This window comes from Tigriopus californicus, chromosome 11 (genome assembly GCF_007210705.1).
Source record: "Tigriopus californicus strain San Diego chromosome 11, Tcal_SD_v2.1, whole genome shotgun sequence".
Classification (NCBI taxonomy): domain Eukaryota; kingdom Metazoa; phylum Arthropoda; class Copepoda; order Harpacticoida; family Harpacticidae; genus Tigriopus; species Tigriopus californicus.
The window spans coordinates 9,479,517-9,754,919 of NC_081450.1; the positions used below are offsets into that span (position 1 = coordinate 9,479,517).

The following is a 275,403-nucleotide window of genomic DNA, read 5'->3' on the forward strand; positions in this document are numbered from 1 at the left end:
GTTCGGCTGAGTATAATTTTTTTTCAGTTTCAAAATAATTCTTTATGTTAAAGGTGGGGCAGGTCCAAAAATGTTTACCAGGAACATAGAGGGAATGGGAGAGATTTTCTTTTGGGAGAGGCTAAAAAAGGGTGGGATTGTACAGTATTCAGAGAAAATATGGAAGGTATCTGATGCGGTACGTTTTCAATAGCGTCCATGAGCTTCGTTGCGTGAAAGCTCATGGATGCTTTTGAAAAGGTACAGTATCAGATGCCTTTTGCCCGACCCAGGTTTAAGGGTCAACTCTACTGACCTTAGAGGCTTAAACGTGTGTTTTGAGAGCACCTTCAAGCCCTCGAGAATCCAGGCTAGTTCGAACATTGAAGTCCACTTCTCTTCTTTCTCGGGCTCCTTCATTGTTTAATTTGCTTCCCTTTAATATTCGTAGGGAATACGTAGGCCTTATTGATCCGGTAACATCTTTCAAGTCAGACTTGGACAAATTTTTAAGTAGCATTCCAGATCAACCCTACATTCAAGGACTAGCCAGATCCACCAACTCTATTTCGTAGGTGAATTACGTCTACTAAAGGAAAGGTAAATAACAATGATAGATAATTCTTTCACTTTAAGCTGCTGGAGATCCCATTTCCAGTAGCGGTAAGGAAGACCTCAAAAAAGAATAAAAAACCCATATACTCAGCAAGTAAGGTCCAAAAGCTCCATAATCAATTAGCTATGGAGCCTTATTGGTCCCGTTTGTGTTCAACCACATGCGTAAGAATTTGGTCATAAATAGTCCGCAGATAAAAGGAATGTTGTTTTCTCGGTTGAAGCCTACTTTATAGCTTAAATCTCCGCCACCCATTCTTGCATAGCATATTCAGAGTTTTGGTGAAAGTTCAATAAGTGCATGCAGCATTTCTTGGGTCTTATCAGTTACAAAAAAGATGTAGCCATTCTCTTCTGACGCAGAAATCCATTGCGTATGAACAGTTGGCCGACGGACCTTCTTGAGAGACACACACACATCTTCTCGCACTTGAAATAGTGGTGATGCCTTGATTCTCCTCCTTCAAATCTTGGATGACTTGAAACTTCTTCGTTCTTACGAGACGCGCTCTTGAAACGATCAATTGGATGCATTATCGGCCTCATCTCAGGATTCCCTTCAACGAAGGAGGGCTAATGAGATTAAGTCAACAATGTGTAACAGAATTCCATTTCTTTTACCTCCATTAAGGGTAAAATAATCACGAATCAATGTTATCAAAGACGGCTTTGGTTTGTTTCCTTCTCCTCGGAGTCCAATCTCTGGCACAGTTACTGTACATATATAGAATTGAGTGGGAATGAACTAACCAATATGAGGATGTTGTCAAATTCGAGTTGGGAATAAGTGTCCGAACAACTCGTACGTCTTAGGGAGCGTTCTTCTCCGTTTCATTTTCAATTCGTCTTTGGGTTAGACTCGAAGCATAGACGGGCAGCCTTCTCCAGTGATAATTCGAACTACAACACAAAAGATCTGGATTCTACAGAATATACTTGTCACAGTCATTTTGCATTTCGTTCATTGGCGTACCTTACCTGTACACGATGTTCAAAAAGCCCTATCAAGTTTCCAGGGAAATTCCCAAACACATCTTGGCATTTTCTATCTCAGTAAATCATGGGCGACAATTTTGATTTTATTGCTTTATGGAGTTTTAGCCCACATAAAAAACTTACATACCTAAAAACATAATAAAAGCTAAGATTTTCAAAAAACCTACGCAATGTAATTTAGGAGCACACTAAGTTAGCTCTTGAATATGAATCATGATATTATCTATTACACCACTACTTAGTTACATGGGATCAAGTGGTCCAAATTTCATCGTTTTTTGCCCCAAGATGCCCCGGTTATATGTTAATCTAATGTCCCAAACAATTAATGTCGATTTTCATTATTACAAAAATGAACAATTACTTTTCTTTTTCTTGCATAGTTTCAAAATAACTTAGAACCTTATACAATCATATATAAAATCCTCGAAAAATCAGATTTTTGAAAATTCATTTTAGGACCGACCCAAAGACATTTAGTTAAGCGATCACTAAAAGTTCACAAATATCAATGAAGTCTTAAAGAAGCTATTTCTAATCAGTTTCAACAAAGTCTTAAAGAAACGACAAAATCTATAACATTGTCTGTTGTATGTATTGTCTTCAGAATTCAAGTGAATGCATAACTAAGTGTACACATGATGATTGCAAAACACATTTTCAAAGATAACACTTTTAGTGTGTTTTAAGTGACATAATATAGCATCTTTAGGTGTTGTGAGACTATGCAAGAAAAGGAAAAATAATCGTTCATTTTTGTGGTAATGAAAATAGACATTAATTCTTTGGGAAATTACATAAACATATAACCAGGGCATTTGGGGGCAAAAAACGATGAAATTTGGACCACTAAATCCCATGTAACGAAGTAGTGGTGTAATAGATAATATCATGATTCATATTCAAGAGGTAACTTAGTGTGCTCCTAAATTACATTGTGTAGGTTTTTTGAAAATCTTAGCTTTTATTATGTTTTTAGGTATGTAAGTTTTTTATGTGAGCTAGAATTTCATAAAGCAATATAATCAAAATTGTCGCTCATGATTTTCTGAGATAGAAAAATGCCAAGATGTGCTTGGGAATATTCATCAAAACTTTGAAGGGTATTTTTACCACTGTGTGTAGCCACGTAGTCACATGTCATTGAATGCGGAATTCCCTCTCTCGGCCAAAGTATGCCCAGTGTCTTTGGGCTTAGTCATGCCCTAAACTTAACTGAATGAACGAAGGGCCTAGTGCATGGAAATGTTGTTGTTGGAGTGGTTGGTACTAGTACCAGAATAGAGAGGTGGTGGCAATGGAGGTGGTGCTGTTTGTAGTCGTGGTGGTGGTGGTGGTGGTGGTGGTAGTAGTAGTAGTAGTTTCAGTAATGGTGGGGGAGCCAGACTCAGAAGTCAACCCACGCATTGGATACGAAGCAAGGAATAAGGGAATCACAATCAAATTCTCATAGCCAATGAAGAATGCATGTAGTCTCTTAAGAGCGTTGAGGGCTTCTTGGGACTATTTTCGTCCCTATGTACTGTACATACACATTGGTATTACTCAGGTGTGAGTAACGCCAAAGATTGAGGGGGCGATGATATCCCATTATCAGGAAACGAGACCACGAGGATCTGACGTGTTTCTTCTCGAGTTTTCGAGCTCTCGGGTTAGCTTTCATTCTCCAGTGAAGTCCGTGTACGCCGTATGCAAAAATGCCCTAGTTGTTGAAGAGGAGTGTTCGCTCACTCATGGCTTTAGCGTCGTTGATAAGCGACCTCTTGGATGGCAAAAAAGTGATCCTCCCGGCCATTCCTTCGGAACTGGCACCTGAACCGTGATTCGCAGACTCAAGCGCCAAGGGTGCCTTTTTTATGGCCCAAATGACTCGTCCATACTACACACGTTCGTACCGTCGTTTTTCATCCAAGAGGTGCCATCTCACCTGTTCGTTTGAACTTGAAGGGTCGAGAACAGAACTCCATGATGATGATGGTGATGAAGACGATGGCGACGACGACGACGTTTTGGGGCGGTGCACCCACAATGAATTGACAACCAACAGACGACGATGGAGGGGCCCTCTTCTGCAGGCATGCACGTACATGTTGTTGTTGTTGTTGTTGTTGTTATGTTAGTTGGTGGGTTGATTGGTGGGTCGGTGGGTCGTGGATGTCGCAGGACGAGGAATACATGGAAAATTGAACTCAGTAGATCTTTAAACGAGCAGAGCTTTGCACCTGGAATTAAAAAAGGCGAAACGCTCCTTTTTTGTCCCAGTGAGCTGGCTTCGTTTTAGTCACAATCATGAATACTGTGCAAACCTATTTGAAGAGCCGCGAAAATTTTAACACGAATCCACTGACCAAACCTAATCGGAACGAAGATGAGTGGGAGACACGACGGAAAGTGGACACGATCACCACCAAGAATCTCGAGCATCAAACCAGGCGACAGGTGGTCCTCAATGACGGAAGGGTGATCCAAGAGGATGACCCCAATGTGATTGTGAATACCATCGAAGACCACCAGACCCACGAGGACTCCGGTGATGAGGCTCGCATGCATTTGAACGACCCCGATTGGCGAGCATCCTCCGCCCAACCAGGACAAAACGTGTTGGGCGAGAAGTACGAAAAAAATGTTCACACCCACGACATCCAACAACGATCCCACACCACAGCTGCTGCCAACAACATTGGAGAGCTCACCCACACGGATGTGGACAAGGTGATCAAGTATGGGAGAGATGTGAAAAGCCTGGCGAGGCCCTTCCAAGATAAAGAAAATGCACTTGTGATCCCAGCCAGACAGATTCATCACGATAGCCAACACAAACGCTCCGTTGACACCGAGGAAGCCAGAGAGGTCACCAGGATGCACAATGGCCGCGTCTTAACCGATCGCTACGTGACCCATGAAGTGGTCCAAGACAACGGCGACCAGACACCGGACGACGGAACGTCCACGGAAGAGGAGTTCCGCGATGCCGATGCCAGGGGTTATTCCCATCGAAAAGAAGACAGATATGTGGACTATTACAAAGTGCCTCAAGGCCGACCCATTTCGGAGGGCAAGCTATTTCGCCACGGTGTTCATCTGACCTCTGAGGACAAAACCTCGCGACCCATCGATGCCTGGCCCAAGCGATCTCGACACCATGCTCTTCAATACGATGAACACAGTGACTCGACCACAAACTACTCGGAGAGCCGTCCTCCACGACCTCACCGGCCCTCTTCGCGGAGTCGGGGCAGTCACTCCTCCGCCGAGCGGAGAGGCCGTTTGCCCAGCAGTGAGAGGTCATACCCGGCTTCCTCCCATTCCCGGCGACCCACTCATCATCCGGAGAGAGGATATCACACCATTGAAAGAAGTCAGCGAGTTGACCAAAGAGGCCCATTCTTCAAAAAGAACAAACCCTATGAGAGTCGCCGAACAGAGAGTGACAATTTGTCCCAAAGGTCCAAATCCATGTCCAGAGCCTCTCATGATCAACCGCTGGGATCCGATTCGATACGCTCGGATTTGGACTCCGATCGAGAGAGCCGCTTGAGGCGAGCCATGTCTTTCAACAGCTCCAAGTCCCTGGATCGAAACAAACGTGAGTCGTCCTCGAAGAGTCTTTTGGACTCGGTCAAGTCCCTGTATTCGAGCATCAAGAAGAGTGGCAAGAAGAAGAAGAAGTCAAACAACAAGCAATCCCGTCGTCCCGAGAGTGCTTCCAAAGATTGGTTCGATCGAGGCAGTACGGGCTCCAGTACCCCCACTCGACCTCCGCGAAGACACCGCTTGTCTTCTCAAGGTAGCTCGCACTATCGAGAACCGTCTCGAGCTCCCGAGGGGAGTCAGTACACGGACAACTCATCCGGAAGACATTGGCAAACCTACTCGGCCAGCACAGGCACCAGTCGTCACCCCAGTCCCCACTCTACCTTGACGAAGCCCCAGCCCAAGCCCCGTCACCGGGGTTATGGCGGGAGTAGTGTGAACCTCTCCACTCAAACTCCGTCGAGTGGTGGGACAAACTATAATACCACGACGACGTCAAGTGTTGTCACTCGAAGCCATCCCAGTGACTCGTTGTCCCGCCGAGGTCGCACGGCCAAAGTGGAACGACGCAAGACCATTGCCTCGTACGATGACTTGGGGGAGAATCGTGATCCACCCCGTTTCGAGGAGCACCGTCGGCGAGACGTCTCTTCCAGTCGGTTCTTTGGGCAGGACGATGAAGTGGACGACCGAGATCGGCCGGCACCCAACATGAGGAAATATCTCTTGAGTGGGGTCAACCTGGCTCGAAGACAGAGCATGACTAGGGATCCAGAGACAAGGCCAATGGTCAAGGCCATTTGAAAGTAGTGACAAATAGATAGATAGCTGGATATTTGCTTCGCTCGCTCGTATGTACTAATAACCGTCGTCGGAAAGGTGAACTACTCATGCAACCTCTAATCGTACACTTACGAATGTGTCCTCGACGCGAGGAACGCTCAACTTTCGGTAATAATTATAATATTCAACGTAATCGAATAATACAAGCACACTCTTAATCACTTTGGCGTTCATGTGGCGAGTTCTGGTTCTGCTGAGTGGCTTGCTTGCCTGTGTAGTGTTATTAATATTCGAGATCCCCACAGAGATCAGATGGAAGGGAGTAGCATGTGTAGTGGAAGAAGTAACTGATCCCCATAGGATCCAGAGGATCTAGTGGCTCCCTCAATGCTGGTGGTGGGAGAAATAGGATTAGAGGTTGGAACCAGATCCATCAAACCGGCTGACTTGGACCAATCTCTAAAGTAAACCGATACCACGATGGGGTCTCAAGTTTCCTGGATCTTCCATTTCTCGAGCGACTGGGTCTAATTTGTTTAAAGTAGGTGGGATAAGGCCGAACGAGGGCTCGTTTGATCATTGTCGATCTGCAGGAAGTGGGGCGTGTGCCAGACACTCATCATAACTCATAAGTTTCTTGGACACGCTTCAACATGAATGCCAGAAGCAGAAAGTTTTCCTTCTTTTTTGGAATGGGAGCATCTCCATGAAAGGATCAAGTCCTAATTATGTTTTTGTGACAGCGCATTTACTTAACTAGGAAACCCATGGATACTTATTTTCAGGGCTACTGAACTTGAGGACAGATCAATCCCCTGGGCGACCGCTTTGAAGCCATTGGGAAAGCCCTCGTATATTGAACAACTCGACGCAAGGACGGAAGACCGGCCTTCTTTCAGCGAGTGAGAGAGAAAGAGAGAGAAAGAGAGAGAGAGTGAGAAAGAATGATGACGAAGGTGTTCCGTAAGAACATAAGGCGTTTAGATCCTGGGCTGTCAACACTTCCTCACTATATCAGCATTATATTCAGGTCTGAAGCGACCCAAGCTCGCCTACAGAGGGCCCCATATCCTTCCCAAGTGGTAGGCGACGATCCGATTGAATTTGGAACACTGGCTGAGGTCGAAGCCCTTGTTTGTCTGATCACTCAGAGCAGAGGAGAGAAGAAGGGATCGGAGCGAAGAAAGGACGTGCGAAGGGCCCTTTCATTTCGGGACCCTTCGCAAACGTGCTACTTGAATGCTCGAGTGAATCGGTTAACTATTCTCTCGTCCCTCCCTTTTCGAAACATGAGATAAGGAGTTTATGAAAAACTGTCAAAGCCATCGGGATGCGTTCAAGAGGTTCAAAAGAACCTGCTGATATCCGTTTTCCTCTCGCATTCGCTTGTCGGGCTTGTCGGTGGTCGGGGCGCCTTCCGCGGCGAGTGAGTGAATGAATGAGTTGCGACGGATCATCTGCTCCCAGAACCAAGTATGACAAAATGTGCATCTCACATCCCACGAAAGAGAGAGCAGTCTGTCTCCATACTTTGGAATGCCAAGGAGTTTATCATTGTCGGAGAGTCATTCCCCACGGGCCTCGAGCCCAATGGCTACCACGTGCTCACCTGTCCCCAACCCGGATCCACTGGGATCATCTGACCACGTGAACTCAATCATCCCAATAACCCCCACTAACCAGGGCACGAACAATCAGCAACGACATTCTTTACCCCTGGACGCTGGAATTTGGTCCGTTGACAAGGACGCGAAAACGCGGGTCAATTCCAGACCGGGGATTCTACGGCGAGATCGATACTCGCTCCAATCCAACTCGGGTCTACTGACGGTCGATGAATCGTCCGTGCTAAAGGCCGAACAACCCGGATCTGAAGGGACGGGTGGTCGTCGGATCCCGAGCTTCTCCCCGAGTGTGGTGTCCCCGGATCACTTGAGTCGACCTCGAGGTTCCAACGCCTCTTGGGGCAGTGGTTCGAACTTCAGCTCGCCTTTGGTCAGTTTATTGGGCGAGGAGAAGTTTCGCCGATACTCGGGCTATCACGCCCAAGTGAAGACTCTGACCAAGACTGAGTTATGCTTCTATGGCCTGTTATTAGTGGTGACTTTTGTGTACATTGTGGGGATTGCCACGGCAGTGATTTTGTTATTCTTTCATCGATGGATTTTTGAATGAGGACAAGTTCCCCTGGAACGTGGAATGTTCCTCCTTGATTCTTTCTTCATCAGTGTGAGATCTGCGAGCAATGGGAAAAACCGAAGACATTGCTTCCATTCCTCGTTGCTGCTGCTGTTTATGTGTTCTTCTTAGACCCTCCAGTCTCGTTAATTAACCAATACAAAACGTAGGAAATGACTGACAAAAGCCATCCGCCCTCCATTGTAACCATCGAGGATCGGATTTTAGAATCCTCTGCCAGGTCCAATGCCGTACCAAAGCCGCGGACCAGCTTGACCCGACTTGCCAGCCGCCAATCCTCCTCCTCGAGGGTACCACCCACTTCTTGCCCATCCGACCAAAACATGATCATTTGCACACAGAGCCAAATCGAGCATTCGAGTACTAGAACTAATTGTGATTCTCCGAAGCAACCTCGATGTGGCATCTTTCTGGTGTTTGTCAACAAGGCCACGTCTGTGGATAACGGGGCCTTCTTTGTCATGCTGATGGCTGTATTCTTATTCTTCATTCTCTCCATTGGTGTAGCTTTGTTCCTACTTTCAATATACATCTGGATCAATTAAATCCGCCAAGGTGTCAAGCATACGTACGTAGCCATCGTTTTCCTACCCTCGCCATCCCTCCTAACTAGCACAGTTCGTCAAGGACAGACCCCGTAGACAAAAGAGTCGAAGGTACACGACGTATTTTTAGTTAGTTACCCGCTCACTCATTGCCCAATTAATAGAGCCTCCGTCGACTCGTTTTGGTATTGTCATTTTTGTTTCAAAGTTTGGACGGACCCCACGGGAAGTTCTTGCGATTGGAATAGACTTCTAGGGCCTCTGTTGCTCAGACAGGTTAACCATTATGTACCATCATTCAGTCATACGGGAGATGACGGTGAGTAGCATGCTCATCTTCACTCATCTTCGTTGGTTCGACGCGCCCAAAATGGCTTGCGTAACACCCTAAGAATCATTGAACAGGGCAATTACAAAGCAGTTTTACCTCTTCTCGCACAGACCAGAACCACCCTTCCATAAGACGACGAATGTGAGTTAGCTCGTGATCCAAAAATGGTGCCTTTTTCGCCAGTTTTTGTGCTCTCATTGACCTTCGCCATTGCACAATCGGTGGACTTGTCAAACATTATCGGCAACTACCTTGAAGCGGAGCTGCAAGAAGAGGCCACCAACTTCATCACCACCCCTGACAAAACCACTACCAATGCCAATCCTACGGGTCATATTGCAGAGGAAAGTTTCTGGATTCCCAATATTCGTGATGTGGTCACTCAGTTCAACTTATTCGTGCCTCGTACGGACCCCGTTGTGGACGTCAGGGAACCAGTCGATAATCTGGAGACCACGACAGCTTGGGTATGGCCTTCAAATACGACCACCACACTGACCACCTTGGTACCCGACCTTGAGGAGGCAACGTCCACGCCCACACCTACCGGTGGAACAGAAGAGCCGCAGGATGCAATAAGTCCAATCGAATGGAACCCTTCAGTGGAACTAGCGGCAGATTTACCACCACCTTCCACGGAAAAAATGGATTTGTTCGAACCCATGGATTTTTTCATGAGCACCACGCAAACAACCATCGAAGACGTTGAAAGTACCACAATTGAAACAACGGAATTCAACACAATGATGCCCTTGACCACCCAAGTGCCTGACCTTGAGGAGATTATTTCCACACCCCAACCTTTGGGAGAGGATGACAAGCCCCAAGAAGGAACTCTTCGACCCATTGAGTGGAACCTCATAGAAGAACTGTCGGAGGATCTGACACCTCCCTCAGCTTCACCTGCGCATGCTTCTACCACGCCCCTGCCAACCACATTCGTTGTTCCAAATTTAGTTTTAGAAAACATCGAGGCGACCTCCGAAATAGATTTAATTGAAGAAACCACGCTTGAGCCTAAATTAGAGGAAACCACTTCAATGAACGAGGAACCCCAACCTGGTCAGATTTATGGCGAGGTTTTAGTCGGAGATAAGGCCCCTTTGGTCGAAGACGATCCCAACGGAATGGAAACCAATAATTTGACACCCATGGCAGTGGAATTCCCCTGCCTGGATTCCAAAGCGTCTGTGAGTTTTTTCAACGACTCGTCAGAGCTTGAGAGTCAAATCGGATCCCCAGGCTTGGTTTTCACAGCGCCCACCACGCGTTTGGGCCAAAATGGAGTCACTTTTGAGCGAGTGATTGTTCGTGGAATCTGTTGTTGGGAAACGTTCCGTCGAATACGATTCACGGGCAAAATGATCCGCATTTGTCCTGGCAAGTATTCGGCGCGAGATATCACGGGATCCTTGTGGCGCATTCGGTCCCTTCGTCCCGTGGATCATTTCGCACAAAGACGGAAAGAGTTGCAGAGTATTGGTTCTTAGGTGAACGGACTTCAAAAGGGACACACATTTTCGCCACCGAATCGGTGGTGTACGTATATATTTTGTGGAACAAGACTTAGAAGCGATTTCTGACATTATCAATCAAATTTCCCCACCGATTGTTTCCTCCTCCGCATTGGCAATGAAATTCCGAGGAACAATCACCCCCTTGGAACCCCAGTAAAACGCAACTCACGTGGCAAGTGTTCGGGCCACCCAGATTGCATCTAGAAAAAAGTAGAAAATAGAAATCTAGTGTAACTCTTTCGTGTCACATCTTCAATATTTGATTGATGTATCTTGTCTAACCTTAGCGCTTGATAGTAAGCTACACTTCTTTCATCATTCTCAGATCATGGTTATGAGATCTCGCTTCAAGTTCGGACCCAATATGGGTCGAGTATAGCATCTTACCGGATTCCTCGTCGCTCCTTGGAACAATCACACTCATAAGCTTTTGAAGCGGTGCCCCAAGCGCAATTTCCGTCCTTGTAGCCAATGCTCTTACAGAAGAGGGTACACGTTTCCATTCCTCCCAAGGCACAAATGGTATCCCGCTTGGTGCGTTGCCGAGTTGTCATCCCTGTGTCAAAAGAATCGGATGTGCAACAATCAATGTGGAACAAAGTTCGATCCTCATGAGATCCCGCATGGGTTGGTAGGAGACGACATTCGATTTGTGCACTCAGGACTCCCTTGGGACTCCCCAATGATAAACAGAAATCCATTCTAATTGTGATTGTTTCTTGCATACAGTTATGAGCAATGATTGCGTACTATGAACATACATTTACTTTGTTTCAGTTTCAGCTTTGATCGACTTTTCAAAAATGTAGATTGCTTTCGACGCATCTTCGTTTCAGCGAATGATGTTAGCATGTTTGCGAGATGATGTCATTGATTTCTTCCAAACTTGAAAGACGGCCAGATATTAGATAAATAAACTGCAAACTTTGACCCCACTATTCCAGTTCTTGTCACGTACGTACAATTCATATTAGGTATTGGGTCTCATGCTTAATGAATTTTAACAATCGACAGTGTTCCAAAGAGCATTATCTTTGTTCCATCCTATTGCACTTAGAGTGTAGCAAAAGTTTCGGAAGGAAAATAGTCTTGCTTTTGCTACAAGGTTCCAAAATATGTACATGTTTGCCCAAAATCAGGCTATCTTTGGGTTGTTGTCATTCTGAAATCATGTCAATATAGATTCCACTGGCGGTGGTTTGAAAAAGCTTTTTTGGTTGAAACTTTCTTAATATCGTTTAAAACGATGAGGCGGGAGTCAATTAATGAGGAGTCTGGAAAGTAATCCTTGTAGCGTCCTTTAACGAAGCCTCCAAAGTTTCCAGGCAAGAATCCAAATCAGTGAAGCTTTCTCCCGTCTCAAGACGAGCATTCGAATCATTTGATATTTGGGGGGGATTCCCTAATCAGAGTGGGACGCCAAAGTTTTCCTCTTACCCACGACAAAGGATACCATTGCCCAACACAAGAGCAAGGAAAATAAACGTCGACAGCTCCACATGTTTCAAATGACTGATTGAAGAACATGCTCCTCATCTTCTTCTTGTTCTTTTGTCTGGCCAGTAAAAACTCAGCCTGCTTTGGAGGGGTTTCCAAGACTGGGGAAAACTTGGTACTCGAGGAAAACCCCGTCAAGAAACTGTTATTAGCTCAGAGCAAAAGAAGAAGATGAACCGGTTGAGGTCAGGACAATGCAGCAGCAGATGATGAGATCATTTCCACAACATCGATTTATTATCAAAAACTCCAATCAGGGAGGGAATTTGTTCTCTCCAAGGATCATGTCACCACCAGACAGAGAGGGTCGGTAGGGTTGGGAGAAACGTAACTTTAATCCAGATGAATCCAATGCATTTTGCTTCACACAAGTTGGTTGGGTCAGAAAGTGTTCGCCAATTTTGAGCTCAATCAGAGGTCTGTGTCAAAAGTAAAAACTCTTGAAAAGCTCTTGAAACTCTAGATGGTGCATTTACACGAGTTATGTTTGGACACATAATTTGACAAACAATTTCGGAAACATTAGACATCTGAAAAAGTGGACTAAATGCATTGCTTTCAATATGTATGTATTCGGACGTGTAGGCAAGGTCCGGTACCAGCAAACATACTTACCTGCCAATGCCAGTGAAGCAAAATTGGCGATTCGAACTGGTTTTAACGAAGCTGACCTTTGCTCATATAGCAATGTGAAAGAAGGGTCAGCTTCTCGTAAACGTGTGTGAAGCACCAAACTTGCATTACTGACACTAGTACCAGCAAACAAACGAACCTGCCAAAGCTTGCCTAAACGTCCCCATAGGTGTTCACAAAATTTAGCATCGTTCCTTTTTAATAATACCGCATATCAATTCAATTCGAAAATGTTACCAAGGTCTCAGTGCGTTAAGATCATTTATGCATTGATTCAAATTAATTTAAGCCTTGTTCTTAACCATGGTCCAAAGTCTTTGTCACTATTTCGAAATGAGTCAACATAACTGATCTGAAAAATACGGGGGGGGGGCTCAGACAAGGTCATGGTAAAAAAAAAAAAATAGTCCCCTTTTTCAGATGTCTAACATTTTCGGAATTGTTTGTCAAATCATGCGTCCAAATACATCTCGTTTTAATGTACCATTACCAAAATGGTGCTAGCACATTCAATTTGTGCCCTCAGTGGGCTGGCTTTTAAATACTCATAACCTAAATACTCATGACTTTTGATACACACTTTCGATTGAGCTTAAAACTGACCAGTGCTTTTTAAGTCTAAAAGGCCCAACTGATATGAAAGGAAACACATTCGATTGATTGGGATGAAATTTACTCATTTTCCCCCAATATCGACTTTGTCCAGTGGTGACGTCGTCCTCTCTCCAAAACAAAGACACATATCGGAGCTTTTTACGTTGTTCCAGTTCAACAAAAGCAATTCGAACAAATCTTTAGCCCCCCTCTAGCACTAGTGCTGGGGCGAGTCCCAACTCGATTCCAAGTGCACTCGAGTTTTTATTCCTCCATTTTGGATAAATTGACCGAACTTATCAATACAAAGAAGAAAAAAAATGTCTTTTTTTTTCTTTGAATTTCGCAAGACGAGTCTTTTTGCTAGACTTGACTCTGGTAAAAGGCTCGAGTCCAGCAACAAGCCAAAAAATCATATGGCTGTTATGAGTCCGACTTTGGCCGGACTCGCCCCAGCACTACCTGGCACCTTAAATTTTGCTTACTGTTGTGCATTTCTTTGCAAAAATGGTCTGTGATAAAGGGTGGCCGGAGATAACGACAATTTCACAATTGCTATTGTACAAATAGTCGCTCAATGGTTCAAATCAAAATCCCTCGCCAAAAGTCCACTTTTTTTGGACTCGCCCCAGCAGTTCTAGTAAATACCCAGGGGCTTTTTTCTTTCATTTGGCTTAATTTGGGGGAAACGTGTCTGTTCAGCATCTACAAGATCATAAGACCAACTCTCGACAAATTGGTACTCCTTCCCCAGAAGTTTCATTGTTTCGATAGCCATCTAAATAACCTTAGATTGGAAAATAGCCTTTCGGGTGGCCCACTTTTCGTGTTAACAGATGTATGTAGAAGATAGGTTTGAATTATTCCACCTAATTTGCTGAAGTAAGGACCAAGGAATGTGTTTTGATATGGTCTTTTTTAGCTCGCATGGCAGAATAACTTGTTTCTTCTTATTGATCGACTATTTGTACCAGAAACTTTAATTTGATGCACATCGGTTAATTTTCTTACAGACTAGCCAGAATATTCCAGAAAATATACCAGTTCAGCAGAATATGCCCGATTGTTTTTCCCTTTCTTCGTGGGGGGTCTTAAAAAAGCTGGAGTCGACAAAAACACCGCTGACCTCGACATCAATTGAGCAAATCGTTCGGTTTTAGCCTTTTGGTCAAATGCTCTTTCTTTTTCGGACACCTTGTAAATTAATATAAGGTCTGAACTCAAGTTGACCTATCTGGGAGTTCATGAACTTCTCTACTTGAGGCGAATGAAACTTTATTCTGTTTGCCGAAAAAACATGAAATGACACGATTTTGGATACTTGAACGGTACTTGGGAGTACATGTTTGTGTAGTTGAGGATTAATCATCCTTGGGTCGGCTCTCAGAGCGGCTTCTAGATCGTGATCGAGCGTTACCATTTGGGCTCCGGGATCGAGAGCGACTCCTTGAAGCCGGGGTACGGGAGCGAGAGCGAGACCTGAATGAGAAGGAGCAGAGATTTGGCTAATGAGTGCGGGTTGGCTTACAGTTTTGGTTGAAGACATTAAGATTACCTGGACCGGGAGCGAGATCGGGAACGGCTGCGGCTCCTAGATCGAGAGTCGGATCTGGAACGAGAACGATCCTTCCGCTTCTCTTGGCTCAGACGAAGGCGTCTTCCATCCAAATCGGTTCCATCCAAACGATCCAAGGCGTTTTCCATGCCCTTGCGATCCCCAAATTCGACAATACTAGGAACAAAAAGAGACGCTAAGGTTAAGCACACGCTTCGGAGAGGTTGTTGTTAGTCCAGTGTCAGAAATAGCTCACCCTTCTCCAACTCTCGGCTTGTGGGCGTTGGTGTAGGTGATCTCGCCACAGGGACGGAAATAATCCTTCAAGTCCTGGAATAATCCATGATTCATTAGAACACCGCGGATGAGACTGCGATATCAACATAAAATGCCTGATAAGTGATGATCTGAGACCAACGACTTCTGGTACACCCCAGCATCTAGAATCAAAAGAAAGACCCAGACCTCCCCCAAATTGCGGGTAGGGTGAATTTGGTTGGTAGTGATAGTTTACCTTTGGTCAGAACGCCCGGGATCGGTTGGGATCAGTCTAGGATCCACTGGAACCACCACCCCAAAGTGGGCTTTAGTTTCCCGCCCGCCTGCCACAAAGTTATTTGTTGGACAAATGCCACTACGATACACCACCCAAATTACGGAAAACAAGGTCGGAAACGACGAGGATGACGAGGGGTCGGTCCTGCGGCCCACAGATTCAGATTGCACTGGCCAGTCATTCCGTCGAGGAGTCCATCGACCGATCGAAGGACTGACTCACGGAATGGTACATGAGCGGGGGAAGAGCCCGAAAGCTTTGAAAGGACATTGCCACTTCCACAAAAACCCGACCCAGTTCGCCGCCGGGGCCAATACGATCGCCCAGTTCGAGTTTGATTGAGCCCAGGTGGGCGGGTGGATGTAAAATCAGGGCGAAGTGTCGGTTCGGTCAAGGACCAGAGGCACCGGGACGTACGGTATGTATGTATCTAGAGGTGGACGCGCCACCATGGGAAGGGCTTCGAACTTGGCTACAAGGGCGTGCGGCTCCTTCCACCCGTGAATATGTGTCTCGGGCCACGGGCTTAACCTCAACAAACGTGAAGGCGACGGGGGAACGTTCTAACCACGGACTCTTAGCGAATTGAGAAGGCGTGATGGGCGGTGGTCGAAATAAGGAGACGAGGGCAAGAAGGCGAGAAGAACCTGGGCCAGTCAGTCAGTCAACCCAGCCCGCCAGCCCGCCAGCCAGCCCGCCAGCCCGCTCGCATGCCTGCATTCCAGCCTGAGAGCTAAGGCTTGGCTTCCGCCTCACGGTCGAATGAAGGGTGGGTGAGTGCCAGCTTGCGTAAGCGGCTGCTTTGAGTCCACACGCCTCAATAAAGGTCATGAGTGTTTCGTTTGGGTCAAAGAGTAACGGATGGCGTTCATCTGGAATTATCACCCCCATCCGCTATCGTCGGGAATGATCCTTACCTGCCAGGACGTCTTGGACGAGAGATTCTCGACCAAAACGCGGTACTCCGTTTTCCGACCAGGCGGGTTGCCTTTACGAAATCCACGACGATCGTTGAAGCGTCCACCCCGAGGGGGGCTGCGACGACCGCCGCCAAAGCGATCGCGGTCGCCGCCACGGGCACCCCCACGATTACGCTCACGAGCCATTTCCACACGGATTCTAAAACAAAAGTCGAACTAAGCATTGGCGAAATCAACGACAGAGGAATGGCTCAGGAATGAATCCAGACAATGAGCTCATTCCACTCAATGATCAAGTCAGGCAGTGGACATTGGTGGAGTTGAGCCACGGTGGCGTTTAGTAAGGACTGTAATACCGACCCTCAACAAATGAAATTAGCTGCCATTTTCGTGGCTTATCCGCTTAACCCCTTCCAAGAACCAATTAAATTCGGCGTCGACCGCAATTCTCAACTCAGATTGGTTGAGGCATAAGGCAATGCGGTCAAGCGGTCAAGGGGATAAGCCACGACAATATCTGCTAGTATCTATTTTAATTAGAGGGTGACATTTGGGGTAATCGTTGGTCTCCACGAATGAGTTGGAAAACCAAAAAAAAACTACCCAATGAAGCAAGACACCCACATTTCGCTGGTTGAACGTAGCCAAACTGGCAGCGTGAACCCTCAAAAAATGTCAATACTCGGATGAGTAGTTCCCATTGATTATTCTAACCTGCCATTTTAGTGGAGACATGACTCTGTACGGCAATCCTGGTATTATATCAAAGTACCCTTGGCAAATCTGGCCGTGAATAATATAATCCATGTCTAACTTTTGATTCTCCCGCTCGTTTGTTTTCACTTCCCCGCCATAAGCTCATAAACCCAAGACAGCTCTGGATTTCCCACTTGGCTTCCCAAGGCGAATGCGAATAGGAGTTACACATGGAGCTAAATTAAATGCCCCTCCCCCCTATTCACGTTTGGGCTGGGCTTTCGTAGGGTATGTTTCGGTGCGGTGATTGAAGGACCGCCCAGGAGTAAAAACCGAGCCTCAGCCTAAGGAAAGGCCAGCCTTGTAAAGTATTACCGGTGGCTCAATACTCCATCAGCGTGGCTTCCCACTCACTCAACCTCTTAGCGATCAAGATTCCCGGGTGGATCCGCCCCCATCCCGCCCTCCCGGGTTACCCTCAAGGCAATCCAATCTCACCTGCCGCCTAGGAAGTCCTTGCCGTCGAGATCGTGGACGGCATCGTCGGCATCGCGGTAATCGTCGAACTCGACGAAGCCGTAACCGTTCTTGAGGGCCACTTCGCGCAGTTTGCCATAGCCTTTGAGGAATTTCTCCACATCGCGTTCACGGGCCGAATCCGGCAAGTTGCCCAAATACACGCGTTGACTGCTCGGCATGGTCCTGTTCCGGGAGAAGGTTAAAACGACGGTCAAAGTTGGGATGGTGGATGGAGGAAACACACAAGAACACGTTTTCAAGATGGCGGAACGATCGATGCCATCAGTTGAACTGAAAAAATGCGCTGGACTCACCTTGAGTGCTGCCAAAAAGAACTAGGGCTCGTTGGGCCTCAACTCTAAACGTGGCCAATTGAATCGCTTCTCATCCATAAAAAATAGGATTCGGTCGCTCCTCTCCCTCCCTGTTTCTTCGTTTACTTTATTTTCAAGGATTATCCGTCAATTACTCGAGATCCAGCCATCTTTTGCTTGCTTCTACTGTTCAGTCAAGGCAATCTGGTCTTTGAAATGCCAAAATGGCAGCTCTGAATTGCCGACGATCGGTGGGTAGTCGGACGAGAGTGACGAATTTGAGCTCCTTGATCGATAAAAAATATCTGAGGTCGGACAGGTCTTTGGGAGGGTGGCTAACAAGCCCTGGTTAATAAAACCCTAATGAAGTTTATCAAAAAGCGCATTTAGAGAGGTCAAATTACTTCAAAATTTACTGATGACGGAATAGTACTCAGAATACAAACATCAAAACATGGCACAATAACATATACACAGTAGTGGATTTGGTCAGCCTTGACGATTGAGGCTAAATGGCGGAAGCCGTGGCTGCTCTCTGGCTTGATTTTTTCAAGCCTAGCGACAGCGATGCCATTTACGAGATTATCCGGCCATATTCATCCTTCAATAGTCCAGTAAATAAGCCCTAAAACACACGAATTCAACTCCGGGACACGATTGAATCCAAGTTAAGATGTACTTAGACGGAAATATCGTCATGTATTTAAGTGTGTCTTAGTTTATCGCCAGGTTTTGAACCAAGATTAAAGACCAATTTAGCAACACTTTCCCGGCGTCTTTCTTGAAACGTTGATCAGCCTCAAGCCATTGTTTCCCCCGGACACAAGCAGGGCTGCCAGAAAGCCGCGGTCGCGGTCAAAATTTCCAAAGATGGCTTGAAACTCAATGGCCATGCCTAATATAGCCCCTAAGTGGCTAGTTTTGACATTCCATGGATACGAGAAGACACTAATGGTTGTTCGCTCCACCCTTAAATGAGCCCCTAAATGACTGCTTTTTGACTGCAAATCCAATTTTGGCCTCTGACTCTGAGTGATTGGGCATTACCAACACAATCATTGGATAAAAAGTTTTGTTTTTTTTGTAAAAAACTCTGTAAGCTTAACATATTTTGGGTGTTAATTCCGCATACCGAGTGCACCAAATCATCGTCTATACTTGTGTGAGGTCTGGATAACCTCATCAATGGGAGGTCTGGCTTTTATTTCTTTTTTTGAGACTTTGGTTACATGTGGTCATTGCCAACAATTTTCGAGCATATTGTGGGTCTAAATTTAAAAATACGCAAAAGAGCCTCTTAAACATCAAAGAACTTCAAAAGAGGGTTGTGGCCAAACTCTTTGCCAACTTTGTCTCAAAATTTGTTTCAGACTCAAGCTCTGCATGACAGTCAAAGCCGGTTTATTTCGTGAAATATAAATCTTTAACGTATGCTTTTCAACTTTGATTTTATGTGTTAAGCTCTTCGACTCATTATGAATGAGCTAACTTCATGAAGTCCATTAAAATCAATTTGTAGATCATAATATGGCGCACCCTGTACAATTTCTTATAATGGTCCTAAACGTCTGCATGAAAAACTCCATGAACCATATCATATCAGACATTCCCTAAGTAGCTAGATGTGACACACTAGTTGAATAGCCTCAAACTGGCTATTTCGAAGCTCGAATTTGGCCTTCAAAAATGATGGCGACCCAGCAATGTTGTATTCAAGATCATGGAAAAATCAAAATGAGATCTGGAAAAAAAAGAAGCAGGGAAAAATCTCCGGTACTTTTTAATATGAAGATACGCAACCAAACAATTCATTTGTTTCCTTAAAAAAAACTTTGTGTACAACATGCCATCGCCTGATGACTATCACCAAAAACGACTTAATTGGCCATGTAAGGTTTCAAATCTTTCCCCTTCGGACATAACACAGAGGCTCAGGGATGGAATGAAAATAAGCCAGAAATTTTGATCTCTTACCTAAACGGCATTTACTTGGCTTGCCCTTTTCTATTGTTATTTTCTTGTCATACATATTTATGATCGAGCCCTTGCAGGGTTCAAAAGGCCTCTCAGAGGGTACTGGTGTATTTGTTGTATTTCAATCCGAAAGCAGGAAGTTGTTCATTGAATGATACCTAGATAAAGTCTCTCACATCTAGGTGTAACCTCCCATTTCTATCCTGGCCTACCTGCACCTAATGAAAGGGACAAAAATGATCTTCTCCATGTATGAGGCCATGATTATTCTTACACAAACGTCAACAAGCTGTTAGGTTCCCTGTAGGTTCTCTCAAAACCGTCATACAAATCAAGTTTTAACCCTCTGATTAAATTAAAACCTATATTGCCATATTCTTTGCAAATAAAAGAACAAAAAGACTGAGGCCAGAAAAGTCTCTTTAAAATTAGAATAATGACGGAGGAGCACAGAGGAGCACGGACTCCACAATGTTTTGGTGGAATGGTACAGTTGTGGAGCATATGGAACCTATGGAATACATTTGGAACACGTTGATGATGGAGACAGAAGCTCAAAAATGAAGAATGATGAGAAAGGATGAATCATTTGAGGAGCAGAAACGAGACTGCACCTTTGATTGTGCAACACCCTCACCGCAAACACAAATTTACTGAGAGTTTTGCTAGAATCTATTTAAAAGAATCCAAAATAAGAATCCCTCTCTCCACCAAACCACGGGTTGTCCGTCATCAGTTAGTGATTGGTCAAGGTTCGACCTCCAGAATCCACGAGTTGGTGCACAATCTTAAATGAATATCATTACGAAACCAAAGAATGACCATAATTTGGCTCAAAGACCCATCACAATTGTGTACATTCACTCTCAGGCCCTCAGAAACTCCCTTTGCCTCATGCATGAGCTGTGGCTCGCTAGTTGGCAGCGTCTGATTAATTCGGCCCCACATGGAAAGAAAAGGTCAGGTCATGGCCAGGTTATTATACTGCTTAACTTTTTTGACAACCTAATCTATAGTAACTTGATTTCGATTTCTAACAGGGTCCGCCAAAATTTCGATTTCCCTTATGAGGTTTCTAGCTCTGTTATTAGTGCTCTGACTTGACACCATTTGAAGCCATTGAATGGAGCAGCAATTTTTTTCCGAGCCTACAACCAATCATTGCTTTCCATTGAAGTCAATTGCAATTAATTCAGTTGTTAAAATGCGAAAAAAAATTCAATTTTGCAAAACGAAGTTGTATTAATGTAAAAAAACTGTTACAATTGAGAAAAGGCCGTTTTTAGTTCTTTTAAGCCTCTTTGTTGCGTTTAGTTGTTACAAAATCTAGGCACGTAACTCTATTTACTAGGTTATCAATTGAGTTTAAAAGATTTTTTTTGTCCAGCATTGTTTGAGATTGGGGACACGTTTTCAAACATGGCTTCAAATGGCACTTTTCTGATAGGGCTATTGTCCCACCATCTAAGAGCCAAGCTCTCAGTTACAGAAAGTGGCGGTTTAAATGCAAAGAGAAGGAAGCCCAGAAAAATGCATTCCCTATTTCTCCAGGCTCTCTCCCTCGGAGTTTACCTCTGAGGACCCTCATGTCTGAATGAGTACGTAAATCTAGAGCCTTCTACATAAATCCAAGAAAAAAATCCATTAATTTGTTAAGTGTATTAGTTACACAGATCTGTTTAATGCTTAAGTGAAATCATTTGTTAGCTTAACCATTCCTTGACCACACTGAGTGGAAATTGAATGCAAATCTTTCAAAATGGGGGGGGGAAGGGGGAAGATGCCAAATTTGTAATTTTAAACAAGCCGCTTTTCTGAAAACTAGCCCTTTGAACGGTATTTAGAGATAGGTACGTAGGTCCGGAAATTGATCACTTCAACTTGAAAACGTCAGCTGATACAGATAGATGCAGGGTGGGCATTTCATTTTTGGACACTTTTGTCCACCCCTGTCCAAAGTGTCCAAAAGTGTCCAAAAATAAGGGTGGACAAAAGTGGACAAAAGTGGACAAAAGTGGACAAAAGTGTCCAAAAGTGTCCAAAAATACGAACCTTTAAAAACTACAAATATAAAGGATATTCTGTATGAAACCTATCCTCTACTTCAAAATTGTTCATTGATGGTTCCAAGAGCAAGATAAGTCTTTAAAACCTTTGCCATATACCTCTAACATACCCAAAAAAGGTATTTGAAAGACAGGTTCTTAACTCTTTTTTTCTTACGTTAGATTAGAAAGCAAGCAGGGAACAAAGTCTCCCTCTAGTAGAATGCAGCTGTTGCAAAGATTCAAAAACTGAAATAGCTAAACATTATATTCTGGTTATCTGGCTTCATTTATTCAACATTATTAACTTTTTGCAAAATATTTTACTTAAAATCATCAGTCATTTGGGATTTCTTCTTAAAAAGTACTAATATTAAAAATTGAATTTCTTACGAATTGCTAAAATCTAATAATGACATATTTTCCTATACTTATGGTTTTTCTCCATAAGTAAGTTAATTGAGACATTGTTAGGCATATTTTTAACTTTTAAAGATGCGCTTGATGTCAGGAAATGAGATTCCCAATGTTTCTTAAGAAACATATATCTTAGTTTTTAGATGTATTATAAAAGTGTAATTCATGCACTTCTTATAAATATGTTATGTATATTACAAATATGAGAAGTATTATTGGACATTTGATATTCAGCTCCTAAGCTTTTTAAAATTATATTCTTTTATCTTTGTTAAAATTACCCAGCACAAATGCCCTGATTATAGTGTGGCTTTGACTTATTAACATTCAAAAATATATTAAAGATATTTGTTTTGACTTTATAAAGCTGTATTGTATCAAGATAACGAATTTCGTTAAGTGTATATCTTGGAAATTAAAAACGTTAGTGAAAAGGCTAGTTCTTACTTTCATATTTATGTGTTTTGAAGAAAGCTTAGATTTTATTGATTACTGATTCTATTTGCTGGTTCACATCTAGATTTGGTAAAGAAATAACATGATTTAGGGTTTAAAAGTGTTTGCTTGTCAATCCCCTTTTGCACAATTGTACTTAATTTTGGACACATTCTGCCCACTTTTGTTCACTTTTGTCCACTTTTGTCCACTTTTGTCCACTTTTGTCCACTTTTGTCCACTTTTGTACACTTTTGTCCACTTTTGGACACTTTGTCACTTGTTGGACACTTTTGGACACTTTTGTCCACTTGGTGTCCAAAAGTCACGCTAATTCTCAAAATTGCCCACCCTGGATAGATGTCATGGTAAGCAAAGCTCTGCTCACCCAGCAAAAAAGCTCCATTGATTTGACGAGACATTCTATTCAAAATATTCTTACCTGCTTACTTGGCAAATTTCTGTGCTTTACACATACCTTGTTATCTCTGTATTGATTCTAAATCAAATAACCATGATAGAGACCATGTTATTGTTTAATAAGTGTAATAAACTCGATTCGGTCCAAACTTGTCCGAGCAGCCTTAGCCAGGCAAACGGCCATTTCGCTTTTTTATTGCCGGCGGTAAGAAAAGAATGGAAATCATTAAACCTCCAAATTCATCCCTCATTGATGTTCTTCTGGAGTCTACTGTTTTAACACCTGACGGCGGTTTTGTTCACAAAATAATTTTGGTAGGATCAAACCCATGACGGGAGACGTAGCAAGCTGGCAGCTCTCATTTTTGCAGACTTTCGCAAACCGAAAACAAAGGGAGTTGAATTTGATTTTCAAATTTGTTGGTAGAACAAATATTGTATAAGATTCAAGTGGCAACACCTGGAATCATAATAACATTTCATTTCAATTATACCGGGGAAATACCACATACCAAATATTTAACTATTCTCATGTAGACTAGTTGGGCAGTGTTTGTGTACAAAACTATAGTACCAGCGAGAAAAGTGACAATTTGATTTTTTTTCAAATATCTCTAACCAAGGAAAGGAAGGAGGTGTTGTAATAAATGTTGACAATGTCAAATACTTCTGTTATTTGTCAGTTCAAGTTCCTCATCAACTGATGAGGTTTTTAAGCAGGTTTTGCCTAGTGCTTTACTCATTTTAAAGAGAATTTGATTGTTTTGATTTCTTTGATGTTCATGGTTATTTCATTTATTGCATAGATTTTTGAAATAAATGTAGAAACTTTTGGTGTAGGAGCAGAGCTGTATATCAAGGAGGTCATTATTTAATAAAAGAACGCACTTAAATGTTTTAGTTAATATGGGCAATCTTATTTTCTTGATACTAGAGCTACAGTCTTAAGTCAATGCCATGACCTAACTTGAGGGTCAAAGGGAAGCCGTGTCGTTCCCTCTTAAGATCCCTGCTCTAACATACTTACCTAATTCTGACGAGGTAGGATTCTCCTTCAAATCCCTTGACCCCTTAAAACGCCAGAAAATAAAGATCGAAGTACTAGACCCTGAACATGACCTATCATGCACCACAAATGAATTTTACCAACATCCAACTCAGACCTAAAATTGCTTCATGTGGGAGGAAACTTTGCCTGAGAAAATGAGAAAAAGGCATCAGTATAAGTAAAATGAATCCTTTGAGAATTCGAGTGATCCATTTCTTTCGCAACACATTTTACTGTTTTGGCTATTGCAGTCTTGAAATCTTTGGGAATTCCAAATACGATTTATACTTTTTGCCTAAATTCGCTTGCTTAATCTTATCACTCTCATTCCCCCTCCCTGTCTTCTCTTGAGCCTTGATTACTTTCCTAAGGCGATTCTTCTATCAAGGAAATTGTCCCGCGTCTCCATTATGTTGATAAATAACTTGCACTTATCTTATTGATTGTTGTCCTCCTATCCTTAACACGGATGTTCCACTCACGAATCAAGGTGAACATTTTTGCAAGCAGCATCAACATTCCAAATCTTTACGGTAAAATTGGGTTTTCAAGAAGCACTCAATCTAGAAAGAAGCGATCGAAAGATCAGAGCTGACACGAGCTTTAATGACAAGAAAAATATTCTGCTTATTGTCCTTGGCCCGACATCCCTTCAGAGTATTGGCGGTCACGCACCTTTGTTCGGCGCCCAGCCAAATGCCATCAGCCACGGGAGTTGACAAAGGATCTGTTCAATCTGACCCATCCACTGTACTGCAATAACCAAGATTTTCATCACTTACCTCTACCTACCTGTCTTTGTACTATCTGTAACTCACCTCTTCCCTTTTTTTCATGTACATTGAACTAATTCTAGTCATACTCATTGTGATATTACTTTCTAGTCAACTATTTTATTGCCTTTACCTTCTTGACATTTTTCTTGTTTTATCAACAAACTCTGTATAATGTATATACATCATATTTTATTTTATAGTTATTTTTACGCCATGACATGACCAAGAGTCGCAATAAAGATTATTATTATTAGTTCTGAACGAATATGACACCTTTTTGTTTGACGGTTGACTATTCTGGATGCCTATACTAAAAAACCAAATCTATTGGAATCCAATATATGAATAATATGCATTCAAATAAGTTAATATTTATGTACAAATCCTTTAGTTGACAATGTCAAATACTTCTGTTATTTGTCAGTTCAAGTTCCTCATCAACTGATGAGGTTTTTAAGCAAGTTTTGCCTAGTGCTTTACTCATTTTAAAGAGAATTTGATTGTTTTTGATTTCTTTGATGTTCATGGTTATTTCATTTATTGTACAGATTTTTGAAATAAATGTAGAAACTTTTGGTGTAGGAGCAGAGCTGTATATCAAGGAGGTCATTATTTAATAAAAGAACGCACTTAAATGTTTTAGGTAATATGGGCAATCTTGTTTTATTGATACTAGAGCTACAGTCTTAAGTCAACGCCTAGGCCTAACTTGAGGGTCAAAGAGAAGCCGTGTCGTTTCCTCTCTTAAGAGTCCCTGCTCAAATTCCTTCATCACCCTTGGGGTCTCTGGCAATGAAGATTAATGGATCAATGTATGCCTGGTACACATTTCTGCTCTCACTCTTGGAAGGGGAGAGAAGGCCTGGCCAGCTAGGCACCGTACAGTAATGGCACATCAATGGGTATAAGATGAAGCCAAGAGTGGCCCAACCTGAACCTTCAATATCTTGAACCCTTTTCTTGTACCATATTCTCTGGCAAAGATCGAAGGCTGCTGACGTTCCCTCCAATACTCCTTTCTCTCGGTCTATATACGCAGTTCTATGAACGAGTACGTACTCGTATACATAGATGGTGCGTGCCAAAAAGAGGCTCCAGCCAACAAGTTGCGAGGCAACACCCGCCAACTCAAACTAGTACATGCTTGTACTAATAGAGGCCAATTGCCATTCGATCGACTGCAAATGGTGCTTGAGCCAGTTGCCTTAATTGTAATCCAGTTGTCTGTTTGCTTATTGTCATTGTGAGGGTGTTGGTGGTATTTCTTTCTCAATGGATGCAGGCCAAGGAGGCTGGTTGGGAGAATACATACGTACGAGAGACTCGTACATAGAGACGAAAGTAGGTGAGAGAACGGCTCTGGCAAACCAGTCCATCGAGAGGAGAATTGAATTACTCGGCCTTGCCCATGTCCACATCCTCAATGCACATATACCTTCATTGGTGTAGCTTGGAAGGAGTGGTGGTGTAAAAAGTACGAGTACATCAACAAAAAGCCATAAAATTAATGAAGTGGCAAGGCAAACATAATCCTTACAGGCTTTGCGATGCACCCTAACCGTCAAGTTCGTGTCCCATGGAAAGATCAAATTGTTTTTTTTTCCCACAGTCTCACAACTCTCCCCAAATGACATATCAAATGATATCTCAGAAAATGTCATTTACAATTCATAATAAATAAAGGTTCGATCCAATCAATGGACAACACTTAGGTCAAGAGAGACCCGGAGAAAGGGGGGCCAATTTTGGGTCCATGGGTCGGAGGGTTATACCATGCGTGGTCAGAAAAGCCACCAACACATCATCCATGTGCATTTCCGTGAGGCTGTGCCTTGCCTGGTATACATCTGGTTTTCAATCTGTGGTTATTGAATAACGACCAAAAGTTTACTTGCGAAGGGTCGGTTGGGGTTCAATGCATTTTCTTATAACATGATGAGCCACAAAATAGAACCTCAAGAAGCAAAAACGCACTAACTGAATTGTGTCAGTGAGGAAAGCAAATTGACGTGACAGGCCCTGAACTGGAATTCGATTGAGATGTTTTGGGCAATTTTGAAAATGAAAGTAAGTGCATTGATGTGACCTTGGTCAACATCCAAGTCAAAGCTCAGAAGAAGAAAAATCATAGCCCACCGACCTGCTCCTAAATGATTCAAGCCCCTGTCAAATTTGATTCAATTAGGGAACAGAGGAGCAATTCCGAAACATATTACAAAAATGAAAAATCCCTATAGCCATTGAAAACTCTAGGTAAGGAACTATAAAATGCCAAAATGCCACGATGTACGAGTAGGTGACTTTGGAATTGTGAAAGGATAAGTACATAGACGCTGTTTTAATGGTGCTTCATCCCTCAATGGCTATAGTCTCACTTAATGATTGAAGAAAAGCCATATCGAATGCACTTTACTGGTTAGGCACCAATGGAGAGCCAAATAGAAATCGAATAACTGTTTATGGCATAACCATTAATGACGCTTAAAAAGGGTAACCAGTATGTAGGATGACGGAATTGTCTTCTCACAATCAAGCTAAAGTTTCAATTTGTAGGCCTAATGACTCCACCGAAGCGTGAGTTATCGTCGTTTAGTGAAGTTGAAACAGTTTTCAGTTCAGACCAGCTAATGGATTTGGCTAAGAGGCAATTGAATACACTTCTCTGTACCAACCAAACACCACAGTTTTTTTTAAAGAGTGAGCAAATGCTCAATTAAAGGCCTAAGACAGTTTTCGTCAGTGAAAGGATATGAAATGCAATTTTAGGTGAACAACCATATATTTCAAATTTCGCACCACAAATCAAATTTCAAATTTTGAGGCGATTAGAATGATTGCCCGGATTTGGTAGCTAAGGCTGGTTCAATTACGGGCATCTAAAATATCTCTAGAAGTCCATGGTTCGACAAACGTGCAAAAATAGTATAGATTTTGGAAATGAGCATTGCGATACTTGGTTGAACCTTATTTTTGTCCTCCAAGTTGCAGAGTCGATCTCAGGAGAGCTTTTATCGTTTGCTTAAGTTATTATCATCTACTAGAACCTGTCACCATATCTGGTCTTCATACATTGGTTACAAAAGTTTTGCAGTAAGTATAGTATATGGAGTTGAAATATATATATTTTTTTTCTCAAAGATTCTCGGGTTTGTATACCAATACAAGGGAATGAAATTCTCTGTAAGTCAAGGTGAGTCATAATTTATAAAATATTTGGTCGTGCAAACTGTTTGAATTATTTTTTGGTTCGAGGAATAGAGATTCAGTTTCTCATCAAGATTGTGCTGCGCTCTGGCTAAAAAAAAGTAGGCGTCGCTTCCCAACATTTAATGCACTACCAATGATTCGTGACTTCGCAGACACACATTCGTGGACGAAGAACCGCTTGAATTACTTAAATTCAACCCATGGCATTGGCCTCTGAAGATCATTTTCAGTGAAACGATTTGTGAGTTTCCATCAACACATAGTGTATATTATCATGGTCACGTTATAGGGTTTTGTGATTATTGAAATGAGTGTTTATTTCAAACCATACTCTGGGAACTCATGCGATGATACAAGATATCGATTACCACTTCAGTTTCATAGCCACCGTTTGCTGTATTCCAGTTTTAAGAGCTTTCGTTGGAATTGGAAAGGGCTTTTGGAGGTAGCACAGTACAGTTCATTTGGGAAATAGAAAGGTCCCTGGGGAATGGAATGGGACATCTGGTGGCATTCCCAGATCATGAGCCACTTAGTCCTGAGGAATCAAAATGGAAGGTTTTCCAAGGGCACAAAGAGGCAAACGAAAAGAAAATCATCAATGGAGGACAAATTGTATTTGTCAAAGGACGAGAATCAAGTCAACCTGAGTCAGTATGTATTTGTGTTCGTCTGCTATCCAATCATTTTCCAATCTTCCTTTTCACGAACAGGTCGCAAATTTGGCCATTTCATAGATAACATATGTTGCAAGTGACTCAAAGCGATTCACTTTTTTACCATACTCCAATATTTGTTCGTGCAGGGTGATTTGATGTTGAGTCAGGAAAGGGCTAAAAAAGGAACATTCTTTTCAAGTTGCGGGGTCTTTTCCCATTATTGAGTATATGTTACTGCATTGAACTTGCCGAGAAGTTGAAAAGTGCTGATGGTCTTGTCAGCCAAACTTGGGAAATATAAAATCTGTGTTTTATTCTCTCCAAACGATATCCAGCAGAGCTTTGTGATGCCAAACTTTTTAGCATTTGCAGATTCGTTTCCAATGGAACTTCCCGAGATGCATTTTCAAAGCATGTCTCCGTCCTCTAGTAAAGATTATTGTCAAATTTTATTTTTGCATTCTATTTTATTCTCTCCTTTTGAGTAGGATGAACAAAATTGCAAGCTCGAATTGCATATTACATAAAGAGCCCTTGTTTCCCCCAATTCATCGCGATTCTGAAGCCCTTTCAATTGAATTATACGGAGTTCCTCCTTTATTGCGTTGGATCATGACAGACACGTCCTTGCCGACTTTGCTCGTAACTCTTGTTTCCCTCGGATGAACTTTGGTCATTTTCTATTCCTGGCATAACACCCACATCTCTTTGAGAGGAGGGAGGATAAATAGAAATTTCATCAAGCTCCACAGTACATAGTGTACATGGTACGCACAAACAGAAGAAGCGCAAACCAGACGTTCCTTCTCGTTCGGTTAACTCTCGTTCCTCCATCGTGGATGTTTCCAAAACCGACTTTGGTTGCTTTCCTGGATGGATTTAGCACACGCACCAAGGACTATGTTCCACTTTAGCAGATCCTGTTCCACTAACAACGGTACCCTTGCTACGGTCGTTTCCATCCCTTCTTTAAAAAAAGGCAGCCGTCCTTCACTTTTTCAAAAAAAGGGGGAAAAGATCCCTCCAATTGCCTCCTAAAAGGAAGAAATAGTGAGTCGCGACTTGGGTGGCCTTCTTGACGCTCTCTCCAATGAATCCTGGTTGGGTCAGCCGGTCGCTCTGTTTTCCATCCGAGAATCCAGCGCACTGGAACACGAGCGCAGGACATGGATATTACCTTTCTCAGGAGGAAAAGGTCGACGGAGAGTGGCCGTTGGATGGTCACCCTCTCGCGCACGTTTGTTCCATGCACACACACATAGTACACACGGTTCATTCCGAGTGGCTTGGATTCAGGCCCGTTCCACAACCTGATCTTCGTCGTCGCGGCGTTCGGTCCTCGTTAGGCTTTGTTCGCCGTTGGCGCCTCCTCCTTCTTCTTCTTCTTCTTCTTCCCCACTCCGATTCAGCTTGATTTTCTCTGCGTTCTTGTGCCCCACGCCCTGGCGAACCCGAAAGAGATCCACGAATGTTCAGGAGCACCACCACCAACAACAACAGCTAATACTACTAGGTACTACTACGACTACCACCACGACCACCCCTATTGCTACGACGAGCTTTCGTTCCGTGATGGAAGTCGTTGAGCGGAAGTGTTCCTATGTTCCATAACTGAGTGAGTGACTGACTGACTGACTACGAAGAGAGTGACTGACTGACTGAATACGAAGAGAGAGACGGTAACAACGGGGACGACGACAATAACGACGACGACGAGGAAGAGCACGGGGACGCCGTCGAAGACGAAGCCAAAGACGAAGAAAAAGACCACGACGACCGCGACAACACCGAATACGGCACCACAGTTGAACTCAAGAAGAATTGATGGCAAGACATTGCCGAGAAAGGCTTCGACGATATTTTTGTGAAATTTCCCCTCTTCCCATCGAAAGCCTTCCTCGTTCGGTGTGACTGAATGGAGGCTAGCGTGTGAGCTTTTCTCGAGTGGTCTTCTGGATGGTGAATGTTCCACTTGAAGTGGTTTTGGTGATGTGGAACAGGCGTATGGCGATGCCAACGGCCACGGTACGAGCATCATAACCTAGTGGCCTGGCTCAAAACCAAGGGGTTCAAGTCTTTTGTGTGAGTGCGGCCCCTTTTTCCATCGCCGTGTCACTCATCAATATCATCTAAGGCCGTGGGATGGCTGGCAGGTCTGCCTTTCCTTATCGCTTGTTCATTCATATCTGGAAATTCCTCAGATCCTGATATAACCTTCACCGATGACTTGTCTCCGTTGACATTGCGTTCTTCTTATCAGTGCACCATTCAGCAGTTCACTCTGGTAAATCGTGCAGCCACTCCACTCATTCATTTGACTGAGGGGACACAGAGCAAGAGAGCATCTTTGAAGCAGGGAATGGAGGCCCAAGAGTCTTCATCAGAGGACTAAGTGAGCCTTGGAACAATTTCGGGGATACAAGCGGCAATCATCCAATTACTTAGAATCACAAAGGACCACTGATATCCATCCCTCCTGGCTGGGAAGGCCAGACAATTTGGGGAACAATACACGTCGCTCGGAATGAATGGGATGGCAAACAATTCGTCGAGAACACGCGGAGTGAGCGAGTGAGTGTACTGTATGTGTACAGTAGTGCGTGAATGAACGGTCAGTTCGCTCTCGTGGACCCCCCGAAAGTGGGAACGAAGAGCAAATGTGCGACAAGTGACATCTCATTGAACTCGCACGCACTCACATCATCATGCAGAAAATTGTTCGAAGCTATTTCGTGGGCTTGTTGCTCGCTTTGAGCACGGGTAAGTCTCGCTTGTTTAATACGATAATTGTCCATAATTTTTGAATGGATGATCGAGTGGGAGTAGACCCTCTTTTTATACGGAAGTCCTAGCTATAGGGTTAGTGGCGACCGGGCTGGAGTTTCCTTGACGATGGATAAATCAGATCTCTTATGCAAATCCAACTACTTAGCAGGTACTTCATAGAGGCTTCCAATTGTTAAGGCCCAAATGAGTGTTTCCCTCTTTTTCCTCTCTTTTTCCTCTACCTTTGTGTTTCTTAAGGACCCTCATATGAATTTTAAATTCCTTCCATTTGTACTGCATGCTTGGCGTGTAACGTATGCGTAGCTCTATTTCTTTATCCCTCCCTTTCCTTCCCTTGACAATGGTCCATGTACCATGTACCATGTACGACGTACATACGTATTGCGTAGCGATGGGCCTCTTTAGATCCGATGGGACTCTGAGTACGGATGGCAAGATCTCCCAATAAGTGGGAAGAAGGCCAGTGTGGACAACCATCTGGCGCATCTCCATTTGAGGCGATGAAGCAAAGATGCTCGTTCGATTCCGCTATACATTTTTTTGTACCTGGCCCTCCACTCGCTCCACGTTTACTTGAGTAGTATGTATGTATTTATCTAGGTAGGTAGGTAGTTTAGGTTTCCTACATCCAACGAGGATTGCGTGTGATCCAGCGAACCATGTGTTGTGGTCCAACTCAAGCGGACGGAAACGTCTCGTCGTGAATGCAGTCTTCCGTGGAGCAACAAGAAATATGGGCTCAGTTCCATCTACAGATGGCGATGTTGGTCACAACCACAAGGCACTTTGTTCCGCAGACTGGTGTGGAATTTCAAGTAGAAGTGTACGTATATCCGTTGAGTGAAATGCAGTGGACAGGCAAGCTACATTTCCCTCCATACTTTATCTTCGACTCATCGCTCAGTCAGGTTATCAGAGTGGCAGGCTCGTTGCACTTCCAATTGTTGGCGTGTAGCCTCATTTCCGTTGATGATTGCTCGACATGTTCCAGAGCCTAGTACCTTTCAACACGAACCCCTGAGCCTGCTTTAATAGGGACCCGCGAAAACACTGAGGCATATGTTTATGAACTGATTGCATTATCTGGGCCATGCGTGCTCAGACTTATTTCAGTATTTGCGGTAGCATGTTGTCATGTCGAGGAAAAACTTCCCCAAGAAGTCATTGCTCGTCTGTTCTGTCAATGGCAGGTGAAGGTGGATGCATTCAGTGAAGGGGAAAAAGGGGGGATCCCTTCCACGAGGTCATCTATTGAGCCTTTATATTTGGGCAGCTTCGACGTCTTCTCGATCGCCGTTTGTGCGTGAGAAGGATCTCCTTTTTTTGGAAAGGACACGATGTTGATGGCGTCTTCTTTGGATTCTCCTCGGCAATCTTTCTTTATTCAGATCACTTTTCAGTAGCCGGAAAGAACTTGAGCGCTTTCTGTCCGTTCCATGTTGCATTACCATTTTTGAGCACGGATCTTACGTTCCATTTCTTTCCAATCAAATACTCCTCCGCATGGAACTGACGAGCACCAGGGGATTGTGTCTGCCTCGTGTTGTGACTGTTTCGACTGCAGTTGCTGTTGTTGCCGTTGCTGTTGTTGTTATTGCCGTCGTCGATGTCATTATCATCTCTCCAAAGGCTTGGATGGAGCCAAAGTTGGTGGCCTCCACAGACCAAGAAGGGAAGACGAAATGAAAAGCACCGCTGAGGGGACTGGGGGGGACTTTGGGACCTCTTACATGACTGGAAGCGACAGGTCCCAAATAGAGGCGAGGCAACTGGGGAGAAACACCCGCAGGAGAAGTTCCATTATGAATGCATACGTTTTGCTTCGGAGCTACGGAACTCTATGAGGATTCTTCATTTGCTTGTCGATCGAGATCCTGATGATTAAAGGAAATGTCGCAGAAGCTCATCCTCGTAAACGTTGTTGAGAAACGGGAAGAGGACAGAGCTCATCACGTTCAAGGATATTTTGAGGAAAAGGAAAGTGAGAGGAGAAAAAAAGGGAACGAAAAGCAAAGGCCAACGGAACGAAGCCCTCTCGGCTCGATCTTGAGGACGGAAAACGAGGCTATCATAGATCTTATCTGGAAACTTTAGAGATAACGGCGGTCTCTTGTGGATGCTTGCCAGTTCAGCATTCCCCCATCGCTCTCATCTTCTTAGCAACTACTTACTACCACTAACGATTAACTCGTTGGGCCGAAAGTTCAAGAATCTCGTGGCTTCCAACTCCAAGATACGTGTACAATTTATCCTCTTCCCCACCTTGGCCAATGGAGGCCAGCCAGTTGAGAGCAACAACAACCCATCCTTGCAATAGTCAGTCGTCTTTCTATCTATCGAAGTAGGGACGAACATGAAAGTAACGTGTTCCCAAAGTAGTTCCCAACGTCTTCCTCCCCTATAACTACTACTACTACTACTATTACTAGCTATCAGAAGCCCGAAAAATACCTCCCTCCCTCTCTTCAGTGTACTCGTAAGTTCCACAAGACGGACGACGCCCTAGAACGAGGGAGGCAGGAGGAGGGTGAGGGCGTGGAAAGTGGAAAATTGGGGTCCAAAATTGAACAACGCTATTCCTAGTTGGGTTAGCTGGGCATGGTCGGACTTCAAACGAAGTGCACATCTCCCAGATTGTACGTGTACCGACCTCGAGGCTAAACCTTCGAACGTGGTTCCTGATGTTGATGTGTAGGATAAAGCTGCCATCATCTGTCGCTCTTATTTGGCTGCTCCTTCCTTCCAACTGGAAGTGGGGTTCCATCCGGAAGATGGAAAAGCTGAACACTGACGAGAGCTTTGGCTAGCATCAGTCCCTTCGGAGTAAAATGTAGAGTGTGTAAATGTGCCTTGGGAGGAAGAAACAAAAATGGGCAAAGCACAGCCAAACGAGCCTTGGGTCAAAAACGAAGGCTGTTCATCACGAAAGTGACATGCCTCTTATTTGTTGGAATGGGGAACAATTTTCCTTCTGACTAGATAGGTCATGTCAGAGAAGCTACTTATTTGAAGTATTGCAGCCTGGGCTTCAGTTGATGAGGCTCAACAACAACAACAACAACAACAACAACAACAACAACAACAACAACAACAACAAAAACGTCTCTTTCCTCCCTTGAGGTGTCATTTTTGAATTTTGTCATTTTCTAGAGCTAGTAGATCGAGGGCTATGGCGAGAGAGGAAAGAAGTTGATAGAAAACAATAAAAGTACTCTGTGAGAGCAACTTACTTTTCGATTCTTGGGCAAATCTCCAAGGAGAACCGTTCAATAATTTACGACCCACAACCCAACCTTCAGACACGCCAAAACAGTCAGCCGCCGATCGCACGAGAACGAAGATGAAAGCAATTTTGTCATCCTAAATATCATTCGACCGAAGGAGAAATGAATTCCTTGATACGGAATGTTGCCTGCTATGGGTGAAAAACGTTCGTTCCTTACTTGTTTGCTTACATGTTCGTCGAGTTCCCAAAGACTCGGCCTAATCTCAAATTTGATCGGAAATGACATAAAGCATCCACTCTCAGACCGCTTGTTTCTGCTGGTTAGCTGGACTTGAACACCGAGCACCACTTGGGTTTCGCTCTGAAATTGATAAACGTCCTTGAGCTTGGACCAATCATAGGATAAGATTCAAGGGTTGGTTTTTGTTCTGCGTATAATAATGGACCCTTGAGGGCCAGCAGATCAGGCTTTTTATGTCAGTACCCCGAAAACTGCCACGGATCTAGCTGGATTGCTTTTTGCCCAGCGAAAGACAAGAAAAGGGGAATCAAAATATGCGGATGAAATATTGCTTTGTGGCTCAACGAAACAAAAAAAAATGAGGCAATTGAACTGAAATATGAGCGCCGTTGAAGAATCTCATGGAAACTTCCGCAGGATCCCGACTGGCCTTGAGGCTTGGCAACTCACCAGGGGCTTTTACCCAGCCCTGTAGTACAGTATGACCGTAAAGTTTCTTCCCCTTGACGAGACTTTGATTGTGAACGAAGCCCTTAACCGATCTATTCTATTGTGTCATTTTATTACACAATATGTCTAGATGAAGTGAAAATTAGAGCTTAATGATAGGGTGTTGAAAAACAACCATAGTTATCTTCATGGTTTTATGACGGTGCTTGGAAGAGGCGACCATATCCATTGGACCTGGTTTATTTCTTTAAATTGCAAAAAAAGATGAAATTCAGTTCAAGTGATTGCCAGGTCGGTCGTCTTTCTCCTGATCGTAGTTGAGATTTTTTTTTCTATCACTAAGTGCTTTTGGCGGTGTCATATAACGCAAGAACATGACAATTTGAAGATGAGTTGGTCCCTCGCTTTCGTGTAAACTAGAAATGGGTCAAACTAGGCCAATGTACCTATTCACGGAATTTGTAAAAACGTTTCGTTATTGCCGAAAGAGGTGCCAATCTTGACACCGCATTAGAAATCAAGCACTTTTATCAGAAAGTCAAAAGGGAGTGCTCCTCGAAGTGACAAGGACTTTACAGTCACTGTATGAATGTCAATAAATCACTGGTGTCACAAGTCTTTGCATTACATATTTCGGACACACCCATGCTCACTTATACGACTGTTAGTTTCAAGGCAGAAGGAGCAACGACAAGAATGGGAAAAGTTTCTCTGAAGAACATTGTTCGAGTCCAGTAAGGAAAGTTGGCCGTAAATGAAGAATGAAGAACTACGTGCTTCCAAACTATTGTACTACTAGCACCGGTTGTGTAATCTCAATCTGGAAATTAGGAACCTCCTTTGTTTTGATAATGCGGAGCAATGTTGTTGGTTCGCTCTGGTCTGTTGATTCCAGAAAACCAAGGACCACTCAATCCAAGATGGATACTTTTTTGAGCGGCGCAAGCGACTAGGAACTATTTTCAACCAACCAACCAAACTAACTTTGATATCTTAAAGGCATAGTTTACCATGAGAGGTCGACATAAAAACAGGCTCAGCAACTTTGGCGAGAAAGAAGTTCATTGGTTGTTTTTTTCGTTCGAGATGGAGAATTGCGGTCCCTTTTTACTTTCGTTTTATTGGATTTGCGTGCCTGAACAAGGAATTTTATTTTGTTTGAGTCACTACTGAGTCAAGACCCAATTCGTGTGGAATCAAGCCGACAAGTTCAAATAGTGAAGGCAATCACGATAGCATTCAATCCCCACATTCACGGTATACACGTACGATCTTTGGGAATCACAGAGATTTCGTTTGTTGTTGTTGTTGTTGTTCTTGCTGCTGCTGCTGTTACCCATGATGAAGTTTGCTTCGCAGGCTCGGATTTCTTCGAGCTTTGAGATGGTGGGTTAAAACCATGTAAGGTTCCTATTCAGAATTCTTCACCACAGTCGAACAACTTTTCTTTCACGAGCCTGAAACCATCACGAAGAGTAACGGAGAGGAGCAGTAATTTCAAGCCAGGGTATGTATGTGTATGAGTGTGTGTGCACTACAGTCCAACAATAGCACATGTACAGTAGAGTTGGTACGTGAATGTGGTTTCACAGTAGTAGCAGCCGGAGCAGCAGTAGCAGGGGTAACAATAGTGGTTTGGGTTGTGGTGAGGCTTTTAAAATTGCATGACCTCGAGGATGCCTTTGAGAGTTGAGAGTGGTCGTGTTTTCTTTCTTAACAAGATTACTGGCGAGGATTGAGTAACGAACACCCAAAGAAGTTTGGGCCACACTACTGTACCATTACTCTGTTGATTTTTAGTTTTATCTTCTGTCTTTCATAGCCTTGGGATTAGTGGGTTGAATGTGTTCGGCAAAGTTTGGACGTGATCAGGCGTCCATCATGAGTTGGTCTCGCAACTAGCATGATACTTACCAAACTGGATAAATAATGCCTTTTAGTTTCACAATCCCGCAGGAAACTAGGCCTTTGGCTTAATTACTTCTGAAATTTGAATTCATGACATACGTATTCCTTTGTTCTTCTCTTGACACAAAGAAACGACCAAGGACAAAGAGGAAAATTGTCTTCAAAGACATGCACGGACGGCTATTGGCAAGATGCAGTTTCGATCTTTTGTCATAAACATGAACCAACTTTTCCCAAACGTCTTGGAAAGAAATAGAAATGGATCCATTATCCCCGAAATGATTGTCAAATCGTAAACAAGTTCAAACTGTCAGGAATCCAAGTTTTCTGATGATCAAGTTGCTGCATTGTGCAATCCAATCATTCAAAGCCAGGTTCGGTAAAAGGTTTACGACACTATTCATTTCATAAAACATTGTTCAGTTCTCAAGCTGTCAAGTTCCTGGCTTGGCGAATGGCAACTGAACACCGGAAAGGAACTGTTTGGATACGAAATTGGGCTCAAGCGAGGTCGAGGTACGCCCGTCCGCACGCAAGTACAATCTAAGAGCGAAAGAGATAAATTTGATCCCATTTTCCTCGCGGTCCATGTTCTTTCATTACACCGCTGGCAAATTTGTTATTGTGTGGAGGACGCACACGACTTGGCGACATCCACAAACATCTCCTTGATTTGTTACCATCCGCCTAATTCTGGTTTATGCTCGTTTGGCGGGGGGTTTCCTTCATTTCCCTGGAAAGGTAAGCAAACCTCGAGAGCGAAATCTAGGGTCTATCGACCGACCCTGCTCTTCTGATACGTCCCAGACAATGGTCAAAATGTCTTGGAGGTGGTTTGCCCGGTACATGAAATAGGACGGAACTGGACGCTAAACCGACTAGAGCATCAAGTCCAGCAATTTGCATTTGTTCTCCAATGAATATCAACGGTGAGTTACTGGAGACCCAGCCCGATCAACTGCTACTAGGTATTGATTTCTTACTCCTCCTCCCCCTCCTCCTCCTCCTCCTCACCATCATCATTATGATCATCATGGTCGTGGCTGGCCTCACAATAGCGAGACGAGAACCCTAATGGGACGTTTGATCAGGGAGCGATGGTTCACTGGGTCGACTGAACGCTTCGAGTTTCGAATAGTCGCAGTTTCTCTAGAATCCTCGGTCTGACAAGCCCTCTTCCAGCGAACACGACGAACACGAATCAAAAACGACCGTCCGACCGTTCGACCGACGCCATAGTGATCTTGAGTGTCTTGGCCATGGACGACGATCCCAGCACAATGATCGAACGCCAAGAACCGAAAAGCCTTGATACCGGCCAACCCGGAGCGTTGTGTACCCTCCTTTCCTTGATTTCTTCGACTCCATCTCCCAGTTTCACCGAAGCACCGTGGTAAATTCCAGAAGCTCCTGCCACAATCCCGCGGAACAAAGAACGTCGCAGGCACACTCAAGCAATTGGGTTATAAAAGGAAGTCCTTCATTACCAGGAAACTAGTTTCATGTCAAAAGTGATCGCAACAACTACTGACCAAACGTTTACTTCCTCAATTCATCGGGGCAGAAAGAAAACTACACACGCACGTACACACGCACACACTCACTCACATACATATACATCATTTACGAGCGCTTCCCGTCAAAAACTCCCGGTCGTTCTGTACGCTTGAAGCTCGACTCAGAGTGGAAAAAGAGTTCGGACAGTGATATCTGCAAACACCCTGTTAGCAGCTCACAGGAGTTGCATTTCGTATCCAAGTTTCTATTTCCGACAAGGTAGGTTTCATCCACGACGTAGCTTCGCTTTTCCTCGGGGATTCCCATTGTTGCCAAGCATTCGGTCTCGTTTGCATTGGAAGCCTTTGATGTACGGGTCGTTCAATTTCTTTGTGTCCACTATTGCAGAGAAACCAGTCTCTTACCGAACGTAGAGCAGAGACATTGAGCTGCATAAGTACTCAAGAAGATGCTTTTGAGAATATCTGTCGTTCTCCTGCTGGTCACCCAAGGATGGGCCCAACGAGGCTCCAAAGGGCTCTTCGAAGATGTCGAAAGCATTTGGTCGCACATCAGCAAGGGAGTTGACCAATTCCAGGCGTCCGCTACTCGAGATATCGGCAAATTGAAGCCTTGGGCCCAAAAGGTTGAAGAAGAGATGAAACCAGCCTTGTCTCAAGTGGAGGACCAACTTGGCAGTGCCTTTGATCAAATGGCCGAACATCTTGATTTTGCCGCAGATCGTGTGGACGAACCCGCCATGATAGAGTCCGCGCCTAACGCTGACACTCCCATGAAACAACATCCTTTGCATCAGATATTTGGTGGCCTTAACCGTGGTCCCTTGAACCCTTTCCGAATTTTTGGAATCTCGAGTCGAAAATGGTGGGATGGTCCTAACGTTTGTGTGGAGAGGCAAATCATTGAAGAAGAATCCGAAGCTGAAGAGAAAAACGAGGATGAAATGGATGACACCACTATTTCTCGTCCTGGAGTTGCCATTCACATGGACATGACCCTGACCACTTGCCGTGATGGCGACAACTTCCATGAGTGCACCACCAAAGTGAGCACCAATGGGAACAAGAAGACTGTGGTCGTGAAGCATGAATGCTGTTCCGGCTTCAGACGTAAGGGTAATGAATTTGGATGCAATCAAGAATTGACGGATAACTTAGCCGAAACTATTACGGAGTTGAAAGGCGACGAATTTCTCCAATTGTTGAAAGCCACCAATTTGGCTTCCATGCTGAGCGAAAACATGACCGTGTTCGTGCCCACTGACGATGCAGTGGAGGATTTCCGTCATGATCTGGAGAAGATGAACGCCTTGGACCATGAAGAAATCTCGTATGAGATTAACGATGCCAACGATGAGAAACCCGCTGAAATCTCAGAGGGTCTCCTTTACCGAAAGAAACGCAATAGTGAAATCACCATCGTTGAATCACCCAGCATGACGAGCATTTTGAAGAATCATTTCATCGACGGTTGGGTGGACACCTCAGACATGCATGACAATGGCAAAGCCCAGACCAGAAATGGAGCGGAAAATGCCAACCTCAAATTTACCGTTTACAACACTTACCCCGAGAAAACTGTCATGGCCAATTGCGCCAAGATTGTGGGTCAGAATAACTTTGCCACCAATGGCGTGGTCCACTTGGTGGATAAGGTCATCTTACCTGCCTCCAAGTCCGTGGGTGAGATCCTTCAGGCCGACTCCCAATTCCGAAGCTTCAGCTCTGCTTTGAAAAGCGCCAATCTGATGGAGAAGCTGGGCCAAAATGACCAACGCGTGACCGTTTTCGCCCCCGTCGATTCCGCCTTCACCAAAATGCCGGAGGCCATGAAGCAAAAGGTGAAGGCCGGCAATGGATGCAGTCAGGATATTCTGAATGCTCATATCTTGTCCAATTTCGTTTGCTCCGGGGCCATCGAGACCAAAGCCAAGGCAGTCAATGACTTGAACCAATATGTGAACTTGGAGAGGAACGAAGAAGACGAGCTCATGATTGACGGCATCAAGGTCATCTTGAAGGACATTGTTGGCTCGAACGGCGTTATTCATGTCATCGAGGACGTCATCATTCCCGAGTCTGCTCGAGATCTCATCGAGACCTTGGAAGCGAATCACGCACCCACGTTTGCTGAACTATTCAAATTGTCTGGTCTGGAGGGCTCGGGCGAGTTCGATAACGCCACCATATTTGCGCCCAAAGAGTCTGCTCTAGTGTCGTTGCCCAAATCCTATTTGAACGATCTGAAAGCCGACCCCAAGAAACTTCGGGAGTTCCTGATGTACCACGTGGTCAAGCCCAAGACTTGCAAATGCGACTTTGAAAACAACAAGATCCTGCCTACCGCCATTGAGGGAAAGAACCTCCGTCTGAATGTGCATCAATCCTCGCCTTTCGGCCTCATCGACATCCCACGCAAAGTGGCCACTGTACAGTGCGCCCGATTGACTCGCTTGGATGATGAGATCTGTGGAGGTCTCATTCACACCGTGGAGAAGGTTCTATTGCCTCCCGAAGGGAATCTAATTCAAGTCCTGAAGAACAACAATCAATTCAAGACCTTCAATGAGCTCTTGAGCTTTTCCGAGGTGGAAAGCGAGCTTTCTGGCGAGGGTCCTCTTACCATTTTGGCCCCTACGGACTCAGCTTTCACTCACCTCAGCGAGGAGATGCGAGAAGAGCTTTTCGGGGACAAGGAGCTGGCGGCGAAAGTGGTGAAGCAGCATATCATTCGAGACTCGGTCTGTTGCACAAGCATCCCTCGGGTGATGCCATTTTTTGACACGTCTGGCCGTAGAGCCGCTTCTGGCGATGTGGTCTCGTTGAGAAAGTCTGCTGGCGGCCATATTTATGCCAACCGAGCTGAGATCATCACTTGCGACATGATGGCAGAGAACGGAGTCATTCATGCCGTGGATCGTCTGATTGATTTGGACACCGCCGCCGAGGATGTGGAGCAAATTGTTTCCCAGACCAGAACCAGACCCTTCAACATCTTCGAGTTGTTCTAACAAGGGCTCGATTATTTATGCATGCCATGAATTCACGACAGCTGCTACATACATACAAACGAGCTGAAAACCCAAATTTGAATCGAAATAAATATCACCAGTAACGCAAGCTAGTTGATATCAATCACCTCATTTTTGTTCTCCCATAAAAACTACTGCATGGGAGCGCTCATCCAGGGTCTTTAATTCTCATCACATACGAAATAGTTCAGAAGAAAGCAAGCACCCTCCATTATTACAAATACTATCCGTACGTTGTAAATAGATACATGAAACTCCTTTGGCGGTCGCGGTCGAGGCGAATGGAAACATCTAGGCCAGAAGCCCAATGGCAAAAGTGAGTAGTAGATGGAGTAAGCAAAACTTTTGTCATATTTCAGGCCCTTGCCTCGGCGGACACCTTCAACTTAACCCCAATATACCGGAGGTGACTCGCTTGGCAGGCCAGGACACCTCGTTCTTCATCTCTTGTCTACCTCAGTCGTCCCATGTGGGCCCTGTCGGTGATTCACGGGTTAGAGCCAAGGAACTGGCCTGGCAGCGCTTGCCAGATGTTCCCAAGGGACACGAGGACTGGGTCGTCATTGGGAGCCAGACTCACGCTCGGTACGTAATCAAGATGGAACGGAGAAGTTCCAATAGTAGTATGTATCTCTCAAATAGTCCGGATGGGGTGTTATGGATGGACAGGGGCAAAACACGCGTAGACCTGAAAAGGCCTCACTCGGGAAGAGCGATAACTTATAAGTAAATGGTCCGAATAACCAAAAAACATTGGACAGACGTAGGCTTTTCTTTTCATCGTGAGAATGTGACCTTTGGTACTTTTTCTCCTGTTGCAGGATCCACGTGGAACAAAGTGCTGACGGGCGAGGCCTTGATCTGGTATTTCGAAGCATCGAGATTGGTGACAGTGGCACTTATACGTGCTCAGCAGAATTGGATGGAGAGAAAATCTCGCAGCAGTTCCATTTGAACGTAGTGGGTGAGGTGTTGACGAGCTCTTGATTTCTTCCAGACCCGTGGCAGTGCGCTAATTGTACGAGTGTATTTGCCAACGTGCACACTTTTTAGATCCAATCTCGTTCTCCGAGGAGATTGTACAGCAATCCGTCGAGGAAGGCACAGCCTCGTTTACACTTCGATGCGATGTTTCTGGAACCCCACAACCCAAGGTCACTTGGAACGTTCGGGGACAGATTGTTCACGGTGGGACTGGCAAATACGAAGCCACTACAGAAGGCCTTGTCATCCGGAACGTGACCAAAGACGACCAAGGCACCTACAAATGCAAGGCCATCCAGATGTCGGAGGGAATCACGGACTTCAAGGATTTACTCATCACGCTCAAAGTGGAACGTAAGTTTGTGACTTGTGTGGTTCGACTTTAGCTGCTTTTACTCGCATCAAACAGGGCGCATGCAAACAGAGCCCTTAGTCAAGCTTTTCTTTTCAAAAATCGAATTCTTTCCTTCCTTTTCATTTTTCGTCCCGTGGCCCATCCTCAGACGGTCCTGAGCTTCCTCCTCAACAGCGAGGCCAATTTTATGGTTACATCTCTGGAATGGCCAATTTAACCTGCTTGGCCAAAGCTGAGCCTCCAGCCAAATTTCAGTGGCTGAACAAAAATGGCATCGAACTCGAGCCCAAGGGTTCATCGACGATCATTCTCAATTCGGAACACAAGAGTGTGCTCAGAGTAAGCTTGCTCGCCTTCGCTGATCTCGTCCCAGACTTTGGCGATTGTTTTGAGGAGTTTCTTGTAATAAAAAAAGTTTCCTTGGGGCTCTTAGGTGCTAGTGACCCATGACGACGACTTTGGAGACTACACTTGCATCGCCAAGAATAAGATGGGAAATCTGAGGAAAGTTGTCACCCTTTCCGAAGGAGCGAAACCGGGAGTTCCTACCATCAATATTCATAGGATAGGACACGACTTTGTCGAGTTGAGTGTTTTGGTAAGACCTCGTCTCTATCAAGCCCCAGTTTTGTAGCCCCAGTCAAGGAGTACGATAGAGTTTCAATGGACCAATTTGGGCTTTCCAGGAAAATCGTGCCGAGCTATTCCTGGACATTGTTGGATTTCAAATTGAGGTCCAAGAGAAGGGCAAGACGGAGGAATGGAGCAACGCTACCATCATCGATTTCCCCAAAAGTAAGTCATGTTGCATTGATGCATCCACATCCCTCTCACTATCTGACACTGGATTGTCCGCTTGTGTTCTTCTAGATGCTTCCAACAAGTACATGGTGTCCGAGCTGCAACCCAAGAGCGTGTACATGATCCGGTCACGAGCCAAGAATCTGGCGGGCTTCAGTGACCCCTCAAATATGATTGTTCTCCAAACAAAGTCTCCTCACATGGTGGGCGAGCTCACCGGAAACGCAAGTGCTGTGATGTCAATTTTGGCCATGCCATGGACTACTTACTTCTCTGTGGCAGTGATGGTGCCCATCTGGGGATCTGGAAGGCTAACCATTGGGAGCTAACAAACCCCTGCCTGCTCTGTCATTGTACGTCTCTGTGGCTTATTCCCCTCTCTGAATGAAGAGTGAAGAAAACGAACAAGGTCAACTTTATTCCACAGAACATAAAACTCATTCCGTTGAGACGAACGACAATTGCTAGACAAGATTAGCCTACAAAGATCTGAATGCGGTGATAAATATGAAGTGTCCCCCATAAAAATAAGAATAGATACGACTAAGTTAACCCACTAAGTTAACCAGATGTACTACTATGTTACGATAATTGAGTTAACTGCATTACATAAGTTAGGCATCCATGAGAGACAGAAGAGCTTGGCATGTCCGCCACCTCCCTAACTCGTCTTTCACGACATGCCTCATTTACCGAAATCTGATGAACAAAGAACATTTATCCTAGGAAAGAGCTCTTCTCTATTGTACAAATCTGACAACTCGGAGGAAAAGAAAGTCAGAACTTGCCGGTCTGCCGGCACTTTTTGGCGTATTAGCGTGTAGTAGTCGCCAGGGGAGGAAGGGCAGTAGGCGGTGATCTCGGGTTTCGACTGAATGTATGTACAGGCCTCAACCGGGAGGGAAGTGTCCTTCGAACAGGAAGAGCCGGCCACGAGGTCTCTACGGGAAAAAGAGCATGGCACGATCAAAACATGTTTCCGCCACAAGACTTAAAGAAGGAGTGTGCTCGGGTGGGCAGAGTGGATAGAGTTATCCGAGAAGAAATGCCCAATCAGCAAGTCTTCAGGAATTTCTCCGGCATCCATTCGTAGCCCAAGGGTTTGTGTCACCTCGGTCACCTCCCTCTATTGGTTCGCCCTTCCCTTGACTTGTAGTCTCGTACGTCTCAATATGGACTTGATTGGCATGGGTCTGGTTCTAGTTCTCTATGGGATCATCTTTTTGGGAGGCTTGGCGGCCTTCCGAAAACTTCGCTCGGTACCGGGAGTGACGGATGGCTCCAATTTGATACTGGCCAACCGTGGTATTGGCATTGGTATGGGGATTTCCAGTCTGGTGGCCACGGAAGTGGGTGGAGCCTTTATTAATGGCAGCGCGGAGGCGGTGTATCGGAATGGGTTACTTTGGTGCATTGCGCCCATTGGATACAGCTTGAGCATGGTGATCAATGCCTGCTTTTTCGTGCGAAAGATCCGCGAAAACCCTAGGGCACATTTGACTTTGATTGATTGCCTTCAAGAGGCCTATGGGGAATTGACGGGGGCCCTCGTGTACTTGCCCTCGTGCTTGGGAGATATTTGCTGGACAGCGGCCGTCTTATCGGCTTTGGGAGGCTCATTAGAGGTCTTGTTGGGCGTGGACAAACGCGTGACCATCGTTGTGAGTGCTGTCTTTGCCACGGCTTACACCCTTTTGGGTGGCATGTACGCTGTGGTCTACACGGATGCTATTCAATTGGTCTTGATTTTTTTCGGGCTGCTCGCCGCCCTGCCCTTTGCTCTGTTTTGTGAGCATGTCTCGGTCTTCGACACGTCCTTGGTCACGTGGACGGGGACCATCCAGGTGGCACAAGTGCCACATTACTTGGACACGTGGATGTTGGTACTCTTGGGGGGGATCCCGTGGCAGCCCTATTACCAAAGAGCCCTTTCCATGAAGACCACCCAACAAGCGGTTGTGATGTCGATGATGGCCAGTGTGCTCTCGTTGACCTGCCTGATCCCGCCGGTGGTTCTGGGGATAACGGCCAAGACTTGGTCCATGGGCACGGCATCGAATCAAACTTTGGTTCCTGACGACCAATCGGACCTCGTTTTGCCTCTCATAATCTACCAATGTACCCCCCGCATGGTGACCTACGTGGTCATGGGCAGTTTAAGGTAGGAGAAGCCAATTTCGACTTGAAACACAAGTTCAATTGATTTGGTAACGTTGGCTTGCTTCATTTTAGCGCGGCTGTGATGTCAAGTGTGGATTCATCCATCTTGGCGGGTGCATCTTACATCTCCCACAACATTGTGCGACCCCTAACTTCTACTAAGAACGAAAAGCATACAGCCACGGCTTTCCGATTGAGCGTGATTCTTCTAGCGGTGATGTCCACCGTACTAGCCATTCACACGGACACGGTCTACGGCCTTTGGGTCTTGGCCGGTGATTGGGGGTTTGTGTTGGTGTTCCCATTGTTTCTCGGAGCCGTCCATTTCCCCCAGCATGTGAATAAATTCGGGGCCATCGGGGCCGCTTTGACGGGCCTCTCATTGCGCTTGATGCCGGGCGAGCCTTTGTTTGGATTCCCGGGAATCGTATCCGTGCCTACTTTGGATGACGGCTCACCTCAGTGGCCCATCAAGACGGCTACCATGGTGGTGACCCTGCTGGCTTTGATAACAATATCGCGGATGAAAATGAATCCATAGTCGCTCACGTGCGAAATAAACTGGTTTATTGGCAAATGCGAACGAGGAACCGATCGGGTGGATGATTATGATTAGGTAATGGGGGGAGGAGTTGCCGTCTAAGAGTGGCTTGGGCGGCGAAAACATGAAATATCACAAAACACAATTACGAGTGCATGGCCAATCCGCGCCACGGGCGGTGTCAGGTCCCAGGGTCATCCGTGTCGGTGGCTGGGTGGTCCTCTTTTTTTTCATAGGGGTCCTAGGTGGAGATCAGCGAGTAGATCATGCTGAAAAGAGACATCGGGCGCACAAGTCAAGCCAGCCTGTCGAGGGGCTCGTAACCTGGACTAATCATGGACTTACCCGTAAAGATAATAGAAGAACGAGAGCAAGTAGAACGCCAACTTGATCCAGCCCTCTCGCTGGCATTTGTTCAACGTGTCGGCATTCATGATGCTCGTGGGGTCATACAACCCGGGCGAACTCATGACCGGGCGATGCATGTACCTGCCAAATAAAACTCAAGCTCAGCGTACCTGTCAGGCTCATCTTTGATATAGAAGAATGAAGGCCAGTCCTCCCGATTAAAAATAACATTCCAATCCCCATCACCAATCCGGAGATGGCGTGTGCGTAGCCGGTGTTACCTGTGGACGTGGTAGGCGATGAGCGGGATGTTGAGGCAGAGGGAGAAGAACTCACCCCCGACCAAGAACAAGAGGTTGAAGAAGACGTGGAGGATGTACTCCGGCAACACCAGCGGGTTCAAGGAACTGCATTGATCGATCGGGTTCTTGTAATCCGTCTTGAGCTCATCAAACGCGATGATCTGTAACCCACATCAAATCCCATTGGACATAGTAGGTAGCAACGCAAGAAGGAAGGGCCTAGCTCGGGCCGGACCCGTGTCCGGACGGACGGGAGACTTACGTGAAATATGGCGAAGAAGATAAGGAAAGCGTCGACGATGAGCGCCACAATGTACGAGAATGCGGCGAACGTGAAGGCCATTTTGCCGGGCCAGTCGTCGACCCACACACCCAGATACCCAGACGATCCGGGACGATAAACCAGGCGGACCAGGGGGGCGGGACGATGACGAGGTGGGGGCCGGCCGATAAGCTTCAATTCCACGTCTGAGCTAATGAATGATCGATCGAGAAACCGCGAAGCAAGAAGTCTGTCCGTCCAAAGATGAGAATGATGATGATGATGATGAGGATGATACTGTTGATAACCAGCGTTGCCAGCTCACCAGCGCCATTGGCGGCCAAACGCCGACTGACCGATTATCAACGCCTCAATAATCTTGATATCCTGTCATTAGGCTGCGGTTAGGTGTCTATGCCATTGACATCAAACTGAAATCAGGCTTCTCAGCTAGAAACCATGGGAATTCCACAAGAACGTCATCCCTCTGAGTTTCAGAAATAGCCATTTTTGGACATTTTGGCTTTCATGGATCCACTTTGGCCATGTTGAGGTTGACAATCAGGGTGGCCGGGAATTTCAGCCCAGCTTGAGTCATAAGGGCGGTTTCGAGCATGACATCAGATCCACTGTACAGTGGGTCCCATGGGCTCTGGCAATTAGCCCTTGAGCGAGGAGCCAGCCAAGGGCAGTCAACGATGGATATCGTTTGTCAGAAGACACTGGGAGTTGGGAATCATGATTACTTCCATGTGCTCAATTGAGGCTAAGCTAAATTGCCACACCACCTACAACAAAATGGCTAATAAATTGGCCATGTAGACCCCCAATGGCAAATATATTGGCAAACGTAATATAAGAACAAATCACTGAAAATTATTACAGCAAAAGAAAAACGGACTAAAAGTCTGACTAATCCTTTACAGACTTATGGACTTATATGGACTGGTTTTGAATTAGTCCGATGTATTAGAGTTGAGAGTTTTTTGCCTTAAATAGTCTATCAATAGAATTATAGCATGGCCATCACATAGATAAAACGCCCCAACCCTCAAGGAGTTTTTACGGAAGCGGGACATTTTATGAGTGAGCATCTACCAATTGCCAGAAGTGCAATAGAAACGAATCTGGTTTTGAAAGGCCAGAAGGCTATTTTCTTGGTTTCAACCAAAGGTCTTTTGTGGCAGCCTAAACCAGGGATCAAAAAATATTTTCTTTTTTGCTACTACCATGAACACTCATTATGTGAAAGTTTTTGCTAAAATATGACAAAACAAATGCATGTGGATCAATTTATATAATCGGCATTATTTTTCCACGAGGTTGGTTGCGGAATCTAGGAAAGCTCGTATCGTCCTTTCGTCGGTCAGCGAGTGTCATCTCTTTTGTGCGGGCTAAGATCTATGCGAATTGACACATTGATACTGTAGTATTTCATATTTCCCCATTTCTTGCCAGCCCTTATGCAAAATGAGACAAAGTAAAGTTTTAATGATCAAAAGCTAAATTTCGTCAAAGTAACGCCTTCTATATTCGTATTTTACTTTGTTCCCCTACGTATACCCTCGACACATTTGATAATGTGTCGAGATGTGTCGATATGTGTCGATCGATATGTGTACGATAATGTGTCGAAAACCACCCAACACATTTGTTGGGTGGTTTTGTTAATCTTTTTTGAATTTTGCTATGTCTTGCATCAATTTGATTCACAATTGAAGAAGTATGTCAGATGATAAAAATGCAGGTTTTCACCACAACCTTTACAAATGCATATTTTGGTGGGGACAAAACGGTCTTACCTTTTTCTTTTTCACAAATGGTGACCATTGTCTAAACACTCTAAAACTTCTCCTTTTAAAGTCTGGGTTAGTCGAAAAAGTTCAAAAGTAGGGCGGGATCAGTGGGATCAAGGTGAGAACTGAGGGTTCAGATATCTTGTCAAGTATGTAAAATGGATTCTTGCAAAACGTTTGCAAACGAGGTTTTTTCTTTACCAGATTTGCTAATTTGCGCAAGATACCAATAAAATTCCGAGGAAGTGGAAAAGGGCATTGTTTGACGTGAAGAGGATTCCAATGTATCGCTTCAGAATATTCGTAAGAATTGCATTGTTTGAATCCCTCACGCTTTTGGATATCAGTTAGTCGTTCTAAAAGCTTGAGGAGTCTGCGATCTTGCGCAATTTCTCCCGGCATGTTGGTGAAGCCACCAGAGTGAATAACGTTCTGGACTTGGTCTTTTCTAATGACCCTGATTTAGGGCTAGATTAGCGCCGTTACATTGAAGTAACGCTACCGGTAACGCATTACTTTTCTGAACGGGTTTCTAGCCCTCCCGTTACCGTTACTATTTTCTTTTATAAACGAGGGAAAGAAAAGTGCGTAAACATTTCCTACCAGATTTTTTTTTTAAATTCCATCTCAAATGTAATGACGTACTGGCCATTGATGGGATCAAATGAATAATCATCGGAGTCTAAACGTTAAGAAATTGCATGAACGATTTTTTGCAGTTTTAGTCCCTCTTTTTTCTGCAAAAGTAACGGGTAACGGCAACGGTAACGCGTTACTTTTTTAATAAAGTATCGGTAACGGTAGCGCGTTACTCCATCTCAAATGTAATGACGTACTGGCCATTGATGGGATCAAATGAATAATCATCGGAGTCTAAACGTTAAGAAATTGCATGAACGATTTTTTGCAGTTTTAGTCCCTCTTTTTTCTGCAAAAGTAACGGGTAACGGCAACGGTAACGCGTTACTTTTTTAATAAAGTATCGGTAACGGTAGCGCGTTACTGTTTCTAAAAAGTAACAGTAACGCTATCGCGTTACTTTTTCGGTAATTTTTTTGGATCTGATCCAGTTTGTCCATGTGACACCTAGTAATATGTCATATCCTCATCTTATAGAGAAAGGATCAACAATAACTCAAAAGCCGGTGTGCTCAAAAGTAAAACCGGCCAGAAAGATCGGCCTGGCTAAGTTCAAGTTCAAAGATGAACACCGGCCTCTAATTATGGAAAGGTTACAAGCACTAGACCTGAGACCTGTTTTTAAGAACTCTCACCTCGGAGTTAGAGGCTTGAACGTTAACCGGTATGAAAATACGCTCGCCAAAGTGGTCAGCCAAGGACGACGTCATCACTGGACGGAGACGGTAGGGTGGGGGAAACGTATCCTTTATCCAGATGAACCGAATACATTTTCCTTCACACAAGTTGGGCTTTAGTTAGCTCAAAAAGTGTTCGCCAATTTTGATCTCAATCGAACGCCTGAGTCAAAAGCAATGAGGTCCTGACACTCAGTATGACAGTAGGCAGATAATGACTTGCTAAGGCATCTCATTGGTAAGATTTCACCAACGTGGTGCTGGCTCGCTTAATTTGCGCCCTCCCTGGTCTGAGTTTTAAATGCTCATAACTTTTGACATAGACGTTCGATTGAGATCAAAACTGACCATTGCTTTAATTCAGAGGTACGAGGCGCCTACCAAATCAAATGCAAAAGGAGCAAGGTAGAGCACAACGGGAGCGAATAACTGATAATCTTTCATCTGGGCCGTATTGTTATGCCAATGTTGGCGAGTTTTTAGAAAAACATTCAGGTCGCTACTGATAAGCTTTGGTCGTAGAGCGCAAAAGTAAACAGGTAATTTGCACTACCCCCGCCAGCTCCTTTGGGAATACCCTGCTGAATGGGTTGATTGTTCCCGAAGGATCTCAGAGGGTCATAATGGTCTCATTCGTTGTGGTGATGAAATGTAGAAAGACATTTTCAAAATTGGCCATCAAAAATGCACAGCACAGATCACGCAACGAATCCGATCCTGTCTGTGCTCTGCGCTCTGAGTTGTAAAAATCAAGACCCTTTTTGCAGCCTGCATGCTACAAGCCTAGATCTTCGTGGAACATCCATCTGACGGCTCCATCAGACACGGAGAGGTTGTAGAACAAGCGAGTTTCGTATTCCAATTCATTTATTTTTGAGAGGCGAACAGGTTATATACAGAAAGTGCTTCACTACAAGGTCAATCCTAGACTCACCTCTGGTTTCAATTCTGAAACAGGAATCGTCCATAGATGCAACCGTAGATAAACAGATCTCAGTTTTAAAGAGATAATTTGCTCTAATCTAGCAATCTCTGAATGTGTTCCGAAAGGTGGGACACGGACACAAATTTCGAAATATAGGAAGATTTTGTTCAAAAAGAGTTGCAAACTGAAAAAAAGTCTTCTGAGCAATTAGAATACAGTAGTTGCGGCTAGTCTAAAAAAGTTGGACTTAAGATTAAGGCCTCCATTGAAAAAGACCAATTGAAAAGCGAGAGCAGACTGGTTCAGGAGAGAAGGTCGAATTCATAGGCTGTTTTCCCTTATGCAAACTCTAATAGGAAGATGAAACATCATGAAGGACCGTTTGAGGTCGATGGTGAATATGAAGCCATTAACAATGTAAAAGTTATGGCTAGCAAGCTTAGAGATCCGGTCTTGGTGGAATGTTTTCAACTCTACAGTATTTAACAGCAACAACTCATTGTTCTAAAGACGACTCTGTTGAGACTGACGAGGCTAGTCAAGTTGGACGGTGAAATGATCTAGAAGTCACAGATCAAGATACTTTGGAGGCCATCAGGGTCTCGAGGCTTTCGAGTTCTCCTGACGTCTATGAAGTTTTTCCTCCAAGTCAGCATGGATTCCGAGGACATTTTGGCAGTTACCCAACTGATTGAGCATAAAGAACAGATCATTGAGGAACTAGAGAGACACAAGTCGGATGATGTTATTTACATTGATTTTGCCAAGGCCTTTGATAAAGTTGATAATGGCCTTTTGTTGATCAAACTTCTTGACATTAGGGTGCAAGGCAAAGTTCTCGATTGGATAAGAAGCTTAATCCATGATAGGAAAAGCAAATTATTCAGGTTGAAGGGTCGTTTATTGACAGATATGTTGTCAACCCCATTTTCAGGCCTGTCCTTTTTATAATGTCCATTTCTCCGCATCAAAAGCTCAATATTGCCACCAGTCTCTCTTTTATGCTTATCACTAGGGCTCCGACAAAGTATGTTGGATTTTTGGCCCAAATATGTCGTTTTTATGTTGCTCAAACAACCCCAATATGTTGATTCTATGCTAACCAAAAACATTTCGGTTTGTGGTTTCTGTCCCGTTTATTTTTTCCTAGCATAAAAACTAGGGCCGGCCAAAACTTGCAGATAAATACGGTCTTTATTGACAGCAAATTTGCATAAAAAATCAAACAAATGCAAACAAAAATTTGCAAATAAACTTTCCAAAACAGGCAACAACACCACGTTCGAGGGGGGGGGGCTATTTTTGCCTTCCATATCAAGCAACCGCCTTTGAACACTCCACTCATAGATAATGGGGGTAAATATATTGAGCAGATCTCGTCCTTGAAAGATTCAGCAGTACTTAGTCCTCCAAAATAATGGAAACTTCGATGAGCAGCGTAGTGAGTTCAGCAGGGTTGCCAAAGGTCAAACAGGTCCGTGACCGATACTGTTACTTTGGCAGAAAAGTAGCGCGTTATTAGTGGCGTTACTCAAGTCCTGCACATAAAGATCAAAAGGTACCAAATGGACGAATGGCAACGTTTCATTTTAATAGTAATGAGGATGGCATTGTAGTAGTTAGAAAAGCCCGTGAAAAACCAGACCTAACCTAAAACAACACTGATGAGTGATGAATTTGAGTGATTTGAGTCACTCGGCTAACTCTCCAAAAAACTGGCCAATACCGAATGAATAAAGTTGGCCTTACAATATGATTTACTAGCTATATACCAGCTGACAAATCCTAATCTGTTGGTCTTCATATCAATCGGATATGCTAGATGGAGGGTCAACCCTCCGGCCCATCATCATCGTGCCATCGGGTCGGCCGACCTCCTGTGACCGGCTTCGGAAATAAAAGCCAACATGTCCAGGGAAAATCATCGGGAGACCAGGCTCCATGGTCGACACAACCTCTTATACACATTCGAATGTATGTTAGTTCTAAGCTACGAGCTGGCCAGAGCAACAACCTAGGTGAATGCGGATCGAGAGAGAAATGACCTCAGTCAGTAGGAGTGAGTGAGCTACAGAAACACCCACCATCTGAGGCCCCTACCTTTGCGTTCGATCTTGATTGATTTCCCTCCGAACCCGGTGAGTGAGTGAGTGAGTGAGTGAGTATGAGCACATCAGTGCAAGTAAGAGCAAACCCCCCCCCAATTGGTGCAGTTGTTCGTGGGCAGTGTTCACTGTTCATTCAGTGTTCACCCTTGAGCTCTCGCTCAATCCTCAGTGAGTGAGATTCAGTCACTTAGACGGACCATACGGAGTCCGAGGATCGAGTGTCGAACGCCAAGGATATCCCTCTCTGTGGCTCTGGAAATTCGGGGACGAACCGGCCAGTCAGCCCTCTCCGCTCTCTCCGCCCTCTCTAGCCACCTCAAGGGGCGTTTCATATTTGTGTGCATATGTGGTTTTCGCTCTGGCTGGTTGATTCTGACGCGTCGCCTCCGTTCTTAGCCACCCGTTCATAATGGCGGCTCCACCCGTGCCCGTGCCCACTATGGAGGTCACCGATGAAACGGGTCGATGTGCATCCATTCAATTCGATGACCAATCGCCGCTGTTGGCAGAAGACCTCGACCACGACGACTTTGACGAGGATGGTGAGGAGATAGCCCACTTGGTGACGCCCTTCGTCGGCCTGAATCGCACCTTGGGCACCTTTGCGGGCGTGTTCTGCCCCGTATCCTTGTCCATGTTCAGTACCCTGCTGTTTCTTCGCGTGGGTTACATCGTGGGCAATGCCGGCTTGCTGGTGTCCTTGGGCTCGTTGGCCTTGTCTTACGGCATTTTGTGCTTGACGGTGCTGTCGATATCGGCCATTGCCAGCAATGGCGCCTTGGAGGCCGGTGGCGTGTATTTCATGATCAGTCGCACCTTGGGCGCGGAATTAGGCGGGGCGGTGGGCGTTTTGTTCTTTTGGGCCAATGTCTTCGCTAGTGCTCTCTACGCCACCGGATGTGTGGAGGGATTGGTCAACAACTTCACCAAATTTGGCGTGTGGCAAAAACATTTCCTCTCGGAGAAGTGGTTCGATTATATGATCACGTCGTTGATCAATGGCGTCAATCTCTTGATTTGCATGGTGGGCGCCCACATGTTCGGGCGCACCAGCGGTGTCCTGCTCTTGGTCGTGGTGATCGCCACCCTGCTCACCATCGGCAGTTATGTCACGCCCTTCGCCCAGGACTTCCAATACAACCGCACTGTCTGTGAAACGAACTGCACGCCCGAGGTCTTCAATGGATCGTTTTCCGGGCTTGTGTCTCAGCCCTGGTCGGATATCGTCGAGTTAACCAACCAAAATTTAATGCCCGCCTTTCAAGCCGATTGTGAAGACTCCCAGGCCGAGGTCTCTTTTAGCACGGTGTTCGCTGTCCTTTTTTCCGGCGTGACCGGCATCATGGCGGGCGCGAACATGTCGGGTGACCTGAAGAAGCCGGCCCGCAGTATTCCCTATGGGACGCTGAGTGCTTGCGCTTTCACGGGATCGATCTACACGATCGTCTTCATTTTGACGGCCATGACTTGCGACCGAGGGCTCCTCTACTACGACTGCCAGTTCATGTCCGAATTCGTCTTTTTCAAGCCCATCGTGGCCATTGGCACCGTCGTCACCACGTTCTGTGCCAGTACCAGCAGCCTCATTGGGGCTAGTCGGGTTCTCTACGCTTTGGGTAAGGACTCGCTCTTCGGAGCGCACCTCAGTCCGTGGCTGACGAAGACGATGATGGGTGGGAATCCGTATTTGGCCGTGATTTTCACATACATCTGCGTCCAACTGATTTTATTGGTGGGCTCATTGAACCAAATCGCTAAGCTGTGCTCGCTTTTGTTCCTACTCTCGTACATGGTGGTTAACTTAGCCTGTCTTGGACTTGAATGGGCCAAACCACCGAGTTTCAGACCCTCGTTCGACTACTTCCACGTAGGGACTTGCATCATTGGAGCCGTGTCTTCGGGTGGCATGATGTTCGCTCTTAGCCTGAACTTCAGCTTAGTATGTATTGTTTTATTGGTCTTTATTATGGTGCTCTTTCACATATTTCGCACCAACCAAAACGATTGGGGATCGTTGAGCCAGGGCATCATATTTCACACCGTCCGCAAGTACTTGTTGCTCTTGCATCCCAACAAGCGTCATGTGAAATATTGGCGACCCCATATTCTGCTCCTGGTGGGCAATGTGCGAAAGTCTTGTGCTCTGATGGACTTCACCAATGCCATGAAGAAGTCGGGCATGTATTTCATCGGTCACGTGGTGATGGGCGATATCAACATGATCGCCAAAGATCCCGTGATGGGTGAAATGTCTCGGTACCAAAGTGTGATTGATAAGCTCAAGATCAAGGCTTTTGTGGAAGTGACGTTGGCCAAGACCCTCCGCGAAGGCATCCAGAACCTGATCTGCCTGGCAGGCTTGGGTGTGATGAAGCCCAATACGATTATGATGGGCTTCCCCAGGACTCAAGATGATGAAATCGACGAATTGAAGAACTCTCAATTCGCTGACCGGGAATTGGATGATCTTTTTCCTGCCCTTCAAGCTCCTGATGAGCGGTCAAGTGCCCCCACAGCCTCCGAGTATCTGTCCATTGTGGGCGATGTGATCAAGTTGGGAAAAAATCTGTGTATATATCGGCATTTTCAACAGCTCAATCATAGCAGTTTGTTTCCCCGCAATCGCCTCGGACGAACCACTCGGCCCACTGAACCGATTCATATGGATGTGTGGCTAGTGGATTTCTTCTCGGGCCCTAACACCACATTAGCCACCAATTGCACCACTTTCATCCTTACCATGGCTAGTTTGGTCACTCGAGTGTCTCGGTGGAAGCATTTGACGTTGAGGGTCCTGATCCGAAGCCCTCAAGATGAGGCGGCGGCCGTGGAGCTCTCCGACAAACTTGACCTTCTTTTGACCAACATTCGAATCAACACCAAACGCGTTCGCAAAGATCTCAACATCTCGCAAACTGAAGCCGGGGGACAGTTACCCTCTCGTCTGAGAGAAGGAAAAGCCGCATTTGATATTTTGTCCATCTCGGATGACTACATGAAGGCTATGAATGAGCGGATAGTGTCGTCTAGTATCCACTCGGCAGTAACGATCATCAGTCTAAATCGACCACCGTATCGAAATCGAAGCCCGGAGGTGGATCAGGCCTACATGAGATTGCTTCAGATCCTCACCAAAGACCTTCCTCCCACTCTACTGATTTACGGAATTGACAATGTCATATCCAATTAGTGCTCATTTTACTTTTGTTTTGAAAGCCTTGATTTTATTCCTATATATATATTCTGATGTATTCCAATTGTACATCGCATTGAAAGATCTGTTCAAATGAATTTGTGATACGAGTATGCTCATGATGAATTCTCTTGTGATTTCGTACTTGATATATTTTTTTCTTCACATGTCAGAACCCAGAATGTTAAGTAACCCAATTGTGTGCTTTCTCCAATAATCTGTCTTGTCAATAAAACAAAGTATTGGAAATAAATTTTCTCTTTGATCGCTTAAGCCAAAATCAGATCTAATTCACTTTTTAATCTGAACTTGATATCCGAACCACTAGACTCAAAAGGGTCTTACAGTAAACAAGGAATTGAAGCACAAGACAAGGTTGCTGGTTACCTATGGTCCATTTTAGCGTAGCAGTCATAATGTTTTACGACTTCTAGGCTTTCTTTGAGGCAAGAATGGGTGTGATGGGTTGTTGGGGTTCTTCGTTCTTTCCACCTCAAATTGCACTGAACCAGTTTGTGTTGGAAGATTGGCAAAAAGCTATTCAAATCCATATGAGATCGAACATAAAAAAATCCTCGAAAACATGTTGAAATCTCACCAACTCGCTCTTCATTTCATGGAAAAGTAATGCAAAACTCTCTCTTCGATTCCTGTCGGGCAGGGCTGTCAAGGGAATTTTATCGCGTCATCGTGTCACGTCAAGAGAGACCAGATTTTTATTTAGTTAAACGCCGTCCCACCTGTCCGAAGTGGTCGATCTTCACCCACAAAAAAAGCACGGACAAGCTCCCAATCTTTTTTACTCAAGTCTTTGCAAAGTAAACGATAAAAGGAAGACCAGCGAAATATCCCTCGCTCTCTTAATACAAATCCGTGGGCGCACTTATGCGCAGACCTTGGGTGATGTCTGATGCTCTCCAGCCGCCACCAGATCGAATTTGAATTTTGAAGGCATCTTTGGATGCCATTCCAAGACGTGATTGTGTGATGCTTCAGGTGAACGACGCAATAACACCGACGCCTCGTTACGGTTATGACTTGCATCACATTTTGAGAACACAATATTTCTCCCGTAAACTGGAAAGATGACATTGCACTTGGATGAACCGAGTCGTCTGAATGACAACTGACATGTTTCATTCATTTTTAATTTTTAATCCCCGGATCCATAGCTCGACCCGCTCGACTCCCCGGTATATTTAGTAAGTGTCACTTCTGTCAGAGATGTGTTGATATGTTGTGTCTTAAAGTGCGTAGACATGATGTCAAAGTCGGGCAAACTTTGTTCGCGCCGTGTCTTTCGGGCTTTAATGGACTCCCACTTTTGAAGGTGCAAGGAGGCACCAGAAGCTTAGTTCCGTGTGGCTTTTTTCCGCCTCCGACGACGGAACTTCAACCTTCATCCATTCACCCAAGAACTGTGTGTGTGTGTCTGTGTGTGGGGGGGTGGTGATGGTGGTGGTGGTGGAAAAGCGAGGCGAGGCTTCTATACGTAGAAGGGAACGAGATCGAGAAGGAACGAGTAGAAGAAGAAGAAGAAAAAGAAGAAGGAAGGAAGGAAAGAAGGAAGGGGAATCTCGCGTTCCTTAACCAAGGGACCAGGAGGGAGTGGGCCTTCGATCCCGCGTGCGTGCCCTAGGATAACGGACGGGATAACGAGGAGAAGACCCAGGCGACGACATGGGTGAAATAGAGAAGTCGACAACCAGACGTTAGTGGAAGCACACATGCACCAAGGTATCTCTTTTGGACATCTGGGAGTTTTATTATATCGAGCGATCCGTGTTTTAATCAACTACTATCAACGATCATCCCGTCCCGTTCATTGTCCACCGTGAGCTTAAAGGGTGCCAAGGCATCAGAATGACACTGTAGTGATCGAAACGAAGCCGCACACGATATCCAGCATTTTCCAACGGATCATGCAAATGTACCTGAGATAAAAGCAGGATTGGGCCTCAATCGTTACTTGAAGGTATGGGATTGTTTTGTTTTCTATTCCATGTGAAATAAGGTCATTACGGGCTTTGTGATCTCGAGCCTTTTCCCCAGATTCCCAGTTGAATAGTTATTTTGCTCGCATTTTCGGGCTTTATTGTAAAATAAAGGTGCAACAGATTCAGCCAAGTCGAAGTTGCTTGATTAATGGTCGCGATAAACATGACAAATTTTAAAAGGCGAAATTTGAACTTCGGCACCTGGGGAGTTAGAGCACGACCTTCACTTACAGAAAAAAGGCTCTTGGATGACTTTTTAAAATGAAATGTTTTCAACAGAAACTTCCTTCACTTCCTTGAGAAGTCCACATTACTTTCGTTCCTTCCTCAGAGACGACCCTAATCAAGTATGAACATTTTGCCAGGTCAAGGGTACTAAAAATTCGCCTAAAGGCTTTTAAACGCATCAGAGTTAGTGCTCCTCATTTTGCGTTTTAGCGGAAGTATCTATGTAGTCAACAAAAGTTCCGCAAAGTGTCTTGGGAGGCTTGTCCGCCTCTAATTCATTAAACGCTAATTAAAGCTATGGTTCGGCGAAAGAAGGTAAAGCCTCTTTTAAAGTCGAACCTTCTCCAAGGTCCAATCTGAGACTGTGTCCAAGTAGCCTTTTCTCGGACGCTCATTAAGAAGCGTGTTGCATTTGGCAAGAATAATGGTGAGCAAGGCATCTTTTTGGCTCCTAAAAAGAAAGGCAGACTATTGGTTCAAAAAAGTTAACGTGCTAGTGCCCAGAGAAAAAAACTCGGGCTTTTTGGTAGACATTTCAGTCAGGTGTTGTTTCGTTGGAATATTTTGGACCTCCAAAGGGTTTGCTGCCAAGCCTATGAATAGACTGTAATTCAATTTAGATTTAAAGTGTACCCAAACAGAACAGAGAACATGTTTTTTCTTCTCATTTTTTCAAAGCGATCCACTCAAGGTGAGGGTATAAAGATTAGATTTTCTGTTTAATATGATGAAGCCAATTGAGTCTCATACAGGCTATTATCGGAGCCATTAGCGTTAAGTACTGCCCTGATTGCAGTAATGAACCAACGAGATACGTATCCCTATCATACATGGTGGCGGGTAGCCTGAAATTCAAACCCCTCAATCTCCGGTGAAATGGCATTTTAAGTGAGGATCATGTTTGACCTTCAGACTGATCCTAAGGAGACCCTTCACTCAGCGTTACGGACTAGCGTACAATAAGAAGTTTTTTGGGGGATAAGCTCGGGTTTTTAGAGCGCAAACTATAAGAACCTGGGGGATAAATTCATTTTGGATGCAGTACATTTCTTTAAGCTCATCTTCACCTACCATTTGCCAATCCAGACGACAATGCTCTGTCTTTTACTACAGTATATAGGGAACATAATGTAACCGTAGGAATTTGTCTAGACCCGCTCTCGTTGTGACTTATCAACAATGTTGCCAATCATCCTGAATTGGATCCAAGGACAGGGCAAGTCATCGGGAAATTCGTTGGTTTCCATTTGGGTCCAACCAGTGTCCCGTATAGTTAGCCTTCGTTGTCTTTGTCATGTTGCGACAACTGCACAGATTGGCTTAGAAAGAAAGGAGGATCCTCTGTTTTACGAGAGTCTTGTAAGAGATTGTTCGGTAGTATTGAACAGACCAGCTCGTTCTTCGAACATTGGCGTCCCTTGGAGTTGTAGGGTAGTCAAGAAGTAGTTGCTGGCTGTTGTTGTTGTTGTTGTTATCATTTTTTTATGCTCTTCTTTGAGGGCTCTTATACCACGTATGTACAATGTCTCAATCGACGTGTTCTGACAATAAGAAGTGCATCATCCATCCTGGTACAGTGAGGGTAATGGATTCGTTTTTTACGCTCCGTCAAGCCCCCTCCCTCAAGTGACATCATTAACGCAATGTGCACGCAATGGCAAGGGACTCATTTTCAAAATGTCAATACACTCCAAAGATGTTAAGTGACATCCAAAAGTCATGTTATTGCTCGCTCTTCCAAACGCCCACACCACTCGGAAGATTGAATTCCCCTGAAATGGAAATCCACTCAATGTGATAACATTAAGACAGAGAACTAAAGCTACTGAGAGACAGAGAGACAGGGGCCTCTAGCTATGTTTGATTTGATATAGATCCAGTTTTCCCTTCTCCTCCACACAGATTATATCTGAAACGAGCTAAACGTGTGGAATTCAAAGAATCCATCCTTTGGGATGGGTTCTAATTAGACAATGCTTGGACATCCTGTTCCACACGCTTTTTAATTAAGTTGGACGCGTTCCACTTCATTTTCCTTTGATATTTGACACAAAATAAAAAACTTCTTGACCAGCTATTTCCAATCCACACTCGAATGGCGACTTGAACCGTTGCATGAAAAGATATGGCAAAAAACGCCTGAAGTCATCTAAAAGCCAAATCTTTTCACGTATAAAAAGTTTGAGATAACATTTACGTACGCAGTCACTTGAGAGGATGTTTGTTACCTTTGGTTACAAAACCATCTCTGGAGATGCCTTTCGGGGCGGGGAGTCGCACAGCTCTAAAGGTTAGAATCCCCTTGCTTTTGACAGAGTTGGGAACAATTGTACAATGGCTAGTGTTGCTTCAAACCAAAAACATGAATTTGAAACGTGATCAAAGATTACAGAGCTCTGAAATGAAATATGCAACAAAAATGACGATGAAAAGGTGAGATAAGAATTAGGAAGCACAATGTAGCACAAAAGGCAGACTCCTGTAACAAATTTAGGACGCTATGATATGTATTAAACATCTGAAATCCCAAAACAGACAGTTATGTTGTAACAATGCTGTAAGAGATCTTCTTTCAAGCCAAAAAGACATGAAATCTAAAGTTGGGAACGAATTTTTTGACAAGAAGTCAGCCTCTGCATTATAAATTGAGAAGGGTTGTTCCTCGAAAGCATGTTACCTTGACCATTTCTTTGCCATTTATAAAATGAAAATGACTCGGATGGAAAAGAGTTTCAATGCTCATTTATGGTTACAATGGGTCAAGGCTATAGAGTGTCTGTCAGATATTCTCAATTTTTAACTTTAGAACTCTAGGCAGTACAAATCATTTAAGTCAAGTAATTCTTTTTAAGGCAAGAAAACAACAACAAATGGGCTAAATCATTCGCTCAGTCCCAAAATTTTCATAGCGAAAATTACCAAGAAGCACATCAACCGAATCAATTTTGTTCGACAATCTGATTCTAATCTTCAACCTTAAATCCCATGATTTGGGCCAGTATCAGAGACAATCCAGTTTTATTGTGACCTTTGATTGTTGGATGATTCGTACTTTCCGTGGTTGAATCTCTCACGATGGTCTTTGTCAGAATCACAGCATCACCACACTGTGATAATCATCCGATTTTTTCATTCCATCAGTAAATCGCTGCCTGCTAGAACCATTACCTCTCAATAGCAGTAATGTTGGTTCATCTCCTCCTTTGTTTCCCCTCTATCTTTTATCATGGGCACAACCCGAGATCCAAAGTGTTCCGTTCGTCGGGTTGGCCAAGGGTTTCTGGGATGCCTTGTCTTGCCTCCCAATAGATCACTGGCATTAATTATTACGTTACAGGCGACGTCCCCAATATCAGCCTTTCGACTATTCTCGCCGTGTGTATAGCATGACAGTATGACTGAATGTCTGTAAGTGTGGAGCCCCAAGAATATGATGTACCATGGTGGAACGCGGTCCGTTCTTGGTCGAGAATCGAACCAACAATTTTACTCACAGTTTGGCCATTGATGACCAATCATGGTTTACAATGCATTGTAAAGCTGTTTTAAACAGGTTCTAGGAAGCGTCGGGTTTGGAACAAAGACGGTTGTCGTTTGAATAGTATACTATACGAGTAAGCTGTAGGTATCAATCTGCTCAAAAACATGATAAATGGTCGAAGGCACTGAGACGACCTTTCCAAAGAGTCGTCCTCAGTTCATTGACCATTGGTTCATTAGCCAAGATCAGTCTTCATGGCGGCTAGCAGGAATTGGTTGTATTGCTACTGCACTGCTCTGCTCTTAGTTCACGGCTGCTCAAGCCAGTCTTTGCCTCGTTTTCCCGGTTCTCATTGTGCTGTTCTTGGGGACTGGCCGAGAGAATGACATGGTAATCTCGTTATTTCTGCATAATAAATTTCCCCCCTCTCTGATCACCTCGACTGATGATAATGCTTCTCCAAGCAGTATCCCAGCCACTGATAAATGAGTTCATTCTTGCTTTGCTCTATCTGATTGCTTCTTCTAACACAGCACAGACGTGGCACAAAGAGGAAGGGGAAGGAATGAAAAGGCCAAAGAAAGGCTGCCTTTTTGTCGCTGCCTGTCTGTCTGTCTCCTCATTCTCTAGTTGGGGTTTGGAAACGTTTCCTTCCATGTGCCTTGGATGGTGAGTTTTTTTTTTTGGTTGACTGCAAGGATCTTGGGTCGTCAGGTTCAATCTGCTTGAACTCATTGAACCTCAAACGAGCGTATTTGTGACCGCTTACCTCAGTCTAATTTGGTGCATTGCTCTTGAAAACCGAGTCCCTCGACTCGAACCCGTGTTTTCACTTAGTCAAGCCATTTACTTTTGAGGATAAATGATGTGTTTGGGAGAGAGAGAGGAACAATGTTCCCATTTTCTTCGTCCTTGTTCCAACTGAGCCTTTTGTTGCACATGGGGGAATGGATGGATAGATGACCTTCAAGGTTAACTAACGACACTCGAAAATGAAAGGACACAATTAGCGGGAACAGGAAATGAATGATTTCTAGCCTCGCTGACTACTGAAGATTCTGAAGTGTGTTCTTGAGTTGTAGCTAAGAGTCTTGAGGTGATTGGAACAAATGGAATGGTATGATGATATCCGGGGTTCCATTTGGCCCCATATCTAATGGCGATGAATACCGCGTACAGAACCACATCGCGAAGGCAATTCGCAATCACCAAATCGCTTTGTTTTTCTTTAACGCCTAACTCTGGCTCCAAGGATAAACACCTCGCATTCATTATGGCATTCAGAGAATTTCTTAACACCAAAGACGTGATCACTTGTACCCGATGTGCGTTTACTGTTCCAACTTTTAGAGGAAATCGCCAAGGATCAGATCATAAATTATTCGCAAAGCTTGGTTCAAACCGCCGCAAACCCAGGGTATTGGTGTGGAAAAGCTCATGTGAAATCTGCTTAGGTTCATTCAATCTCGCATGTGCAGAAGTTCGTTGCGAGGATGTTGAAGGACAGGAAGATGCGGTAATATGATGGGACTTGAGCTCTGGTACAGTGGGTGGTACAAAATAGCACAGATGGACAGATGGAGGGCGTGGAGGCCGGCGGGAAGTTCTTCGTTCTCTTCATCTCTTTCCCACCATTGACCTCATTCACAGTTACTAGTACTACCACGACGGACGACTGCATGTACTATTGTACGTACTTGGGATCTGGGAGAGCGATCAAGTCAGTCCCCTTTCCCGATTAGCCGAGATTGGAAGTTGTTAAAGTGGGACAACTCGTCAGTACTCATCCCTATAAGTAAAGTAAGATCTACGTACGTACTGTACTGTTCAAGGTACATACCACCTTGAGGATACTAGGTGGGTCAAAGTATGTGTGCCTGGGGGTGGATGCAATGGGGAAGGCGAATTATCAGCCTCGTTTGATGTTCAGGCCACCATTGATATAAATCTCTTTGTCCTTCTTTTCTCATTACAGGAAGAGGCCACTTACCATAATGGTGAGCTGTCATATGATGTCGTGTGTCCCCAGGGGCACACATCGTTACTTGACTGTTCTATTTCTACTACTTCTTCAAGGTGAGTTGGCTCTTTTCACAATATTGATTAAGACTACAATTGCCTCTTTTTGAAAGCTATATGAGGTAAGGAGGAACTGGGGCGCGTCGGGAGTCAGGGTGATTGGCAATATTTGGGTTGGATATAATGCACGTTTTTTTAAGAACCCTCGGGTTGGGACAATATTGGCTTGCAATAACAGGCCATTAATTTATTTTGTGTGTATGTGAGGTACCACCAGTTGGTCTTTGGCTTCTGGTGAGGGCTGTTCAGCCCTGGCCAGGTTAAGATTAGTCATTCATTCCGATTTCCTGATGGCCTTCACTACTCGACGCAGTATTGAGGAAGGAACAAGATACACCACGGTCTCAAGCACAGTAGTGGCAAACTGAGAGTACAGGACATTGAAGAAGAGGAACAGGAACAGTTGGTGAACAACAAACCAATCGGTCTCCGTCGGATCCCGACTACCGTAGAGAGAAACAAGGTCATCATAAATTCCTATCAGTTATCGTTTTATTTCACACATCACCAATGCCTCCCTCCTATATTTTTCCAAATTGACTCATTTAGCTTTGTCTGGGCTGAAATCTCTTGAAAATTGGCTTGGGCGTTTATGGCCCTGAGATGGGGTGAGAGAGAGAGACCCATTGCCGAAAAGGATGAGTCAGCACACAGTTATGGGCGATATCCAAGTGCATGGCGTTTGACTGCATTGTGCTCGTCATGTTTGTGCCAGTTCCTGTTGTCCAATTCGGCCTCGTCATTTGAGGCTGTCAAACTCGCGTGGACTACCGTGTAATGCGCCAATTGTGGTCAGGAGACAGAATTTGTCCCAGAATTTTTACTCCGGAGTTGTTCCCATTTGAGAGCTCTCTCTCGGTCGCGGTCTTTGGGCAACGAGGACGAAAAGAACTTGGAAGTGGGAGCGAGCCAGTCAACTACCTAGCCAACCAACCAGCCAGTCTTGATTGATCCGACTAATTGTAGTGGAGTTGCTGATTGATCTTTCTCTCTCTCTCTCTCTTTCTCTCTTTTTCGTAGTCTTCCTCTTCTTTTTCTCCGCTTCCTCGTCTTTTTCTCCGGTTTGACCCCAAGCTGAAAGGTGGAACTCGTTGACTAGGAACTAAGTTGATCGGCCCTCTTTGGATCAGGCCATTTACATTGGTGTATTGTTTGTTTCATTGTTTCTCCTTCGATCGTTACGAGAACTTGTGTGTTGCCTGGTACGGCATTGGAGTGGACTGGACGTAACGTGGTACGGTCGTCGTCGCCAACTTCCCGACCACGAGTTCCATGCCATGACGATCGGCCAAGGTCGGAACTTCCAATGCGATGGAAACGTGAGGAAGTTCAAATGATCACGAAGATCCTTCCGTTCGATCTTTTTTCGGCTTAGAACACCCTGAGGAGCAACGAGGAATCGTGAATCTTGATCATGCCCGTGATTATGATGATAATCGTGTCGATGGCCCCCTGCGTGACTTTGCTCACACCTCGATGGTGTATTCAGTCTCTGTCACTCACATGCCTTTGGATGGATCAGGCCAGTGCCAAATGTATGTGTTCCAATCACCGTTTCAAATTGCTGAAGGTTTGTCACCCGCCATCCCAACCACAACCACCACCACCACCACCACCATCATCATCGTCGAAGTTTAGTGGACCAGCCCAGTGGATCTGGATTGGTCTGGTCACACTTGGTGGTTGCTCGGTTCCCTCAAGACTCCCTCCCAAACCAGATTGTTCTCGGAGTTTCTTTGCTTCCCTCTGTTCGTCTGGGAAGAAAAGTCCGGGTAATTGCTCCCCGGGATGACAAATATACTTCAAGTTGGGATATTGCTTCTTATAGGCTTCTTTTTTGACCGACTTGGAACCATTCTTTGATGAGGGGGGAGTTAGGAGTTAGGATGGGTCTGGATAAATGCCAAAGATGACCCATAATTTGTCATCCTTCGATGGCACTATAAGTTGTCTTTCTAAGTGCCCACACCATCTTGGAGAGACAAATCAGACACAAGGTCTACTGGTTACATGGTCCAGATCGATATCATCCCTTTCTACGTAGGTTATTAAACTTGATTTCTGATTTGACAATATGCGAAGACTAGGATTTTCTTCTTCTAATTTGTAAACTAGTTTTCTTTTATCGAAAATAAATAAAGCTCCCAGCTCTTAGGGGCAACATATAGATTGCAACTCAAATCTGATTCATATTGATGTACTGGTATGATGCGAAACGACAATTTTTGAGTGGAGCTAAATTAGAGTGTCTTTTGCTTGTTAATCGCCTTGATCATCATAAAGGCAAAATAGGAAACAAAAATCACAAATGAAATGAGACCGTCTACTGAGTGTTTATATCTACGTAAGTATTCCATGTAAATAATTTGAATTATCATTTAGAACGAAATTGAAATGGTCCAAACCAAATGGATAGATAATTGGTTTAAGTAAGCATACGAATAGTGCCGGAAACGTATCATTTCAGTAGTCTCGTTACATTTTCCTTCTTGCTTTTTCTTGTAAACTCTGTAGTATTAGGTGATCTACGTACCCAAGCTCATTTGTCTTGGAGGCAAAAAGGCGAGTTGGTGGTCGCTTTCTTCATTACGCCTTATACCTAGTTACCTTGAGGGGTTTGTCGTTGATAAGTAATTGCATTTTGGAAGGTTGGATGCCGGGGTTTTCTTTTTGGAACCAAGAGAACATGGATGGATGGTGGTCAAACTCCGATGTTTGCTTCGACAAGTCTCAGCTTGTCTCTGCTAAACGATATTACTTAGATAAAACTCGAGCTTCATTCAGGTCACCGTTGAGGTCTTTCAAGACAGATTTGTCCTGATTTTGATTCACTCCACGAATTGGTTAGTGAAATTTGATTTTTCATTAAAAAAATGACTGTTTAAATCTTTCACATTCGTCTAATGCATAGTACTAATACGATACTGCTAAGCATAAAGTTTATACTATTTCAGATTAAAATTCGAGAAAGGGAGTTGTGTCAAAATATCAGGGGTCACTTTGCGTTCCCATAAATATTCCACTTACAATTCTTCATACTCAATTGTTACCGTCCCAAGAAGGCGGTTAAAAGGCGTTAGAAATAACCTTCAATTTTGATAAGGGAAAGACAGCCATCCAAAGCCCATTTTTAAACGAGATCACAAGGATGGCCAAATCTTTTCAGTCTGACTAACAAAGAGGTCCACAAAGAGGTTCGTTCCACTTCCATTATTTTAGGATTGACATGGCTCTCCTCTTGAACAAGAGTTCTACGGTGTTCCCCAACCCGTGCCCCATAGACAGTACACAGAACACACATAATGCACGCAATAATAACAACAAGAGGAAGTAAGAGATCCCAGCCATGTTGCCAAACTTTCTGGACTCTTGGAACAACAATGGGCATTATCGATGGAACCTCAAGCCTGACCTCCTTGTTTATGAGAGCAGCACGGCAGAAATGATCCAAACGTGAGAAGTGAGATCAAGGCCACGCCAGCCGCACATGGGCTTAGTTGTGGGATAGCGGGTAATCATCAAGCGATTAAGAACGTAAACAACCCTTCCATTTCCCCTCTGGTTCACGATGCATTCTTCACACGATCTCTGACGTCCAAAGATGGATGCACGCCCATAATTCAGCTTCAAGCGAGCGTCGGTGGGAGCAACGAATAAAAACTCTAAATTCGCTTATTCAGATTATTCATAGGGCTACAAATTCATGGCTATGGCTCGATCTCCACGGACGAGGTGCATGGAATGGAGTTAGATCTCATTTCTTGGGAATCTGCCATTCTCCTTGGTTCGTTTATCTTGTTTTTTGCCTCTTGAGGCGGGTTTCATTCTCTCTTCGCGCCCCCCAAAAATTGTGCTGAGGAGAAGTCAAATTGTGATCTTTGGGGAAAAAGGCCACAGAGACGGTGGCGAAGGCCAGGCTGAAGAAAAGAGGGGAATGTGCCAAATAAAAAGCGCTTTGTAGCCACCACAAGAATAGCACTGACCAGTGACCACTCGAAACGGTCAAACTCCTGGGACGAGGCTGTTTAAAAGCAATGTGGAATTCTAGCTGCTCTTTCACGGTCAACAATCTCGACATGAATATTAGCTTCCACGTTGGCGCAATCCTTGACCTAGCCTTTAAATACCCCTGGGCCTCAACTAAAAAGATGCGGAGGATACATTCCATTAGACATTGTTCTCGGGTCTCGTTGGAGTATGCCACGGTACACAACACGAAAATCAAGTCGAAAACAGTCCATTGGGTCCTTTCAAGGTTGGAGCGCTTTAATTCAAAAAAACAAAATCAGGGAGCGAAACCAACGAGCTCGACGGGATATCAACGATCCTGCTTGGAGTGAAGATGATAAGCACAGCATCATCACGAAATCCACGAGGGTTAAATCCAAGACTTTTTGTTCGACTTTTTGAGATTATTCTGCTATAACGATTTACTACATATTTTAGAGCAAGAAAAGGAGCTCCGGACATGGTTCATAAAGAAAGGGTTTTTGAATGAAAACATAAAATACGCAGATTTGAAAATGGATACCGAGAGACCGAATTGAAGGGCAGCCTTTGAAGCGGTCCTATTGAAACGAACGTCTCTAATCGTAACTCAATGAAATGTGGTCGGTCCACTCAGCTCGAGTGAGAGGAGAGAAAAAACCTCGTTGGAACAATGAAATGATCCAAAGTTTGCTCATTCAACAACTTTCTATTACAAAGACAGTTCAAGGGAAAAAAACCCTCCTCGTTGGGTGCAAAGGTAGACAGGCAGGAAGTCATCTCATATGTCAAATGGTCCCAGATCCCCCAATGGGTCCGGGTCTCCGGGTATCTCTCAGCTTGTCTGGCTACGTAGCTTGCGTGGGACAAGACAAACGAGGAGGTGACAGGTTGGTTCGATCCTTTGCACCGTTCACCCCTGGAGATTATTCAAAGTAAAGAAGTTCGCCGCCCACTTGGCACCCGGCGGATTTCTCATTTCTCTCCCGTACAAGCGAAAGTTGAGCAGAAATCAAGGTCCTTTGGTACCAGATGTTCGACTGTGGGTCTTTGGAATTTGCTCAAGTATCTCAACGTGGGTATAAGACGAGATCGAGGCGTGGAGTGAGTAGCATGGGAATGGTGAATGGCTGCGAGAGGAAACGGGGGCCATTGGTGGGTGCTCTTCAGTGCATTACTGTGTTCCTTGATGGCGTTGTAGGGTGGTGTGCTTGAGCATTCTATTTCTTCCTTCCTTCCGTGTGTTGTGTCTCTATTTGATAGCATCTTTCTTTCCCTCTTTCGCGAGGCATAAATGGAGAAAAATAAAATGCAAATTTCATGGCCGGTTGAATGTCTTTTGCCTGAGTCTCACTCTCTCTTTCTGTGTCGTAGTTTGAATGTACAGAGACTACAGAGGAGTAGGAGAACTGTAGGAAGAAGGAGGACAGGGACGACAGGGACGATGGGGACGACGGGGACGACGGGGACGAAAAGGAGAAAGGGGAGCACACGAGAGCCTCAGAATGCCCCACCGGAAGACTACTCAACCTCTGGAGGACCCGACGGTTCAAAGGCCGTTTCTGTTATTGTTTAGGATGTGTACTCGATATCACGTGGTTGGGGTTGAACATCCTGCGGCGGTTGAACTTCAGCTGCGATCTAAAACAGACATTTTTCGCCCCTCAAGTAGTCCAGAACAATAGGAACTGTCCCCCATTAAATGAGCCAAGCAGACCCTTTTCTAGCCTCATGAATTGCTCAAGGGCAAGAAGGGTCACAATGTAAGTACCCACTATAATGAGACATCAAAAGAGATTTGGGAGAGCAGCAATTTCCCTTCATATAGTTGCTGCGATTTTGTTGGGAATCAGGCTAGCGTGGAGATACGACAAGGAAACAAACGTTTTCAAAGAATACTGTTTATATTTTTCTTGAATAAGTTGACTGCTGCCTGTTTTCCCTTTTTAAACCCTCTGGTAAATATTGAGACCCGTACATATATTAGAACATGACCCCAGAGCAACAGTTTTCTTTGTGTCTTGAGGGAGTGATTAGTCCAGAGGGTTCAGGTGTCCATCCGGTTGGTGTGTGGTGTTTTTTTAGCGTCTGTATGTAGCTTGAATAAAAGTAATAGCTTTTTTGAGCCGGAAGATATGCTTGGAATGTGAATCAAGGATAAAAGCGAGATGCCAAGACATGTGTTTATAAGATTTAATAACTAATGCTGGAGAGAAATAGAGAGAAAGATGCAGTACCACTAGCCCATGAATAATGAATATCTATCGATGGTATTGGCTGGTCAGACTGTCGCTCGATGGCATTATTGGTCCAAGTCCAATGAGAGAACTCGGAACGATCGCTCGTACAATGAGATAGACTAAGAAGAAGAGCCCTTCTTCCCTCTTTTGGTCGTAGCCTTTGGAGGTCCATTTTCAGAAGGAATTGGTTTTTTAGAAATGGCCCATTTCAAGCATTAGACGGCAATAATCTTGAGTCTCCTGGGCATGACATAACCATAGAGTGAAGATTTGTCTCCCCGGGATGAGACTGGTGGGCTACACGTCTACACGTACAGTTCTCACATCGACTTCTTGGATCGAGATGTCCCACATCTAGGCCGCCGTGTGTACTCCATCTCAAGGTCTCGGTTCGGTCTTCACGTGCCGTCCGACCTCTAAGGTCGTTTGTAAGTTGATATGCTCCATGATGAATCATTATAGCTCGTTGTGGTAAAAAAGTGCACACTTTTAAGCTATCTCCCAAAAAACGCTCTCAGCGATGATAGATTTTCGAAATAATGACAATCATAGGTCCCACATCCATCTAGAGGCCTAAGTCATTGCAGACGGGGTTCAATAACGCTCGTCCTTCCCGATCCACTTTCTATCCCCAGCATAACTGGGTCCACACGCGGAAGTGGTAGACATAATTCCTGTTTGGCAGCTCAATATCCTCGGGTGTCGCATTACCCTGGCCACTGGTCGGACATTGGTCCAAAACCATCGTCTCTCTCTCTTCTTCGTCTTCAGTGGGCAGAGAAAATCTATGGATTTATGATGCTCAAATCTGGTCGCAGACTACAGAGCTGGCTGGCCTCCTCGTTCGTTCTTACTATTCTGGTCCTCATGTGGGGCTTGGGGTCCAATCAAGAGTTCGCTTCACGGTGGAACTCGACGAGGGGCGACAATCGTGCCTGCTTCCTTTGCAATGGGAACCCGATAGTCCAAATAGAATATTAGAAATAACATCGCATTACGCCATCGTATGTGAATACCCTTTCAGATGGAAGGGAAGGAACGCGCCTTTGATTTATTACCATTTCCTAAGTATATCTCGGTGGCGTTTCCCATCAAACGCTGAAGGGAAGAAAAAAGATCAACAATTTCCCTCCAAAAACCAAGGGTATTCGTCTCTCTTTAAGTCCACCTGGCCGTGAGATACCCTCTTATGATGGGGAAGAAGGTTCGGGTCTTTCTTCGTCTTCTTTGTGCTACAGCACTTCCGTCCAAGTTTGGAATCCAATCTGGTCCTCGTAAGCCCTCGGACGAAAAAAAGAAATTCCGTTTTCGCTTGGAACAACGGTAGAGTCCCTCTTTACCATGGTAAAGTATCCAACCTTCTGTTTCCACTCAAGCCAGTCAGACAGAGAGGCAGTCAGCTTTCCTGCTATTCAAAACTATCCGTGATTGTCGCTTAATTCCGACCCATTTGGCTTCAGGTTCGTCCCTTTTGTTGTTTTTGGCGAAGGGCTCCCAACTTTGGGGAGGGCTTAAAATCGAGCAGTACAATTGGAATTTCTTCTCCCCACTATTACCAGTTGCCATGCATTGATTGTCCAACTGTATGCTTATACTGTACTGTACCTCGTGCAGTGTTGCAGGATGGCTGGTTGGCTGGCTGACTGCCCTTGGCTTATAGAAAAATCGTGAGTATCTCATAGTGAGGCGGGAACTAACAAGTTCCATTGGTCCAACAGTTCTGGATCTGGGTGGTGCTCGATGGAGTGCGGACTTCTTCTTCTTTATTTCTGTTGTTGTACCGAGCGTCCGTCAGAAAAGGATCTTTTCAAGATGGGTGAGTGGATGGAACAACACCTCGAGTTGTTCCAAAACGAGGAGAACGACGTCGTGGCCAATTTTGTTCCTCTTTGTCGTCGTCGACGTCGTCGTGCCCCCTTCCTCTTTACTAGAGAGTATTGCTAAACTATGGAACGATGAGTTCAAGCGTGAGAAATGCATCGGATCTACAGATGGAGCAAGATATGCCAATCTGTTTGTTCCAAATATTTTGAAGGAAACATGTGTGGATGTCAAAGCGCTAAACTTTGCGTGTTCCAGATCTTGTCAGCACAAAGTTTCTTCGCCTTTGATATCGTAATTTCTCAATTCAAATTCGTGCCAATAGCAAGTCAACCCGGATCCAAGACAATAATCAAGAAATCCAACAAACAGGAGACAAACGCGAAATGCATACAAAGCAACACTCACTCGCTCACTCCATGGACATGGTACGAGTAAGTAGTTTGCTACCGCCTTGAGTGAGAACTTGATTTTTGGCCACTCGAATTTGCATTTCCGTTCCAATGGATCTCCATGAGTGGCCGTAGAGGTAGTTGAGCCTTTAAGACTCCTTGGATGGTTGGTTCTCTTACCTACTATCTGCTGCATGGTCTTTTTCCGGGTAGGAGCAAACATTACGACGAGCAGCCCAAGAAGCACCAAGCGTGCATTTAGTGCCTGAAAAATACCACTACCTACTACTACCTTATATGGAGACACCAGAGCACATCTTCTTCCACTTGTTCCCCCTGAGAAGTTTCGCTTCGCTTTCAGTTTCCCCCTCTCTCAACGAAGTGCATGCAGTTCCCTTAAGTATTGGTACTTCAAATATCTGATGCAGTGCGTTTTAGGCCAGTGTTTACCTTAAAGTTGATAATTCTCAGAAGGCTGACCAAGCTAACTGTGACAGTTCTTTGAATGGTTTCATGGTCTATTTTGGAATTTTTTGGAAGGAAATCCCGCAATGTTAGCCGAATTTTGATAGTCTCAACATTGACCTTTTGATTTGATCACTTGAGCATATTCCGAATTTGGTGTATAATCTAGGCCAGCTGTTGACCATACTTGTGCATGTCGCGAGAGTATGCTCCTATTATGCTCAGAAAGCCAATCGTTGAGTTCATAACTTGAACCCAGGGTCTTTCACCACGGGTTACAGAGTATCTTACAGCAGTCCTCGATTTGCCTGTTTTTAATGTTCGTAAGCTTTGAGCTAATACTAACGGAGTCTTTCCTTTTGTAAAATATTGAAACTATAAACAGTGTAGGGTTACAATCCCCTGGCCTTTCTGGAAGCCGTAAAGCTTAAAGTGAGTTCAAGAATTCATCTAAATTCTTATCCCAACCGGTTTATCTCATTCTTCAACCAACGTTGAAGATCGCGAAAACAAGGCATTTTGAAGAAGCCCATTACAAAACCCAGGCCAACGCAGAGTATTCCAACCAAGACTAGACATCTCTTTGTACAAGTAACAAAAGAAATAAAAGATTGCAACTGCTTTAGGCTCATATTTGTGACAGTCTATATGAGAGTTTCCAATTCCTTATTTCCTCGACGTTTTGGCCCAGGCTGCCGAGATGGACGATTTTTGACGTTTGCACTTTCCCCATGTTGGTACCAGGATGGCACTTGTTTACCTTGCCAAAAATATTTGGAACGGAGAGAGTCCCTCCTTCGTCATCAATTTTGCTCGCATTTATTTTCCCCAGGGGTTGGTTCGTTTCAGCCGATGCAGCCAGCCATCAGTTTGCTTCCTTCTCCACCAAATATGTGCACTATGTTAGTGCCTTTCGATGTGGTACAGACAGCTCGATTTTCATGAGGATAGAGATGCATGATAGATCAAATTCAATCTACCAAGTACTTAGAGATCCAAGAACGCAGACCTTGCCGTACTGTTTCAGCACAGATCAAATGGGAGAGCTCCCAAGCAAGCCGTTAGAAGAAGGTGCGGGATTTAATAACGTCAGTTATGCAGGTCGCCTCATTGTGCCAGGTTCATATCTCGTCCATAGGTTAGATTTCAATTAACCTTGTCAAAGAAGGCCGCCGCCGTCCTCGAGGTCCCTTCAATCCTTCGTTCGTTCGTTCGTTCGCTTGCACGTGGCTCCACTGTTGAGGAGTGCGGACGGAAGCAAAGGCTTTTCTGAGTGCTTGAAATTGGATTCTTTGAGGGCCCTTTGAAAAGCCCATTGAGGAGAACGTGAGGTACGCCGTAATGCAAGTAGCCCAAGTACACCTCTTTGGCATCAATTAAAACTTAGGCCCTCGGCTCGGGCTCAAAAGCCACCTTAGCCGATGCATGCCTCCAAGATGCACGGCTAAACATCCTTCTTCCATGCTACCAATCAGCCAGATCGACAAATAGTAATAAAAAGAATCTCCGAGTCGATTCGGATTGCCAGGTGATCGATGTTGTCAGCAAAACCTTCAGAATCCTCCAGAGAAATAAGGCTCTCGTCCGATTGATCTAATTTGGGTAGTGCCCATCTTCGAGACGGTCGATTTGTGCGAGTTGTACAAGTAGATGGCCGACTCCGTGGACTGAACGTACTTCTACTGCTCGAAGTTCGAACCTCCAGACTTCACCCTAGGCTTGCAGTTGTGTTATACCATGCTTGCATTACGACGAGAGAGGAAACATCAAACTTTCCCTTGAAGGTCAGTAGCATTCAGCATTGGCGGCATCTCTCTCTCTCTTTCTGTTGGCTATCTTGCCATCTCTGAGTGGAGAGAAAGACACGAAGAAACGAAGAAACCAAAAAAGTCTTGTGAGACCCCAACAAACAACCATCGACTTGGCGTCATGGGTGGAACTCGTGCCATTTGTACCTTCTGGAGGATATGTCCCTACAGCACATGTAATTGGATGCAAATTATTGACCGGTTGCAATCCTAACGATGGCGAAGTTGGCTCTGTCAACAACACTTAACACAATAGGCACCGGGTAGTGTCCAGAAGCCCTCTCAAGAGTCTTTGTCAGTAGTAGCAATAAGCCTTGGGCGACTGACCTATCCAGGAGAAAAAACTGTTTCTCTAGTATGTAGTCTCCACTTACCCCGGGAGCCTTAGGCTACTTAATTCGTATTAGGTTTCTCCTCTACAGTAGTCGAGGAGGGCAAAGAAGTGGCTAAGATATTACCATCCACACCTTTAAGCCTTTGTTCCTGGGACTCAAATAGCCTAGGAAACGGCCTCTCTCTCGAGCTCTGTTGCTTCCTTGTACTACAAGAAAAGATCTCACAATCTGTTCGAATGCCAGGCCCAGTTTCTTGTTGTCGAATGAGCTCTAGGATAGAGATCAGTCAGCATTTTATCTCGTACATCCTACTAACCAATCTCTGAGCACATCCACAGTCCACAGTCTGCCCACGTACTGTTGTACTCGAATTGTGGGAGAAATGTTTCCTCATCAGGTCAGCTCTTCTGTACTCTTAACGTCTCTTTGGGTTTGTTGGTTCTCAGTTATCATTGCTTCTTGGACGTAGATTGGATATGGAGTAACACGCATGAGAAATATTTAATAGATCTTTCCTGCTGCATGTTATTATGCTATTAGCGAAAGAGCCGTCAGGAAACCAGGAAAAGGTGGTTAGTTATTGATGCACAGTACTGCTCAGAGAGAGTGTCACCAAATATCGTTGCAGTGCATCCACCCCCCCTCTCCTCTCTCTATTTTGAACTCGTGACCACTTAAAAGGAGTTTTTTTCAGAAGCTGCCGTGGCGTGGTTGCATCGTCAAGGAACGTGGCGATGAGAAGAAATAAAAATATATATATGTATATCAGTGGATTGTAGTATGAAGATGCCAAACTCTGAATTCTCTAGAAGTCATCAGATGCTCGAATGGCCCCTGCTTTTTGGTGTCTCACTCGTTGGTGACTGAAAACCATCAATTGCAGTAGCCACCAAAGTAGAGTAAGCACTTAGTAGTTGGCTGGGTGGGTGGGTGGTATGGCTCATTGAGCAGCAAAAAAGCGCTTAGTTTTGCCTGCCTCTGAAATGTGGAGGGCCATCGACAAGGCCGGGATATTTATGCACATCTTCAACCCGTTTTGCCCTCAAGTCATGTGTGAGTGGCTGGCTTCAATTCAAGTAATGATGGTGTCCTTTGTCGGTAAATTGAGATGGCTTTAATAGCTCAAATTATGGTGCGCCACTCTCTCGGGAGAATGGATATCCCACCGAGAGCAACGAAAAGTTGCCGTTGTGCGTTTGCTTGCTTCTTGGTTGGTTGGTGGGTTGGTTGTAAAGCTGTTAGAGAGTCGCAATGCCTGCCATTTGTCAGAGCGGCAATTTCTGGAATTACAATTGGCACGGTCTACTTGACTGTAAATGAGCCTGAAGCAACACATTGTGGGGCTGTTATGCATCGCGCACCAACAACGTCAAGGGAGCCCTCCATGTCAACGACGGACGAGTGGTTAAGGAATTTCAGGTCTTGGGTGTGAATTGGGTGTCGATGTGGAACGAAAAAAGTTTACAAAGGTGTGCTGTGTTCGGTATTACCCCCAAATAATCAGTTCTTACGCAGCTCTTATGGGGCTATTAAGGATTCGGACGGATAGATAAGTTGCAAATCACTAGATTGACTTCGAATGGCTCGAGCATGGAGGCCATTGAAGCCTTCTCAATTTGAAGAAAGGAGCAGTAACTCTTCGCACTCGCTTTGATCAAAGTGAACATAATGTTGCCGCTTACTGCAAAGAACACACGGACATTTCGAATACTAAATTACCAAGTAGCGGAAGTGGAGCCAAGACTATTTGCTTCCTCATGGAACCAGCATCCCAATGCTCTACCAAGCTAGACGGATTCGCATTGGGGCGGAAGCGGCCAAGGCAGTGTTAGTAGTAGTAGTAGCATTGCACATTGGTAGGCTTTAGTCAGGGGGCCCAGTCGGGCTCATGAGTGCCCCTACGAAAATTTATGCAAAGTTATGCAACACCTACCCAGGGACGCATCAAGGCTTCTATTATTCAACACGTTGAGGTCCTGTTTTCGGGGACCTTCAATGGTCCTTGATCTCTCTCTCTCTCTCTCTATCTCTTTCGTCTCTCTCCTCCTCCGTGGTGCCCCGCCCAGGCGTGATGGGATCAGGTGGGACATGACCTCTGGCAGACCACGCGCGTGTATTTGCTTCAGTTCAACCCTGAGGATCTAGCCAAGCGTAGTGATTCCTTATGCATTCAATTCGACGAGTACATTCGACTGGGGAGCTTTGCTGCAGTGCCCTTTAGGGAGTCTAAAGGCCACCAGGGAGGGGAAACCCACACCCACACCCGAGTATCTACCTCTCTTTACCACATCAAGGCCATCTCACGGTAGGCGAGGTTTTCCCATTCAACAATTGGGAGGCAGTCGAGCCGTGGCCGGTCTCCAAGGAAGATCGAGCCGTTTCAACCCAGCATCAGACACAAGACAGCACCGCAAGTTTACGGTCAGTGGGCACGGAAAAAGCTTGAGCGAATTCAAAGCTTGATTAATGAAACCGGGCGGAAGTGAAGCATTGCAGAACTTGACTCATTGGACCCTGAGTCCAGCTGTGGCATGCGAATACATCTCAGTCAGAGATTGCTGCACCATCGACCACCGAGAGATACGGCCTCTTTCATAGATGGGTGGGTGGGTGAATGGGTGGATTTTGGTGCTTGGGATTACGGCCCGGGCACAATCAGGGATGGGGTGGGGTGACCGATCTCCCGCGACGAGATTTATAGATGAACGGCTCCGACATTGATGCACGTTTTTCCGATACTATCTCCAATACGGCCAGATGGGTGCAATGCATTGGTAAATTTGAAAGCAATGAGGTATCAAGACTAAAGAGAGAGCCTGGGCTTTTGACTCTGGCAGGCAAAGGATCAGCCAAAGTCAAAGGGGAGAGAGAGAGAGAGAGAGAAGAAAAAAAGAGAAAGAGGGCCAAGACGACTTCTTTGGTCCTTTGAAGTACGAAATATTCCACGGATATGGGCAGAATGGTCGATTATAAATCAATATGAGAACCCACCCAAATGCCAAGACTTAGACTAGACCACCCAAGTTCCGTGAGTCGATGGAGTATGTACGAACCAATAGTAGGGGAGCCTGGATTGAAGAGAAAAACGATCAGAGGGAGACGAGGTTGCTGTGAAATCCTTTTAAGTTAATGTGATAAAGAAGGATTTAAAGCCAATACGTCTCTCTCTCTCTCTCTTTCTGCTCCCTCCTCCACTGCCCTCCTCAATTGTTGAACCCGAGGCTTAAAGATCTGGTGCTCAAGATCGGAACTCCCGATCTTGGCTTGTTCTCTCGTCTTCTTTCTTCTGCGACGACTTGACTTGACTCAACTTTGCTCTTCTGGGACCTTGGGTGAAGCCCTCTTTGATCTCGGGCTAAGATGAGTTCACAACTCAAGATATAGGCTCAAACTATGCCATGTTAGTTGCGCATGGAATTACTCAAGCTGCATCGAACGAATTGTGAATCTACTTGCAAATTTGCAATCAAGTAGTAGACAAAAAGTTTCAGTCGAAAAACTTTTCTCGTCTTCGGAAGGAATATCCGCAAATTACTACACAGCATCCAGTGCATACTTACGGCCATCCATGGCCAATTTGAACGAGGCCAAGCCTGTCGAGGGAATGGCCGAATAAAGTGGGCGAAACTTAATCCTTCAATGGTGTTCTGTTTGTTGTCCGAATAGCGAACATCCGTCCTCCATTTCCACATTTAGCTCCGAACGGTGCGATGATTCTCTTCTGAAACAGGGTGGGATCCTCCGGTATACGTATATTGTCGGTGGACTTGGAGCCACCAACTAGTTGCCTCAAAACTTTTAATTGCATCTGAAAACAAAGGCTGCCGCCTGGTGGCCTTCTGTGGGCCCCAACGGAGACACAAGCAAATTTCTTACCTAAGAGGGCAGGAAGGAAGGAAGGAAGGAAGGGAAATCATGAGCGGTGGGAATGGATGCTCTTCGGTTGCCTTTAAGTTTACATATTCGGATGTGGAATGCACAGATTTGCAATCCACATGGGGATTCTTACTAACCGAGTTATTACTTTCACTTAAATTGCAGGGTCGTGGAGCCTTCGCGATATGGAAGTCATTTTGCCGCCGGCCGTGTCCTTAGGCGAGACAGTTAACTTGACTTGCCAATATCACCTTCAAGGCGAACACCTGTACACTGCCAAATTGTACAAAGGTCGTCACGAGTTCCTTCAATTAGTGCCGGCAAAGGGACCAAACCCTCTGAAAACTTTCCCTCTCAAGGGAGTCAACATTGAGGTAAGTTCATAGACTCGTGTGCAAGAGCAAGTGCAGAGTTGTCAGCAGCCTCCCTCCCCTCAAAAATGGGAGGTCTTCATTGCAAACCGTTATATGTAGGCCAAGAGGCTCTTCTCCTTTCTCTTTTCTGTCGAACTTCATGATCATCCTCATTTTTGGATTCCAACTGTCATTGGGTGCTCGTTAGAACTATCGTTCTTTCTTCTTCTTCTTCTTCAATTTTCTCTCTCTTTCTGGTTCCAGTCGATAACGTTGAATGGGACCGGGAAGACTGTGACTGGCCTTCACGTGACCCTTCGGGACGTCAATCTGTTCTCAACTGGTCTCTACGGCTGCGAAGCGTCGGCTGAGGAATCATTTCACACTCAGATCGTGCGGAAATACATGACCGTCATTGGTGAGTTCCACCTGTGGAATGGGTCACAATCGCTGATCCAATTCAATCCCAAGGGCATTTTACGAAACCAGCTTTATCGTGGCAATCTTCGGTTGGTTATACTCAAAAAAGGTTGTGGTGGAGAAAAGTTTGGCACAAACTCATAAGACGGTGGAGGCTTGAGCATCAAGTGCCTCTGAATTTCAACGACTTGTTCTCATTTCTCATATTTCTGTCAAGTTATCTCAAAGTTCGGTTTGGCTAGAAGCACTAGAAATGCGGCAGAGGCGGTCCCAAGTCTTGGACCTCCTGCTACTAAGTACACGATACTAGAGCCTGCTTGCGCCTTAGTGGAAGAAACATGGAGTAACTTTAGACGAAAGCTTTTTGCATATGAAAATGTATTTAGGGCAAAGTGGAGAAAGATGAGTATGATGATAATATGAGCAGGCACTTTGAAATCTTCCTCACCCACCCACACACACGTGCCCACATCTACTTTGTGAAAATGAATTTGCCGCGCTCGTTGGTGCCATAGAAGAAGAGAAAGAAAAGAAGAAACTGCCAACCAACCAACCAACCAACCAACCAACCAACCAACGATGATGCAAACCTGCAAACTAGCTCCAACCTTCAATTCGGCGTTTAGTTTAAAGATTCATCTCCTCCACAGAAAAGAGAAAGAGGATGAGGGAAAGTTTTTTCATCATTTTCTGTCTTAAAAGAATATGGCACTTACGATGGGCCTACATTCGAGCCCGGCGTTCACCGCAATCGTCTTTCTCTTCCTCTTCACCACCATCTCCACCTCTACCACTGCCACTACCACTACCACCACCACCATCATCGCCATTTGCACCATCAACATCAACACCATTCCCATCATCAGTGCCACCCACCATTCACCACAGGCATGATTAGATAGACAGGAGGAACAACGATGAAAAGGAGCCAGAGAAGGAGTTCCATCACGATTTCTTAGAGAAGCCAATTTCGGTGGCTTGCCACCCTGAGTCGCTTGGGAAGGCTCCTGACAAAACTTTGCCCTAATGGCCTTCACTAAGGGGATCTTGACGTGCTCTTCCTAACACTTTTTAAGATGGTCGTAAGAGTCGAGCATTGTTGGGTGAATGGATATCCCCCGGGCTATCCACCCACCGTGCTTTCACACAATCTTGTATGTACAATGTAGTACGAGTATGGACGCACCATTGCGACTACCTCCTTCGTACCCATGGAACAAAGAATGATCTTGTTAGCCACATGGTGTTTTTGGTAGACGCAGAATGCTTCTTCATTTGGCACTCATGTAGTCAGTTCTCTTTTCTTTTCTCTTCTCTCCTCTCTCCCTCTTCACGTCCCCCCTCTCTGTCCTCCAAACCAGTAGGAAATGAATATAAACGACCGTCCCCGACGAAGGCCTCACAGGGCATGCAAAAAGTGACCAGGTGATTGGTCTTGAGTTCGCTCACTATCAAGTTGAGATGTTGGTGCAACTTACCCGGGTCTTTTTGTCTCTCTCCCTCCGTCTGTCTTTCTTTCCCATATCCCCCCCCCCTCCCTCGTTCGCGCTAGGAGGACATACATAACGGAGATTGGTGCCCATATCATTCAATAAAAGAGCCTTTCATGTGGCCTTGGCCTTCCCTTGTTTTCCAGTGAAACCGGATGCCAGACCGTTGCTCAGCGGGTTACGGCCTCATTACCGGGTGGGAGATGTCACTAACGCCACCTGTGTCGTCAAGGACACCTTTCCCACGGCCAATATCTCTTGGTTTATTAACGGAGACAAGGTAAAGCCCGTGGATCAAATTTCTCTATTCCACACTGGCCCTTTTAGGAGCGACGAGCTAGTAAGTAAGAGAGTTAAGGGATATCAATGGGAGCAAATAGATAACAGTAGTTCCATGGCTCTTCTTGCACTGGGCCTACCGAAAAAAATGATAAGACTCCGGCGAATTGTCAAGTGGGGCAAACTTAAAGAGGAAATCAAAAGTTATGAGGGGAATCCTGCTAGTCTAGGGCCGGGCACCAACCAACTAGCCAACCAACTAGGCTTGGCCATGGATAAGAGATGGGAAAAAGTTTCCCTTTCCGGCTTCTCTTGTCTTTCCAATGGGCAGGAATGTCGTTGAGAGGTCGCAAGTCGGTTCTCTCGTTGAAAGACCTCTGCCAACTTTCCACTTTCAATTTTTTCATTCTTTAATATTTGGATGATGCTCCTATAAACTATTCTAGCCCCTCTTGAATTCGTATCCTACTGGCAACTTGAGGGCTCTGTTAAGTACACTAAAAGTGCTTTACTACGTGGAAATACAACACTCTGATCTTAGATATCAGAATTTCGGAAACAGGGGAACGAAACCCGTCAAAAAGAGTTTTTTGGCCATCTTCATATCCATCTCTGATTTGGCTTTTTCAGCTGGAACAGGCGGGACTTCGACCGCAATTCCCATAAGGTTTTATGATTAATGTCCTGACCTGGATCAAGGACATTAAGGCTTGTCACCAGTGCTTAGGAAAGACCACTAGAGACCACGGCCTCGTCGAGAGGAAGTCTTCAAAAAGAGTCTCAGGCTGTAAAATTTGATCAGCCCGCTTGTTAGTTGTCATATCGAAAGCGAGGTTCACAAAAACTTTTGGAATCACATTCCAACTCTTTGACACATACCACTCCTCCAATCGATTGAGTCTCGCCCCAACACAATTATCCATGCCGCCCACGTCATAATACCACGGGGAATGAGACTGCTCATTCTCTCTACAATTCTTAAGTACAGAAGAAGCTGGTGCTCGACGCTCCCTCCCCCCTTTCCCCCCTTTTCCCCCGCCCTTGTTCCATTAGTTATGATGACTTCTGCGCCATTTCAGATCGCCAACCCCAAGTTCATTCAAAGTCATTCGGAGCGAAGTCCAAGCGGCCTCTTGAGTACGATCTCGGTTTTAAATCTGCCCTTGAAGGCCCATCACTTTCGGGTGGGCCGTCTTCATGCCAAGTGTGTTGCCAGTATGCTCACCATGCACTGGCAAAGCCTCGACGTTGAGAGTCTGGAAGAGTCTCCCACACTTTTGGCGGCCTCAAGTCACATCGAGGACCGACCAACGGCGACCAATCTCTCCACAATAGGAGCGACCAAAACCAAATCGAACGAACCAGCCAAAGGACACGACAAAGACTCGCCGTTTGCATCATTATCACTCAACCACGGTATGTTGTTGGCACACTCGCCATCTCTTCTGGTCCATCCTGGTCCCCTTCCTCCCTCCCTTATCCTTGTCCAACCTACTTATTGTAAATTGTACTTACGTACTGCATACCGCTCATAGTCAATGTACACTTACCCACCATTTGGGGGACCTACCTAAATTGAGCCAAACCAAAGGGTTTCAATTTGCACTCCTACTTTATTGTTTCCCCCATAATTGGGAGAGGCGCCTAATGGCAAAATCTAGTTTCCTCGGTAGTAAAACAAAGGAAAGTGAAAAACTCTTCCTCACCTTTCAGGCCAATCGTCCACATTGGTCGCCATCAACCAGGGTGATCTAATAGGGATGCTTGTTCTGGTATCCACCCGAATTCTCGTTCAGCAGTGGCCTTGGCATTCCTATTGATCTTCTGTGTTCTATTCATCACGGATGTTCCAACGATGAAGTCGGAAAAAGATGTCGGTCAATTCCAAACAACTTTGCCGGGGCCCGATCTTGAGCCAGAAAATGTGGACGAATATTTCAGTTGTTCTAAGCCCGAACGAACGAGGTCCCTCGAGACAATGTTGCGGAACACGACAATCTACGTTGGAGGACGAAAACCGAGGCTACAATTGGAGTTGAAATTGGGTTCTAAATATTCGTCTCATGGACCACTGAATTGTCGCCTCCAAATGTGATACATCGCAGTACCGTTTAGATAGGTTTGGCATATTTTTGCATTCTGTTGAAATACAAACAGGAATTTTTTTTTCACGGGTGTACTGTGATTGGCGTTTGAAAGGATGCGGTATTTAGATGCCCAGGTGGGTACAATGTGCCAAAAAGTACATATGAGGTATCTAAAAGCGACCAATAGTCTAAAATTTTAATCATTCATTTTCGCTATTCGCTCAACTTTCTGCCTGCCAAAAACATTGAAGCTCATATTTAAGGAGAAAAAAAAAACACTTTTGGTGGACAAGTGGCAGAACTATCAGTTTTACCGTAGCGTTTTGTAAGGGTTACATGGCAAGTATTTTGTCGAATAAAATTGATATCACGATATGTCTGCAAACCAGGAGGCTTTGATATGATCATGACTCGTAAATGTACGCAAAGAATATCAAAATTGAGAATTTGTTGGGAAAGCATGAAATCCTAAAGGCAAATGAGCCTGACATGAAGTTTTTTTTTTTAATTGAGACACATCTTTAGTATTAAAAGCTTATATATGTGTGCTTAAGGTTTAATTGGCAAATTTAATAAATAAATTAATTAAAACCCTTTGAAAATCACATGACAAATCAAATCCAAATATCTTGTGAAGCTAATTGGGCCATTGAAATGGCCCAGTTACTGGGCCAATATTTGAACCAAAATATGACTTTGACAAAGTTTTAGATGGCATTCCAGATCAACCCTTCATTCAAGGACTAGCTCAGTCGCCCAACTCAAATTCGTTGGTAGACCAAATATCATATAAAGATTGAAAGGTAATAGATAGACGAATTATAACCTTTCATTTTAATAGTACTGGGGATTACATTCCCTGTGACGGTTAGAAAAGCCCGTGAAAAAACAAACAAGCCAAAAAAATACATGTTCTGATCCTAGAAACATATGCGTCCAACTCATCTGTTAAAAAGTATTTTTGCTGGTATCCTAAAAGCTATGCCAAAAATTATTTTTAGATAAAGTGGACGGTGTAGGAAACCCCAATGTTGTTCCTTCGTTGTAGGTCCATTTCTGAAGTTCTCAAGCTGTCCGTGGGCTTGTAATTCAGCATACGATGATCCAATAAAACCAAATAGCGCATCAAATCAAAGAGTAGTGAAACAAAGAAATATCTGGTGCTCTGCTTACAACCGAGGATTCCTTGAAAAAATATACAGTTATACCCATTGTTTTCTGAATATTTTTGGAAAGGGATCAACAAAGAATCTTGCCAAGGAGTGGGATTTATTTATTCAATAAACAATGGCAGGCGTGATTTCAAAAAGCAGCGAAGAAAGTAGATGAATATATATCCGTGATATGCAACGTAGTAACCGGAAAGGTCGAGCAACACGAACCGAACAATATCAAACTGTACAACTTATGTTCTTGAGACTGGAAATGAAAAAGTCATTATTGAAAAGTCCGGACACGAATGATAATGACAAAACCTAAGAATATACATTCACTCAATAGAAGTACATAATGGTGACTTAAAATCTGATATGCTCGTACCCCGCTTGTCCATCCGCCTCGAGAGATTCCGGTCAACTCCCAGAATCTTGTGTCTGATGAAATGGTTGGCAGCGATGGTTTCGACTAGAGCACTAGGGTTCGTAAAGAGGTGACCAGATACTACGAATGAAACAATCATCAACGTGCTTTGCAGTATAACGAAAGGGAATTTGCAGGCCTATTTTTGTGTTAATCCAATCTACGTAGATTTGAAATTTTGTACTGTGGAACCCGATAATATCGTCTCCGCTTACAACGTCAACTCGCTTATATCGTCGTTTTCCCAAAGTCCCGATTCATTCTTACAGTTTTTATACGAGGGGTATATCACTTAAACCGGTACTCAGTTCATATATTGTGTGATAATCAAGATATTGAAAATTGGTCATTAGGCATTGAAAGATCTTTTTGAATGGCAACACTTTATTTAAGCATTACCAAACAAAAATTCAGCTCATTTCCAGTAAATTTGAAATTTCTTTAGTGTATTCAGCCTACCCCTCACAAAAGTACCGCGAAACAAAATGCAACAATATGCAATATGCAACAATAAAATCTTTTGCAAAATCGGGCAAAACTGCGGTAGAATGCTTCAATTTTTTTTACAAGAGGCCTATGGAGAAGCTGCACTTTCACATAATTGGGGGTTTTCATGGTATCGTTGATTTCATCGGTTTGGGTCTCAAAATGAGCTGGTGTTGGCCGAACAGGGGATGTCGCTTGGGTACGCAACGTTTGCTGCTTAAATCTTATTGCTATTTTGGTCTCATATGAGTACCATTAATGCTTCCAGTTTATCGAGAAAACATGAAGTCGGAAAATTTGAGAACCTAAAATACATTTTCGCTAAAAAATGAATACCCAAACTGACACTTTAGGTAACGGCAGAAATCATCCAGAGTTTGATCAAAAAAAGAGCTATGAGCATCCTTGGTAGTGCCTATTTTGGAGCTAAACTGCTAGATAGAAACTAAAAACGAACTGAATCAGATTTAAGATATCAGAGAGAATTGCCATTATTGATGGCTCTCTAAAATGCGCAGCTTGTATGATAAGTGATAAAGTGGTGGCAAAAATGGTTTGAATATGAAAAAATAACGTTTCAATCCCAGCCAAATGTATCGCGTTGCCACGAAATACGACAAAAAGAAGTTTTCCCCAAAAATTGATATTTGAGGCAATTTGGCAAAAACCTGGCCAGAAAAAAGGTATCTATTTTTCTTTCCTAGGCCTGATGATCAATAGGCTTTACATTTTTAAATGATGTCCGAGTGCATACGCTTAATCCAAGTTTGAAAAACGAGTTAACATTGATACAAAATATTCAGGCAAGCTAAAAATATCGCCTAAAAGCGGCACTTTCATTGCGAGTTAAGCTTTTGTTGGTAAGTGTTGAAGAACAGGGCGACTTGTAGGTGTTGAAAAATATGGTCATTCAAATTTAAACTTTCTGAATTTGTTAATGAACAAGCAGTAAAAAAGATGGTAAGGCACAGCCCAACAGGTGTCAATTTTAGCAAATAGATCAAACAAGATCAAACTTAGAGTTGTACAAACAAAATCCAACATTGAAACAGATTAGCATGAGCCACGATATTCCAACCAAAACTTCTTTTTTTTTTTTACCAAGAGTCTATTGATGACATGATTTATAACTACTAAATTTTTATCACAAGTGTTCATACATATATCATATTTTTGAGACTAAAACTTGATGAATTTTGTCTGGTAAGTAATCTTAACTGCTACTCTCAATGATGTAATTGCAAAAAAAGTAGGTTCAAATAAAAAAGTGGATGGATGTATATTTGCAACCAAAGATCAATCATAAGATGATAAGAGCTGAAAAATAGTTCGACAAGAATTAATTCACACACTTGAAAATAACGATGAGAGGTAAAGAGTAGAGGATACTGTGACAATTTGGTAGAGGTAGGTGGTATCGCACTTTATTTTCGACTGAGGAATCAGATATAAGAAATGTCTAACCTGCAAATTATGCCTGATCAAAGGAAAGCACAAAGCCTGCAATGTAAAATACTTTTATTGTTAGGTTACAAAGACGAAATTCCTAAGCTTCAAACGCACCAATAAAAAGCATCGTCGACCCGTCTCTTTATAAGAGCTAACTTTGTAACGTGTTCTTCACTGACGCATAATTGCCAAAACATGTCAGATTGGGTATGCGAGATTTACAAATCTCAGCCTGACAACATTAAATCATTTCAGTTTCTTCCCAATCAAAAGGAGGATTTTTTCGGAAGTTTCCTACAAAATACAAAATCCAAAGTGTGGGCATCAAAAAGGGGAAAATTAACTCGCTCCATAAACCAAAATGTCATCGGGTTGGGTCATTTATGTCATCACGAAACCTACGAATTGTGGCAAATACTTCAGAGGCTCGCGTCACACTTAGTTAACTTCCCCCGGGAATACCGATGCTTCTAATAAAGACCTGCAATGATGTGGGAAGTCCAAGAGCAGTGTCTACGAAGCAGTTCGATTCTGCATTTCGTATCAATGAATGACACTGCCGGACTATCCGAACATCATATCAATATAAACGAGTCCCAGAAACTTGCCAAGCTGCATTGCAGCAGTTTTGTACTCATTCCTTTTTGCTGCATTTAGCATCAAAGCAACGAATGCTTTTCGGTATTAAACACTCTAAAATCGATGCAACAGTGTTGGCCAAGAAATCCTTTCTAATAACAATTCCAAGATCTCACTAACCACGTGAAGAATGAAAAGCTAAAAGTTTAATCCTTCCTGAAGTTACTTAAATACAAATTCGCGTTGAATTTGTTATCACATGCCTGATCCAAATATTGTAACAGGATCGACGGAAATATAAATCATAGAGTAACTCACTTTTAATCTTCATATTTGTAGAGATGGACATTATCCTAAATTTTTAGCTGCCAAGCGTGTGCGTCGTTGACTAAAATGCAAATGATGCCTCTGCTGTAACTGTAGGATATGATTATGTCTGGATTTGAACAGAGACCATGAATGCATTTAAATACCTACCCTACAGGATTATGTTAATGAATACTACATATGTTAAGTGTTTTTAGCATAGTTTGGGATAACTTCTCTAACCCTGTCACGTGCCTGTGATGGACTGCTGAACCTCTTCTAACTTTTGAAGACCGGCTGAATCTGCCAGGCCCAAATTGGTGTAGCATCTTCCAAATGGGACTGTACGATCGACTTGGGGAGGGTCATCCCAGTTACTTTGTGTCTCGGCCAATGAAAGGTATATCCACACACAGTTATAAAAAGCCTTGCTAATTTTCACTTGACTATGCTCTTTAAGCCTGCCGTTGTTTTGGAGTACAACAACGAGATCTTTACCCAAAGAAACTTCTGCAATAAGCTTTATATAGTTACCATGGTATGATGGAGGTCCGTTCGGTTGTTTGTGTCCGAAAGAGTCATTACTCGAAACTTGTCTCCGTTCAGTGTCAAATTATCATTTGCACACATTATCCAAATCTGCTTGCATTTTGGGGGAAAGCACTGGGAAGTCACAGGGGAGCTATCAGTATCAATCACAACTAACACTTGCTTCTTATTGTTAGTATGGAAGCTGATTTGTTTCAAAAACTTGCGAAAAGGCGAAACGAGCCAACCAAGGGCAGCATCGTGGTCACTCAAAAACTAGTGATCTGATTAAAAAAGAATCAATAAAGACCTGTGATAAAAGGCGTTTGTCATCTCGACATGATTTGTCAAAGTATAGAACGAGATGTGTCCTTTGTCTTAAGGATCAAGATTATCCATGAGTGACAAAACATGAGCAACAATAAGATCTTTGTCACCCCCATGTGTGGATGGTTGCTTGCAATTAATTACATGAGACCTAGCAGACCTTTTCTGAAAGAAAGCCATTCATCTATTTTTGATTTAAAACGTGAGACAACGCATTTTTTCTAACTTGAATGATTCGTTTTACTCACAATTGAAAGTAATCAACCCCGAAGATTTATGGAACAGTTTAAGAGCAAAAATCCACCACGTTCCAAATTATGCATGCTTTGTATCCAGTCAAGCAAGTATGAATCATGGTATAACTTTATCCACTCCTCAGGCTATATATCTTGCGCTGTTTTTGCTGAATGGGAAGGGAAGGAACGGCGTCTGAAAATCATTTGGATGAGATAACAAAAATGCTAGCTAGACCTTCAAAAATGTGTAACAGAAGGCCGTGAAAAGGGGACTAGAGCTATTTTCCAGTTTGTCCAGCAATTTCTGCCCGTTAGCATTCACAGACAATATATAGTGCATCAATAATTACTTTTTGCTATTCAAAGTACCTGACAGTAAATTCCAAGGAGTCATCTAAAAGCAGCGTAATAATTGTTAAAGGAACCACAACTTGCTCAGTTGCTTGCCATCTTTTTACAGTCTAGAGCAACTGATATCAACTGCGAAAATCCAACTTTCCTCAATGACTGTTTCTTGTGGACTTCTAAACCACCACTGGGACTGTACTCCTCTCTTGTGTGGAATGAAACATTCATGCCTATTATTTTTCTCGATATTGATGTATTATCTGATTCGCCAACGATTTAGAGTTGACATATTTAGTTAACCCATGAATATGAGGTTGATCTGGAATTTTGGTCAGAAACTGATTTAAGCCTGAATTTTAAGATGTTATCGGGTCAAGGATCAAACCATTCTGTGCGAATATTAGAGGGCAGCATGTTTAAACAATGAAAGTGCCCGAGAAGGAATAGATAATCAGGACTTCATTGCTGGAACTAGTCTGAATTCTCGAGGGATTGAATATGCTTGCAGAATACAAATAAGGTCCCTGCGGTTCGTACGATTGACCAGTAAACTAGGGTTGAGACTAAGCTCATGCCCTAATTTCCACAACTTTCACATCGCCCATATCTATGAACTAAAATACTGATATTTCATTAGATTCAACCTCAACGCCTGGGTTATACGACTAATTATTTGGTGAGAATTTTGGGCCAAAATTTCCAAAAAGGGTAAAAACCAAGTTTTAGTACACACAGGAGATTCATTGGGCGTCAAGGGCTATAGGGAAAAACGAAAGCACAGGAACAAAAACGTAACGTACTTGATCCCCATAAATATCTACTCAAACACTCAATACTATCGTTAGTCTCCAATGGGTCCCTGGGTCCATAATTATGTGACCCACTTCCTGAAGAATAGGACCGAACTACGTAATACCCATTTTCGCCGGACCAACGGAATTCGAAATTGGTTCCTTGTCGAGGGACTCTAACTACGTACGAATGCACCAAAACGTACTCAGAATATCGAGCATGGTTGAGACAAAAGCATTGGTGTGGAAGGTTAATGCTGGTGTTTCTGTTGCAGATGATGAAAATGATAATGATGATGCTGACGCAGACGCAGAGGAAGTTTTCTTCAGTACATACTCGTACATACCGTGGTACACCCGGCGCACTTCATCCTTCCACGTCTCCCAAAGCATGCGTTCCTTAGCATGTTTCGGAGGATCATTTCGAGTATCTGTTCAATAGAGAAATCCATCCGCGGAACCCAAACGACAGGGAGGACCACACAGAGATCCGTCGTGGATGAAGACGAAGATGAGTGGGGTCCATTGTTCGAGACTACTCCCTTGTTCTTTATGGTCAGGAAAACTGTCTGACGGAGGGCTCAGTAGCTTTGAGGATGAGAGACCCAGAAGGGGTCGTCCCCGAGGCTAACTAACCCACTGGCAGTGACTGGCTGGCGTGACTCGCTAGCTTCTCGAGGACCGATCTCTCAATCAGTCCATCTCGTCGATTCTTCACCCTGTCCTGGACGGACTCTATCCTTTGGTCCATAGTCCAAGGATTTGAACAGTCATTTTTTGTACGGACCTCCAAATGTCGATGGCTCACTCACTGCGCACACTGATGTACGGATGTAGCAATGCGTGTGGAAGGGGCAACTTTTTCCCGCGAGTGTGTTACGTTAAATAAACAATAGAACATCCGAAAAAACCTGACCACACTTGATCACACCCGCTTGGTGCATTGCCTTAAGCGGGGAATGGCTCGGGGTCATTCGGGAGACATCTGGAACAGATCTGGGATTTTTTGATTGGATTCTTGACTAAACAAGTACGCATTCGTGAGGCACGGACACGTGCACGTGGTCAAGTGGCTCGTTTATGTAGGTTAAGTTTCCCGCTTCCATCCTCATTAAAATTGATCGTGGGTAGTGGTGGGTAGGGCAGAGCGTACCTAGGGCTTTCATGGTGGTCCTCTCACTGCTGTGTGTGCCTGAAAGTTATGTTCTATGTATTCCAATACAGTAAAGGAGCGCGAGAGATCTTGCAAGGTGTTCGTGCGAGATTCCGCGAGAATGAACATATTTACTCAGCAAACAACTGGGCCCAGAAGCATAAATAGAGACCCTCGTCGATCGAAAGTAGTAGTGTTTGAATAGAGATGCCCTGCGGCTTCAATTGAATTTGTGAAGAGTTTCGCGACACCTCCTCCTAGTCATCGCCCGCCTTCTTCCTTTCCTCAAAGTCTCCTCTTTTTCTGTCATATATTCATTCCTTCCAGTGAAGATTGTTTAAGTGTTTCATGATTTTAGATTCGTCAGTTGACGAAACACATTGAAACCGCTCGAAAGCACTTTGATAAGTAGCAACGAGGAAAAAGTGCAATAGCGTATTTGATGCAATTTTTGGCCAAATTAAATACTCCAGATTTTTTTCAAAAACTCGCCACTGTATTGCATAATATGAGTCTTGGGTGACAGAGTACACACAATTACCCTTAAGAAAAGGTTAAATACAAACATGTTGAGTTATTTTGGGAGTTTGATGGGCAAAATGAAAAGAGTTAATATATAACGGATGTGAAGAAATGAAGACCTCCATGAAAATAAGCACATGGAGCGACTTTGTAAGGTAAAAGCATGGGTCAACCTGTACTGCCTTTATGTTATTCATTTCCAATTGACAGCTTATTGGTGCAAAATACGAGACATTCTGGGATGTAGTCAAGGCAAAACCACATCAAGCTTGATTTCAGGTTGAATATTGTAGCTTAATTTACATAATCATCGATATTTACGTTGGGTAAGGGTACATGTGGGCTCTTGCGTGTTTTTCCATGCTCGTCTTACCGTTTTAACCACGGGTTTGGGAATTATTGAAAGAAAATCTCAAGCAGTTTTTTTGGCCTTACCTAAAGTTTTTTAAAGATAAGTTCTAGCATTTTTTATGACCTTTAAATCAAAATCTTGATAAAACTTTAAACGTTTCGAGAATAAACTTGCAGAGCCCTATCTTCTTCATTATTTTTCTTTCTCAGTCCATATCTATTGCATCATTTCATTTAAAACCAACTTTCTTGCCTATTTTCCATATCTCTAACATTAAGGCTTGGGTAAATCTTGGAATCTTACGTTGGTGCTCAGATATGGTGTATGCATAAATAGATCATCTTTTTTCACGCAAGTTAATTGTTAAGCGAAAAAAGCCATTAAGTATAATCGGAAGTGAAGAGCTCATTTTTTCGGGTATTGCTGAAAAAATACAAACAAAAAGTAAATTGTTTGAAAGATTTGGCGAGGCCGGAGAGTCTCTTTAAAATTTGTTCAGAGTATCAGTTTTCAAAAAGTTTTGAATACATTTAAAAGCAAAGCTTTGCTCAAATACCCTCCAAAAATCAGATTAGAACATCTTTCCAACGCACTCAATCAGTAGCTGAGAAGTTACCCTAGAACGAGACAATGAAGTTCAGTAAAATTCATTGTGCCAAATTGATTCAAACTTAGGGTAGGGTTATGCTAATGAAACTAGAAAACAATCAAGTACATCATGGCACAAAGTGGTTTTTGTAATGGGGACTTAAAGGTGGATAGATTTGTATTTTAGTAGATAATGCATGGTAGTGCCCAGAAGTACAAAAGCTATGAAAATCGGAAGCTAAAAGAAGTCATAATCTCAATCGGTTGAAGGCAACCTGAAACAATTCTCAGGAGGAATATCTCGCCATCTTGTTAATTTTCACCGCTTTTTCTTCCCCACACTAATTGCTGCCAGAGCTTTTTGAAGCATCAAGTGTTCCCCTCCTAATGAAAAGCATTGTCCAAGGATTTTGACGCTTTCATCCTCTCTACTTGTTGGCCCAATAAGGCTGAAAGGTATTCCTTTGCTTGACAACTACCTTCTTTCCAAAGTGTTCCGGGGTAGTTGAGTTCTGTTTGGCTGAACTTGTTCATATTTGCAAGTTTCATTCAGAATAAACTGCAATGCCTTATGGGCACCATATATATATTGCGAGGCTCACAAATCCCCGCTGAGATGCGACTTAACGGCCTGCTTGCGTTTCATTTTCGTTTTTCCTGTACGCGTCTCGAATTAAGAGCTCCTTCCTTTTCGGCCTTTTTCTCGGCTTGTTTGAATAGCTGTTAGTTGAGACAGTTTAGGGATGCTCCGTGCTTTGCTCGTTCTTTGAAGCTTCTCATTCCGACTTGTTCGACAAACCATGTCAATGGAATGGAAGAGGGATGGGATAGGAGAGTCAGTGGAACTTCTGAGTGTTCTTCAAACGAATGGATTCGACGGGAAAAGGCCTCCAATCAAATGAAGCCACGGAAATAAATCCCACGATCATTTTGGGCCCAGGAGGAGTGAGCGCTTCCAGGCGTCGAGAAAAGCGTCGGCAGCCACCACTGTTTGTACTAAAGAAAGGCTGCTTGCTCGTAAAGGGTATAAGTGGCAAATCCGTCGGGTTGGTGGTTGGTTGCGTCTCTGACTTTTTTTGAGAGAAGGTTCTGATTCCAGCTGAAAAAAGACTGAGCGTCTTGATATTGCACACGACCACATTCGGCCGAATGGTTGGATAGATATCTAACGAGATCTCATCACAAAATGGACAGTGCATTCATCTTGGGCTACTTCTCCCTGAGATGATTGAGAGCGTTCTTCATTCAGTCATGCAGGCATACAGTATCATGGACTGCTAGCTAAATGCACGCATGCATGCATGCATCATGGTTTGTACGAACGTACGCACGCACGCACGCACGTAGGTTCGCTGGAAGAGGTCGCGTAACAGTGAGCGTTGCCTTGAGACGCTCATACTCCATATACATACGTATTGCTCTTATAATGAGATGTATTTGTGTTCAGGAAGACGACAAATGATCCGTTTTACTAGAGACAACTTCCATTCACATATTGTCCCTCGTTGTTGTTGTTGTTGTTGTTGTTATGCAGACAGTCAGCTCCGTTTCTCATTTCATCCCATCCCTTTGCGAGTGCCATGCTTTCCATCCAACTTCAGATCAGGGGAGATGTTACATACGTACACACTGTATGTACGTACGGAGGTACATGAAAGTCCTTGTTTGTATCCTCCTCAGTACGTACACTTGAAGAATGCTATCACTAACAATGTAGGGGTAAAAAGTACCGCCGTTGCTACTGGGCCGTTTTGATGTTTGATGTGGCTCTCTAAGAAAGAAGATGTTTAAGGACTACTTAGGCGGACTCGTCGTACCACTTGCAATTCGTCTTGACTCGACGAGTCAAGACGAAAGTGAAAGCCCCATCTGTGCAGCTTCTATTACTTTTACACATGCTATAACTATCCTCAGCAACAAACTCGAAGGGCTCGAGAAGGTCCACGACACGTGAAAAAAGAGCTCTATGTCCGGTCCTCAGATAGTCCAAATTGTCCAAAACAGGTAAGTCCTTAAGCCACCCATTATATTGCCTCCACTGTTGGAGTGTCTCTTTCCCAGTGCCTGTCAGCTTAGACAGCCACTTTGAAATTCGTTCATTTTCGGATATAAGCTCATTCCGATGGCTCTCTCAGCTCTCTTAAGCCCTTTGTGGAACAGTGTTGCGCTATGGTGGGTCCAAAATCATCGCAAAACTAACAAAACGCTTTTAAAAGAGGGACGAATGAAAAGAGAAAAGGCGCGCACCCACAAACCCTATCATCAGAAGAGGCAGATACGTCTTGCTAGCACTACGTAGGTACTTGGGTCGAGTAGGAAGGGCATTGGGATCCAACGCCGATCTTCCAATTTTGTGCATCGGAACACTCTTTCTATCTTGGGTGGGATAGGTACAATAGCAGTAGTAGTACTATGTTTTGACTGCACAGAAACTGACTGAATGGACGAAAAGCGGGTTGGAGAGCAGCCTCTTTGAAATTTTCGAGATGCTCAAGGCTTCCTGTTCCATCTCTTGGAGTGCGTTTGGATGTGAATGTATGAGTGAATGTATGAGTGCGTGTGTGTGTGTGTGTCTCTCTCTTTTTCCCTCTCTTTCTCTCTCTCTCTAACTCTCTTTCGTCCTTTCATTCTTTCTTCCCTCCTTTTTTCTTCTTTTCTAGATGCGTTGGTCTTTCTCGAAACGTCATGTTGAGTTTGAGCGGCCTATTTGGGTGGCCTCAAAGGCTAGGACGCTCAAGAGTGGCCGTATAAGAGTGGGTCTCGTGCAAACCAAGCCACCTTCGGACGGACGGCTGCGGAGCCTCGACTTCTCACGCCGGCATCAAACACGCTCACTTGGCGAACGGAGCTGCCGGCGATACTCCGACCTCGAGTATACTATAGTACTGAAGGTCTTGCAATTCCTCTCTCTCCCTCTCTCTCTTTCTCTCTCCCTGTCCTTCTCTGTTCTTCTCTGTTCTTCTCTCCGCTTTCGGAACCTCCGAGCGAGAGTCTGTGCGGCTAAATCCAAAGGGGAGAAATTCCATTCCTAAGCCTTGCGAAGACCGGCGCCTTGGGGATGATGGCCGGCGACTGGATGTTGAAGATGATGATGATGGTGGTGGTGTTGGTGGTGTTGGTGGTGGAGGAGAAGAACGAGGTTGTAGTTCGGGTGGTAGTCTGAGTTCGGTCAGTCGTTGATAAGTGAGCCAAGGGAAGATACCAGGGGGCGATTGTGTGTCTTGAGTGTGGCCTTTGTCTCTCCAAGGGAACCCATTCGAAAAGAGCCAAGGTAAGAGCAGGGACAAACGTAAGAAAGACCCATTAATGTCTGATATTGGTGCCAGTCTATTCTACAGTATGTAGTATTGGGCTCACTCAAACCCAACTAAGTAGACCTACCAAACTTGAAGGCTTCCTCGGGCCCAATGATTTTGACAAAGTAAGATTTTTCCTCGCCTCCAAACGAGTCGGAAAAAGTGCCCGCCTGTCTGAAGGCCAAGGAGCCTACATTGATGAATAGGTTTCACCAGTCAGAGGATTCATGTTTGCTCAGAGAGGCTATTCAAGCAACCCGTCATCTGGCCCCCAAACATCAACCACCCCCTATGTACGGTACTTACGAGTCCTCTCACTCTCTCCTAAAGAAGGCGAAGGAATGGCACAGATGGCCAAACTGCCACTCACACAAGAATAAGAAGTAAAAGAAGAGGAGGGAAAAACTTGTGAAAGGAATTAGTTTGTGTACTTCTTTCCAGGAATGAACGAGAGCTTGGCCCGACAGGTTGGAAAAGTAGACAAAAGTTAGCCGGTTTGATTCACGGCTTGCCAGGCTAATACCACATATCCTGAAAAAGGCAGGATGAAAAATAAGAATAAGAAGACGAAGAAAAGCCGCCTTCCTTTATCCAGAGGTCTCTTGTCCGTTGGTATCACTACCACGACAAGGCGGACTGTCTTTTGGACGCTGTCGCCACCACCAACACTAAAGACAACACTAAAAACACCCACTGAAAGCTCTTGTTGTTAGCAATACAACAAGTCAGTTGTGAATGGGTCGGTGAGAGTAAAGGTGGGCGCTAGGAAGTTCAAGGCTAATGAATGGCTCTCGCTAATGGCTTTTACGAGGCTAGTTGCTTTCATCAATCTTATCATCCGTAATTTCGTGACCCATTTGGGATTTGAAATGTTGCTTTAATCTGCTTAGCGGTTTTAAAACATCCTTCAACGCACTCCGTTGGTCACTTTTGAAGTTCCCTCATGAGGCCTTCATATCAAATATAAGATTAATGAGACTATTTCTAATCATCATAGCATCACGTCGGCTTTTCGAAACGTATTTATCCTAACGTTTAGTCATTCAAACCTACCGTGTTGGCGTACCCTACATTTTTCGAGTGAACGAACTAGCCTACCGTTATAACCATACGGCGCCCACCTATGCTCAGTACGTGAGTAAGCTGCTTCACCTTTTCCTATTAGACTTTCCTAAGTGCTTGAGACTTCCAAAAGCTTCTGCTCACTCAGAAAAGAGAACGCCAAAGGCTCCCCTTCGTGGAACGGCGTATTACTAGAGGTACAAGTAGAGGAGGATGAAGTGAACTCCGTTGGAACTTTTACTTTGGAAACAAGGTAAACCCGTCTAATGGAATAAAAGTCCCCACAACCTTCGAGATGCTGCCGCGTTAATCACCATCAAGATCAGACGCGACTTTCAGATTTCTTTCATTCACTTTGTCAATAGTTTGTCACCCAAAACTGTCAATTACTCTGACAGAAATGCTCTATTGTGGACGCGCTCGTCTTCGTCCCCCAAAATGGAAAGGTGCAGCAACATAACCTTGATTCTTGCTCGAATATGCAACCTTGCAGGGAGATAGATTGCCATGTAGGTATGCCTGAAAGCCTTATTTGAATTCGTTCAAGCTGTTAGTGCTTTTATGAATAGGCGAGGACGAGGCTGTAGAAGCTCCCAAGTAAGCCGATAAAATCATGGAAATCCTTCCATCGGAAACGATACAATGGAAAGGCATTAACTTCTCTTTTGTTTTGTCCCATTTGGTGGAAAGTGACTTGGAAGACGTTCGTTCGCGGCTCTCTTTCTCGCTCTCTTTCGAGCTTTGGCTCTTTATCTTCCTCGCTTCATGTTAACAACAAGATCTTGGGCTTCCCACCAACGCCAAGAATAATGAGGGCGAATATAACTTTGAAGGATTTGCTGCCTTTGTGCATTCGTTGTACGTGTGCCACAAAGCTCCTTCATTCCTAGTACAATGAGCTACAATGCCAAAGGTAGTCGATTTGAGTCTGGTTGTATAGTGAGCACAATATACAATATACATGTAGTACATCACACCACGGTATGTGCACATGCACACGCTTGAATTGCTGGTACGAATAGACAAACTCACTGAATAGTTTGCACCTTAGAAAGGTCTATTGAGTCCTTCAAACAAATGAAGTTGTCGCTCAAAAAGCAATGACAGGATACAATCCGAGCACATCTGAATCGTGAATGGCAGAATGATAAATCCTGAGTTAGTACTGAAGGGTTAAAAAAAGCCCAACCCGAGATTTGTTTGAATTTATCGATTTTAAATTCCAATTTCGAATCGCTTATTCCATCCAAGAGTGTGTGAAGAAGACTCCTTTAGCAGTTTTTCCACAGTAGATTGGTCGAGATCGGTCATTTCTGAACAACAATGAGGGCATATGCCTTCAGATCAATCATATTCCTCCTGATGAGGCAGGCTGGACCATAATTTTCAGTCGCGTTTCGAATTGATGGCCTTTTTCTCTTGTTTGGACCGTATAATTCCACGCTCTCAAGCGTTCCTCGGCCTTTCGCGTCCTCCTCGCCTCCCATCCTCCCATCCTCCCATCCTCCCATTCTCCCATCTTCCCATTGGCTTGCGGTTGTTTCAGGGTATGACTGGAAATGGTTTTGCTGGCTCTGGCCCTATAGTGAGAAATAGAACGAGGAAGGAGAAGATCTGAGACCAACCACGGGCTTATTTGTATCTTTTCAGAGGCTCTTTTCCAATCCCCGGGCAGACAATGGATCCCACACAGCTGGACGTGGTGTCTCATGTGTCTCCCGATAGCCACTACCACCAACACTTCAGCAGCAACAACACCACTTCGGTCATTTTGGGATTCGAGGACGAAATCAACCCCTACACGCCATTGCAAGCCAGTCTCATCGGAATCTCCGCCGGTCTGTTGAGCTTCGTGACCATTGCTGGTAATCTGATGGTGATGATCAGCTTCAAACTGGACAAGCAGCTACAAACCATCTCGAATTATTTCCTGTTCTCCTTGGCTGTGGCTGACATAATCATTGGTCTCATATCAATGCCCCTCTTCACCGTGTTCCTGATTCAGCAGGAGTGGACTTTCGGGGTGATCGTTTGTGATACATGGTTATCCGTGGATTACCTGGCCTCCAATGCCTCTGTTCTCAACCTTCTGGTGATCAGTTTTGACCGATATTTCTCTGTCACACGACCCTTGACGTATCGAGCCCGACGGACCACGAAGAAGGCCGCACTTATGATCTTCTCGGCTTGGGCCGTCTCGGCCATTGTTTGGCCACCTTGGATCTTTGCCTGGCCCTACATCGAGGGTAACCGGACTGTGCCCAGGAATGATTGCTACATCCAGTTCATCTATTCCAACGAGTACATGTCCATTGTAACTGTGATGATTGCCTTTTTCGTGCCTGTGTCTGTGATGATTGGCCTTTACGTTCGGGTTTGGTGGGAAACGGTGAAGCGCCAACGAGAATTGGTCCATCTTCAGGCGGGAAAGAAGGTCAACAGCAAGCGATCAGACTCCAGGTAAGTGCTACACACAACATGGTACATACGACGCTACTTTAATAAGGAGTGGCTTTCTGTCCCTCCTTCCCGATTCTCCTTGATACGCTTGGATTTGGAGCCTTTTTCTACCGTTCGTACCGTAAACGTGTCCTCTTAACGTACCTAAAATGGCTGGTCCCACAAACTCTTGTGAAGGTTATTTTTCGAGAGCGATAGGAATAGACAGAGAGATCTTGCTTCCCACCACGACCATCAACACTGCCAGAACAATTCTCGAGCAGGCAGGGTACACAATGTATGCATATCGAATATGCTCTGAGACCTTTTGGGGAGCCCACTTTTGTTATCCAGAGAACCTTCAGCCCTTTTATACTTTCATCCAATACTGAACGCAGAAGTAGAAGAAGAAGAAGAGGAAAATGACGACACCAACGAGGACGACGACGACAAAAAAAAGGTGGTTTTTTCCATATCTTTTCCCAGACGAAGGCCAATTTTCTATTGGAAAGAAACGGAGGAAGAATTCAACTTTCTTTTCGCAAGCATTCAACTTCCATTCATTTTGAGAGGAGAGAGAGAGAGAGAGTGAGTGAGCTAGAGAGTACGAGTACGTACGACCATTTACCAACGTAGATATCCCATACCTAAACAGTGAGAGCATCTCGCCAAAAACTGTACATAAATATATGCGCCATCATCGTTGTTGGTGACATTGAAAACCTAAGATGGAAAGGAATTCATGCTGCTTACCATATCTCAAGTTCCCCGAATGAATGCACTGTAATGCAATAACAACAAGTGGAACTAAGGCCAGGAAAAAAGCGACAGAAATGGCATCAAATTTTCATGACCCTCCGACCGGAATATCTCCGTGAAATTAAGGCCCTTGGAGAGATAGATACACGTAGATGTAGACACCAGAGGGGAGCTCGAGGTAAGCCGAGGCAAAAAAAAGTTCCAAATAGATCCAGCCAGCCAGCCAGCCGTGTACTTGAATGGTGGGTGGGTTGTTGCAGGAAACCAAGATCGAGAAGCGAGTCGAAAAGTCGCGAGTCTTCACTAACCATCGAGCTCGTAACAGTTAGACAGTGAGAGAGAGAGAGAGAGAGAGAGAGAGAGAGAGAGAGCAAGACAGAGTCGACGACATCCGTTCCTGGGAATTAGAACGAGAAATGTGTATTGTACAATGAAAGAGGTTTTTGTCTGACGTCTAAAACCGACCACGTAGTGGACTTGTATGAACCACAGCCAAGGCCTATGCAGGGTGGGTGGTTGGATGGCTGAACTCGTCTCGAGATGAACATTTTGTACAAATGGGAGAAAATCTAATGGAGGACGACGACCCGCCAAGAACGGCCTCTCGCTTTCTCGAACTTCCTTCTTCCTAAGTTGCCCATTCATTACGAGCTCTTTGACACAACAAGGAAAGGCTTTTTTAATATACTCGACACACTCACGTTGGACGTTGGACGTTGGATGCTGGACCACTGGACAGCTTGACACATGAACGAAGCGTGAATCAAGTGGAGAAATCGAAGGAGGAGAAGGATATCCTCGTCGTCATTAGTCCACGACAAGTGACAGACTGCTGTGTTCATACAATGGTATACCCGGGATTCTTTTTATCGAACCCTGTTTTTTATCTGTTCCAGTGATGAAACCGCGGATGAGGTCCTGTCAAGGAAAGGCATACGAGGAAACATCTCGTCGATAGGTAGCAATCGGTCCAAGGAGTCTCAGGAAATCGCTTACGCTCCCAATTCATTGCTGAAAACTCGTGCCTCGGCCAACTCGCTTTATGCCATTCATCAGCGGAAGGTGAGTTTCTCCAAGTTCCATCCTTTCAAAATTTGATAGGGATGATCCGAAGTATTGTCACATCTTGGGGGTGCATGCAACTCATTCCGTACGACTCATCATATCTAGTGTAGCTTGATCAGATCCTGACGAAAGTCTCGCCCGACTGGCTTTGAGAGAGCACCCATCCTAAGGGAGCATAGCAAGCAGAGATATTGATAAAGCCATCATGCTTGGCGAGCTTTGATCAACAAGCATGAAAATGGGGACCACAAAGGTCGGATTAAAGGCTTTACACATTGTACCAGCGCACCAGGTCTACCCTACACCGTTGCCCGTACAAGTGCTTGGTGGTGAACGGCGTGCGTGCTACCAGAAGGCCATCCATAACTTAATTTCTGCTCCCTTTGGGACTCATAGGGGTGAATTATGGATGCCACCATGCGTTTGGAGAGGCCCTGATCCCTGTCAATTCTTGGGGTTTAAGCACGCTGGTTGGGGATTTGGAAAATACACATTGTATGGATTTCCAAAAGCGACCATGGGGAACCCAAATAAACGTAGTTTAGTCTTCTGGAAACGGACCCCTACCATTCCAAAGCCATAAGATTTGATAGTAATACTCGCCAACCCTGTTTCCCGGTAATATTGTTTACAAGATTGCAACCCTTTCAAAAAGACTCGAGTTGAGGCCAATTGTCCAAATCCGATTAACAGACTTAAATCCAGACTCAACTCAGCATTAAACACTAATGCATCCTCCTCAATGCTAAGATCATCACGTCATATCGGATATGATTTAGGATTTGAATTCCAACCTTATTGGCGAAATTTCACTCACAGTTCTTGAGAACAGCCCCAGAAGTGGCATCATACCGTCACCTTGGATGTCTGGTTGATCAGTGATCACTAGACTCCGACAAAACAAATTGTTTCACATCGGGCAGAAATTGCAGAAGTTTGACGGTTCGGTTGTACGAAAAAGCTGAATGGAGGCATTGGACGGAAAACCGGTTAGTGCAACCCTCTCCAATTTCTGCTCGACTTACGAAGAGCATTTTTTGTCGGAGTCTAGTGATCACTTTAGCGGGGATCAAATTAGCTGCTATGAAACCGCATTGAGTTTTTGATCGCCAATTCGAATTAGAGAATAAATCAGCCGACCGAAAAAAAAGTTTGTCTGATGGTAAATCAGATAGGCCCTTTTTTGGACCGACACAAATCAATAAGATAAAAAATCCGTTTTCTTCACCGTTGCTCCCAGCTAAAATTTGGCAAAAAGAAGAATCGTAATTTATCAGATGGACACGTTTGAAGCTAAATAAATCATTATTTCTTTAGTTGACATATTTTTAAACTTGCAATTGTATTTTTATAGGCATACCTTCCTGTTGCTAGCAATGTGTAATGGTACCTATATGCCACTGCCCTGAAATTTGGAAAATATCTTTCCCACTGCTATTGGTCAAAAGTGCTTTGAATTGGTCAAAATCGTAAGACAAATCATAGACCGCTGAAAATTATGGACGTACCTCGATGACCAAAACTAGTCATCAGGGCTGCACCATTAGTCTTGTCATGATGCAGGTTCGTCCTGTCCATAGCTTTCTTGAAGCTCTAGAAAACACAATTTTCAACGTATGCCTGGCAGCCATGATATCTTGACCAACAAATTGGACCAAAGTTTCTACAGACAGCCTAAATGTCTTTCGATTTTCGGTGACATGCTGCACTCTGATGTATGAATAATAATACAAAATCACTCTAACTGATTGTCTCTAATTTGATCTGCGCTAATATTATACAGCACCCCCATTTTGATGGATGATTTAGCTGGAATACTTCTATTGTTTATTTAGAAAGAAAAAAAGCGTTCATATCTTGGTCACAATGACCCCATACAGATTGTTCTTCGGAAGCAAAAACTCTCCCACTCCAAAGCAACAAGATTGGATTGTAATATGAACCAACGCCATCATATTGTCATTAGTATAATGCTAGTTTGAATATAATACTTTAAGATAACAAAGACCCTCCAACATTGCACTGGCTTTGTAAGAGGAATAACACATTTTCCCCCAATCTGTCATGCTGTAATTAAAAAGGTGCGTCATGGTATTAACACCCCAAGTCATTTGCTATACTGTATCTTGCACAAAATTGAAATCTGGCGGTAAAGTGTTTATTGGCGAACTCTTTTCCTCTGGCAGTTCAAAAATCAAAATCAAGAGCGATAACTAGTGAACACAAAACAAACAAGGCGTACTTTAGTGATATCAAATGCCGGGTCCGGCTAATGACTCAAAATCGTTGATTCGTAATCAAATTAAGTCAGGTCACTTCTAGTTATTGGGACGAGGAGAGAGTAGAATGCTGAAGGTCCCCACCCACATAGTACCCAAAAACACACCCATCCACTTCCCTCTCTACCGTCCTTCCTTTGTTGAAGAGTGTATCTGACGTCGTCCTTGTTCGGAGCTTCCAATCCCAGAAAGCTGAATCGTAATTTACTCACCTTCGGTAGTGCACTTGAGTCTAACATGGTTAACGGGCGAGAGTTCTTTCTTTCTTTCCTTCTTTCTTTTCCATTCCAGTCTTCTTGTTTGGGAGCAATTCTGAGGCTCTGCAGCTCTTGTATTGACTCAGACCGCGGGATGGGCGGTGAGGAGGCCTCGAGCGAAGGATACATGACCCCAAGAAGCATTGAAACCCCGGTCCAACTCACATCCAAATGTCCCTCACTTAATCTTATCCGTGACCCGTACGCCACAAGATTTCCAATTCTCAGGCCCTCAGCTTCCGTGGAAGAACGTCTGCCTTGCAGGCAAATTCAGCAAGGAGGAGGAGGAGGCGGCGGAGGAGGCCTTCATCCGTCTCAAATCATGGAGCGGCCGCCTACTTCCGAGGACGTGGGTCGTCCAAATGAAAATATATACACTATTTTGATTCGATTTCCTCCCGCCATCAAAAGCCACGAGAAATTGACTTCTAACCATGACCATCACAATAATCATAATCCTCAACAGCCACACCAACATCAGAGCCTTCAATACTTCCCACAACAACAGCCAGCTGTGGTCAAGACTCCATCCATTCAGATTTTGTCGGGTCCAACGGAAGACGAGTCATTGGGTCTGCATTCGGCTCACCATCCAGCTTATCCGAGATCGTTGCCAATGGCTCGAAGATTCGATTCCGATCCCACTCACCCTCACCATCAGTATCATCAACACCCACAACAAGTACCCTCGGGTCATCGCCATGCATCACATCATGCTGAGAGGGCAGGATTTCATAGTGCGTCGGGAAGTATCAGTCGTTCCAGGACGTCCTCATCGGACGCCCAAAGTCGAGCCAAACATTACAGACAGAGCTCGCATGACACAGCACTCAATAAATTACCCCCTGATACCAAATTGGTTCCCAGACAACTTGTACGAGCCTCCGAGGGGGGTGTAGCGGTGGGGGCCAATCCAGGATCACATTCATCCTTGCCCTCTGCTTTGGGGAGCTCACGATCAACCAAGCCCCACCAACCAGTGACCAAGGTAAAGAAGGCCACCAGTGAGAAGAAACAAGACCGGAAGGCGGCCAAGACTCTCAGTGCGATCTTGTTGGCCTTCATCGTGACATGGACTCCCTATAGTGTGTTGGTGGTCCTGAATGCCATCTTGGGCAAGCAACTGGCCGACAAGTATATTCCCGACATACTGTGGCAATTCTCGTATTACTTGTGTTACATTAATTCCACGGTCAACCCCGTTCTTTATGCTTTGTGTAACGCGGCTTTCAGACGAACCTATGTGCGAATCTTGACATGTCGTTGGGGATCAAGAGCTAGACAACCTATCAATAGATACTACTATGGGTAAACACATTAGTACATTAATCCAATACCAATTATGCACAAACTCAATGTCATGTGATGAATCTGAAGCCAAGAAAGGTCGTTAGAAAAACAACAAAAATACCAACAGAATATCAAGAACACTTATCTAAAGTATATACGTATGTACAAGTTGAACTCTATATGTGTACCATTCCCCCGTGTCTCGTCCACCATTAGCTTACTTTGGCCCCCTCAAGCATCTTCATTCATTCCTGCTCCCGTTGGACTTCAGACCCACCCTTTTTACTCGAGAGCTACGTTGGTTCTGCTTCAAAGGTGAGAAGTGACCAGAAATGATGAAGTGAACCATGGAACTACTACGAAAATAAGGCCTAAACAACACCAACAACACATGTCCACAGCCGCCTTCATTTTGTTCAATCAGGACATTTGAATGAGTAGCTTCCATTTGGGAAATTTTCTTCGGACACGTGTCTCCTAAAGGGTACCTGGCATTTCTCAAGGCCTCTATGGGCTCTAAAACGAAATGTAGCAAACTCATTCGAGTCATACCTTTGGGAGACATATAGTAAATGTGCGGTTGTCTAGCTTCATTAATGTTCGCATGAATTTGACCAAGAAAGTAAAGTGGAGAGGAAAGTTGCCGGCAACTTTTCCACGTCCCTTTCATCTGAATTCCCAGTGACCGAAAATTGCCTCCTCGTCGTTCAAAGGCCAAAGAGTAGTATCAAAGTGGGCGAGTGAGCCTTGTTCAAATTATCTGTAAATGTGAGTGTATGACCCACCCATGTTAGTTTTGTCGTTTTAATGAGGTGCATATCGACGCCGAATATTATTGTATAAAACAAAAAAAAGAACAAGCACCACACAAACATCTCTCGTATCAGGAATGGAATAAAGATATGATCCAACCATGACATGCAGGAACGATCCTTTCCAATCAACATCACAATGTGAACTTGATGGGCAACCCTTCACTTTGGGAAGACTACAAAAGCAAGACCATGGTAGTTTGAGAGGAAAGGGATAGTCCATTGGGAGAGTTTTTAACAATAAACAATTTGGTATTGCCTGTGAATGGAAGGTTTGGGTTCGATCAGTGCAATGCGGCTGATATCTAACCTTGAATTGAAATATTTTCACAAGGAGTGTTCTCCTTTTTTTTCAAAAGGCTCCTATCCATCAGTCCTCATAACCTGGGAGATGAAATAGGCAACAAATTTGCAATGAAAAAGTTCAGCCTTTATGGTTTTGCCGGGGGGGGAGGGGGGGTCCTTTATCTGCTCGACTCATTCTGTACCCGTTTTAAAACGTGCTGGCACGCTGAAGTTTTGGAAGGAGATTAAAGAAGAATTGATCTATTCTGGATGCTCCAAGAGAGCGATGAAAATGGCTGGACTTAAAGTGTGCTCGTGTGCTAGCTATCAAGCGCAATTGGCAAGCTTGTTTTCGTTTAAACTTTATGGCTTGCTTCAGCAAGGATCGTTGGAAATTGTACCCGTGATCGGCAGCCCATAAAAATGCCAACATACTTTATACCTGCCATTAATATCCGGTGACAACAGCGAGCATCCTCAACTCAGCATTCTTGTCACGTCAAGAATTACGAGTGTCTCTCTTTCCTTTTTCATCTATTCTCGAATGTTGACGAAGTCATCAAGCTCCACTAGCATGTGTCCCAATCTCACGCTGTCAAGTTTCGGCAAGAAAATCCTCTATTTATTGGCAAGCATCTCAAGCGTGGCATCTATTTCGTCTTCAAGCCTTGTTTCAGGTTTTCTTAAATTTTGCTGAGCACCTTCTGGCTTGGGGCAGAATTGGGGCGATCTTTCGTTGGTCGCATCACTTGGTCCAATGTTCCACACCAAGGTCGAGCAGAGAGGCCAGGAAAAAGGAGAAGGGGGGTCTCTATCCACAACCAAATACCGAGTTACTGCCTTCCGTCTTCTTGAGTTCTCCTCTTCCCTTTCCATGTACTCGTACACACGTATACGTAGACGTAGACGACTACTGTACGTACTACGTGCGCACCACATTCTCATCGCCAAGCATTGGGTGTGCCTGGAATGATAGGGGGGGGGACCCACGAGCGCCCTATCGCTACTGAACCTCTGTCCGGTTCTTTTCTTTCCTCCTCACCGAGCGAGTGAACCTCGCAAAACCCTCCAAGTACGAAGTAAGGAAACGGGCGGTGGAAGGCCTGGCCTTCACAGTTCCTCTTTAGAGGCTTGCTCGAATTTCATCCCAAACACTCGATTTTGCGATTCTCCGTTTGTTTTCCCTCCCTACTTCGGGTTACTGAACCAAGGAAGAGGGGATCCCATCCATTCACTTGAAGTGAAGGCCGGTCTCCTCACTCACAGTGGGCAAGAAGAAGACAGGGTGCGCGAGGATGAGCTCCACAACATGAATGAATCAAGCGCTGTGGTAAAGGAAGGACGTACGTAGACCAAGAGGAATGGGACCGAAGGCGGAGAGAAGGCCCAAGGACATTTCGTACTCTTGAGTACGGGGAGCACCGAAGGGAGAGGGGGGAGAGATTCTTGACTGGTCCACGAATGTGGAACATGTAGGAGCCTCTTAGGGGTAAGAAAAGGCCGTTGAACGAAGGCACCACCAGGAAGAAAGAAGTGAAGGGGAATCGAGGCAGACTGCCGAGCAGGGAGATAGATGACGAAAAACCAAGAGAACAGACTTGAGCACAGGAGGCCCGGATAGGACAATAGGGCTCGTTGGGTGATTTGAACAGATAAAGCCATTGATTGGAGGGGCCAACTCTCAGCAATCACCAGACCGCCCACTGCCCAGGGGGCCAACCGCTCAAGCCGTAACTGCTGGCTGTTGTGTTGTATTGAAGGTTCGTCAAATCCAAAGAAAGTTGAGACATTGGACCGTGACGTGAATGCACCCTGTTTCTTGGGAGATTGTGTGCTGTTCTTTTCGAACTTTTCCTAAATCCAATTTGCTGCTCAATAGGCCCTAAATTAGAAACCGGATAAAGGCGAAAGTTGTTTTGAATGATTTTTCATTCCCCCAGTGTTCCAATGTTTCAACGCCCCAATGTTCCTCGACGAGTAAAAATGGAGGCTAAAGTACGAACGGGTATTCGAGGAAATGACTCAAACGGACCGTTGTGTTAGCTCTAAAGACTCGCTGGATCCCGCTCAAAATGCAGAAATGGCAGAAATAAAGGAGATCGAGTCCAACCAACGAGGGTTATTTCTCCTGTTTGGACTACTGCGCACATTTGGGGATTGCTCTCATGTTCCAGGTTGGTCGGTGGGTTGGTGAGTCCACCAGTTAGGCCAGGATGGGTGGGGAAAAGGACAGCAAGTTCGGAGGAGATCTCGGGCAAATCTCTTTTTATGGGCTCAGTTTTGCAAGGGCAGCGATCCATGAAAGACGAAATTTTGCAATAGCCATGGCTCCGGTATTTCATTACGGGTGAACAGATTATGAATGAAGAAATGACCAAATACATGGATTCTGACGGAGAGCGGAGTCTCTTCTAGACCAAAACTGTGGTTGCAACTTTGAGTTTGTCGTGTCGGAAAATAATCAGCTCAAGGAAAACGCAGACAGATTTTGTAATCAACCTTGCATTCTCAAATCCCCATTGGATGTTAAAGCGACGGTTTGGATCAGGCCGTTTTGTTAAAGTTTCGATCACAAGCCTAAATTTAATTCTTGGACCGTCCTTGAATTAACGGTCTTGTATGTAGAAGTATTGTTCCAAACCAAGCAGGCACGGAAAGCGCGACTAGTTCTATTTTCAAATTCTTGCCAACCAGAAATGGGAGAAAAATAAAAGAGTCGCGTGGATCCTAAGGTCGTTCACATTCAATTGTTGTCTCGGCAATCTCGAGCTTGGCCGAAATCCTCAAGGAACGAAACAAGCCTATTTCGAGCCTGTCAACTATATGTACTGTGAATGTATAATCCTGCGGAGGTCCATGCATTCACGGAACCACCCACCCACCCACCCACTCACTCACCTCAAGCAACGGTCCTTGAAGGCTTTTCTCTTGAATATCTACTCGAGCTTGATGGCCTATCCACGCTTGATTTATCTCCTGAGTGCACCTTCAATTGGACCAAGAGAGAAGGAAAGGCTGGCGGATCCATTCAATCCGCATATTAGAACGAACTATTACGAGGCCGCAAAATGACTTGACAGGACAAACACCCAAGCTGATCTAATATGCTAGCAGCTAGTGTTTATTAGACACAAGTAAAGCCTCCGAGAACGAAAAGCGGATGAGAGATGAAAGACGACGAGCCATCCCTTCTTGACAAGCTTTTGTTTCCGCTCCTTAGGCTAAGCAATTTGTGAAGGGCTGCTCAATGCCAAATATAAAGGCCGTTTTTTACACCAAAGCTGACGACTCAGGAGAAGAGAAAAGGCCATCCTCTTGTTTCGTCAGACAATTAAGTTTTTGTTCCGACTCATCAACTCTTAATCTAGCTTCGCAATGAGGGGCCACAAGAAGAAGGACCTTGTCCCCCACGGCCTTGCCTCTCCTTCGCTTCTCGGAGGAATAGCACTCCCTAGTCCCCACTTGTCTTCGATGTGAACACCACCCGAACTGAAGTCTATACAGCACATACAATAGGCAAGATGTATTGATGGGTGTGGAACCACAATGAGCGAGTAATGTGCCAATGCCTGCCACACGGAAAAAGTCTATCATCCCTCTTCCCAAGGGAGCAACTCAGCTCAGCAAGCCAGTTGGCAGTGTCGTATGCCGCGGACGGCGTCGTCTTCGTATCTCGTGTCTACTCCATTACTAAGTAGGGACAGTATTAGTTCTCAGGATTACACACGCCACTGGGCTTGAATGAAGTAAAAAACCAGCCTTGACTCTGAAGGCTCATCCAAGTTAAGAATTCCTGAGGGGGGAAGTACCTCGGGTATATCGTGGTATTAACAGCAGAACATTTCAAGCCTAGCCAACTAACCATATGAAAGAACAATAATGTCAACTGTCAACTCCCATCCTTAGGGAGGCAAGAGAGAGAGAGAGAGAGTGGGGACTTCCAAATTACAAAATATGGCCATACCAGCCGAGAGAGAGCAAGTCTTGCAAGTTTTTTTGACGCATTACAGCAGCCAGCCTCTCGTCTGATTTGTAGCTCTTAAGACAAAGTGGAACATGGTCGAATTCCGATATTGGAATCACACCACCATCACCACCACCACCACCACTTCTTCGACCGCCAACAAGAACGACAATAGCTCTATGAGCTTCATGATAGTGGCTGGAGGGGATCAAAGTGCTCTTGGTTATAGATTGAGGGGCTTCAAAGCACTCAGACCATTTCATGTTTCTTCAAGGGAAAAAAAGCATCGCCAAAAGGACTAAGTTTTCCTCTACAAAAGCCTCCTCGCTCTGAGGAAAAATTCCTGGAATGAGGAGAGTTACTCGTTTATTTCAAAGACAAAACCTTGAATGAGAACTCAATTGTTGGGGATCTGAGCAACGCGACCTCGAGTCCAGTTTACAGGTGGGCAGATGGACTGCTTTCAAAATACGAACAAACGACCCCATTGTGATCGGCGTTGGATAACTTTGTCATCTTTCGTATGACTTGGCAGGACACTTCTCGAAGTAAAAGGACCGTACTGGAAAAGAAGACCCCTGGTCATGTTCTCCAAGCCCGGGGCCAACGACAGTCTGATGCATCATCAGTTGGAGAAGGGATCCCAAAAGCAAATCGAGCGAGTTGAGTGCCAAACAATACTCTTGGAACAGGCTCGAGTACGTGTAAGATGAAGCAGTACCACCACCATAACAACAACGACAACAACAACTAAAGCAGCCACTACTACGAACCCATCACAAGAAGTCGCCTTCCAAAAGGCCAAGAAAGATACGAATCTTTGGGGCCCTTTGGCCTACGACTACAGATAACGAGCCTCTCAAGGCCCAGGGGAACGACCCATGGAACGAAGGACGAAAGAACGGAAGGAAAGAGGAGAAGAAGAAGGAGGAGGAAGAGGAGGAGGAAAAGGCGGCCCTAGGAGAGAGCCAATGTTCTTGGCTCAATATGTATGTAAACAACATGACCCTTGATCGTTTGCGTCAAGGACTCTTAAAGGATCAACAATTTTGTAATAAAAGATGCTTGGTATGAGGGAATTAATAGTAAAATGAGACCTTCGTAAAATCATTGGCCTCATAAGTATCAACCTGACAAGCAATAGATTTATTTTTGGGTGGCATTATGTCCCTCCAGCAACTGCTACTAACAGCACTACAGTATGTAGAGCGCCTTTATCTTCAGTAACTGATCTTGGAGAGCGGAATGCCAGTGTATATTTATGCATATGGATGTTTCTTCTGACTTATGAGACAAAAAAAAAGAAACTTCTTGCTTCCATCTTTCCTTTAGCCTGCAAGTACGTTTCAATTTAGCCGAGATGTTTAGGGCCTGTTATTTGGTTAGCACCCCCAATCGCAATATTTTTATTAGCCTCAACATTCAACGTTTCGCCAAATGGTGCCTCATAGAAAGAAGCATGTACGTGCTTGCCAGAAAGTAGACCCAAAGCGAAACTCGTGGACTCGAATGTCAAAAAATTCAACTGATTGAGCGTGCTCATTTAAATTCAAGACCTTGATCCATTCTCCCATATGGAGATAACTTGAAGGGTCCAAATTCAAACTTGCGTGGAATTCTAATGAACATGATGTCTTTGCAAAACTACTCGAGCGGAAACACTTTCATCCAATCATATGGCAATATCAAACGTGTGTGTGTATGTTAGTGTCTTGGTCCCTTTCCATTTCCATCCTTCAACCGTCCCAGCGTCCCAAATGGCTGCAGGAAGTTCCATGCTTGTCGATATGTATGCCGAGATCATCATTCATGTTTGAAGTCTCAAGCACGATTTAGGGCATGGACACAGATTTTGATAGGAACAAGGCTTAAAGGCTGATGATGAGACCCAGGGGCCAAATGGGCCGACACCCGTTTACAGCGCACGAATTGGGATGAACGTGTAAACAGATTACAAAACGCCGAAGCGATCACAAATGTTTCAGCTCGCTATTCCAATGATATGATATCGTTCCATATCGTTAGAGCTGACGATGCATACGTATGCACACCATCTGATTTGCAGGAGCTCTCCCACGGCGTTGAGGACGACAAAGCCCAAGGTCACACACAGATGCAAGTTGAAGGATGTACGTACAATATGCACAGAAACAGTCACATGCTGCACAAGATTGGATAGAAGTTGATTAATATGAGATTGTAAGTTTCGTGGAACTACTTGATCCAAGAGACTGACTCATGTTTTGATCGTGGACCAAGATGGGAGGATTGGAAAATCCTTTCCTTTTAAAGAACTTCCAAGATGCATGGGTAAAGTTTTGGGTTGCTCCGCCCAGAGTCATGTGTGTAACAAGATGAATGTGCTCATGGCAGTGCTGGGTGGCTGGGTGGTTGAGGGAACATGGTTGGTTGTACCCTCAGACTCAACCAATGTCAAGGAAAGATTGTAGTTTTTGAGGCGGTGGATCATTGCCAACGTGTTTCTGTGTGTCCTCAAAGAGGGTAGAAGAGAGTCTCAAAAGAAGGATTCAGTTCCACATTTAAAGGAGATCAAAGTGTCCCACTTTCTCACTTGGAACGAACCGAGGGTCATTCTTTATGCGACAAAAACAACATTGGGTGAATCGAGCAATGGCCATGAAGTGTAAATCCTGCTCAAAGAGAGTGGAAGGGAGTTATGGAAATGAACAATGACACACACTGCAAACCTTACTCAAAACATGACAGGGAAGACATCATACGAGCATATTTCCGATCTGTTGATTGACCATTGGTTGCAAACAACAATCAAAGGTTTTTTGGACGCAATCAAAACACTTGCCACATGCAAGGACTACGCACACAGCCTTGGACAGAGAGCTTGCCAATCTTTTAAGTATCCCCAAGATTAGCGATGTCTCCGACAACGCCAGTAAAGGCCGACCAACCATCAATGAGACCGATCTTGGCAAGCCAACAATAAAACAACATCCACTAACATCGTCCATGGTATCAGATGTCCTGGGGTCCACTGAAATTGAGCTGAACATTCGAACGACGTTCCTCTTCACTAATGGACGAGTTGTTTGGAAGGGCATACTGACTGACACCCATGAGCCGACATTTGTGGGCTCCATCCCATCAGTTTATGATACAACTTCTGTGCAGTCCTATTGATCCCTCATTCACTCACTCACCCACACTCACATACACATACTGGACTCAATCGAAGATACAAAAAGCTCCAACTTGAAGTTGATGTCGAGCTCGGTGTTGGAAGGAGTCAAAACTGTTTAGTCATTCGTTCCACTTGCTCACACGAAACGATCGGAAAGTGGAAGACAAATAAATGCTCATCGAAACGACAAGACAGACAGACGTTCTCCACTCAAGATGGCAAGTTCAAATGCCTCGGCCTTGTACAATTCCAATCAAGTGGTTCTGATCGGCGCCTCGGCCACCCTGCTCAGCGTGGCCACGATTCTCGGCAACTTGTTGGTCCTGGTCAGCTTCAAGATGGACAAACGATTGCAAACCATCTCCAACTACTTCCTCTGCTCATTGGCTGTGGCAGATATCATCATTGGGTCGATCTCCATGCCCCTGTTCACCGTGAATGTGATCCAGAATGAATGGCCCTTCGGAGCTGTTCCGTGCGACATCTGGTTGTCGGTGGATTACCTCGCTTCCAATGCTTCGGTTCTCAATTTGCTGGTGATTAGCTTTGATCGGTACTTCTCGGTGACACGGCCTTTAACCTACCGAGCCAGTCGAACCACGAGACGAGCGGCTCTTATGATTATCTGGGCCTGGGGCCTCTCGGCCATTCTCTGGCCTCCGTGGATCGTGGCTTGGCCTTACATTGAGGGCGAACGGACGGTGCCTCAGAACGATTGCTACGTGCAATTCATCTACTCCAACAAGTTCATGTCCATTCTGACCATGATGGTGGCATTCTTCATTCCTGTCTGCGTTATGATTGGATTGTACCTTCGCATTTGGTGGATCACCGTCAAGCGACAAAAGAACTTGTTCCTGCTTCAAGGAGGAAGACTTCGTCAATCCATTCGATTGTAAGTTCGTTCAGACTCTATGCAAGCTAACATTTCTCGAACATTGAGTGATTGGTGAATTGAAAGGGGAGGAAAACGACGAACCGAGAAATTGTGGCTCCCAAAAAGTTCGGAGGGCTGTGCAATTTCTTCTACTTTCCAGCCTGAACATCGTACCAAAGATGTCTTTGCTTTGTCAATATTGACATGTCTGCATGCTGCGAGTAACCTTACTCAAACAGTTGACTTTAAATTTTGATGACATTTCCACGAGGTTGAAGATGGTACTGTAGGTAGGTAGCTAGTGGGTAGCTAGTTGGTACATGGAGTAAGAATGACTTTACTCCGCACTATTACCATAAATCAAGCGTCAACGAGAACGAATCTCACGTTCGTACGGATACTGTAGATGACATTGTTCCCGGGGAATGGATCAGACTTCCTTCATTGGGTGTGCTCTGTCAGTGTCAAGACAGGAGGGAGCCTTAGAGATTAGGGCTACTGAGATTAATTAGTGTCACCTTTGCCTCATTTTTCATGCAGCAATCACACCCACCCAGATAGGAGGACATCCAAGTTGAATTGAATTAGCCACCCGAGAGCTTAGCTAACTTGCTAGCTTTCAATCCAGATGAAATGGAATCTTGAATGCTGCCATACTCAGCTTAAGTTGGCACCATTTTTCAAAGCCTACCACCCCAAATGCCCGGGAGTGACGGTCGTTTTGACATCCAAGTCCATCCAGTGAGCTGCTTCCAACTTCTTCCCATGGTTCATGGGGGTAGAAGGAAAAAAAGGCGACACCTTACAAATGGAGGCACATCTCAAGTTAAAGCCTTTAGCCTAGACACGCACGCACCTACTACATACATACATACTTACAATACCGAGCGAGCATTGAAGATCAGTAAATCCCCGATGTGGTTTCACCTGTTGTTGGGTGACAACCTGACATCCGAGTCATCCATTCGAATTCTCCGTGCCATGCTCAGCTAGCCCCGGTTGGGGCGTTGCATTCGAATGATTGGATGAAGGTGGTCCCTCATGTGCGTATGTGCTACGTACGTCCGAGTCAAAGCACTGTATGAGTGAGTGTGTTTGCGAAGACATGTGTACACAAGCATAATCCATGACATACACATATGCACGACGACCCACTTGAAGCCATGATGAAGTGGTCCCGTTTCCATCGATGCATCATTCATTTCCCAATTGGTGGTAGGAAACACGTAATTGAGCCCACGTAGATACGCTTTGGTTCGGCGGGTCTCATCTCTCTCTTCCCAGACATTTTAGACGGAAGCACAAGTGACTCATGTTCGCTTTCCGAAAGCACGATGATGGTTGGTCGTTGGTACGCTTTCCATTAGGCCACCTACTCCGTCTTGTCGTGATCTCCTTCTTCGTCTCCAATGAGTCTGGTTGGAGACTTGTCACAAGACGGTAACGTAACCACGTGCTTCGATGCGTATCCACACACTAACACACACACACACTCACACGCATGAAAACAGCGTAATTGCCCTTCAGGGCTAATCGTGTCCCCGGGGGATTATCCCTTCTGAGATCTATTTTACTATAGCGCAGAAGTAAGTTTAAGACTGGAAGCCAACGCAATGAGCGATCAGGTTCCTAGTTCTAACATGACAAAATGTCCCACTGAATGTCCTGATGATGTCCCACTTTTATCATGTTTGGGCGGATTCCCGTGTTTCTACGGGGAACAAAAAGAGGCTGTTGTTCCATGTGTATCGCTTTACTTTTGGGAGTGTCTCTGATTGGAGTACGAGCAATTTGACACTCTCGAAACAAGGGAGTGGACTAGGACTAGGTGGACTTATTTCGGAATGAAAAATAAAAACAAAACCAATGACCTACAATAGCAGCAAGATCAAAAGGGGTTCGAATCTTATTCTCGATCTGGTTCCGTTCAGCACAAGTTCGGATTTGGCTAAGGTCTCACTTTGGTGTTTCTGTCATAGAAAGGACCTATGCTTAGGGAACTCAGGAGGCATGTTAAAAGTTTTGCAGTAAGCAATACATACAATTCGAATTTTTGGCCTGCTCTTGATTATTTACAAAAGCTTTTGACAACATAACTTTGAAACGACCCACTTAAATTATATAAAAAACGACTTACCATTAATTGAAGGGATCTACGTTTCTTGTTTTATTACTCTAATTCGAAAAATGGCTCAGTGTGGCTATGACCAAGAAGAGGCCGATTTGGCGGGAAGCTCGTCCCCAGTCCATATTTCTAGAAGTCCTTGCTTGCAGTGAATGGTACAGATTAGGCTGTATTAGGCTTTTTTTTTGATTAAAAATTGGACCAAATTTGAATTTGCTATTCTTACTTTAATAATTCCTTAAGTGCGAATTCCGTAAGGCACAGATATGTTGCCTTGAAACTAATATGGGAACTAATATGGGATCCTGATCATAAGAATTTTCACATTTTTGCCCTTTGTTTTTGCCTTGGAAATTATGTGGGTAACCAACGTGCATCCAGGTTCTACTCCATGGCTTTTATGAATTAAAAAAAAATCCGATTTAATGCGTCGTCTGTCTTCCAGTAGATCAAAACCACTTTCGCACTCTTATAGTTTCATTTCCGAACCACTTCAATGGATGGTATTCTTTTGCTGAGGATGGAAAACGAAGTAAGACAGAAGTTAACTGAGTCATCAATAATTGAATTGACAAGTTTCCAAAGCAGAGGTTTAATCCACGGTGTCTTCTCGTAGTTCTTGTATGCATAGATGTTATGCAAAAGCCATGCAGTACAAGCTGTTGCGTCAAATCGATTTCCCTCGCTGAAGATATTTTTCTCAGGTTTATTTTCATCGGGAAATTAGTCTGCGTTAAGCCATAGTATAGGTAAAGTACTCCATGGTGTGTAGCGGTCAATTCGCATTATTTTGTTCTGACGTGATGGTAATGAAGATGGGGATAAAGAAAACGATATTCGTCAAGTTCATTCATTCACCCTCGCTCTGAAAATGAGTTTACTTATTCATTATTAATTATCATTCTTCAATCTATCTGCGATTTATGCTATTAATGGTAGAAAAAAAAACCTTGATATATCTGTAGGCCTGTGACTAACATGATTATGCTCCAACGTATTGTGATTGGTGATAGATTGGAAGCTAGACACGACAAACACCACAAAGAAAAGAAATATGTAGGTAGATCTTGATTGTCTTACAACGCAAAATTAATCTCTTAGACCCTCACCACCGCATTAAGAATTAACAATTTTGTCTGTGGTGTATTGAACTTTAGGCTGAAAGGCATTCGATTTCTGTTGAAGGCTCTGGTGGTCAATCCCTTATTAATATGTAAGTCTTTATTGCGAGATTATTTTTCTCATTGGATCACAATAGTTTTTACAATCTGTTCAATTTTACATATATACTGTCCTATTTAAGGTTCAGGGCTTATTGCAGTGCATAACCAGATGGTTGGGGTCAAGCTTGTGCTTATTTGGTACCAAGTCTAGCAGCTTGAGGCGCACACCATTTGTTTGGTAGGTAAGGAATATATTCATATCCTCATCCTTTTTCCCAAGAGGAGTGGAACGCAACAGATAGCCGGTTTATGGCTCGTCAGTTCCTCGTTGTGTTCCCATCAATATACTGTAGTCAGTCAGTCAGTCAGTCAGTCAGTCAGTCAGTCAGTGGACCACTCTCGAGTTCCGAAACGAGAAGGCCTTCGAAAATGACAAGGAGGCGGACGCACCAAAGCATATTCATGTCAGAATGCCGAGAGAGAATGCATTCCAGCTGCGGAGAGAGGCGTTCCGAATAATACACTTACCTTGAGAGCGAGCACCAATTGCAACGTCGTATAATAGATGATTGATTTGTCAAAGCAAAAGGCGTCCATCATCATCATTATTGCTTTTATTATCCACATATCCATATGCCTGTTTAGCTGCTAGAATAAGATAGGCCCAATTTCTAGATACTCATCGACTAATAAGTCAGTGGCAAGCTGAGGGGGTATTCCCCAACAGTCTTCATTAGTACTGTTTTTCTTGCAGTTCTCGACAAAAGCCAGCTGTCTGGAGCGCTAGATTGCGGCATTCGCGTTTTTGCTCCAGTTCCACGTGCTGTTTCGGTCATAGATCATCCTTGGAAGGAAATTTGTTCCCAAACCACCGAGGCCAAGTACAAGAACCGATCTTCAATATTGCGACTCTGGAGAACCGAAGTAAAGAGGTATGTACCATTGCGAAATAGGAGCCGAAGGAGGAGTAGGAAGGCATGGATGTGAAAGCTACCCGGAAAACGGTCTGCATTTGCCTTGAAGGTCTGAGGGAACCAATTGGAACGATTTATTAGCGGCAAAATGGCTTGGCTTTCAAAGTCGGAGTCTCGGGGAGAGGAGGGGGGGGAGGATGAAAAGGGGAAGAGAATTGCCCACTATCTACTATTAGCAAATTATAATTGCCCACTCTCTCACTAATTCTCAAAGGACGCCGTCTTTAGGTATCGTAATCGGGTTAAACCATACTTTTGGCGTTGGTTGGAACACATTTCTGAGAAACGGCTCGACGCTCAACACTTTCATTTCTAAATTAGCTCGGATTGCTAGAGCTCTGGCTTGCTTTTCCTTTAGGCTCATCAAAACATGCTGGCATAGGGAAAACCTCTTGAGTTTGGAGGAAGCTTTGGAAAATACAGCGGAAGTCTCGTGAGCTTTTCAGAAAGGACATGGATCTGTGTTCCAATAGCCTCAAGAGCTCGAGTCTTTGGGCCACTTGTGGGCCTCTCAATTGATTTGAAGTTATCTCTCAACATGCTATTGATTGTAGGAAAGTTCCGACATGTTGTCCTCATTTCGCTGCTCTAATCCAAAGGTCGAAAATGTGGCGACTAAGGTAACAATCCAGGAGAACAAAGTTTTTCCGCCCGTTCACCGCCTGAGTGGCGCGGAAGTCGACAAAACCCACCCATCCATGGGTCTAAGTAAGGATGAAAGAGAAAATGAGGAAACAAGGCCATCGAAAACACCCAACGACCCATTGAGGGCATCTCTCCCCTGTGACCTTGAGCAACGACCTTCGAGCAATTATGTCGATAGCGATATGACCGAAGAGGACGACCACGGGTCAACTTTCACCATACTGATACGATTCCCCGCTTGGGGATACCCTCAATCAAAGTGTCCCACCATTCAAATGATTGGATCCCCCGCCGAGATCAAGCCTGGGACCGACTTCGATTCCATTTGGACCAAACTTGGAACGAGCTCGGAGAGATTGAACGCTTCCCGGCTGGATTTATCGATGGGAAACTCTTGTGATTCCAATTCACGATCTCCTTCCCGACCCTCGTCTGAGCAACATCGTGCTCGGCCATCGCCCCTGGGTGTGGTGCACCCGAGCAACAAACGACAAGATAAGAAGGCAGCCAAGACCTTGAGTGCCATTCTTTTGGCCTTCATCGTGACCTGGACGCCTTACAGTGTGTTTGTGATAGCCAATGCTCTCTTGGGCAAAGCGATGGCGGATCATTTCATTCCCAAAATCCTTTGGCAGTTCGCATACGCTTTGTGCTACATCAACTCGACGGTCAATCCTATTTTGTATGCCCTGTGCAACCCGAATTTTCGCCAGACCTACATTCGGATTCTGTCCGGCCGATGGTGCGCAGACAGCTAGCTAGTCACGCACTCACTCACATGGTAAGTTGGTAAGCTATCCTGGCTGGCTATGGAGTGGGGAGTGGGTCCGATGGGAACGACTTTGGCTCAACTCATATGGTATACAGAGAGCGTAAAAAACAGAATGCCAACCGACCCCTCGAGCTGATGTTCTTTTTGTTATGTAATACAATGAACATTCTCGCACCTCCTTTCGCTCGTACGTGATCCCATACTAAACTTTGAAATGGACCAGATCTTGCTGAAGCACGATTTAAAATGTGCCTTCTTTGCCGGGAACTTTGATCTACTTCTTGCTCTATGTTTTTGCTGGGCCTGGTGATGGGGAACGTATTGTAAATAGGTAAGTTTGAGTTAGAAACCAAGACGTAAAGTTTGGAGTTTCAGAGATTTCTCATCTCAGCGCGATGGTTTCTTACGTCCTTTCATCTAATGCACCATGCATTGATTGGTCTTATGACCCATGGAAAAAAGTTGTGGCTTATCCACTGCTACTTTAGGAAGCTGAGTGCAAATGGTGGCTAATTCAAAATTTGAACTTTTTCTTCTTCATGATTACTTTTCAATTTTCTAAAATCAACAGGAGAAGATGAGGTGAAGTGGCTAGCAAATATTCATACCATTGGAGAGGTGAGAAAAGCCCACGATTTGTCGCTCTTACCCAGACCTTTCTCAGGTGATGTAATCTAAGTTGTATACCACTTAGAAAAGGCAATCTCGATTAAAGGTCTCAAAGTGGCATGTCCTAATTGCTAACAGGTCTCTAAAGGTCCAAATTGTGCTTCCAGAGAGCAAAGGAAAATGTCCTTATGGATGGAGTGATCATCAAATGTGTTTCGAATCAAAATACACCTGAAAAGCATTCACAAATCCTATCCCATTATGATACCTGGTTGTAGATCATACATTTTGACATGATTTTTTTTATATGGTGATTCCTTGATGCTTCTCGGTGGAAATTGTTCCCTACTAATTAGTTCATTTCTTTGCCTCGGAAATGGCCAGGGATGTCAACAGAATAGACTAAAGGTCGATTGATATCAAATCACAAGATGCAAGCCGACCTAAGATTGTGCCATGTTGACCCAGTGACGGAGTGTTCAAGAGTATATGTTTGCAATAAATGAATATACATTAAATTTAGATACTGGACTGAGACAGGTTGTTAGAATCCAATTTCCACGTGCTCAAGAACCGCCCAAATGTGTTCTTGCTAGAACCGGCGACGAATGAATGAATGGCCTTTAAAACTTCCTTCCTCGTCCTCCTCCTCCTTTCCCCCTCAGCAATTACTGAAGACCAACTTTTGTCACCCTCGGAACGACGGGAAGGAACGAGTGCCAGCAATATTTAGACGGGCAGCATTTTGAGGCACTTACAAAAGCATTCCATTTGGCCAAGTTTTTAGGAAAACGAGATGAAATGAAACTTTTAGTCTCGCATTGCAAATGGAATTGGAAAGATCCATACTTCGAGTGTCCTAAGTAAAAGACAAAAGCCGCGGTAAACGAAAGGTATCGGTAAAGTTTTGTCCTCTTTCATGGTGAGCTCATTCCTAATTTCGAGTTTGAGGTCAATTCTGCTTTTTGTGACAGATTTCAGATCCTCAAAAATCCTGGTTAGTCTGAACATTAACCACTGGAACATGGCTCGAGAATTGACCTTTTGGAATCGAGTCAGCGCATAGAGTTCTTCTTTGTTTATTGAGGCCCTCCTACTACTTTCTATTTCAATTTTCAGCTCCATGGAATGACTGAGTCAAAAGTTATGCCCGCTCAAAGCTCACTAGATAACTGTACACAAAATGAACGAGGTAATTGATTACAAGAAGAGGGCTTTGGCTTGTTCATTCCTGTCGGTGTCTCGTTATCTTCTCCGCTTTGTGAGGGTATAACTTTTGATCCAGTTGTTCGATCAAGCTGAAAATTAAAATGCTTAATTGTAGCAGCTTACGGTCTGTTTCACTTGAAAGAAAATGGAATGCGTGGTAAAGCCTACTCGACACAAGTTCCAGCTTTTGTAATATTAAGCGACGTAATTTCACCTTTTAGCATTACATGCAGTACTAGAGGAGCCAGGCATGAATGAATGAATGCTATCATTTTCCAACATGTTTTCGCTGTTATGACTGGGACTGATTCCGAAAGCCTCTCTCTAAAGCAAAACAATGCATTTCTAAAATGCGACCTAGTTGGATATCTAGGGCATGCAAGTTCCCAAGTGACTTAAAAGCTATTTGGCATTGTTATCAGGGACATGAAATTAGCAGGCTAGATTTTTGTTGATAAATGTCTCATTAATTTATTTCTGGAAATTGTTGCTTTTGAGAGGGATATCAAATGTTAAAGACCAAGTGTAATCTCCCATTAGAGTCCCTAGCTTCAAACTCTGACTTGTTAAAGATTTACGCAACAAGTGGTAAAATAACGTGTTGGTGCGAGTCCGGATTCGAGTCTGCACTCGAGTCATTTACTCGATTTTCGAAAACTTGCCGGAATTGAGTTGGAAAAAACTGGACTCCAGCGTCGTCGAAGACATATTCACTTTTTCCATTAATTTCGTCAGGAAACGGGGATTTTTTGGGCAAACTTGGCAAGAGTTATCAAGAAGGTTTAGCGAATGTACGATAGTCTTAGATACGACCCAAAATCACGCAGCTTCACTGAGAGGTTTGGGTTGGATTTTAATACTGATTGCGTGATGATATGGTAGCAGTTTCATCGTTAGATTTGAGGTCCGGTTTTAAAAGCTCTTACCTCTAAGTAGTGCATGCACGTTGTCCAGTGTGAAAATCCGAACGAGCCAGAGAGTTTTCATATTGAGCAGCAACGTCCATACCTAAGACTATATGGTCCATAACGTGACCTCCGAGGCAATCACTTTAAAAACGGGGCCCTATACAAGTTCGTTCAAAGTTTCAAATGGATCCTAAATTCAAGGGCAAGCCAGATCTGTCAACTCTAATCCGTTGGTGGATCAGATATGATACAAATGCAAGTAGACATTTTAAACATTTCATTTTTATACTAAAGCGACGGTTAGAAAAAGGCAAAAATTGATTCATTTTTTCTAATTCATTGGCTACTCAATAGAGCCAAACATTTTTTTAGATATCGACTGTGCTGATTTGGGTCCTTGAATCGGAATGTTCCGGTGGTAATTCAAGCATACAATTTCCAGGGCTCCGAAGAATCCGAGAAGTCTCAAGAAACGACGATATCCATTTGCAATCCAAATTATGGTGTTGCTGGTGTTGCCACCGCCACAATAGATCTCGGGTGTATTCAAGGCAAATAAATGATGGAGTTGGTTAGATATATGAATAGCACTTCATTACTTTTATTTTATATCTTTGTAGTTATACTTACTCTTTAGTGAAGATAGAATTGAAAATATGACAAGGGAATGACATCTTTGAGACATAAGTATATTTGGCATGATAATGGGGAAAGTAGTAGCTCTAAAAAATAGTGTACGCTTAAGCATCCCATAGCTTAAAACGAACAAACTTATTCATATGTATTTAGCGATGGAATGCATCTTGAGTTGATTTAAGAAGTTGGGCATTGAACTCCCGTTCCCGTCCCTTCATCCTCATCATCCTCGTCGTCATCTGTGGAACTTTCAAAGTTCCCTTCCCGATGCTAAAGAAGAGCATATGAAAATAATCGTGTCGCTATGAAAGACACCTGATTTCCAATTTTACAAAGACTCATTCCTCACCCGAGCCGCTCGATTACGCTGAATTTGTCGCCAAATTTCCATAAGCATTTCTCCATCCACTTCGTGTACAGTATTGCTGTCTTCTCTCTCCCGCAGGTTTTTTATCACAATCTTGAGTGCCAAAAGGAAACAAAGAGAGCGGAATGGAAAAATGCATTGCGAAGCGTCGAAGATGAACATTCTTCCTGTCCAATAATCAATTTCTTACCTTGGCGATGGTCTCTTGGGTAACGAGATTCTTGGATGTGGGTAACCAGATTTTAATTTCATCATCCAGACCTGATGTGGCCAAAACCGGTAAGTGAGGATGAGGCTCCAGCACATTGACCTAAGAATGAGCAAGCGAGATCTATGGTTATTTTCCAATGACTATCATGCATTTAACATAGTGACACTTACCACGCCCTTTTCATCGGCATCCACAATCACGTGAACGATGCTCTCTTGCTCCTTACTCCAAATGAAAATATGTCCACAATCCGAACCTGATATTACGTACTCGTCATTGTTCCCATAAAACTTGACGCCTTTCACTATAGAAGAGGTATGTAAAAGAGGGTGATTTGATTGGACCAACATAATTGTTCATGGCTATCACCTGTTGCACTATTCCGATGGCCTTGGTACCGCTTCACAAAGTCCGCCCGATTTGAATGCTCTGTTTCAAATAAATAAATATCTTCATCATTGTAAGAGCCGATCACTTCGGAGCCATCGCGACTGAAAACGGCGCAAGTCACGTTGGTCTTCATTGAGCTATCGCCGTTCTGGAAAGAAATATTTTGAAGATAACACTTTCCAATTTTGTACTTCAAGATTTAGAGCCTGGCTCATAAAAACAAACTTGGGTTTAGGCAATCAGTCACGTAAAAAAATGTTCTTTGATTGAACATTTCAAAAAAAAAAAAAAATCAATTAGATTCTTCCCCCTGAAAGATTCAGTTGAACCCGAGAAGTCTTTGAACGTAGCAGTGTACGTAGTACTCGTCGACGATTCAAAGTAAGTACCATAACAGCCCATTGACTCACCAAATGATGTGGACAGAACTCCTTGAGCGCACTCGAGGGCTTCCTCCGGTCAAACAGACGAATGTATTGATCACGCCCAGAGGTACAAAAGATCTCATCTTGAGCCTTGTTCGAGTCGATACTATAAATAGGGACCATTTTCTCGTTCTTCTTTTGCACCAACAGCTTCCGACCCGGTTTGGGTTCGCGCACATCGATATGGATTACGGCTCCATCTTCGCCCCCAGAAAGTAGAGTGTGGGGCTGAGAAGGTAGTAAGGTGAGCTTATGCGAGGGTCCACGATGTTGGGCCAGTTTCCGGGTTTGATTGCACGTGCCCGTGGCACTTAATTCGGCTAGCCGCACTTGGCCATCTCGGCTGGCTGTAACCACGTGGGTATCGCCGGCGAAAAGGAGGAATTTGGACTGAAAAACATTGGCTCGATGGCCGGAATTGAAAGAAAAAGCCGGACGACGTCGTTCCCAATCCCAAATGAAGACGTCGAGATCGTCAGAACCGGATGCAAGTCGGGTTCCGGTTTCATTAAAGTCCAATGCATTGACGCATCCCATGTGGCCGGAGAGCTCGTAGGATAACTCAAATCGTTCCACTAATGAAGAAGAACCGATGAATTGGTCACGGAAAAGAGCGGACTTGGCAAACATCTCTCTGGTGAAGAGGTGAGAAGGGGCATGAAAACTTGAGGAAAAGAGTGCTAAACCATTCCACTTCATTAAGGAAAAAACGAGGGTAAAGTTTTCAAAAGACTAAAAGTGGGTCACTCGATGTTCTACGTTGTTGAGAGTAAAGACTAACTAACTTACTAGAATGGCTAAAGCTTAATTAATTGACAGGGTTCCAAGGTTTCCCTATGGTCGTAATGTCAAAATTACGGCTTGGTTCGGGGAATCTCACCCTTCTGGGAAATTCCAGTTCCATGTTTTCACACTCTGAACAAGGATGTCCCGATTCCGGGATGGAAAATTCGCACAATTTACAATCCCAAATCAATGAGTATTACACCTTGAATCCATCGTGAACCTACTGTATCGGGTGTTGGGAATATAATGGAACACCCTTAGTTTTCGGACATCTTGTTTATACTTGAATTGATGTAATGAATAAGAAGGTTATCTATCCTTACACATTAACAACATTATATGCTTTGAAATGAATAATATTTCCAACCAACACTCTTCAACGAAGACTGGTCAAAAAACATGTCTAAAAGAATTAACGTGCTTATCATTCTCTTGAGGCCCAAGGATGTTTCGAAGTGAGCATCTTCGATAACTTTTCATTCTTTCCGTTTTTTTAATGACGCATTTTATTTCAATGTAACGTACTTTATATCATGCTGAAGTGATTACAAACAATAAACAAAAATTCGAACGAGATTCTGGGACATTAATGTGTATCCTGGCCAAGCGCCAGAATTTTTCACCGCTTTAAATTGAATTGGAATTCGTAAATGAGACGGTCCAAAAGTTTGCGATGACTACAAATTTTTGACCCCCCCCCCCCTTTAAAAAGCCCCTTGAAGTGGTATGGTCTAGAGTTCATTCGTGTATGCAATAAAATCTGATTTACCTGAGATCTAAAGGGATTTTAAAATGTTAGGGATAGAAATGCGAAAATACTTCAAATTATGTCTATAACAATGATTCCAAACCCAATTTATATCTGGTCCATTTCTTTTGACACACTCTTTAAATAAAAACTTGAAAAGATTGATGATTGTGAAATCACGATGGATTCATTAGTTATCTTTATTTAAAAAAATATTTCATGTTAACAGGGTTCGATCTTAGGGCCCCTCCTGTTTATAATATTCGTTGCCCCGCTTCAAAAGCTTAGTATTACTGCCAGTCTCTCTTCTTATGCTGACGATACAAAGTTAGTTTCTGGTAGGAATGGGCAAGATTCCAGTAGCCTTGCAAAGGACTTAGATCAAATCTACTCTTGGGTAACTGAGAGTAATATGGCCCTAAAAGGAATGAAAGTCCGCTCAATGACATTTGGGTCAACTCCTTTAAATACTCCACTCGTAGATAATGGAGGTAAAGATATTGAGCAGGTCTCATCTATGAAAGATCTAGGTGTAGTTCTCCAAAGTAATGGAAAGTTCGATGAGCATATCCAGTTGAAGGTGGGTAAGGCTTTTCAAACATGTGGTTGGATATATCGCACGTTTAAGTCCAGAGATAGCATCAGGATGCTAACTATGTACAAGTCGATTGTTCTGCCACATCTTGAATATGCTTCACCCATTTGGAACTAAAAAAGTTGGGACTGTACAGTGTTCAAAGAAGGTACGAAAGGTATCTGATACTTTGCGCCTTCAAAAGCATCCATGAGCTTTGTCCCAACCCAGGATTAAGGGTCAATTGTAGTGACCGTAGAGGCTTAATGTGCGTTTTGAGAGCACCTTCAAGTCCTCGAGAATCCAGGCTAGTTCGAACAATGAAGTCCATATCTCTTCTTTCTCGGGCTCCTTCATTGTTTAATTTGCTTCCCTCTAATATTCGTAGGGAATACGTAGGCCTTGTTGATCCGGTAGCATCTCTCAAATCAGACTTGGACCAATTTTTAGATAGCATTCCAGATCAACCCTACATTCAAGGACTAGCTCGGTCTGCCGACTCAAATTCGTTGGTAGACTAAATATCATATAAAGATTGAAAGGCAATAAATAGACGAATTATGACTTTTCATTTTAATAGTACTGGGGACTACATTCCCTGTAGCGGTTAGAAAAGCCCGTGAAAAACCAACCAACCAAACAAAAAAAAGATACTTGAGTGTTGCACTAGTCGGAAAGTGGAGTGAGTGTGGAGTATTAAGGAGCCCGAATATCAGACTGGACAAAAACAAATTCGTTTGAACTTAATGCCAGCATGAATGAGTTGAGTAAATTTTGCATTTCGTTGGTGTGGCCTGAATAAAACATTTCAGGTTGGATTACGTTGAAAGAATCAGTTTACATATGGGATGGGCTTTCTTAAGTTCACTCAACAATTTCACTTTCAAAAAAAAAGCCAGAGGAGCCAAAAGCAATCAGAGATTAGAATAAATTGCCCTTGCCTGGGATAGAAGGAGTGGTACTATAACACGGAACTAAGCACGGATTAACGTGGAATTTGGTTAAGATGACTTTCCTTTTCCTACAAGATATCATTTAAATATTAGAATTACTCATGCTCTCCGTTGGCATTAGTGAAAAATGATCTCGTGGTATTGGTAAGGAACATTACGTTTGCTTAAAGAAGCGATTGTATGGAACAGATCCTACAGATCATCATTAGAACACAATGCCAGGATTCGCGACAAGAGATTACATCGAAATTGTCAGCTTCAGTGCCTGATAAGGAAATTGTGAAACGATGATTGGACCAAAAAAGAAGAATCCTTTTGGAGGCAAGAACAAATCTCGGTGAAAGAGGCCCTTTTCATTGCACATTTCCTTTCTAAAGGGAAATGACAGGTTTGTTATCAGAGATCCTTCGTCTGAATCAGTCCAATTTATCTCGTCTTTGGCCAGACTACTTCTGATCAAGTCAGCAGATTTCTGAGCTAATTAGAAGGAATCTCAGAAAAGAGAAAGGTGACAGATTCCTTTTTGGCGTTTCTTTCCAAACGGACTCTGAGAGGACAGGTTCCAATAATTTCGTTCAAGAGCGAACCAAATCTCTCGAAACTTCAATGCTTCTGCTCAAATTCAACTCTTACCTCTCCATGAGAGAACGTAGAGGTCTGGCTTTGAGGGCGTGGCTCGGTTTTTTCATTACGGGTAGATTTAATGCATCTTCAATGGCCAATCGTCGACGAGGGTTCGGAGGATCCTGATGATCTATTGAGCCTCTGTCCTCGTCCTCATCAGCATCGGCAAAGGCCTCTGCCGATGATGTGGAACTCGAAGGAGTGGGTGAGGCGCGATTTGAACTCGACGAAGCCACCGAGGACGACGAGGAGGAGGAAACTCTGAAAATGAGAGCCCCAATTACTAATTGATCGAGGATATTGGGCTGGGTTTGAGTTTAGATTCTCTGTTTAATGTTGGGAATATTCTAGAATATTCAATGCATGCCCATGCTAACGGTTATCTAATAGAAGAAACCGTTTACCGTTTCCACCATTAATCTTCATTGAATTAATTTGAATTGATCTTTAGTCTGAGTTGATTCTAAATGAAATGAATGGTTCTCGTCGACATGAAACATGTCTGATTCATGTACCCTTAGGTCGCACATCCCTGCTCAATCCTAAATTTGGAGACGGATGCACTTTTGGAGGTTAAACTCAAGGATGAAAAAGAAAAGAAAAACCCGCAAATTTTAGTTGGCTTTTTCAGATTGAATATATGTCAAGTGTGCGGGTTCGAACTGAACGTATTTACGGTGGAATAAACGGTTCTGTAATTTCCAAACCGGCGGATATTTCCTTCAAGTGTGTTACACTGTGACCCCCGAAGTCCTTGTCCGATCTATGAAGCAGGTCATTTTATCTTTTAGGTAATTTTGCTTGCTTTCAAATATAAGGTCAAAATTGGCACCGCCAACGATGTGAGTGATCCTTGGCAACAACTAAATGTTGATTTCAAGCATTGATGAAACATATGTGCATCGCTGCTTATTTCTAGTACAAACAGACATGGATGGCCCTTATATCTTCAGTAGAAATTTTCTTTCCTAGTAATTGCGATAGACGTATGACGCATCAAAAAGCACTGAGCGATGAGTAGAAGCCCAAATTTTAGCGATGTCAGGAAAAAGAGGACTGCCCTGGTAGTTCTCCGACTTTCATTACTATCCGATCTCTTTAGGCGGTTTCAATAATTAAGGCCAGTGCATTGGACTAGGCCTTCTCTGACAAACACCTTAAGTATATCAAGAAGAAAATCATATCAGTTACGAAGCTCTATCATGTTCAGCCCTTAAAGGCTTCGAATTTTAACTTAATTTAGATCAATTACAGCCCAGAAGTGTGATTACATAACTTTTCAAATCAAAGAAATCGCTTCAAATATTATTTAATCACCCAAGGAACTTTAGGATGTACTGTGGTTAGAAACTAGTGGTTGTGAGCAAACCAGATATACTACCCAACTATATTATGGCACTAATTCTCAGCTGCAGGGTGACATCTAAATATAAAAGGAATCCAAATCTACGAAATAATAATTGGAAAACTTTAATCGTTGTGTATTTGGTGCGCTCATCCTTTTTGGGTCTGCCAATATTCGACTGGCCATCAGAAACGATGTGTCTATACATAAAGCACCCTTGAGTATTCATTGCTCTTTTGAACAACCAATAATTGAAAGGACGCAATGAATGGATGGGAATGCCTAATTAACATAATGGTTATTGATTCCTACTTAGTTTCAGAGAAAAAATAGAACAAGTCCTTTCTTCCCGCCCAGTCCATGAATATTTTCCCAGTGACAAAGTTAACTGTTCATCTGGATTTGTAGGTAAATATCGGCTATTGTAGGGACAAACCGTGCAACATTTTGGGCGGATGTAGTTGATTTTAACATCCAAAGAGTTTTGAAGCCAGATCTGGCATTGATTTGGTATTCTACACAACTTCTCATAATGTTTAAATTTGTGTTAGCGGGAAAAGAACCTACATAATGCACTATAAAACAGTGTTGAAGATCAAATATAACAAAAATGTAATACGTACTGAGTAATGTGGCTTTGAAAGGCTCTTTTTTCAGTGAACATTTTGCAAAATAGGCCTTATCGCAATTTGCAAGACTTTGAATAAGGTTGTTTATTAAATTAAGCAAAAACACTTACTAAAGCCGGAATTGGCTTCAAAAGTCTTTGGATATNATGATTCAGAATTCAAGAAATATTTTTTGAGAAACTTTTTTCTGAAAGTGTGTATACATGGGAGAAATATTCTCTTTGAATTACAACAAAACTTGATGAATCACCAGAGAGATTGCTGTAATGATTTAGTAATGAAGATTCTGATTAAAAGTCTTGCAAATTGCGGTATGACACATTTTGCAAAAAGTTTACTGAAAAACGAGCCCTTTAAAGCCACATTATTCAACAACTACTCGATACATTTGCACATGATTTCGTGTGAAAGAGCACCTTAGTGTACTCTTAAAACTTATTATCTTATTTTTGTTATGTTTCGCCGTTTTTTTCTTCTTCTTTTGGGGTGTTTTACAGTACATTATAAAGGCTTTTGCCCGTTAACTAACTCAAACATTATGAGAAGTTGTGCAGAAACCTAAACCTATGCCGGAATTGGCTTCAAAAGTCTTTGGATATTAAAATCAACGACAAAATCACACCGTGACATTGCGTTTGAGCCAATCGTGGCCAAATGAGTTGATGTTAAACATATGCCCTTTGCAGACAAAACTATTAAGGGTACAAAAAATAGCCTTTTCCCTATGTACCAGGCTGCATAATTTCCTCTCAGGAGAAGATTCACCAAAGACCTCTGGTTGCCAACCTAAACCTGGCCAAAAAAAAAGTAAGGCGTTACCGGAAACTTTGCCCAAAAAAAGTAAACCGTTTCTAAAGCCTTGGAAATAAAAAACAAAACAGTGCCAATATAACTAGATTTGAAACACCTTCAATGTTGTCAGAAGCGCGCACAATTTCTTTCTTGGGGATACATTACTTGAAAGTAGCCAAAAATGGCATTGCCTAAAAGGTTGCCTCAGTTTAGTTTTTTTTTAGATCTTGGCAATAATCCCATTTTAAAATATATGCGGATTCCAGCTCCTTTTTCGCCCAGAGAAAAGAATTACTGTCGTTTCGTAGGTAGTACCCGGCCCAAACCTTATCTAAAGCTGAAATCAAAACCACAGATAAATGCAGGCTCATCAACGAACCCAGAGGCTGGCCTCTACCTTCGTCGGATCTTGCGGCGCCTCAACCCGCCATTGACCCGGGGGTCCGAGGGTGACGATGCCGGACTGGCGGGAGACGAGATAGATGAACCCGAGAGGGAAACCGGGTTGGGATGGACCCCCACCGAGTCCACCTCCGAAGCACGAGCTGGATCAGCAGTGTCCGGGGCCAGAGGCATCGGAGCCAACGTGTCCAGCAATGGGTTGGAATCACCGGAGTTCAACGGGAGGGGATCGCCATCCGTGGACATGATGGGGGCACTGGGGGGCTGAGGGCGATGTGGACCGGACTGTGAAAGCCAACGCTTCAGAGGTGTGATCTCACGGACATGCTGACTTGACCGGAAGTTATCGGTGCTCCCACAACGACAATCCACATCTGGCGATGGGAAGAAATCCACTGGAATACATACATACACTCACGGAGTGGGTTCGATTCGTTCGATTCCCTTCTTGGCTGATCTGGGCTCGACTTGTTCGCGGACAGTCAGTCGTCAATGAAACGCCACGGGATCCACTGACCCTGGGCTCACTCAATCCAATCCGCATCAAAACAATTTTACCAATACATCACGGGAGGTTGCTGAACGAAAACAAATTACAGTTTCTGGGTCTTCGTCTGGTCGAGAGTAATGTGATACATGATTTTCCTTGCCGCAATGTAGAATTGCCTTGGGGCTCAAACTTGAATACACACACGTTTGCTTAACAACTGCTGGTGTCTCAATTACCGGAGTTTTCGGGCAACCTAATAGTAGCAACCTCCCGCAGTTGATTGATCTACTTGGAAAACTTGTTTGATGGCATCAGTTCTCTCAAGTCCGACTAAGTCCTAACTCCGTCTTCCCAGATGATCAGGGCTGCCTAGAATAAGTAATCTTAAATCATGACGGGGTAATATCAATCAAGAGTACAAGTGGATGGGCTCCGATCGCTCCGATGACGACCTTTCAATGGCCAATCATTCGTTTTAATGGTAGTCTGAACTGAGATGGGTTGGGCTCTCGTCGAAAAAGGCGAATGGCACATATGGAAGCGAAAGCGGACGCAAGTTTTATATACTATGGGCGTAAGAAAGATTCCCTTTTTAGAGTAGAGTAAAGTGAGGATTCAGCATGCTTAGAGATCCATTTGATATTCGTGGATCGGGTTAAGGCTTTAGCGCGCGGCTGAGTCTGCATTTTCAACCGGCTTTTTCCAATGGCAGCCCTGGTTGGTCGTCCCCTTTAAATCAGGATGACGAGTCTGAGCTTAATCAAACTTTGCTCAAGAACTGAACGGTCTTGATTTAGCCCCCTATAGCATGAAATCTAATTTGTTTTGGCCCTTTAAGCATGTTTCAGATATTTTCATGCTCTATTCAAATTCTTTGCTTTGATCCTTGATTACAGACTAGACATTTAGGCACTTATCCTCGCCCACTCTGATGAGTCCGGTCACCTGGGCGCCTTCCGTGTTTACATTGTCCTCCCTGGTTGAATGATCATCAGTGGATGGGATCTAGCTGATCTCGCTGTGTTTTCGTCCCACACACACGCCTGAGTGACTGCTGGCTGGACGGACTGGACGGACTGAGTCATACATAGTGCTTCACCCACCTGGCCGGTCCATTGTTCCTGGTGCCTCAAGTATCCACGGTCCCGTCCCCCTTTCATATCTTCCGATATTAGCCCCGCCCTGACTACCACTGAGTATCCCGTCCATCGGTTGGCCTTAGTGAACGGGGTTGAGCGGTCGTGCATGAGCATGGCTTCGACATCGGCGATGAGCAAGAAGTCCCAAGAGGAGATCATCGCTCAGTTCAACAAGATGCGGAACGAGCAACGCACTTTGGCCTCGAAACTCTCAGAGCTACAAATGGATCTCAACGAACACAAGTGAGTTCCAAAGACCCATGAGCCGGGCTCTTTCTCATTTGTTGTATGGACCGGTGTCATCGGCTAGTTGGGGCATAGCTGATATTGATTGAGTTGCCAAATTGAAGAATCAATTTGTTTCGTTTAATGGTGAATTCCATTTGATAGTTTTCATCTGACCATTCCATGGCCAAATGGTTCCTTCCGCTTTCAAGATGGCTGTCGTTGTCGTGCTTAGTCATTGGTTGGCCCGCAGATTATTATCACTCAAACGGCAGTTGAAAATAGTCATGATCTTGCCCAGTTAGGTGGCAGGGTGCATAGGTGCATAGGTGTTGAAGTGAGATTGGAGATTGTCAAGGGACTGGGTTTTGATTATCAGCATGAAACAATTTCGTTCTTTACTTTTTCACATTTGACTCTTTAAATCTCGGAGACTCAGACAAATCAAAATAACTCGCTCGCTGGAGTACCAATTTTAGTTCCCAATTTTACACAACAATTATTTTCAAGTTTTGGGGAGCCGTCCAAGCATTGTGACAAATTGTAAATAAAGACCTTTATCTCTTTTCCACTCATGAGCCCTTGACATAAAAATGCCTTGAATCTTCTCAACTTTGAGATTGAAGATGCGATTTGTTTGTGAGAACTGTGCATTCCGGCAGCCTTCAAAAACCCTGAAATTCAAGACCAACCCTACATTCAAGGGCTAGCCAGATCCACCTACTTTAATCCGTGGGTGGATCAGATATTATATGAGTTGAAATGTAAATGAGATCTATCACTTTTTCATTCTGAACGGCTGGGGATTCCATTCCCAGTAGCATGAGGAAGTCCACCAAAAAGAAACAAGAATGAATCTTTTTGTTTGCAGATTAGTGCTCGAGACCTTGGATAAGGTGTCTGCGGATCGACGATGTTTCCGTTTGATCGGCGGAGTTCTCGTGGAACGCAATGTGGGACAAGTCGCACCCGCTCTCCTTAACAACAAAGACAAGGTAACAAACTAGTGGGACATGTTTGAAGGAGTAACTAAAAACTTGCTGATCTCTTTTCCAGATGTCCAAATTAGTGGAGACGTTGGAGAAGCAGTTGACGGAAAAAGGCAAGAGCATCAACGATTACATGGCTCAAAATAATATTCAGATTCGAGGCGGAGGGGGAGGCGGCCCCAAAAAGGAGGATCCCGCATCCGGTGACAATGACGAGAACAAGAAATCCTCGGGCGTACTCGTTGAGGGCACCGGCACATCCGCTTCATAATGCAAGCAACCAATGGTTCGAGTTGGAATGTTTTTTTTTTCTCTTATTCATAAAATGACGGCGGACAATACAAAAACTTATGAAAAAGGAACGCAAAGGTGATAGATAATTGAAATATTTTAATCATCCTCATCCACGACTTGGCCCAAGGCGCGAAGCTGGGCCCGATACGCGACTAATTGGGTGTCCTGGTCGGCCAATAAAACCAAAAGATCGTCCTGCTCGGCCTTGAGGGTCTCCACGTCCAGCTTCATGGCCTCAAGTTCTTTCGAGGCAATGGGTATGGAAGGGGGTGGCGCTCTTTGGCTCTTGAGGTCGTGAATGTCCTCCTCTTTCTGACTTAGATTGACTCTCAACGATTCCAATTGAGTCTTGAGCAACGCCATTTCCGCCTCTACTTCCGATCCATGGCCATTCGTTAATGGCTTGGGGTCCCCAGATGTTGAATGATCATTCTCCACGGTCATGAGTCTCATTTCAAGCTCTTGAATAATGTCGTCCCGGATCTTCACTTCATGCTCCAATTTGCGCTTCTCCTCGGCAAAATTGGCATTCTGGGACCCCGTGGATGGGCCATTCCGAGAAGTGCTTGTATTGATGACTTCGGAGGTGGGTATGGCAGCTTTGGTATGCGAGCTTTGGGCTCGTAACACGGAATTCTGGTCCTTTAAAGTAGCCAAAGACGTGATTAGGTCGTCCACCTGGTGTTTGGCCGTGGTCAATTCGCTTTGAAGATAGATATTGGCCTTGGTGAGGTCGTTAATTCGCTGGTCTTGCTCCCGGATCAGCTCCTTGAACTGTTGGACCAAGGCTGCGTTGTTCTCTGTGGTCTCTACCAGGGGATCGTTCTCTTTCTTTCTATGCAGGAACGAGATGATACTGTGCTCTAAATGCTTGAATTGAAGACAAAAGTGGTGGTCAAAGAGCAAATCCTTCGAATCCACGCACTTAGGCTGTGGATGTTTCAAAGCACGATTGTATGATTCGTGCTTGGAAATCTCCCCCAGCTTATCCAAAAATACCTCACCGCCGATGCGTTTTTCGATCAACTGATACAGATCGTCTTGCGTGTTATTGGCCACGGAATTGTCGTTATCCAGAATACACAGGCCTAAGACAAAAGCGCACAACCCTTGTCCCAGCCGTTCAAGGTCGTCGTGCTCGTTGGAGCCGATTTGTCCAGTCAGGAATGGCACCACTTCTGGTATGGCCAACAAGGTGGTCACGGCCGGGATGCAATTGTGAATCCACGTGGAAACGAGCATGAGGATGCCCAAGCGGGTCTGGATTTGCGATGATTGCTGGAGAATGTAACAGCACTGGGATATCATGGACACGGGCTCAGTGCCCTTGGCCGTGGACAATTGCACGCGGAGAAGTTCTAATTTGATGGACTCTTGATCCACCAGGCCATGAGCCAAAGCCACCGACGAGAACCAATTGGAGAGGCGGTCATTGGAGAAGAGTCCACCGCAAAGCAACTGCCCGGCCGTGATTTCGTTATTGGCCGGCTGGTTAGCGGGCAACAAGGTGCGCATGATCTCGTTCTGTCGATTCGAATTCTTGTGCACATAGCACTGGAAACAGTACAACACCGCGCAACGAAGCGCAAAAGGCTGTTTCTCATTGACCATGGACATCAGGAGTAGGATCAAGGCCGGTCGAGGCGGCGTGGCCGGAGCCTGAACTAGGGCAAAAAAGTCCTGATTGGCAGCGCAGCCTCGAATGGACTCGGCGATGGCATTAATGGCCTCGGTGAGGATATCGGAGGGAATACCGGCGGCCATGAGGATCGAGCACAACTTTTCGAGTAGACCACACTGGTGGACGGTGCGTTGACAACTGGTGGTGACGTGGGACGGGTTGGCGGGCGAAACGAGGGTGCGGACCACCAAGAGCATATGCAACATGTTGGACACCTTCTGGGCCGACCAGCCCACTTCGATCTCCTCAGGCTCGAGCGTCAAGTCGAAGAAGGGCGTGATCCGTTGAATGAAACTGCCTTCCCGGAAGAAGGTCTGATTGGAGGCGTTATTGCGCAACAAGTTTAACATGAGTCGAAGACAATCTTCGACCACGATCCCGCCATCGCTCAAGCCCTCCATGTTGAGGATGTCGATGAGCTTGTCAAAGCAGTTCTCAAAGGCCACGATCTTCTGGAGATTGGCATTGCCTTTGGTTAACTGGATCAGTAGTAAGAGGGCGTCATTGCGCAACACCTCCCGGTTGTCCACCAACACGTCCATCAGGCGACTCACGCCCATGTGCGAGGCCAAGATCAGGTCTTGCATTTGACGGGGCTTGTTGAACAGCAAGTGCGTCAATAACCGGACGGCGGGCCGACGGATCCGGAAGTCGAACTCACCCAAGGCGTCCAAGGCGTATTGGACATTGACCGCTTGCTTGAGATAAATCTCGGTGAACTGTTCGCCCACGCCCTCGGCCGGCTCGCGCTCGGCGGCCCGGCCCACCTCTTCCTCGAACTCGTCGGGCGAGCAGATGTTGCAGAGCGTGTCCAAGGCGTAGCTGAGCATCTCCTCATCGTAGGATTGGCCGTCCCCGTGGGCCAGGATCTCGACCAAGGCCGACAAGGCCTGGACGCCCACCTCCACCCGGAACTTGCGCGACATGGCCTTGAGGGCCCGGCAGGCGTCGCGTCGATCCTCCAACAGGGTCGATGAGCTCAGGCGGTCGACTAACCGCTCGATGGTATCGGCCGAGGAAGGGGGGCCACCCGGAGCGCCGGGTGCCACGCCCGACCCCCCGCCTACGCCGCCCAAGACACTGCGGAATAAATCCATGCCGTGCCAGGTCCGGGCTCAGTCAGGGACCGGAATCAGGCGTTGAGCGAGGAGGACGACTACCGGCGATGCTCTCAACTCGATGATGCTGGGCAGGACCAACGGCCTTTCCATGGATATTATTGACACATTATTATTGACCCTGAAGAAGAAGTGGACTGACTGACTGACGTGCACTATTCCACTACTCAGTACTCACACTGTATTACACGGAGATTCTGCGTCAGCTGAAATCAAGAAATGACGTCAGTGTTGCCACTTTGGCTATTGCCTGTAGCTCCGATAGACTTGCACCACGTACCACGTAAAACGGACTTCAATTGGGTCCCGGGGGACCAGGGCAACAATCAGTGATGGCATAGCATTCCCCGATTTGAAGTCAAATTTGCCCGCTGGCACAAATTTGGCTCATTCACTGCAAATCTAGACTTATTCCATTTCAAATGGTGAATGGCAACTATTAAGCTGAAGAGCAGGTCGGGCTGCATCAATCGAGGGTCAGATTTTTCAGCATGAACATAAAATCCGAAGGGATTGAGAGTCGAGACTGGTATGGCTCATTTTTTTTGCCCTCTAGGCTTCATCGGGATCCAGGGTGTAGGGTGACTAAAAGAATGAAATTTTCTGCCCTGACCCAATACGAGAAGGACCCATATGATGGGTTTGGTTATCCAATGGCCTGTCTAACTTAGTCTGATGGACATCTATAGCCAACAGCATCGTACTTTTACCAGATATCTCGGTTCTATGCGTCCTTTCAATGCATTGGCGGCCTAAACTCGACCGTCCAACTCCATGTTGAGGGTCATCACACCTAAAAGAACCTGGTGAAGAAAATCGAGAGAGTGGATGGAATCCCTTCGTTCAGACAGGCAGTCCAATATAGTTACCGACCCAGGCTCGTAGTAAGCTTATTTTCAATTTACGTCCGTCCGTCACTCTCTCCGAGCGACGTGGACGGACCTCAGGCCTGTTTGGGGGCCCCTCAGCCAGGCCGGTCCAAGTCTCATTTTTTTCCCCTGACCATCACGCAACCTCGTTCAGAAAATGGCTACCTCAAATTGCACCCTTGGTCCCACCCCTCACACCCCCTAACCCAGCACTAACTATGAACCGGAGGATGGTCCATTGGCCCAGTCAGTTGGCCTCGTGGTTACATCTACGCCTCAACCCGCCCCTGAAGGCGTCCAGGCCAGGTCCAGGCTCCGACGTATTATGGCCAACGCCCCCTAGCGAGTGCTTTTATATAAGCGCAACTAGCTGAGTGTGGCCTTACATGTCTCATCTGAGTGTTGGTTGGTCTATGTAGGCTTGTGTTCTCAGATCGATCTTGAGCCAAGAAAGGCATTGAAGACGCGAAACACGCTAAAGACGGACGGGAAGGTCTCAAACTCAGATCCAGCACTCCATCGCAAATAGTCAAAATCGCATCTCATTCGATCCCACATCCCAAGCCGAACACACCCACACTAGAGAGAGGTAAGTCAAAATGTCCGGGGTCCAACTTGATGGTGATGCCGTGCTAATGCTCTCTTCTAACTAGAGTTTAGACGCTCAACATGTCCATCTTGTCCAAGATGTGCGGGGGAGCGGGCGTGGCCACGCCGGGCCGCTTGGCCCGAGCCGCGCTGAGCGCTCAAAGGGGCCTCCACTTCACCGTGTCCGGGCAGGGCGATGCCAAAGTCCAAGGCGACGCCATTTCGCGGGAATATCCCGTGGTGGATCATAGCTACGATGCTGTGGTGGTGGGTGCGGGTGGTGCCGGACTCCGAGCCGCCTTTGGCTTGGTTCAGGTGAGTGACACGGGCCACACGGGCTGGATCAACGTTATTCTCCACCGATGAGTGGACGGTGCTCATTTTGAAATGTGTGGCTAAATGTTATGAGGTTGAAATAGAGACTTCAAGGGCTTTCTATAGTCCTTGGCATTGGGCGGATGCAGCGCCATCTGCTTTGTGCGGACAAACAAACGTAGAAAACGAGAAAATGCGCTCTAAAATGCCAGACTTCATCAAGAGATTATTCAATGTACACAGGAGATAGTATACTGTTTGGTTGAAACCGTGCCAACGCGTTTGCAATCGTTGTTTCAAACAACTAGCACAAGGAAAAGTACAGTTTCACATGTTTTTAGTGAATAAATCGTCATGTTTTCTAAAGTTACCATTAGTATTTTAGCACAATTTATTGGAAAAGATGATGATGCAAAATCGCTGGTATGTTGCAAGTTTGCAATATATAGCTCTGGGTTTATCCCTTTTTGGATGTCCAAATTGTTTCCAACTATTCCCTTAAAGAATTTGATAAATCGCTCAGAAGGGTTGGTTGTGAATTTGTGGTGCTTGAATAGAGTTGCAACAAGTTGTTCACCGAAAAATACCTTGCTAAAGTCAGGCATGTTAGAGCATATTCTTGTATTTCTCCGTTTGTTTGTCCCCAACGACAGGAGGGAGAGGAGAATTAAAAGGACTATCCATATCGTGTGAGGTTAGGTTAAGTTTAAAAAAAGTAACACCGCCCACAATTTGGTGGAGAATAATTTCTACCCACGGGTTGGGCCACCAGCGGAAGGTCCCAAGCTGATGTAGGGTCTGGAATCTTCGGGCATGGGGTGCGGGTGCATAGACTGACCAGGTCGTGAGTAGGTGGGCCTAGCCAGAGCCAGGGGTGGAGCCGGCTCAGGGAAAGCCACGTAACAAATGACTTATGTCATATATTAAGGTTGATAACGTCGTATCCGTTTGTGCTGCCAGTCTTTATGATTACCCACGACCGCATTTTCCATCCTCACCCTCAGTGTAACTGACGGGTCTGATGCCTCAGTCTCTCTATCAAGTGATTCCTCCAATCTGAATAATTGGGCGTGTCATCTTTATTTCACGTTGCAAGTGGTATGCGAGTGGTATACCCGTGAGAGGTTAATTCCCGCCCGGATACCATTTTCCTTCATATTTTAATGTGTAGGGCCGGCCAAAACTTGCATCTGGTAAATTGTGCAAATTTGCCAAAAACTGGCCTGTCCCTGAATTTTCCGCCAATTTGTGGCATGGGCAAACTGCAACTTCACCAACAATAGTTGATACTTTTCTGCCATTAATTATGCAATTTCAGCCATTTTAGCGCCAAATATCGATATTTTTGCAATTTGAAATTATTCACAAGTTCGGATCAATTTAAGGAATAGGAATAGTGAGAATGAAGTATTCTTGAAATTTTTCCACCAACCCTTTTAACTTGAAAGTACAAAGTTGGTTGCATACATAAAAGCAACTGCCTGCCTATTTATTCCTTCCATTCCTTTGACATAACTCTTTGAAGTCTACTTTAAAAAGTCTTTGAATGTGTTGGCCTTGTCTGTCAAAAGTGATCAAAACACAAATGGAACTTAAATTGAATAGAGTATATAATCTACCTCCTAATTGATCCAATTCCCGAGTTTTATTGCGATTGGTTGAGTATTTTATAAGCTGGATCGAACCTTAGATTTTTATTTAAAGTGTAATGCCGCATACTTCGCACCCTGTATGTTAAAGGTTGGAACACAGTTTTGTTTGTGTAACGTCCTTTTGCTTCAAAAAACCAGGCGCAACTTCATGTGCTTCATGGAGTATGGGGTAAATTGTCAGGAGATGAATGATAATTGTTTTTAATCATTGACTTTCTATCATTTTTAAGAAATTTAAAATCAAGGAAATCTGATCTCTATCTTGTAATCAAATTTATTTTAGTAATAAATATTTTTGCTGTACCTCAGATTTCTTTTTTTATCATGCAATACTAGAGATGTACCAGATGCTAGTCAAAGAGGCAGCGTGGAAAAGGCAAGAATCTTCTCCCTAGTTAAAATGAGTTCAAATTCTAGTGCCGGAGAGGTTATCCCTTTTCTTATAACCTTGCTTGATATAATGGTCAAAATTAGGCGTTACCACCCTCTAAAACGCATCAATGCTTTTGTTTGACCAAGTTTTGCGATTTGTGTGCAAATTTGTTGTCAATAAAGACGATATTTATGTTTAAGTTTTGGCCGGGCCTATGTGACTGCGATTCCACCCAACCCATTTTGAAATAATCATCTTGAGATTGATGCCATGCATTGTTTTGCCATGAATTAGGAGGGCTTCCGCACGGCTGTCATCACCAAACTTTTCCCTACCCGATCCCACACGGTGGCCGCCCAGGGAGGCATCAATGCTGCTTTGGGCAATATGGAGCCCGATGATTGGCGGTGGCACATGTACGACACGGTCAAAGGCTCCGATTGGTTGGGGGATCAAGATGCTATCCATTACATGAGCCGGGAGGCACCCGCTGCTGTCATCGAGTTGGAGAATTACGGTAAGCTGATCTTTCACTTTTTCTACTGGACCTCTCTGATGCATGTGGCTTGGATTTAGGTATGCCGTTTTCGCGTACTCCCGAGGGCAAGATCTATCAGCGAGCCTTTGGTGGCCAATCGTATCAATTTGGCAAGGGTGGCCAAGCTCATCGGTGTTGCTGTGTAGCCGACCGCACCGGTCACTCTTTGCTTCATACTCTCTACGGTCAAAGCTTGAGGTATCAACATTGTAGTCGTCTCTCAGCGCCTTATTATCCTTGTACTTCCTAATGTGTCCATTGTTAAAGGTATGACTGCAATTACTTTATCGAGTATTTCGCCTTGGATCTAATCATGGAAGGCGGAGAATGCGTTGGCGTGATCGCCATGTGTCTTGAGGATGGTTCCATCCATCGTTTCAAGGCCAAGAACACCGTTCTAGCTTGTGGTGGGTATGGAAAGGCCTATTTCTCGGCGACTTCCGCCCACACTTGCACGGGTGATGCTACCGCTATGGTCTCCCGCGCGGGTTTGCCTAATCAAGACATGGAGTTCGTCCAGTTCCACCCCACTGGGATATACGGTGCGGGTTGCTTGATGACCGAAGGTTGCCGTGGGGAAGGTGGATACCTAGTCAATTCTGAGGGCGAACGCTTCATGGAGCGATACGCCCCTGTGGCCAAAGATTTGGCCTCTCGGGATGTCGTGTCTCGATCCATGACCATTGAGATCCGAGAGGGTCGTGGCTGTGGACCTGAGAAGGATCACGTTCACCTTCAACTGCACCATTTGCCCCCAGAGCAATTGGCTCAACGTCTGCCTGGAATCTCGGAGACGGCCATGATCTTTGCCGGCGTGGACGTAACCCGTGAGCCCATCCCTGTGCTCCCCACGGTCCATTACAACATGGGTGGTGTGCCCACCAACTACCAAGGGCAGGTAATCGTCGGTAGATGGTGCTCTGACGGTGAACCGGATTAGTTTTGATCACGGTTGCTTGCAGGTCATCAAATACGAGAATGGACAAGATGAAGTCGTTCCTGGCCTCTATGCGGCTGGGGAGACGGCTTGCGCCTCTGTCCATGGAGCCAACCGATTGGGTGCCAACTCTTTGTTGGATTTGGTTGTTTTCGGCCGAGCTTGCGCCAAAACCATTGCCCAGTACAATAAACCCGGGGAGAAGGTGCCCGACTTCTCGGCATCGGCCGGAGAGGCCTCTGTGGCCAATTTGGACAAGCTGCGATACGCTGACGGAGCCACGCCTACCGCTCACTTGAGGTTGAACATGCAAAAGACGATGCAGAACCATGCCGCCGTCTTCAGAACCGGAACAGTAAGATGTTGTCGCCTTAGAATGCCACTTGCTTCAAAATGACCTTATCCCATTTAAAGGTCATGCAAGAAGGAATCGAAAAGATGAGCAACATTTGGGGACAAATGGACGATTTGAAGACCTCCGACAGAGGACTCGTGTGGAACTCTGATCTGGTCGAGACTTTGGAGTTGCAGAACTGCATGATCAATGCCATGCAAACCATCGTTTCCGCCGAGGCTAGGAAGGAATCTCGTGGTGCTCACGCCAGGTTGGTACTTATAAGCCCACCAGATGTTTCCCCACGTCTTGACCTGATCAAAATGTTCCAATTTCAGAGAGGACTTCAAGGACCGAATTGACGAGTACGATTACAAGAAGCCTTTGGAAGGTCAGGATAAGGTCGATTACGAAAAGCACTGGCGCAAGCACACCCTTTCAGAGGTCTCCGGAGAAGGCGAGACCACTCTCACCTACCGACCCGTCATTGACGAAACCCTCGATGCTAAAGAGTGCTCTTGGGTGCCACCAGCGGTGCGATCTTACTAAGGCGGAAACAAGGACTATTAAGTTTCCACACAGCAGGATATTCAAATTTCACAATGATCCAGAAACCAAAAGAATTCGACCGGCCCCTGTATGTAGATATCGTTCATTCTTAGAAGAATATTACAACAATCAATAAAATATTAAATAATGTGGTTGAGCTGTTCGAATCCTGATTTTGTCTTCGTCAACGCTTGGGGGTGAGCGGTTGTGGATGTTGCGAGGAATGCTGTATCAGCGGTCGTTGGTCTCTCCACTGCCCATTATCACGAATTCCGTGCTGGTCTCTCCGTGGTGGAAGAGGGGGTGGAGGCGGGGATCCCGAGGACGACGAGCGATTGGGAACCGCGGGTGGAACAGCCGGGGGTTGGAACTTGGGCGGGGGCTTCGGGGGAAGAGGAGGAGGGATGCTCTGTGCCATGGATGGTGTGAAATGGGAGGGCAAACCAGGGGAGGTAAGGGGTCCGCCCAAGTGACTGTTTGACGTGGAACCCCCGGTGGATTGCGGTGGTAAAGCGGGAAGGGCGCCTCCGGGCGTGGAGGTGCAACTTGTTGGAAGCATGACCGGGATCTTGATGGGATCTGCATCACCCGGCGATCTCACCTGATGCGCTGAGGGGGTGCTTGGGCCCGAGGGAGGAGAGGATCGGAAGATGGGCGAGGTCAGAGGTGAATCCGAACCGTCCGTCTCGGATTGACGATGATGATTTTGTTTGAGCCTAGGCAGAGGATTGGGATGACTTTTACCCGGAAGGTTCTTCGGTTTGATACCTGGCGAGCGCAAATTCAAGCCCTTCCACCGTGGTTTTCCTTCCTAAAAGAATTCAGAATCTATTCAAACTCGTGTCTAACTCCAAATTCACTGCAACCAGCCAAACAAGCAAGAAACTTCACTACGAGAGCCAAAGCTTCTTGATTTCAGAGAGCATACAACTGCTCTACTCTTTGTGTTCTCACCAAAATCTTCTTCTTCATGGCTGGATCCAAGTTCTTGGGCTCGATTTCATTACTCCGATCCCAGAGATAATCATCGGGGCTTTCTCTATCTGACATACTCGGGAATGGGTCCAAGGTTTCTAAGAATGTCTGAATTGGGAAGTGGTCAATTGATTAGTTGTTGCTACTAGAAAAGTATAAAACAAAAAGGGGTAGGCGGTTTCCGAAGGAACTTGCAAATTCTTACCCTTAGCACTGGATAGGTTTCCAAGCAATAGGGCTGATTTTGGTATTGCTGGATTTCGGAAATGATTTCTGCCACCTTTCTGCGCTTTGAGAAGTTGATCAAATCGGTGTTGTGAAGTAAATCTGGATTTCCCTCTTCCAAGAACAAAATGTTGGACTGGTATTGTCCAAAGAATGGAACACATGGAGGATTGATGGATCGAAGTTTTTCCCAATAAAGCTTGAAGTGTTCTTCTATGTAGAGAGACGCCTCTTCCAACGACTTCAGCAAATGATTGGGCACTCGCTGAAATGGGTTTCAAGAAGTTAATCAGGTGCAAGCCACATTCACACGGCAGTTGATGGATCTCTCACGTCTTTCGTATGGGACAATCTGTGCACCCCGCAACTATTGAGGACAGACGTGATGGCGAGAACACCACTGAAATTGTTGTACTCTTGGAGAACCACCATGATCTCCAGGGTGCGTTGAACCAGAGCCACACGTTCGTCAATATTCTCTGTCTCGACAATGAGTCTTTGAAGGTATCTAGTGAACTGTAAAAAAGCATGGTTAGTGGTCCATTCTTCATTCAGAAAGCAGTCTTTTCCTTCGGAGTCACGTTCACTTACATTAACAGTGTGCCGGATCATCTTCAAGAGATTAGGACTTCGCTTGTCTTTGTCCTCTCTAGTCCAGGCCTGGTCCACAAGTTCGGATGGTTTCACAGCACGATAGTATTGGAACTCCAAAAGGGTCAGCTGACGAGCAATCTCGATGGGATGGTAGGTGAGAATCTCGGGCCAGCCATTCTCTTCGGCCAAGTTCTCCAAATGCCTCTCGATTGGCGGGGGGGACTTCATGAAGTATGTTATCTCTTTTTCTTTTTCATCATTGGAGCGCTATAAGAACGAGTAAAATGCCAATGATGAAACAACATCGATCATTGATAAGAAAACAACGCCGAGTTTTGGTTGCTTACTCTTTGCACGATCTTGATGATGCAGTCGACCCATTTCCGCATGGATTTCCCACTGATGGTGGAGAGAAATTCTTTGAGCTTCTCGAGGAGTTCTTGATCATGCTCAAAGTCGTAAAAGTGTTGGTCCACCCAATGTTTCAGGACATTGAGTACTCGAAACTGCACAGGTTGACTGTATTCCTTGCGGAACCGCTTCAAATCTTGATTGATCCGCAATTTGGTGCTCTTCTCACCGTGCTCTGAATCTGATTCAGAATCACTAGCGAATTCGGGTTCAGGGATTTCAAACCGCTGAAAGTCGTGTCATTTCCGGTTGATAAAATAATGATGGAAAAGAGACTGACAAAACTATTCGATCTCACCTCAATCAGAAGGTCGAGTAACTCATGAGGGGTACAAAAACTTCGGTAAGTGGTGAGGAACGTCTTCAAAAATGTAGGGTCCGCGTATAGATGATAAGTAAGTCGCTCTACTAATTTGACTAGAGTAGCTCCCTGAAGATAGCAAAATTTAGAAGAGGCGAGAGTAACTTTTGAAACAAATCATCAAATACGAATGATTCTTACCTTGATGAGAGGAACGCCATTCGACTTTTCTTTCTCTTCTAAAACGAGATTCGCTGTGGAATCCGGCTCTGCAAATTTGTACTTGTCCGAAGGTGGGAATCGCAACGGATGTTGGGTTTCTTCTTTGGAGAGAATCACATTCAAGAGTCTTTCCAACATGGGTTTCGTGTTCAACATGACCAACGCAGCCATCCATGCATTTTTCTCCTCTTCGGATTCGGCTTTGAAAACAATGCGTGGCCGCTCTCTGGGAGTGAGCTCGAAAGTGAATTGCTCGTGCTCATTGGGACCATCTTCACGATCGAGAACATCGACGAGTGAGATCAAATGCTTCTCTTGGAGCCGATACTCGGTTCCCGATCCCACGGGGGTGGCTCGCCGTTTGTTGGAGCAAGGTTTACATATGATGATAATGCCATCACAAAGAAATACGTAGCGTTGATCTTGCCGAGATTTCTTCAGATCACGCAGAATGCGGAGTTTGCCCTCTAAAACAGGAATTTTATTGTCAGGAAGGATATGTACGTAGATGGACCTCAGAAACTAACCACTCACCATGAACCAAGCAAGATGACTTATTGGTCAGGTCCTCGCCATCCCAATCCCGAATGGACGCTTGAAGCCGTTTCAACGTTTGAAAGGCCTGTTGACGGGACACCCGAGTAGTCACTGATCTGTTTATGATGTCACTGAAATGGTTTTCATTTTTCTCAATGATACTACGGCCCTAAAGCAAGCGGTGATGGTGGAATATCAAACCTGGTTTTCCGTTTGGCAATCGGACCAGCTTGTTGAACCGCTTGGTTTAGCTTTTTCTTTAAAGGTGTCAGCATGGAAGACACGCCCATCAGAGTCGTGTGATCATCATTAGACGGTGTAGATTTCATGAGCCACTTAAAATAGAAGAAGAAAATGAAAATTTCGACTTGCAATTTTCAACTGCATCCCATAGTGCATTCCACAATACCTCAATGTAGTTGAAGTAATGGAAGCAATGATGTATGGGACCAAGCAGAAGTTCGGGCAAATAGAACTTGATGGCCTCTCGAAATCCTTTGCCACACGTTCGGAGGGCATCCGATTGCTTGGGCAGGAGGTTGTACAGAGTTTGACGACATACCGGAGACAAGATGTCTTTGGTGTATTTAATGTAGACGTCGAACTCTTCGGCTTCCGCCAGTTCCTCGAAACACGGCCCCACCATGGGTGGATTGCCCTCTTCCGTCATTTCGAGAGTGTCTTCCAAGGAACTGATGAGGTTGACGGTCAATTCTGTGATCTCGATGATATTGGAGAAGATGGCATCAATCTCTTGCTGATTACCAATTGAATCTTTTTGGAGGATCTCGCGAAACACTTTGGTGATCATATGCTGGTCTCGAAGATACTGCTTCTCGTCAATGATCAAGTCTTTGACGACCTCATCGTACGGTTGAGCCTTCTTGTGATCTCGAGACTTCTCGTGATTTTGATTTAGAACATTTTCTTGTTGAAACATTTCCATCAAGACCTATAAAAAGCATCTTGACACGGTTAGATATCGCCTCATCAACATTGCAACCGAATGGACGGGACATGCTAAATGAAAGCTCTCGTTAACAATTATAACATAATTGGATTCAAGTTGGCAGAAAAGTATCGGGGTTTGGGTCGTAATAGGCAACGAAAAGAGGAAAAGTGACAGAGTGACGGACGGACGCAGAGACCAAGAGTAAGGCAGGAAGATTTTCGAACCGGAAGAGACTACAAAACACATTCAAAGAACTACAGCTTATGAATCTTTTCCCCAGATTTTACCTGGCCCTAGAATGCGTGGAAAAAAGTCGAGACAAAAGACGGAACATAAGTCAAAGCAGTCTTAGTAAGAAGCACAACAGTGGCATTATCAAAACGGAGGCGTCACTCGCCCCCCATCCCTGAGGGTCTTACCTTGTCACTACACATGGCTACTTGTATGTCCTGGCGCGTGATCTCCATGTGACGGTAGTTCTTGACGTAGTTGCCAGAGAGCTGGAAATAACACATCAATCTCGCATTAGGTGACGGGTTTTAATACACGCTCACGATTGGCGGTTTAATTTGGGGGACGGAGATGATCGGACGATGGTCCACACTGGGGGATCGGATCCATGGGTCTAACATTCAGGTAGGGTGGCTGAATGGCCGGTGGTACTCAATATTCACCTTGAGGATATCGGCCGAAATGTATTCGAGGACGGCTACCAAGTACAGCGTCACGGGCTCTTCCATGCGGTTATGCAACACTTCACGCAGCAAAGGATGGACTTTGTCCACAGGAAGCAGGAGGCTGGACTTTTTTTTGCCCTTGCCAATGGCGGCTTGAGCCTCGGCGATGGCCCACTTGTCAATGGGACTGGGAAAAGTCTTGGACACGCGATCCTCGATGTCATGCACAGATGTGGGCACGGGCTTGGACGTGAGCATGGCCAATAATCGGAGGATGAGATCCTCCAAGTAGATGAGCGCCTCTTCATCCACCACCAACTGCGGGTGCACTTGCCGCAACACTTTTTCCAGCGAGCTCACGAACACGCCACGCCAGCGGCACAAATTGTCCTCATTTTGCCAATCGTACGGACCCAACAGGTCGGTGGCCACGGCCGACGGGTGGGAGGTGGGCCCGGCCGAGGCCAAAGCAGCATGGGACGGCGGATGCAGGCCGGCCGAGGCGCCCAGCGTGCCCGTGGAATGAGCGTGATGGTGCGGGTGATGCGAATGAGTGGAGTGGAGCAGATGGGACGGGGGCTGGGCGCGGGACGAGTGGGAGCCGCCCCCGCCCAAAGAGGCCGAGGCCACGGCCGTGGACAAGGCCAGATTAGACAGACTGCCCACGATGGAGGAGGCCGAGGCCGAGGCCATGGCCACGAACGACGAAGGAGGGGGTGGATCAGCAATGATGAGTCCTGATTTTCTCCAGATGCCGCTTACTCATTCAAGCAGCTCTCGGTTGGTACGTACGTACGTACGTACGTAAGTATGTAGGTACGGACGGACATACAAGTACAAGAACAAGCGCACACACACACAGCCAACCAGCCAGAGGAAGGACGCACGCACGGACGCACGGACGGACGGACCAGGAAGAAGAAGGAGGACGAAAACGAAGAGGATCAAGAGGATCCTCGTTGGGAACCCTGGTAGTCAGTAGTCGGTGGTCCAGCCCGCAACCAACAGACAGTGGCTCACACACCGATCAGTCACCAGTCACCAGTCTCTTCGCACGGTTCATATCACTCTCTGCAGCACAGAGTCACACACACACACACACCACTGACTTAGCCATGGACGGACTTACGGGCAGGCCCACCACCAAAGAAGAAGGCAGGCCCGAGATTCCGGCACAAGCCTAGAGGGACCCACAGAAGACGTCGACCAAACCCCAACCAACTCAACTTAGCCCAGGAGGAGGAAGCAGGCACGACCAGGACGAGGACGAGCTAGGGAAGAAGAAAAGGAGGAGGAGGAGGCCAGTCCTAGATCTCAAGGGGAAGAGACAGGACAGGGCCGTCCACAGATCATCATACAACGACCTAATAAGTGGTCTGTGGGCCGTGGCAATGAAGGGCAGCCCCGGTTGTTGACTTGTCTTGGAGGCAGCCCGCTCAGAGATTCTCTGTTGAAAAATTTCTGGCCCAACTTATGGCCAAATTTTCCAGCCAGTGCCAGTCCTACAAGGCGTGTGAAATAGTTTCCATCACTCAAAATATGTAGATATTTACAGATGCGAAAATCAGCCGAAATCGAAATCTTACGAAATTTGTCTCCAGGAGGCATTTACGAAATTCGTTCATCATTCTTGTTTTCTTCCAATTTCTTTTGAATCTTACACATGTACCAATGTAAAGAGCGGTAGAATCTTAAGAAAACCGCGCCATTTCTAGTATAACACGTATAACATGCAGGGTATTAGTCGCTCCTCAGTAAGAGGAACGGGTCAAATTTACAATTACTTCACCAAAACGAGTAGTTCGTTACACAACCGTTACCAAAAGTTGTAATGGCGTCAGTTATTACCATTACTTTTATAAAATTTCAGATGACCAATATTACAGGGTGATTTTTGCCTCATCAAGAGCATACTTTGCCAAGTCAATGGTTACATTTTTGTTTCAATCCATCCTAAAGTTCAAAGTTTACATGCCAACATGTTATGCTAACGTATTTTTTGGGTTGGGGGTGCTAAGATCGGAGGGTGCACCTCGCCCGGCCAGCAAAGCCAGCCATCACATCAGACAGTTCAAATTCTGATAAGCAATTTCAAGTCCGTATCAGTTTTGGTTCTCCATCTGTGGGTGTAGCTAGCGCCTAAAAGTTTCCTTGAGAAAGGTCGGGGAGGAGATTCGAACCGGGGACCTCTCTCATGATAGGGAACCGCGCTAACCACTCCACTGCATTGCTGCCATTCTTGGCCATGCTTGCTTGGCTAAGTCAATGAAAAAACATAATAGGAAAGACAAAATTTGACAAAGCTCAAATCACCGACTCAAGCAATCTGCATTCAGAAAAAATCCAGACTGGCCAGATCGATCAGTTTTGATGGCTAGACCTTCACTTTGGCAGCCCTATCCTGAACTTGACTCGGTCTGGACAGTTCGTGCGCTGAAGGTTGTTCCAAGCCGTGGCAGGAGTAGAAACTTGCGCAAAGGTGCGCGCGGATTAAACTTTAGATTTTTAGGCAGTCGTCTTGATGGAACAAGAGAACGTCCTTGTGGTCCCTGACCAACTGTAAATATGCATTTGAGACCATGACTGGCCTTTGAACAACCAATCTCAAACGTAACTGGAAATTATTGGCAACACCAAGGTCCATGTTGTGATAGTTTATAGAACTCACAGATTTGAAAGTGAACATCGGCGCTAATTTGGCATCTCTACCTCTGTCATCATCTGGGGTGTTGAACTTTGCCAAATAAGATCTTAGGCCCACTCAAAGCTTCATCAAATTTAGGTCCATTGTTAAAACTCAAAAAAGCTCAAAAACTGACAAAAGCTGTGACAAATGTCCTTACCCTGTACAAAAAGGTTTGCAGTCTGAAACAAAAATGTTGCATTTTTTTTATTAATGATGAGCTTCATTTGAGGAACGACGAAAATCAATATGAACGGCAATTTTGTGTATGATTATCAGACATTAGTTGCACTTTAAGATCGAATAGTCATCTAAAAAGGATCGGTGTAGTAACAAAAAAATCATTCGTGGTTGAACCCTTTGCGCTTTTTAGTGTTTCAACACACCGTATCAGATATGACCTTACTAAACAACGCAATACTTACAAAATGGCGATTTGATCAAAATCACACTGTTTTTTTAAGTCTAATGTTAGATCAAAGTGGCTCAAAAGGCTCCATATGCAATTTTGTTGTTACGATTGGAGCAATAACTCACCTTTTTCAGACACAAACTGCCCAATATATCGTACTTAGATCATCTTTTTTGTCTTCTTAACATAAAAATGCATTTTGTATTGACATCTCATTTGCTGTGTAGAGAATGATGGAAATGATTTTTTGGAGAAAAACCAATTATCAACACATACTTTTTCAGGGTTTAACAGATGAAATTACGTGTTTCCAGTACGACTTAAAAGGGCAAGAAATTCCAAGACCATGTGCAAAACGCTAGTCACAATTTTTCGACACAAACCCTAAGCAAAGAAGCCCAAAATTTGCGAGAAAGTGCGAGATAAAAGATTTCAAAAAGAAGTAGTGAAGTGGAGCTACTCGTCAATTCTTAAGGAACCTAAGTTCCCTTCCCTAAATTAGGCTCTTTGGCACCAAGGCTCAAGAGCTGAAAATCTCGCTGAGTCGAAGACTTGCAGCTGGGGGATTATTAAACATATTTGGTTACTTTTCGACGGATTCATTGGAGTCATAACCATTTCAGCATTTAACTCCTGTAATTACAGCTCTGGTTTATAATGATTAAAAAAGCCTATCTTATATCTAGTAGTGATCGGTGATCGTCGTTCCCTCCTATCTCTTTGAGAAGGAGAAACAAGAAGGACTCAGCTGCAGCAGTTGTAAACCCATGATTCAGCGTGGCCATGATACCTTAGGATAATGACACTCTAAATAAGGTGCCCTTACCTAAACCATCAACATTGGTACTGACAGGTGTTTCAAGCTACATGAACATATTCAATGATGCAAATGTTATGTTCAAATTGATCTGAACCAGCGTTTTTGTCAACTGCTTACACATGCTTACACATTGACTTGCGATCCCTGTTCGACCAAAACGTGTCAATTAACGTAACGCCGTCACCTTCATAACGTGCTATAAAAGCCAAATCAGTCTAGCCAAATAGTTGAAATCAAGCCATTTTATGCCCTCCGCATCGCTATCTAAGGTCCAATTCAGTTGAACATTCCGCTACTGTTGATAAAAAACTATTTGATAAGATATCTTCAATGTGACAACATTAATCGCATGACATTCATTTCAAATGTGATTTCTGTTTTGTGTCCAGATTCTGACGCTGACGATGTTTGCAAGTGTGGCAAGACTGGAACCAACAGCAGTCGCCAAGCCAGAAAAAGAGAGACACAGAGACACAGAAACAGACACACGTACAGACAGACCGAGAGCCAGACCGAGGTACTCACAGAGTCGCAGAGTCACAGAGGACGAGGAGGAAGCCAACGAGACCCAAGGCACAGTCGCCCACACCATCAGACCCCGTCTGAGAACCGTCACCGCCTCGACTCCGTGACCTCGATCCCTGAGGGATTGATCGTTTCTCCCATTGAGCCATCCCAACGGCCTGTCAACTGACTGGTGAGTGTCGTGAGGGCTTGGCCTGGCCTAGATGATACACGTCCCTGTGTTGGCTCCGAAGATCGGGTCGATTGACGCCAGAGCTCAGTGGGGGTTGGGGTGGCAGTGTTGAGCCGCCCGGCAGGCATCAGGGTCCGATTGGCCAGTGAGTGGGCCTAGGGCCAGATTGAGGTGGATTCCCGCTCACCATGGCCTCGTCCGAGGTGAGCGAGGTCACCGAGGTCTTCAGTGTCTTTCCCGATGACGATTTAACCCCGGTGTTGGATGATGAAGATGCCATTAGCGGGATGCTCAATGGCACCCACCATCATCATCATCATCATCATCACCATCATCACCACCACTCTTCGAATCATCATGGATCCACGGATCCGGATGCGCCCTCATCCGTGATTTACGGAGGGGGGCACGACATGATCATCGGTGGGACCGAGTCGGCCGATCTTCCTTCAACCGTGGATGAGGACCATGAGGAGGAGGAAGACGAGGACGATGAAGAAGAGGAGGAAGAGGACGTGGATGATATTGACCTTGGGCCCGTTTCCGCCTTTGGCGGCGGGCCCCATCTTCATTCTCAGCCCCACCATCTCCCGCCCGATGTGGATTCGGACGATCCGGATGAGAACGAACATTCTTTGGATGCTTTGCCCCCGGTTCAACTTCAGTCACCCTCCATTATCGCCCGGAACAATCACCGACGAGTGGGCCCCGTTCAGCCCGCCCCGCCCAACGAGTTCAGTTTGAGCTCACGGGTCACGTCATCCTCGTCGGTCTCGCCCGCCTCGTCTTTGGTCAATCGATCCGGAGTAAACGGGAAGAAACGCCTGCCCGTAACCTTGGTTCGGGGATCCCCGCGTGTTAGTCAAACCGGAGGTGGATTCACTCATCTCACGAGTGGGGCGCCCGATGGGCGTAGTCCGAGTGCCAACCGCTTGAATTCGTCCAAGAATCACCACCGTGCTGACAATCACGGGGGTGATATCTCGATTGGATGGCAACAAAAGCAAGTGTCGATCAAAACGCTGGAAGGCGAATTCTCTGTCACCATGTGGGCCTCCGGCGTTGATGAAGGTGAGTAGCTAGCCTGATCCCGCACCTTGGGGTTTGTTTGGCTGGGTTGGAAAGTGCTAATATGAAGCGTTTGAATGCCAATGTTTTAGATGACGACAAAAAAGACGACTCGAATAGTGGCGGAGGCGTCGATGTCAGCAGTTCGGGGGTGCTAGATGATCTTAACTCGAATGATGAAGCAGATCCCGACTACACCGAGTACATGACAGGCAAAAAGTTGCCCCCGGGAGGAATCCCCGGCCTCGATCTCTCCGATCCCAAACAATTGGCAGAGTTTGCTAGGTAAGTTCTGTTTGTGCTTTGGGTATTTGTTGCACTGACGTGAAAATGAAATGAGTGTTTACGAATTCCGCTCTCCTCTCCAGGATAAAGCCGAAGCGACAATCGGGCGATGATGTTCCTCGCACTATAGCCTGCCCTCACAAGGGATGTACAAAGATGTTTCGTGACAACTCTGCCATGCGGAAACATCTCCATACCCACGGTCCTCGTGTCCACGTTTGTGCCGAGTGTGGGAAGGCCTTTGTCGAGAGCTCGAAACTGAAACGCCACCAACTCGTCCACACGGGAGAGAAACCCTTTCAATGCACATTCGAAGGCTGTGGGAAACGATTCTCTCTGGACTTTAACCTTCGTACCCATGTCCGAATACATACGGGTGACCGGCCTTACGTCTGTCCATTCGATGGATGCAATAAGAAATTTGCCCAGTCCACTAATCTCAAATCTCACATTCTCACCCATGCCAAACAAAAGTAAGTTTGTCGTTGTTGTATGCGCGTCCACCATTCACCTGTCAGCCACGCCCTTACTGACAATGGGCTCGTGAACCTCCGAAACGAGTGGAATATTAACGATAACTCCCAACGACCGCCCGGAAGAGCGTGACCATCAATCGAGATTTGTTCGCTTCCAGGAGTCTTCATCATCGTCAAGACAGCCTTGGAAATGGAAGTGACGTCAGGATATCGCCGATAGCTTTCCATTATACCACCAAAGGCTCAGGTCTGCCCAATATTGGCGATGAGGAAGATCAAGACGAAGAGCAAATACTTCAACAACAACAACCACCACCATTTGTAGTCTACACACAGTGAAACATAGATCCTCGTGCCTCAATCGGAGTCCCCGCCAACTTAGACATTCAGTGTTATGGTTTAATGCATGGACAGATCAACTAAAAGACAATCTAGAAAATTTGTGCATTGTGAGTGAAATGTCTATTCTCAAAGGCTCAATCTCCCCCACACACGCTTACCGGAGGAAGGCCTCATCTTTGTCTGAACGAGAATTGTCAAGCTATCTGATTGTCCCACTCCTCCTGTTCCCGCTCTCTCCGTTTGAGAGCGAAACTACTATATAACTACGCATTCACAGGAAGATTTTGAGGGTAGACATAGGTTCTATGATATTCTCGAAAATACATTCATACAAACATCCCCCAGGGCACTCACATTCAAGAAAGAAAACGATAGTACGAGAACCAAGGAGCCCTATTAAGAGCAACCAAATAATTATTTTGAAGATGATCCATTTAGTGAGGGATTAGTGAGAAAAATACAATCAAAAAAGTCAAGCTGATAAGCGTATAAGATTTGGTATATCTGTATCCATTTCACGATGACTAGTCACCATTGGAGGAAAAGTAACGTAAAACGAGCTCTGAAGATCCATGGAATTTCCCTTGGCCATTTGATCATGGCTTTCAAATTCGATCTCATCGAAAGGCGCAACATTTGGCCGATCAAGTGAACGATCAGTGAATGCTAAGGTAGTCTTCGTAATTGGTTCAACTGGAGAGGGCCTGATCATATCATGGTTGTGCCTTTTCCATCGACGATTGCTCCTAGATTGCGCTGCTCCATCGACAATTGTTGTCAAACGAGTCGTGTATTCACCTGGGACAGAGCCCGAGATGTATTGAGTTTGCACTCGGCTCCATAACGTATTCAAGTTTGCCTCATCTCGATCCTCCTTTTTGATACGTGAAACGGATTGTGCTTTGGGGAGGTATCGGGAGTAGATGTATTGATTCCTTGCTGGCTGGGCCTCCTGATCATAGATTCTTTCAAGATTATCATCGCCATTGCGCTCATCAAATATGGGATTCCTTTGATTTTCTCGTTCTGGAGCAGACCTATTCCCGAATATTTTGCGATATTTCTCAGCGTTCCTTTGAGCACTGGAGGCAAAAAACACACCATAAGCTTGCTTCAGTTTATCCAAATGGGATTTGGCTTCCACCGGCGACGTATCTGCGTCTATTTCAAGCACATCCGCTTGTTCTCGGCCAGTTTTGGGGTCAAAAGGCCGATGATTTGTGTCCATCTTGGGCCAAACTGAGGGAATCTGCGGTGTTAGAGGATCTTTAGCCAAGTCCAAGGCTTTTGTTGGGATCACTTGAGCCAATAACGAGTTGTAGTCGGCTTGGGTTGTCGAAAGCAAAACGGTTTGAGTGGACCAGGTGGGAGTAGGCGTTATTTCACTGGAAACGGCCTTCACCTCTGTCTCGGTGACTGAAAAACAAAGAAGCAAACCCATTCGTGAGATTTTTGTTTCGTTTATTTTTTTCAATCGAATTTTGTAGCTATAGCGTTGTTGTGTGCTCCAAATAATGGTTTGCATTTAATCAGATAATTCAATGGAAAAAACCCCTTCCGATTACATTTCGCTGAGTGCTATGAGCTTGTCGACCGGCTAATACTTAGTTATAAGTTGATTTCGTGTTAGTTTGGATTTAAATGTCATTGATTTGCATAGAAATTGACTCCTCGAATACCTTGAAAGTTCATGTTAATTCATGTTCTCATGTTCTTTACCGATCTCCATGAAGGCACAGAGAGTGAAGTGAAATTGTTAAATCCCTACTCAAACTCACTCCCAAGATTTATGGAGATGGCAAACTGGAACAAGCTCCTTCAATTTAATTCGAACATTACCGTCTTCTATGTAGGGCTGTAAAGAGTCGTTAAGAAAACCCATGAGACTGTTTGATGAGGTTTTAGAGATTCCGAAAGGCTTTGCATAAAGTTCATTGTCTTTATTCGAGGCCAAATACTAAGTGTTTCGCAAATGATTTCAAGATTTGACTTGTCTCTTCAAATCTTCGGTTTGTCGAGGCTGTAAGCCTCGTATTTTGAGCTAAATTTAGCGTCCTCGTTACAATACAACCTCCAATAAAAGTGCGGGAGTACTATTAACTTAATTCCTTCTTCATTCACTCAAGTTTCAGTCTTTTTATGTAAAAGACTCGCGAGTTAATCTTTGAACAGATCTTTATCGGCAAAACTCTTTAGGCCTTAGTCTTTGCTTAAGGACTCGAGAACCATACCGTCTTCTTCCACATCATAATAAAGACACACAAAAAAACTTTCTAAATATTTTTTGAACCCATTTCTACGTTTCTGTTTGTTTATTCTACAATATCACTGCTTGTCGGTCAAATGGCATTCACTAATTCAATAAAGCAGGCCACAAATGCTTATGCATTTTGTGTCACCTATGTGGGGTATTCTTTTACCCTTTTATCAACAGCAGTAAGATTGGAAGTATCTTCTAATTTACATTCTCCTCAGCTCCCATATCCTCTTTTCGTTTGGTTTACCCATCTTTACTTGAGTTGACAGGTTGTGATAATTCAAATTTATTAGTGATTGGAAATATAAACGAAATATCCCTGCTTCTCATTAATATTGTTTTGAATTTGATTCATCATTAATGTGACACAATTCAAGTCAATTGCTAATTGACTTGCGGGTTGGCTTGATATAATATGTCTTGGACTTGGATGGTTCAATGTAACAGGATCAGATATTCAAATTTCATTACAATCTGACGCTTTGGGAAATGATTTCAAGTATTGGGAGTAGATTGAACGTGAATTTCAAGGCCAAGCTTGGCAATGCGCAAAAAAGAGAACCTGATATTTGTAACACCCGAGAATTCATTTTCAATTCGACGACTTGGTTCTGCGCATATTTCAGTCTTCCAAAGTGCTGCATTTACCAAGTTTGAGATCCTTCTTGGAACTCAAAGTTCTTTCAAGTTTGGATTAAAAATTTGCCCACTGAATTTGAATGCTCAATTTCTCTTTTGGCAAATTCTCTCGTCATTTCACATCACCGACCTGTTTTTGCAAAAGACTCTTCAATTGTGGTTATAATCTTGGTTCCTCGGTAGATTATTGGAATTTCTTGCGTACTGGTCTCCATTTTAACTGTGGTGATCGTGGAAGTGTCGTAAGTCGTTGACCAAGTGGGCGTGGGCGTGACAAAAACGCTTTCGAATGAGAATGATGCACTTAACGAGGGAGATGCAGCCTGCTTCAAGAACTGTTCCACTTGGTTTTGGGGCAATTGTCTCAAGTTTCGTTCCACTGCATTGGTACTCGCTACCCCACTTTGCTGTTCCAGAATGGTCAAAAGCCCAATGATTTGCTTCAGGTTTGCATTTTCAGCTCGGAGAGCGGCACACGGATCCAATGTCGTGGAGAGCAGGTCCCCTGCATTAGGTGTTCCCACTAGGGGGAAAAGCCCAACTTGAGCTTGTAACTGACTGGCGAGAAGGGGATTCTGAACAATGTACTGGAGAAGATCGGGGTTAATTTGTCCCGTGTTCAATAGCGGCTCATTGCCTTGTACTGCACTAACACTGATGAGAGCAATCGTCAAGAAAATGGATCTAACTTGCAAAGCGAATTCCATGATCAGAGCTCTCGACCATCTTTCGAACCAACTGGAGAACGTCATAACAACGCAACGAAGGCAGTGGTGACTATGATGATGATGTTGATGCTGATGAGAAGGGAGGAGGAGGAGGAGGGGACGGCGGCGGAGAATTGAAATGGTTCGATATTCAACAACACCACTCCAGCCACCTTGATTGGAGACATTCCTGCCAAGGACGTCTGGTTACCCTTAAAAACTTGCCCGAGAATCCGCCCTTCATGGCAACAATCAACCCACCGCTTCGTAACAGTTTTCAGACTCGGTGAGGGGGAAAACTCAGGGAAATCCAGTTGTACGGATGCCTTGTTGATTGACGACTATCTTGCGTTAGGGTTAGTAAGTTGTCAAGAATTCTTTGGATACCAAAATGTCCACTCAACTGAGCACATCCCTCCACACGAACGAATGGATTCTCAAAATAATGGATACAACCTCGAACGAACGAACGAACGAACGAACGAACGAACAAAGCCAGGATCGTCCTGACGGGAATTAATACGTCGAAAGAAAACCGACGGCCAGATCTCATTTCCGAAAGTAATCCAAGCGGATCTAAATGTGTGTCCAAGTTGGTAGCCGGGTTTTAACAATTGGTTGGTCCGTCTCCGATGGATCGCAACTAATTCTGATCATGGTATGTGGCTGAATGCTTGAAGACTAAGTACGTGCGAGCGTCCGGCAGTAGCTATATATGTATAGACGACGAGAACGACAAATAAACCTTTGGTCAGTGATGCTTAAACAATCATTCAAAGGAAGCTTGGAATCAACAACCACTAATTTAGTTAGTATACGAGGAGTCTTTCAGCACCCATTGCTGTCAATTGGACAGACATTCCGGCCCAAATTCAAGATTAGTGACTTTGGGGAAGTGGATTAATAATCAGGTTTTCCTTGACGGAAGAGCCATGGAGATCTGGGTTTATAAACCGTATGTATGAAGCACAGACACCAGAAATATATTCAGCGCTTGCTTTCGTCGCTATACCTAAAAGAATGAATTATTTAATGCCTTTGAGTTGAGAGAAACCTTGTCCATGTGGTGGTGGATCCAGTTTTGTAAAAGATGAAAGGAAAGAATCTTATGTTCAACACTTTCAAGCCTTCTTTAATTCCAACTTTCTTATTCAATCCTTACCCTGCTACAAAAGCTCTTTTTCTTCCAACTCCTACGTACGTTTACGCATTGAAAGATTTGCAACACCACAATTTGCAAGTTCCAACTTTTCCATACATGAATAATCATTGGCCAAATCCTTATGACAAAAATGATTCCATCATTCCCTGCTATCAGGTGCAAGAGTTCTTAGGTCTTTGGCCTTGATTTATTTTATTCACAGGACTCTTTTCGACAAGCCTCCAAAGATATTTTTCCTGCTATGTGAACCCTGAGGCTTAGAGTGGTGAACCTAGACAGCTTATATAACAAGCTTGATTACTTTACGTAATGTGAGCCCATCTGGAATCTCTGTCTGTCACCAATTGAATTTTAGAGCTCCCTCAACAACCAACTGGGCCACATCGGGTCCAAGATAGTACGTACTTACATTGAGAAGAACCCCAGCTTGCTTCTTGGCGATGATAAAATATATGCACTCTTCATTGTCTATCCTCAGAATGTCGGCACTGACATGGTCGTGAACATGCATTAATAGATCTTTGGTATTCCGGTTCCATAATTCCTCTAAATGGGGGAAAGATCATGCTGGATACGAGGCAAGCAAAGATCTAGAGTATGTACGAACACACAGAAAATGGTGAACCTAAGGCTAAGGACTCAACAGAGAGGATGGATCGAAAGAAGAAAGGGGAGCGCATTTCCCTAATTAATTAATTCCACCAGGGCTTTGCTCAATGCTTGTGATGGAAATCTATGTTGCTGCAAAGGCTTCAAGGCAAATAGTACTCTATCATCTCCTGCTGTAGGGTTCATTTTACCCTTTCTCCTTAGACAGATGCCAGATGAAGTTGCTCTGTCATGGCTTCGTTTGTCAGTGAAAACTCGAAAGCCAATGCACTTGGATTTCAATCAAATGGTTTTACTGCGTTTTGTGACGGGCTTGCATGTTTGGAATAAAAAAGTTTTCTCTCAAAGAAAAAGACAAACCGTTTGAAAAAAAGCAATGTTTTGCAGACCCGAGGTGTACTAGATGGAATTATTTCCGAAAATAACAAAGGCAGTAACGTATAAGTAATGATTTCTATGAGAACAGAATGATTCGCCAGATTGATTTGGCAACTAAACAATAACTCCCAACATATATTGTTCTTTTCATAAAAACGAAGAAGAACCATCCAGCGAAACTTCATTTGATATATGATCGGATCACGACCATCCTACTACTATCACCAGTTTATGGTGCTTTGAGCTGGTTTTGTACCTCATCAATAGACTCTACATATTATCAAATATTCCAAGTAAAGCCTGACACTTCTTAAGACACTAATATGAATCTTTTAGTGTAATGGATCAAGCACTTACAATATGTGAAGCATTTGATGCATGAAATGGTTAAGACACATTTGATTAATGGAGAGAACCGACTGCAGCAGAAGTATCATTTCTTCAGTTCGACCAAGGTTAGTATTTTCAACTTTTAGTATTTTCAACTGGCTGGAATTTATTTTTTTAAACTCTTTATTGCGAGATCTTTCTCATTGGATCACAGGTTTGTTTTTACAATGTTTACAATATGTATATTTGGATTGTCACATTGGTTTTTACCCATGAATACTTTAAATATGGACAGGACGTAAAGACTGTGATTTAAAATTTCTGGCTCTATTCAAAATATTGCGTTCTACTTCAAATGAGAATGGCCCCAGGTCGTTATGTACTTCAAATATCAGCTCAATCGCAGGACTGATACAAATGCCCTGTCAAAACTCACTATATAACTCTACCCAGAATAATAGGTTAACAACCGAAATGTATAGGTAGAGCGTCAGTTTTCCATTATGTTACCCTTGGTTCGATCCTTGGCATGCCAAGCCCCAGTCTCTTTGTGGTAGTTGAACTACAACATGAGATGTTGCTTTAACAACTTAATTGCCGAACCTGCGGTCGTTCCCGAGGGTAAGGTAAGAATTAATGACAGCTGATATGATGGAGCGAGAATATCTCTTCTTTGGGATACCCATCATCAGATGACAGTCCGAGCGAGAGAGCTGCCTTCTGACAACGTAAAAAACAATCAATGAGTTAAAATTCATTTCATGCAAAGTTTGGAGGGGGCACGACTTTTAAACCTGTCCTACGATTGAGCTGAAATTTGAAGGGACAACAAGGAAGAATCATTCGAAAAATTTCGACTCAAATGAACATGCCAATTTTCGACCTTGGTGTCCTTGTCCATGTTCTCTGCGTTCATGTTTTGCCTAATGATCATAATATATTTCAATGCAAAGCCAATTTACTTGCTTTTTTAAATCTATTTGATCTCAGCCATCGACTTTTTTTCAGTCCACCCCACTTATAGATTTTTCAAAAATTTGAAATTTTCAGACACAGACCAGCAAAGAAATTTCAAATTATAGAAACGTCCTAGTTTGACACAAAACGCAGCCCATATCGTAACAGTAAGAATGGTAGGGGACAAAAACTTGAGAATGCGTCAAGTCAATATGAATTCAGAAATATCAATTTTTGTAGAATGTATTGTGTCCAAAGCAATCATTTACGACGGTGACCATTAACATTAATATCACGTGAGTAATATCAAAACATTCGTTTAACATTATGATTTTTTGTGTTTTAAATAGTCAACATGAGTTAAAATATACCTTACAGATACGAGAAATTATAAAGTAATCATATTCAAGAGCATAAGTTCTTAACTGCTCAAGGTCATAAATGATATTGGACTCAATTTTGAATGTAATAATTTTTATAACTTGGTTCAACTTTACGTAGGCTGAGAAACAATACAATCTCTAGGATCTCATTTGTTGGCCAGACTTTTGTAACACATGTCTGAGCAACAAAGCATTAGCCAGTGAATCTTACCTGAAATGAATATTTGACGTCTGGATTTAACCAACAAGGCTTAGAAGGTTGCTTGTTGTGGGCCTCAATAGTGGCTTATTTTCTACTTTCAAGTGTCCCAAACTAAGTGGGAAAGACCCCACACATGACTTGCGCACTCTACTGGGGAGAGTGAGTGTAAACCACAATTGTGACCATTTCAAATGCATCGCTCACTTTCTGTATAAAAATAAGGGCTCATCCAGATATGAAGAACAAAATTCATATTTTGATTCAACGCAAAATGTTTTGCTCCCCAACTCTGGAAAATGGGCATTTGATGGTGTTTGAGCGTCGTTATACTATACATGAATAGTGCCGCCGAGTAGAAGCTAGACAAGTAGCTCCTTATTTTCTTCTTCTTCTTTTGGATGTCCACTCTTGTCAAGGGTTCTTAGTCACCATCTTGTTCTTCTCCGAGTTTCCCTTGTTCTCCAACACTCTCAAGGGGATTTTCACTAGTTCGCCACTTTTTTCCTTGGGATCTATGTAAAGCTGCTAACCATTCAGTCAAGAGACGAAAGGAATGTGAGTAGAGTACGGGTATTAGCCGAGGTTCAAGCCTGGTTTTAAGGATGGACGGAGTTAATTTTACTCACGAGACGCTGAATAAATCTATGTATTGGTGTCCCAGTGTTAATGCAACAATGGACACGAAGCATTAAGTCGATAGGCCTCATGCACATAGTTTGTAGGCAACGAAGGCGACTAAGACGTCAAGCTGGATTCATCGCTCTCCCACTTGCTCTCTTCCTCCCTCCCTCGAGTCATTCATGACTGAATAGTCAGCAAGCAAATCCCCTTTGGTTCACTTCGCTCTTGGGTGAATAAATCTTGTGTGATTTTGATGGAGAGGCTTTCCCAGAGAAGGAATATCAGATTATGACCATAATGATACAATCTAAATGGTCAGCAAATTTTCCCCCTCTCTCCTTACTTCTTTTTCTTCTGTTCTTACTCTTTCATCCTTTTTCCTTCTCTCTCTTCTTTTTGGCGGCATCCTTCGTTGCCATTGGTACAGCTTGCCACTAGATGTCTGAATGTAACAAACAATCTTGTGTGGAGCCATTTGTACGCAATGCTTGAGACTGCATTGGAGAGCCGATACTTACTTGGCAATGGTCATACGAAGTTGGGCATTGTTCTGAGAGATGTAATTCCCCGGTAAGTGGCTGCTATCCTGGTAAAAGGAGAGGAGGACTTGAGATATGGACTGCTCCTTGGGATAACATGGAATCTTGGAACATGTGCTTCAGGCGGTAGTTAGAAAATATTCAATCAAAAGACGTGCGCTACTCATTCGGAAGAATCATGTTCGTGACCTACTTGAGCCTTTTTGGCCTTCTTGGGTTGTCCATTTCATAACCACAATGAAGAGCGATCTAGAGATAGAAAAGAGAGAGAGAGAGAGAGCCATCCAGAGCTATTCAATCGATCTTCAGTATTTTGTTCGAAGCAGGATAACCCGGGTGCTTGGCCAAGATTTAAGCATCCCAGCTGCCAAGCAAAAGATGACCAAAGGGTCCAAAAGGAAGCCATCGAGGTCAAGAAAGGCAACCCCTCTTCGCAGATGTGAGTTCTTACCACGGCATTACAAGATTAGGAAGTTCAATGTTTGATTCCACGTCGCCTCATGAGCAGTACTGTATGTAAGTGTGACCTAATTATTCAGGCACCTGCAGGTATCGTACTTTGGGCTCCAATTCTCGAGCCGATGTTCGGGGTTGTTCTGGAAGAAGATCTATTTACATACATAATGGCTTGCTCCTGCCATGGTTTCTCTGTGTGTGTTTTTCTAGCCACGCAAATAAATTGGGTTTATTTGACTGAGATCGCAGAGAAATTTCTCATTCACGTTTCGTTGGGAGAAAGCTTTTGGCCAAACTCAATGTTCAGAAGCCAAGGTTCAGGAAAGATCGAGGATGATCATCTGAGAAAGAATAAAAATGATGCTCTTCGACGTACTCAACGCCTCGATCAAGAAGCAGAAAGAAGCGCTTCTTGAGTGAGGCTCTCACTATGTAGCAAGTCAGTGGCTCGTAAGACTACTACATACACAATAAAAGCGATCAATTTTCTTTTTTTTCTTTGCCTTCACATATCTCACACAACATCCTATCACTGAAGAACGGCGTCGTGCATGCAAGATGGGACTAGCCAAGGAAAATCCATGGCTGGCTTACGGTTCTTGTGGGTAAGCTTCTCCTGCTAGACTTCAAGGATCATTTTTTCGGCCCGAGAGGTTATACCAGAGGAGCTCGAGGCCTTTTAGCTCTTACAGCTGGTGGCTGCGTGGCCTGAGATGGTCAAGTCTGGGGATATCAATCATTTTGTGTCGTTGTTGGTCAAAGGGCTAATTTTTCATAAAGCTGACTTCCGACGACTGTAATGTTTTTCTTCATTAACTTGCACTTCAAGATGTTATCGTTTTTTTACTACAACGTGAACTTACTTGCTGTGAATTATTGAATCTGCACTTAAATTGGTGCGAAATATATTCAATTACAATTACGTACTTGCCAACTTTGTCGACGCCAGAAAGTCTGCAGAGATAATGAATCCATTTCAACTGGATTTATATTGCAAAATGCCATCATTGGTATCAAAAACATCCCAAGACTTTTATGACAAAACAATGAAAATTTCGACAGTTGTAGTCTTCTTGGTGATACAATGTATTCAATTGGAAAAAAAATTAAAGTAGTTTACCACATAAATAAACTAAAAGATAATGGAAATAGATCCATAAAGATCGTGAAAATAAATTCATAAAGATCATATCAACAGAAAAAAGCAAAAATAATGGATAGAAAGGAAATCGACATACTAAAGCTGCGAGTGATACCAAAGCTTGTGGGCCAAAACTGATCAAGAGATTGACAACGTATTTGTGATTGCAATATCTCCATCACATTGTTACTCTGAGTTCAAATATGATTACTTACCATTATTTGGAAAGCTCTATCAGTTTCAGGATTTTTCGAATAAGTTACAAAGGTGGTTACAAACAAATGCATTCTTTATATGTTCGTACCGATCCGAAATCGCTTTTTTTGCATATATATACACACTTTTATATAGTTGAACGGACCTAAATTTGCCTCGAACAAGGCACATCTATGGTTAATCACTGGGCCAGAAATTTGAGGACCCGTCCAACTCAATTCTGGGAGTGCGAAAAAACGCAAAATCCGGGAACTAGCGAAACCCGGTATCAAGCAATTGTTTGATAGGAACATTGGCAGGACGTTCTCCCTTTTCATCTTGAGCGATATCGGCGAAGCCTGGCCCGTGGTTGCCTTTCCTCCTCTTTTCTCGGGTGGATCCTCCAAGTACGAATACCAATATGGATGAACGTACGTAGTCCGTGTGAATGAGGGCTTTGCGTAAGAGCCGGCGCCTTCGTTCCACCGTCCGAAGAGCGGTTGGTTCTGAGTCCTTTCACCATTAGATCCATCTTGTGGGTCTTCGAAGCTCAGGCAGAGACATCGTCGCAGTCGTTCTTCTCCCACGAAGTCGTGCAACGTATCATCCTCCTAACCTCAGTTGGCCTTCTTTCCACGCGTCAACAGATTTGGGTCCGAGGCGAGATCGTCTCGTTCTCGTGGACTGGTTCCACCGGGGCCCCTTTGTGTGCTAATGGGGCGAACAACCAATCTGACTTACGTACCACAAAAAAAAGATAGACTGGATATATTAGCACACAGTCAGTCTTCAGAGAGTAGGCGAGTGAGTAAGTGGGTGAGTGAGTGAGTGAGTGACTAGCTGGTGAACAAACCTTCTCTCTTGCTTGCTTGCTTGCATCTTCTCTCTCTCGTTCTTTCCCGTTCGGAGTTTGGATGAACATTCCACTGTATTCACATCATATACCATTGTGAACAACCAATGGCCTTGCTAGACTCATTATGGACAAGTGAAAGAGGGTCCCAGGTCCAACATCTTCAAACATCATTTTCGACATGAAGACACTTGTGCGGTGGAGAAGGTTGAAGTGGCCTATTTTATCTGAAAGGATGATGTTTCTCTAGGATTCCAAAGTACGACAAGAAAATTCTTGTGCATCTCATAGTAGAGCACAATGAACACAGGGACGACGGAGGAGTGTAGCAAGATCCTTCAATCATTAGTGCTTGAGCCAATTTGGCACCTCGGAAAATGACATTGATGCATCGGCTCAGTCAGGACATTCTTGATCCAACGTGTTTGTGTTTGAGCCGTCTCGGTGGCGAAGATTCTTGGAGGCTTTTCAAATGATAGTGCAAATTGAAGAGCACCTCACTTGAATGTGCCACAAAAAGCTTTTCCAAACGAAACACATCAGAGGATCAATTCACCTCACCATTGTCAGACTAGGTGGTTGCGGTATTGCAGGGGAGAATTCTTCACGAAATGGTGGTCGTCCTTTTGCTTGCCCATGTTTATCTTCATTGTGTGTGATTGCTAGAGCTTGCATTTGTGACACTTTGTTGGCGCTTGATCGCTTCGCCCTCGCAAACAAAAGACTTCAAAGACCTTTGGATCTTCCTTTTTGGCTAGTTGTCGACGACAGCACAAATACAAAAAGCAATTTTCGACGCGCTCCCCTACATAGTCTGGTACTTGAGAAAGGTACTTTTCCGTGTTAATAACGTCACTTCTTCAAGACACCAATCGGAATCCGAACGAATCATCCCAGTTGGAGTGGAGCGTTGTGTTGTACAAGTTTCCTTCCCCCTTCCTGACCGCAATGAAGCATGGAAGTTACTAAAGTTGCTAATGTACATTCGTACTTTCAATTCCTTGGTCTTCCTACATTGACAAAGATGGTTAGCTCCGTTCGTGGATCAGAGGATTGTCGTCTCTTGACATAATTTTTGGGTTCCGCTCTGCAAGTGGGAATGTGTCAAAAATTGAAAAGTTATCTAACTCAGTGACGACAACAAGCTTACCAGTGGATCTTCGTTTTGCTCCACACTTTAGGCCCAAAATTTGAAGAAACGCAAAAACGGCAATTTTTGACACTGCCTCAAGGCTCGTTAGCCAGAGGCCAATCCCTCAAAGAAGACCTAAAAGGAGAAAAATGCCCGAGTAGACTTTTTGCTATACAAAGCAGGCGAACTGAATCTATCACCACCTCTGATTCCGATTGTATTCTACCTTCACAATCTCGATTCAGCTCTCCACTGTAGCTCTCTCTCTCACTCAAGCCCTCAATAGACGGTCTGATTTGACGTTAACTTCCTGCGTCTCAAAGTGTTACGGAAAGAAGAGACGAAAGAAGGGTGAAAGACGTATATCCCAAAGGAACCTGTCCGATCTCACGGATTTGCAAACCGCTATATCAGCGATTAACAAAATCGTAGCTGTTCCTGTCTGTGTAAAATCAAATTACGTTCTCAGTTCACCCTTTCATCCATTCACAGGCTTTTGTGTGGTGGCTGTCAGAGAAGAACAGGGATCCAAGAACGCCTGAAGAAAAGAAACCTTGCCAGGTGGAAGAAGAAGAAATGTGAGAAGTGAGGTGTTGAAGAAAGGTGCTCCAAGACGACGATGAGGTAGTGGCATTGGAACAAGCCAAAAAAAGTTGAAGGCGGCAAAGTCACTTTCAAAAGTGAGATTCAGGCCCGGATAAACGTGGAGCATTTCATCGTAGAAAAAGTTGTTGTTGTTGATGGTGCTGGTGGAGCAGAAAGGGGAGAAGAATAAGAAGCAAACGAATAAGAAGGGGACGACGGTTGGAACCTCATGTCCTTGGAAGTCAGAGAAAGAATTCCAGGGGATTCTTCACTCTGAGTATAGGTTGCTGTGGAGCAAGAAAACCAACGAAAGAACACCGACCAAAATAGTCGAGGATAACGAAGAAACGCCAAAGATCTAGGAGTTGTATTTGTACACGTAGCTGTTCAGTCCGTAGAACAGTTGTATCTGTCTCCATGTAGGAGTTGGGTTTTGGGAGGGATTGAGGACGAGAGACCCAAGAAGATGCGTAAGGGGATCAAGTATGCTGCTACGCCTGGTATGTGACTTCCTAAGTTGGGGGTGGAATGGATTTAGAACTGATGTAAGATGACTCCATGCAAAGCCTATTTTATTAGGAAATCTCTTTCTCCATCTGTCATCGGCTTGTTTCCATCTGGGTGACAGCAGGGGTCTGTTGAAGCCAAGGAAAAAGACTCAATTGGATATTTTGGACCGTGTTCCATTAGAGTGCTCCGTTTGGTTCTTGGATCTTTTGTCGTCGAGAATGTCGTCGTCGACGTTGTTGTCGACGACCATGCCGTCCTCCTCGCCGTCTTTAAAGAGATGCAAAGAAAGGACGAAGAAAAGGAGAACAACTCCTCGAGCAAGAAGAACTATTCACCTCACAATGCTAGTCACTTCTGACAGCCTTGGAGAGACCACTATCCCTATCGAGAGGAGAAACGACTATAAGACGACTATGAGAAGTACATTGACTAGCTGGAGAGAACCAGGATTGGCATCTTTTCCCTTAAGCTTCGAGCTCCATTCCCTCCATCCTTATTGGGAAAAGTCCAAGACGGCGTAGCGAGAGACCAAAGATAAACAATTTGACAATGCCAGTCTCACACTTCTGTTGCGCTATCTCAGAGCGCAAGGTGTTCAAATGCCACCATTGAATTGGATTTTTCCGATCCTGACTGAAAAGTGCCAGATCAGTACAGACATTACCTACAACGTACTACAAACTATCATCGAAATGAAATGAGACGGAGGGGCCTCATCCTTGGCAATCCGTCAGAAATAATGAAGGCAAATGGCGTGGTCTCCCATGTCTCCTCATCCACAGGAACAATTCGCCTAGTGACTTTTGCACTACTACCTATGTATGGGGGGGAGCAATCCCTTGGGAGAGCATTTGTTATTGCGCATTCGTGACTTCCATTACTTTAAAAACTTTGCTCACTCAAAACTTTTTGCTGAGGTTGTGGGATCGTCCTTCCCTTGATTGAAGGCTCTTGAAGCCCGTCCTACAACATGCAAGAAACGCAAGACGAGGTCGAGGATAAGACAATGAAGGTGTTATTTTTCATATTCCTCGTGTTTGTGGCACTCCTTGTCATCTTGACGTGCATTTGGAAAATCGTTAAATTGATTGCTCTGTATAAAATGGAAAGCCGAATCGAGGAATTAGAGCAATCTCTCGCTGGAGTGGGTGGTCTAGAGGGATTAGCTCGAGGCACTGTAGGAGGCACCCAGCCAAAGCTTATTGTGTCGCCCAAGGAGGCCAGGACCCTAAGGAGACTTTCGATATTAGCTGGCTTTGACAAGAGCTGGTCCAATCTCGGGTTCTCGCGGAGGAAGTCAGGCAACTCCTCGGGATCCACGCTCAAATCAGCACTCCTCTCCACATTTAAGAAAGGCTCGTCAACCATTAATATTGTTAATGATACCAGTACATCCCATTTGAATGGAACCAGTGAGGATCTGAGAGCTGAGAATCAAAATCCTAATGAGATTAACCTCACCCGATTCAGCAAGTCTGCCGAGTCGCTGCCCAATGGGAAGGCTAATTCTATCAAGGAAACGTGCCAGGCTCATGTACACTACCATCATCCACAGCAGTACCATCAACAGCCAAAATATCAACACCAGTCTCACCATCACGTGGTGGAATCACGGCAAAGATCCCCTTCCCCCATTTTGGACGCAAATCATTCGCCGGTACGAATAGCCAGCACTTCGTTCACCTCATGTGCCATTCACGGCCATCGAAGGCCTTCAGTCGACGAAAGCAATCTTATGAATCAAGCCTCCCAGCTCAACAACGCCAGTCCTTTATCTTCCTCTTGGTCTCAGGACGAGGAAGATGTCACCTCTTCGCCCGCTCCACCGTGCAACACCGAAACAATGCCAGAGCACACGCCCCATTGGGTGGAGTGCACCAATCCGTACCACGTTCATCCGCGACCCATGATCATCCCTGATCACATACATCAATGTCATTGCGGCGCCTCTTTTCCTGCCTTGGATTCCACTAAGTCATCCTGCAATACTGATGCACGGCGGGAATCATGCCGACAGGCTTGTAGCTTGTCCCAACCCAACATTGTGGAGCCCCATCATAGTTCCGGTGATGAGAACTGTTATGCCTTGACACCCCCTCCACGTCGCACGACGACCATTCTGTCATCGTCATCGGGCAGTCACCGACGAAGCCTACAACTTCCAGATTTTGATAAAATTGAAGTCTCTGGTTTACGTGAGCCGTTATACTCTCAGTGCAAAAAGAACACTTCGAACTCTTGGACATGTGCTCAGAATGGCTCCAAATCGCTTGATCCCGAATAGATTACGTACTTGTGTGTTTGTAACTTATTTGATAACAGTAAAATGCTCTGTGCACGTGCCAACAAAATGAAACCATCTGATACCATAACGAGCCTTATCTGCACAACTTAGCAATTTTACCTAGTTTTCTTTGGTTTATCCAGAACGACGATGTGCGAAATCGATGCTTTCTAAGTAGAACTTTTGATGGACAAAAGCAAATGTGAAAATGGTCGGAGACAAGAACTGGTGAATGTATTTGAGAGTGGCAACAATTTGTGCCCTTCCGAAACGTTCATATGTCCATTATCCTTCATGGCCGGTTAACGTTCTCTCCCATTTACGTTTCCGTAATACCTTAACGTACCGCCAGATTTTCGTCTCGAAATCATTCAATGCAAATGAGGCAAGCTATTCGATATTTTGTATTTTTGGGACAGTTTCAGTTCAAGAACTAGGGAAGATAATTAACGAACTACGATGCACTAAGCTTACAATCATTAAGACTCAAGGGAATTCAGATTTTCATTTCAATAGTTCCAATTACGTTTTTCTTTCTTCACTGAACTAATCTGAACAAAGTCGTTTCACATACTACATACTACTCACATGTGACGTGACGAAGAGACCCAGGTGTACCTTGGGAATATGTTGGAGTGCAAGGAGTACTAATGGAAAAAGAATGAATCTCGAATGTGACAGATTTTTGTGATAAACATCAGTCTTGAGCATGCCCGAGAATCTCGAGCATGTGACATGATCCGAATTTTGAAATTCAGACGCCTGGAATGTATCTTCTGGAACTCGCTGTCAAGTCATTAATCTGATGGGTGATCGAAGCTCCGAGTCGAGCGTTCCAGCCCGCAAAAAAAGACCTTGTGTAGTCGATCCACGCTTGCGTGGGTCATGAACAACAAAGAGGAAAAGTACTGCACATGACTTGAGCCCTGTTAAGGCTTGTCAAGCCTTGTATACCGCAGTGTGTACGTGCTGTTGTAAGAAAGTAATAAGTGGGCATGAGTGAGCATAGAGGGTTATGTGCCAGTCACAGCGCTAGAACTCCTTCACTCGGACTGGCTGTTTGGATGGATGGAGTATGCTGTAATGGTGTTAGAGCATTGACGAACCTTCTGCTGTTTACATGAACGGCGATCTTAGTAGGCGGAGCACTTTCCTGAAGTGGTATGGTCGAGGTCTGGGTACATACGGGGAACACTAGTGAATGGAGTTGAACTCAACTATAGAAGTACGGTACGTGTGCAAGTCGTAGAGACCGAAGGCTCAGATTCACCCTAATTGTGTGTCGACTGGCCGTGGAGGCGTACGAACGAGCGATCCTCCCCCCAGTCTATGGAACTGGCTTACTTCTGCGACTAACACGAGTTGCACGAGTAGTAGTAGTAGCAGTAGTTGTATTAGTAGTAGTAGTAGTAGTAGTAGTAGTCGCCCTAGTAGTACCTCTCTGTTTCACAAAACATGCCTGTGACAGGCGAGTTGTTATACATTCCATGAGAAGTTGTTGAGCATGCCTAGCTCGCTCAGTGTAAACAAAGATTGCTTGAGGAAGATCCTAAGCAGAACAATCGGAATCTCTCTTCTATCTACGTAACTCCTCAAAGCAAGTGTTGAGTTTTGTTCAACAGACACATAGCCGAAGGATGGCTGCACCAAGTTCCGAAATCAAGTTGGGAAAAGAGTCCATGGTGTAAGAATCGAGTCCTAAATGCTGTCCGGTCCATCCTGATCATTGGTTTCCCGATCCTAACACGATTTGTGGAGTGGAATCGATTGATTAACGACTACGACTCTTTGAAACAATAGGGTGAGCTGATAAGATATCAAGACTACGTACGTCCTTGGGCGATTGACTTCAGATGTCTCTTTTTCCGCTCCTCTACGGTCGAACTTGACTACGATCCTAAGCTTTGAACGATACGGTTCGGTCTGATAGGAACAGTTCTCTTGGCACCAAGATCAGTGACATTGTTAGTATGCAAAACAAATTGAACGACATGTGAAAAGTGGGTTTAATTTGGTTGCACGGAAATGGTTACAGTTTTTATTGACGCCATATCAAAAAAGGTACGCAACAATTGCGTCACAGGAAAAACTTTCAGGATATTCAACTAATGACATGACCTACCCGAAATCAGATATCAAGTGTGTCCATGCCTGGAACAGGTTTTAAGTACATTCCTTTTTACTTTTAGAACTAATCCAGAGCACAACACGTACTCAATCACCATGAGCTCCAAAAATACGCGAAGAAAAGTTCAAACCAGTTTGAGCAGTCCAGAAATTGATATCTGGAGCTTGGACACAAATCAAGTAAGTGCCAACGCCAAGATTTAAAAAGTTATGCTCTGTCTAAGGTGCACTAATTGCATTGTCAGCACGTGCCCAAGGCCCATGCTCCACTCAGGGTTTGACTCGCGATGAGTAGATCGTACGCGAGAAGAAATGAACGATATTTTATTCCATGTTTTAGATGAAAAAACTCATGCTGGAAATGTACGAAGAGCTAGAGTTGCTTCAAATTCTACGCATCGATTCCTCATGCATTTCCCGTTTTCTGGTAAGCAATTTACCTTACACTCTGCTGACAAAAGGTGCTTAATGATCCACAAATGAAGCATCATCAACTATCAACTGAGCCGACCCTTAATAAAATAATTTATTTTGAAAACTAACTCTCACATGACAACAATTATTGGACCATATTAGACTTGAGTCAAACCTATTTCACAAATTAGACCGGATATGGCAGGCAAGCGCTCACTGAAAGCTGTTGGGAGGGACTACAAGAGCAATAAAAGTGTAGTGCAGCTTTGAAAGGCACAAATGAATGGCAAATTTCTCCTATATTCTTCACAAAGATGTTGGAGAGCAAAGCCTCCCTGGTTGTGAAATGAGACATGAAAGTATTTACTTTCATAGACAGAGGGAGTAAAAGTCGAAATACTTTTTTGCGCGGAAGTTATCAAAGGCGAAAAGGCACGTGAAAAAGGTGTTTAAAATGCATTTTTACTATTACAATCAATAGCTTTCACATAAAAAGGTGTTTCATCTGAAACTTAAAATGAACTTGAAGAGGTGTATTCAATCACTGGAAAATGAGGTCAGAGTTACATTTGTATCTGCCCTTGTCGATGTATCATTTCTAACGGCTGCTGTTTACTTTACACTTGTTAAGACAATAATGCATGGGTGCTATCAAATTTGTATGGCGTTAATTGCTGTAATTGGGATTTCAGGATGCCGTAGAAGGATATTATCACTCCAATCCATTTCACAATTTTCGTCATTCCTTCTGCGTCACGCAAATGATGTTCGTCATGATTCAGGAGCTGACCCTGAGCAAATACTTCCAGCCTTTAGAATTGGCCGCTTTATTAACGGCTTGCATTTGCCACGACCTTGACCATCCCGGCCTCAACAACACGTGCGTATTAGCGAGGACAAGAACAACACAAAAACACTAGCTTATTGTCATCCTTTCGTTGGTCTCTATCGTTTAGTTATCAGATCAATGCAAAAACTGAATTGGCCAGACGATTCCGGGACAAATCCCCGTTGGAAAACCATCATGCCGAGATGGCCTCGTGTATCTTGGATGATGTCAACTTGTTTCAGCATCTTTCATTGTCGCAACAAAAAGAAATAAAAGAGGTAGGCAACATGTTCGTACATTCGGGAGGCTTCAATTCTGTGACAAAAAGCTAAATGTAACTGGAGAGGAAAGCTCGAAGCTAATCCCACATTAGCTCAAAACCCCGAAAACCTCTGGAACTGTTTCCATTCCACATTTCCTGTCCTTCCATTCCATGTTGAAATTGAGCCTTGTCGCTTCCTTTTCAACATTGAAAAGCAAGTGGGAACGTTGGATCGAAATCAAAGGCTCAACGAGATTTCCTCTCAACTTTCAAGCCATCAGTTAAATATCATCTTTCAAAAGGATCTTTGCAAATCCGGAAAGAAAAAAATTTACTAGCGGACACAAATATGATTTCGAGATATTAATTCCTGTCTTTGCTCCTTGACGCAGGATATTACTTTCTTAATACTATCGACGGACATGTCCCGGCACAATGATATCTTGGGTCAGTTTGTGGCAATTGCGGACCAATTCGATTTCAACAATCCTCGACACCGATCAATTTGCAAAAGTATGCTAATTAAGGCTTGTGATGTTTCTAATGAGTGCCGACCAGTCAATACCTCAGAAAAATGGGTTGATTGCCTGTTGGAAGAATACTTCAACCAGGTATGAGTCTCATTTCACTCCGTTATGAAACAAAATCTTCACGAGTAGTCCTTTCACTTCGTTATTGTAGAGTGACTTAGAAAAATCGAGTGGACTTCCCTATGCCCCGCATATGGACCGTGACAAGGTGACCAAAGCCAATTCTCAAGTTGGCTTCATTAGTGCCATTCTCATTCCCATGTTTCAATCTCTGACACGCGTAAGTTTCGGTCGTTACCATGAGACGTTTTTTGTTTGTTCCTCGGATTGAAGAGCTCAAGTATCCACTTGATCCACTCTTTCAGGTCTTCCCCAGCATTGAAACTTTGTTACTGAAGAACTTGCGAGAGGCTTTATCACACTACGAGACTCAGGATCAATTAAAGGGCGACAACACTACGTAGAAGAAACAAGAACTAATTGAACGATTTCGTACATAGCAAGAGCCCTCAGGATACAAAACGTACAACCGGGTGTCACATAAATAACAACAGTACACTAGACAACCCGATCTTGATTATATATAGAGAGAGATTTATTAAAGATGATTCAGTAATTATAGCCTCGTTATTGCGAGCCGAGCTCTTGCTTCTTCTCCTAGAGTGAGAATCCGCCAGCCCTGTCTGACGACCATGTTTGAAGTTGTTGCCGAGGATTGGCCAAATCAAGAACGCCTCGATAAACGTAAAGATAATTACGATGAATAATTTGCGTCCTCAGATTGGCCAAACTTTCTCCATCCCAAGATGATCAAACTCAATTCGGGCGTCAAGTGGTTGGATGTGATCAATTCTTTCAATGATGAGCTATTGGTGAGAGCGAGCCAATTTTAGATTGGTTTGTGGCACTGTATTTACAAATCACAAGCAAGTGATGGGTGAAGCCGGGGGTGATCATGGATAGTGGAGAAAATCCCTATTTTTTGCATACGTTTGTGGAACGTGAGAATGGCACCATATGGAAGTGAGGGTAAAATGGATTAAAATAGTTCGAGAAATCACCCACCACTTTGAGTAGGAGGAAACAAGAGGAAGAAACAAACGAAAAGTGCTCGTCCTCGAGCGAACGAGCAGAGCGAAGGTTTTTCTTCAATCTTCTTAATAATAGTCACACATCTTCGTACACTTGTTTGGTGGTTTGAGTAATCGCCCGAAGCATCACACACTAGTTCATATCACTCCAGGTTTGATGGGCAGTTCGGCCATTTTAAGTACGTGACGACTTACTGCGAAGTCGCTCATCCCCTTTTGATTTGGTGGCCTTTAATGTCCAGCGGAATCAGAATTGTATCACCTGCACATTTGGAGTGTCTGGGACGAAGCTTCATAGGCTGCATTGTTGTCGTTAGCGTGGTAGTCTCTTGGGTGGCATGCCCTTCGGGCTAGACCACGGCCAGGGCTCAATGTTACAACTCCATATCCTGCCAAATTTTCATTGGTTAATGATATGAGATCTCATTCTCGAGATTGAGCAACGCTCAATTTGGACTATTACCTGTGCCTCATCTTCCGAGAAATCGCTCATACTCGATTCACTGGAGCTGTTCACCTCGTTTCCGGCTTGAAGGCGAAGAGCCTCCTCTGAAGCGTATTTCTTGACGTAATCACTTACTTTTTTCCTGTAGTCTTCAGGTCTATAACAAATGAGATGATGAACATCCATGAATATCATAAGATGGCAACACAACCATTATTATTATTATTATCATTAACATTGTTACTAATACTGTTACTAGAACCATTATTTGATGTTACCTATGGAGAAACATGGCTGCTGCATCTCCATTGAGAGGATCTGTCGGATTGGGATAGGTCAGGAGTTGTGGCAGAAAGCTTTCAAATATATTGGACAAGTCATAAAGGGCGGTCCATGCTTGGTTGATGACATCCAAACATACCGTGCCAGACACCTCGTCTATATTGGGGTGATATACCTGAAACATTCATTAAACTCGCTCAGAATTTGCATCACTAATTTACTCTCGACATTTCCTTCCCAGTGCTCGATTTGGCCGCCAATCCACCGATTTTATGATAACTCCCTTAAAACTAGTTTGGGCAACCATTTTGGCGTTATCTTTACTGCATGGAGCATTACCATAATATTCTTGGCCCCCTCTATTTTTTGACCTGGCCTTGGCCGTTTCATGTACCACGGCCTCCCTTCCGTTCTGTATCAAGTGGTAAGGCCTTGAGCCGACGACAGCTTGTGGCTCCTCGTCCTCATCGCCCTGCTTCTCTGTTCTCTTTCTCCTTGCCCTACTTCCACTTGAGCGTGATCCCTTTTTCAGTGGGCCAAGTTCGTGGCTGAAGGTCTACACGCCGTGTCGGTACGTGCGCAAGAACACTTGCCCGTCCTGGTTTGAGGGCACAGCTGGATCAACCCATGATCAACCCAACCTCACACAACATACACATGGCCCTCAAAGCAAACTCGGGCTGGGGTTTCTCTTTCACTCGTGGGTCGAGAAGCAGGACAGCCGTATGCTGGATGCGCAGAGGGCTGCTCAGCTGGCTCTTGTTGATTGTCAGGCAGACAGACAGCCAGGCTAGTTAGTGGCTTGGCTTGGCATGGCCAGGCCAAACAAAGGAGAGAAAGAACATTAGAAACAGGCCAAAGCTAGGCTAAGCCCTGGCTTAGCCATAGTCTGAGTGCGCGTGTCAAGCTACGGGCGCAGAACAGAGAGACCAGCTGAGCAATAATGACAGCATTATTTGTCAGCCCCAGTCCTGCTACTACGATGTCTTGTACGTAGATCCACTCCAGCTCCTGTTCCCAGCCACAAAGAGCCAGACCGCAGACAAAGGCCAAAAACCAACCCACCTACACCTACATCCGATGTAATGTTGACGAAATAAATCCTAGTCTTACTTTGTTCATGAACCCAATGGATGGACTCTTGAAGGGATATTGCTCGGGGAGGTGGACGCGCACATTCCAGATTCCCCCTTCGTAGGCGGTGCCCTTGGGCCCGAAGAACTTGACCACAAACTCGTCTAATCCGCCCAGAATGGTCACTTCATGTTTGCTTTCGATCAATTTGATCACATCGGTGTCCATGCGTCGTTTTCCAGCCGACGGGGACGACATCTTGATCAACGTGAACAACGAAGATTCAAGATGAAGCGAGATGTAATATTGTCGCTCTTCAAAGACACACCCAACACTTGTATTGTCCCAGAATCGTCACCTACAGCAACCTCAAACCCCAGTCATGCTTTCAAAGTGTTGCTTTAGAACCCGCACACGCCGTTCGTTCCACGCCTCTAACACGATATTGAGCTCGAGTTTTGTTTCCATAACACGTCTAACCTCAGTCAGGGCTAGCCAGGACTATTCGACAGTAAGCACACACGCACCAAGCGAGTCTTGCCAGCAATGTGACTCCTTCTTAGTTGCCTGCCCGTGTCTTCTTTCGTCTCCGCCCGATTCCCTTTGCTTCCTCCTCCTTTTTCCTCCGAGTTGGACCCAACCCGACCGACTCATCTGAGAGGACCGCTGCTCGAACGGGCGGGTTCACCAAAGCTGACGGCTACCAGGCTTTGTCCCTCAGCGCGTGGCGTTCATTTCTTTGGCATCCAACAGAATGAGAGGAAGCAGAAGAAAAAAAACAAGACGAGCACCAAAACTGCGACGTAAGAGCGAGGCAGCACAACATACTGACGGTTTTAACCCTTACCTGCTACTAGCTGAAGGGACCGATGGCTAGGTAAAAGAAAAAGGGGACACATCGTTTTCGTGAATGTATTTTTTGCTTTTTTTCGGGGCGTTTTCACAATGGTTTTTCGCGTTTTTTTCGTTGATTTTTCTTCCTTAGCATTTTTGTTCCTTTTTTTTTTCATTTTTTTTTCATGGCATATTATGTTGATTTCCGTTTCTGAATCGACAAAAATAAATAATGATGTTGATATTGAGACATATGAGCGATGCACTTGTAAACAGTCATGGCCACACTCGGCAATCAATATCTTTGGAAGAAACGTCGAAACTGAACGATTGGCATGAGCATATTATGCAAAATTTAGGGCCGCAGTTAACATCCGATTCGCCATTTGGAGTTTTTGGTCACCAAGGCGTATCAAACATCAGGTTCAGAAATCATCGTACTACACGAATACAGTGAAGTTTGTTTGTACTAACAAATGGATGATGGTACTCTGTAACGATGAAATGGACAGACAAATAGCAATAGTAGAGCTGAGCCGTACTGGGCGAGGGGTAAAATCTGTTCTGATTGTAACGGGCTTCAGTCATCGCAAACATTGTGTAATTTACTGATCAGCAATAGAGATGAGGTCGAGTATTTGCGAGTACTCGAAAAGATTTCGAGAATGGAAATCCACACCGTCGTCGTCTGGCCAGACTACGCGATATTTAGGTGGATAATCTTTGGGCTACATGGTTTTCTTCTTTGCAAAAATATAATTGCGATATCTTGTTTAAGTAGTAAGACTCTCGCCGTTTACGAAGTCAGGCTCAGACATAACTGTGCTGGACATGAGGAGGTGGGGAATGCACGAATGCAAGAGCAGAGATTCTAATGTACCTCGAAGGATTTGTTTCTGCAAAATCAACGTTGTTTGTGACCTGTGGCAGGAATGACTAGATCGCTCGGTTGATCGATCATCTCACCCACAACAGGAAAAGAACAGATCTACTTCCTTCGTGTTTCGGATCCAAACGAGAAGGGTGAAAATTATCTGCTTTAGTAATGAGAACCCATGGCCCCAGAATGTCCCGAAGGGTTTGGGGGCATCCGACTGGCTTGCACACACTCTGAGAAAGATTGCTCCAGACTCAGTTTCAGCTCGGCATAACTGACGACAAGCACGTTCTGTTCGTCCCTTGACATGAGGCACACCCGCTCAGATGAGCCAGCGTCTAACTTATTGAGGCAAGTAATCACATGAGCCATATCCAACCAGGGGCGGTTGTCCTCCATGACCTGAAATTGGAGGCATTGGTTCAGGGTACACATTTCTTCATACTAAATTAGCTCTAATTCATTTGGCACGGGGTCATATCATCCACGGTGAATTTCCACTCTCTGAATTTTCACACTAAATGGTTAAACTTTCTTCATGTTGTTAGTGCCAGTGAACACAGAAGATGGATCAACTTTGGTATTCTCCGAGTTACACGTAAGAGTACGGTGAGTTGGGCATAATTTAAAGCGGTTTTGGCGCTGTACTCACTTGATGAAAGACGTAATCCCGGAACAACTTCAGCATGTACCGATCGCCATATTCTGCCCAACCAAAGTCACCATTGAGCTCAGCACGATCCACGACGGTTGAAATTTTTGTAGACAAGCGGAAGAGTCGAGACGATTCGACCTCTTTGGATAGCTCTGATTCAACGCTGTCACATCGAGCATATGCCGCGTCCAAATGCGTGTAGAATCGGGCACCTGTGTTTGACAATCCGTTAGATTCATTCACTTCAATCAATTTTCTGCGCTAGGTATATTGTAAATGAACTTATTTACCAATCATCGGCATGAGGTCGTTCACACTTTTGACTCGGTTCGGGTTTGTTAGCAGATACATGATGAGGTTCCTGAGGTCTGTGCTGTAAGTTGAGGTAACAATTTCCATCGATGTTTGAAGGTTCTCTCGTTGAATGGCGAGAAAGGAGTTGCAAGCCAGAGCTGGAAAAGGAGGGTCACATGGATACACGATTGGGTAAGGAAGGTTTTCCGGAATAATAGAACAATCGATTCACCTAAGACGATTTTGCCCAATGAAACGAGATCTTCTTGTTGGTAATGGGCCATGGCACCCATTGGATTGCTAGCAGCCGCGTCAAAGGTAATGACATCGAAGATACCTCCGCAATTTAAGAGGAGTCGAGATTTGTTAATGATCAAGATCTTTGTCGGGTCCAAAGTACGGCAGGCCAATCCCGCGGAATGGATGTGCCGAAGGGCCGAAGTTAACTGGATCACGTACGACCAAATGACACTCTCAGCCAAGAGCCCGTTATTTGTCAACATGGCCTGTTGGCGAAGCATCTGATTCTTCTGTTGAGAATATGGTCTGGCGGTCCCATCAGTCCCACTTCAGAGGTGTTGGGAGAAATTGAAATTAAAACTAATGAGTATATGGTAGTTACATTTTTAAGCGACTACCTGAATGGGTCCATGAACGCGTTTCCCGTTTGAGCTGGATGACTAAAATGCTTCTCCATCAGGGTCTCAGCCCCCGGATACAGATCATACACGAATACCATTGAATGGTCGCCAAAACTCTTGGTGGTAAACACTTGGCGTAAGGAAACAAGATTGGGATGCGACAGTTTTCGCCATTGTTCCACCAACATCATGCACTTTGTGTTGAGTAGGCGGTAGCCGTGAATTCGCCTGAGACACACTAAGACACCGGTCTTCATGTTCGCCGCTTTGTACACGGTCGTGTAATAGCCGAATGTGTGCGATTTGTTTTTCATGGTTGGGCTTTGAGGAACAGATTCCAATGGACAAAGCTCCTTGAAGTTGTCCACTTCGGAAGGAACGCCAGGGTGCTGGTCCATATCAATCTGAAAACGATGACGGATATCTTCTTTTCACAGTGAAGAGCCATCAATAGTCGAAACACACTCAAGAGCAAAAACCCACCTGAGCCCAACAGATCTGCTGTCGCTTGAGGATATCGATTCGGATTTCGCTGTCCGCTAAGAAGCCGGGGATATTGGCCCTCACTCGCATGTTGGCGACAAAGCTAGGCGTACCCGAATAAGCCGAGTAGTCGGGTAACAAAGTCGATGTCCCGCTATTCAACCCTTGGGAGGACATGGGGTGGCTCATGGGCTATTAAAAAAAGTACAAGTCAATATGGTATTTTTTGATTAACTTTCTCGATTTGTCACCATTACACTTACCATTTCATCGCCTGAGAAAAAGTACGTGGTGCCTCCATCGCTAAACGTCGCTACAGCCTCCAAGGCGGCTTGCTGCTCGGGTGTCATGCTGGTGGGCGAGATTCGGGCCACACTCCCCTCCGAATCTGCCCCATTGCCAGGGGCGGGATGGGCAGACGGAACGGGAGAGCGGGAATACAATCGACCATTACCCCCAGAGGAATGAGGTTGACGCAGACCCATCACACCATTACCGGCGGACCCGGACCCGGTGGAACTGGTGGCCGAGGCCGGTACGAATTCTTGTATATGGTTGATATTCGTGGCCGTGACGGAGGTTTGAACCGAAGAGCGACCCAAGCCACGATTATCATCACCAGTCAGGTTAGCCTTGGATTCCAAGGCCTGAATGGATTGGGAGGTGTTCAACTCATGCGATCCGGCGGGCGACCCATTAACATGAGGGGAGCCTGATCCCATCATGGGCGGTGGACCTCGATTGTTCATGTAGGCCATTAACTTCGATCCCTATCCATAATATGCCGACAAAGATCGGAAAATCATAACGGAGGAACAGATATCCGGCCTCAAAGTACGGCTGCTCACCTGAGGTAAGGGCCCGTTATTGAGTAAACCCAAAGCGGTGGCCGGACTGCTGGCTGTACCACCGTTGGGCGGAGGGGGCGAGGAGCCCGCGGATCCCGGAGCGAGAATCGATCCGGCCCGGAGTGCCCCCGCCGTGGGCGGACCAGACAATGGGGAAGGCAAGTACATGGGCGGGTCAGCTCACCCACACAACCCCCCCATGATCAGGTTGGGCAATTCGGGGAGCTCGATGAAGATGAGACACGCCAGAGAGCCACCACTAGCCTTAAAGGCCAAGCTCACGGTCTCGTGAACAGACCTAGGCCCAAGGGAGAGCGGAATCCAAGACTAAGGCTCGGTTGGACTGAATGAGGGAGGTAGAGCAGAAATGGGCAGGCAACCTTCAATGAAGAAAAGAACCTGACTCGAAAGTCGTCCAACAAACCAGGAAGAATTCAAGAAGCAAGGAAGGAGCAGATGAATTCAGCACCTCCAGCACATCCAGCACCTCCACTACGCCAATGGCCAAGACACACAACAACTGATCGACTCGCTCCCTTCCAAGTGCCCAGGAGAACAACCGAGTGGCAGTGGCCGTGGCGTTGTCGGCGCGTCGGCGCGTCGCCGCAACCACCAGTCAACCATCATCAGCTTCTTCTTCTTCCACCATCACCACCACCACCACCACCACTACCATTCAACTACTTACGAGAGGACCAGGGAACTGAGACAAAGTTCACATACGCGGCCAAGGACAGAGGGTTATTCCGGGATTCGGGGCGTTTCAGGCTAAAGCAGAAGGCTTGAACCCGTCGAGGTACCGTAGTTAGCGGTCATGCGGACCTTGAGAAAGATTTGAGGTGATTTTGATAGGAGAGCTTTGTTATTTGCGCCGTGAGGCAGGAAGTCCGAGAGGCGCGCGGTGCGCACTCAACATGAGTACTTGAGCTAAGGCTGGCCCCGATTGGTCACCCTGTAGGCAGAGTGGGCGAATGGGGCTAGCCATCCCAGTGACATGTTGCGCTGTTCATGTCAGAGCATCGGGGCACAGGGTGATGGGATTTCTTTTTCACAAACTCCAGCCGATGGGATGCGATCGGAGGAGACAAACTAATCTTACTGGGTGACAACGTGTGAAGCTGGTGTTATGTCTGATGTGTCTCTGTCTACGGAACCAATTATTCGACGCTGGACAGACATATGTCAATGATTTTGAAGACAGGAATTAATTGCAATTACACTGACCGTGCTTTTTGAATTTCGCGTTATTAATTGCAATAGCAAATTACCTTTGTCAATTTGGTCGGCTTTTGCTTTCAGGTGGGATGACATCATGGATTTCCAAGCGACCTTCTCATTTGCATGATACAAGTTATGGAAACTTCACAAAAGTACTTGACAGAATGAAAACAAGTGTATCTCTAATTCCATCACACCATGGCCCAACGTAGCTCTGTCCCATTAAATAAAAGCGCAACGGAAAAAGATTCATCCGAGGCAAATGCAAAATACCAGCTTATAGTACTTTCAACAGGGACAGATTTTGTTCCTTTTAAGACAAATCTACGAATATCAAAAAGTAATTTTCAATCTGGGAGCACAATCTAAACTTGTGGTTTGTGTGAAAATGCAATTGTAGTATCTCAATTACATTAACATATGTCTTTCATTACAATAAAAAAATCTTTGGGTTCAAAAGTAATGAACTACGGCTACTTCGCAGGTCCGGCGTTGACCAGAGACACGACCCCATCAAGTCATCAAGGAAGCCTTTGACGTCTTTAGAGCTTATCGATGCATGTTACGAAATCCTAGAATGTGCAAATAAATGTCATTATCTACCTAGTCCATTAGTGTTCTCTGGGTCAGTTCGCACAGAATATTTGAGGCATCATGAACCAAGTGACTTACGTCCTAATTGTGGTGAGCTTGGCTCTTTGTCATTCCGCTCAAGGTAAAGTTATCGCATGTTAATAAAAGTTAATCGCATGACCTCCCCACTGTCATATTCACTTCATGATCCTAGCTGCTCCCCGTCAATGCACCATTGGGGATTTCGCTTATGGTGGTAGCGAAATTTTGGTGAGTGGAATGCATAACTCTAAGAACTCCTGGGAGGAGTGCCAAGTTTCGTGCCAAGCCATCACAGCCTGCACCAACTGGAGCTGGTTTTCACCCGATGTCGATGGTACCAGTCAATCCTATTGCACTCTCCATTTTAGTGGCAGCCAAGGATTACCTCTGCCTGGAGTCATTTCAGGTCCCCGAACCTGTTAAGGCAGCAATGAATGACCATGATCGCATGGCAATAAATGATTGAACTCACGCCCATGTATTTCAAAAAAGCTCTCATTCATAATATTCAGCTTTAACCTTTCACCCAATCCAAAATCTTGCAATCTTCCCAAATATACTGGCCTTTAACTTCCGTATTGGCCGGGAGCATGGCTGCAAAGAGAGATGAGCGGGCACCTTCATCGATGGTCAAGGGACCTTTGTGACTCGTCATGTCCGTGTCCACGTATCCAGGGTGAACGTGGTTGACCACGTAATCTGAATCACTATCCAGATTAAACTCCCGTTGCTGAATCCGACTTAGCGCACTAACACCCACTTTGGAGACGGAGTAAGTGCTATTGGGCCAGCCTTTTTCAGCGTGATTTCCGGCCTTGGCACTGGCGACAAAATCGTGCATGAGTTCTTCCAACTTCTCGATTTTGAGCTCTGGATCGCCTAGGGTCTGTTTGAGAGCGGCATTAGCCGCACCCGAGCCTCCCATACGGGCTAGAAATCCGGCTGAGCTCGACATGTTGACCACTCGAGCCCCAGGTTTTAAGATGGGAAACAGGATGTCGCAAGTGCTCTTCAGAGCCCAGAAATTGGTCTTGAGAGTGATCTCGGCTTGGTGACCAAACGGTTCGGTAGCATTACCTTTGAAGGCGATAGCCGCATTATTGACCAGAACATCAATCCCACCGTACTTGTCTTTCATAAAATCCCGGAGAGTTTGGATACTCTTGGGCTCGTCGATGTCGAGTTGGTGAAAATGAACCACGAGATCCTCTTTCATGAGGGTTTGCACGGCCGCTAAGCCTCGCTCAGAATTTCTGGCCGTTAGGTAGACATCACCTTGGAAAACTTTGGCCAAACCTCGCACAATGGCCAAACCAATACCCTTGTTGGCACCGGTGACAATAGCAACACGTCCAGGCATCTTCTAGTGATAACTAATAGATTTAAGAAACAGAGGGTCATACATTGGTAACATAAAAGGGAAATAGGTGGGGGAAACTACTTACTTCTCCGAAGGTAACAGAATTAATGGCCAACGTTTGCCGCACGATTCTTGTGTTTGATGCCGGTTCAAAGAGTACGTCAGTGTACGTTCACAATTCGGCAAACTTTGTTTGGGAACCTTCCTCAAACCTATTTTTTACGGACAGCCAATGTGGAGACTCTGTGAGGGTTTGTGTAATATTGCGAAAAACCATTTTGGACCAAGTTGGGCATCATAAACAATAATGGCCCAATGACAATTACAAGCCAGTGAAAAGAAACAGAACATCCCGATTAGGCAAGAAACTGGCTCAAAAGCTATGGCGAGGTAAATTGTGAGTTGGCCTAGCCCTCTCTATTGACTAGTCTTGGGCAAGTATGAGTGTTCTCCAGTCTCTTACTAGATTTTGGAAAATTTGGCCTGGACTGCTATCTATTAGAAAGGGCTCGAGTCCGGACTTGTCAAGAAAAAGATATTCATTTTTCTTTAGAACTTTGCAAGACAAATCTTTTTGCAAGACCTGGCCATAGTAAAAGACTCAAGTTCTCTTCCGGACCCAAGTCTGGGTCAGACTTGTATGAGTACCACTTTTGCCGGAAATGCCTCAGCAATACTATTGACCTCCTTTGATATATTTATTGTGGAAAGAGTGTGCAACGGCTTATGACTATGTAGCATTTCACCACACAGCAAAAGCAAACCTGTATGGGTTACTAAATTGAATGCACAACTACTCCTCTCTAGGAGAATTTGATGTCTTTGTAGTACTACTTATCAGTTATCTAAATGGTTGACCCACAGCTTTTTCTACTACTTTTGATCATGCAGGAAACCTTGAAAGTGCAAATTAAATGTTTATGCCAACTTGAATGCCAATAAAATAAACATAAAATAAGACAAGGTCTTGATTCTTGGAGGAGACATAACCTGACCAGACTAGTCAAGTGACTGACATGGGTCATCTGTGATTCCAATGATACCATTTTTTTATTTGTCATGCTGAAGGAGTGAGCTGAGAGGTGTCAAATTTTACCTTCTCAATAGTGCATGCTAAGTTTTGATTAAGTGTTTTGTCTATCTTGTGGCTTTATTTGCAACTGAGCCTCTTTCTAAAAAGCCTGAAGAAGATGGCAAATTTGGGTCAGAAATGAAAAAACGCATGCCATGTGAATCAAGCAATGACATTAAAAAGACAGGAGGTTCAATGTGTAGGCAACATCTATTCTTGTCAAGCCTTTAACACTTGAATAGGATACTAAAAGTAACCAGAACATTTTTTGACATTGTATGGATTTACATTTTACAGCGTCAGAATTGCCTCTAAACCTCGAAATTCTGTGTCTGGAAAAATAGTTTTCGAACCTCCTGGAAAACAATCTATGACCCACTACTGCGAGGAGAGGGGAGTTGCAAAAACTTCTGGCAATTAGCGAGGTGGAAAGTGTCAAAACCTCAAAACTTAGATGATAACCTGGATTTGACTATGTAATTTCGAGATGACACTGGAATGGAATTTGGTGATTCCAAGTGGGAAAAATGGAAGTGAATATGCGGAAAACTCCGAGACCACTAACTTGGTGCATACGCTCACGCAACTTCTGTTTGTAGAATTTAATTCGGGTGATATAAAGAGGTACTCAAAAAATGCAAATAAAAGTGACAGAAATGCAAAATAGTTTACTTCAGAAAGTACGGAAATGGGAAGGAGCATGCATATTTTTAAGTTCTTTTCCCCAGAGAGGCTAATTAGTGACTCACGGAAAATAGGCAAAAGAGCTTCGGAAAAGGGTAAGCATAATTTCTTAAAAAAGACACTTTCATCTTATGCATGTCTCCTGATTTAAAAATAAAATTGTTCTTTTAGTACATGGTTAAAATATCAAGCAGCAGACTTGTTAGCTAAAATAGTAGTTAATTCATTTTTTAAACATAACTCATCGTTATGTTCTGTAACAAAATCGTTCAAAATTCACCAAGACTGTTTATGCTAAAAAAAATGCAAAGGGCTACCCTAGTATCCTAACGCATTTAACCTTTTTGCTTTCAAATATAACATTTTGTAGTTAAAATATCAATATTTCAAGCTCTGAAGTTTTGTGAATCATCATTAGGACTGTCCAAATAATGCAGTTAAATTGGCAAAAAGTACAACTTAAAATCCAACAAAACTGCAAACATTTTTGTTAACTTTTTGTAACACAATTAAACCCAGTATGATGACAAAGCAAAATATCACGATACCTAAAAATGCAAAAGCACCGTGAAAAGGGCTTACTGGCCAATTTATTCCCAAAACGACATTGATTGTTGTTTCTCCTTTCGCCCTTATAAGCTTAAAGATAAATATCGGAATGCTGAGACGACGGAGAAGGTTTAGTTCCTCAGACTAAGAAATGAGGCCAATGGTGTTTTTCTTCTCAAAAGTAAAAAAAAAATCATGCAACAAAAAGAAACACCCGGCCACGAAATATCCGAAAAACTCACCTGTAAACAGGTTCATGAAAGATGGCATTTCCGGGATCTATTGTGCATCAGCCCGCAGGGTTTATCTAAACTTTTGTTAAAACAGCCATATCATGAACAAAAAGGGAATAGATACGTAGATATGTATGTATGTATGTATGAACCATATGTCGTATGTGGACGAATTAGAAAAGTTGGGAAAGCGAAGAAACCAAATAGAAAGTTACGTAATCAATTCACCATATTTGCTAAAAACAACGATTTGCTTTTTTTGAGCACAATCCTTTTTCCATTGAGTGATAAATATGCCGTCATTTCATTGACAAATACCATTTCAACAAGGAACACTTGCATGTTTGCTCCTTCTACTCCTTAAATAATAATGCATCAAGCTCAAGGATTCCAAGCACAAGTGAGACAAATCTTATGAGCATTGACGGGTCATTTTCAAGACATATATGGGTCAACAAACGCCTTTGTTCTCTCAAGGTGGCCGAAATGATGGTCCAGATTTGAGAACAAATTGAGTTAGTAGCTGCGTCCAGGTTCGACCAACCACGTTTCTTTACCTAAACGTCTTTTGTGAGGCATGCCCCACGACGAGTCCTAATTTTGATTTGAACGGTAAAATCATCTTTTCTCCCAACACAACATGGTTGTCAGGAAAGATCGTCTATCTGAGTTCCACACTGTGAACACCAATGGTTGCATGTGGAACTAAAGAAAAGTCCGTTGCTTCTTGTTCTTGGCCTGCTAATCCTCTGTTGCTTGTCCGCGCACTACTCGCTACCCACCCACAGACCTTTTCCTGCTCCAACGGCTGGCTAGCATGGGTGCATCCGCTTGGCACCCAGTCTTTCTTCTATCTATCTGCTTGAATACAAAGAATCGGGGGTCTTTCAGACGGAAAACCATGCCGTCGCTCTTTATCGCACCGACTGGTCCTTGATTCGACAGCGATCTTCCAAGTTCAGGTCTGCGCTCCCAACTCCCAAGACGTCAGCTCCGTCAGCTCGTTTGGTTTGATAACCTGAGGTGGAGATCTGTTTCGTTGGGGGCTGTTCCTGCTGGATGCTCCAGCAAGCGTCCTACAGGCCTTTGGTGCTTCCAATGTTTGCTCTCTGATCAAGCTGACTTGTTTGGAAATGACCTGCCTAGTTAAATTGGTGTTGCCCTGATCACAAAGAGCGATTCTCGCTATTCATAGCTCAGCATTTGTAGTCTTATTTCCTTATCTTCGTTTCCTTTCGAATTTCGCAAGAATCAGCCGACATCTTCTCAAGAAACAACAAAAGTTTTAAGACACTGGTTTCGTCGGTTTTCTTCCGCTTGGACCCGATTGATAACCTGTCTACTTTGCTGATGAACGTACCTCGGTGTGCGCCTCTCTCTGGGTCTGATTCTATGCTCTTTGCCGGCCCTCCCCGTCCACTGAGACGATATTTCCATCCGTGAACGAACGATAGAGCCCTTGCATGAGACATTGGTACTTGGAATGCACGGTGCGACCAAATATTGGGAGAAGCTCCATCCACGTGAGTGAGAGACTCCTACCAGCCACATCTTCTTCCCACTCGTACCCAGAAAACCGAGGTACGGGACCACGAGGGTGGGTGCTCTTAGCAGTCAACTTGGGGGGAGAAACGAACGGCAGAGAAACGAGGCAACGACGCGCAAGCCGTTCTCTCTCTTCTCCCTGGCGTTTCGCTCACTCGCTGCCCGATCAGAGCGTTGTGCGTCTGTATGACACGGTGCGAGCATGTTGAGCCAGCCAAGATCCTGAACAGCGAGAAGAAGGCGAGGTTTACGACGAGCGACGAGGGTTCAGTTTGAGTAGAACGGTGAAGATTGAAGCGAGGTGACTCAACGTTCGTTCTTTCCTACGGATTGCCAAGCCGAGTTCACAAAATTCAAACCCCGGAGCTTGAACAAAAGTGCTTTGGTTGTTATTCTCTGTCTCTGCCTTCGAATACGGTTTTGACCCTGTTCTTCTTCAAGTAACTGACCCCTCATTCACGAGTGAGCTCCTCTGTTGTGTTTGTGCCGTTTTGTCGTGTCCAAGTCCTAAGAGACTCGATTTCAAGTCTGATTTTCAACCCGAACAATTAGTGCCTTCCGCCATGGCTAACAGGTCTCTGGTAGTGGCCATTCTTATGGCACTAACCGTCTCAGGTAAGATGGCAACAGATATTTGTTTATTTACTTCTCAGAAGCGGAATGGTAAGCCTACTACCTACATGCAAGGGAAGTAACGTTTGAGAGGTCGAGCGGTTTCATTGCCTCGCTTAAGCGTGATTATGGGCTTGGCCTTTTTAGTGGTCTTGAAAGCCCGCCAAAACAAGAAGGATCCACGTCGTAGGGACTTTCTTCTCGCTTTCCATCTCTCTCTCTCTCGAAATCACGTTGCCCTTTGGGTGGTGTGTCCTTGTCGCTTTTGGCTGGCAAATTTTGAAGTTTTTTCTTTACCGTTTGAGAGGAGAGAAAGCCTTTCTTGGTAGAACACAGAGAGAGAGAGGGAGGGAAGGAAGGAAGGAAGAGAGGCCACGAGAAGATTCCGAGGCTGGCCTACGTGTCTCGGTCAGGTCTCTAGGAGCTTCTACCGGGCTCAATCGGAAGAGGACGGACCGTCTCAGTTGTTTTTTTGCAAGTCAGTCTGACTTGAGCGAGGACGAGGAATTGGTCGGTTTGGGTCATTGTTTTGGAGTTGGAACCTCGTGGCTGGTCCGAAAAGGCGTGGGCTGGCCGATTTTATGGACCTTTAAACCATTTTATTATTATGAAAGCCTAGTTACGTCTCTCTCGAACAAAGACCGAAAGACTAGTCATGGTGGATGATGTGGTTCAATGCCATGCTTTGCGAGTTGTCCCTGCTTTAGAATTGTTTCTTCAAATTGGTCTTTTTTATGTGGCTGAGGAATGGAAACCAGTTCCAAGTATGTGAATACTATTCTGGAAATAAAGACTAATGAATCTTCTAGGGCGTTTCTCCTTGAAAAATGGACGGAACTTTTAAACAAATTCAGCTGGTAGTTTGCTTCCTTACGCCCATTCTCGCCGTTACTCTTCAAAACGCGCAGCTTTGTCCGTCAAAGCTGATCTTGCCATCTTGGTGGGAGGGCCTGTTGTCTCTTCCCGTTTGTATAGAGCGATTTTTTGACAAATGAACATCACATTGCTCAACAAATAGACAAAAATTGTCGAAAGCCAGTTTCTTGCGAGACGACATACTATGGCTATTATTGTTCAAAAATCACGACAATGGTTCCATTTTGTCATATGACACTACTTCCCGCGCTCACCGGCTTTTTAGTGAACTCCAGTCCGTGACGACTGACGAATGGAGCTCTCCTCCTACCACTTACATGAAAGTGCACCTGGCTGGGTTGAGGACTAGCCACCAAGCTCGACGATTCATTGAAGCTCTTAATTCAGTGCTGCATATCAAACAAAGCCCAGCGGAAATCGAATTGCTTGCACCGGTATGCTTGCCTTCAAAACACTTGAAAATTTCACCAGAGTAGCCCCGTCAAGCCTTCGTTCACTCACTCGGAGTAAAGGTGAAGCACAGAAAAAGCGTAATAAGGGAGGATTGTCGAACTGGAGTCGAGGCAAAGAGGGCGGTGATACAGTCCATATCCACGGACAATGAGTTGTTCGTTCCTCCTCCCCCCGATTGATGGCAATTCACCACTGGTTGAGTCTGGGTGGGAGGGAGAACCTGTTCGATATTGTTGATAAACTTCAGTTGTCACTGGAGGTGTCGTTCATTGGCCTCCCTTCCATTTCCCCGGACTCGAGTGATGGTCATGGCGAGTTGGACGTTTTTCGCACTGAGGTCGGTTTTTGTCATCTTGGTGCGAATTTCCGCTCGGCCAGATGATCATTCCCGTTGTTTTGCAGCGTCAATGACGGTTTCATATTAATCCTTTGCTCGGACCGCTAGTTGGAAATGACTGATGTCGGTTCAAAACATCGTTTTTGTGGGTCATTAAAACAAACTGCCAAGTTACTGTCTAAAACAATGGATTTCTCAAGTTGCATCGACTTGAGGCCGTGATCTTCCCCTTGTTATTTGAGACGCACGTCTATCTTGTTCCGTTATACCTTGCTTTCTTGGCCTTTGTTCTTTGATATTGTACCTAGGTTTTAAGGAACTCGTGGAATGTCGAACACGAAACTTCATCCGCTCATCGTGTAGAATCCAAGACTCTATATACCTATATGCGGTGAATGGTGAGGAGGAAGAATCAAGGAGAAAATTTGTTGCTTTGTCAGTGACTTATTCATGTTGAGAGACATTAGACAGACCCCCGAGGGGGAGGAGGAATGAAGGAATTCTTCTCGGAACTGACTCACACCTAAAAGCAGGGCGAGGCAGCTTTGAGTAGGTCCAGTTGCTACAGGATGGGGGAGTACCCGACGCTGTCTTCTGGGGGTTTTTAAACGGGCTCGATGTACCGTATTAGAGAATGTGGAGTGTCAGCTGGATCTCTTGGGCCGCCTTTCCCCCTTCTTAACTGAGCGACAGTTTGTCAGAATTGGTGCAAACAATTTGTCCTCTGTGGGGAGTCGTCGTGTTTAAGGCCATGTTGTGAGGCCATAAAATCCCTGACAAGGACAAGGCATTTTTGAACAGCTTGGATTGCGAAACATGGCAAGTAAAAGTTGGATATAAAAAGTATGAACATTGATTTACAACTTTTTCAAAGGTCAGGAGATTCATCGGAGTTCTTCAAGCCAATCTTAGCAAGAGGGTTCACCGCATACTGAATAACGCAATCAGACGCAACATTTTCCCTGATCGTGGATCTTTTTTCTCCTGACATGGTATACCAAAGGCTGAGCAGGGAAGTCATTCTCTTTGAGGGTATTTTCCCACAGACATGTTCCCCACTTGACCCAGTTCTGTCTTGCATGCAAATTGGCACGAAGACGATTCCAAGACAGAACGAGAAAACGAGATTCCTCCTATCTCTTTGTGTACTGCAATTGTTAAAGTATAAGATGCATTACTAATCCTATTAGCCGATTCTGAAGCATTGCCGCCTCCATACAAGCTAGGCTTCCTCGCGTTCTCGTCCACAATCTCGCCCACCAATGGCCGATTACATGTTGAACAAGTGAGGGAGACGGCCAGCAATCTGTAAGTTGATCCCGAACTTAAACGGTTTGTCATTGCTTGTAAGATGATATTAAGTGTTGCTTGGTAGGGGAACTGCTTGAAGAATGTGTGCAGAGTTCCTCCATAAGTACACCCTTTCCAATGCCCGGAGTGGAAAAGGAAGAAATGAAGGAAGAAAGTGCCTTTAGATTAAGCAATCTTGGAGTAATGCTCCTTACCATGCATTGCATACAAAGAAGGCAGACAGCGTACAATGTGTAGCCTACAAGAGTGAATATCGACGCCGAGAAAGTTGGATTTCAGTTTGTTTACCTCACTTTTTTGTCGTGTCACTTTGTTTAAAAGAGGATCTTTCTGAATTAACACTATAGGCACCTCCTCGTCTCAGAAGTATTGTACGTTCGAACGTGGTGTATAGTATGAGTGCGAACAATCAATCTTTGAAAAAGAGTAGGCAGAGCTCGTCAAAACGTCAAGTTCTAGGAAGTGCTCCTTATTTGGTACGCAATCTTTTAACGACATAAGCTCAAGGTAGACCTAGATCTTGTCTGATTATAATTTGGAACCATCATTCGCCGTTTAACTCGATCCGACAGTTCAGATCATTTGGCACTATTTCACTAAACTTTGTCATGCTCTTGTGCTTAACCACAAACAGTCGATTTTAGTCCACGTGACGACAGATTTCTGTCAGAAGGTTTGCAATGGGGTTTTAAGATCTGAAAATAAGATATTTCGCACCAGCCTCAAAATTGGTGAAAAAGCTGCGGTCTGAAAGTGTATCTTAGTCGGCTTCTGTTCTTCATCGTCAACTCGAGTCTGCGATGGATTTCTATCGCAATAATCGAAGAAGTGGTGGAAAACGAACATCTGGAAGTTACTACTACCACTTCTGCTGGTGGTACTAGACACATCCAACTTGTGGGGTGAGTCAAGTGCGCCTGGTAATGGTGCCATGATGAGTCAAGAGTTCTCGAGAAAAAAAATCATGATCGCTTGTGGTGAGTAGGAGGCCAATAGGCACCATCTTCACCTGCCGCAATGAGAAAATCAGAAAAATTTCACCCAATCTTCTCCCGTTGCCTCTGAGCACTTGCGTCGATTTAGTCTGAAGTCATTTGGGAAGGAATGAGACTACGGAGTCTTCTCTCTTGGACTATTTCACTTTTCCAAGGGTACAAATTCAATTCCGTTCAGGCAATTTATTTGACACAACATTAAGTAACAATAGCAAGCCTTGACTTCGCTTAAAGAGGTGAAGAAAATCTTGAATAACTTCTAAAAAAAGACGAACAATTCGACGAAACAAGTTATGTGAAATAAAAAAAACCGTTTTCTTGAATTGCATCCTTTTTCGAGACATGACTTGTTGGCTTGTCGAGCCACACCTTCAGCATGATTTGGAGGTTGTTCTTGTCAGGCCTAAGGATAAGTTCAGAAGTCTTCCTCGCGTCGTTGAGTCAAGTTTTGTCGGACGGACAGGAAAAATCAAACGTATTCCACATACCGAAGCCAAATTGCGCTTCAAGATCTTCCAAGTGAGGAACATAGCAACGGCAGCTTCAGGACATTTAGTCTTCACATTTTATGAATGTCGACAAGGATGTTGAAGTTCTCAAGGTAGTCTGTTGGAAACAGTGAGGTGATAATCAGAAGATGTTGGTTACCGAAATCAATTCTGAATATCTTACATCAATGATAACATTAAAAGTGTCAAACAATGTTCTTGCTCACTCTCAAAGTTCTAATTTTCATGGGCAAATAGACTTGATCGAAAGGATTATACTTAGCAGAGAATTGCATGCAATGATATTTAGAGTGCCATGACAATCATGACAAACAAAAGTGTGCACTTCATTGATGTGGATCAGCACATGTGCTCCCCTATCATCCGTGCTTAGATCCCTATGCCCTCCCTACGCTCGCTTCTATGCTTCCACTCCTCTTCATCATGACGCTGATGATTTCTGTTGCACTCCCTGGCCGTGTGGAATCCACTGGTGCTCAATTGATACAACCTTGACCTTGAGTCCATGTAAAAACTTTGTCCAGGAAGTTGCTGGGAGCTCGGAGTAGCAGCAGCAGCTCTGCTTTGCATCCATAGTCGTTGGAATTGTTAATAGAGAAGAATGAATCAGCCGAAGGGGAGGGCAATTTCATAAGAAATGCTACGCAAAGGCTCGCCAAATTTGTTCCAACAGGATGTGTATCTTATCAATAAATGAGAAGCTTCTAATACAAAGAAAGGAATATATTTGCCTTCGTTATGATTCTTGTCATGTTTTAAGAGCACCGTGGTATTGGTTCTCAGTTGTGGTTTCCATTTATTGCACATCTAGCGTCTGAGTATTGCATTGAAGAAGCTTCGTAGCTCCTCATCGAAGGATGGTTTTGGCATGTATGTATAATTACTGCTTCCACGCGAGGGGAAATCTGGGAGTTTTGCAAGAGTACTCTACTTCATCGGGATAAGAGCATGATGTCCAGTTGTTGCGCCAGCCTCTCGGTCTTTGTACTGGACCGGCATCGCAGTTTGTTGACTCATGGAAGACGGGCACCCTTATTTCAGGGGGTTCCATCTGGTCCAAATTGTGGGCTATTGTCATCATTATCGTCCTATAATTACTCCCTAGTTAACATAATGAATTGAAATGAGTTGGCACTTTGGTGAGTGTAGAGTCGCAATGGCATAGCGGATTTCTCTCCTCCACTCCCGGTCTTGCTCCATTCTCCTTCTTTGGAATGATTTGCTTCAATCCTGCTTCCATCGAAATGCTCGAAGAACAAAAGTGATGGAGGACTACCATTCCTCTCTCATCCATCCATCCATCCATCCATCCACCCAAGCCAACAAGTCAGACCAACTTGACAGTCATGGTGTCTGTCCAACAAAGCGACGAGGTGTGGATGTAGCAAATGTTGTATAGTCAACTAAACTTTCTATCGAATGTCAAAAGCACACAATGTTCTTATCTAAAATGAACTACCTCTAATTAATCAACTAATAAAGACCCAAGATCATTGCTGAAAAAGAGTAGGGAGATTCCTCTTTACTCCCAGTCATAATTGATAACCAAGGCCTCAAATAGTCTTAATGCTAAGTTAATGCTGAGCGTTAATAACTAATTTAGGTTCTTTTCGTCGTTTATTGTGGCTGTGACTCATTTTAAGACTGGTTCTATCTAGTTGGCCTTGGAGGCGCTGTTTAGCAGTTTATGCTTGATTGGCTCCTGGCTATTTATTTACATCACTCTCATATGAAAATCGAATATTTTTAGTCATCTTTGTAACTCTAGTTCATATAGTCTTGGGCCACATTTAAATGTGCAATTATGGCAGGATGTGTGCAGGCTGATGGCGTTGTCGTAAGAGGTATGAAAATCAATTTCGGTTGGATGACAGACTATGATTCACGAGCCAACGTTTGCTTTCCAGACTCGACATTACAGGTCAAATCTGATCCTTTCTCTAAATCATTTGGAAGGCTTCCCGTTCGTAGATGGAACGGCTGCCTCACGGGCAGTAAATCAGACGTATAATTTTTTGAACTTGTCCTCTCGAAACCATCACAAATCCTTATCTAATGATGTATGGAAGGAAAGCGTCGCCCAAATCTAGATCTGTCATGCCTCATTTCTGTGGAGGGTCTTTGTAAAGACCCAAACCAAGCCTCAACGGGTGATTGCGTATGCAAGCGCATCTGCTAGTGGGAAATGTCATGTACATTGTTAAGCTCAGTAGTCGTACAGTATTATTTGTCGAATTGGGGGACCAGCTCTGGTCCACTCTTGGGATTCGCTCACCCTCCAGTTTTGAAGAGGGTCGCCCTTTTGTCTCGCTAGACCTACTTGCATCTCTCCTGAGTTACTCATACTGACGCCTCATACCATTGGTTTAGAGCATCCTCACTTGAGAGAGCACAGCGATCATCACCACAGGAGTCAAGTTGAAATGGCACCGTCCTTTTGTTATTCACGATAGTACTTCGAGTATAAAGAAAAAAAAAGGTCCTCTAACTGACGGACTAGCGCCCGGTCTAAATCGTGGAAAATTGCGTATTGCTTTTATGGATTGTTGTGACGTTGTGTCTGTGTTTTCCAATGAGTGAAGCATTTGCTGCCAAGGTAGAGGGCTAGAAGAACTATTTGTACATAAAATTTACCTCGAAATCAAGGAATGAGTTAATGCTGAACTTCGTCGAGGAGCGAAACCAAACCGAGCTCACGTGGATTGGGCAAGTGGAGATTATTGCTAATTCCATGGGATTTCTCTTTTTAAGCTTGTTAGGCTTTCCCCGACAGCTAAAGGAACATAGTAGTAGCTAGACGAACGAACGCTGCCTGGTCGTAGCTTTCACACTCGCTGCAATTGAAGGGCAACTATCATTCTCTTTGTCCTGCGTTGTCACGAGTAGTTAAGCACCGAACGTCAAGTTCGTTTTAGGTTTTTTTCAACCAGGGGGGGATGACGCCACCACTCGCATGCACGTTTCGTGTATGACACATGCTCTACAGTAGACCGTCCCAGCACAATCTGCAATCGACCAAAGCTGAACGATGTCAAATAGAAAATAACTCATTCTATTCATGGGTTGCCCTCTTGTAAAGTAGAATTAATTTTGATTGGATCCGATAGATGAAGAGACCGGGTCGATCCATAATACAAAAGTGGGAGGGACACCCGACAATGAGCATTCTCATGGGGCTCCTTATCCATCCCCTCTTCGCATGCATATTTTTTTTTATTCATTCAGGAAATGCTAACCATGGGTTCCATTCAGATTTTATGATTTAGTGTCATTGGATCCGGGTGGACCATTTCCTTATTCTGATTGAGAACTATCCTCCATGTGGTACGTTTATAATTAATATTGATTTCAATGTTTGGGCTAGCTTCCAATGTAAAAGTTCTGTGTATTTATAATGTTAGAACAGTTGCCAAAATAGATTGGTGGGAAAACAAGAAGGTCATTCACCAAACCATTCCTACATAGCATGATCGTCCAAGCCACAAAATAGTCTCATTCCAACCATGCGATTGGTTTTCGGTAATGTTTTCGATACCCCATGAGATGGCTTAGCGATTCCCTCGCTATATGGGGCAAGAAGCCAGCTGAATTCATGGAGAATGTTCCTTACACTACCAAGTTCAGACTTCTTCCGACTTAGCTAGTGGGAGATGGATTTTGGCCAGCAACTTGTGCCTGCGGCTTGATTTGAATTCACAATGTTCTCACCGAGCTTGCTAATACTTCCTTTTTTGTCGTCAAACAGTTGGTGGGAGAATTCAAAATGAAGCACAAGTAACGAAAGAATATCTTGGCACTTCAGGTGCATGAGAGCAATATGTTGGTTGCTAAATCCAAAGATTTTTTGTTTTCTTCCCATCAACTCTGTAGGGATGAAAGGAAACGTTGTTGGTTACAAGAAAATTTCGCTTCATTGTCGTGTTAATTCTGCAAAATTCTGCGATTTAAGGTCTTCAAATACCGTCGACCGCAATATAGATATTCTGCTGGAATCGAGCGACAACTGAATCAAAAATTGATCGATCAAGACGGGCGTCTAGAGTGGAATTAGATTAACCATGTAACTACTAGCAGTTTGATTTGTGGCTTCGTCAATAAAAAAGCCCTGATCACGTTTGGCTTTGTGGTTGGCGTCAAATGTACCGGAATAGATTTGACAATTCAAATACGGAAGCACCCGTGTTTCTGTCTTTTTTGACAACCTTAATAGAATCGAAGCGCATGGTTAGCGATTAATGTACCTTGTACATTTCAGTACTCATTGATCACGAAAGTGCCTAAGGCGACGATTGTTGCTTTGCTTGGACCGCAAATTGCTATCGAGGCCCGTAATAGATTTCATTCATCGACCAAGCTTGTATCCAACAACCCCTTGCCTGGTTATTCCATTGCTACTTCCATGCCAAGTTAGCTGCCTCGAAACAACACATGGCTGGGTGTGGCAGCTAGCGAGATAGGCTAGCTCTGATTCAATGTTGACAACATTGTGTGATGGAATTGAGAGATCCCGCCGCAGATTTCTCGACAAACGAGAGTGAAAAGGGCCCCCGAGTGAATTAGAGCAGAGGAAAATTAAGCCTCGCTCATGGAAAATGATTCTCCGCGAGAGAGCTCACCACGAAGAGTAGCCAGTGGAACTTGTTGCAAAACCCTTAAAGATCTCTTCTTTTGTGCTTCCTAGTATTTGAAAAGTAGCTCTTTTTTGTTTTGAAATCAGAGATACGCTATCGTATTGAACCCCAATGATTTAAGTGCAACCCGAAACATCTCTCTTAGAGTAGATTAGATGTGGGCACCATTTGTAACCCTACTGATCTTGTAATTCCCCCCCCCCTAGAAGAATATCCCGCCTGAACTTGACTGCCATTACGGGTCCAGAGTGGAGGTCGCCAAATCATGCCACAAGTCAGAACTATCGGCCGTTCATAGATCTTTCGTAGGCACTTAGACAAGAGCTCTTTGACAACACGATGCTGACTTTGCTGATGGCCATCACCACAAAGTCATATTTTCCCTCTTTTCTTCTTTAATCAGTAATGATTCTCTATCATGCTTTTAAGCTGGGCCATCCAAGTTAGTTTCCCCGGGCATTCACCTCCTCCCACTTCCCACCATCCCTACATGGATGGCCATCGCCACTAGGATTGCTGAATGGATGGTGCTTTGACTACTACTTTTGCTGCTGTCGTTGTTGCAGACGGCTATGTACTCTTTGTGTGGTGGTGGTGGTGTTATGACGAGAGTAGTGCAACAAAGTTTTGACAACACTCAGTCCAGAGCCCCCCTCGTCCGTTCAGTTCGTATGCCTTTATGTGTGGTAGGCAGAGGGAAAAAAGAAATGTTGTTATTGTGGCACTGGAAAACTGTTAGGGACGTTTGTGGTGAGGTGGCCCTCTCGGCCTGCGGACTCGTTCGTACGTACGTTCGTTCGTTCAGATTGGGGCATCAAGTAGGATTTTTCTCAGCGGCCATTGGTGCCATTGCTTCTCCCCAACGATGGCAGAGCCTTGGAAAAAGTGGCCGAAAACTGGAATTAAGTCTATCCAAATTATAGATATTAACGTAATGGCTTGAACTCCATTTTGGCAGATTTCTCATGATGCTGGGGAGCCTAGCAAAGGTCTTGTTGACCATTGTTAGCTTTTTCGCCCTCTCTATATTAGGAAGGCGCTTATTCGTGCTCTAAACTGTCCATATTTGGTTTAAAAGTACTTCGTCCATTTTCGATATTGAATTAGTCTCGAATAATTCGAATTTAAAGGCCAACGGTTCATTTTGGTTGGTCTATCGATTGAGGAGGAGGCAAGTCAAGATGGCGTTCGTTGAGCTATGTCGACAGTGCATTTATGGCCTTTCGACAAAACTTTTCTATTAAGGTGCCAGGGTAGCATTGATCATGAATACCCCTCGTTCACTCTGTCAGAGCCCATGATTCCGGCATCGAACGAATAACTTGTATAGACAAATAGATTACTCTTGTATGCACCGCGGCATGTATTCTTTCATTCATTTTCTTACGTGTATGGAGGGATCGTAAAGTAAAACGAGCGTCGACTGTGCAAGGAGTTGGAAAGGATATCATCAACTGTTCGATTGAAAACAGATTGTTTTCCTCACCCCTGTAGTTGGGTAGAGGCTCGTTACTTTTGCTGGGGAGTCGAAAAATTGGTTCATTGTCGCTGGTTTTGAGAATGAGATAAGTCACATTATGGTCCAGACAGAGTAATCCTACGACGGATCAAATAGCTCCGTAGGGACAGTTGGAAAGTGCCGCAATTGGCTGGATTCCCCAGTGAAATAGGCTGCAATGCAAGGGATACGATCCGTCAATCGAGACTGTCTGGCCTTGGATTTTATGAGGTGTTTCATTAACTTCATGACGGGATTTTATTGCAATCATCCGAATCATGTACCGTACTCTAAAGAACGTAGCCTAGTGTACTACTGCCCGTCGTTTGGCCTTGATGCTTCATAATGGAACGCAAGGCTAGCGAATTTGCGATGATTCACTTAGACTCGAGTTCATAGAATGGATCATTCTCTCAGTTTTTTCGCTTCAATTGGATTATTATTGAGTCATCCTTGTGAACGGAGGTCTTGGCTGATTACAATGTAACGTTCTTCTAGTCTCACAATAAATGGATGAATGATGGCTTCACCATTCTCGGAAACCAAAAAGCCACAAAAGCGTTGCTTCCCCTGGGGTTTCTCTTCATCCCCCATCGATAGGAGGACCGATAACCAACCATAGAGAACCAATAGCTGTAACAACAACATCCACTACGTAAACCCCCACCACCAACAACATCCCCATCATCAATATCTCGACCGACCGAGCACCCGACTCGCTGACTGACAGTCGAGCTCAAAAGCGAGCGTTGTTGCGTTTCTCCACTTCCTAATAATGACCGAATGGCCTAATGGCCGAACCATGAACCAACTTTTCTTGTTGTTCCCAAGAAAGGAAAGGAAACTGATGGAGGGGCTGTTCAATTGGCATTTTTGCACATGTTTGCAACTCCTGAAGAAGCAGGTGACCTTTTGCTGGCCCCTGATAGTAGGGTTGCACAGAGTGTGGGACTCTTTCAATTGACTCCTTGACACTTGCAATTGTAAATTTGGTGGCTGAGGATGAAAGAGGACCGTGAAATGCATTTCAAATTTCCCGCCAGTTGTCCTATGTGCACATCTAGTTGCCAAATTCAGTCCATATGGTAATTTGGCAAATTGCTACCAAAGTTTGGTCGACATCTTGCCGTATGGGAGGACTAATTCCAAGGAAGAGGGGAGACCGGTTCGACAGGGTTGGACGAGAAGAAAGCAAGCTCGTCCATATAATTATGGTTCTGCATGCCCTGGTTGTTGGTTTCATATTTCCCCAATAATCGTACTCGATGTAATGATATAGGGTCGGAAGCTGGTTCTTTTGATAGGCAGAGGGCGAGTAAGTATAGTTACTTTGGTTACTCCGCAACGTAAATACCGACAAAGAATTATTTGGGATTATTCAGGATCAGGCTTTTGTCCACTAATTGGAGAATACTCTTCAGCAAATATACCAAGCATACAGTATCTACAGTTTTTTTTTGAGAATAAGCAAGTAATTTGGCTTCTGTGTCATCACGGATCGATTTGTCGGAGCAACTCTCTGGATCCGTAGTGTTTACTCTAGAGAGAGTGGACCGTTTAACCTTGAGGGGCGTTTTTGGCCGAGAATTACCATCACTTCCCTTGTGTGGAGAAGATGAGGTTATCATTATATCTAGATAGGACCTGATCCGAGTGAATTATGATCGGAAAATAATACCAAACTTCATTTGGAACAGCTGACAGGCAAACGATGAAGAGAGGAGTCCAGCTCTTTTGTGACTGGCCATGGTGTTGCTTCCATTTTCTTCGATTGCATTGCCAAGACCAATCCAGCTAGGAGGCAACCACCGATAGAGCAGCAACAACATACCACCTCAACCACCGTTGGAGCCATTCGACAATACTTTTCAAATGAAATGGATGAAAAAACAACAACTTTCTCAATGGAATGTCGAAATGTTTCGTTCTCTTGAAACCACATGGAGCAAAATTTGAAATCTAGCTAATGATTTGTGACGATCACTTTGAATAACTATGCCTCGGCTCACCCTCGTCTCGCTCAGTATCGCAGTGAAATCTGATCATGGAATAAAATTCCATGGCTTATGTCATTACCAGTCGACAATGATCCAAGTTTATGACCCACATTCAAGAATTGGCCGATCTCACCATGATGCTTATGCTTAGGGCTTGAAGGTTACCATTCAGTAAGATCCACGTCGAGTTTTTTTTCACATAATATTCTCTAGCGAGGAAGTTGTCCAATTTAAACCTCATTGCGCTTTGGTCAGATGTTAGAGATCTCTCGGACAATTTGTTACCTTTCCGTCTCGCATACACGCATTCTGTTGTTGTTATTGGGAACATAATCCTAAAATTTCTCTCGTTTCTCTCTTCCAGGTAAGAAGTCACTTCCATGTTCACACCGAGTCCCGGCTTTGGTTCGATGGAGTAGGATCATAAAGCAATTTAGTCACATTATCAAAACGTGCTACTAGACCTCGGGCATGATCTGCACACAAGAGAACCAAGTTCATCGCAGTTCATCCAATTGAAAATTGGAAGTTCCGGAGGAAGATTTGCGCCAAAACTGACTGGCTTTCATTTAGGCAGTTTTGAAAGTTCATTTCTCATTGCCCGTATGACACAAGGAGTGTAAATGTTTCTGTCCCCATGGGTGGTGTTGCTGGCCATGTGTTTCCTTTCACGGACGATTGAGCAAGTGTTTAGACAAATAACGAGGATGACAATTCCTCAAGCTTGTCTAATTATGCTTAAGGGTGCCTCGGCACAAGATTCTGTCAATTGCAGTATGGCCGTTGTCCTGGTCTTGTCACCACAGAAGAATTGCTCATTGAGCTTCCATCTCAAGCTTTAAGGATACCAAAAATCTGAATTGGAACGAAGTTCTGGCTGCCAGAACATAACTGTCACATGAAGTGTGTGTCTCGTTCCATGTGTGGACGTCAATAATTGAATCGTTTCTCTCCTGCAGAGTGAAAATTTAGGGTTGACAGCTGGCTGGTTAAAACTGCCTCGGGCGTCGCAATGAGATTCCTTGCTTGGCTTCTGAAGGGAATTTTTCTCCTGCTTCTCCTCCCCCTCGGAGTCATTCTGGTCCCCTCACTCAGGGGGGTAAGGAGGTGTTGACCTGGTGCATGACTGTTGGCTCAAAGAGATGAGGAACATGCGAATAACCGACATTTTTTGAATAATTTCAAACTTCTTGGCCATCTTGTTAACTCTCTGCCTCGTTTGATTTGCTCAGCTGTGCTTGATTTGTCTCTTATTTACTGGCTTTGATCTCTAATGATCTTCCTCTTCTGAGCCTTGGAGTGCTTATACAAAAGAATCTAATTTTTTTTCCTTCTATTCGGTGAATGATGAGACGAGCTCTCCGAGGCGAATTCATTTGTTCGAAAGCAATCAATCGTGTCGAGATTACCCTCACAAACTTTTCAGAAATTCTTTATTTCGAAATCTTTTATGCAATCTCTCTCTCTCTCTCTCCCTGTCTGTTCTCATGACATGCTTGCCCGGATGAAGAGATGTGTTGGGGTGCAGGATGCTTGCCACATACGAGCACCGACGAGTCTTCTCTTCTTCTCGCTCCCCAGGATAGATCCTGTTTTGCTGTGTCGTTCTTTGGGTGGATCTTCCATTGTCACCTCTTCTCCTTCCACAGTTCTGATGGAGATGAACTGATGATCCATCTGCGCTCTCCAGTGGAAAAACGTGCTCTCACAGAAGCTTCAGTAGCGACGAGTATCAACGAGTCTGCTAGCGAGGATGTCGGGGCACGAAAGTCGCTTGGGGTGAGCAAGAGAGCTTATTTATCATTGGTACAAGTACTGGGATCGAGAGTTAGGGGGTCCTTTCGGTTTGAGAGGCTCGTGGTGAGCGACTTAGTTCATCAAAAGTTGAGTGGGCTATTGTTATTGATGTCGTCTTGTCTGTAAAGGAGAGATCAATATTCATTCTCCCCCAATGGGATTAAGTTGTGTTCCACCATAAAACGCTTCGTTAACGAGTAACAAACGACTTTGGGACAGCGCTGTCTGTGAAAATACCCACCTGTCCACATCTGAGAAGTCGATGGGGGATTTCTATTCCTACTACCTCTCTAGTGCATACTAGTAAGGAGTAAGGTAGCAACCACAGCGCCATTGGAATGGCGGGGGATCGTTGTACTTGACTGACGTGCCAATGACAGTTCGTTCGATTTGGAAAATTGCAAGTAAGACGGGGACAACCGTGCTAAGTGGATGGGATGATAACGGACAGGTTGGCTAGTTGTAATTCGGCTGTGAAGGTTTCTTCGCCAAGAGTTCGAGAATCATGCTTTGATTTTACCAAATCAATTGAATCGATAGAAGTGCTAACGAGCTAATGAATGAAGAAGGTCTGGAATAGGTCATTCATGACTGGGCTCGAATTCCATTGTCACTTTCCGACATCAGTCCTTTACGAGGTTGGCACATGATTCAAGGAAAAAAGCGTTTGACTTTGGACTGAATACGTACGACACAAGTCCCAAATATTGTTTTTATCATGAAATGCAACCCGGATTACTTGCACGCCACGAATGAGTTGTTGGCACTGATCTCATTCTACCCTTTCTCGTTGGAACACTCAAATAGCACTAATCTTGGTAGGAAGGCGATTGCCCTGCTAAATCAATTATGAGCCTCTGCTTTGACATTTAAAATCTCATTTCTTTTCCAAATCTTATTTATTTAGAGGGTTTTGTTTCACTCTCCATGACATTCTGCAGTGGCACGTGGACGCTGTGAATGCTTTGGATGGATGATTCGACGTCATCCGCTCCAAAATTCGTTTGCTTAGTTACCTATAACGTCCATGGCTCATGATTTGGAAGAGCACGATTGCATTAACAGATTTGGACTTGACAGCTTCAGCCAATTTTAAGAAAAAGAAACGGGTGTGATCGGTACATTCTTGAAGTTTCAGTCTTTTTGCCGGCTCATTTCCCTCTGATTGCACTCGCTATCTCTCTCTCTCTCTGAGAATCCCTTCCCTCGCTGATGACGAGTTTCAGCTTCATGGGATCGATATCACAGAAGGAGGTTAATAGAATTTCGTAATGCGGAGACATAAAAACTCTACCAAGGAGTCAAACGCTCACCCCCTTCGCTTCTGCGGGGCTGCCAGCAGTCCACCACCCTTCGAACCATCCACCCTCGAGACATTACTACCAGAGTATAGTAGATTGGAAGTTATTCCCGATATGATGTAGCCCAGCACCTTGTTATCCTTTAAAGCCTGAGGAGAAAGCTTGATGTACATTCTTACTCTGTGGTACTTGTACTTGTGCCGTGGTTTGGTTAAGGAGAAGTGAGTGCTCCCCTCCATCTTGTTGCTGGCTAAGTTGCTCCTTATAGTGGAGCATATATGGCTGTCGTCCCATCCCAACCACCTCGACTCGATTGTACCTCCCTCTGCTACCAGAGCATACCAAGGAATAGGAGACAAGAGGGATCTCGCGAACTTAAATGACCAAACTTTCGAGGGGGAAAGCCAACCATCCCACCATTTCTTGAGAAAAAGCAGGAATTACTCGAGTAAAGAACGAGAGTTGAGGGGATTTTTGGTTCTCACTCTGACTCTCTAAAAGTCGCCTTTGTGTATGATTCTCTTTTGGTCGCCGAGATATTCTTTATACGCGTTAAATATTCATGGTCTCTATCTGGGTACTCCTCTCTTTTTTGTCTTCCACACACAATCGCCATCGGATTAACATTGATTTTTTGGAGAGTGGATGAGCACGAACAAAAAGTGGCTGGGCTCACTCAATCAGCTCCTTGATTCATTCAGGGTGAATCCAATCTGCGAGTGTCCCCACAGACGCCGAGTACATATTTCTTTATCCACTTCATTCCATATTCTAGCGTGGGCTTTCCAGTTTTCAATTGTATAGTATTTTTCATCGTCATCATGGTAAGAGTGTTGGATTGCACTTTCGAAGGCAAAGCGATGGCTAGAAAGAAGCAGCTTGAGACGGGAATTGGGACCCATTTCCCTGGAGTTTCCGAGCCTACATCGACAAGTCGACGACTGAGACTGCCCCTGCCTAGCTACGAGCTATCGCGAGCAACGTAAAGAGAGAGAGAGGGTGAAGGGGGATGAAATAAGGAAAGGGAAGCTTTTGGGAGTGTGTCGTCGTTCCCCTTTAAGCTCGTATTTTTAGGGTTGCTATAAATTTCCCGAGTGCGAAATGCAGCATGTGTCAAGTTAGTTTTGTCATCAGATAGCTAGTAACCCCAACCTTGTGCGGCATTACCGGGATGGTGAACGCCAACAGCGATGCTTTATGGAATAGTTTGAGCATTTGTATATTTCCGTTGCGATTTCGGTTGATCTTTATCCTGAAGATTCACTGACTCAGTTTTTTCCTGCCTTTCTCGAAAGCCTGATTTACTTTTGGAAAGGTGGAAAACGTCACGAACAGAAGGTTTTAACCGAAAAGAAGATGAATATTGAATATTTTTCTAGATCGCTATCAAAGCTCTCCTCTCTTTTAGAAGCTTAGGCGTCGCTCGTCCCTACTTACCCACTGTCCTGTACTGCACTACATTCAAACTCTTTTGAATGTTAACGCTATAATCTGACTTGATCCTGTTCCTGGACTCGACCATTGAAGAGACTCCTAGATTTGTAGGTTAGATTAAATCGACCCTCAGGACTCTTTGATAAATAAATCTGAGGATGCGTCAAAGCAGTAACCGGGTCGTTGAAGAAAAAGAATTTCTACAGTAACATTTTCATGAAAATTTATGTCCAGGAAGTCGTCTTCCTTGGTGTACGACTGCAAGCTCGTTACTCCATGGAAGTATTTGTCGCCAATGTGGGAAATGCGACAAAGAAGTGAGAAATGGAATTAAAAAGGATTGACATTAGACACATGTTATTTGAACAAATGTTCCGACGATCCTCGAGGAATTTCACAACATTGCTAGTCTTCGAGAAAACGGCAATCCTGTATAAAGTTATCGCTTCTTGTGACCATGATTGCCGATTGCTTTTTTGGTACTCCAGAGGAAAAGTCATGACGCCCTTCACTGTGAGAAAGTCCGTCACGACTTCTTAGATTGCGATGATTACCATAAAATATATCGGCGAATAGCTTGATGCACCGTTATGAATTTACCATGAATCCTGACCTGGTCGTAAGGACGTCAATTTATTGCCATGGATTCCTGTGTAACTCCCTCTGGTGTGATACATTGTAGTGTTATTTGTGTGCTACTTAGTCAAGAGGATTGACCGAGATTCGTACTCGTATTCGAATTATTTTTTGGCCAAGAGATCCTTCGCCGTGTAGAAGTGGGAAACAACTTGTTTAGATTTGCTTGTGTAATGCAGCTGTTCCATCGAATTTCCATTAATCATGCAGTAATCATCTGAGGTGAGAGGTGAAGAGGCTATGCGTAAGCGAGAGAGACGCGGCCATTGCCCTGAGGCACGATGCGGATCGCCGAAATGGACAAGTACTCGTTTCCTCGTGCAATGGGCGGCCTTTATCTAGTACGCTTGCTTAGAAGTCTCCACGAAGAGTGGCATTACTTGTCCCATTTGAACTACCAATTCGAACACAAATGCATCTTCGGAGAGGATCGTTTGAGGTCTTTTCTGTCTACAGAACCCTCTCGGCATTCAGCAGCTGGTCAACGAAAGTACATGAACCTGGTGGATGATTATGATGTGGTGGTTTAATGGATCGGGAACCAACTCATCATACATCAGGAGGGTGGCGATGAAAGGAGGAGCTATTTGCAAGTATACCCTACAATCAATTGCAGACCGATGATGATGTGCCATCGTCGAGAACTGTCAAATGATGGATATGGTGATGTGATGCTAGTTACTCTAAGGTACCTCTCGCGCCCAAGGCGTATAAGTTTCTGAAGTAGCTAGAACGGCTGTTAAGGTGAAAGGTAAGTAGGGCTAGTAGTTCAGCATGAAACAATGTGAAACTTTGAGATTGAATTTATGGTGGCCTAAGAATGTCAATTGTGACACTTTTAGTATTTCGAGAAAATTCCTTGATGTCGCGAGTATCATAACTCTCGATATTCTGGATGATTGTAACCGACGAGACATCATCTGGATGAAACAAAGGTGGATTGAACAAAGCCGCGTCAAATCCAAATGTAGGCTCAGCTGACGTTGCTGGCAATTTGTTTGAATTTTTCCTAGCTTCTAGAATCCATCCTTATCGGGCGTTTTTTCATAGCCTAATTGTGAGGAAAAGTTGTCAATACTTTGAAAAGAACGAATATGCCCAACCATGAGTCTTTGGTTTCCCGTCTTCTAGATCCAAGCTTGAATAACAACCAGATTTTGAGCGAGTTTTTGGATGGTTCCATACTAATCCTTTTGGACCCTCCTTTCTCTTCTCGTGGCTTTTAGAAAGAGCATAGCAACCCTTTGCCAACCACCCACTTGCTCACCCTCTTCATTTTCTACATCCTCCAGTTCCATGTTATTGTAATGGTTCCCTCTTTCTCGTTCCCTTCCCCTTCTTCATCCATCCCCTTTTTGGTTCGTGTGATCCCATGGACACCCTTCTTAATTAGGCAAACTAGCCCTTACAGCAGTGCCTCAAGTACGACGAAAAGTCAAGGAATAATAACATAACAAGGGGTGACAGAGTCAAAGACGGGGATAACCTGAAACTTTCCAGGTAAAGAATAAGAGTGAAGGGAGAGAGAAAGCTCATTTCTCATAGATTATTTAATTGTGATGGATCACTTTGCCAAACCTGGATCATTTCAGGGGTGAAAGGAATGACTTGTTGTCTGTCCCTTCCGGCTACAACTCGCTCGTGAAGACGCTTCTGGAGGAAATAATTAGATATGCATTAGGCGATAGAGCGTCTGATCAGTCGTTGCTGCTCCTGGCCAATTTAGAGTGAGCTGAGTGGCCAAACCACAAAATGGAACTAGGAGCAATCAAATACATGGGAGGACCCTTTGTCCTTCCCAACTCTGGATTTGACTCAGGCACTTGGTTTTGAACCTTCATTTGGTCAAAGTAGAGGCAAATCTTAGGGTTCTCTGAATGAACATGCTCTAAATTCTTGAGGCAACTATCCGGTCGATGGGATTAAGAGGGGGAAATACGGGTAGAAGAGGGAGGAAATTGGGAAATGTGTCCTCTCTCCCTCTCTGTTCCTCCTGTGTCTGACGGAACCTTTGATACTCGTACATCCCTCCTTTCTGGTAAATGTATTTATTCTGCCAATCTTTTGGTAATTCCTCGGGAAATGTATTAAGTCCAATCATATGGAGGGCACATAGGGAAGACCATTTAGGATCTCCCTACTCCACCTCGTCCCAAATCTATCATCTTGGGTGCTGATATCGACTATCGAAAAGTCCAATATTGACTCAACGAATTTATAGCAGAACTGCGCCTCCGGCTCTTGATTATGCTTAGGTTCGTTTGTTAATTGTGATTTGATTACATGACCCGTGTAATATGGGAGCTCTTACATTATTGTTGGCTCCAAAAGAGCGAAGGGCGCTTTAACAGTTCAAAAACCGTTGTCTTCGTTATTCCCCTCCTGAAAGTTTTATTTGTTTAGAAGGAGAGAAGACCCCTTCATGTTTTGCACGAATGCAGCCCTGTTAATACTGAACATATCGGTGCAATGCACAAACCTTTTCGACGATTGACCCAGTTTACGACATGAATAAATCATTGTTGTGACCACGGACCATATCGTGACAACTTGATACTTAATGTTCTCTTCTCCTTTGTTGTAGGCGTTTTCGCAGAGGCCTTCGAACTCACCCCCAACCTATTCCTAGTCACAGCCAAAGAAGGCGAAGAAGTGGAATTGGTGTGCAAATCGCCATCTCCAGCCAAAAGATGCCTTTTCATGAATCCAATCGGAGAACCCTACTCCGTATATGCTGGAGCCAGGTGAATGCAACGATTACCTTCTTATGTGGTTAAACGAACACGAACTTCAATTTAAATCGACATTACTGTTGCAGATACGAAAGTGGACGAATTACGGATCTCACCGTAGACGAGCTCACTTGTGCTATCGAGATCAAGGGCTTGAGGAATGTCGATAATGGTCAATGGGTGTGTACCGTGTCTGCCATCGACCCCGACTCCGGCGACTCAATTACTGGCAATGGCTACATCAATGTTACCGTAGCCATTCCACCTGAGGAAGTCTTGCTTCGCATGGATGGAAACGAAGTGCAAGGGAATTCACTCACTTTCCGATTAAGTGAAACCGAGGAGCCCGCCGAGATCGAATGTGTTGCTCTCCAGACTCGTCCCAAACCATCGTTCAAATGGTTCATCGACTCCAACCCAATCAATGTAAGAAGTCTTTTTTCGTAGTCATAACGAGCCCTAAATCACACTTTGACTCGTTTTTTTTTTTTTGCTGCGACTTTCATTAGGCCGAATTTGTGGATACTCAAGAAGAGGGCGGTGATGGCAAAGTGAACTACATCCAGACCTTCAAATACTTCCCCAATGCCGAGCACAATGGCCAAAGTCTCCGATGTGAGGTCGATCACATGGCCTACAGCGAGGCTCAACTCGAAAATGAAGAAAACATCGTGGAGACCCAATTGGACTTGTTCTACAAGCCCAGGGATCAAGTGAAAGAGCAAGTGTTCTATGGTCTGAAAGAGGGCGAGCCTCACACAGTCACCATTAATGTGCAAGCTAATCCCCAACCCACCGAGGGAACCTGGTTCATGTACGATTCCGAGGATAATGGCGTGGTCTTTGGAGCCCAAAGTTTGGACCAAAAGTACACCGCGGAGTTCATCGCCGCCAGTGTAAGTTGAAAATGAACTTACAGCCTTGATTCGCGTACCTTGTTTGAAATAGTCTCATCCAGAGAGAGAAAGTTTGAAGGCTGTTGTTATGAAGAGAATCTAGTGAAGAACTTCATTAGTTTAAGGAGGAACGTGAAGGAGTTGGTCAAATAAAGCCGAGTTGATATTTCAGGAATCTAATCCTGGCGAATATGAAGCCAAGTTGCACATTGAAACTTTGACGCCTGAGATGGCCGGCAAGAGCAACAAGTTGGTCGTCCAGAACACTGAAGGCACTACCGAATACCATTTCAAGCTCGAGTTGGGAGAGAAGCCACCAGCGGGTAAGTGTTTCACCATGAATAAATAATAGGTTGGACAATTTTTTTGACTGTAAGTCCCCCTCCCCCCCCAAAAAAGACATTTTTGACCTGTACAATAAAATTTGCACACCCCAGACTTGACAGATATGAGTGAATGTCGTTTTTGCACTCGTTTTTAAGCATGTCCAACTATAATAACTTTCAGATTCCTCGGTTTTGAAGACAGACCACGAAACCGGGGGTGAGTGAATATAATCATGCAGATGAGAAAGGTTTCATTTCTGTGACTTTTTGGGATATTTCCTATCTTCTTGAGAGAACTTCGTTCAGATCGAAGGTCAAATTCTTGGCCGAAACGATTTTGTTAATCTGGACTTCTGTCTTTCACCTCGTACACTAACATGCCTTCCAGCTTCCATTAGTGGCTCGGAAGAAGCCGACTTCATTGCTTATCTTTCATTACTAACATTAAAAACAAAATGTGAAGCTTCTTCTTTCAAACGCTCGAAATGTGCTGACTAAGTTCTGTCACTAAACTCCTCCTTGTAATGCTCGTTCAACTCTCAGAAATACATTTCTATCTTGTCTTGCCATGACTAGACTTGGCGTCCTAAATGTGTCAGAAAATGAACAAGGGCAACCTGGAGATTCTGCTCCATGTCCAGAGGAGCAACCGTCTTTTACTATACTCCAGTTCTCGGTGTTTCGCAGTTCGTGAGGAGAACCTAACACTTTCAGACTTGCACGTTGTCTGGAAGGATGTTGTCCAGATCCCTTTGTAACCCACTTCTTGATCTCGCCGTTATCACGAACTACTGCGTTTCCACATCTCAGCGTCATTAAATATCTGAAAACTAACATCGCTGATTTTGATACGCAGATTTTCCTGAAGCCGGGATTTTAAAACCATGAGTAATATTCTTTGTTCCAGAGCCCATGGGATCTGGCCCCGTGGTTGGCATTATTGTTGTGGTGATCATCCTGCTCCTGATCGTGGTGATCTTGATCGTGGCCCGATCCAAAGGCATTCTTTGCTTTGCTCGTAAGTGACTATTTCAATTCGGGGTTTATCAACTCCATTCATCTTGCATGCTAAGAAATGATCGCTATTGAACATGACACTTTATGTCGGAAAAAACAATCATCAGACCATCATTCAGCCAGCTTCATAATGCATGTACAGTTTAAATCGGAAAAAAACCTTCCAAGCTTTCCTTGGCAATATACGTTCAACTCGACGGACTTGAACCACTGAACATATTGCTGCATTGTGATTCAATGCCTCAAACTGTTGATTCTTCACATTAAACCCGTAGAGGTTTCTATGATCTTTTATTTGTTGGATCATCTTATGTAAAAAAAACATGTGCTTCTTTTGAACATAACTGATTGTAGATACTGCATACTATCTTAATACCAAAGTCTTGTTGGTCGCATGACTAGCATATCTTCCGAGCTTGTTGTCTCTTTTGGATGATATAGAAACCGATAACGATAAAACCAATGCATGCTTGAGCAGTTCAATTTTTGTTCTTCCAGTCTTCTTAATCCGCTTCTCTTTTTTCTTTCCTCCTCCTCCTCCTCTTCATGCGTGTTTTTGCCATTTCTTCATTTAGAGCGCGAAGATCGAGAGATTTTGGCGTAAACATCTCGTAAAATGATCCACTATCAAAAAGACATTTATTTCAAAAAAAAGAAGGTAAAAATTGGGACAGACCAACTGATGCTACCTGAGCTTTTCGGTCCAATTCATTTGTGGGACTTTTTCTTGGCACCCGAAGGTTGTATGATTTACCTTCTGTGGTGATGATGTTGTTTCGCCGTATTTTGTTAACCCTGAATAGTGTAACATGTGTTTGTAGCTGTTCCGTTGTCCTTGTGCTTGTGTCGTCTTTCAGTGAGCGTGCTGCGTGCCAAATCCAAGTGACGAGATCCGTAGTGATGCTATTTTTTTGATTTTTGCTTTGTTGCTTGTTATTGCTTTGCTTCCATAGTCGTTATGTACCAGATTTCTCCTCCTGCTTCTCCTCGACCAATTTTTATTTCCCATCTGATTTGATTTGGCTTTTGCTTGAAAATAGAAGAACAACCACATTTGCGTAGACATTCAGATCTTTTCGGGTTGTAAATGAGTAACCGACTCAATTTCGTTTCCAATTCTTCTTTGTTCAACCTTGACGCGTAACTGTAGACTGATTAACCCGACTAACCACCAAAATTCAATACAATCATGTTGTTCACTAACAATAAAATACACTGTAATCTCAAGAGATATCAATCAAGGATCAAAAAACCATCATCACATTATGGCATCTGTCACTTTTTTGTTGTAGCCAAGTCGGGTGAGCCATTACAAGACGAGAAAGATGGAGCTGCGTTCGACAATGTCGAAAAGGGCGAGCCGTTAAATCCCAAACCAGCCGCCCTTGCGGCCAATGACAACAAAGCTGCCGCAGAAAGTCCAGATGCGAAAGCCTCGGATCAGCCCAAGGCACCCGTGGCCACCACGGAAGCCGAAGATAAGAAGTCCAATGGAGCGCAAACGCCAGTGTAAAAAGAACAGCAAGAATCTGAACAAACAAAAACATACCGAGCTAGCAAAGTCATTCAAATTAGACTATTCTTGTTAAATGGTCGTACCATAAGTGATGACGGATCCAATTCATGGACAGACAAACAATGCAGCCGAAAATGAAATAACTGATCGACCTGTGCAATTGACTATAAAGAGTGAATCATCCATCATCCTACGGCGACAACAGCAGTAACAGGAATATAAATCAAGCCAGGATCGCTTTTAGTGTGTGCTTTATCCTCTTAATCACGCATCTACATCCTTCAACGCACTTCTGCAAGGAAAGTGATATCCAGGACTAGTCTCGAACTTTCTTCAACAATATGATATCAGCCATCCGGGCAGATTACGGCCTATCTTCATCATTCAACTCTTGCAGAAGGTTGCCCCCCCCCCCCCGCGCCTGCAATGACTTTTGTGACTCATCTGACTCTTTTTTCCTCCCTGTCCCCGCCCTGTAATTGTCCCTGAAAACCATATTTGTTGATCATTGGAAGAAAGCTCTTGAACCGACTTACTATATACTCACGCAAACCTTTTGTTTAACCGACCCTCTTTCTCGCCCAACCAAAGAAGAACAAAACTTTTACTTTTCACGATCTGCTTGGATTGTCGACTCGATGCAGCATTGTCTGTACTCGAGTTCACCCAGGCAATCAAGTGATGAATAAGAACGAAACCACTCAACTCTGTCCTCTTGTAAAGCTCGTCACGCGTTTTCAAGAACCTATCTCTTTTTCTCTCCAACAACGATTTCAAAACTCTGAAAAGAATGTCATATCAAGCTCGGGTCATCATCCTGACCCGGACCCGTGACCAACTACAATTTATTCAACAAAACAAACGAAACGGCTATTACCTATTTCTTACCCTGCTCATTATTCAATTCACCATTCAACTTGATTGAAAAACGAAGACGAAACTGTTGCTTGCTCGCCTGTTTGCCTGATCGTCACTTCTTGGGATCGAGGTGTCATTATCATTATTTAGCATTCATTGTAGGGAAACCAAGGACAAACGAATTTTGGTCATTATTATTCCTTGGATTCCAACCAAATATTTAACTCTCCCTTCATTCGACGGTCTCATTGATAGTGTTGACGAACAGCAATTCTTTATTTTTTATGGTAGCACACTTTCATTCATTCATTGAATCACTTCCCCTCTTGCTCTGTTTCTTCCAATATCTCCATGGCTAAATTGTCACATTTTTTTATGAAAGGAGTCGTGTCTTTTTCCATAACAATACATGCGAAACTTCTTTTTTAACCCAATCCTTAGAGGTAGTCCATTCCTCATTCCTTCCCCGGCTAATCTTTTAGCGTAACAATGTGAACCATTGTATGTAGACTATGATAAACAAGATCGAGAAAAACAAAAAGTGATGAAGAACGTGTTTCCTTTAAGTAATTTTTTCGTCGAATTTCATGGTCGCCCAGGCCCTTGTTTGCCATTCTTATGTTACCTTTTTGTCCCATCTCTATATATCTGTGTAAAATTGCGAAAAAAATATAAACAATACCGAATATTCCTCCTTTTTGGACTTTCTATTGTCTGATTTTTCCCTTTATACCAAACAGATTTTGCCAGGATTTGGTAGGTTGCGATTTTATTTGATTAAAATCATCTTGCCCTGCATTATGTTTGGCTTCTTATCGACTCAACCTTCATTACTGGTATTATTATGTAGGTATGAATTCAAAGACGGATGTAGAAACCGGAGCACAAGATGATGTAAACGAACAATCTCCCCGAACCGAATCTACTGATCAACCCGACAATGCCGACGAAGACGAAACCGAGCCCAAAACCACCAAGTTATCGTTTGGAGCGAGACTGACTTCTTTATTTAGCTCTGTTCAAAAGACGATCGCCAAGAAAACGAAGAAAGAGCAAACCACCGAATCCCAAGCCCAAGTACAATGAAAAAAGACCTTAACTAAAAGAAAAATCTGCAATATTGACTATACACACTTTTTTTGTAGCTCCAGGAAAGTGACGAAAAGAAAGATGGGGAGAAAGAAGATGAAGACCCGGACAACAAGGAAATCATCTACTCTGATTTGGATCAGTCTGCTCTCTCCAAGAATGGAAGTCGCCCACCTAGCAGTGTGAGCATCACCAATGACAGAACCGAGTATGCCGAGATTAAGCGGAGCTAAGTCCGCCCATGGATCGTCCGCCCGGTCTACTGTATTACACCAAAAATATTCATCCGACAGATTAATACTCTGGTTATTGTCAAAACGAAGCGCACAATCATGGAGCATTCTCAACCTACACAAATACCCCGCCCAAATATGTTTCCACTTACTTCGATTTGTTCATCATTAGCACACGTGTGTGGAAGACAGTAGCTCTTCATGTAAGAATACCGTTATTCTGTTTTCCCAGTTTTTCTTTCGTTAAATAATTTCTCGACGCTATACCCGCCTTTTCATCACGAGCTATGATTGCTACAGTATGCCAATAATGTCACACGGAAGTGGCTCAGCGTACTTGTATCGTACTTGTAATCTTGTATTTATTCGCGACTATGAATAAACGAATTTCGAAGGTTTTAATACTTGAATTGTATTTGAAATTTTACTATAGCATTGAATAGTCAGCCCGACATCTTTGATCTCTCCCTCGGTAAGGTAGAGGTTGCGTGAAAGAAATTGATGCCAAATCGTCCTGAAGATTTGGTAAGGCACATCCGGCTACATATTTACCACTAAATTGTAATCCCGGTATTTAGTAGTATTTAGTGTGGTGGTGTGTAGTATTTTAATGTTTAGAATTTTGCTCCCGAGCTTAAAATTACTTGTTCTAATTATTCTTTATTGCAACAGATTTCCCATTGCCCACTTGGTCGATTTCTATATCGAGTGGGACTGTTTAAACCGATTTTTTTTTCTCGTTACAGTGGGAAAATTTAATGACAAGACTACGGTTAACATCATTTATGTTACCATATATGATGTGGCATTGGCTGGGTAATTGAAAGAACCCCACAGCCTGATCAAACTCGCATGTATTCTGTGGTTCACCACAGCGATGGCGGATCCACTTTTCGTAGAACTATTAGTAAGCCACTTTCACTCTCGCTATGCCAACATACTCGGAACCTTTAACCACCCTGCATACCATGTTTTAAAAACCCAGCCACAGAAAGTAAAGAAAGTCATTTCCACGGAATGAGCCATAGAGGCCTTCATGAATGAGATCGCTCCCACCATTCCTGGTCACTGGTCACATTAGTGGGTTTGGTGGGCTTTTACTTTAACCGGTCCGAGTCACCCAGTCCGTGACGTGGAGCGACACGCAACGATTGACAGAGCACAGCCAGCAATGGAAACAACTCAGGGATGCCGATCTAAATTAGTCTCCACCAGATGGGCTACAAAGTTAGGTTCATCTTTGTTCGATAGATCACGCTATGTTGAAAAAAAGTCATAAAATGAACATTGTAACATCAGCTTAATGACAATAAATAAACCAATAAATAAATCATCCAATCTAGATGCTGGATGATCCCTTTTTGTCTGTCAATCTTAGCAAGCCTGTTTGGAGTGACCTGTGGTTCTATGAATGTTTCATCGCATTTATCTCGGCGAGTGATTGAGTGTGTCTTCCCCTCGTTCCCCGGATCTTGTTCGTCCTCTCCGGCTTACATCCATCTCGCTTGATCCTCCTCCATCATGGCCGTGGGCAAGAAAGGCAACTTCTCCAAGGAGGACGAGCTCATGCTGCAAGATTTCTCCAAGAACGTATCGGCCAAATCGTCGGTCTTGTTCTACGGTAATGCCTTCATCGTGTCCGCCATTCCAGTGTGGTTGTTCTGGCGCATTCACGCCATGGACATGACTAGCTCGTCCATCCTGTTCGGAGCCCTGACCTTGGTCTCCACGTGGTTGGTGGCCTTTGCCTACCGCAATACCAAACATCTTCTCAAGCATAAAGTGGCTGCCAAACGCGAGTCCGCCATCGCCAAGGTTAGTCCTGAAGGCTTTGGGCCAAGCCTTCTCAATAGGAGAGGAGAATAGAATAGAATTGAAGCAGTTCCATAACGATATTGAGCAATATCACAAAGGTATTCCAAGGGACAGGAGATTGGTGGGTTTGAATGTTGGTGCTTCCCAATGGTAAGATTGGTGATTTCGGATGCTGCACAACTGGTATGGAAGCCCATTGACCCCGCAGACCAACACACTCAATACTTGTCTCAGAAAATCAGAGAACTGCTTTGCACGGTGGCGATATGAATTGGTGATATTTTGTGAATTCTCAAAATGAAGTAATTCTCATTCTTTAATATTAAGTCTGTTTGAAACCGGCTCATAAAATCCCAATGAAATTATAATTGTTGACATATTTGGAAATCCTCAATTATTACCATGATAACGATGACCGAAAACCCGATCATTCTGTCGAGCTGTCGGAGTTTCACCCCATCTGTACATGTACTTTTGTCTTCTCCAGGAAATGAACAAGAAGTTGGCCGATGATAAAAAGATTAGCAAGAAGGAAAAAGACGAGCGGATCTTGTGGAAGAAGAACGAAGTGGCCGAATATGAGGCCACTACCTTCTCCATCTTCTATAACAACGCCCTCTTCTTGGCCGTCCTTGTGTTTTGCTCGTTCTATCTTCTCCGTGGCCTCACCCCGCATTTCAACTACGTGGCCTCCATGGGTGCTGCTTCTGGACTCATTGCTCTCCTGTCCACCGCTAGTAGCCTGTAATGTGTTCCACGAACTGACAAGCGTCTGGACTCACGTTTATTGTTATACCAAACAAACTCGGGTCAACATAATCATCTTTGTCCTGAAAATAAAAAATGTAAATCGTTCACTTTGACGTAGAATTTAAAGGTATTTTGTTTCAAGTCTGAAGGAACTGAAGATTGATATCATATTGCGGGAAGATAGTTGAAACTTAGCCAAAACTACTTTTCATCAAATGTGAACTAAAACACAGTCGAAGATCATAGAATCTAGAAGCCTTTGTTTACCGGGTACGTCAGAAATCGCTTCCCAGTTATCAAATTTGATATTTTGATGAGAAATTCAATTGAAATTTCAAATTATCTTGCTTTGAGAGGTTCTCCAATCTCTTTCACTTGCGCTCAATGCTTATTAGATTTGCTGATACACAAATTATCGCTAAAAGTTCGCTAAAGCGAAAAAGCTAGTTAAAAAATAGTTGCGCGCCATCCAGGTTTAAACTTTAGTTGCCGTCGTGGGCATTGCCAAAACCTTTGGTGTTGGCACCAAGTTCGTGTATCGGTCCAAAAAACCCATTTTGGAGACTGGACTATATTGGAAACGGGAAATTGACGGGAGTATGGCTTGAGTCGGGACTCAAAGGATGAGTGCTAATGAGAAGACCAGGGTCACTTAGAATCCCAGACCTATGGACGTGGAAACTATATTATTTTAGTAAGATAGGACTCCATGTCATATGCCCAAGATGGTCCTGTGCTTCCTGATGTAGGAGCTGAAATCCAAAAAAAACTGGTCAAAAGAGATGCGGCCACCTTCCTCACGAAACCTGAATCCTCTGGATCATAGTATCTGGCCATCTGAGTGCACATTGAGACCAATACTATTGAGATGAAAGGTTTCCTTTGGTCTATTTTGTACCTTTCAATTTTTATATGATATTTGCTTTACCAACGAATCCGAGTTGACAGACCGAGCAAGTCCTTGAATGTAGGGTGGTCTTACAGGGTTTAATGCGAGTTAAAAATGGGTTAAACATAAACCAAAAGAATAAATTGGCAAACAAAATTTTTATCAGCGAAATAATGTTAGGAAAATGCTAAAATGCCCGACAAGATTTCACAATCCTTGGACCATGCAAATAATGCCATTTCAATGCTAAAGACCACACCGATGGCAAAAAAAATCCAATGCTAGCTGCCTTTAAATAATGTTAATTTTAAAAAACTATATTTGAAAAATGATACCTGGCCAGCCTAACCCTACAGGGTACTTCATCTTTCATTTAGATGGTTTTTTCTCATATACAATTATCTTTCAAACTACTCATCTTTTGTTTAAGCCAAAGAATGAATTAGATTAGCTTCTGAGACGTGGTTTTTGGTTCACCTGGTAGCAGGGTGGGCATTTATTATTTCATTTTAAAGATGTGTTTGATGTCAGATAATGAGGAAAAACACAAGATCTTGAAAAAAAATCCGTAAAGGGTAGATGCATAATTTATTGAAAATTCTCTGAATAATTGATAAGCAGCTGCCAGGCCATGGCTTCGCCTTTTAAACATTCAAAACTGATTAAAGTCTTCCCTAGTTTAGACGAATATAATTTGTTTAACTTTACAATGCTGTATTTAATCAAGATATTTGATTCAGATTTTCAAAGCACATTACAGTGTTTATTTCGGAAATAAAAAAACATGAATTATATGATGTTGTAGCGTCACCATCGTTAGACTGTTTTGTCCTTAAAGGCGGTTTGAAATTCCCGCCTAGCTTTTCCAGAAAGCAGCTGTTCTTGCTTTTTTATTGGATCACGTCGGGGTCACCACTTTAGCACTCTAAATAAAGTCAGAAAAGTCAGTTTTCTACAAAGGATATTTGGGAAATCGTTCCCAAGCATCGGTTAGAAACCCGTAAAATAATAATAATAAGAGTTGGCTGATCTAGCTAGCCCTTAAATATAAGGTTGATCGGGAATTTTAGTCAAGAAATTGTCCAAGTCTGACTTAAATCCTGTTACTGGGTCAACGCCTACATACGCCCTACGAATATTTGAAGGCAGCAAATTGAACAATGAAGGAGCCCGAGAAAGAAAAGAGTTGGACTTCAATGTTTTAACTAATCTGGATTCTCGAGGGCTTGAAGGTGCTCTCAAAACACAGGTAAAGCCTTTACGGTCACTACAATTGACCCTAAAACCTGGGTTGGGACAAAGCTCATGAATGCTTTTGAAACCCTACAAAATCAGATACCTCGTTTGTTTTGTTTTGTTTGATACGTAGTCAGATGGCAGCTCTCTCGCTCGGCCTGCCACCTGATTTTGGGTGTCCCAATAGAGGGATATTCTCGCTTCGTCATCACAGCCAACATTAATTATTACGTCACCCTCGGGAATGACCGCGGGTTCGCCCATTTTCGGATGCTCTACCAATACGGTACCCCAGCAAGCCTAAAATCAGATACCTATCGTATCTTCTCTAAATACTGTACAATCCCAACCGTTCTAGCTTCTCCCAATACGAGAGCTCTCTCATATTCTCAATGTTCCTAGTAAAACATTTTTGGACCTGGTCGAGCTTTTGCAAATCAGCTGAACTAATTGGAGCCCAATTGAGCGATGCATAATCAAGATGCGGCTGGACAATCGGCTTGTATAGAGTTAGCATCGTGATACTATTTCTGGACTTAAACGCACGATATATCCAACCACATGTTTGAAAAGCTTTACCAACTTTCAATTTGATATGTTCATCGAACTTTCTATTATTTTGGAGGACTACACCTAAATCCTTCATGGAAGAGACCTGCTGAATGCCCTTACCTTCATCATCTAATAGTGGAGTAATCTAATGGCGTTGACCCAAAGGTCATTGAGCGGAATTTCATTCCATTCAGTGCCATGTTACTCGCAGCAACCCAAGAGTAGATTTGGTCTAGGACCTCTACCAGACAACCGGAATTCTGACCATTCCTACCAACTACCAGTTTTGTATCATAAGCATAGGAAGAGATACTGACATTACTGCTACCAAGCTTCTGAAGCGTAGCAATGAAGATGATGAAAAGGAGAGGACCCAAAATAGAGCCCTGAAGAACACCTGGCTTAACATCATGTATGCCACTAAGGGAACCCTCAACCTTGACCAATTGCTTCCTACCAGAAATGAAACTTCTTAACCACTTGAGAACCTTGCCTTGGATCCCAATCTCATGGGGGAGGAACAGTTCTGACACTGCTAATTTTGGCGGTTTGAAAATTCTTTTAGTCGGAGCGCAATCCTTGATGTTTTCGAGATCTGCTACCTGTAGATGTTTTTTTCCCACTTCTTAGTTGGCGGCATGACTTTTTCAATTTAAGCTAACCTAATCAACCCTAACCTAGCCATATCTAGCACGATATTTACAACTTTTAAACTCCATGTCCAAACCTTATACAATTTGCCACAATCTAAAAGTGAGTACGGCCAACCAAGTTGTGAAAAATAACGTTTATCTCTGCGGCCAAACGTAAGTAATAAATAGAAAGATGCAAATTATGGGAGCAAACAAATAATCACGCAAGGTTCTGCAAGTCTCTCTTCTTATCCTGACGTTACAAAGTTAATTTCTGGTAAGAATGGCCAAGATTCCAGTAGCCTGGCAAAGGACTTAGATCGAATCTACTCTTGGGTAACCGAGAGTAATATGGCTCTGAACGGAATGAAATTCCGCTCAATGACCTTCAGGTCAACTCCTTTGAATACTCCACTCGTAGATAATGGAGGTAAAGATATTGAGCAGGTCTCATCTATGAAAGATCTAGGTTTAGTCCTCCAAAATAACGGAAAGTGCTATGAGCATATCCAGTAGAAGGTGGGCAAAGCTTTTCAAATGTGTGGTTGGATATATCGCACGTTTAAGTCCAGAGATTAAAAATCGATATTAATTCTTTCGGAAATTGAATTAACATATAACCGGGGCATTTCGGGGCTAAAAACGATGAAATTTGGACCACTAAATTCCATGTTACTAAGTAACGGTGAAATAGATGATATCATAATTTATATTCAAGATCTAACTAAATGTGCTCCCAACTTACATTGGGCAGGTTTTTGAAAATTTTAGTTTTTTATAATGTTTTTAGATATGCAAGTTTTTTATGTGGGGAAGAATTTCATAAAGCAATAAAATCAAAATTGTTCCCCATGATTTTCTGAGGGAGAAAAATGCAAAGATGTGCTTAGGAATTTCCATCAAAACTTTAAAGGATATTTTTACCACTGTGAACAATGAAGTCCACTTCTCATCTTTCTCGGGCTCCTTCATTGTTTGATTTACTTCCATCTAATATTCGTAGGGAATACGTAAGCCTTGTTCATCCAGTTGCATCTTTCAAGTCAGACTTGGACAAATTTTTCAAGTAGCATTCCAGATCAACCCTACATTTAAGGACTGGCTCGGTCTGCCAACTCAAATTCGTTGGTGGACCAAATATCATATAAAGATAGAAAGGTAATAAATAGACGAATTATAACCTTTCATTTCAATAGTATCAGGGGGATTACATTCCTTGTAGCGATTAGAAAGCCCGTCAAAAACAAAAAAAAAAACTGGAAAAGGGTCGATTTCTTGCCAAGTGATCTGTTTAAAAGGCAGGCCATATGGAAATGGGATTTAATTTATTTAGTTTGGTTAAGCGATGGTGAAGGTGACATGCGTTATCACTTGTTTGCATTAGCCTGCCGACAAATTATTTTGATTTCTTTGCATCTTTAGAAACTAAAGAAATCAAACAGATAATCACAGAAGGTTGCGACAAGAGTTTGAAATTTACAGTTTCAATGACATAAGACGTAACCAGAAGAAAGCACATCATGGAGCCTTATTAAGTGGCCTCAAAATGTGACTCTGACTTTGTAGTCAAGGTAATACTGACATCTCTGGTGTAAATTTAAATCCTTGATAGTAGTTCTAAATTCTGAATAGGAACTAATATGTAGAGATTGGACTTGAAATTGGTTTGCACCTAAGTAGTGCAGCAATTCAAGAGGATTTTTCGGAACCGGTTTTCTTCTTTCGGTAAGTCAGACTTCTGACCATCCAATCTGGAGGCATTTCACGTCAAGTGGGCACACTATTTGACGAAATCACGGAAAGCCATCTTCGATTTTGCTATTTTTTGGCACAATGGTTTGCTGACATCTAAAAACGCCACACAACAAATTTTTGGTGCCTAAGCCATCCAGGGCCTATTGTATGGCCATGTCCATTTTGGCCCAAACTGCATGACCATTGGTGTTTGAAAGCCAAAACTCCACATGTAGTGATCCTATTGGGATTAATTTTGTATCAAAATACTCCTGCGACAATAGTCTTTTCATTGAATTGCAACAAATAAGTGCACAATTGAAAATCGACGAGCAATGCCCTTATTTAATAGTTGACCTTTGCCAAACCGCAATCTGGATTTTTTTTTTATTTTTTACGTGTACAAGGATGTTTCTGTGTTCTATAAGTACTCCAAAAAAGGGTTTAGATTTGGTGATGATTTTCGTGAGTGTACTGTAGGTTGCCTATATTCGATAAACGTTATTCTCCACCGATTAGTTGGCGGTGCTCATTTTTAAATTTGTGACAAACTGTTAGAACGGTTCTGAGACAGAGTTTAAGGGCTATTAATATCGTTTTAGGTTAGGTTGGGTAAGGTTAGGTAAGGTTAGGTTAGGTTTGATAAGGTTAGGTTAAGTTTAAAAAAGGTAGCACCCCCAACTAATCGGTGGAGAATATCGTTTACCCCTATATTCACATTTTAAAGGTGCTTTCACCAGGGATGGGAAATTATCAAAGACCATATTCGACCACCTGGCAGAAAACAGTGGTCGAAAATGGCAGAAATTGGTCCAAAATAAGTGGCAGAAAATGGCAAAAATAGAACTCTTCTGACCAGCGATGGGAAAAATCGAGATTGATCGAATTTCTGCCACTTTCTGCCACAAGTGGCTAAAAGTGGCAGAAAGTGGCAAAAAATGGCAGAAATTGTTGGAAGGTGGTCAAAAATGGCCGCCGGTAGTTAGAATGGCCGATCTTGATTCTAAAGGATGTCAAAGACAAGAAGGATCATATGGGTTGGATAAGTTTTTCAAGTGTCCTTTGATACAAAGCATATTGATATAGCATTTGCTGAAATGCAAAATGTTCCTCAAATATTGATATTTATACTGTTTGATGGTTGATTGAGTTGATAACAGCATCCATAGACTACTTGCAGTATCCAAGGACTAGTCACACACTCACATTTTTTTTCTAACTCATCAAAATGGTTATTGAATACGATATAACTTTTTTAAATGCAATTGTCGTTTTTTTGGCTTTCAAAAGTTTAGATCAAATGGCATCCCTGACTCCGATCGATTGTGGTGGCAAAATTCAAACTCGATCACACACCAATGACGTTTAGTGGTTGTATCTCACATTCGATGCAAAATACCCATCCCAACGTGTCAAAACTACATACAGGAAGACTTAGAAATTAACGGAAGTAATCGTAAATACTAGAAAAAGATGATTGGTAATAATACAAAGAATTCTATTTTCTGCAATTTTTTGCCACTTATTTTGGACCAATTTCTGCCATTTTTTGCCACTTATTTTGGACCAATTTCTGCCATTTTCTGTCACCAACTTCTACTAGGTGGTAGAAAATGGCTTTTGATAATTTCTCATCCCTGCCTTCTGTCATTTTCTGCCATGGCATGGTAGAAAATGGTAAAAATTCCCTCAGAGTCAATTTTTGACATCGCTGGCTTTCACGTAGTCTTTGAGACAATTAAGTCTCAACCTGCAGGTGAAGACACGGAAAATTCACTGTATGCCCATTTATTCATTAAATTTGCACATTATTCTTGGACAACAACATTCAGAAGAGCACCATGTATTGCTACTCACTATCAGTATCAGTTTTGATATGCAATTGCGATCAAATGTACCGCCGATTCAGCCCGTTCTGCCCCTTTCTGCCACCATTTTCTTCGGGGTGGTCAAAAATGTTTTTTGATAATTTCCCATCCAAGTTATATCCTCATTGGCAAAAATCCATGTGAAGGAATTCCTGCCACTTTCTGCCACAATTTTTTGCCACCTGGTCAAAAATGGCTTTTAATGATTTCTCATCCCTGTATGTTCATGATCAATTGTTGTGGCAAAATTTAAACCTTCATCAGACTTGAGTGATATTTCTTAAACAATATCTTACATCAATGCAAAATCCTCTTCTCAGCGTGCCTAGGCAACAATTGGAGGTGAATGCAGTGATCGAGTTGCTATAAATATGTCAAGAAATTTCTATTTTCTGCATGATTTTCTGCCCCCCTTTTTGAGTGACTTCATGTCATTTTCTGCCACCATTTTCTGCCAGGTGATCGAAAATGGTCTTTATTAATTTTTCATTCCTGCTACATACACATTTCAAGTTTTCTGTGAACCCATCACTAAAAATTCCATCACCATCACCAATAAATGGTAAGAATATATTTTCGGTTCGCCCGCCCTGAAAAAACGAAACCTCTTATTTTTTCCTGCATTTTCTGTTAAACTTCTGGTTCGGTTTTTCATGGGCTTTCATGGGAATGTACTATTGACATGAAAAGTTATGTAATTCGTCTATTTATTTATTATTGTTGTTTTTTTTGCGACTCTTGGTCATGTCGGATTGTAAAATGTATCAAACTGTATGCTTAAATATCATATACAAAAATCGATTGAAGGATAAAAGAATGAAGTGGTCAAGAATGATGAAACAGTTTACTAGAAAATGATATCACAATGGTTCGTATGATAAAATAGTGGACTAGAATGATATGACAGTAGAGATGACTAGAAATGGTTCAATGCACATGCAAAAAGGGAAGAGGGGAGTTACAGACATTTCAAAGACAGGTGGGTAGAGGTAAATGATGAAAATCTTGGTTATTGCAGTAGACTGGATGGGCCAAATTGAAGAGATCCTTTGTCAGCTCACGTCGTTGATGGCATTTGGCTGGGAGCTGGACAAAGGTACGTGACCGCCAATACTCTGAAGGGATGTCGGGCCAAGGACAATAAGGTGTTAGTAAGTCCTTGACCGGGAAGGATAACTTGTGTCCCGACATCACCTCCGGAAAGGTCAGGTTCCCAACACTGTTGGACACTAACCTTGCCAGCCCGATGGTGAGGGGCTCGGTTTCGCATAGAAAATGCGTCCATGCTATAGTGGCATATTGAGGCACGCAGAGGTATCGCTTGAGCAATTTGGTTAAGGTGGCATCGGCGGATTTGAGGGCGTATTGGGTGGAGTTGGGAAGCCAGAGGTGTAGGCCATAGAGAAAAATCGGTGTGATGTACATCCGGAAGATTTGAAGAACTATTGGAAGGGGGAGATTCTTGATGGGAAGTCTTTTGCAAATGTATCCGATCCTAGCCCTGGCCTTGTTTATTGCGGACTGGAGGTGATTGGCCCGGGAGAGTTGGGCGGAGAAGCTTAAACCGACATAGTACATGACGATTTCAATCGAACAATTGTTAATATGGAAGGAGGGGGGAGACAAACGACCTTCATGGAAAACCATGGCCTTCACCTTGATGGTATTGACTTGCAGGCCGTTCTCTTGGCAATAACCATGGAGCGCATTGATGGCATTTTGCAATTCCATGGCTGAATCAGCCAAGAGAACCAGGTCGTCTGCTTATTGAAGATATTGAACCATAAAATGGTTGATGGCGGGGCCTTGGTGTGGAAGGGCTTCGGGCAGGTCGGATACATAAAGATTGAAAAGAATTGGTGATAGTGGATTCCCTTGCGAAAGGCCAATGGAAGTGAAATAGCAGGGGATAGGTCCTTTCCAAAGCGAATCAATATTTTAATGACATTTAGTCTACCAACGAATTTGAGTTGGCAGACCGAGCAAGTCCTTGAATGTAGGATTGATCTGGAAATCTACTTAAACATTTGTCCAAGTCTGACTTGAAAAATGCTACCGGATCAATAAAGCTTAGATTCTCGAGGGCTTGAGGGTGCTCTCAAAACACACATTACGCCTCTATGGTCACTACAATTGACCCTAAACCCTGGGTTGGGGCAAAACTCATGTATGCTTTTGAAAACATACAGTATCAGATACCTTTCATACCCTCTCTGAACATTGTACAGTCCCAACCTTTCCAGCCTCTCTCAATAAGAGAGCTCACTCATTGCTTCAATGTTACCGGTAAAACATATTTTTCTCGTAGGAATGGACAAGATTCCAGCAGTCTATTAGAGGGCTTAAATTGATTCTACTCTGGGATTGCTGAGGGTAATATGGGCGTGATGAGAATGAAATTCCGCGCACTGGCTTTCCGGTCTACGGTATCAAACACTTCTCTCGTAGATGACTGAGGTCTCGTCCATGAAGGATTTAGGTGTAGTCCTCCAAAATAAAGGAAAAGTTCCTTGAGCATATCCAATTTGTTGTAGTCTTTATCGACTTTGCAAGTGCCTTTGACAAGGTAGATCATGGCCTTTTAGTTAACAGACTCCATGAGATTGGGATCCAAGAAAAGGTTCTCAAATGTGGTAGGAAGCTATTGATTAAGGTCGAAGGATCCCTTAATGGCATACATGATGTCAAGTTAGGTGTTCCTCAGGGCCCCATTTTAGGTCCTCTCTTTTTTATCATCTTCCTTGGTCCACTTCAGAAACTTGGTGGTAGTAATGTAAGCATCTCTTCCCTATGCTTATGATGCAAAATCAGATCAAAATCAGACAACCAGAATTCTGACCAAATCTACTCTTGGGTTAAAACGAGTAACATGGAATGGAATCAAATTCCAATGACCTTTGGGTCGATACCATTAGACTCCACTAGTAGACGATGAAGGTAAGGGAATTCAGCAGTCTCTTCCATGAAGGATTTAGGTGTAGTCCTCCAAGATAATGGAAAGTTCGATGAGCATATCCAGTTGAAAGCTGACAAAGCTTTTCGAACTTGGTTGGATATACGTATATGGAACGTTTGAGCCCAGAGATAGTATCACGAGGCTTACTCTGTCAAAGTCGATTGTTCAGCCACATCTTGAATATTCTTCACCTATTTGGGCTCCAATCAGCTCAGCAGGTTTGCATAAGGTCGAGCAGGTCCAAAGATGTTTCCCTAGGAACATCACAGGAATAAGAGAACTATGATATTGAGAGACTAAAAAACTTGGGACTGTTCAGTGCACGGTAGGTATCTGATTCTGTACGTTTTCAAAAGCATTCATGAGCTTTGTCCCAACCCAGGATTTAGGGTCAATCATAAGGACCATAGAAGCTTAGTATGTGCGTTTTGTAAGCACCTTCAAGCCATCAAAAATCCAGGTTAGTTCGAACAATGAAGTCCAACTCCCTCCTTACTCGGTTTCTTAAATTTTCGCAGAGAATGCGTTGGCGTTGCACTTAAGAGCTAGGCAGATCTTTCAACTCTGATTCGGGTGAATCATATGGTGACCAGACAACTTGATCCAACGAACAAATTGACCAAGCGGACAACTCGACCCACTACAATAACTAAACACAACATATTGGCTAAAAATCTTACTTATGAAACAAAATTCAAACTTGATGAGTTGATTTTCAAGTTGCTTTCAAAGATGTAAACCTCAGAAAGACATTACATTTAAAAAAATGTGCATTGATTTTTAAGGCAACATTATTTTTTATTGCCCTGCCATGATTGAAATAAATAATAACTTGTTGCTAAAAGAATCCAATCATGAGTTGTGTCATGTCAATCAGTTTTTTACATGGTCTAGTCCACCTCAGAGTTTCAATTTTGTTCCATAAGTATATATACTTTGTGAGCCAATATATTGCGCCTGATTTCTGTACTTGATTGAGTTATTCCTTGGGTCTAGTTGTACACTGAGTCGAGTTGTCTTGGAACCGGACCATATATTATATGAATTTAAAGCTACATATGACGTGTCGGTAATTTTAATGTTGAAGTGTTGAGGATTCCATTCCAATTACCGGTAAGGAAGTCTACAAAAAAAGAATCGGCTCTTACTTGTAACACGTATGCAAACGTTAATATGTAGTGTAACAACGACGTTGTCTTTTCCGTTGACTTTTAACGAACTGGTTGCTTTTTTAGATGAAGGGCTCATCAAATTCCGTTTCTTTTTGGGTCAATGAATTCTTCATTATTTCGCTTTTGTCATTGAAAATTAAAGGAAACATACATCTACATCTTAACTTTTCAATTCTAAGGCAAATCATACTTTGACTTACTTTCCCAATGTTGCCTGTTTCTGTTAGACAAAGGTGGGGTGTCAATTTTCAATTACATTAGAATGGAAACCAATGATTGCCTTATTCAAGTGTTACAATTGTAGCAAAGTTCATAGGCTAAAATGTTTTTCATTTAGATAAGAATCGTAATATTGGGTCGAGTACTTATCTTTAGAGTTATTTGATATCGGTGCAACGATCTGGCATTTTTGTGGGCAACTTTGTACTTAGATTGTAGTTCAAGAACGTTTGCTTGCTATTAAAATTTTGAAATTGACTACTCGGGGTCAGAAAAATAACGTGTCATTTTCGGTCAAATATTTACTTTTTTTTCTAGGTCGTCAATCATAGGCAACAAAAATGAAATTTTAAGGTAGATTCATATAACTATAGCTTCGATAAGTTAAAATTCATATTTTGATGTGTCTTGAGATTGCAAAATAGGGCAAATAAAATGGACTGCTTCCAAATTCAACAATGTCACTGTGAGAGAATTAAAGTAAGAAATTAGCTTATGGTAAAAATCAGAGAGATGAGCTATTTTTCTCTCAATTACGTAGTGTTACTAGACAAAACATCTAACCTCTAAAAACTTTTATGAGGATATCATCAAAATAAATTTGTAATGTTGCTGAAATCGAGAAGAACAATCTTTAAAAAAAAATGTTCGCTCTACACTTTGCTTCAGTGAAGCACAATGTGCTGAATTGCTGTTCAGAAACGATTTTATATTAAATTTGTCACTAAAGCCTGTGAAATATCAAAAATCATCTGTTTCCGTTTTTTCCAATGTTGCAAACAACGGAAAAGAGTAATTTTAACACAAGGGGCCGAGATAGGATGAAACTTAATTTACCCTCGATAAACCCACTTTCCGATCCCTATTCAGTGCATTTTTTAAAGATGTCAATGTTTTATTGAGACTAATTACGTTTTCTAACGTTGTCATCGTTTCTGAAATCAATAACAATTTGTTGACAATTGACTGTGTCTGAATAGCAAACAGAAGGTGAAACAAAAGTTTGAGGTCATATTGGTGGTGAAAGAAATTTCGGGACCGACTAAATGACTCCTTACTTTAAGGCGTAAGAACTCTACGATACCGATGAAAGACTTCCAGTTTGAAATAGAGTATGCCAGAAGTATGGATAATCCTTTTGGCAAATAACACTAAATCGTGTAAAGGTAAATGCTGCACCTGTTTTGGCACATGCAAAGGTTTTTTAGAAAGCTCTCCTCAAGACGAGAAAAAGTTATCTAACAGAGTTTCCTTTTCATGTTCTTTTGCTTTTTCGTACGAATGTTCAGACATGAGGCGCATGATACTCGATGACTATAACTCAAGTGCATTGGAGCCTCAATAGCTTATGAATGCTTTAAAAAGCTAAAATCGAAATGCACCGCTAAATCATGTTGAAGCGTCAACTTTAACCTTTGGATTGCTTTTTTACGCTAAAAAAATGCCCTTGTCAGTAATTTGTAAAATAAAAGTTTTTAAAAGACACAGATGACTATGTTTGCTTGGAAGAGTTCTGCTTGTATTTCGGGCAGGCTCTCCTTCTTTTATTTAGACAACAATCAACTCTATAATCCTTGGGTATTTGTAATATTAAACAATTAGCTCGCATTTCGTATTCATGTCTCTAAGTATGTGTGTGGGTGGGTGTGGGTGTTTGTAGGTGTGTCGTTGCACTGGAGTTTCTTAATCTCACATGGGTGTACACACGTATTCGCTTCTGTTTCTGGGTAAAGGTAAAAGAGAGATGTCATGTGTAACGGTTGAAAGGGTTGAAGGATTTCAATTTTCCATCAGAAGAGCGCCTCGAGTTTCACTCAGATGCACTCTCATGTTTGCATAAGTGTTTTTTCAAGATGTACTTGGAAGCAGTTACAATTGTAATAAGACTTGTAATATGACCGTTAATCGCGAGAAGTGCAAAATGAAAAGTGCTTGGAAAACGGGGCGGAGCGGGAAAATACAGTGATAAGTAGCATTGTTAGAATCATTGCTTCTTTGGCAAACATTGGGGAGGTTGTTTTGATCCTTTACAAGGAGATAAGCAGCTATAATAGTATTAATGATAGTAATTGAAGTAATAATAGAAGCAGTAGCAGCAGTAGTAGTAGTAGTAATAGTAGTAGTAGTAGTAGTTGCAGTAGTGATAGTGGTGATAATCAAGAGAGTTGGAGAAGGAGCAACCGCATCAACAATAATCCAGATATTGTTGATGATAGTATTAGTAAGCAAAAAACTTGATGAGGAATATCCTGCTCAAGTTTGAAAACCAACGTGTTCGCTCTCTCTCTTCTTTCTAGGGCAGATTGAACCCGACAAATACCTCGATACTTTCGATTTAGACAGAAAATTGCGGCGTATCTAGCATGTTCTTCTGACACACTAATTCGACCCACGGAAAACAAGTTGGTGGGTCATCGAAATCGCACAATTTTTCCCAAACTTGAGATCGGAGTCAAAGCAAAAGGATCCAGAGGCAGGTTCAAATCCCAAGACTCGATGGAGATGACTTGAAAATCGGTGACATCAACGGGTATCGCGACTTGAGGGCTGGTGAGCTTGATTCGTCAATCATAATCAATGAATTGTCCCACTCGGAGAGCAATCTTGGTTCTCTTCAGTTAGATGAAGTATTTCCTCGTCCCTGCCCAGTGGAATCTGTAAACAAATCATTTACGACGAGTCAGTTAGATGAAGTGTGCCACTTTGATACGGTCGCAAAATAATAATAACAACTTAAAGATGTCGCATTAATGCCTTGCTACATCGACTCTCTTCCGGTCATAAATTGCCGGAGAGGAGAACAGCTTTTTCATAAGTGGCAAAATTTTGGCAGACACATCAAAAAAGATCAATTCCTGTAGTGGCTTAAACAAACTCTTGCGACGGGTATAAAAGTGTGGGGTTCGTTGCTTTGGCTGTTCAGTACGTGCCATAAAACTTGGATGAGAGTCCCAATCTTCAAAGGTGCAAACTGTACCATAAAAAATGTAGGGTCTGGTTTCCTGCTCCAATGAAATGAAAGCACCCTTAAACAACGATCGAGATGGCTTTGGCATTTGTTCTCGGACCATCCTCATTTGCCTAACCTGTAGCAATTATTTCGACTCTCGTAATCCCAACTTTAAAATGGGTTCCCAGAGCCCAGAACCCTATTTTAATTGCATCTGGATGGAGCAGTCAAACTAAAGTATTCCTCCTGTCCCTCTCATTCGGGTTGCAAGTACAATGAAGGTTTAGCGAGTGGTGCGGGAGACTTGCACGTTGTTCACCCAAAAAACTAAATGTGTACATAGATGATCCTCTTGTCTGAAATGGCGAAGCCTGACTTAAATTTGGCGATGTAAAACAATCGACCATCTCTTTCCTTGTCTCATTGCCCTCCCTCTTCGAATACACGGTAATTGCTTGAAATTCATTTAAACACTGAGCACTATTATGCATGCTAAACAATTATCATCCTTAATGACCGTATTAATGGCGAGATAATTTCCACTTTTTGCCGAAATGGCCTCATTAAAAAAGGGGGAACAGGAGCAGTTTCAAGCCGTAGGAACCACGGCCAGAATAAATCGCAGCATTATTACTTTGATCGCCGTAAAAGGTATAAACGATTCAGAACTTGACAAGGGCTCTGCCAAAGATTCGAGGTCCTTGGCACCTCTGACTGTACATTTTCTTTTGGTAAATCGGACACACCTCTAAGTACAAGGTATTTCACATGGTCTCTCTCGTAATGCGATTTACGTGTTAGTAAGGATTTTTTTCCTCCAAAAAGTAATAATATCCCTGTCATTTTAAGCTATTTCATGCTATTACTGCCTTATAAGTGGAATGAAAATAAAGAAACTAACGCACCTTTTTTAGTGTTTTTCTTAGCTGTCTGACTGGGGAAATAAGACTTATTTTTAACAAAAGCTGGTTTTCCCAAAATATTTTTTTGCATGAAATGACTTAGTTGAATCGATTTTTGTTGAGTACTGTCTGGGGTAGCTAGAGCCATTGTAAATCCTTCCTTCACTAAATAGAACGAGAAATAAGTTTGAATTGGACAAAAAACTCAGTAAGCCGATAACCAAAGGGTACTTAGTTTGAAACATGTTCAATAAGTATTTTGCTCATGAGTCATCATGAGTCATAACTTACCTTCCAATCTGACAAAATGTGTTTCTCCAGTTTAGCTTCAAGTACATGGAAAAATGTATTGGATTTTTTTTCGAAGAAGATAAAATTGGATCATCAGGATTGACGAGGTGGTTTAAAGTCCTCCTCTAGGCGGACGTTTGTTTCGGAACAATGGATCAACTTTGGAAATGCACTTTTGAAGTTGGCTTCACCGTCAGAAATTGGGTCCAAATCACATGTGATGGTTGGTGTTGGTAGTGGGGGCGGCAATGCTTTGCTAATACAGTCCCTGGAACATGGTCAACTTCATTTATACCATCGCCATGAACGGACTTGGTGACAATGGACCGTTCCATGAGCTTGGGTCTTTCTCTTAGTACTTACATTGTGATGCATTGCAGGGTGGTGGTAGTAGGGACCACTGGCCGAGGGAGCGGGTCCCAGAAGAGCTGGATGGTGGTGCATCATCCCAGGAGGAGGATGAATGGGCAGGGCACCAGTGGAAGCACGCCCACTCCCGCTATCATCACTATCGTAGCCACCGTAGTCACTTCTGAGCAAGTTTTCACTTTGCATCTTGCCTTTGAGGCACGTGATGTAGCGATTACAAAAGTCTTTGCACAATTCTTGAACTTTTTCTAATTCTAGGAGGTGTATTCGGAGGACCTGTATTGACTTGACCATCTGAAAAGGGAAGCAAAACCCGCGACAAATTAGCTCCCGATTCAATCTGAACACGCGTTCTTTTGTTTCAGATGGTTCTTCCATCTTGATCCGTGGTTGGATCCGACGCGTCTCTTTTAGGGTAACACGTACCAGATCGTTAACTTCGTGATTGTCTGTGAAACAGGGCTTCCCTTCCCTGTCTTGGTGCTGAACGAAAGCCTGGATGTCTAGGTTGAAACTCTCTGTGGATGGACATTCCGAAGATTGGGTGGCAAGTTCACACTTCTCAAATAAGAGAGCCAGCAACGGGAATAGAGGGTGTCTGAAGTGGGAAAGAGAGGTCGTTAGAGTCAGTCGCGAGTAACCACCATAGAACTGCAACCATAGAACCTCAAGCTTGAGGTCAAAAGCTTCCCCATCATGGTGATGATGATCATGATCATCCTCATCATCACCATAATCAAACATGATCGCGCTCACTCACTCACTCAACGAAACATCCTCCTCCTCTGCCACCCTCACTGACCGCAAAAGAGACATATTGTTGGAAGGTGAAGGGGAGAGGGAAAGAAACGGAGAAAAAATGAGAGAAAGAATGAGAAAGACCGGGTGAGCTCAGATATCCGACCTGTCTATTACGGCAGATTGCAGACAATGCAATTGAGTGGTTGGTTCGCTGAAATGGTCGTGGGATTTGCTTCAAGGGTGCCAGCAGAACCGACGACACCAATGGTGATGATGAAAATATGACAGCCACCACTCAAACCCATCGCCATCGTTTCAGTTGGGAAAAATGTGCCGATTCAATGGGCAAGGGCATGCACGTTGAACAATGCCAAACAGGGTGGTTTGCGGGACTATTCTAGAATTCATTAAATTCCAATTGATTTCAAAATGAGATTGGCGGTGAGCGAGTTTTTGACGCACACTCACGCACGTACACACCTTAGTTTATCATTGTCAGGCACGCATTCCGGCTCTACGTCAATAGTTATCACAGATTAACATCTTAATTGCTATTTAAGAGATACGAATCGGAATTGTAGCGGCTAGAACATGGGGATGAAGTATTTTCTTGAGCGGCTTTTGGTTCAAAATTCTAAAACGTTTCGAAACTGAAAAAACATCCAGGTTAATTATCCGAGAGAAACGCCATTACTACGTACATAGTGGAAGAATTCTGTTCATTTCAAGAGAAATAATGATGAATGTGTGTTCATCTACGGTATGAACTCAAGTGGCCAGTGTGTGAAAAGGATGAGGGTTTGCTGGTTTATTAATGAAAATTGCTGGCTATACCTTGCAAATGGCCTTGAAAAGATTGGCAATCTGCAAATAAAGCAGGAAGAACCCCCAATATTGCTTCCGATAACTACCTCTCATTCTTCCTACTCTTCGTAAGAATGTCTCGCAGTGCAACTCACTTGTAAATAAGTCTTTTGTCCGCCTCGTATTGGGCAGTTTCATCTGAATGTAGGAACGAGGAACTAGCATCACCCCCGTCGGGGTTAGGAGAGACTAAAGCGGAATCAGGGTTGACTCCACTCCCTAAACTACTCGAGCCGGCGCCCGATCCACTTCGAGGTCCAACCCCTCGGCCTCCACCGCTTCGAGGCCCACTTCGAACACTTGGACCCGCAATAGGCGAAGGACTGTCACTCCCCGAATCGTCGAGATCCGGCGGCTGTTGCTTAATGAGGGTTCCACCCACGTACTGAGGATTGGGCGGTCCAGGGTCGGCTCCATTGGAAGAGCCGGACTTGGAGGAGGTGGATGAGGACGAATGGTTATTGAGTAGGGTGGCCATGGCCGCTTTAGACCCTGAGGAACTACCGCTTCTTGAGGCGATCGAATTCAACTTGAGGTGATGCTTGCTGTCTTCGATGTTGTTATTATTATTGTTATTGTTGGGGTTGTGATGCAACGAGTTGAGTGCGGCAATGGAGTTGTGAATGTGGTACATGGCCTCAGACGACGGCAACAACGATGACGAACCACGAGGAGACCTGGAAAAAAGTGAGGACAAATTTCTTGAGGCTGAGGACGATAAAAAATGCACACACACCATATCTAGACAAAGCAACAACAACAGCAACAACAACGGTACAACGTCCACAACGGCAACAAAGGGAAGCGGTAGCGTTATGATTGACTGTCATGGAGGGGAGAGAGACTTTGACTTTGACTTTGACGACATGCAAGTGCTTGGTTTTTATTTCTGGCAAAATGCGACGACGACAAACTCTTTTTCTTCGCGACAAGGCATGGATTGACTCTTTTTGTGTGTACTGACGTGCTCCAGTTTAGGTGCGTAGCTCAAGCTCTGGTAGGGTACACTGTGCAGTCTTTGTAAAGCTTGAGCTTGTTCCTGCACTTTCTTCAAGTTTTTTGCTCGTTCCTTATTGATTTCTCATTATTGTGGTTGAATCTAGGTCTCAAATCACGGTTCCTTTGCTAAGGCTAAAGAACTGTTACAAAAAATAATGACTCGTTCCAATGTTAGTCCTCCAATAGGAGTCTTTGTCGTTAGAATCAAATTTCAGTATCCCAATTCCTAATCGTTTTCTCAGAAGAATTATGGACGAATTTTGAATCGAACGACGGCTACTAGAATAGGAAAACGAAAATCCAATTCAATTGGCTGGCCACACAATCAATGAGATGAACCAATTTTCCGTCCAATCATTTAACTTGGTGTCAATGAAAAAGACTTGTCCAGACATTCAGACGTCTCGAAGCCAAGTCACCATGGTGTACCGAATACATAATGTGCGAAAGTGTTCGTAATGTGTGTCGAATGAGCGAAGATTTGTTTTCATTTTGTGGGAAATAGCTCTCGATCGTGTGCTCAAACACGCCATCCGTAGCCTCTGTGATGATTTGAACAGGTCGAGATGAGTAGGCAGCATTGGAAAAATTGTAGAGGATTTTTTCGCCCCACCACCAAATTTGAAGAGGCCGGCAATATTGGAGGGTAGAAGAAACATCCACACATACATACATCTCCAATGAAAATATGAGCTCGATATGAAAACTCATTATCGTGTTTCTGTTTCGTCTCAAATTTTCAGGCTCTCGTTGGCTTTGTGTGGTGTGTCTGAGCGAGAGTGCTTAACACACACACCAAAAAAACTTGCCAGAGACTGCTGCGCCCAAAATCATAATATTTATGTAGAGATTTGGCCCTGCTCAGCTGGGAAGCACCGTGCCACTGTCAGTAGAGCCGCCACCTCCTCGTCAAACCCAAGGAGGAGAACCCCCATGCACGCCATATCAATCCCGATGAAGAATCATCGATCCTTCGGTCTCGTTGTCGGGCCGTCCCTCGTGTGGAAAATGGAGCTCTAATTTCAAGCTTATGGCTAATAAGGGATAACACTCGTCTCTCTGTCTCCACTCTCTCTGCGTATGCACTCCTAAGTACATACAAAGCGTATTATGCATATAGTGTAGGTGATCCTCAAGGGTCGAGACTCGGATGTAGCCCGTGGTGCCAATCGAGTGCTCTGGGAAGCTTCTCAATCTTCCCCCACCACCACTCACTGTCACACAAAGATTCGTTCGATCCATGGCGTCGATCTTCACTGATTTTCCTAATCAACCATGAAACCAATGGTGGCGTTGGCTTGGCCGCCCAGAAGCCGCTCGGCTCCGTCTACTCTGCTCTGTTTAGTTGGGCTTGACTGCCGAATCATCGAACATGAGATGGATATGATAATGAATGGCTACGTTTTACCACGTCGAACGTCCAGTACATCCATCTAGTCGGTGATCAGAGTGGAACCTCGAACTTCCATCCGCGCACAACAAGGTGCGAGAATTACGTACTACGTACACCTCTCGAGGAACAGAACGTACAAAACAACCGACCAAACGAACCATCCGTGGTTTTTAGCATGCACCACCACCACCAACAACAACAACAGGAGTAACAGCGACAACAACAGTTGCACTGCATTTCTTCATAAACACTCAAGGAAAAAGTTAATCAACCGTGGAGTCCTCAATCCTCATCAGTTACACAATAACATCACAGACTGTTTGTCCTCTGATTCTCTTCGAAGTGCAAGTTCACTTTGAGGCCAAGAGGCTAAAGTCATTGACTCGAACCACCCAGATGAAAGTTGATCCACATTTTGCAGGTTGGGCTGCAATTGCATGGGGATTTCCAATGGAACTTTCGATTGAACCAGCCAACACTCAACGAAGCAGCCAGCCCCTCAAGCCATTGAACGAGTGTGCTGGTGTAGTACTGTACTGAAACATATTCACTTCAATCAAGTAATATCATGTTGTTCAGAGGGAAAAAATCCGCCCCTTCATTATTTTCCAATTTGCTATCGATTCTCTGCCACCGACAAGATCACTCATATCCAAGTGGTTTTCAAAAAGCAAAATCCTATTTAGGTGATTAATAATGAATTACCGCAGATAAATCATGTCCAATCCTTTCAATAAATAGATATTGGCAAATAGTTGTGGTCACCCTGGTTGTCTCTTTGAATTAACCGATTTTTCTTCCTATCCCCTTGCGAGTCCGGCGATTAAATTTGCCGAGTGCCCACAGAAAGTTCTAATTGATATGAATCATGTTGTGTCTAATCGTTTCACCCTGGCAATTCATGGCCATGAATTCAGAGACCTGAATATCTAGACTTGATTCTAACGGGAATATAGAACGAGTGACAAATTAGCTGTCCAATGAGTTTGCAATGTCATTTGAGTTGTTTACCTGGAGAATGTCATCGATTAGTTTTGCGCAAGATTGCAATTTCATCATGTATGTAACATGAAAGTAGTAGGGACGAACTGAAGAGCTAAAGGGGAGCAGAATTGTGCTGTGGGGCTTCCTACTTTTGGCTTTTTGGGCCTGGATTAGAAAACTTCGTGATTGAGAAGCGCTATTCAATTAAACAAATGGGAATCCTGAATGAATAGTGTGAATCAGATTGGCCATTTTAGAATTCATGCGGGCCCTTTATCTTGATCGGATTTGTACTTGGTTGCATTTTTAAACGGTGTAATAATTAGTTGGTAAATGCAATGACTCTTTTACTTTGAAAGAAGAACTGGTTTTCCTTTCAAACTTGCGTTATCACCATAAACATTCTGTAGTGATTAGGGTTTCAGAATTGGATTGAAAAATAAAATTGTTCCATTCTCTATGACAAATCATGATCACATGGGATGGATGAAATTTCAAGAAGTATTCTTCCATTAGAAAAGACGTAGCACATCGAAATTTTTCATTGCATAGTTATGTCCTCATATTTTCAAAAAACTAACCAGCTATAGAAATATTAGTTACTTTTGTTTGCTAATTATTTTGTGACATGTTTTTCAAAGATGGGCAAATTCATCTCAACAACTTGGGACGCTTCTTACAACCTCACAGGTTCCATATCTAAATCCAGCTTCTCTTCACCTGGCTTTCTATACTATTCCTGGGCCAAAGGACATGAAAAGGGTTGGGAAACCTGTTGGTGAGACGAAATTAATAGAGCCCCTTCACAAAACACGAACATTAATTAGTAAGAATTGCCGCCCAGAGATTAATTCGGGCGAGTGATAGTTGTTGCTAAATCGATGAATTTTTCATTGGATATGGGCATTTCGTACCCTTTAATTTACCTTAATGGAGTGACACAAGACTTGAAGCGTAGTTATTTATCGTTATAGCTATCAAAACAATGTTGCAATGTTCAAGCCTGACTGGCCAATGGTTTGAACACAGATCAGAGAGAGCCTTTCTGCTTTGGCCACAACAAAAAACAAATTTAGAGCCTTCAGTTTTAAAGGTGAACCAAAATCAAAATTGTTCGTGGAGATCCTCTGACTTCTCAATATGCAAAAAATCAATCGAGGGAGCCAAATATTGGTTTTGGCACATGTTTGATTGACAATTGACATTTGAATCCGTCAATTAGTGGTAGAACCTTTAGGTTCTACCATTTTTTCTGCACTCTTTGGCTCAATATTAAGATGATATCATGTTTGATTATAAATGTTGATGGCAAGAAGCTACGTGTATGACCTTCAAGCTATAAAATAGAATTTCACTCAATTATACAAATAAATCGAGTAGCTTGACGTACAAAATTAATTGATTGAATCACCCATACCTAGAAAGGTCATCCAAAAAACCTACAGAATGTCAACTTCAGGCTGTTGTTTTAGGATGGAAACCTACTTGCTATCGAAAGATAATTTTCTGTTCCAAATTAGTTCATGTTTTTGCTGAAAGCTAACTTTTTCTACTACTTAACAACAAGCTGAAACTGGCCAAAGAAACGCTAAAGCACGGCATATCAAATTAGACTCTAGTTTGCATAGAATATTACCCATTGACATTAGGATCGAATACTGATCCTTTACGGTAGTTCCCCTAAAGGTCAAAACTAACCTCCAATCACATGGTCTTGGCCGTTGTAAAGTTCTAAGACCCCATTTAACCAGTGATCCATGACACTGTGGCCTCAAGAGCCCAAGGGCGACGGGGACAGCCCGTTTTTTTGTATTACTTCAATCACCTTCTGCCACGAAATCCGTTTCATCCATTACCCCTGTCCTCTCTCTTTCTCTCTGTTCTTTCTCCTCCATCCATTTTGACGACGAGCAAAGCAATAGATGGTATTTTCGTAGATCCCGAGTTTAGCCGTGTCAGTCAGGGGTGATAAATCATTTCCCCCGAAAACGCGACTAGAAGAGGCGTAAAAGCAGCAAGCATGGCAGTCGACGACAAAAGTATATCTCGACATCTCCTAAAAAAGGTCTTTTCACATGAAGACGGCGGTGATCATAGTGGTGGTGGTGGTGATGATGATGAAGATGATGATGATGGTCCGAAGGAATTTGTGGCTTTCAATGCAAAATTTTGAGGAAGGCATACTATTCAAAGGCAAAGCTTACATTAACAGGAAAGAGGTGTCGGTTCTGACATAATATATGAGCTTGCCCGCACTTTCCCGATCACGGATCGGCTTACCTGCACAGACCGATCTAGCGTTAAGTTCCATGCATGCACAAATGGAATAGTATGGTGTGTACTGTATGTAGAGAGGGCTAAACGGTCCGTCGAGGTTAAGAAAAGGGGTTAAGATGTGCAAAACAAATAGGCGGGATTTTAACCTCCGACTTGAATCCGAGGTGAGCCCCGTTAGTTGGAAACGCATTGAAACCCGTTGAGTTAGGAGGAGCAGGGTAACAATTCATTTTGCATAATTCTTCCCGCCTCAAATTCTCCCCCTTCTTCTTGATTTAGGATTGGAATATCTATCTACGGACATGGTGCAAAGCAAGCCGGCGGTCCATCAGGTGCATGCATCACGCCATTATGAAAACCATGCGAATCTGGGCAAAATCTGGGCTCGTAAAGCTTGCCAATAATTGCAGCTAGTTGCCAATGGGCTGCTGGTAGAAGTCATCAAGAGTGAGGACAACAAAACAAGCATCATGCTAAACGGAATATGGACGCATTCCAAATTATTGTGGGCCCAACCAAGTCCACGTTTTGCTTAAATCTGCGTGCGATAAACGGATTAAAGACAACTTGGAACTCCAAGCTGAAGATGGCCTAGAGCTGGCTTTGAATCCTTATTTCATTGAAGCTTTTGAATTTTTGGCAACGGGACAATAATGCTTAATGAAAATGGAATGCATGCATAACGTACTCTGAACGATTCGTGCATGCTGATGAACACGAGCACCGCCCCGATTCACAAATCGCTCAGAAAGATGGACAAAGGCAGACGGACACCTGAGATTATAATGTCAAAATTGAAAATCAATGTCCTTGGATTATGATATTTAAGGAAAATGTGGTGCCCCAAATTGAAACCTCATCCATGACGGGGATTTCTTCACGAAGAAGCCCTATGTATAAGAAGGGTGAAGGCAGTTTGCAAAACTAACTAGTGTAATCTTGCAATCCCCACAGAGTCAAAGCAAAATAACATTAATGATGAAAAGTGGCAGGTTCGATCTCACGTCTTTGCAGAATATCAAAAATTGGCCATATATTGAATTGGCTATAATGAATTGGATAAAATTTCAATTTAAACCTCATACTCAATTTTGACAAGAACAAAGTTGACATGATTGATGCTAAGTGACCTGTTGCCCTTAATCGCTGTGCCTCATCGAAATGACAAACATATTTGATGAATGATGATTCACCAATATAGCCTGTATACTATTTTGTGTAAAAGAATTAGATTAGAGTTGACTGAGTAGGAAATAGGTGTATGATTTAGAAACAGACGTATTTTAAAGGGAAAGTTCGTTCAAAATAGATATACAAGCAGAATCAAAATCATGCTTAAAAGACTGATTCTCATATCGATTGTCCATTAAAATCTAATCCGAGAACAAATTTACGTTCTTGACCAACCGTCAATCTGTTCGTCTTGTTTGAGATTTGTCCAACAGTTTACTAATCTTCAATATCTCGAACAATCTCTATTGTTTTATTGTGGTGTAATGCGTGACCCCTTTTTAAGAACACGACTAGCATTGATACACGTACGAATATGATCGACATTCTTCAATCACTTTAGGGACTTGATTGATGTCACTCAACTCAAGGAATTGTTATTCTCTAACCCACATAACATTTTGCTCATGAGCATGTTAAATATTCTCTGGATGTAGCAAAGGGTTGTCAGGAGATGAAAAAGACCGTATAACTAATAATGATCAAGTAACCTTACCAAGCAAATGCTGTCTATATATGGAAGGATATTCAGTCGGCCGACGCTCTTTCAGGAAGGAACTTGAAAACTGATGTTATGGGATGTGTCTAAATACTACAAATTCAAGCCAGTTTCATACCAACATTCAAAGAGTCGATATCGAACAAGTGTGATGTTCTTTCTCGTTAAAGAGAGATCAAAATAGTGACTGTTCCCCCCGATTCTATATAAAATGGATAGCTTTCATTAATTGACTCTAAGTCAGTTTCATTATTTTTAAAGCGCTACCTTTTGCACGTGTGCGGCTTAACGAAACATTTTTCCACAGATTAAGTTTTGAATTTGAAAATAGTGAGTCGGATCCAAGATTACCCAGATTAAAAAGCAGTTAAATCAAGGGTTCCGTTAAACCTGACAAATCAAGATATCCCACCGCTCGCTTCTTTTATCCGATCAAAAGCAGTAATATCCCCTAGCCTTTGCCTTATAAACTTTCATCGAACCTCACAAGTGCCCATCTCCTATCGATTAAACTGGCTGACTTTCATATCAAAAGCACAATTCTGCCATTCCAGGGCTTAATCCAAAGCCAGTACTTGAACTCCCATTGTGGATCTGAGACCGAACGACAAGGGCAAGGCATGGATCAAGATCTTAAATGACGAGTGCTTTCACGAGGCATCCATTTCTTCCGGCGGCCAGATTTCATCAGCAACTTGACGTGTGGCAGATTTTTGCACCCAATTTAACTCCCATTCAAATGATCTCCCATTCATTACTCTTTCCCCTAGTCCCAAGGTGCTCTGCTACTGGCCTCTTTACACATGTGAGTGTGAGAATGGTCTTGTATGTAGTACTGAGAGTCTCGTGAGGAGTGGTGAAGTCAAGTTGTTCTCGCCGGAGCGACGGTGGAAACTGGGGCCAGAGTTTTACGTTCTTTTTATTGGCCGTAAACTGGGAAATGGCCATGGAGGAGCGGGCAGACGCCGGGAATGCCACTTACCACTACACCACGGAGATCATCACCAAGATCATTGAATAACTTTGTTTTCACATGCTCTGGGCACCACCATTCAATGGCGGCGGGTGAAGTGGCGTTTTGAAGAGGTACTTGAGATCTTCATTAACAGCATGTTAAACACGATCGTAAAGATGCGGTTTCCCTGGGCTAATAGAGTCATCTTTTTCCAGGAATGCTCTCCACACTTTTACACACAAACACACACACACACACGAGAGAGAGACCCGTTTGCACAAGATGCAAACAAGACCACGCAAACACATATGTATTCGTACAGTATTCACATATGGACCACACTGAGCGCGGTCGGTTCAAGGGGCAGGATGACGGAGTTAAATACGAGATTAATAAGGATTAGCAAGGTCCCAGGTGTCAATTAGGCTCCTCGAGCGAAAAAGCGAACAAAACACAACGGGCGGAGAATTGCATCCATCGACAAACACTTATACATATTGACATCATGTCAAACATATGGGACCGACGACAAAAAAAAACCACGGGATTTGTTTGTTTAATGCATTACATATGGAACAGCGTCGGAGAATGGTCCAAAAAATATTGTCAAGCCAAGGGACTAGCTCAAGAATTCAAATTCGGATTCCTTCTCGTATTCTTGGTCGGGGAATGATTTGCGCTCACTCGAATAATGTACACTGATAAACGATCTTTCCCAAATGGAATGACCATTCCGCGATCAAAGCAAATTGCATGAAGGAACAAAGGATGCGCGAATGGAACTTGCCTCCACCTTTCCCTTCAATAATTCTAAAATCCTATTTTTCTGGTCTAATCAATGAGTGCAATATGTAGGCTTCAAATCAAAGCCTTGAAGCTTACTTCTGTCCGTGGGCAAATTCCTTGATTTTTCTAATAACTCGCTTTCATTCTATCATGGCAACGAACTACGTACCGTACACTGAATAGACACTGATCTCGATGGTGAAATTGACACTTCACACTCGTCCATCTCAATTGAATTGTCTTGGTCTTACCTTAGTGTCTAGAATTGGTCATTTCCAGAGTGGATTTCTCACATGCAATCGTCTTTTGGCTCTTGGGGAAAACGGGTGAGTTTGCACTGGTTGGCCAAGAAAGGCTTGAGAAGTTTGAGATGGATTCCGTCAAATGACGGTGTGAGATTCGAGCGAATCGAGATCCCGTCTTAATTTGAAAATGATCGTGGACAATTCATCGCTTTCATGAACAGCTCTTCTCGTTTGAATAACGATGAGGGTACGCGCTGCTTGTGTTCGTATTAACCGCATGCTGTCGATTGTCACTCGATGATTTTGCCATTGATCACATCCTCAAAAGCCACAATCGGAATGTGTTGGAGCCCCTGGTTGTTGGCGTGATTATTATTGCTATTGTTGTTGCAGCGATGGTAGTGGCAGTGGCAGTGGCGTAGGCAGCGGCCGATGGGAGTCTCTCTTATCAAGTGTCAACCCCGGTCTAGGTGTTCACAATCGTTGGTGGAGGCCGGTGGTTGAAATCGATCGCTTTGACGCCTTTTGTCAAATTTGATCAATTCCTCTTGTGTTGTGGTTAACCAAACCACTTTTGTGAGTGCTTGCCCAGGTTGAACCGATTGAGAGTATGCCAAGATGATTGTTGAATGGATGCGTGGCTAATGTTGTATGAGAATGAACTTAGAACTAGAGGCAACAACAACTGCCCAGAAGAGTTGAAGACAAAACCTTCTTCACCTCCTTGTTCTTGTTGTGGAATTTGTCGGTGTTGTTGTCGGACGAGGATGGAGATGATGCCATTTGGCCCGATATCTCTTGATGACTGACTAATCCTACCGTCGAGGAGCCGCGCTTGCCTCCCTACTCGGAATGGAATGGATGGATGGATGGAAGGATGGAAGGATGGATGGATGGGTGATGGGTGCTAGTGGTGGTGCCTGTATTAGTGGTGCTGCTTGTGCTCGTGTTGGTTATGGTGGTGTTGTTGCTTGGATGAGGAGTCGTCCTCGTCCTGGTCGGAGTACTGGACCTTGTGATGGTTCAAATGGTTGTGATGGGTCGAAGCCGGTTGTGTCTGTGGCGGTCGTAGTAGTATTCCAAGTCGTATAGTAGCGTGCGGTGGGTGTACTCGTTCCAACACAACAACAACAAATGAGTGACGGAGGAGGCCGGTTCTACGATGAATGATCTCCTGCCATCAAGCTCATTTAGACGAGCAACCAGAGATAGACGAGACTGGCACACTCACTCACTGAGTCAGCCAGTCAGTCAGTCAGTCAGTCCGTGAGTCGGTCGGAGACGCACCCACACGCACCACTCACTCACCCACTTACACTCCCTCACTCACCCCTTCAGTCACCCACACAGACTTTAGACCCGGAGAAGAGGTCCTCTTCGTGTTCCCGAAGTCAGATCACCCAGTTGAAAAAAGAAGAAGATCGGCAAAAATATTTGACGTCACCGCCGGCGTTGCGCTCTTTTAACCGGCAAATTGGCGCGTGGGGAGCCCAGCAACACTTCCAAGTGCAACTCCGATACAAACATCCCGAGAGAGAACGAGAGAGAGAATGAGAGAGAGACTCACTCGCACACACGGACGTAAGCACCTCCGTACGTACGTACAATCGAAGAGAGACAAAGCGAGAGCGGGGGACTTCTTAACGTCGCAAACCCCCCGACCAGATGATGATGAAGAAGACGAAGACGAAGAAGACTCTTTGGGCCTGGTCCTTGTCGATTTCAAAGCGCTTCTCTCCCAGTTCATACATACCGAATATCCATACATCCATAAACACACTCACACCGTATATACGCGTTCGTTTGTTCGTTCGTCCGAACGTTCTCCATTCAGCCGTAGTTGCAACTAGGATTCGCTGTAATACGGACTCCCGAGGACGTTCCTCGTACGCTGCTGGCTAACTCGAATGCCCCGAATGCCCGAATGCTCGAATGCTCGAATACTCGATGGCTCGTCGCCCGAGTGCATTCCGGACTCGAAGTCTTCAAACAACAGACGCACTCGCGCCTCGAAAACTGTTGCTTGTTGGGTGAGCAGCTTCGCTCATCTTTTTATAGTCCTTCTGTCAGTCCGTCTGTCATTCACTCATTGACTACTCAGTTTGCCGCTCACATGCCCAAGTCGCTCGTGGTACTGGCTCAGAGACAGAATCAAATCATATTGCCACTGTTGATGTTTTGAGCCCTCTCTTTTCACCTGACGAAGGATGGGTCCGGTTGGGCTTTGGCAGGACTCATTCCAAGAAGCGCGTAGCGTGTTCCCTTCAACCACCACCCCAAAGGTCCCTACAAGCGCACCAGCTGGCTCTGACAGCCATTTATCATACCATTCATAAATCAGGATAAATATTGTATGCACATACACCTTATCTCTTCTTTCAAGGGCTTCCCAAGCAAGCCAAACAACAAGGAAGGGCCACACATCTTCAGTTGGCCTTTCGACTTAAAAAAGGCACTACCAAATTTTCTTTACCTCTTGCCAAAGGAGCAGGTAGAATTAAAGGCTAACTGAAAACGTGGACTAAGAGTTAACTGACACTATTTTCTATACGTACGAGACTTGATGATTGTCATCACCGCCGTTGGTGAAGTACGGGTAGAATGTAGGTAAGAGTTCTTCCGGTCAAATATTGATTGTGAAATGGATATTTCCTTACTTGCCCCCGAGTGTGCGATATGACAAAATGTTTCGTTGTCAAAAAGCTCGCCTATTCGCCTCCTCCACAACTATTTTACATCCAATTGTACACTTTGGTCAAAGACAAGAATTATGAGACTTCATCACCACTCGATTTTACCTTCCCTGTAACCCTGTAAGTTCCTTCACAATGAGTGCGTAGGATTTGACACCCTTTGATTCATTTTTATGGCCGATTTCTCTGAGCATGAATGAGTCTGTGGCTTCAAGGCAGATTGAACATTACCCTTCAGTCTTGGCTGAACTTGCGAGTTGTTCTTCTGCTAGTCGTTGGCACCACCGCTCACTCACTGCACTGGTGCCACTCGAAGGTGCTGAGTTAACAAAGTACACAATTTATTGACTGCCTGCTTTATAGCATGTAAACATAGAACGATATATTTGCCTCACCGAACTCCTCTAATTGACATCAAAAGCCCATTAATCCCGCCAACCCAGACCGAGAGGGCTTTGGTTACATGGGCTCAACACAATATTTATGAACAACCCGGCCAGGAGTTTGATTTGGAGTTTTCGATGAAGCGTCTTTTTATGATCTGCCTAGCAAAAACTTGATTTCAATCGAGTGGGATCATTTTTCTTTGTCCTTTTTTCGGGGAAATGTACCACTGGAAAGGGAACCTAGGAGCGGATCTGCTCGTCTGTCTGCTTGGTTGTCTGTCTGCTTGTCTGTCTGACGCAAGTTGTTGTCCCATTTACGCGGGACATCAAGCATCTTAATGGAAGTAGTTTCGGAATGTGTCCCTTGAGTCAATTGTTTCACCCGCTGAGGTGATATTCCAAGAGGTCCCTGAAGGGGCATTAAATCAAAATGAGTTCCTTCAACATTGTCCGCCCACCGCCTTTGGACAAAGCATTGTGGATCCGTTGTCTCCGGAACCGACATATTTGTTGTACCCAAACTCTTTCATTCAACCCACTCACATATTTAAAGCAACATCATGACGATGTTGTTTTTGTTTTTTTCATCCTCACCTAGCTGTTGAGTGGATATCATTACATTTACACTTAGGTCGTACCTCTCTCTGCTTGTCTTTTGCCTACTTTCTTGTCAGGTTGAGTTCAAGAAACGACGTTAAAAAGAGTGAAAGATCCATTCAGGTGTGAGGGTTTTCTTTTTTCCGTTCGTCGCTTTATCTCGTAAACACAAGAACCACGTCGGGTAACTGAGCGAGCTGCTGGTACGAGTGGTTCCGCTGGCTTGCGAAGTGCGAACCTCCAATGTGGTGGAGGGGTTACCTGCTCTTTGAATGGTGGTGAAGTGTGCAAAAATGCTATCTGTGAGAAAACCTTCCACCAATGGGAAAAAAGGAAAGGTATTTTGCACAAAGAAATGACTAAATTCATCCATTTTCAGGCGAAAGGGGCGGACAGAAGGTTCGGGAACGAGCTGAAGGGAAGGAGAACGACTACCAATACAAGAACTGAATGTATTTCTCTGAAGGCGGCAGTCTCACAGCATTAGGGTGCCCTTACAAAAGGGAATTGAACATTTTCACTATCCTGGTAGCCAGCCACCAATGTGGTATTGCTCTCTGGTAAGCTAGCTGGGTGTTGGGAATCTTATCCTCTCAGAGCTCGAGGATTGAATGACCCTGTGAAAGCCGCTACTGCTACGGACAACTTACCTCCTCCATCGACACATCTGCAATTTGTTTTAACTGGAAGGCCTGAAAGAGGCATGATTGTGGTGGAGGTAGAATCAGCACTTGGAAAATGGCTGAGTTTGAATGACAGCACGAAGGAGACGAAAGAAACATTTGAACGTGCAAAAAATAGTCATAAAGAAACCGCAGAAATGGGCCAAAATGGCTCATTTAACCAACCGTCAAAAATCATCATTCGAAGAGGAATAGCTTTTTTGCGAGAATTCAAACTACCTTCCGCCACTCTGGATGATTTAAAACCCGCCCATCTGACATTTTCTAGGTGTAATTACGTCAAAGTCTAACTAACTCCTCCAGTGTGAATGTTCCACCAGCCAACTTTTCAAACTCACTTGCGGAATCTTCAATGTGAAGATGATCTGGTAGAAATCTCGGGAGTTTAATAGCTCCATCTGAGTGGTTGGGAAAGTCCCAATCAAAATGCATCCATATGCTCTCAATAGAAATAGAAGGGTGCGTTACGTTTGATGGGGCTGAGGAGAACGAAAACAGCAGTAACAGCGGCAACAACAACAACAACAACAACATTAAGGAAAAGGGCAAAAGCGAAAGAGGGTTTGGAAACGCTGACGCTTGCATTCCTCTTTAGCCATTTTCGGAAAAAAGGCTGGTGTTGGTGGAGCCATTCCAGCAACCCCCTATCCCTATTTTCATCCCTACTATTCCGGCTAAAAAGATTTTGTCCCCTTCAATGCTGTCTGCATGCCACAAGGGCCGTTTACTTACACATATCAAGAGGAGCTATTCCGAAAGAATCTCCATCTCTCGCCATTCTTAATTCCAATACCCTTCTTTCACAACTGTACGTGTACTATGTACTCAACCAACGTGGCTGAAAAGGCGTTAAAGAAATAGATACAACAAAGTAATAGCCCAATGTTAACAGTACGGTTTTCAAAGAGATAACTCAAGGCATCTCTTCTAACCAAAAATGTCAGGCCAGAAATTTTGAGAAGATTAAAACATAAAACTATAACTTATTCGCAGGACTATGTTAAAAAATGAAAATAAAGCTAAACACGAAAAGCCAAACGAAGAGAAATTCAAAGGTATTTTCTTATTTTCGATCCCAATTGACGTTGACAGACTCTTCGTCCTTATTTTCACCAAAGGCCAGGTTATCTTATTGCACGATAAACAGTGGACGACTCCCGTTTCCACATAAGTCGGTAAAAATTGCATTTTCAAGCTCATAGCCAGTGCCAGAGGGTTTATGTGGTGATGCTTTTGTGGTACTTTCCCACATAACAATCTTGTGCATCTTTCCACCCAGAGCTCCTCTTCTGGCCCTTGGTTGTCGTATTACATGTGGCTCAATAGATGTGAGAGGGTATAAGTACTGGAGAAGTAGAGGAAAGAGGGAAGAAGAAGGAGATCTAGACAGACATGAGCCTCTTGCTAGCCATGGCCAACAACATTGAGAAGGAGGAGGAGGAGGATTGGGGGTTTGGTGGTGGGTTGGAGTCTTGGTCTGGTCTTACGGACTGCATAGAAATGGCCTCATCAAAATTTGTCGTCAGATAGGGGGTTTGAACACAGAGAAAGAAAGAAAGACGAAGACGAGGACTGAGAAGAGCAACCCAAAGGGAACACCAGAAGGAACACGGACTGCATGTCCTTTCACAGGGTATCCCTCCGACTACATATCCATAGTGCGAATGCTTCTACTCTTACCGTGTAGCTGCCCGAGCTTGGTAGTGCGAACTCTTGGAGGGTCTCCTTGGAACAACGAGCCATCCTCGTTTTCGTTTTCGTTTTCTTCATCCTTGTCCTTGTCCTCAGCAAGTCAGGAGAACCAGACTGAATCAAGAGGTCTGAGGAGCTGGCTAAATGATACTTCAGAGACGATCGTTTAAAACTAAGACCGTTTAGGACAGGAAAACTTTCAGGATATGCAATTCTCAGAGATTTGGAATCTTATAATCAAAATAAGGAAGTCGCAGACTACTTCAGGACTGACTCCAACAATCGACTGTTCAACCACTACCACCACCCACCCACTAGTTAGGCTTTTTGACGGTCGGCTCATACGCACACGGACATTGAAGCGGCCTCTGAGTATGAACTCACTTTCTGGATCGAAGACCACATTGTGCCCGAGTTTGGCGTATTTAGTTTGAAAATGAATTGCGTTGAGTTGACACACAATATCAAATGTTGTATCTTTTACCGCTGTTTTATCCCACAAATAAATCAGTTACTTCCGTGAATAAATCATGGTTGTCGTAAAACATGAAGTGCTTTCACTGTATGTACACGTACACAACACACCTTATTTCACAGTGGTGCATTAATTAATCAATCGTCTCTCAACAGCCTTCTTCAGAAGTCAATATCCATACTAATATTCCTGTTGAGAGTAGCTCAAGCGAGAACCAAAATGTCTATGCCTCGAATCGAACTCGTTACCCTTGTCAGCACCGTGTACGAGTCACGTGCATGTAGGGTAGGTAATACCAATCTCAATGCTTGTCAGAGTCAGTTCCGAGCCTCCTCTCAAATTGTTTGGCAAAGGTGGTATGCAAAAGCTAGTGAACATCCATTTATCACTTTTTGCTCCATCAGGAACCAACCCGATGGGAAACAGTCGTCAAACTTGAGCAAAAACACTTCCATCATGGCCTAATGATTATGACAACTGTGACGACGCTCTGCGCCCATGGATGGGCGCTACTACTCAGCAGTCAGAACGGCCATTACTATTGTTGTTAGGCCGTGTTCTGGAGGTAACCACATTCATTTGCACTTTTTCTATCAAAAGCAAGCAATCCAGGGCCGATAATTGTTTCAAGCCGATCGTAAATCAAAACATTTGAGTTCCAAAGATTGCCTCCATTGGCATTGAGTTCTCAGGCGTTATGGAATTGAGGAATTCATCGTTCATTGACACCACATTAATGGCATCTAATCCTAAGACTTAAAGTAAAATACATGTTACATACATTAAACGGACGTTCAGCGGAAATCTCCCATGGAACATTTCTCGTAACAAGCAGATATGGACATTTAGATGGAGGGAATATTTACATCGTTGTTGACATTCTTCGCAGAAACTGGCAACATATGACACATTTTTTGACACATATTTCCGTCATGCAGCTTTGTGAGTTCTTTTTTACATTTGGTACGTTTCCTTATTGATGGAAAACTCTTTTTAAAAATGTACTCAATTGATCTTTTAGCCGGTTATATTATTGCTTCACTTTTTTAAAAGCTTCCAGTGTCAAATTGCTAAAATATTTGTTGCATTGATACTGATTTTCAAATATATTCAATGAAGCCGGAGGAATAAAGATTAAAAACGTTGCTTCTGAATAACACATCACGAGATTAGATCAGGCACGAAATTTTGGAATCAGAACAGATTTTCTTACAAAGCCATTTATCATTAAACACCACTGCCATTTAACACTATCATGTCTGTCTCATACAGCATGCTTGAACCAGAAAGTTATTGGGTATCATTATCAATTTCGTCCCAAGTTCTTTTGCCCCTTGCTTTGAATCACCTTTAAAGTTCAGTCCTATGACTGTGCATCTGTGGGCTCGAATGCACAGTACTATCTACTATACCGTGTACCATTTGCTGTGCATAGTGTGTGTATACGAGCACAGCGACGAATGAAAGGGTGACAAAAAGTGTCTCTTGCATGGAAGCTCATCGGCTTCTTCTCCGTAAGCCCCTCTTGATTTGATATTTGTGTGTATGTGTGTGCGTGTGTGTGTGTGTGTGAGTATGTGAGTGAATGAGTGAGCGAGGCAGAAAGAAATAGACTGGCTTATTGTTGTTGTTGTTGTTGTTGTTGAGTGAGTCAGTCATGCAGACTTTTGCCATTTACGCTCTCGAGGTGCCGTGGAAACGGAAGACGGAAAATTATTGCAAAAAATTCCTAATCACTATCAAATCGAGGAATAATAATACTCCTCAGTGGAGACGGCCGAAGTGGTCTGGAACATTGTGTGGCTACCGATGATTGTTGCATTTTTTGCCGTCTTTTCGTCGGATGGCGCCCAGGTACCGCCGACATGGTAGGGCCATACCTTGAGACGAAAATAGCCAATTCATTCGGTTATCGACATTCGAGTTCGACTTTATAAATGCTTACCGACTCGAGGAGAATGTGAAGCAAACACGACTCGAGGAGAATGTGAAGCAAACACGATGGATTTTTAACACCAATCCCTCATGGGAGAGAGGGTCACAGAGTGAAGAAAGGTGGCAATCCCAGTCTCAATCCCTCTCCCCCTTTCCTTTCTTCTTTCCTTCCTGGAGATTGCATTTCCAAAATATATAGTATACTGTCCATATAAATATACGAAAGCGAGACGAGATCGTACAGTAGTTGTACACATGAGGGCTCGTATGGAATACAAAACGTCACATTTACTGGTGGCAACGAAACATTTTCATCTCATGGCTGGAACAACGAACGCACGCACGACAGAACGAACAAACCCACGAACGAAAATCTAAGTGAGAAAAAAGAGCGCCTGGCTGGCACTCGCAACTTCCTTGGAGCTGTTCCATTTTGGCCACATTTCTTTTTTTTTTCAAAAAAGAGTCGCAACAAGCACGAATTGCTTTTGCCTCCTCGTCCTTCTCGTACCATCATCCATGAAGAAACCATTGGTATACACTACTACGCTATTACGAACGGATCCTACCAGCACCCAAGACTGAATGGTCTTGCTGTTGGTGGTAGCGCCAGTAGTGGTGGTGGTGGTAGTAGTAGTAGTGGTGGTGGTGGTCTCTCCCTTATCCTCCATAGAGCATTGAATCGTTGCTAGATGGCCCGTACGACGACTTTTTGTCCTTGCTTTAACGGCCCCATCAACCATTACATCGAAGCTTGAGAAAATGGAACAAAGTTCTTGGGGTCCACCACTGTGTACATACTCGTACTGGTGCATAGCGCAGAGCCTTCACTCCCATCCTACAACGTCTAGTAAAGAAGTAGCAAATACCGCTTTCCTTTCTCGGTCTCATCCTATTTCTTCACAACCATATCGCTTTTACGCACACACATCTTAACGTACCGTAGGATATACGCGAATCTTGAGCCAGCCATGACTTACGTGCTTGGTTACTCAACCTCTGTCTCATACCATTGCATGTAGTACGTAGCTATTGAAGAAAGCGGGCAATAACGTTGAATCGGAAATAACTGTTGATGTGTTTTCTAGGCATAGGGCAGAGGTTTCCTCCCTGAAGAGAAGTGCTAGATTGACACTTGTTGTTTTTTCTGCTAGGAGGTTCCATTACTCATGGTTTAATTAACCATGAATGTCAAATGGACTCGTAGATCCTCAAGTGTAACTTATGTTCTCTACACAAATGTGTTTGTTACCTTCTCGATGGAATTTCATTTTTGTCACGCAAACATCATTTTCGATGGTGTTCCATCAATATGTCGTAAAAAGTAGAACCAAAATTCAGGAAGGAGGAAAGAGAGTGATCGTTTGTCAAAGGCTATTGTCCCACATCAACCCCTCAATAGTATTACGTAAAGGCCGCCTTATTTTGTAAGAATGCTATTTTGAAAGAAAAAAGGCCAAGGGAGGAGTGGAAAACACATTTGGCTCAACGAGGAACAATGTGCAGATCTACTACTAGACTTTAGTTATGCCTTGCTTGCGTGCAACTTGTGTATGAGTGCCTATGTTCCATTGTCGACAGACCCCCTTGACACCAGAAATATAACAGCCACCAACCAACGCCAGTACTACCCCATACCACTATGAACTGTTACTACTTTTCCTTTCCTACTCCTTCTCTACGACTGCACAGTAGACTGTACTTAAGAATGTACCGTCGGCATAGACGAGTGTGCTTTTAGTGCCGAAGGGACGGGAAATAATTTTCCATGAGAACGACTCCATGCATATTTTGGCGATGAAGAACAAACTTTTACTCTCGTTTTTCCACATTTATACCAAGGCCAGTGCAATAAATGAGGAGCAAACACCCTCTCACTCACCCAGTACGTAGTACACGTACTAGTAGTTTGTAAGTCACTCACTCACTCACTCACTCACTCAGAGTAACATTTGGGAACCAGAGAGAAGAGAGCCGATGGAACAACCTCCGAAGAGAGGGATTTTCAGTACTGTACGGTAGTTGTCACTGAGGATGAATGATAGAGTGAGGACTTGGCGATTGAAGTCCCTACTTCGGTTTAAACAAAACACCATCGGAAGTGAGTCCCACGACCAAGAAAATGGGTCTCTGCGATGTTGGTGAATGCTGATGTTGCCATTATTATGAGCTCGTCCCAGGCCCCCTCCATCTCAAAGAAGAAGAACAAGGCATCATCGCCCCCCCTCCTCATTCTAGTCATACATTAAAGGCGTGGGGAATAATGGTGGTGGTAAGGAGTTCTTCTGTTTTGAAATGTCGTTCATTCCTTTGTTTTATTTTTTGCTTTATTGCTTTTTGCGCGTTCCTTCCAGCTTTAACTGTATGATGGCAATGGGAAAAAGAGTCTGGCTATTTGTGTGAGTGCGTGCGTGCGTGATGGTGAGTGTGGTGTATGGCTACACAGCACAGCCGGGCAAGACCCTTTTCGGGAGACTTGGTGTGTCTCTGGCAACGGGTTATGATGTCGATAGTTGTAGACTGCTCTACGTACACTTGGCAGTGGGGAAGAAGCTCGAACAGCAACAATGTCGAAAGCGATGACGAGAATGATGTTGATGACAGACATGGTTTTGGTCATTGCCATGATAAGACTTTGCTATTAATGGAAAGTGCGATTTTTCAGTGTTAGATTGATTGTTTGAGGCGTGTGATAAGTTTCTACGAAATTAGTTAAAAAAAAGTCTTCAGATGCGCATTATTTGACAATATTAATTTACTGATTCACATTAAAGCAGTTGACAAAGTGCTCCCGTGGTTGTATAATGATAATGTTGCCTCCAATGAAAGGAGGGAATTATTATCTATAGCAATTGTTGATTTCAATGAAACTAAAAAGATCCTCTAATATCTTGGAACAAAATCTCTATTTGGAACAAGGCAAACAACCTTTTTCTCTTTCTTTAGAGTGCTTTTCATGGGATAGGGTGACTTCGATGATATATGTCGGGAGGGAATAATAGGTCGTAAAATTGTCAAATTTATTAAGGACATTTATTGTCGGCTTGCCAAAATTGATTCGAAAGCACTGACATGCGCAAAAAACGGGTTGCTAGAGCCCAATGAAGTGGTGGAGTAAATGGCAATGTCCAAACAAAGAAATGAGCCAAAAGGAGGTTATTAGATACTGATCGAAAACACTGGCTGCTCCGTGAAAGACTTGTTTTGAAACGTTTTTTTAATAATCAATTTGCCTTGTTTTTGTGCCTCGTCTCGAAAATATATAAAAGACCCAATGAAAAATGTAGACATGCCACTACTTTTCGAAGGATATCAGAACTTCAAATGAATTGACTCCTTTTCGATTCTGGGATTGTCATGCCTTTTTTGTTAGACCCTCAATCAAATTGCTACATCGTTAGATTGCTATAGCCGAAAACAAGTCATCAGAAAAAAATAGTATTAACAAAAGTGCCCATTAGTTCAAACTGTCATATTCCGATTGGGATTGCCACGCTTCAAAGCGTCGGATTGTCAAGCTCATCAAGTTCATTGTCGAAGTGCTTTGATTTTGAGATTAGCATTCCGTCCCCTGGGACAAAGAGAAATGGTTTGTCGTGGTCGGTCGAGCATTTCATGCCCATGCATTGACTATTTTCTCCCCGACCATTCATTCAGTCTACCCAGTCAAGTGACATGCTCTTGCTTTTTTCTATTCGTCTCGTCTCGAATCTCTTCCTCCATCCATTCATTGATATACGGAAAAGGCCTTATTTCCTACTTCCATTTCGCCAACAAATTCAATGCCCTCTGCTCAGCCTGCTCCTCTTCAGCTTGGTCCAGTTTGAGTCTTGGTCTTGCGTATTAGTTGTATGTGGCGTTGGCAATGGTGGTGGTGGTGGTGGTGATGGTGGTGGTTGTGGTGGTCTTCGGGACTGGCTGGAAGCTCATGCCATCGTTCCAATGTGTACATGTACTGTAAGTGGGAAGGATCAGTGTGCAACTGCTTTTAATGCTTTGACTTGTCCTTTGAATCTCCTCTCAAGAGAATTAATGGATCGCGAATCTTCGGCCCATCTTGCAAGCCCATTTCTGCTTCTACAGTCTCTGCGAGTGCGTGGTGGCACTGAACTCTGCTCCAACGGACCCCCTCACATCTAAAACTACCCATCTAACCATCTAACCATTCACCCAAGGCACTTCTTCACGTCTTCAGAATGTTCGCAGAAATACACAGCTCTCCAGGACGAATAGCGTGAGCATTGAAGTCATGTTCGTCCTATCGTCCTATCGTCCTTTCGTTCGTTCGCTTCCCTCTACGCGTACTACGAACTATTCACTTTGCACTAGAGCCGACAAAGGGTGCGATGACCGTCATTTTGGAGCAAAAGCAACGAGCCAAACCAACTAGCGTGCAAGATAATGTTGGGCCTTCTAGGCCTACGTATATCTAGAAAGCGACTTCAATCTCACTGAAAAGGACTTTGTTGGCGAAATCTTGTCAAAGGCTTGTAAAGGCATGTACTACCCACTTTCAAACGCTACATACGTACGTAGCAGCCTATCCATGAGCTAGTTACGAAGGAGCTGGTTTAAACGCACCTCGTACCTAAGCTTTTAATGTCGTGGTGCGACTAAACTGGGAGCGGCCGAGAAAAATACTTTTGCGAAACAAAGGCATGAAGTCAAAGTTTGTCTCCAGTAGGTTTCAAGCTTCATGGTCTTTCATCGCCATGATAAGGCCCCCCCTGCTCACTTAACATCCCAAGATCCAAGTTTGTGCTTGACTAGAGGCTGACATACATAGATTCAGTCAATGCTATCTCTCTTATTCCGCAGCTAAGCCCCTGGAAATGTTCGCATTCAGATTTGGCAAACAAATTAAAGTACTGACTCACACTTGTACGATAATCAGCCAAAGAGAAGCCGGCCTTCATTATAACTTGAACCCTCTATTGAGTTGTGATGGTTGTGCGATTTATTTTCAGAAAAGGGTCGCATGATGTTCCATTGTGTCGTTATACTGCAGGAGTGAATAGCTTTGTCCAAATAGTGGTGGGTGGCTGTTGTCCTGGTGCACATGACATAACTTCTCCTCTTCTTCTTCTTCTCTCCCCCCCCTCCCCCAAAGCCATAACAGCGGGAAGATCTCTCTTCATTGTCGCAACTTGTTCCGTGATTTCCTCGTGGTTCCCATCTCGTCAGGCTCAGCTGGTTCATGTTGATGGTGAACGAACTGAACTTGCGGGTATATCATAACTAGCTAGCACAGCACATCAGTGCACACTCATTGCCCAACCATACACCCACCCACCCAACGAAGGAAGGAAGGAGGGGGTTGGTGTTCCATCATGGAATTATTGCTTCCTTGCTACAAAACTAGGTGGCGGTCTGTTGGAACCAACGGTTGGGATGGGCGTTGAGGAGGAATGTGTCGGTTATGTGAGGGCTGAGGATGGTTGGTTCTCTGAAGGAACGGGTGTTGAACCAAGTAATTTAGGTCTCATTCTTTGATCCTATCCCTCACGAGGTTGGACTCGCAGGAGTTTGAAAGACATTAATTGTGGACACAAACCCACACCTTAAGAGTTGGCTTGTTGAGCTGAGAGCAGAAGACCAAGAACGAGAAGAGGAAGAAGAGGAAGAACGACAGCTAATAAGCCAGTAGGTTCTAATCAAGCCTTGTTTGTTTCGTCTGACCTCCATAGAATTCACAATGGGGTTAGATGCTCTTCAATCAAAGGATATAAATTCGGAACAATGGGTGCCAGGGTTAGTTGGTTTGGACTTGAATGAAGATGAAGGCTACTCCAAGTTAGATATTACTGGATGGCAAGTCTGTCTCTGACAGAATTGGATTCTCGCCTTGCCCAGTAAGTAGTTTAGTTTGTATTCGCACCGTACGTTTATTTGTCGTGTATGAGAACGACACTAATGTCCAGTGTGTGGAGACAAATAAATTCGACTCTGCTTCTCCACATGCGCGAACTATCGCATGTGCTTTTTTGCACTTTTAATTGAACACCATGACAGCTAGCCATATTTCATTGTTCACAAACCGTCGAGCAGACTCTATGGAATTGTAAACTTAATAAGTCGAAATACAGGATAGGATAACACATTGTTTGTAGTGAATGCAGTGGGGGAACATTTATGAAATAGAACTGGTCTTGGTGTGGGTCGAGATTCTTGGCTCATTCAACTCGTAAAGGCCATTTCCCGGGCGCTTCACTCGCACAATAATGGGCAGACAGACAAACTGGATGGGCCGCGAACCTCCAGTACTCGTTCCTCCACTTCGACTACATATCCTGTTCCCGACAAAGTACGGACCGTTCTAGACGTGGCTTGATCTAAGGGCTCATGGGACGGCGACGACCAAGAGAAAGAAGATGAAGACGACGAAGAAGGCCTCTCCACTTTGTGCCAATGGCCTCAAGAATGGGGTTAGGCCTACAGTAAGACAAGCCAACTTTCAAGGATTATCTCTCTCCCCCCTCCATGCCCAGACTTTGTCGAAGGCCTTTCGGTCTTTGCTATCCAAGACCCAAGCCAAAAACCGTCTCCGCCGCGCTCATTCGAACAATTAAACATATAATTCAGTTACAGACGAAAAGAGAACAAAGAATCAATCTTGGAACGGGCCTCGGGGTTTATGGCCCATGACCTGATTGTTCCATTTTCCAAAAAGAAACTTTAAATGGCCCAGATGAATGTGTCTCCTCGGGACAAAACGAATGCGACAAAAGAACGGGTTTGTGCCAAATCTTTCTCACTATCGTCCTATCTCTCATAACCTGACCAACCTCAACCAATATGCTTATTAGAAGCGGTTGAGTTTTAATGAAAAACGTTTTATCATCCGTGGCTGACTTGTTTCTCATTGTCATACTGGCTTCTGACTCCCAATGGTGTCTGCACATGGTCGAAATGTTTATTGTGTCTGGAAATGGTCTTGACATCAAGTAAAATCTACGAGGGTGGGTTTTATAATGGACGAGAGAAAGAGAGTCAGAGAGCCAGAGAGAGGGGGGAAAAGACGAAGGGAGAAGAGAAGGAATCTTATTGGAACTACTCTTGTGTATTCCTCTCCCTTGTACCTTCGTGGGGAAGAGGCAAAAGAGGTAAAGTCCGGCCAGGGAAATCTGTCCAAACTTGATAAAGGAAAGAAGGTCAGAGTAGAGGAGTTTGGACCTGCAACGAATAATAGTCCTGGAGTCATATTTTAACCTTCCGGTGCAAAAGAAACGAACCAAGTGGAGTTAAAGGGTTAGGCCCGAGAACTCAGGACTGAAAATCCTTGGGAGAGCTGGCAGATGCCAATGGTTGGGAGGAGAGACTTGGATCTAGGCAAGACTTGTTCCATCTGAAAGAACACATCGGATCCTGAACAAAGACCACAACGGAAAAGAGCATGGAAAGTCTCACTTTGGAAAGAAACCAGGCAATCGTCGAGGGTGGTGCAAATCCGATTATGAACACCAACAGATGGTCTTGATATGAATGTATTGGCTTTTTCTACTCGCTCTGTTCAATGTTCGGGTTGTGCTTTTCTTAAAAGGAATTTCAATTATCATTACGGACCAAGCAAGCTAGCCGACCACGGCCAACCAAAAGGCACCACAAAATTACCTTTGTCATCGCATCGGTTTTAATTTACCGCACCCTAATCGCAGAAGGCATTGCATTGAATGCTTCAGCACACTGGATACTGGCCGTTTTGCCGCTTCAAATGAAGCGTTTCCAAGTTTATCCGTGACTAGGATTCAAGGTACAGGATGGAAAATATCTGAACGAGAGCCGCTAGATCCTCAGACTAGTGCGTCTTCTCCTTTTTCTTCTTCTTCCTCTTTCGTTCGTTCGTTCTTCCCCCCATTTACTGCACTGGACCAGTTTCTTCAGCCATGTTCCAAATCCCGGATCCCATCTTGAAACGAGCTCCTTCAAGATAGATCCTGGATTGTGCAAGGAGAGCTTCCTCCTCGTCTTGGAGAACCCAACCTCGAGTGGCACCACCACTAGTAGTCGTTGTACGAGTGGTGTGTACGTACGTACGAAAGTAGCCACTGAGGACGAATCTCCTTCCTTCCTTCCTTCCCTTCTTCCCTTTTCTGATTGGCCTTAACTGCCCTTCTCGATATCAGCGCCCTTAAAATTTGTTTGGAAATGGGCTCTTCCGTTCATCGGGTTGGTGGGATCGCCTCCATCATGGGGAATTCCTGTATCTGGCCGACAACCATCGAGGAGCGAGGTGTATCAGTTCCACCACGAGATTCGATGGGCTCTTCTTCTTCTTCGTGGTCGTCCAGCGTTTTGGCTTCGGACGGAAGAGGGTGATTTTTATAGCTACTTGCTTTTAACGATGTGTCAATTCATTGAAGAAGAAGTAGTCGAACCCAACCTCGAGAGAAAACGGAAGTCGTAAAAATCAAGCTAAAGAGAGCCTCGGAAACGAAGAGACCCACTGAGTCTCAGAGGGCGAAAAAAGACACACTCAGATGGCAAAATGGCTCCTCAAACCCATACCATGATCGCCAGAGATTTATGACCAATCTGGAGAAACCGAAATGGGCAAGCCAAGCTCCTCCATGAGCCATGTAGGTACGTACGTACGTATAAGCATCCACCAGTTGTAGTGCTAGGCTGCGTATGCAAACTGTGTATGTACTGTAGGTTCATATCTTCGCAAACCAAGTAAACTTGTACTGGTTGACTGACTGACTGACTGACTGAGAGACGAGCAAAAGATGGATACTTCGTATTACGTACCACACATCCCTTTGCAATGAGAAGGCAGCCTCATGTAACCGGTTCCCCCATCTCATTAACAACGACCACAAACCAATTGACCACCAAGTGCTTCAGCTCTTCAGATGGTTTATATTGGATTGTGTCATTGTACTTGGCTCTGAATTTATGGCTAAGCCCATATGTCACAGATTCAAAACTGCAAAAATAAAACCATTGGGGCCGAGGTTGACTGTGTCAGGTGGAGGTGGTGCACGCAGTTAAGCCAATTCCTCAACGTTTAATGCCCTGGCAATTTGCTCACCTACAACTATCCCGTGTACGTAGTAGTTGGAGTTATTGCACCTCCAATGCCAACTTGTGCTGAGCATATTTTCCTGTCATCACAGTTGCTCCCATTACTTGCTTCATTTTATTTTTGGTTCACTCCTCAAGCAAAAACTATTTGCCAAGCAAAACGACGAACGGAAATTGAAATAACATTTGGCGAAATGAGTTCAGCACGTTTGTGGTATTATTTGGCAATTGGAAGCTTTCTAAGTGCTCGTACAAGTCGTTAAGAACTTTAACTGCCAATTGTAATAATAATTATTGCAATAATTGTACAAGCCAGGCCACCAGAGTGCCGACAAACAGAAACCAGTCAGCAAAAAAGTATCACCACCAGACTGACTCATTTGGCCAAACTTTCAATAATTTGACAAAATCGAAATCCGAAACGCGCACTTTCAAGATCAACGATAACTTTACCCCATAATGAATGGTGAAGGTCGATCGATACTTCGATTCTAATGTTTCATATTGAGCCGCCAAAATCCTCATGCTTTTTTTTGCGGAGAGCTTCGTCGTTTGACAGTTTGATAGCATTTGGTGGTTGGAAATAGGCTTTTTGAGAAGATTGCCAATGGTCGTTCTGTGGTGCTCGGACTCCTATTTGCCCTCCAAATGTGATATTCTCATGCAAGAATGGCGGCATAACTGACTGACATGCGTACGTACGTCGCTCGACCATTTCTTTCGAAAGGTTCCCGTCGTCAGCCATTATTCAAGGAAAGGTCTCAACAGTGCAATGATAGGACTCTTAGGATATGTTGTACAATTTGAACTCTAAAACCCATCATGCATTCGGGGTCCTTTCTTTCCAGCGCATGTAAGAACGAGCATGGTTGGGAAACCATTGAATGAGTGAGCGGGTTGAACAGAGATTTTCCTCTCAGTCTCTTTCCAATTCAGGTAATGGGCCACCAAGACGAGGTCTGCTTAATTTATGACACTTTCCCATAACATGCTGGCGGAATCAAGGGGAAAAAATATCTCAAAGAAACCAAGGATCACGGGGGGTTACTACGTAAATTCCTCTTTCAATGGAAATCGAATGTACCCGCCATTTAGCCCGGAATCTCATCAAGATTGTGTCGAAGTCATTCTCCAATTATACTTTTCAATTTTCAAACAATAGCCTCATCAATCACACTAATGAGTTATGTGTGAGCATGCATGCACCCAATGCAATGAAGACGGAGAATGAAAATATCTTCCACGGATTCTGCTCGGATTTCGTTGAGGCACATCGAGAAGCACGTAATTGTCTGAAAGCGAACAGTCGCATTGTTGGGCGAAATCCACTCTCAAATTAGGAGGTGGAAAGAGCCCTTTAATAGAAGAAAGGATAAGACTCTGGTCCTGGATATGGACGTGCTCACTCGTACTCTTGGCAAGTTTAGCCATTAGAAGAAAATCCGACTCTTTCATTAAAGAGTGTGCTTGCAAGTCGGGTGCCACACGGTATAAATCATTTCCATTCATAACCGAGAAACTGCGGCATCAGTCCTCTCAAATGGGAAATCTTATTCTGGCTTGGCATTGTCTTCAAATTAAGCGATCTCTTCATCCTGGCTTGGAAATCTGGGATTGGAGAACCCACTTATTTCTTTTGAAAAAAAAAATCATAGACATGCTTTGATTCGTTTAAGGTCTGGTATATTCTTGGGGTGTTTTCGAGGCCCGGACGTTGGTTGAGGCTAAACGACTTCAAGAACAGGATTTAGATTTTTTTCGGGAGTTTCCCCCTCTTCATCTCTTCCATACTACATACGTAGTATGCTCAGTACTGTATGGTATGTTGTCCGGTCCGTAAGGACGGTATATGGAGGGCATTATTATTGTTTACTCTTCTTTCTCAAGAGCCACTGAGGAGGAAAAATGGGCATTTTCTAGAAGTATGGGGGGGGCAAAGCAGCAGTGGAGAGAGAAAGAGAGAGAGAGAGAATGGAAGGAAAGATGCCTCTGAGACTTCGTCGTCGCATTACAACAAGGGGGTTCTGTTTTCATTCCAACCCTCGTAATTCAAATCTGACACTCATAACTGCCGCAAGTTTTCTTCCCAGCGACTTTGATTGCCTTCTATCTGAAATGATGATCTCATGTCCTCTCCACTTTCATAATAGAACCCATGGATACATACCACATTCGGCAAGCATCAAACCCAATCGGCATTCATTTGCTTTACATTCCAGCCACCTAAAGAGAATGAAACCCAATTAAGGGCTTATGTGCAGTACAGGTGGAGGGGGAGGCGGGGAGCCTCGTACTTCCATCTCTAAGAAATCCTTTCTTTTTCACTCTCTCTCTCTCTCCCTTTATGTGTATGTGTGGGTCGTGTGTTTCTCAGCCCCTGGATTGGCCTAAATGAAAGAAACGAAGAGTATGTGAATTGTGGAGACAGCTCCTGGTCGTAATTTTCAGATGTGTCAGCCAGAATTTAATCTCGTCTGTCCCTCTTGCCAGGCTAAATACTGGAGAAGGAGAAGGTGAAGGAGAAGAGGACTATCAGAGAGCCCGGGCTACTTCCAATCGTGGTGGTATACCATACCATATACGTACGTACGTATGTACGGACGAACGGACGAACGGACGGACAGAGAGGCGAAGAGCAAGTTAAGGCACTCGCCACTGCAATGCTTGTTCAAGCAATGGAGGAACCCAAGACGGAGGAGATGGAGAAGGAAGAGCTCCTGAAGAAAAACGGTTGGGTTTGCATGTTATCATTCCAGAACCACGGGACTGAATCATTGGAGGTCCAAAAGGCAACTTCCTTTATGGTTTATCAATCCAACACAGGAAGAACAGATATCTTATTGCGAGACTCGTGCCGCTTCTTAACGTGTAGCTATCTAATTCTGTAGTGTTGACATTTAGTGCGAGGATGGACCTATTGGCTCACGTACAAGCTGTGGTGGGAATGGGTGCATGTTGCACAGTATTGACAATACTTGTACCAAAACTATCACAACACCCAGTCGCAATCCAAGGGACTTTTGATTGGTGGTTAAGCTTCTCTATTCTATTTAGCTAGGGGTAGGGAATGCATACGGGCCAAAATGGCCACGGTTCCACCCTAATTGTGTTTTGACTCGATGTGACCAGTGGGAGCGTCAAGAAGGCCAAATGGCTCAAGCGGGAAACTGAAATAAGATTTGGCCACTAAAGTCCCTTTTTACCTTAGGCTTCTACAGAACGCACATGTGCAGTCGATCTCTAGAGTTCACAATAGTAGTGGGTCGTCGGGCAAGCGTGAATCAAATGGGAGGCCAAAAGGCCGTTGAAAAGGGGGCGAGGCAATTCCGTCTAATGAATTTTTGCTGAGTTTGTAATTATATCCACGAGGATAAAGGATTGCCACCCATTCTTGTCAGAGCAAATAAATGTTCGAAGGGCATCGGGGGTGAGCCAACAAGCCATATCTTGTTCCCGGATCGCCCTACAAATTTGCGGGCGCAAAAGGAGGGAAATAAAGTCAAGGAGAGCGGGAAATATCGTGGAGTGGAAACACAAGCGACGGGCAAGCAGACTGGTTGCACGATCATCCAAATGAAGACAAAGTGTCCATATATCAACCAAATTAAACGCCCGTTTCACTCTCGAGTCATAAAACACTTCCTTCACACCCGTGTCTGTCTTCTCCTTGCCAAAGGATCTGCCAAACTTTGTGGGGTTCTCACGAAAACCGTTTCAAGGCACCCTCGAAACGAGCTGCTCATCCCTTCATCTCAACGTACCTCATTCATAAGTGTGATGTACATAAACAATGGATGCAGGCACGCACGAGGAAGTACCTCACTAAGACGAGGCTGTCCATATTCTCGTTTAACCCACAACTTTTCGGCCTATTTGAAACTATTTCAAGTGCGTCATATGATTCCATTTAGTTGGTTCTAATAAGGAAAGCTCGATAAGACTGGACTTAGAAGGTCTAGCCCAATTCGACCTCCCTTCTTAACCTCATTTAAAGCGATTTTTTCCCGAGGGCCTGAGATTCTCAATGGTTCAGTTTTCCTCGCCATGCATCGTTTCTAAAATCACATGCTTTAGAGACGAACTTCGTGGCACGTCTTCAACTACTGTTCTTCTGCAATAGGTACCACTGTTCTGACTGAGTTTGGCCATTGCTCCATTCTCCCATCATCACGTTCGTAGTTTGTCCATGACAACTATGTATAAATGGCGCACATTGGACCAAGTGAAGGAAGTTGGTGGAGCGGCAGTAGGAGTAGAACTACTTGTTGTAGCAAATGGTTTTGTATTTCGAGAATACGTCGGCGACGAATTCGACGAGGAGGACGAGGAGAAGAGGATGAAGAGGCACTTGCGGGGTAATATTATTATGGACAGGAATAGGTAACATTTCATTATATTCCCATTAGATTCCCCTAATTGCATTCACAGAAGGAGACAAGACTTGTCATAATCAGACGACGACAGCGGGTACATCGACGGCTGAACTAGTCATGAAATACGTACGGGTATTACTCGTCCGTACGTAGGTAGACGTGAAGCCAAAAAAATAACAGAGCTATGAGAGTGGAGGGGCTGGTGATTGTGAAGGATACTGCTCATTGAGAATGAAATAAATAGCCATCAAGCGCTTCAAATTGGAGAATGCCTAATTTCTACAGTCTGCCTCTACTATCTGGTTTTATTCCATGTACGCATACGTATTACGTATTACAACATAAACGGCGGAGAGGAGGGGTGGGGTAAGGTGGGGTGGATCCAAGTGTGGCATTAGCCGTTTCATGCCCATTAAATGTGGACGAGTGTGTGCCAATCATATGTGTCATACACTTCACGATCCGATTCATTCAAGTCTATTGAAGGTGATAGATGGCTTTTCCGATAGGTCTGGTCAGTTTAACCCCGCCTCAATAGGTATTTACATTTTAACCGCGGCCATAAATCACGGCCTCTTCAAATACACCACCGCATACCCCCACCACCATCAACCACTATCACTCACTATCACTCACCATCCCCAGTAGAGCGTGGTGACGAGGCTGTGGATGATGGGTGTTCATTTGTATTCGGTTCCATGCCCTTCTGCAATTAACCCCCATCATGGCCGAGCCTGGAGTACGTACGAGCGGCATGCAGTGCGTAGGGGCCCTATGGACTGGTAAGAGCGCCATTTCAATCAATAAGCAAATTGAGCGATTCAAGAGGCCATTCACCAGCTCGTAAAAGCGAGACAATATTGAGCCCCTAGCTCTCCACCGGATGATCTTTCCCACAGTTGTGGGTTGGTTCCTCGTTTCTCGTTGAGTAGTCAATCTCATAAAAGCCCGCAAAATAGAGCAGTTCGGCTCCCTCATCGCCTTGAACAATCAAAGAGTATGTAGTTCGTACGTAGTGAGCCTGCTTGATGGCTCGCCTCTTCGGTCCCCAATCCTCTCTTTCTCCTTCTGCTGCGTCTTATGAACAACCCGGAGAGCTCAATAAACAGAGTACTCAAACCGACACTTTATAGCTTTTTGACGGGCCTATAAAATTCAGTTTCAACACGTGTAGTCGTCGAACTACCACGAGGAGGAGCGTGGATGGCTGGTTGGTTGGTTGTCGGCCTGACTGCCTGACTGCCTGAGTGAGTGAGTGAGTGAGTGAGTGACTAGAAGAATGGTGGATGGAGCAATGGTGTGCACACTGAGGATGTAAAAAGACAACCACTTCACCCACCGAGAAGGGTAAGTGCACATAAAACAGATAGTTAAGTGAAAAACGGTGGTATATATGGTCCCAAATGAATTCCCGGGCCATATTAACTCCCCTGATGGCCACAAGAAGAACAAGATGCTTGTGGAAAAAAAAACAAACCCCAAAATGAAGATGATCGGTTAATATCAATGACAGATCTCGGTTTTATTGCGGAACGAAAGGATCGTCAATAAAAGAAAGAGGGAAGTGCTCACTTTTCATTGTATCGCTCAACAATGAGGCCAGGGCGATGCGGGAGCTGTTGCTTGTAACAATGTGAGTACCTGTTGTTGATGTTTACCACACTGAGAGCCCTTTGTAGAGCCTGGCAGAGCCCATTAATCTTTGGATCTGCTTGGGAGGTAATGATTAATCAATTTAGGCGCTTCTAATGCCGTCAATCATAAAGTGTGAAAAGCGGCCATTTGCCGGTGCTTAGCGTTGTTATCCCGTGGGTGCCCAAGACAAATGGAATGTAATGGCTCAATCTTGAGGGTTCAAGAGCAACTGTTCTGTGAACTTCAGCTTTCCTCCTCCTCCTCCTTCTTCTTCTTCTTGTTCTGCTGCCTTCATTCTCTCTTTGAACCTTCTTGACAAATGACCGGAGTCGTTTGCGCCTCATAAGAGTCATTTATCAACTCGAGGTTCAAACTGGTTGGAAAAGAGGGTAAGGCAAGAGGTGGTGGTAGTATTGGTGGTACTACTACTACTACTATTGCAAAAGAGGAAGAAGGAAAGAGTGCGGGTTTGAGACGATGATTTCATGATCTCTCAATCTACACTTAACCACCTTAATTCCCGGTCAGGAAGGATCTTCATTGACCAGGCCGTCACTTAATCTAGTTGCAGTTCAATGGAAACGATTCATGCAAACCCATGTCAATTGAGGGGCCATCACTCATTGCTCAGACACTCTTCTTAGACTTGATCAAATACATCTGCCAGGTATTTGGAGCCAACGCTTACTTTGTAGACATGTTACCACCATTATTCACAGGTAAAGTGCACCTTTGTTAGGCCCGTGATTTATTTCATGGTTACAATTGATCACTTGTGTGTCTTGAATGAAATCCACTAATGACCGTGGAGAATCACTGAGCAATTAGCTAACGATAGATGGATACCAAAGACAGCCTTCTTACCACCACCACCACAATACCATTACCTTCTTCATGATGATCATGATCATTTGGTGGGATGCTCCGTGGCACAAAAATAGCAGAACCTCCGTAAACACAACCGAGGAGATGGGACATTAAGGAAATTGACATTGGGCCATTAACAATGTCCACCAAATTCCAATTGTGTGAGGACTCGTTATCGAGCGTTGTCGAAATAGACGGCTGATGTGTCTTCAATTCAGCCATGAGACAGACTCCTCAGTGGCAGGCAGATTCTAGGGTCCATTTCCTCTTTGAATTAACTCTGACAAATTTCCGGGGATCTTTGAAAGTTGGACCAAAATTACAAGACATTAATGCTTCCCTCTAATACCCAGGCCGGCCTAAATCGAGTAGGTAGAGCTTACTGTGGAGCTCATTCTTCTGCATGGATTAGACACTAATCATTGCTCAAAGTATTGAATCATCAATAAAGTGGAAGAAGCTTTGTCTTGTGTAATGCCCCGTTGCAATACGCACTGTACGCAATTCTAAAGAAATTCCCTCCGTGCTTCATATAGTGGTGTGACTGGAGTATAGTCTACAACTATAGCCTGTCTGTATGTACGTACGTATGTGTGTGAGTGTGTTCGAGAGCCCATTCGTCCCAATCTTCGCCTCTGAGTCAAATGTAGCAAAAGCAATGGGACCTAAGATCGTCCCTCGCATTTGTGTGCATAGGAGGACGAGAGAGACATTTTGGACGTCGGTCGAGGCCCCTATTGGGGCCCCGTTGGCTAAGTACGTACGTAGGTCTTAGTGCATTTTGCCATCTCATTGCCATTGTCTTGATGGACAAGGGGAACATGTCCCAAGATAAGAGGAGCTTTATGGATTGCATTTTGTCCAAGGATACCCGTTTCATGGTCTGGAGACGCCAATTTCAGAAAAGGGGCATTCCACAAGACATTGACGAAGAAAATGACTGGATTAAGTGCTCTTCTCTCTTTCTCTCTCTCTTCTTCTTCTTCTTCTTTTTCGCTTCGTCTCTCGCTTTCTGGCTCTCTGTGTAGGAGTCTGTCGTTGGTTCACTCATCTCGAGAACAGTCTGCCGGGGATGAAACGAGGGATTTCGTCTCAAAGTCACACCACTATGGTCGTCAAGGTTGATGGGTGTCCGTCCGTGGAACATTGGAACATGAACATGGTCCTCTACTTGCGATGGCAACGCGTTCCATTCTTTCACGCTGATATAAGTCAAAATGAGATTGGATGTCGACGAGGGGATCTTGATTAACCACCCATTCGCCAACAGAACCTTCAACGATTCCGCTCTTGCCTCACGTGCAGTCGAGCCGGCGGCGTCGGCGGTAGGCCTCCAATGACGGATTATTGGCGGTGCCTGCAAAATGAGCAATGAACATTTCCAGCGGTCATCGACTCTCATTGAAGCAAAAGGGATCGTCAGCGGAGTGAGTGGTCCATGAAAGAGAATGGCAGATTGGCTGCCAAAGCGAAAACACCCGCAAAAGGAAACTCGTCCGTCCCGATAAGATACGTACGTACGTACGTACAGTATACGCTAAGCACGAATAAACCAGCCGAAGTCCCATGCAATTCAAAGTATAAAGCTTGTTGTTATCAATGCGGATGAACGGGCGTAGAGCTCGCGCAATTATCTAAATGTCCCATTGTTGCCTCCTTTGAGGACTCGAAAGAGCAATGTGACTTTCATCTCCTGCTCCATTTAGAGACACAGTCGACGAAGCTGATTTGTACCGAAGTCAGTCTGGAATTGACTCCCTAAGGGGTGATTGGAAGGAGATCAACCCCAGCTGTTGTCTGCATTCAACATATGAGACAAATGGCCTCCAAGTCGAGACATCTAGGAGTGAACAATAAGCTAGCTCGATCGGACGGACAGAAGCCGTATTTCGCAAATATTCTGTCACCCCACCTACCAATTTTAGCGTGTGGTGGTTGATTGGTTGGCGTTCATGCCTGAGTCTCAAACACACATTTGTGAAAAAAAACTTGGTCTGCCTGTCTACTCGTGTCTTTCCTGGGGTCATGATTTAAGTTCACTTCATCCACTGAAGCAAAAGACAAACTTTTTGGAACGCCTTCAAATGCTCCCCATCCGGATCGGATCGGATGGTCGCTGGGACCGGTTGGTTTTTCCTCCCTTTCCATCTTCAAAGGTTGTTCGTTCAAGCCAGGGTAATCACACAAAAGAACAAATGAAAACGAGATCCAATATCCAAGTGCTGGATCTGATTTGGAGCCATTGACAAGAAAATAAAAGTTTGCAACTTGTGTTTTCTCGCTCGAGCTCTTCCGAAAGAGTGGACTAATGAAAATTTGACCTCTAGCAGCTTTGATATCTCTCTGGTGTACAATCTACTGTATTGTACGCGTACCATGGACTCAAGCCCACGACTTTGATTATACGGAGGCAAGCAGCGAAGACCAGTACTCCCGTCTAATTCTCATAAGATATAACAAGATTTAAGAGGGTTTGAATTAAGAGGGTTTAAATTGTTTCCCCTTTAGGAACTATTACCCTATCTCTGTTCTGTCTCGGTGGCTCGATCTATCTGGGATTCTCATCTCCATCTCACTATGCAAATGGGCTCTTTTTAAAAATGAATGAAAATTGACATGGGGCATGAGTGTGCTCTTGGAAACCCAAGAAATAATCTGCAACCTGCGATTCATTTCATTTATCCAAGGCAAGGTACTCATCGTGATGGTAATGTATCCTGGTAGATTGGGCTAGCTTACACAATGAGATTAACACAGTACGTACAAATCAATATATTAAAAGTGTGGACAAACTGCCGGCCTAACTGAATGCAACATGGCCTATCATCATTATCATCATCATCACTATTATGGAGATGCGTGGTGGCGTTTGGTGTCGGATCCTGCATAGATAGACGACAGAAGCTGATAGCCTAAATTGGACTGGAATCAAATTGGATTTTGATTACACTTGCCAGCTTCAAAATTTTGAACTCCAGGACCCCAGCCATCTTCTACCGCAAGTACGAGTTACAAAATGCTCTTTTGCCGTGGCCACTAGCACTGCTAACACCACCACCATCTCCAGCACCACCACTACCCTCCGTTGCATGGATGCCAAGGACCCACACCGACATCGACACCACCATCACCTTCCTTATCGTGTTCACCGACCAGATTCACTCCTCAATTTATGGCATATGAAATTCTATTCCAAAAAGAGTTGCGGGAGGACAATCATGAAAATTGAAGACAACGCCACCAAAGGAACAAGAAGAAGAACTGTGAACGAAAAAGAGGAACAGTGCGGTTCTCTATGTCTCTCAATGTCTCTCTCCCACTCATAAGTTTCTCATGCATGGTTAGTTTCGCCAGAACGAAAATTGCAGAAAAGATCCACCATCTTTTTTTGGGTACAATCCCCTCTCCCTCCCACGAAAGAAAAAAGACAGAGAAGCGAGGAGCATCAGTCAGAAGCAAGAAGTGCAGAGTACTACATATTGCACTCTTCGTAGAGTATGGAGTTAGTGAGTGAGTGAGTGAGGGTATGGAGCATGAACATTGGCAGCCGCAAAGTGGAGGAGACAGAGAGGTGAAACGAACATC

The 275,403-nt window shown here is 44.0% G+C and overlaps 26 protein-coding genes and 2 long non-coding RNA genes across 45 annotated transcripts; 15 read left to right on the forward strand and 13 right to left on the reverse strand.

Annotated features, from left to right (window-relative positions):
• Window positions 1-3,879: 3,879 nt before the first annotated feature.
• Window positions 3,880-5,928, forward strand: LOC131890759 (micronuclear linker histone polyprotein-like). Its single transcript, XM_059240170.1, has one exon. It carries the CDS (start codon window positions 3,880-3,882, stop codon window positions 5,926-5,928), a length of 2,049 nt encoding a protein of 682 aa, XP_059096153.1.
• A 4,571-nt stretch (window positions 5,929-10,499) lies between these two features.
• On the reverse strand, window positions 10,500-12,094 carry LOC131890579 (uncharacterized). Its single transcript, XM_059239952.1, has 3 exons — window positions 11,937-12,094; window positions 10,887-11,055; window positions 10,500-10,699 (listed from the first exon to the last, which is right to left on the reverse strand). Exons 1-3 carry the CDS (start codon window positions 11,998-12,000, stop codon window positions 10,549-10,551), a joined length of 384 nt encoding a protein of 127 aa, XP_059095935.1. The 5' UTR covers window positions 12,001-12,094; the 3' UTR covers window positions 10,500-10,548.
• Window positions 12,095-14,481: 2,387 nt separating this feature from the next.
• On the reverse strand, window positions 14,482-17,771 carry LOC131890576 (serine-arginine protein 55-like). Its single transcript, XM_059239949.1, has 5 exons — window positions 17,449-17,771; window positions 16,252-16,453; window positions 15,035-15,108; window positions 14,779-14,955; window positions 14,482-14,702 (listed from the first exon to the last, which is right to left on the reverse strand). The coding sequence occupies exons 1-5, from the start codon at window positions 17,646-17,648 to the stop codon at window positions 14,585-14,587; spliced, it is 771 nt and encodes a 256-aa protein (XP_059095932.1). The 5' UTR covers window positions 17,649-17,771; the 3' UTR covers window positions 14,482-14,584.
• A 12,641-nt stretch (window positions 17,772-30,412) lies between these two features.
• LOC131890574 (opioid-binding protein/cell adhesion molecule-like) lies at window positions 30,413-44,621 on the forward strand. 2 transcript variants are annotated; one of them, XM_059239944.1, is made up of 8 exons: window positions 30,413-31,524; window positions 42,285-42,510; window positions 42,747-42,889; window positions 42,979-43,263; window positions 43,413-43,603; window positions 43,698-43,862; window positions 43,951-44,059; window positions 44,135-44,621. In XM_059239944.1, exons 1-8 carry the CDS (start codon window positions 31,470-31,472, stop codon window positions 44,392-44,394), a joined length of 1,434 nt encoding a protein of 477 aa, XP_059095927.1. In that variant the 5' UTR covers window positions 30,413-31,469; the 3' UTR covers window positions 44,395-44,621. The 2 variants fall into 2 exon arrangements, with proteins under 2 accessions (XP_059095927.1, XP_059095929.1); XM_059239946.1 differs by lacking the exons at window positions 30,413-31,524; window positions 42,285-42,510 and adding an exon at window positions 42,110-42,241.
• On the forward strand, window positions 38,820-42,017 carry LOC131890566 (transforming growth factor-beta-induced protein ig-h3-like). The gene is made up of 2 exons (XM_059239936.1): window positions 38,820-39,152; window positions 39,282-42,017. The coding sequence occupies exon 2, from the start codon at window positions 39,343-39,345 to the stop codon at window positions 41,902-41,904; it is 2,562 nt and encodes an 853-aa protein (XP_059095919.1). The 5' UTR covers window positions 38,820-39,152; window positions 39,282-39,342; the 3' UTR covers window positions 41,905-42,017.
• Window positions 44,622-44,755: 134 nt separating the features above from the next.
• On the forward strand, window positions 44,756-46,808 carry LOC131890573 (high-affinity choline transporter 1-like). Its single transcript, XM_059239943.1, has 2 exons — window positions 44,756-46,226; window positions 46,298-46,808. Exons 1-2 carry the CDS (start codon window positions 45,238-45,240, stop codon window positions 46,764-46,766), a joined length of 1,458 nt encoding a protein of 485 aa, XP_059095926.1. The 5' UTR covers window positions 44,756-45,237; the 3' UTR covers window positions 46,767-46,808.
• Window positions 46,776-47,978, reverse strand: LOC131890578 (protein cornichon-like). Its single transcript, XM_059239951.1, has 4 exons — window positions 47,679-47,978; window positions 47,396-47,577; window positions 47,112-47,255; window positions 46,776-47,035 (listed from the first exon to the last, which is right to left on the reverse strand). The coding sequence occupies exons 1-4, from the start codon at window positions 47,757-47,759 to the stop codon at window positions 47,008-47,010; spliced, it is 435 nt and encodes a 144-aa protein (XP_059095934.1). The 5' UTR covers window positions 47,760-47,978; the 3' UTR covers window positions 46,776-47,007.
• A 5,950-nt stretch (window positions 47,979-53,928) lies between these two features.
• LOC131890564 (solute carrier family 12 member 9-like) lies at window positions 53,929-57,296 on the forward strand. Its single transcript, XM_059239934.1, has one exon. It carries the CDS (start codon window positions 54,233-54,235, stop codon window positions 57,011-57,013), a length of 2,781 nt encoding a protein of 926 aa, XP_059095917.1. The 5' UTR covers window positions 53,929-54,232; the 3' UTR covers window positions 57,014-57,296.
• A 729-nt stretch (window positions 57,297-58,025) lies between these two features.
• LOC131890575 (uncharacterized) lies at window positions 58,026-84,438 on the forward strand. 2 transcript variants are annotated; one of them, XM_059239947.1, is made up of 7 exons: window positions 58,026-58,991; window positions 64,698-64,798; window positions 79,891-80,099; window positions 80,343-80,496; window positions 82,135-82,268; window positions 83,347-83,683; window positions 83,981-84,438. In XM_059239947.1, the coding sequence occupies exons 2-7, from the start codon at window positions 64,717-64,719 to the stop codon at window positions 84,085-84,087; spliced, it is 1,023 nt and encodes a 340-aa protein (XP_059095930.1). In that variant the 5' UTR covers window positions 58,026-58,991; window positions 64,698-64,716; the 3' UTR covers window positions 84,088-84,438. The 2 variants fall into 2 exon arrangements, with proteins under 2 accessions (XP_059095930.1, XP_059095931.1); XM_059239948.1 differs by lacking the exon at window positions 58,026-58,991 and having other exon boundaries at window positions 64,621-64,798.
• Window positions 84,439-99,633: 15,195 nt separating this feature from the next.
• LOC131890567 (muscarinic acetylcholine receptor gar-3-like) lies at window positions 99,634-106,961 on the forward strand. Its single transcript, XM_059239937.1, has 3 exons — window positions 99,634-100,415; window positions 102,050-102,215; window positions 104,789-106,961. The coding sequence occupies exons 1-3, from the start codon at window positions 99,634-99,636 to the stop codon at window positions 106,064-106,066; spliced, it is 2,226 nt and encodes a 741-aa protein (XP_059095920.1). The 3' UTR covers window positions 106,067-106,961.
• Window positions 106,962-114,083: 7,122 nt separating this feature from the next.
• LOC131890572 (muscarinic acetylcholine receptor DM1-like) lies at window positions 114,084-120,992 on the forward strand. Its single transcript, XM_059239942.1, has 3 exons — window positions 114,084-115,157; window positions 119,182-119,359; window positions 119,956-120,992. The coding sequence occupies exons 1-3, from the start codon at window positions 114,478-114,480 to the stop codon at window positions 120,802-120,804; spliced, it is 1,707 nt and encodes a 568-aa protein (XP_059095925.1). The 5' UTR covers window positions 114,084-114,477; the 3' UTR covers window positions 120,805-120,992.
• Window positions 120,993-124,212: 3,220 nt separating this feature from the next.
• On the reverse strand, window positions 124,213-132,922 carry LOC131890570 (DDB1- and CUL4-associated factor 8-like). 2 transcript variants are annotated; one of them, XM_059239940.1, is made up of 8 exons: window positions 132,422-132,922; window positions 129,268-129,519; window positions 125,559-126,207; window positions 125,128-125,296; window positions 124,929-125,062; window positions 124,738-124,857; window positions 124,513-124,640; window positions 124,213-124,450 (listed from the first exon to the last, which is right to left on the reverse strand). In XM_059239940.1, the coding sequence occupies exons 1-8, from the start codon at window positions 132,670-132,672 to the stop codon at window positions 124,330-124,332; spliced, it is 1,824 nt and encodes a 607-aa protein (XP_059095923.1). In that variant the 5' UTR covers window positions 132,673-132,922; the 3' UTR covers window positions 124,213-124,329. The 2 variants fall into 2 exon arrangements, with proteins under 2 accessions (XP_059095923.1, XP_059095924.1); XM_059239941.1 differs by having other exon boundaries at window positions 124,530-124,640; window positions 132,422-132,919.
• A 966-nt stretch (window positions 132,923-133,888) lies between these two features.
• Window positions 133,889-135,631, forward strand: LOC131890577 (prefoldin subunit 2-like). The gene is made up of 3 exons (XM_059239950.1): window positions 133,889-134,298; window positions 135,152-135,275; window positions 135,337-135,631. Exons 1-3 carry the CDS (start codon window positions 134,162-134,164, stop codon window positions 135,538-135,540), a joined length of 465 nt encoding a protein of 154 aa, XP_059095933.1. The 5' UTR covers window positions 133,889-134,161; the 3' UTR covers window positions 135,541-135,631.
• Window positions 135,557-138,524, reverse strand: LOC131890565 (general vesicular transport factor p115-like). Its single transcript, XM_059239935.1, has one exon. It carries the CDS (start codon window positions 138,339-138,341, stop codon window positions 135,660-135,662), a length of 2,682 nt encoding a protein of 893 aa, XP_059095918.1. The 5' UTR covers window positions 138,342-138,524; the 3' UTR covers window positions 135,557-135,659.
• A 1,117-nt stretch (window positions 138,525-139,641) lies between these two features.
• LOC131890568 (succinate dehydrogenase [ubiquinone] flavoprotein subunit, mitochondrial-like) lies at window positions 139,642-144,669 on the forward strand. Its single transcript, XM_059239938.1, has 8 exons — window positions 139,642-139,820; window positions 139,885-140,134; window positions 142,454-142,676; window positions 142,736-142,895; window positions 142,965-143,595; window positions 143,660-143,989; window positions 144,049-144,239; window positions 144,307-144,669. The coding sequence occupies exons 2-8, from the start codon at window positions 139,901-139,903 to the stop codon at window positions 144,515-144,517; spliced, it is 1,980 nt and encodes a 659-aa protein (XP_059095921.1). The 5' UTR covers window positions 139,642-139,820; window positions 139,885-139,900; the 3' UTR covers window positions 144,518-144,669.
• Window positions 144,602-150,242, reverse strand: LOC131890563 (protein son of sevenless-like). Its single transcript, XM_059239932.1, has 13 exons — window positions 149,409-150,242; window positions 149,154-149,234; window positions 148,192-148,734; window positions 147,984-148,117; window positions 147,780-147,913; window positions 147,225-147,712; window positions 147,021-147,152; window positions 146,659-146,949; window positions 146,309-146,578; window positions 146,051-146,233; window positions 145,698-145,982; window positions 145,472-145,600; window positions 144,602-145,328 (listed from the first exon to the last, which is right to left on the reverse strand). The coding sequence occupies exons 1-13, from the start codon at window positions 150,102-150,104 to the stop codon at window positions 144,702-144,704; spliced, it is 3,993 nt and encodes a 1,330-aa protein (XP_059095915.1). The 5' UTR covers window positions 150,105-150,242; the 3' UTR covers window positions 144,602-144,701.
• Window positions 150,243-153,797: 3,555 nt separating this feature from the next.
• LOC131890623 (transcriptional repressor protein YY1-like) lies at window positions 153,798-156,533 on the forward strand. The gene is made up of 4 exons (XM_059240018.1): window positions 153,798-155,094; window positions 155,184-155,376; window positions 155,460-155,849; window positions 156,011-156,533. Exons 1-4 carry the CDS (start codon window positions 154,212-154,214, stop codon window positions 156,189-156,191), a joined length of 1,647 nt encoding a protein of 548 aa, XP_059096001.1. The 5' UTR covers window positions 153,798-154,211; the 3' UTR covers window positions 156,192-156,533.
• A 36-nt stretch (window positions 156,534-156,569) lies between these two features.
• Window positions 156,570-160,429, reverse strand: LOC131890624 (uncharacterized). Its single transcript, XM_059240019.1, has 2 exons — window positions 159,221-160,429; window positions 156,570-157,610 (listed from the first exon to the last, which is right to left on the reverse strand). The coding sequence occupies exons 1-2, from the start codon at window positions 159,840-159,842 to the stop codon at window positions 156,667-156,669; spliced, it is 1,566 nt and encodes a 521-aa protein (XP_059096002.1). The 5' UTR covers window positions 159,843-160,429; the 3' UTR covers window positions 156,570-156,666.
• A 6,067-nt stretch (window positions 160,430-166,496) lies between these two features.
• LOC131890629 (uncharacterized) lies at window positions 166,497-173,504 on the reverse strand. Of its 2 annotated transcripts, none has more exons than XR_009374336.1 (3): window positions 172,723-173,504; window positions 168,774-168,890; window positions 166,497-168,710 (listed from the first exon to the last, which is right to left on the reverse strand). It is a non-coding gene; the product is annotated as an uncharacterized LOC131890629 (long non-coding RNA). The 2 variants fall into 2 exon arrangements; XR_009374335.1 differs by having other exon boundaries at window positions 173,241-173,499.
• Window positions 173,505-173,576: 72 nt separating this feature from the next.
• Window positions 173,577-176,912, forward strand: LOC131890625 (high affinity cGMP-specific 3',5'-cyclic phosphodiesterase 9A-like). 4 transcript variants are annotated; one of them, XM_059240020.1, is made up of 8 exons: window positions 173,580-173,935; window positions 174,324-174,441; window positions 174,602-174,688; window positions 175,368-175,555; window positions 175,632-175,782; window positions 176,159-176,377; window positions 176,448-176,576; window positions 176,662-176,912. In XM_059240020.1, exons 2-8 carry the CDS (start codon window positions 174,358-174,360, stop codon window positions 176,758-176,760), a joined length of 957 nt encoding a protein of 318 aa, XP_059096003.1. In that variant the 5' UTR covers window positions 173,580-173,935; window positions 174,324-174,357; the 3' UTR covers window positions 176,761-176,912. The 4 variants fall into 4 exon arrangements, with proteins under 4 accessions (XP_059096005.1, XP_059096003.1, XP_059096006.1 ...); XM_059240021.1 differs by lacking the exon at window positions 173,580-173,935 and adding an exon at window positions 174,001-174,195; XM_059240022.1 differs by lacking the exon at window positions 174,602-174,688 and having other exon boundaries at window positions 173,577-173,935.
• Window positions 176,868-179,721, reverse strand: LOC131890627 (ubiquitin-conjugating enzyme E2 H-like). Its single transcript, XM_059240025.1, has 4 exons — window positions 179,228-179,721; window positions 178,111-178,289; window positions 177,851-177,989; window positions 176,868-177,776 (listed from the first exon to the last, which is right to left on the reverse strand). The coding sequence occupies exons 1-4, from the start codon at window positions 179,444-179,446 to the stop codon at window positions 177,762-177,764; spliced, it is 552 nt and encodes a 183-aa protein (XP_059096008.1). The 5' UTR covers window positions 179,447-179,721; the 3' UTR covers window positions 176,868-177,761.
• Window positions 179,722-180,086: 365 nt separating this feature from the next.
• LOC131890622 (PAN2-PAN3 deadenylation complex subunit Pan3-like) lies at window positions 180,087-184,717 on the reverse strand. Of its 3 annotated transcripts, none has more exons than XM_059240016.1 (9): window positions 184,544-184,717; window positions 183,821-184,200; window positions 183,236-183,742; window positions 182,973-183,164; window positions 182,487-182,893; window positions 182,081-182,415; window positions 181,845-182,006; window positions 181,552-181,766; window positions 180,087-181,301 (listed from the first exon to the last, which is right to left on the reverse strand). In XM_059240016.1, the coding sequence occupies exons 2-9, from the start codon at window positions 183,986-183,988 to the stop codon at window positions 181,062-181,064; spliced, it is 2,226 nt and encodes a 741-aa protein (XP_059095999.1). In that variant the 5' UTR covers window positions 183,989-184,200; window positions 184,544-184,717; the 3' UTR covers window positions 180,087-181,061. The 3 variants fall into 3 exon arrangements, with proteins under 3 accessions (XP_059095999.1, XP_059095997.1, XP_059095998.1); XM_059240014.1 differs by having other exon boundaries at window positions 184,509-184,649; XM_059240015.1 differs by lacking the exon at window positions 184,544-184,717 and adding an exon at window positions 184,290-184,427.
• On the forward strand, window positions 184,645-186,125 carry LOC131890628 (uncharacterized). Of its 2 annotated transcripts, XR_009374334.1 has the most exons (4): window positions 184,645-184,659; window positions 185,120-185,190; window positions 185,523-185,753; window positions 185,826-186,125. XR_009374334.1 is itself a non-coding variant. In XM_059240026.1 (2 exons), exons 1-2 carry the CDS (start codon window positions 185,693-185,695, stop codon window positions 186,074-186,076), a joined length of 312 nt encoding a protein of 103 aa, XP_059096009.1. In that variant the 5' UTR covers window positions 185,599-185,692; the 3' UTR covers window positions 186,077-186,125. The 2 variants fall into 2 exon arrangements, 1 of the variants encoding a protein (XP_059096009.1); XM_059240026.1 differs by lacking the exons at window positions 184,645-184,659; window positions 185,120-185,190 and having other exon boundaries at window positions 185,599-185,753.
• On the reverse strand, window positions 186,111-187,253 carry LOC131890626 (carbonyl reductase [NADPH] 1-like). The gene is made up of 2 exons (XM_059240024.1): window positions 187,099-187,253; window positions 186,111-187,026 (listed from the first exon to the last, which is right to left on the reverse strand). The coding sequence occupies exon 2, from the start codon at window positions 187,011-187,013 to the stop codon at window positions 186,168-186,170; it is 846 nt and encodes a 281-aa protein (XP_059096007.1). The 5' UTR covers window positions 187,014-187,026; window positions 187,099-187,253; the 3' UTR covers window positions 186,111-186,167.
• Window positions 187,254-190,925: 3,672 nt separating this feature from the next.
• LOC131889790 (fasciclin-3-like) lies at window positions 190,926-218,560 on the forward strand. Of its 4 annotated transcripts, XM_059238973.1 has the most exons (9): window positions 190,960-191,711; window positions 212,068-212,227; window positions 212,302-212,641; window positions 212,725-213,111; window positions 213,284-213,434; window positions 213,619-213,654; window positions 214,345-214,455; window positions 217,679-217,905; window positions 217,974-218,560. In XM_059238973.1, the coding sequence occupies exons 1-9, from the start codon at window positions 191,660-191,662 to the stop codon at window positions 218,148-218,150; spliced, it is 1,641 nt and encodes a 546-aa protein (XP_059094956.1). In that variant the 5' UTR covers window positions 190,960-191,659; the 3' UTR covers window positions 218,151-218,560. The 4 variants fall into 4 exon arrangements, with proteins under 4 accessions (XP_059094958.1, XP_059094959.1, XP_059094956.1 ...); XM_059238975.1 differs by lacking the exons at window positions 217,679-217,905; window positions 217,974-218,560 and adding an exon at window positions 215,747-217,516 and having other exon boundaries at window positions 190,926-191,711; XM_059238974.1 differs by lacking the exon at window positions 213,619-213,654 and having other exon boundaries at window positions 191,162-191,711.
• A 984-nt stretch (window positions 218,561-219,544) lies between these two features.
• Window positions 219,545-220,822, forward strand: LOC131889811 (translocon-associated protein subunit gamma-like). The gene is made up of 2 exons (XM_059239008.1): window positions 219,545-219,965; window positions 220,453-220,822. Exons 1-2 carry the CDS (start codon window positions 219,672-219,674, stop codon window positions 220,711-220,713), a joined length of 555 nt encoding a protein of 184 aa, XP_059094991.1. The 5' UTR covers window positions 219,545-219,671; the 3' UTR covers window positions 220,714-220,822.
• On the reverse strand, window positions 220,583-221,126 carry LOC131889813 (uncharacterized). Its single transcript, XR_009374229.1, has 2 exons — window positions 220,983-221,126; window positions 220,583-220,795 (listed from the first exon to the last, which is right to left on the reverse strand). It is a non-coding gene; the product is annotated as an uncharacterized LOC131889813 (long non-coding RNA).
• Window positions 221,127-233,470: 12,344 nt separating this feature from the next.
• LOC131889798 (homeobox protein Meis1-like) lies at window positions 233,471-249,102 on the reverse strand. 5 transcript variants are annotated; one of them, XM_059238990.1, is made up of 6 exons: window positions 247,465-249,101; window positions 238,186-238,767; window positions 236,912-237,083; window positions 236,480-236,779; window positions 236,117-236,399; window positions 233,471-234,628 (listed from the first exon to the last, which is right to left on the reverse strand). In XM_059238990.1, the coding sequence occupies exons 2-5, from the start codon at window positions 238,722-238,724 to the stop codon at window positions 236,373-236,375; spliced, it is 1,038 nt and encodes a 345-aa protein (XP_059094973.1). In that variant the 5' UTR covers window positions 238,725-238,767; window positions 247,465-249,101; the 3' UTR covers window positions 233,471-234,628; window positions 236,117-236,372. The 5 variants fall into 5 exon arrangements, with proteins under 5 accessions (XP_059094973.1, XP_059094975.1, XP_059094970.1 ...); XM_059238992.1 differs by having other exon boundaries at window positions 236,117-236,384; window positions 247,465-249,098; XM_059238987.1 differs by having other exon boundaries at window positions 236,117-236,779; window positions 247,465-249,102.
• Between the last annotated feature and the right edge of the window lie 26,301 nt (window positions 249,103-275,403).

Coding starts and splice junctions, on each gene's coding strand:
- LOC131890572 (XM_059239942.1), top strand. CDS start 114,478: ATGGCAAGTTCAAATGCCTCGGCCTTGTACAATTCCAATCAAGTGGTT. Junction 115,158..119,181: donor CTTCGTCAATCCATTCGATT/GTAAGTTCGTTC, acceptor TTTTTCTTGCAG/TTCTCGACAAAAGCCAGCTG. Junction 119,360..119,955: donor TGGAGAACCGAAGTAAAGAG/GTATGTACCATT, acceptor TATTGATTGTAG/GAAAGTTCCGACATGTTGTC.
- LOC131890622 (XM_059240016.1), bottom strand. CDS start 183,988: ATGTACTTGCCTTCCCCATTGTCTGGTCCGCCCACGGCGGGGGCACTC. Junction 182,894..182,972: donor AGCAGATCTGTTGGGCTCAG/GTGGGTTTTTGC, acceptor CATCGTTTTCAG/ATTGATATGGACCAGCACCC. Junction 181,302..181,551: donor GGGATTACGTCTTTCATCAA/GTGAGTACAGCG, acceptor CTCCAATTTCAG/GTCATGGAGGACAACCGCCC.
- LOC131890624 (XM_059240019.1), bottom strand. CDS start 159,842: ATGACGTTCTCCAGTTGGTTCGAAAGATGGTCGAGAGCTCTGATCATG. Junction 157,611..159,220: donor AGAGTCTTTTGCAAAAACAG/GTCGGTGATGTG, acceptor TTTGTTTTTCAG/TCACCGAGACAGAGGTGAAG.
- LOC131890578 (XM_059239951.1), bottom strand. CDS start 47,759: ATGGCCTTCACGTTCGCCGCATTCTCGTACATTGTGGCGCTCATCGTC. Junction 47,578..47,678: donor TCTTCTTCGCCATATTTCAC/GTAAGTCTCCCG, acceptor TGTGGGTTACAG/ATCATCGCGTTTGATGAGCT. Junction 47,256..47,395: donor ATCGCCTACCACGTCCACAG/GTAACACCGGCT, acceptor TTTATTTGGCAG/GTACATGCATCGCCCGGTCA.
- LOC131889798 (XM_059238987.1), bottom strand. CDS start 238,724: ATGTACCACATTCACAACTCCATTGCCGCACTCAACTCGTTGCATCAC. Junction 237,084..238,185: donor GACAAAAGACTTATTTACAA/GTGAGTTGCACT, acceptor TTCCCACTTCAG/ACACCCTCTATTCCCGTTGC. Junction 236,780..236,911: donor ATCACGAAGTTAACGATCTG/GTACGTGTTACC, acceptor TTCCCTTTTCAG/ATGGTCAAGTCAATACAGGT.
- LOC131890566 (XM_059239936.1), top strand. CDS start 39,343: ATGCTTTTGAGAATATCTGTCGTTCTCCTGCTGGTCACCCAAGGATGG.
- LOC131890575 (XM_059239947.1), top strand. CDS start 64,717: ATGGTGAGCTGTCATATGATGTCGTGTGTCCCCAGGGGCACACATCGT. Junction 64,799..79,890: donor ATTTCTACTACTTCTTCAAG/GTGAGTTGGCTC, acceptor CTTAAATTGCAG/GGTCGTGGAGCCTTCGCGAT. Junction 80,497..82,134: donor GAAATACATGACCGTCATTG/GTGAGTTCCACC, acceptor CTTGTTTTCCAG/TGAAACCGGATGCCAGACCG.
- LOC131890573 (XM_059239943.1), top strand. CDS start 45,238: ATGGACTTGATTGGCATGGGTCTGGTTCTAGTTCTCTATGGGATCATC. Junction 46,227..46,297: donor GTGGTCATGGGCAGTTTAAG/GTAGGAGAAGCC, acceptor GCTTCATTTTAG/CGCGGCTGTGATGTCAAGTG.
- LOC131890563 (XM_059239932.1), bottom strand. CDS start 150,104: ATGGCCTCGGCCTCGGCCTCCTCCATCGTGGGCAGTCTGTCTAATCTG. Junction 148,118..148,191: donor ATTACTTCAACTACATTGAG/GTATTGTGGAAT, acceptor TTCTATTTTAAG/TGGCTCATGAAATCTACACC. Junction 145,983..146,050: donor GATTGTCCCATACGAAAGAC/GTGAGAGATCCA, acceptor AACCCATTTCAG/CGAGTGCCCAATCATTTGCT.
- LOC131890759 (XM_059240170.1), top strand. CDS start 3,880: ATGAATACTGTGCAAACCTATTTGAAGAGCCGCGAAAATTTTAACACG.
- LOC131890626 (XM_059240024.1), bottom strand. CDS start 187,013: ATGCCTGGACGTGTTGCTATTGTCACCGGTGCCAACAAGGGTATTGGT.
- LOC131889790 (XM_059238973.1), top strand. CDS start 191,660: ATGGCTAACAGGTCTCTGGTAGTGGCCATTCTTATGGCACTAACCGTC. Junction 212,228..212,301: donor TCCGTATATGCTGGAGCCAG/GTGAATGCAACG, acceptor TTACTGTTGCAG/ATACGAAAGTGGACGAATTA. Junction 214,456..217,678: donor AGGCATTCTTTGCTTTGCTC/GTAAGTGACTAT, acceptor ATTATTATGTAG/GTATGAATTCAAAGACGGAT.
- LOC131890623 (XM_059240018.1), top strand. CDS start 154,212: ATGGCCTCGTCCGAGGTGAGCGAGGTCACCGAGGTCTTCAGTGTCTTT. Junction 155,377..155,459: donor CAATTGGCAGAGTTTGCTAG/GTAAGTTCTGTT, acceptor TCTCCTCTCCAG/GATAAAGCCGAAGCGACAAT. Junction 155,850..156,010: donor CTCACCCATGCCAAACAAAA/GTAAGTTTGTCG, acceptor GTTCGCTTCCAG/GAGTCTTCATCATCGTCAAG.
- LOC131890579 (XM_059239952.1), bottom strand. CDS start 12,000: ATGTGGAGCTGTCGACGTTTATTTTCCTTGCTCTTGTGTTGGGCAATG. Junction 11,056..11,936: donor AATGGTATCCTTTGTCGTGG/GTAAGAGGAAAA, acceptor CTTTTGACACAG/GGATGACAACTCGGCAACGC. Junction 10,700..10,886: donor AAGGAGCGACGAGGAATCCG/GTAAGATGCTAT, acceptor ACTTTTTTCTAG/ATGCAATCTGGGTGGCCCGA.
- LOC131889811 (XM_059239008.1), top strand. CDS start 219,672: ATGGCCGTGGGCAAGAAAGGCAACTTCTCCAAGGAGGACGAGCTCATG. Junction 219,966..220,452: donor GCGAGTCCGCCATCGCCAAG/GTTAGTCCTGAA, acceptor TGTCTTCTCCAG/GAAATGAACAAGAAGTTGGC.
- LOC131890627 (XM_059240025.1), bottom strand. CDS start 179,446: ATGTCGTCCCCGTCGGCTGGAAAACGACGCATGGACACCGATGTGATC. Junction 178,290..179,227: donor CCATTGGGTTCATGAACAAA/GTAAGACTAGGA, acceptor TGAATGTTTCAG/GTATATCACCCCAATATAGA. Junction 177,990..178,110: donor GCAGCCATGTTTCTCCATAG/GTAACATCAAAT, acceptor CATTTGTTATAG/ACCTGAAGACTACAGGAAAA.
- LOC131890567 (XM_059239937.1), top strand. CDS start 99,634: ATGGATCCCACACAGCTGGACGTGGTGTCTCATGTGTCTCCCGATAGC. Junction 100,416..102,049: donor AGCAAGCGATCAGACTCCAG/GTAAGTGCTACA, acceptor TATCTGTTCCAG/TGATGAAACCGCGGATGAGG. Junction 102,216..104,788: donor ATGCCATTCATCAGCGGAAG/GTGAGTTTCTCC, acceptor TTTCCATTCCAG/TCTTCTTGTTTGGGAGCAAT.
- LOC131890574 (XM_059239944.1), top strand. CDS start 31,470: ATGCAGAAAATTGTTCGAAGCTATTTCGTGGGCTTGTTGCTCGCTTTG. Junction 43,264..43,412: donor CATCACGCTCAAAGTGGAAC/GTAAGTTTGTGA, acceptor GCCCATCCTCAG/ACGGTCCTGAGCTTCCTCCT. Junction 44,060..44,134: donor CATCATCGATTTCCCCAAAA/GTAAGTCATGTT, acceptor GTGTTCTTCTAG/ATGCTTCCAACAAGTACATG.
- LOC131890564 (XM_059239934.1), top strand. CDS start 54,233: ATGGCGGCTCCACCCGTGCCCGTGCCCACTATGGAGGTCACCGATGAA.
- LOC131890625 (XM_059240020.1), top strand. CDS start 174,358: ATGAGCTCCAAAAATACGCGAAGAAAAGTTCAAACCAGTTTGAGCAGT. Junction 174,442..174,601: donor GGAGCTTGGACACAAATCAA/GTAAGTGCCAAC, acceptor TCCATGTTTTAG/ATGAAAAAACTCATGCTGGA. Junction 174,689..175,367: donor CATGCATTTCCCGTTTTCTG/GTAAGCAATTTA, acceptor TTGGGATTTCAG/GATGCCGTAGAAGGATATTA.
- LOC131890568 (XM_059239938.1), top strand. CDS start 139,901: ATGTCCATCTTGTCCAAGATGTGCGGGGGAGCGGGCGTGGCCACGCCG. Junction 140,135..142,453: donor CCGCCTTTGGCTTGGTTCAG/GTGAGTGACACG, acceptor GCCATGAATTAG/GAGGGCTTCCGCACGGCTGT. Junction 142,677..142,735: donor CATCGAGTTGGAGAATTACG/GTAAGCTGATCT, acceptor GCTTGGATTTAG/GTATGCCGTTTTCGCGTACT.
- LOC131890577 (XM_059239950.1), top strand. CDS start 134,162: ATGAGCATGGCTTCGACATCGGCGATGAGCAAGAAGTCCCAAGAGGAG. Junction 134,299..135,151: donor ATGGATCTCAACGAACACAA/GTGAGTTCCAAA, acceptor TTTTGTTTGCAG/ATTAGTGCTCGAGACCTTGG. Junction 135,276..135,336: donor TCCTTAACAACAAAGACAAG/GTAACAAACTAG, acceptor TCTCTTTTCCAG/ATGTCCAAATTAGTGGAGAC.
- LOC131890565 (XM_059239935.1), bottom strand. CDS start 138,341: ATGGATTTATTCCGCAGTGTCTTGGGCGGCGTAGGCGGGGGGTCGGGC.
- LOC131890570 (XM_059239940.1), bottom strand. CDS start 132,672: ATGTCCACGGATGGCGATCCCCTCCCGTTGAACTCCGGTGATTCCAAC. Junction 129,520..132,421: donor CGCCGCAAGATCCGACGAAG/GTAGAGGCCAGC, acceptor TCTCATTTTCAG/AGTTTCCTCCTCCTCGTCGT. Junction 124,641..124,737: donor CCCAAGAGACCATCGCCAAG/GTAAGAAATTGA, acceptor TTGGCACTCAAG/ATTGTGATAAAAAACCTGCG.
- LOC131890628 (XM_059240026.1), top strand. CDS start 185,693: ATGAACCAAGTGACTTACGTCCTAATTGTGGTGAGCTTGGCTCTTTGT. Junction 185,754..185,825: donor TCTTTGTCATTCCGCTCAAG/GTAAAGTTATCG, acceptor TCATGATCCTAG/CTGCTCCCCGTCAATGCACC.
- LOC131890576 (XM_059239949.1), bottom strand. CDS start 17,648: ATGCCGAGCAGTCAACGCGTGTATTTGGGCAACTTGCCGGATTCGGCC. Junction 15,109..16,251: donor CGTCCAAGACGTCCTGGCAG/GTAAGGATCATT, acceptor GGATTATTCCAG/GACTTGAAGGATTATTTCCG. Junction 14,703..14,778: donor CGATCTCGCTCCCGGTCCAG/GTAATCTTAATG, acceptor CTTCTCATTCAG/GTCTCGCTCTCGCTCCCGTA.